At 41.6% G+C, this 213,007-nt stretch overlaps 18 protein-coding genes across 31 annotated transcripts; 8 read left to right on the top strand and 10 right to left on the bottom strand.

The window, feature by feature from the left end:
- Nucleotides 1-13,359: 13,359 nt before the first annotated feature.
- Nucleotides 13,360-17,319, bottom strand: LOC122998877 (kazal-type serine protease inhibitor domain-containing protein 1-like). The gene is made up of 4 exons (XM_044375928.1): nucleotides 15,382-17,319; nucleotides 15,081-15,241; nucleotides 14,277-14,424; nucleotides 13,360-14,146 (listed from the first exon to the last, which is right to left on the bottom strand). The coding sequence occupies exons 1-4, from the start codon at nucleotides 15,845-15,847 to the stop codon at nucleotides 14,034-14,036; spliced, it is 888 nt and encodes a 295-aa protein (XP_044231863.1). The 5' UTR covers nucleotides 15,848-17,319; the 3' UTR covers nucleotides 13,360-14,033.
- A 1,414-nt stretch (nucleotides 17,320-18,733) lies between these two features.
- Nucleotides 18,734-23,775, top strand: gale (UDP-galactose-4-epimerase). Of its 4 annotated transcripts, none has more exons than XM_044375927.1 (11): nucleotides 18,734-18,904; nucleotides 20,180-20,309; nucleotides 20,478-20,593; nucleotides 21,354-21,467; nucleotides 21,747-21,923; nucleotides 22,009-22,122; nucleotides 22,237-22,303; nucleotides 22,474-22,559; nucleotides 22,690-22,767; nucleotides 22,971-23,085; nucleotides 23,239-23,775. In XM_044375927.1, the coding sequence occupies exons 2-11, from the start codon at nucleotides 20,189-20,191 to the stop codon at nucleotides 23,301-23,303; spliced, it is 1,053 nt and encodes a 350-aa protein (XP_044231862.1). In that variant the 5' UTR covers nucleotides 18,734-18,904; nucleotides 20,180-20,188; the 3' UTR covers nucleotides 23,304-23,775. The 4 variants fall into 4 exon arrangements, with proteins under 4 accessions (XP_044231862.1, XP_044231861.1, XP_044231859.1 ...); XM_044375926.1 differs by lacking the exon at nucleotides 18,734-18,904 and adding an exon at nucleotides 19,532-19,599 and having other exon boundaries at nucleotides 20,484-20,593; XM_044375924.1 differs by lacking the exon at nucleotides 18,734-18,904 and adding an exon at nucleotides 19,533-19,599 and having other exon boundaries at nucleotides 20,481-20,593.
- Nucleotides 23,776-24,452: 677 nt separating this feature from the next.
- On the top strand, nucleotides 24,453-28,501 carry zbtb8a (zinc finger and BTB domain containing 8A). Of its 2 annotated transcripts, none has more exons than XM_044375163.1 (4): nucleotides 24,453-24,954; nucleotides 26,211-27,088; nucleotides 27,254-27,423; nucleotides 27,633-28,501. In XM_044375163.1, the coding sequence occupies exons 1-4, from the start codon at nucleotides 24,890-24,892 to the stop codon at nucleotides 27,948-27,950; spliced, it is 1,431 nt and encodes a 476-aa protein (XP_044231098.1). In that variant the 5' UTR covers nucleotides 24,453-24,889; the 3' UTR covers nucleotides 27,951-28,501. The 2 variants fall into 2 exon arrangements, with proteins under 2 accessions (XP_044231098.1, XP_044231099.1); XM_044375164.1 differs by having other exon boundaries at nucleotides 24,454-24,954; nucleotides 26,214-27,088.
- Nucleotides 28,502-29,547: 1,046 nt separating this feature from the next.
- On the top strand, nucleotides 29,548-32,479 carry hmgcl (3-hydroxy-3-methylglutaryl-CoA lyase). The gene is made up of 9 exons (XM_044375974.1): nucleotides 29,548-29,680; nucleotides 29,917-30,000; nucleotides 30,243-30,350; nucleotides 30,466-30,561; nucleotides 30,684-30,832; nucleotides 30,937-31,000; nucleotides 31,120-31,308; nucleotides 31,419-31,544; nucleotides 31,742-32,479. Exons 1-9 carry the CDS (start codon nucleotides 29,594-29,596, stop codon nucleotides 31,841-31,843), a joined length of 1,005 nt encoding a protein of 334 aa, XP_044231909.1. The 5' UTR covers nucleotides 29,548-29,593; the 3' UTR covers nucleotides 31,844-32,479.
- A 539-nt stretch (nucleotides 32,480-33,018) lies between these two features.
- On the bottom strand, nucleotides 33,019-36,220 carry gjb3 (gap junction protein beta 3). Its single transcript, XM_044374200.1, has 2 exons — nucleotides 35,786-36,220; nucleotides 33,019-35,077 (listed from the first exon to the last, which is right to left on the bottom strand). Exon 2 carries the CDS (start codon nucleotides 35,005-35,007, stop codon nucleotides 34,150-34,152), a length of 858 nt encoding a protein of 285 aa, XP_044230135.1. The 5' UTR covers nucleotides 35,008-35,077; nucleotides 35,786-36,220; the 3' UTR covers nucleotides 33,019-34,149.
- Nucleotides 36,221-38,281: 2,061 nt separating this feature from the next.
- On the bottom strand, nucleotides 38,282-41,417 carry LOC122997884 (gap junction beta-4 protein-like). 3 transcript variants are annotated; one of them, XM_044374202.1, is made up of 2 exons: nucleotides 41,270-41,417; nucleotides 38,282-40,779 (listed from the first exon to the last, which is right to left on the bottom strand). In XM_044374202.1, the coding sequence occupies exon 2, from the start codon at nucleotides 40,742-40,744 to the stop codon at nucleotides 39,959-39,961; it is 786 nt and encodes a 261-aa protein (XP_044230137.1). In that variant the 5' UTR covers nucleotides 40,745-40,779; nucleotides 41,270-41,417; the 3' UTR covers nucleotides 38,282-39,958. The 3 variants fall into 3 exon arrangements, with proteins under 3 accessions (XP_044230137.1, XP_044230136.1, XP_044230139.1); XM_044374201.1 differs by having other exon boundaries at nucleotides 38,282-40,845; nucleotides 41,270-41,416; XM_044374204.1 differs by having other exon boundaries at nucleotides 38,282-40,776; nucleotides 41,270-41,416.
- A 368-nt stretch (nucleotides 41,418-41,785) lies between these two features.
- On the bottom strand, nucleotides 41,786-46,333 carry ppie (peptidylprolyl isomerase E (cyclophilin E)). Its single transcript, XM_044374199.1, has 10 exons — nucleotides 46,229-46,333; nucleotides 44,539-44,637; nucleotides 44,400-44,443; nucleotides 43,808-43,834; nucleotides 43,589-43,670; nucleotides 43,397-43,500; nucleotides 43,165-43,288; nucleotides 42,808-42,993; nucleotides 42,553-42,695; nucleotides 41,786-42,014 (listed from the first exon to the last, which is right to left on the bottom strand). Exons 1-10 carry the CDS (start codon nucleotides 46,257-46,259, stop codon nucleotides 41,946-41,948), a joined length of 909 nt encoding a protein of 302 aa, XP_044230134.1. The 5' UTR covers nucleotides 46,260-46,333; the 3' UTR covers nucleotides 41,786-41,945.
- A 977-nt stretch (nucleotides 46,334-47,310) lies between these two features.
- Nucleotides 47,311-56,442, bottom strand: pabpc4 (poly(A) binding protein, cytoplasmic 4 (inducible form)). Its single transcript, XM_044374198.1, has 15 exons — nucleotides 55,858-56,442; nucleotides 53,065-53,258; nucleotides 52,083-52,198; nucleotides 50,953-51,092; nucleotides 50,764-50,858; nucleotides 50,536-50,673; nucleotides 50,331-50,426; nucleotides 49,941-50,210; nucleotides 48,991-49,081; nucleotides 48,747-48,842; nucleotides 48,453-48,583; nucleotides 48,260-48,350; nucleotides 48,032-48,162; nucleotides 47,814-47,938; nucleotides 47,311-47,710 (listed from the first exon to the last, which is right to left on the bottom strand). Exons 1-14 carry the CDS (start codon nucleotides 56,048-56,050, stop codon nucleotides 47,837-47,839), a joined length of 1,884 nt encoding a protein of 627 aa, XP_044230133.1. The 5' UTR covers nucleotides 56,051-56,442; the 3' UTR covers nucleotides 47,311-47,710; nucleotides 47,814-47,836.
- A 656-nt stretch (nucleotides 56,443-57,098) lies between these two features.
- Nucleotides 57,099-59,776, bottom strand: zpcx (zona pellucida protein C). Its single transcript, XM_044376077.1, has 9 exons — nucleotides 59,302-59,776; nucleotides 59,119-59,231; nucleotides 58,972-59,045; nucleotides 58,715-58,886; nucleotides 58,534-58,639; nucleotides 58,371-58,456; nucleotides 58,196-58,281; nucleotides 57,248-58,088; nucleotides 57,099-57,165 (listed from the first exon to the last, which is right to left on the bottom strand). Exons 1-9 carry the CDS (start codon nucleotides 59,716-59,718, stop codon nucleotides 57,144-57,146), a joined length of 1,917 nt encoding a protein of 638 aa, XP_044232012.1. The 5' UTR covers nucleotides 59,719-59,776; the 3' UTR covers nucleotides 57,099-57,143.
- An 837-nt stretch (nucleotides 59,777-60,613) lies between these two features.
- On the top strand, nucleotides 60,614-65,952 carry tmem54a (transmembrane protein 54a). The gene is made up of 6 exons (XM_044375539.1): nucleotides 60,614-60,826; nucleotides 61,996-62,192; nucleotides 62,436-62,495; nucleotides 62,849-63,043; nucleotides 63,147-63,284; nucleotides 64,656-65,952. Exons 1-6 carry the CDS (start codon nucleotides 60,814-60,816, stop codon nucleotides 64,794-64,796), a joined length of 744 nt encoding a protein of 247 aa, XP_044231474.1. The 5' UTR covers nucleotides 60,614-60,813; the 3' UTR covers nucleotides 64,797-65,952.
- Nucleotides 65,184-71,126, bottom strand: LOC122998605 (histone deacetylase 1). Of its 2 annotated transcripts, XM_044375540.1 has the most exons (14): nucleotides 70,983-71,126; nucleotides 70,143-70,255; nucleotides 69,914-70,031; nucleotides 69,735-69,809; nucleotides 69,460-69,598; nucleotides 69,086-69,227; nucleotides 68,915-69,007; nucleotides 68,714-68,822; nucleotides 68,475-68,615; nucleotides 67,019-67,127; nucleotides 66,703-66,833; nucleotides 66,376-66,546; nucleotides 66,140-66,188; nucleotides 65,184-66,049 (listed from the first exon to the last, which is right to left on the bottom strand). In XM_044375540.1, exons 1-14 carry the CDS (start codon nucleotides 71,032-71,034, stop codon nucleotides 66,022-66,024), a joined length of 1,470 nt encoding a protein of 489 aa, XP_044231475.1. In that variant the 5' UTR covers nucleotides 71,035-71,126; the 3' UTR covers nucleotides 65,184-66,021. The 2 variants fall into 2 exon arrangements, with proteins under 2 accessions (XP_044231475.1, XP_044231476.1); XM_044375541.1 differs by lacking the exon at nucleotides 65,184-66,049 and having other exon boundaries at nucleotides 66,136-66,191.
- Nucleotides 71,127-72,384: 1,258 nt separating this feature from the next.
- On the bottom strand, nucleotides 72,385-86,055 carry lck (LCK proto-oncogene, Src family tyrosine kinase). The gene is made up of 13 exons (XM_044375778.1): nucleotides 85,870-86,055; nucleotides 83,963-84,075; nucleotides 83,243-83,303; nucleotides 82,076-82,166; nucleotides 80,838-80,936; nucleotides 80,594-80,697; nucleotides 79,490-79,639; nucleotides 79,232-79,384; nucleotides 77,870-78,049; nucleotides 75,564-75,640; nucleotides 73,620-73,773; nucleotides 73,193-73,324; nucleotides 72,385-73,083 (listed from the first exon to the last, which is right to left on the bottom strand). The coding sequence occupies exons 2-13, from the start codon at nucleotides 84,068-84,070 to the stop codon at nucleotides 72,887-72,889; spliced, it is 1,506 nt and encodes a 501-aa protein (XP_044231713.1). The 5' UTR covers nucleotides 84,071-84,075; nucleotides 85,870-86,055; the 3' UTR covers nucleotides 72,385-72,886.
- A 2,290-nt stretch (nucleotides 86,056-88,345) lies between these two features.
- On the bottom strand, nucleotides 88,346-90,612 carry fam167b (family with sequence similarity 167 member B). The gene is made up of 2 exons (XM_044376020.1): nucleotides 90,224-90,612; nucleotides 88,346-89,755 (listed from the first exon to the last, which is right to left on the bottom strand). The coding sequence occupies exons 1-2, from the start codon at nucleotides 90,521-90,523 to the stop codon at nucleotides 89,492-89,494; spliced, it is 564 nt and encodes a 187-aa protein (XP_044231955.1). The 5' UTR covers nucleotides 90,524-90,612; the 3' UTR covers nucleotides 88,346-89,491.
- Nucleotides 90,613-92,287: 1,675 nt separating this feature from the next.
- zgc:154055 (uncharacterized protein LOC556036 homolog) lies at nucleotides 92,288-98,344 on the top strand. 2 transcript variants are annotated; one of them, XM_044375109.1, is made up of 11 exons: nucleotides 92,288-92,879; nucleotides 93,228-93,284; nucleotides 93,756-93,864; nucleotides 94,012-94,137; nucleotides 95,066-95,239; nucleotides 95,327-95,544; nucleotides 95,711-95,872; nucleotides 96,271-96,412; nucleotides 97,486-97,706; nucleotides 97,793-97,944; nucleotides 98,050-98,344. In XM_044375109.1, the coding sequence occupies exons 1-11, from the start codon at nucleotides 92,695-92,697 to the stop codon at nucleotides 98,148-98,150; spliced, it is 1,647 nt and encodes a 548-aa protein (XP_044231044.1). In that variant the 5' UTR covers nucleotides 92,288-92,694; the 3' UTR covers nucleotides 98,151-98,344. The 2 variants fall into 2 exon arrangements, with proteins under 2 accessions (XP_044231044.1, XP_044231045.1); XM_044375110.1 differs by lacking the exon at nucleotides 93,228-93,284 and having other exon boundaries at nucleotides 92,293-92,879.
- A 99-nt stretch (nucleotides 98,345-98,443) lies between these two features.
- On the top strand, nucleotides 98,444-104,247 carry tdh2 (L-threonine dehydrogenase 2). Of its 2 annotated transcripts, none has more exons than XM_044375112.1 (8): nucleotides 98,444-99,682; nucleotides 101,361-101,403; nucleotides 101,490-101,560; nucleotides 101,661-101,810; nucleotides 101,899-102,071; nucleotides 102,190-102,280; nucleotides 102,381-102,650; nucleotides 103,281-104,247. In XM_044375112.1, the coding sequence occupies exons 1-8, from the start codon at nucleotides 99,484-99,486 to the stop codon at nucleotides 103,421-103,423; spliced, it is 1,140 nt and encodes a 379-aa protein (XP_044231047.1). In that variant the 5' UTR covers nucleotides 98,444-99,483; the 3' UTR covers nucleotides 103,424-104,247. The 2 variants fall into 2 exon arrangements, with proteins under 2 accessions (XP_044231047.1, XP_044231046.1); XM_044375111.1 differs by having other exon boundaries at nucleotides 103,278-104,247.
- Nucleotides 104,248-105,554: 1,307 nt separating this feature from the next.
- Nucleotides 105,555-115,931, top strand: srrm1 (serine/arginine repetitive matrix 1). Of its 3 annotated transcripts, XM_044375106.1 has the most exons (17): nucleotides 105,555-105,661; nucleotides 106,439-106,528; nucleotides 106,780-106,902; nucleotides 109,256-109,426; nucleotides 109,697-109,797; nucleotides 109,904-110,128; nucleotides 110,433-110,618; nucleotides 110,749-110,868; nucleotides 111,101-111,309; nucleotides 111,639-111,719; nucleotides 112,619-112,705; nucleotides 112,914-113,049; nucleotides 113,175-113,264; nucleotides 113,348-113,827; nucleotides 113,939-114,125; nucleotides 114,744-114,917; nucleotides 115,076-115,931. In XM_044375106.1, exons 1-17 carry the CDS (start codon nucleotides 105,641-105,643, stop codon nucleotides 115,184-115,186), a joined length of 2,592 nt encoding a protein of 863 aa, XP_044231041.1. In that variant the 5' UTR covers nucleotides 105,555-105,640; the 3' UTR covers nucleotides 115,187-115,931. The 3 variants fall into 3 exon arrangements, with proteins under 3 accessions (XP_044231041.1, XP_044231042.1, XP_044231043.1); XM_044375107.1 differs by lacking the exon at nucleotides 112,619-112,705; XM_044375108.1 differs by lacking the exons at nucleotides 105,555-105,661; nucleotides 106,439-106,528; nucleotides 106,780-106,902 and adding an exon at nucleotides 107,152-107,269 and having other exon boundaries at nucleotides 108,594-109,426.
- Nucleotides 115,932-116,777: 846 nt separating this feature from the next.
- clic4 (chloride intracellular channel 4) lies at nucleotides 116,778-136,595 on the top strand. The gene is made up of 6 exons (XM_044375113.1): nucleotides 116,778-117,180; nucleotides 129,398-129,507; nucleotides 131,592-131,717; nucleotides 132,399-132,505; nucleotides 133,610-133,791; nucleotides 134,896-136,595. Exons 1-6 carry the CDS (start codon nucleotides 117,112-117,114, stop codon nucleotides 135,058-135,060), a joined length of 759 nt encoding a protein of 252 aa, XP_044231048.1. The 5' UTR covers nucleotides 116,778-117,111; the 3' UTR covers nucleotides 135,061-136,595.
- A 16,962-nt stretch (nucleotides 136,596-153,557) lies between these two features.
- runx3 (RUNX family transcription factor 3) lies at nucleotides 153,558-193,321 on the bottom strand. Of its 3 annotated transcripts, XM_044375419.1 has the most exons (7): nucleotides 193,062-193,312; nucleotides 183,877-184,118; nucleotides 182,968-183,124; nucleotides 181,341-181,445; nucleotides 168,016-168,162; nucleotides 161,858-161,935; nucleotides 153,558-156,833 (listed from the first exon to the last, which is right to left on the bottom strand). In XM_044375419.1, the coding sequence occupies exons 1-7, from the start codon at nucleotides 193,099-193,101 to the stop codon at nucleotides 156,352-156,354; spliced, it is 1,251 nt and encodes a 416-aa protein (XP_044231354.1). In that variant the 5' UTR covers nucleotides 193,102-193,312; the 3' UTR covers nucleotides 153,558-156,351. The 3 variants fall into 3 exon arrangements, with proteins under 3 accessions (XP_044231354.1, XP_044231355.1, XP_044231356.1); XM_044375420.1 differs by lacking the exon at nucleotides 161,858-161,935 and having other exon boundaries at nucleotides 193,062-193,321; XM_044375421.1 differs by lacking the exon at nucleotides 168,016-168,162 and having other exon boundaries at nucleotides 193,062-193,319.
- Between the last annotated feature and the right edge of the window lie 19,686 nt (nucleotides 193,322-213,007).

The raw sequence follows: 213,007 nt of genomic DNA, 5'->3' as shown, positions 1-213,007 counted from the left end.
GTTCTGCTGAAAATACCCTTCAAGATTTAAGTTTGCATTGTCTTGGATCAAATAGTTATACAAGTAAAGATGTTGCATGATTCGTTATATCTTAATAATTTCTTAAAACTTCTAATTCTGCAGCCTCCTGTCTGTCTACAATCAACAACTGAGACAACTTTTTTCCCCCCTCCCCGACAAATACTGTGGCCTATTTTCTTTACAGGCTCCCCTATGGTTTCTATGCTCACATATTGTATATTTGTCCGCTTTTTTTTCGTTATAATGGCTAAATGTAGGCTGCAGTGCGCCACTTGGCAGAGAGTGCATTCTTTTTCCTTTCAGTCGGGAGACCAGGGAGGAATTAATCTCCATCGTCGTACATTGTTCCCCTCATTTGCATAAAGCTGCAGTATGACCAAGTCAAATAATTACACAATCGGAGCTGAGCCGCAGGCCTGCGCCTTCTTTTCAATGGGCCTCTCTGTCCCGGTGCGTTCTCACCTGCCTCAAAGCACACCGTTATTTTGCTTATAGGGTTAAGTTACAGAAGTGCAAAAAAGCTTTTAAAAAAAAGAAAGAAAGAAAGTTTTAGCTTGTTGAAAAGATTGAGGATGACGTTTTAACACAGTGACTAAGTTTGAACATTTCTTTTTGAAACTATAGGCCTGTTCATCGAAAATCTATTTTTTTCTGTAGGCTAAGGTTTCACAGTGTGTGCATTGCTTTTTTTGAGCTTGTTTTCTTTCCCTGTGCTTCACTGACTCACCTACAAGTCATTTAGATTTTGATTGTCAGATATAAATGTTCTCCTCAAACCTCGTGTTGGCCTCCTCTGCTCTGTTACTTGTTGTTCTTTCAGTCTGCACATCTATTAGTCGTGGTTTGTTTGGGACTACAAGCTTTGATGGCATTTTAACGAGTTCCTCTTTCCCCCGCGATCATTTCTGTGGGGCGCGTGGGCCAGCGGTGCTGGCCTTGGCTCCACGGACGCATGCGCGTGTTTGCTCAGTGGCGCGTGCTGCCCTGCGCGGACGGGAAGCATAGGCGCCTAATTAGCATACAGCTGCAGCTGCTTTAATGCAGGCTCAGATACATCCTCCTAATGCTATAGGATTTAAAATGTTGCTTTCATTTTCTTCTCGCTTGCAGGCTGTTGTCAGTGTAGTTGTTGAGATTGAGGATAAAAGTTGAAAATATTAAGGTAAATCATGGTTTAAAATGCTTGTAGGCCTATGTGATTTAAAACCACGTGTCTAAACATTAAGGCTTCATTTATCAAACTTTATCCAAATTTTAAAATTAGGCTTAAGCTGCATTAGGCCTGCTAGTTCATGGCTGAACTGTGTAACCAGAAGTTTGAGGTAAAGACTAATCCGTTTCTGAGCTTCTAGACTCAGAGGCCAGTTCTTACTTCATTGCACCACCTACAGGATGAAGCCTTAATTGAGGACACAGGATGAAAGTTTACCTCCAGTAACCAAAGCATTACACTCAAATCTGACCACACTGTTTCTGTCAAACATTAACCAAGGCTACCAAGGCAGCTGTGGGGCAGTTTGGTTATTTCACAATGATTTGATTACCCTTATTCTCACCATAGATGTACAGAAACCTCCTGTACTTCTCATGAATGATTGGCTCCATGTGTTTTGCCAAGCCAAGCCAATTTGAAGCTGCAGTGGGACATGACTGCAATTGGTGCTCACTACATGGCCACCTTCAATGCATTGTCAATCAATTATTGTAATGGATTAGCTGAGGTCCTATTCTTGCTGGTTGTAATCTGATAGAGGGCTCTTTCAGCACCATGGAGAGAGCCAGCGAGGGACCCAGATTTAATCAGGCTGGCTGTGGACACAGCACAGCCTCGGCTTCAGCCTTTGTCCCCGAACCGAGAGCAGGCAGGCACCGACAAGAGAACAATGACAGAACAAAAGTGCCAAAGTTTAATGAAGTGATTGGCTTTTAAATTGTTCAAAACAGATTTAAACCATTTATACTGAGAGAAAACAGCTTTAAGCTATTACATTATGTCTCAGTTCTCCTGTTTTCTCCTCTATCCCATTTTATTCTATTCTGTTCATTTGTGTCGTAGCAATTTTGTTTATTATCTACCTGTTTATTAGCATGTATACTCTAATCTTTTAAATGATAGTAATACTTCTAAATTAGACTGCATATGCTGGTCATGGAATTATAAGCTTTTCCCCAGTGTACTATAATATATTTGTTGTCTCTAATAGAACAACATCCTAATGCTCTTTCAGGACAAGGATTGTCCCCAATGAAGGAATTAGGCCCTGGAAAAAATTACAAGATCACCACAGATCATCTATGTCCCTTTTACTAAATTTTCCTCAGTGATCATTTCCAAAGAAAAGACAAGTTTGTGGAACTTGAATCGACACCAGAGAGTCAGGGTATTTTCTGCTATAAACAGAGAGAAAAAAAGTCAGTTTGTGCAGCATTTCAGCAGAGTGTCTGCCACCTGTTGAGTCTTTAAAAAAGTATTTTTTGTCTGAATTTTAAACTAAAAGAATGAATGTAGCTTTTTATAAGAATTTCTGCAGATTACAGATCACAGAAGTATCCACTCATACTTGTCCAAACCAGTTGATATCTGTGTCTTTCTGATGCTGAATGTGAATCAACTCACACTGAATGAAATCTTAGATGCAAGCTAACCACTTGGTCTACTGTTGTTTGCGGCAAGATCCCGGTGACAATTTTACCAAAGTCAACTGTGGGCCACCATTTAGATCACACATCTATATTACCGATGACTGGTTTCTTACATAAGCCCTTTTAAACCATCTGGATGCAATCTCAGGGATGTCAACATGTCTCTGTGAAAAAGCAGTCAGCCTGCACCTGTAAAGAGCAACAACAGTAAAAGGCGGCGAGGTTTGTAGCTAGCTTCTGGAAAAGAATCAGACTGTAGCACCCAGAAGATCAATGGGGAAATTGCCTGTTTGGCCATGAGAGCAACACCGAGGTCACTGTCTAGACTTTAAAGTGTACTTTAGAAGGATACCCATGAGACCAGGTTACTGTGAAAAGCCCTGTAAAGTGGTATAGCTCCGAGCTTAAGACTAATGGACCTCAGTGTTGACTGGGAATGTCCCTGATGTCATCTGTACTTTTGACAATGATGCTGATGACTTTATGTGGATGAGGACAGATGTTTCTGGTCTTTTATGTCATTTCTGTAAATGCACTGTGAAGCCGGCTATTGAAATGATTATTTTGCTGTATATACTATATACTGCGTTGGATGTTTAGAGCGAGATTGTGATCATATCCACAGCAGAATAAGCAAGAGACAATTGCAATTGGTTGCTAATGATTTCAGGGAAAATCTTAGATTTTATTGGTTCTCAATATCTCTTCTGTGTGCACAGACATATGAACAAAGGCTTCAAAGGGACAACACATGAGGAAGGCATTTAAATGCCAGATTTTCTTTTCTTGTAGAGAGCCTCTTATTAAAAAGAGGTCTTCCTGCATATCAGGCGTATCAGTTGCTGGAGTCCCAGGGGCATGTTTAGCTCTAATTTACTCATCAAAAACATCAGAGTGTCTCTCAATAATCTCCGCAGTCCATTGGTTGTTTGGGGTGGAGTCCCCTGTCAGAAAGCATGCCCTGGAATGTTAAACACTAATTCACCTCTGAGCTGTGGAGGTGGATAAAGTGATTGTTCTATCTGGGAGCTGATTAAAACAGCTCTGGCCTGTTTCTCCCCTCTGCGTTCACCTCTGACGTCCATCACATTCATTTCTGTATTCATGAGCAGATGAGAAAGCGCAGGCAGAGCGGCTGCCGTATTACAGATAATAAGGCCAGCGGGCACCACATTCGCTGCCACAGGTTTCCCCCTGCCCCGGCTCATTCAATTACTTCACAAGAGTTCTCTGAGGCACAGCTGCACTATGGGGGTGAAGACCAGTAAATTGAGGTACATTCATGTGGACACGCACACACGCACACACACACACACACACACACCTCACAGATACAAAGAAGTGGAGGAGGCACACACACTGTATCAAGAGAAGCCAGCATATAAAGGATCTTACCGACAGGCATTTGGTCCCAGTAGTCAATACATTTCTCACACAAGTAGACAACAAAAAAAGGTCCATCTTCTGTTGCTCACTGGCTCCCTGAAGATTGTAATGATATTGATAATGACTTCATGTAAGAAAAATGAAATCAGGGCCATTGCTCATAGACTCCATATATGAGGTCACCATTATCTTGATGAAAGTTTGGACAGCAGCTGTATCATCTAGGAGCATGAAAGATGGACTGTGGCAGACCTAATGGGCCTTATCCTTTATCTATTGACACACGGAGCTACACAGTGGTCATCTCTCTCATATAGCTTTAAACTATAAGTCAGCTTATCTCACTTATTCAGCTAAAGATACATTAGACCAATGTGAAAATATCTGCTAAACACATAACATGGTAGTCCTGTTTCCTGATTAGTATCTACAATGTTACATTTTGAAATAACAGCTTTAAATGTGTTGGTCCAGCGAGTGTTGTCTCTGTGGAGAGGTCTGGTTGCTGTCCATGGTGCTGAACTTCTGCCCTTGAGTTTACAGAGCATGCAGCTGCCTCTTTAGTGCCTTTAAAACGCACAGGGAAAGTGGTAAATAAGAGCTGGCGCCATTTCTGTGGCTTAGCGCCCATAGTGATGAGAGCCAGCCAACTGAGCATTCAGTTTATCTGTCACTGCTACTCTCAGATGTGATGCTAAAGTTTGTTTTTATAACATGATATTGATTTTTCTTTTTTTTTTTTTTTTACAGCATTAGTAATGCTTATGCTTTTTATTTTAACATTTTTTAACATTCATGTCAACATAATTGTCAGAGTTGTCTTGTAACTGACATGTTTAATGCTATTTCTTTGCATATTTCAATAATTTTTGTTTCTGCTTTTGTTGTGGCTGTTGTCCACAGAGTCTAAGAAATGTATGTAGCATTGGAAAAAAAATCTGGGGCTCAAGTATGTAAGTACATCCTTAACATTATATACATTAAGCAAAGTCCCTTTTCTTGACCTTTGATTTTGGAATGCCACATTTTCCAAACAAAGAATTCCCAGAATTGGCCCACTCTTCATTAGATGGCATAATTTGCATTCCCTTATAATTGTGCTGCTTCCTTGATTATTAAATGATCACCCTAATTAGGGAGCATAATAGGGTTAATCAGACTCTGCTCATCACACTTATTATTATTCCTTCAAAAATGAAGGAAAAAGATACAGTACTTGATTAATTATATCAGCCTCTTCATCAGCTGGGCTACCATTCCCCCCTCTGAAATTAATATCACGTTGTAAATGGAAGGAAGGAGCTGGCCGGACACAGACAGATGAAAGATTTCACTCAAATTAATTAAGCACTAATTATGCGGCGGGAGTTGGGAGCAGTTTGCATAATGAGCTCTATCAAAAGAGATCAGTCATGGAGAGGGGCTGTAGACTTTCTATACAGCCTTCAGATGATACACAGACACTACTGCACTGCATGAAGAGGGCTAGCAGAGAAGTGGGAAGAGGGTTAAAGCACTTTCAGGCTTGAGTCATGAGATTGAGGAGTGTTTTGTTTGGTTTCTCAACATGCTAGGAACCGGAAGCTTCCTCACTTGGCATGTTTTGTGCCACGAATGTGGATTATTCCATTCTCACTTTAAGATATTACATCTGTCCTGGGGCTGTGTGTATGTGTGTGTTTTCTTTCAGCTTAAGTATCAGATAATGAATTCCCTACTCCAGCAAGAGGCAATAAGAACAGAATGTACCTTTAAATTCGAGCTAATCACAAACAACCTGCATCCACACTCCAGGGAGCTTTAAAGACCCTAATCACCTCCCACTCCAATTCTTGTGGTGTTCAGTTATTGTTGATCAGGGACTATACTGTGGCTATCTATTTAGACAATGGGAAAAGGGATTAAACAGACAGAAACTCTCTATGTCTTAATCGCCTGTTTAATCACAACCACTGTGTAGTGTATGGAGTTGAGTTACTTGAACTGATTTGTGCCTTAGCAGCGGCAATCATGCATAGGCTAATCAGGGTGCACAGCCCGGCACTGCCCTTCAAGGTCTCCGAGTGGAATTACAAAGACTATGATTAGTTAATCAAATGAAGAACCCAATGTCCTTTCTTTATTTGTGTATACACCTTATCTAAATGGAAATTGTATAGCTGAGGCACTTCCAGAAGGACACATCTACATGTGAATGATCCTCCTTGAGCCCTTGGCAGAATTACAGAATAAGATCTTTCACTCCCAGTCATCATGTTATGGCATTGTGGAGACTTTTACATGTCTGAATGATAATTGTTTTCAGTGTTCATGTGAATGATGCAATCACTCAGTCTGTTGTGAAGTAAATCAGGAAGCACTAGACAGCAACTCTTCAAATACACATGATGATGTGAGGCAGAATGTCAAGATTGTGTTATTTTGAGAGTAGAGAAAAAAAAAGACAAAGCACATAAATAAATAAAATAAACAGTGTAGACGGCCAGTAGTCTAAATGGCACAGATAGTTCTCCTGTTACTCACTGTTAAAAAAAAGTGGTTCTATATTGATATATTTTGGTACATTGCACCCCTAAACGGTTTATTATACCATCTTAAATCTTTTATTTTGCTGCTAGGTGACCCACTTTACATTTATTTAAATTAATGTTACAGTAGGCTCTCCAGTCAACTAACTGCTTATTCTTGACTGACATTTAACTGAAATCTGATGTGCCGTGGCTCTCTTTTCCACTTCACTGGCAAGTCAAAGAACCCCATATATAACAGGGATTCTTTCCGTACAAATCTAATTTTGAACCTTTTTGTGGCAAAAAGTTCTTTAATTCCATATTACCCGGGGGTTCCTTAATAGGCCTTTTTTATGGGAGAGTTTTTGATTAGTAGCAGATAACAACACATTGATATGTCTCATATCACCAATGTTGCCTCCTGAGAATATATTTTCCACATCACTCAAAAATGAATTACATTTAGATACATTCAGATTTTATTATAAAGTCATTTTTTTTAGCATCAAAGCAAACCTTTCTTTACCACACGTCCTTCTGTCATACATGCTGTTTGACATTGTGACGGTTGTTCCTAAAGAGAAAAGAATTTCCCTCCATTGCTTTGTGATAACTTCCTTCCAGGGGCAGCAGACTTGACCTGCTCACTCCTCCTAGAACCACCTCTATTATTTGTCAGTGACAGCAGCCCTTCGAAAGGCGGGGGCCTCCCCTGAAAGATACAGGGTCGTGGACATCCCAATCCATCTCTGTCTGCCAAGCGATTGATTGTGATTTAGTGAGCGAGGCAGGAGATGGTGGGGTTCCATTCTGATGAGCAATAGGTGGGAACCCTTTGACTCCCAGCACATGGCAAGCAGAGGCAGGGCTATGATGAGGGGTCAGAGGCAGCTGGTGGGGGTAACTGGGGTGGATCTGGGAGGTGGATGGAGGCAGTGGGGGGGTTGCGTGGATCACAAGATAGAAGGTGTCAGAGATCCAAGACAAAGCCCCCCAACCAACCGCCTGAGTCTATCACTTAGCCCATCCATCACCCGTCCAGCTTTGTGGTTAGCATAACAGTCGCTAGCTAATTGTTGTTCATCATCAGGGGGATAATGGAGATGACAGTGAATACAGAGTAGCTGCAACGCCATACTATAAGCACTAAAAGACCACATATAAGGGGGCTTTATGCCAGCTGGGTATAATAAGTGTGTATTTCCCTTTCTGGACCCCTGACTTAAATATGAATGATGTTAGCATCTCAAATGAAGCCTCATATTAAAGGTTAACCTCTACCTCAGTGGTTCCTACCTTCATCAACACCACTGAAACTGAATATTACTTAACTATTAATACTGTAAATATGGTTTTTCGGTTAATAATGGATGTTACTATATTTATTTCAAACAATATAACATTGTTACCTGGTTTGGTTAAGTTTGTATTCTACGTGTGTGCAGTGACAGATGCTGGATGTTTCAACCATTTATCCATAACTTTAAAGGACCACGAAAGGCCTTCTCTAGAGCCAGTGTTTGGTTTGTCTTTTCTAGGCTATTGTAGAAACATGGAGGTGCAACATGGCAGCCTACGTGGAAGAGGACCCTCTCCCTATGTAGATATAAAGGGCTCATTCTAAGGTAATGAAAACACAGCGATTCTTATTTTCAGGTGATCATACACTAATGAAAACATACCTATGAATATTATATTCCATTTCTGCCAAATCCGTTCCGCTAGATGCCATTAAATTCTACACACTGCATCTTTAAGCTAACTGTTCCAACTGTTTATCCATCACTATGTTTTTTTCTTTTTACCATTTATCAGTTACTTTAATAATACTTTAATCTTTCTCTTTTAATCTTTCTCCATTTCTCTTAGCTATCTACTTTAATCATCTCTCCATACTTTTAAGTTAAGGATGAATGGTTGGAAGTTTAACTTCTCTGCTGGCTAGTTTTCATGCACTCTTAATATGTTTTTTTAATCAAATTGTAATTTTTCTATTTTATCAGATTAGTTGAGCTACTTCACAATCTTTCCACACACCCCTGACAACAGTGCAGAAGTATCCCATGGGTAAGTACCCCTGGTTGGGAATCACTGCTTGAGGAGATACAAGCAAGGTGATGCTTGTTTGAACTTCAGTTAATGGTTACACATGAGTGTATGATGGAGCTGGATGGATTCCTTGAAATAATCAGCTTCCTCAGTATTTAATTCTGAATGAAGCTACCATGAATCTAATGGGATTTTCCCCAATACTTCACTCTAAAAAACTCAGAGGGGATATCTGCCCTGACGAGAAGAATCAAATCTTGTCTGGTGTGAAGATGATATGCTTGATATCCTGTCAGCTGCTCTAATTTCCCAGTTCTCTTCTAAATAACTTAAGACAATCCCAGAAAAATATGCATAATACAAAATATCTGATGGCATATCAGAGGGAAATGGCTTATATTTGGTAAATAGAATCATCTTTAAATCTCAATAGTCAGGAACAGAGCTCAGAGAGAGTTATTTCTTCCCATTCTTGAGTGAGCTTTGTCTCCCAGTTCAGGTCTGGTGTTAGATACAAGCTGTCCTTGAAAGGATGTTAAACCCGGCCTCAGCCTCGCTTCACTGGGCTGTCTGGCAGCTTAACTCCATATTCAACCTGAGAGGCCTCATTAGGACCAAAACTTGAAATCAAAAGCCAGACTTTAGGGAGAATTGTTTGTGGAAATATGATTCTTTTATACTGCATATTTTATCATCTGTTTATTTCATATATCCAAAATATTTTAAAATAATGCATCTGTTGCCTCAAACAAGTTACCAAACAGTTATTCAACTACATGCAACCTAAATATTGTGAGGGTAGCAGTGTGAACAAAGGCCAGTGCATTGTCAATCACTGGAAGTTGTGTCAGCCAGGTGAATGTGTAGCCAGTAACCTGATCTGCTGTTGACAGAACAGGGACAGGTGCTCCAGCCAAACTAATCCATACACGCATGCTAGACACAGGTCATCCATTAAGGTAGATTGATTCAAAGCTTTAAAAGACTACTCTTCGGCAATCCCAGGCCCGGCCTTACCTTTGCTGTTGCCATGATACCAAATTGCAGTGATTCAAGATGGCCTGCATTGGAAAGGGAAAGGAATGTTCAGTGTTTGTCCAGCTAATGCTGGAAACATTTTGTCACACAGGGGATGAGAGGACATTTCGGGAAATGAGCTCTAAAATATATCTGGGCGGTTTGTCATCTGAAGTATTAGATACACAAAAAGATATTTCAGCTTTATTTAACTGAAGTTTCTTACTGCAAGGAAATGATTGAGTTTATAGGAGAGAGGGAGGCTAGATAGCAGTGAATATGGAGTGGATGTGGGGGGTGCTTATTGTCATAGCTTGCATGACCATCTTAGAAACTAGCCTCAAGTAAAAAAAACAAAACAAAACATATAAACCAGTGTTCACTTTGATTCAGTGTTATTATCAAACCCACTCCCATATGGTCCCAAATGCCAAATAAAGGTTTTACAGGCAGAGGCCAGACATCTGCTGCCTTCTGATTGGTTGACAAGCCAGCAGTAGTCTCACCTGTTATCCACAGCCCAGTGCATGGTAAACACCCTCAGTCAGACCTGCGGGGAGAAGGAACCCATCTGGTCAGCAGCATTAACAACCAGCTCTTTAACAATGGCTTCCAGGAAAAGGAGAAGGGCACAACAGGCCATATCAGCCAATAAAAACAGGCTATGCATGACATTTAGCGCCTGATGCAGGGCTTAGCAGTATACAGGTTACCTACTGTCCTCACCAGCCAATAAAACAAAAGGCAATCTCACAGAGCCTGGGGGATGCTGTGTGTAAAACTGCCTGTTTCATTTGTTGATCTCATAATTTCTGTGTAAATATGCAGACGGAGCGTAAATGTAAAAAGCAAGAAGGGAATCATTGTCATGGTGCTTTCACATAAACATCAAGCAAATAGGCAATACCTTTAGTTATTGAAACACTACTATTCTCCTTTTTTCACAGCCGTCCCGGTGCAAAGGTGTCAAAGACTGCTCTTTTTAAATGAAGAATGACTTGTTTTTTGGAGTGATATTCAAAGAGAAACATAAAACAGATGAGAGGACAGAGAAACATTAGAGGATCCAGCTGTCAAAGTAACAGCAGAGCAACTGAAGACCGGTGAAGTGGTTATCTGACTAAACAGTGCCATCTTGTGTTTAATTGTTCAGCTCAGAAAACCTGGAAAGTGCAAATGACTGATGAAAAAGCAAAAATAATTGTACTTGTACTAAAATTTCAACTTTGTATCCTTGTCCTTTGACTGCAGATTATGAACTGTTTTCTACATATTTTGCACTCTCTAGTTTGGAACACTGTTTGGTCCTCTAAAGCAGCTTCCTATGAAACAGTACTGCAGAAGAGTGCACATTAGCAACCCTCACCTACAAAATGCACTCTAACAGGTTAGGAAACAGGGGTAACTCTGCCTTATTGGATATTTGATGGGCTCTATTTTTACAACTGCCTCCACCTAGCATGCAAAGGATGGAGACAAAGTCTCTAAATGAGATCTAGAGAGTACAAAGAGGGATGTGAAGACAGAAAGCTTCGGGGTGGAGTTTGAACAGCAAGCAATGGGCTCTCTACAGCTGCTGGCACTAATGAGGATAATTACCCCAGTAATAACATTAGCCTATCTGAGGGAATGGAGGGGAAGGACAAGTGGTTGTGTTTGTGTGTGTGTGTGTGTGTATAAGTGCGTGTGTGTGTTTGGGTGGGTATGCATGTGTGTGTACATGTGTGTGGCTGCTGTATGTGCGTGTGCGTGTGTATGGCCGTGCACTTGCCTTCCCTTGTATCTCACTCGGAGTCTCTCCCTCATTCCCTGAATCTCAATATCTCTTTGTTAGCCCACAATAATTGTATTTGGGCCTCATATCCGCCATATCAGATTCGAGTTTGTACAAGGTAATTAGCAGAGGAAGGGAAGCCTCCACACCAGGAGGACAAATGCCCCCATGACATCATTCTGGCTCCACTCAGGAGGGAAGGCTTTTTTTCTTCTCCCTCTCTCTCTTTCCTCCTCTTCATCTTTCTTGTCATCCAGCTGTCAAAAAAAAAAAGCAGTGAATAGGGGCAAAAATGTAGTGGCGAGCAAAAGTTGATGACATTGAAAAGGAGGAGGGTTGGGATTAAGAAGATAAAGAAATGAAGAGAGGAAAGGAGAGATAAAGGGGTGGAAAGTGATTTGAGATGAGATGGAGGGGCTGTGTTTTCGCCGCAGGCCTGTAATCTCCAATCAGCTTTGACTAACAGACAGCGGGGGAAAGTTCCTCAGCGTTAATGCAGCCTGCCATTCAGAAGGAGCCGGTGTATCCAGCTGGGAGTCGGGGGGATGAGGGGAGGATTAACTAGCACTCAGGTGGAGAGAGATGAAGAGAATCAGACGGGGACCCTGCGGATGGTCACACCCTCACTCGCTCCATCCATCACTTTTTTTTTTTTTTTTTCCTGAGTGAATGATTGTAGGGCCTGCTGTATGTTTTCTAGGCTGGGTGGAGTGGTGAATGCAGGAGGAAGTGGAAAAAGCCTTATTTCAGGGGTGATTTGTATCTATGTTTCTGATTGTAAATTGTACCATTTATGTTTGATGTAATTGACCTAAATGCTTTGAGTCAACAGTTTTTTTTCCTCTTTCTGAGGCTTTATGAGTTGGGATATTACGTCCACTTGTGTTGAAATCTGAAACAACATCCACATTTTTCCTGCACTCTGTGACAGCTTTGAGAGGGCAGAGGAATAAAAAAAATGTTAAAAGATCAAGTTAATTATTATATATTTTTTAATTTGCATTTTAAGAAATTACATAACATAATAATACTGGAGTTACAGAGCATAAGAAGAAAAAACATAAAGGAAAGAAAGAAAAGAAAAAAATAGTAAATAAAATATCTGATTACATAAATATCAGTTCATAGGATATAAACTGATAAAGTTAAGTCAGAGAATATCATTATACCAATATAGGAACAACGACAGGGCACCATACACACACACACACACACACACACACGTACTTATATACAGGTGGGTGTGTGTGTACACATGCATACAGATACATTCTTATGTATACACATGTACAGAGAGAAAGATATCAATGCAGTTAATATCATATTATTATGTCTTAGTTATCACATCTAACAGGAGGATCATTAGAAATACTGTGTCTTGTATACTCACCCATTCTCCCCATCTTTCTACAAAGATATGAACTTGATTTCTAATTCTCATGGTTATTTTTTTCCATTCCATATATTTCATTAACAAGATCCTTCCATTCGGAGTTAATTAAGTTATCATCTTTTCCTTGTAATTTACTTCATTATTGCTACCCTAATTAATAGAAACAAGTCAGAATCTTTCTTCTTGATATCTTCTGGTATTTTCCCCAGTAGTAGGACTAGTGGGTTTTTATTTAGAGAAATACCAAAAATATTTGACCGTCCTCTAGTAGAATTTTCCCAGAAGCCACTTATAGCTTCACATGTCCAAAATATATGACTGTGGTTCACTATCTGTATTTTCTTTATACTTACTTTGACTTTGGCATGTCTTATTTATAATCTTCCATGTATATTATTTCCAATAGTTTGAGTGAGTGGTTTCATGTATGTTTTTGCACATTTGTTCCCAATCAGCTGGGGATATATTGCATAAGAGTTCATTTCCCCATTCATTTTTCACATTGGCATTAATTTGTTTATATCTTGATGGTGAGCTTGTATTATTTTAACCATCCTAGTTAAAAAAAATTGTTTCAAACCCACAGTCATACATTTTAAGCATACATTTTATCAGTGGATTAATATCTTGAATTGATCTCCTTTTTTTAAAACATCAAAAAGTTAACTTGTCACTTGGAAGAATCTAAATAAATGAGAACTGGGTAGACCATATTGTGATGATAGCTGTTCTTTATCCCCAAACATAAACCTTTGAAGGCTCACATTCTGAGAGTCTGATCTGCTTTGTCAGGAGGGAAGTCTGGATCACTTCCCATTTCTTTAAAAAAACAAAAAAAAAACTTCCCTCCAAAACCTAAGTGTAGCGGCTACCCATCTATTGTCTAGATTTTTAGATTTTTAGATTTGGAGAAAGGCAGAACAGTTAGTGGTATATCTCCACAATTCAATCCATCTCTCTCCATCTTGTATGTGGGCCTAGTTAATTATTATCATACAATAAAAAAGGAAAAAAAAAGCTCTACACAGCAATTAACAATACTGCTTTATTATATTGCCATGAAACAGTAAGAAGGTCAGTGTAAGCAGACGTGATGTTTAATTAGCTATTTATCTTACAGTTGAGGGGGAGCTGTGACTGACAAACAAATTAAAAAAAACTAAATATTAGCAGATCCATTCATGTTAGTTCAAAGATAGTATTTTTTCCTTGTTGTCCAGTCTAAAATTACTTATAATTACTAAATTAATGCCAGGTAATCTCCAGACGCCAGCTGTCCATCACCACTGCCTTCCTCCAAATGATCAAAGCGCTCCTTTTCCTCCTCCACATGGCCTTTCATCACCTCCACCACTAGAGAGCGGATGAGAAAATGTTTGAGTAAGAATATACAGCAGCTTTATAAAATAATGAGTTTGCCATTCAATTAAGCTGCTGTAACTGAAAAAAAAAAATGTCTACAGTACAAAGCTGAGACACTCACCCTTTCTCAACACGGTGAGCTGTGCTGATGCAGATGTTTCTCCCAAGGCATTGTGGGAGACGCACGAGTAAACCCCTGCATCAGAGACATGGAGACCCTGTATCTGGAGCCAGGTAGAGACAGTGTAGCGCTGGGGACCACCTCGAGCCTGAAAAAAGATCAGATGAAATGATTATGTGATTATGTAAATCTACTGAAATGAGGGGTTAAAATAAAACAAGTGTATGAATCTTTCCCTGTGAATTATGGTAAAAGTGTTCATGTTGCTGTGTGCTTAAAAAAGCTAAAGGGTACTAAAAAGTAGAAGCACATTAAATATTAATTCCTGCTTTTGTTGGCTAATTTTGCTTATGAGCTGTAATTATTTCTTGGCAAAACACACTCACTTCCTGCTTGTCTTGTCATCACTTTAAGATTGCCAGGAATTAGCAGAGATTCCAGGAAGTCACTGCTTCCAGTCAGGAAATAGTCCAGCACATAACCCCCATAAAACCACAACAAGATGTGTTTTTTTTTTACACAACTAAATGAAGGGGATACAACGCCTTAAATAGGCAGCTTTAGTAGTGCTGGTAGGAGGATTTTGTTACTTGTAGACAGAACCAGACTAGCTCTTTCCCCCTGCTTCAAGCCTTTATGCTAAGCTAAGCTAAATGGGCTGTTCACAGCACCCACTTCATATTTAACATACAGACATGAGAGCAGTATTAATCTTCCCATCTAACTTTCAGCAATATTTCCCAAAATCTCAAAGTATTCCTTTAATGAAACTTTCAGTGATAATAACTGAAGGTCTTATCAAACCTGGACAGATACGTGAGGATCGTCCCCTGGCAGATAATTGTCACTTCCTTTCTTTTTCCAGTTCAGGTTCGGAAGAGGGTACGCTGAGACCTCGCAGGTAAACACAATGTCGACCCCTGTGTATTTGGACAGGTCTTTGGGGCCTCTGAGGATGCGGGGAACTGCAACAGAGGAATGGAGCACCTATGGTTAAATACTGGAACCTGTACAACTGTTCTCCTCCAACACAACTACGCACATGCTTTGCAATCTATTAGCTTTCCTGGACTGGTAAGATTTGTTAGTAAAAGAGTGCAGTAACCAGAGAAGCAGGGTCCTCTCCTGGTGAACTTCAGGGTAGTGTTGCTGCGACTGGCGGCCTCTCTAAGCTGGCACACATTCGGATAGGTCCACCCATCTGAGCCACACACCGAGCCCTGATCCTGGCACACACATGTAGGTTCTGGCTGAGCCCTGCGTCCCCTCTTTGGTATTTTTCTTTGGCAGACCAGGCCGTCCCCACAGCGGCCATAAAACTTCTGAGCGCCATCCGGATCACACTGCTGCCCCTCCACGTTTGCACACTGTTCACAGCACCCACAGTTGTCCTGCACCCAGCCTGCAGGGCATTTGTCAGGCACTCGGGGACAAAGGTTCTGATCACACTCCCTGCAACCCTCACCTTCCTCCCACAACCGCAGCCACCCACGGTGCTGAGGTGGAAGCCCAAGGGAAGTGTGCACCCATACACTCATGCATATGCAGACACACAAGCAAAGCCGAGCCATGCCGCTGACCTGTTTCAATACACACACAGTCAGAAACAAATGTCCTCCTGCAGTAACAGCTTAAGGGTGGGGTACACAGTAGAGCCAAAATCAGACTTTTAAATGGTCACAATCTGAACCAAATTCATGGGAGAAATGGCAGTCCTGGTATTCTGTTGTTCCCCCACAAACAAACAGTCACATGTTGTTCCTCCTCTGAGTTTTAAATGCTTCCTTCTGTCTCTTCTCGTCGGTCCTCTTCTGAATGCTTGGATTGGTATTTGTTATTATTACCATGTACCCCTGCTGAATTATTTTGCCATGTTGTTTTCCCCCCTTGAGATTTCTTCATCAGCTCCAAGACCTTTCGAACAAAGAGACAGCATTTGCAGTAAATGAAGCGGGCAAACTTCATCTCTTCTGTATCTGAGTCGTCTCATCTTTCTTTCCTCACAATTCTGCTGCCTTTCTTCATGTGCCAGTGTCTCTGGGCAGGGGAGGACTGGCAAATGGGCTTCAGAAATGGCACAGGATATGAAAGAATCCTGCTCAATCTGCACTTCATACAAATATAACGGAAAACAGCACCTGACTATATCAGCATAATTGTCTTGATATATATTTGACATGTATTATCAAGCATACAAGAATCTGTAGTTAAGAGGATGTACAAATATTAACTTTAAATGAAATACAACCGTCTTTCAGATGCTCTCTAGTGGAGTAGTGTGAAATTCCTGGGTTTGGAAACATTTTCTGATGATTTCATAAAATCTATGTGGGCGTGAGTACTGTACAAATGGAAAATAGCCGGCAGATTGTGGAAAAGGAAGCAATTGTTTTACAATGAACAGGTATGAGATGAATTGCTTCTTAGAAATAAGAATTTAACAAAATCAAGATTGTGTGTCTCTGACCTGTGAGTGTTTGTAGTGTGTATGTGTGTGTGTGTGTGTGTGTGTGTTTGTTCCATTGCGTGGCATTACCTCACCTATATTTGCACAGTGTTGCAATACTTGTACAGTCAGTCATTAACTGACAACACCATTTACCATTAAGCTAATAGAAAGTTCCCATATAGATTTAGATTATCCTTTCTAGATATTATTCAAATGGAATGGTCCATACATGGGGCTAGTCAGGAAAATATTGGTATTATTGTTATTATTTATTTTGTTTTCATTTCATTTTCATATTACAAGTCGTATCTGTCTTTGTTTTTTAGATAATTTTTAACATGATATATATGTGTGTGTGTGTGTGTGTGTGTTTGTGTATGCGTGTGCATCCAAGAGGTGCTGCATGGTCTATGTGATGAATTATTTGGAGATCTTGTGGGTATATAGGGAGGCTTTCATCAGTTTGGTTGTTATGAAATCAATAACAAAAAAATCAATCGCAAATAAAATCACACTTCTGATCCAACTATGCCTTAAAGGGTAGGTTCACAATTTTTTAAGTCTGTCTTAAAATAATAGTCAGGTGCCCATATGAACAGGTTTTGCATATATATTATATTAATTCCTCTTGCTCAGACAGACCATTAGAAGATTCCTTCATAATGTGCTTTCAGTTTAAGTGATGGGGAACAAAATCCACAATCCTCATTTTGTGCAAATATATATACGTTTATCGGAGGCCTACATGAGAATTCAACCATGTGAGGTAGTCAGATCAAGTGGATATCCTCCAAAGATACAGTCTTTTTAGTGCAGGATTCACTCTCTGTGTTTCCTCAGACAGTGTTTCCTTGTTAAGTTGGAGTGGAGAAATAATAACAAAAAGATGGAACATTTGCACTAAAAAGGCTAAAAAATTTGAAGACATCCAAATGTTTGATTAATTTGGAGAGCTGAAGCTTTCTGTAAGCTTCAGATAAAGTTTTCAATACATTTTTTAAACAGAAGGAGGATTGTAGATTTTGTCCCCCATCACTTACATTGATAAAGCACATTAGGAAGAGATTTTTCAGTCAGTATGAACAGGAGGAATGATTACAGCAAGCTCAGCTTGTTTCAGTGTTCATATGGGTACCTGACTATTACTTTAAGACAGACTTGAAAAATTATTTAGCCTATCTTTTAATATTATTTCTACTTTTATTTACTGTGTGGAAACTATCTGAATGAACATACTGTATTTATGTCATGTAAGATATAATATGTAAGAGAGTTAGTGCCGGTGGTGTAATTGTAATTTGATTGATTTTTTTTAAATTATTTGAATTAAGGTATACTGTGTCTGTAGTTAGTCTAACTAGGCTGCACTACTGTTGCATAAAGCTTCACTGTCTCTAAATGCCCTGGGTGTCTTTTTTAAGTAACGTGGCACTTTCCCTCCGCCAGCCGGTATGTTTCAGGTTGTACACCGAGCTGGATGCTCAGCACAATCATCTCTCTGTGTGAAAGCTCACAGGCGTGGCTTTATTAAAGCGTCGTGTGACGTCACGGCATGCGAGGCGCCCTGTATGCTGCATAAAACATAAACTCTGGCATTGTAAAATGCAATATGCAATCTTTTATTGTTTGTTTTTGTCTTCTTTTTTGCTTTGTATTGTCTGTGTAACTGCTTGTACCTCTGTATAGGAATATGTGTACAATAAAGAAAGTGAGAAGAAGGGGAAAAAAACGCCAGGGATTTTAGAGGACCGTGAAGCTCGCAATAACAGTTAGTGTGTTTCCGGTTTACAATTCAATATAAAATGTCTAGTAAATTGTATGAAGATAAACACGAGAGTATCGGCTGCACTCGTCCTGTTTAAATCTGTTACAGTAGCCACGGAAAAGGTGACATTTCAAGCTAAAGTGAATTTATGTCAAATGAGGCGAATTTAGGCATGTTCCCTCTTTTATTGTGAAAGGACACGTACCTATAACGTACGTGTGACATTAACTTGACTGTTCCACGTCTTACAGGAAGTAAAGAAATATCCAAAGGAGAGAGGGGATACTTCACTAAATGAACTGACAGATAAACCCTCATTCTCTCTCTCCACACACACTTTCACTGCATTTCCTGACCTCGTTTACTTAAAGAGTCCGCCGGGAACGACAATTTACACTCGTACCAGGAACTTCAGTAAGTATTTCAATTAATATCCTCAGTCTTACAGTGCGACGTGGTCTCATTTTTGACAGTTTGTCCAAGAAGTTGTTGGCTGCCTTTGCTCATCAAGCTTTAGTCATTTAATCTAAAGTGGAACTGACAAAAATTAAGTGGGTACATTCTGACAATGATATCAAATAAACTATCAACTGTGATTTTGGATTGGCTGTAGTTAAACACAGCATATTTATTCATCAGTTGTTGTTTTTTTTATCATAGTATTGTGTCAAAAGCCCAAACACATAATAAAATAGTGAAATGTAATTTACACAGCGGCCTGAATGACGTGAGGGTGTGTACGATATATCAAACTGTTCCTATGCAGCATTCCTTCACTGTGTTCATGACGATAGTTGTGATCATAATTAAACCACAACCCTCTTATTACATGATGAACAAGTTCTACCACAGTCAGAGTCTGTAAAGACAAAAAGAAAGACATCTGTGCTCTCTCAAAAGATTAGAATAGAACAACAACAAAACTAGTAGTTACTGACGTGTTATCTTGCAGGCACTATAATTGTTTTATGTTGGCTGCTGACGTGGGACAAAAAGGGTGGGTCACATATCTGTCACACGGGCCTGAAACACCTTTCAGGTGTGCTCAAAGGGGGCTCAGACAAAAGGACATCCTGCTTTTCCAGAGCAGGTCTAGAGTGCAGTCTGAGGTAATTCTGAAAAAAAAAGTCAAGAAACACAGTTTGCCAACTGGGATAGAATGACCCCAAGAGGATTTTGAATGGAGGCTTGATTGTACTGTATGTACATGTGAATTGCCTCTGATGAGAACAAACTCATAGGCATCACACACAAGGCCGCCAAAATTATTGGCCTCCCCACCCCCAACCTCTCAGACCTCAACAGCAAGGCTATTACACACAGAGCACGCACCATAGCACATGACCTCCTCTACCCATTCTTCACACTGCTTTTATCTGGTCACAGATACAGATCCCTGCACGTTTTGTCCCCACTGTCATAGCATCACTAAACAAAATACTCCGGTAACTGGCATGTGTATATGTGCTGTGTGTATAAATGTGGAAGTTTCCTGTATGGATGTCTGTCATGTAGATATGTTGTGAATATATAGTGTATTTATATATCTATGGATTTATGTGAGGCTCTGTACAGACTGTGGCAACAAAATTCCTTGAATTATCTATCTATCTATCTATCTATCTATCTATCTATCTATCTATCTATCTATCTATCTATCTATCTATCTATCTATGTTGTATTTGACAGGTCCAGAGAATGGCAGAGAAGGTGCTGGTCACAGGTGGAGGAGGCTACATTGGGAGTCACTGTGTGGTGGAGCTGATTGAAGCTGGCTACCAGCCAGTTGTAGTAGATGACTTCAGCAATGCTGTACGAGGTAAACTCCCTTACTGCAACCACAGGCTGCTGAATAACTATGTCATCATAAAAGAGTGTGTTTGTTTAGTAAAGTAATATCTGGTAACTCTCTGTGTGTGTGTGTGTGTGTGTGTGTGTGTGTGTGTGTGTGTGTGTGTGTGTATCCTACATCCTGTTGTGGATGGAGGAGAAGGGGATGTGCCAGAGAGCATCCGTAGGATAGAGAAGCTTCTGGACACCAGCATTGAGTTTCAGGAGCTAGACCTTCTGGACCGACCAGGCTTGGAAAAACTTTTCAAAAAGGTTAGAGAGTTATTCCAGTTGACTCTAATTACTCCATAACATGTAAAAAGAAAATATAGATTCAGTTAAAGGACCAGTGTGTAAGATTTAGTGGCATCTAGTGGTGAGGTTGCAGATTGCAGCCGACTGAATACCCCCCCCACTCCCTTTCCAAGCATGTAGGAGAACCTACAGTGGCGGCGAAACTTGCGAAAAACGCAAAAGGCTCTCTCTAGAGCCAGTGTTTGGTTTGTCCCTTCTGGGCTACTGTCGAAACATGGCGATGCAACATGGCGGGCTCCGTGCAAAAGGACCCCCTTCCAATGTAGATATAAAGGGCTCATAATGAGTCTTATTTTCAGGTGATTATACACTAATGAAAACATACTTATGATTATTATAATCCATTTTTGCCAATAACCCCCTAAATCTTACACACTGGTCCTTTAAACCCCAATTAGGTGTAGCATTGAAGTAATTACCAGGATTTTATTTTTTATGAAATCTTGAATAATTCAACATCGGGTGGCATTTTTTCCTTGTAACCTGGCTATGACTTTTTCTTTAGCTATTGAAACAATCACCATCTCCTATATACACAGGTCATTTTTGGGACCATAACATAAGTCCATTCTTAGTTCACATAGACTTTTTGCCATTTATAATATGTATAGTGTGGCACAATTACATCAAAGTTGTACGTGAGTTATAGTTATGTCCTACATTACTCATGCCCATCATCACATATCTATTCAGCATCAATGTCATGTGTGTATCACAGCATTCTTTCAGTGCCGTGATGCACTTTGCTGGACTGAAGGCTGTTGGGGAGTCAGTGGAGCAGCCGTTACGTTACTACCGGGTCAACCTCACTGCCTCCATGAACCTGCTTGAGGTCAGTTTCAACTTGCATCTTGCTTATTCTGATCATTATTTGCACTAATCTGCATCTTTGTTTGCTGAGTGCATGCCAGTTTGTGCTCATTTGATATTAAGTTGTCAAATCGTGACACTACAGCCTTTATAACATTTTATGTGTGGAACTCACCATGTCCGCCAACCTTCGCATTTATGCTTAAACCTAAGGTGTGTGCGTGTATGCTTTAGACTGCTATCTCGCCGGCCGCTGACTGTACGTGTGTGCCGTGTTTGTGTGCATCTGCATGTGTCTCAGGTGATGCAGGCTCACAGGGTGCACAATCTGGTCTTCAGCAGCTCAGCCACGGTGTATGGAGACCCTCAACATCTACCCATCGACGAGCAGCACCCTGTGGGTGGCTGCACCAACCCCTATGGCAAGACCAAGTACTTTATCGAGGAGATGATCAAGGACCACTGTAAAGCAGAGAAGGTACTGATCATTAGGTAAAAAGGCATTCACACAAACATACACGTACAGTATATGAGGTGTATAATTGTTGGCTGTGTGTAAGCAGGACTGGAATTCAGTGCTGCTGCGTTATTTCAACCCAATCGGAGCTCATGCCTCTGGCCTCATAGGAGAGGACCCTCAGGGTATCCCCAACAACCTGCTGCCATATATTGCCCAGGTAGATGAACTCTCTGCCAAATACACGCTACATCAGAGGGATTTGGGGATTGCATATTTGTCTTTTCATTGGTTACTGTGGATGATTGCTTCATTTGTCTCCCTTATACTGTAGGTTGCCATTGGGAGAAGAAAGTGCCTCAATGTATTTGGGAATGACTATGACACACTGGATGGGACAGGTAATGAAGAAGACCTTTAAGCTGTAGTGCACAACATCTGTTCACACATCAGATTTGATTGTGGTTTGAAATATTTTATCGGCAGAATGGCTCTGAATAAAAGGTAAACTGTCAAAAGGATTTTTTTTTATGAATGTTGAATCATGTTCAATCACTCTCTACCTTGCTAGGTGTGAGAGATTACATCCACGTTGTAGATCTGGCAAAGGGACACATAGCAGCTCTGAAGAAGCTGAAGGACAACTGTGGCTGCAAGGTATTATAAAAATAATACTATAAAGATGCTTTAATCCATTTTCCTTACTCAGCATGCACATGTGAACATACTTGAGGTATTTTTTTGGTGTCTGGTTGACATGTGTGCATTGTTGTGTTTGTTGCTTCAGGTTTACAACTTAGGAACAGGAAGAGGCTACTCTGTGCTCCAGATGGTAAAAGCCATGGAGAAGGCATCAGGGAGAGAGGTGAGTGACAGAAGAGCTCTCTTCTCTCTAAAGTAAATTGTTTACAGAGTCGGTGCTTGTATTGTATTGTGAGAGTAACTGAAGTGACTTGGAGCAGTAACCACACTGTGAGTTTAAGGCTGAGCCCGGCTAAAATTGACGATGATCTACTGTGGTGCCCACTTATGTTGATTTAACTTTGGCTTAATGTGGCCTCTCTCCAGATCTCGTACAAGATAGCCCCTCGTAGGGGAGGAGATATTGCATCCTGCTACGCTGACCCTCGCCTGGCTGAGACAGAGCTGAGCTGGAAGGCTGAATTTGACCTGGAAAGAATGTGTAAGGACAGCCACACTGCACCATCTAACATCCGGCTTCATTTGATCTCCCTCCAAAAAAAGATACATGTATCTGCATGTAGTTTTTTTTGTAAAATATTCCCCCATAAAGTCCTTTTTTTGTTTTTGTTTTTTTGTACCTATTTCCATATAGGTGAGGATCTGTGGCGCTGGCAGTCGATGAACCCCACTGGATTTTCCAACGGCCCAGCTTCCTGATGCCTCTCCAGCCTGCTGTTGTTGTTGAATCCTCTTCTTAATCACCGGGCCAAAGCAAACCATCTGCTTCCTAATTTTTGCATATCATATAAACACATGACGAGACCTCAAGAGGAGCTGAATGCTTTATTCTTTTTTGCCATGTTTAATTTTCTGTTTGTTCTGTTTTAATTGTTATCTTGTTTTCAAATTTCTGCTTGTTAGATGAAATATGTAAAAATGTCTTATCTCTGTCTCTCTGTCTGTTTTTTTGTTTTGTTTTTTTTTCAAATTTGACAGTTGATATTTTCTCTATTAATATATTGATCTGTGAGCCATACCAATGAATGAATAAATTAATTTTCTAACTGAAGAAATCGAAGCTTACACTTGCAGTTGTGAAATTTGGCTGTATCAAATAATTGTGAAATGACTTGATTACACACAAAAATGCTGGGTTGAATTTTTAACCCAAACATAAGATTGCTTGAGTTTGGCCAATTGTAAAGGCTCATTTATGACAGGTCGCTGGACACTTTTGATGAGTGTCGCTTGACGTTTTAAATGTATGCTTCCACGAAAGGTTTCAGTCTAATTAAACAAGGACGCTACAAGTTATCTAAAGTTAAAGACCAAAATATCAATAAGGAAGTGAAAACTGCAATGGTGTCCATGGCAACGATGGTAACAATACCCAATCACAATGCGCAACAAAATAAGACAGCGTCCGCGACATAAGAAAATTCTCGAGATGCGCGGCATGAAAGGAAAGTGTGGAGACACTTTTTTGTAGATAATACGTCATTTCTGTCGAGGAACACTTATCAAAAGTGTTTCAAGATTATATATATATATATATGAAGTCATGATGACACTTATGTAATGTAGGCTACCTGTTCTTCACGCGCTTCCCGCTCAGAGCTCCCTCTTGCGACCAACAGCAACTGAACTGCATGCTCAAATATGTAGGCCTGGGTATTTTAACTGTTTTCTTTTCATATTTGCAACAGATATTGCAGGGGTTAACATAAGTGACATTATCAATACGTCAAATCGATCTTGAAACTGATTTATTTGGACAAAACTGTAGTTTACTGTCATTTTTTACCCTAGCTTAAATGCTGAAAAAATATTACCTAACTGCATATTTTTTCACATAAGTTAATTTTGCTGAGTTATAATGAAATAGTAGAATTAAAGTTGTTTTTTTTTAACAAGGTAGGTGCTTAAATTTGCCATGTTCAGTTGAAAATATATAAATATATCAATAGGTGCTTAGTACAGATAGCTGCCTGTCTTATAAGGTCAGTAGGAGGTTTTGAGGATCACAGAGAGGCTGTAAGTCCCTGCAGCATTATTGTATGAATATTACTCAAATGATCAGACTGGGCCATTCGGCATTCAGTATCAATATTCTGTTCTTACAGGACATTTACACGGGGCACTGGGGCTTTAAATGGCTCCTTGAACCCTCGGGCACCCAGTTAATAAACACCCACGTCAGCACAGTGCTCCAGTCGCTCTAACCGGGTTTCGGTCTTTAGGGCTGAGCAGGAAGTGCCTGAGTGTGGACCCTGGACGAGAAAAAAAAGCAAAATAAATTAAAAATGGATATGGTGTCGGACTTGGGGGCGAATAGACTCTACCGGGCGCCGGGTGAATCAAGCCACCAGTGAGTATCGATGGATTTTGTTCGGGGTATCACGGCGTGGGGCGTAAGCGGGTCCTGCCGACACCTCACGCCTGGGAAAGAGTCGCTGGGTTTGGGCAGCAGGCAAATCCTCCCCGCTGCTCGCTGCGCTCCGGACCTCCGGCGAGAAGTGGGGGTGGTCTTGAAGGATGAAAACGGGCGTGTTAGCGCGTCTTATCCTCAGGCTGATGTACTGTGTGAATATATTTATTTATCAGCACGCAGCATGCTCTCTTGCTGGAGGTTTGTGTCTATTTTTCTATTGTGTGCTGGCTGGAGCCTGAAGTGGGCGTCGCTCCAGGACAGACTGGGCTGCTCTGGTGCGCCGCTGCCCGCTTTTCTCTCGCAGGACTGCAGCACTCTCATGTCGTTTTGTAGGTCGACTGATGTCTGATTTAACGGGGAATAGCTCGGGTAAGATATTAGACTTGGTTTCGTGTGACATGAGGGACACTGTAGTGTGTTGCGGGCGGGCGTTGCACCGTGGGTTATCGGGCGCTGCGGAGTCCTGTCAGCCAGCATAATTAAAAATGAATGCGTGTAATGTAGAGTCTACATGAGGATGGGAAAATAGGTTACCATAAAAAAAGAACAACTACTATGTAGGTTGCGGCAGATTTTGTTCTCTCTTTCAATCGCATGTCCGGCTACTGTGTTTCATTTTCTCTCCCCATCAGTCTGATGTGTTTGTAACGTCAGAGATTTCATGCGCGCTTTTGCCTCCCTCAGGGATGATTACAGGGTTTTGTCACCCGATGCTCTCTGACTGGAGTCGGGTGTAGCCCATTAGAAGAAGATTTTTGATTGAAGGCTCGTCCAGCCAATGACAGTGCAGAATGAAGTCATGTGGGCGGGCCGTCTGCGGAGCTGGAGCTGGTCCAGTGCAGAGACAAAGACAGGAGATAATTGACAGCTGGGGTTTCATTACTGTGTTTTAAGTTAATATTTCGGCCTGCAGCTTAACATTTTCCAAGGTAAGCAGACTGTCACAAGGTCTCGTGTATCACACTCCATGAGCCCATGGTTCCTTCCCTAATATGCAGACTGCAAATTATACATTATACATGCATATGGGCTCATAGAGACTTTTTGCTTGTTAATTCAGGATCACAAAAACAAAAGTGTAATGAGTAATGAGTGTCCATATGGTCTGCAAGGCCTCTATGATTTGTTTTTTTTCTGGCAGAACAAGTCTATGCCGCATACACAGCCAGTGAGTGCTGTCATGTTGTCTCCAGCAGGCAGCCTCAGAGGTGGTTCAACACCGCTGACATCACAGTGGCTCACCAAAGCAACCTGCTGAAGCAGCTCAACCAGCAACGCCGCCAAGAGCTTTTCTGTGACTGCAGTGTGCTGGTGGAGGGCCAGCTCTTCAGGGCCCACCGCAACGTCTTGTTCGCCAGCAGCGGCTACTTCCGCATGCTGCTGTCCCAGGGGCCCGACGGGCTGTCCGACTCTGTCAACGCCACCTTTGATGTCTTCAGCCCTGAGACCTTCACCGTCATCCTGGATTTCATCTACTCCGGCCAGCTGGACCTCTCCAGTCACAATGTGATTGAAGTGATGTCTGCAGCCAGTTACTTGCAGATGAACAATGTCATCAACTACTGCAAGAACTTCATCAAATCCTCTTTGGACATCAGCGTGAAAGATGAAGACAGCGACCGCTGCCTCAGTTTGTCTGAGACCTGTAGCTTTACCAGTGGGGCCGGAGAAGAGACCTCAGAGCAGCAGCAGCAAGGCCCCTCCTCTGTCAGCCCACCGCCCGCGCTTTGGACCCGTGACAACTCCAGATCTCAGTCCAGCTTCTTGGGGAAGGACCTGGACCAGGACATTTCAGGCTCAGACTTGAAGACTAACCCAATCAGCCCTGCTAATGAGCTCAATACAGAGTCAGAGGACCTGCAGGACCCTCAGGACCCCCTGTATACTTTGCCTGGATCAGAGCGTCGGCGAGGTAAAGGTGCGTCTAAGAGGAGAACGCCCAACAGCACTCGCTCCAACCAGCATGAAGACTTGGACATCCAGGAGGCGAGGACACAAAAGGCTGAGAAGGCAGAGGAGCTGTATGCCACTCTACCTCCTATTGTAGGTGTTATTGGACACTTTAATAAAGGTGAGTTAGGCAGTATGAGAGAAAATGGAGAATCAATAGTCCTTTTACCTTCTAGAGAAATGAGAAAGGGAATAACATACTTCATCTAAGGCAGAGAGACATGTACCAGTACTGTAGAAATCATGAAAAGCCACAGCACTGATCTGTTCCTCTTTCTCTTTGCAGACTCCAACCCCATTATGCGTTTCAAATGTCCCTTCTGTACACACACGGTGAAGAGGAAGGCTGACCTGAAGCGTCACTTGCGCTGTCACACTGGGGAGAGGCCGTACCCCTGTCAGGCCTGCAATAAACGCTTTACTCGCCTGGAGCACCTTCGCAGCCACTTCGAGACGGTAAGTACAGTTACAACTGGGAGGTGATATTTAAACTGATACCAAATTGGTACCAGGCTCTACTGAAGGGTCAAACAACAAAGAATTCATTACTCTCTTATATGTATCGGTGTTGACAATCTGTACATCAGTTAATATAACACAAATTTCTGAACATATTCATTTTTAATACATTTCTGTCTGTTCTAATACTTCTTGTCCCTCCACAGATCCATCAAGCCAGGAAGCTGGTGTGCAGGAAGTGTAAGTGTCAGGTGACGGAGGAGACAGGGCATGTGGTGTGTGAGGGCACACGACGCTACCGCATGTGTACCGCGTGCATCCAGGAAGTGGGTTGCGACAATATCCCCATGGACAGTCTAGAGGGGACCAATGAGGAGCCGGCCCTGTTACTGGGTGTGGATGGGGAGGAGGAGGAGGACACCAAGAGGACCTGGATGGTAACCGATGACGACGACCTGGCAGAAGACTCGGGGGCCGACCTCATCATCCAACAAGTGGACGACAGTGATGAGGAGCTGCAGTGAAACGGGGCCAAAGTGTGTGTATGCAGAGGCATGCACGAATATTGACTGTGTGCGAGTGTGTTAAAGCCATGCAAGAGAATTTATGCATAAAATATGTGATCCACTAATGTAAATACACACATTTATGATATATTAGTTATCCTATTAGTTTAATGGTTAATCATTAATTTCAAAGAGATTGTTGACCTTTGTGATAAAACTGATTGCTTTTTGTTAAGCTTTATAAAGATATGCAGTATCCAAAGCATGCATATTCAGTGTTTCCTTTGCTTCAATTATAGTTATATGATGATATATGTTTTCATATGCATGGAAAAACACCTTCACTTCTTTTTGGGACTCTGCTTTGATAAAAGTTGGCACTTGAGCAAAACAAAATGACAAGGATATCATGAAAGTCAAGAGCAGAGTTGTTTTTTTTTCAATGTCTCACTGTTGCAGTGCTCTTTAAGATTATGTTTGATTACAATATGCACTATGAAGTAAAGCCAATTATAATTTATTTCTTTTTTTACTTTTTGACACATTAAAGATATTTTTCTATATTTCTATGTCTGGGCCTTTCATCCTGAATGTCTTTCAGAAAACTAAACTAAAAACCTTGGAGATTCTGTAGGTCCGATCTCAGACCTACATACATTTGCAATAAAAGAAATGTTATGGTCTTTTTTTAGGGTCATTCAAGATATAGTGTGACATTTTTAACAGATAGCTTTAAATTGTGTTCATAATGTTGAAAATTTGACCAAACTGTTGCAGCAAAATTACAAGTGAATCAGGTTCATTCTGACTCAAAATTACTTTGAGTCAGGTTTGTTCAGGTTCGTTTAGGTTCGTTCATACAAAAACTGACAAGGCATGAAACCAAAACATTTTGGAGTTTACATTTTACACAGGATTAAAGACCCCGAAAATCTTTTTTCTCAAGCAACTTGTCACTGAGTGATGGGGTTTTACATGAGCACATTTCTTCCCATCAATGTTACAACAGTTTTATTATTTTTAAATGAGATATTTCTGTCTGTGCTCCTCTCACTGATTTGAAGTGGGTGGGCCTCAACTGGAAACAGTTGATGTGTTTCTACTGTATGCATCAGAATTTCGCAATATTTCAATCAAGATCTAATAACAGTAGGCTTTTTTACAGAAAATCTTTCGACATGTCACAATAGGAAGAGCACAGGAAAGAAAGCAATAAAGAAAATTAATGCCTGAATTCCAAATTTAGCTGCTGTGAAAAAGGCCTGTTGTGGGTTTTTTGCTTATGTTGCCAGGCCACTGTAGAATCTGATTAAACAACTAAATATTTTAATTATGTGTGTTTTTGAGGGTTAAACTCCTAAATAATGAGAATGTTGTTCCTGAACTTTAATTTTAATATTTCTTTAGTCTGAATATTTGATATTATAGCTGAAGAAACCAGGTTTCAGGCGCTTTGAATGTATTTCTCGAGCCTTAATGGGTATTGTAACTTACATGATAATTAACAAGTTTCCAATTAATAGACTTTATCAATTAACTGACTCGTACAGTGTTTTCCTCCAATCACCGACCGGTAGATGGCGCCCACGTGGTGCTTTCATCAGCTGAGGGGCCTCCGAGACTAGATGAAGAAGTGACGTCAGACCGAAGGCTGGACTATAATGGCGACCGTCATGAGATTTGTGAACAGAAGCACTTTAAACTTAGCTATGGGTCAACAGCACCTGGCGTTTCACTCCGCAGCAAAGGTGAAAGCAGTGAGGTTTTGTTGTGCTTTTTATTCCCCTGCAGTTTGAACTGTGTATGTTTATACTGCTGGCTGGACAGCCGACTGTTAGCGTCCTTTACGTTCAACCTACATAATGTTTGTTAACTAGCTGTTACTGTACTATCTTTACTTCTCAAGCTTAACATGTTAGTTATTTCTAATTTAACGGCTACTTTTACAACCGTGTAAATTGTGTTTGTGACTTGTTTTGTATAGGCTGGCCTAAGAGCAGGTCAAGCACTTCCTGAAAAGGTGAAAATAGTGGAGGTGGGACCAAGAGATGGTCTTCAGAATGAGAAGGTAATGTTATGTAACAACATTTAGTTAATTTAATTACACAGCAGCTAACACAGGCTGTATATGTCTCTGTCTATTGTTAACTCTGTTTATAAGAGACTGTTTTTACCCATCACTGCTCAGCATTAGTAAACTTTTTAAAGCAGGTGCATAGCTCATGTGTTGTGTCATCAGGGGAAACAATATGAGTGTCAAATGCTTTTCAAGTTTTCCTTATCTTCTCGTTTTGCTGCTTCCACTCTCAGACTATCGTGCCAACAGAGACGAAAATCCATTTGATTGACATGCTGTCAGACTCAGGGCTGAAAGCCATTGAGGCCACCAGCTTTGTATCACCAAAATGGGTTCCACAGGTGACTTTGTTTTCCCAGAGCTCCTATATGCAAATTGCTGATACACCCCACTAGGGCAGTGCAGAAACTCTCCAGCACTAATGGGTTTCTGTTGTTTGTTTTTTATGAATTGCAGATGGCAGACCAGTTGGAAGTGATGAAGGGGATTCGTAGGAAACCTGGAGTGTCTTACCCAGTCCTCACCCCCAACCTCAAGGGCTTCCAGGCTGCTGTGAGTGTCAAGCATCAACATAGACATACTGTACATCCAGTTTCTCATAATGCAGGTGCTGTGTCTAAATATTTCACAAATGTTTAACAAAAATGTTTTTTTCTTGCTCTTTCTTACTACAGTTGAAGGCAGGAGCTTCAGAGGTGGCCATATTTGGCGCCGCATCCGAGCTCTTCAGTAAGAAGAACATAAACTGCTCAGTGGATGAGAGTTTACAGCGCTTTGACGAGGTTATGAAGGCAGCTAAAGAGGCTGGTGTGCCAGTTAGAGGGTAGGATTATTGGCTTGCCCATAAATTTGAACATACTTTTAAATCATCAGAAGTACAGTGATTGATCCTTGCACGAGTCTCATCTATTTTTATTGTCCCTGCAGTTACGTGTCATGTGTTCTTGGATGCCCTTATGAAGGGGAAGTGGCACCTGAAAAAGTTGCACATGTGAGATCTTACTACATTTACATAACCTAAACTCTCAGAAATCTATTTCTCATGCCTTAACAAAAATACAAATAACATTTTAATGACCAGCTCTAACTCTCTATGTTTCCATCTTGCAGGTAGCTAAGCGTTTGTACTCCATGGGCTGCTATGAGATTTCCCTAGGTGACACCATCGGAGTGGGCAATCCAGGTAGCATGAGTGAAATGCTGCAGGCAGTGAGCAGAGAGGTGCCAGTCAGTGCCCTGGCAGTGCACTGCCACGATACCTACGGCCAGGCCCTCGCTAACATCCTGGTAGCCTTGCAGGTCAGACTTGGCTCTGGTTGTTTTACTCCCACCTGAAAATGTGTGATAGAATTTGCATGTAGCTGATCTATTATCAATGCAGTGTTGACTTCATTTTCTTTGTTTGGCAGATGGGTATCAGTGTGGTAGACTCATCAATAGCTGGACTGGGAGGCTGTCCCTACGCCCAGGGTGCCTCTGGGAATGTCGCTACTGAAGATGTAGTCTATATGCTTCATGGACTTGGGATTCAAACAGTAAGGAGCTGCACTCTATTTATGTTCCTTTATAGTGCAGAGTACACATGCTACTCTTGTTTTTACTTTCTTTTTGATAATCAGGAACCAAACTGATGCCCTGCATATTTAGTTTTGAGTTGTAATTTTGCCTTTGTGCACAATGTGAAATTGTTGAGTTTGACATGACTCACTTTAACCTTCTGTCTTCATCTCAGGGAGTTGACCTCTCCAAGCTGATGGATGCTGGAGCTTTCATCTGTCGGACCATCAACAGGAAAACAAACTCCAAAGTCGCACAGGCTACCTGCAAACTGTAGGCAGAAGCCAAAGCACGGGCTCTTTCCCTCACTGTATATCTCTTCAACCACATAAACCTTCCTCTTACCTAATTTTTGGTTTGCTTGTATGAAAATATTACTTCAATTAATTGGGAGATCCTGACGCTTCCCTCTGTTAAAAACAGAATATTTGATTGCACATTTACTGTATGATAGCACAGCTGCAACAGTGCCTTATGTAAAATCAGTCTAGTCATACCAATCCGTTCTGTCAAAAGTCATGCCTTCACCTAATTTTTTTTTTCTTTTGTACTGTGTGCTTACATTTCTTTCTGGGCAGTGGGTAAATCAAAGAGAAGCAAATAATAAGTCTACCAGTAAAAATGTCCTAGGGATGGATAAACTCACTTTTGATGTCAGCAAAGACAGAAGTGCTGTTTTGATTTTGATCACTGTCTTGAAATTATCTGTGGAAACCATCAGAACTTATGAACTTGGGCATTGTGCTGACTTGTGAAAGAAATTATGAATGTGACTTTATTTTTTTTATTTTTCATAAGAATTTCTAGTTTTAGTATGTTTTTAAGTATTTATTTTCAAATGTCTTCATATTCAAAATGTACATATCAAGCTAGATTGTGATTTTAGAAAATAAACACTATTTCATCAATGAAATGTTTCAGTGTTGTGATGTCAGCATCTGTTGTGTAATTTATTTGAAGCCTCCATTGACCATATTAGGTGCTTAAAGTGAGGGTTAATATTTTACAGTCTCTGTAGTGATTTTGCAGTTTGTTGTGGAGGAAATGATTCAGAATAAACAAAAACTTTTCTTTTGCCGCACCTTGTAAAAACCTGACTGACAAGTCAGACAGGCAGACTGAGATTCTTCTCAGCCTCCGCAACACTTTGACACACACGTACATGCATAGTGCACCACAGAAATAGCATGTCATGATGATTCAAAGGTAAAGCAAATGCTAATTGTCATGAAAGTCTGATGAAGGTTAGAGCAGGAAATGGAAAATGGAAACTTCATTTCCTCAAATAGTAAGAATGGTCACACATTATTGTGGGAATAAATATGTTGTGGTTCAGATAGTATCTTCAATTTTTAAAAGCTAGCAGTTGTCCCAAATGTACTGTTATTCAAATGTAGACCATATTTCAGAAATACACTTCACATAAGGTATCAATAAGTAGCCCAGAAACATACATTCAATAAATTTAATATATATAAAAATGACATTATAAACAAGAAGTGCAGTAAACACATCTAATTTTTCCACAGTAGACAATTAGTGACTCACAAAAATGTGTAATTGTTCCTTGAGCCATCTGTGTGTCTGATCTTCCTCCCACTTCCTCTGCCATTGCTTGTTTGCTCCAGTTCTATCAACAGGATTCAACAGCAGCATTCCTTTCGCCTTATTCAAATCAACAGTGGTCTTGGATGAGGTGACGTTGTGTACGAACACGTCAAAACACAGGCTGTCTGTGTACAATGAATGGCTGTGCAGCATAAAACCTAAGACCAGGCGTTCACTTGCCAAGGCTTTAAATAAAGAAATATATCAATGATATATGCATTTATGGTAAATCTTCTCCCTCTGTAGTAAATCTTATCTGAGAAAATAAATGCAGTTAAAATATCATTTTAGGCCAGTTTGCATGCCTTCAAGTATTAAACAGCCATAATAACTGTGACTTTTGGAGTGTCCACACTCTAATGCAGAATCATTTACCATTCTTCTGTGACTCGGGCCCTGCTTAAAGGGGCCATCAGGACATCAAATTGTGAAGACAAAGTCATGATTTGAGTTTAAATGAATCAAAAAGAGATAACCGAAATGTTCATCTTACACTTAGTGACAATGTGGTGCTCTGACACATCACTGTAGACACTGGCAGGGAGGGTGAATACCTCTTCCAGGTGTGTCTTGCCTCCGTGAGTGTTTGATTTCCTTCCCCTCCCTGTGTCAAAACCCCAGTCACAAGAAAGACAGAGAAACCTTACTGGAATGTTCTAATATGAGCGAAGTGGTGTAGCTGAAAAGGTACAATGACCTTTATTGTTATCAAATAAGGAACCACACGTATGATCAACAAATCAATTTAGCTCTAGCTGACTTGTAAATATTGTGGATGTTGACGTGGAAACCATAGTTCCGGCATTCATTGTGGGGGCCCACAGGATGAAATACTGAATGACTCATCTTCTCTGACACATACTGTAGTTTGGCTCACAGTTCTGAGTCCTTCTGTTTTCTGAGGTCTGCTATTGAGTTCCAGCCCAAGCACTGCTGATCTTTTGATCTTCAGCCTGATTTCTGCTTTAGTTTTGATCAGCAAGAAAGATCAGGAGCAGAGGCTCGTATCTTCTTCTCAAGTTTGAGAGCAGATACTCTGTGAGAAGACTTGTTTGCGGTCTTGAAGGATGGAGGTTTATCCTTCAGGTCCAACCTCGTCGTAGGCATGTTACAGTTATGGAACATGTCGTCAATGTAGTCGTCATGATGCACAGCCATGTTGCGATTTCGCCTCTTAAACTTGTTTATGATTCGTACAATTCGCTTGGAGATGAGATAAATGATCTCGCAGATGTTGAGGACGATGCAGAGTGCCGAGGCACCGACCATGAAGTAGGTGAAGACCTTCTTCTCGGTGGGGTGGCCAATGTAGCAGTCCACCGTGTTGGGGCAAGGTGACACGTCACACTTGACCAGTCTTGGCAGGTAAAAGCTGTCGTACACGTGGTGGAGAATGTAAAGGAAGGCAACCTCGATGCCCGTCTTTACAAAGAGGCTGATCAGGTAGGTCCACCACAAGCCACCGTGTTTCTTGCCCGTGTTATTATACAGCTTGGCATTGTCACCATGCTTGGCCCTGTACTTGCGCTCACGGTCATCACGGTAGGCCACGTGCATGACCACCATGAAGGACGGGCAGGTGATGAAGATCAGCTGCAGAGCCCACAGGCGGATGTGGGAGATGGGGAAGAAGTGGTCGTAGCATACGTTGGCGCAGCCCGGCTGCTTGGTGTTGCAATCAAAGTCCTTTTGCTCGTCGCCCCACACTCGCTCAGCTGCCACCACATACACCATCACCCTAAACACAAACACCACTGAGAGCCATATACGCCCAAACGCCGTGGAGTACTTGTTCACCCCACTGAGGAGCGCTTGGAAGGTCTTCCAATCCATGTCCTTGGCTGGCAGTCAAATATCCCCTCTCTGGAATTCTTCTCTTGCTGGTTGTAGCTTTTCCTGAAACCTGGACAGGGCAGAATGAAGAATGGATGTTTTCATTATCTGCTGAATACTCTGCTCTTACTCCGTGAGTTGGTGCTGTCCAACGTACTCCAGGTGGCTTTCATAATAACTAACCTTTCAGTCAAACGTTTTAAAACCACTAAATTATCTCACGGAGCTCCTTTCATGTAAGAACATTACCCACAGGTCTCATTTATCAACCCTAACAGAGAAGCTAACAACAAGCACTAACACTAACAAAGTCATGAGTAGGCCTGCAGCCAAACTCTTCATAAAGAAAACAAGTTGGACCAACGTTATTAACACACCCAGAATGTACATACAGTATATTAAACTTCAGAACTATAATACAAATATTTATTTTAAAACAAAGTAAATACTATTAGTCTTAGCCTGTTTGTTCTCATAAAAAGCAGACATCACTCACTTGAATCTGTCTCAAACAAAAAGCCAGCCCGTGCGTAATGGGCTGGCTTTTTGTTTTTATTATTTGGACATATTTTCTTGGCTTGTTAGTCTCTCTACCGACATGTGCCATTTCTACTAATACTAGTGATAAATAATCGTTTCAAAGACTGCTGCGTAAAAGCCAATGAATCAACAAATCAACAAGAAGCGATAATTTCCAATTGCCCCGAAACGGGAACTTAAAAAACGGACTCATCTCAGACACATCATCAAAAGCTCATTATGGTGAATTTCCGCTTACCAGAAGACGTTTTAGTCCATTTTAAGTTAAAAGATGTATTTCCGATGGGTTTTTTGATGCTTTTAACGTCGTTTTAGTCCTTTAACGCACAGATTTGGTCACTCTCGACAGGTAGAGGAGCGCAGTGTTGAGAAATGCGCCTGTGGGTGTGGTTAAAGAAGTACAACTGGAGCTGCCCCCAGATGTTCCACTCTTTTTTTCTTCCTTTCTCGCCCCCTCTCTCTCTCTCTCTCCCAGTCACCGGCCGCTGCTAGGTGGCAAACCAAATACTTTTACACAACAGATATTTATTCACAGAGACTCTTTACGCAGAATGGTTCATTGGAGAATAATGTGGAGAAAGGCCTAGACATGGACAATCTGTTTTGGAACCAGATATTTAATCACAGCCATGAGGACTAGAGACCACGCCTGATTCGGATGTGTGGTTACCAACCTGGGGACCATGGGGGGTCCTTGTGAGGGGCTGAGTTAGTGTGAATGAGAGAATTCAAAGGGGTGAATGTTCAGCATGTCCCCACAAGACACAAGTTACAGTATATCTGACAGCAAAAATCTTCTCCGATAGGGTTAAATGGGGCAAAACCTCTTCAACGGGGTGTTTGTTGAAGAGAACATAAACCTATCACCCCGACATTTAAAACGTTTAGTGACAATAGGTTTAGGCTCATTGTTTCTTTTTTCTCAATGTTTCCAAGAGCAGGACCCGTCTTGCCCTAACTTGTCTTTCAGTGCTTCAGTATACTATGAGGCAGACACACCCTGAGGTGAATGCATTTTTTGTTGTTGTTGTTGTAAATTTCCTCAGCCTCTTTTTGTCGTATGACGAATGCTTGACAACATGTTTTTGGAGGAAAGGTCTGATGTGGTTCTGTGATTAGAAAAAAGGTGAGGAAGCTGGTGGAGAAGAGGTGGGGAGATCAATTCAAATGAGAGAATTCATCCATTACTAAACTTCTCAACAGGTCACCAGACAAATATTTTGCTTCCCTGTTGATGTATAGCCTTCACTATGATTCTTTTATTTTATTTCATGTAACAAAAAAGAAAAGAAAGTGTTCAAGCAGGTATATTGTATTTCTTTCATCCTTTTCAGATCCAAGCTCTTCTCAGATAACACTCCTCTCAATAGCTAGTAAGCTTGTCCTCATTGTCATGAGCTGTGACTTTTGTCTCCATTACGTCATCCGCCAACTTCTACAACCAGGCGTATTTTTATTTTTATATTTGAAGATAAGGTTTCCCAATCACTGTGTTGCATTCTTCAGGGAAAACATCACTGCTAACAATCATTAGCAGTGATTGCAGACAAATTTATGTCCCCAAATGCTGAGAGGAATATCAAATATCAGCTTGTTTAAAATGCCTTAGTGGTGCCAGGGCTTGCTGGCTCTTGCCGGCCGGTGTCTGCATTCAGATCTTTTGAAACATATGTTTACATATTATGAAAAGATAAAGGATTAGTTCTTGTCTCAAGTCAAGTACAGTCAAGTTTATTTGTGTAACTTAGAATCACATACAATGCCTCACAACTTTAACCAAGCCCATCATTTCTAAGAGGATAAAGTGCTCTCCCAAAAAGCATTTCCACAAACATCATAATTTATACCTGTAATTTACAGGAATGTGATGTAAGAACTGTTGGGATGCCATAAGCACTGATTGAAAAGTTGGGTAGCCCAAGCTAAACTGCAATTTTGTTGAATTGGTGCAAACATCAGAGATGCGGACAGTAATTCAGAAGCCTGGAACCAGGCTGAAACTTGGGTACTTTTATATGTTTTGTCACATTTTGATTGCCCACAAATAATTCAAAAAACAAGCCTTTTACATCTTTGAATAACTTTAAGAGGATTTTCTTAACACATTATTCACACATTTCCATCTGTGTACAAATAATAAAAATCTTTCATGCTAAAACAGGCTGAATTTGTCTAACACCAAGAGTGAAAAGTAACACTGCAGAAGGATTATTGTGCCTCTGCCTTCACTAAATGAAACACTTCACTTCGAAGTCTTGCAGCTACGAGCTAAAACTCTCAGAATATTGTTATAAGTCTGGACTACAGTTGTGCTTTTCAGGAAAGTCTATGACCTAAAGTCCAGGCACATCAACACATTTAGAGCTCCTTAGTATACAAGAATTGTGTGCGATAGGGGGAAGGGAGGGCTGGAAAAAAGTTCCTTCTTGGCTCCAGATGAACTGGTCGAAGCAGTCTGCCGAGACACACCTGGAGGAATGCACCTCATGACTCAACCTCTGCCAGCAGCAAGTCTCAACAAGACGAGATGATACAATAGGATAAATGCATCACTTTTCATATTGGTGCCATGAAAGGAAGGAAGGAAACGTACCAGGGCAGAGAAAACGAGGGGAAAAAAAGCACCAAAGGAGAAACAGAACTGGACAAACTGAAGTTTAAAAATAACAAACGTAACAAACGGTCACTTTCCCCGAATGACACACACACACACAAAAAAAACATATTTTTCCACTTACTCATTTAGATATTTTGGCTTTTATCTGTTGAGGATCCAGATGTATCAACAATACAATTCAATTGAGGTAAAATATTACATTTGACTGACACAACAGCAATTTGTTTTTCATGAAAACAGTGCCTTAGCTACGTTGATAAACCACAGACCTTACTGTTAATAGTTTGTAGCGGAACAAATGTCTCTTGAAATAGATGTTAATGGTTCCAATAAAAACAAACATAAAAAAATTAACAGACATGTCTGTAGTTATCCCGTCATTGTTTGTGGAAAGACACTTGACTGTTTGAATTTTTTAAAAGTCATTATTTGAACTATTGCTTTGAGCAGCCCAGACGTCATGTATTCACCTCTGTGGTATTGAGACGGTAGCAGACATTTCAGAGGCAGCTAAAATTTTTAAATATCTTCATGGCTCAATACAATAGGGAAGTGAGAAAATATGTATTTTTTGGGAACCAGCTTCTTTTAACTCTCACTATGTCTGCCTTATCGCACGTTGCAGTGTAAACACTGGAATCATTCAGTCAGAGGCTGTATTGACTGACAAATTCCTGCACTGGGTGGGCTCACACGTCAGCGCAGATGAATCAAACTGAGGAGTGGGAGACTCCTCCTCTGCCCCTTTCTAAGTACCAATCAGCCTAAACAATGAGGGCGTTGCTCCTAGCAACAGAGAAATCCAACGACTATTGGGCGAGTGAGCGCTCCGAGAAACACATGGAGAAAAAAATGGAAAAAGGAAGTCTGTAGTCTTTGTTAAAACACTTAACAGCAGAATTAACAAATACTTTTTCCATTGTTCCTCAGGACAGACTCTCTTAAATACTGTTATTATATTTACAGTACCTGCTCAAGATACACTACTGTGTATTGACCACTCTAAATAGTCTTCCCAGGACTTATTCTACAAAACTCAAAACATGAAAATGATTATATTTAATGGAAAATAATATTACCAACTATGCAGCCAAACTGCGCCTCAGTGCTATGAAATATACACATCCTGATATATTAACAACAGTGTTTAAAAAAACTTTATTGCTCTTTCCTGTCTGAGCAATTTAAACGTGAGAACAAGTAGGGACAGTTAACATGCACAATTTATCTTTCAAGCTTGTTGATAAATTACATGGAGTATTCACAGAGAAATACAATAAAAGCAGTCACGAGTGCACATATGAACATCTGAGTGAAGGGAAAAGACAGTACAGTTTGAATGAAAGCACTCTGGGGTTGGGCACTGAGCAGAGGGAAAATCTTACACAGAAAACCACATGTGTTTGTAAAACCGTACTCTCCAAACCATGGGCTGACTCATGCATTTGATCTCAAGGCTAAATCTGAGGCTGCATCGCCCAAACATGGGTTTTTTTCTTTGCAAAAGCTTTAGAGCTTCATCTGTAAATACTCTGAACCCAAACCGACAACTAGCAATACATTCCAGATCGATGTAAATAGCATGGTGAGCTTAATGTTTGTTCAGCGGTCCTCTTGTCATTCAGAATTTCAAATTCTGGACAGTGGACACAGTAAACTAACTCCATTGTAGTTCAGTTTCTGAGCAGACACATGTCTGCTGGCACGTCTTTGAAGAAAGTACCTGTGAAGTGAGGAGAGGCAGCTTTCCTTTCCAAAGTCTTTGTTTCTCAATAAGTCTACATTCTCAGCATCTCAAGATATGGCGACACTGTATGAAGGTGCAGGTGTTTCCGGGGTGCTTTTCAGCTTTAGATTGTTTGATTCCATCAAGGAGCTTCCACTGGACAATGTGTTGGTCATAACGTGGTGAGAGCGATGGACCGTGGTGAAACACTCCCGGCAGCGTTTGCCAATCAGGTAGAGGATTTCAAAAATGGAGAGGAGGATGCAGGCCAGGCTGGTGACCACCATGAAGATGGTGAAGATTCTTTTCTCAGTGGGCCGAGCGATGAAGCAGTCCACCTTGTTGGGACAGGGCTTCTGCTCACACTTGATGAGTGAGGGGAAGTCGTAGCCCTCGTAGATGTGGTAGAGGAGGTAGACGAAAGTGGCGTCCACAGCTATTTTGAAGAACAGAGTGAGGACGTAGGTCCACCACAGACCTCCACGCTTCTTGCCAGTGTTCTGGTAAAGACGGTGGCAGTTCTCACCATACTTGAGCCGGTGTTTCCGCTCCCGGTCCTCCCTGTAGGCCACGTGCATCACCACCAGGAGTGAGGGGCAAGTGACGAAGATGAGCTGCAGGGCCCACAGCCGGACGTGGGAGACGGGGAAGAAGTGGTCGTAGCAGACATTGTGGCACCCAGGCTGAGCTGTGTTGCATTTAAAGTCCTTCTGTTCATCACCCCATACCTTCTCTGCTGCCACCACAAACACCATCACCCTGAAGAGGAAAACGATTGAGAGCCACACTCGGCCGAAGGCTGTGGAGTACTTGTTCACCCCACTGAGGAGGCCCTGGAGGAATGCCCAGTTCATGACGAGGTTTGTTCACAGTCTGTGTTCTCTTCCTGCTGAGGGAAGACAGACGAGACTTTTTCAGCTGAAATGGCACAGACAAACCTCAGGTACTGACGAGCCTAAAATAAAAAGAAAACAGTTACATCACAGATAGCCTATAAACACAGGCAAAAACAACAGAACAACAAAGGGGGAAACGGATCTATGAAAGTCGTGTGTTACATCTCTTTAAAGAAAAACATAAACGGAGTAAGTGTCAAATTACCACCAAATTGCCTCCAAATTTCCATTAAACATGACAGTTTTTGCTCATGTATACGGGTCTTTTTTTTCTGAATTGTCGCTTTACTAAAGTAAAGGAAGGCAGCTTTGACTCAGATCAGCCATTCACTTCCCAACGCCTCCCGTAAACACTTTCAAGTTTTTACATTCCGTGCGCAATTGCGCGTATCCAAGTCTTTAAAACTTACTACATGAGGTAAACACGAACACGATCGCGTCACTATAAGCTTCAGAACTTTACATATGAAATTTAGTACTCACAGTTTAAACGCTGTTGTTGCGGTTCAGTGTCGGGGCAGAGGAGCAGACTTTGGATGAAGCTCACCGAGGAGATCTCAGTAGATTTCTCAACAGGACGGGAGTGGAGTGGGAGGAGTCGGTTGCCTTCATATGTCTTCACATCACTAAACCTGCTCAGGTGCGGCATCTACACCCCCACAAAATACTTGTTTGACCAATTAGGTGAAGAGAACGTTTTATTTACATTTTTTCAACTTTGTAGAAATTAAGTAAAATGAGGTCAAACAGGCTTAAATTAATGTTCACCATTTACAGGAAACCCATTAAATCTACATATTTTAGCAATATAACCTACAGTGAGGCAGTTTAACACTACCTCTGGTTTTTTTGTCCATACTACCTCACACAGACATCGTGAAATTAACTTTCCAAAAGTAAGAATATGTTTTATAAATATGTATTTACTATGCAACTACAAAGGGGAAGGCAACCATCTGCACATCAATGTGACATTTAAATTATACAAAGTAACAGGCATCAAGCTTCAGACTCTTTATTAAAAAAGGTGTTTATTGAAATATTTACATGGCAGAAGATTTGACTTCAAGGTGAAAAAGACCATGAACACACTCATGCTCTCAGACATACACTGCCTCCATACACACATACAAAAAAACGGCGCATTTATTTATTTTGTTTATACATATTCTCCACAGTCTGAGATGATGACTTTCTGCTTCGGCTTGCCGTCTTTTGTTCCCTGAGCCTGTAGAAAGAAAACAGTGGAAAAAAAAAATCTGTGTAAAAGTGACCAGAGTGATGCACCATCAACCTTTCTGTGTGGTTAGAATAAATAACATTTCCACTATATGTATAATCTAGATTACTTTTCTGAAAGTATTGTTTGAAATAACAATTAAAATTACACTTATTTGATCATATTTTTTTGCAACTTACGGTAAAACAAAATTAGTACTTTAAATATGTTCATTTAGTCTCTAAATATTAATAATAGAATTAACTTCCCATCAGTAAACAAACAGATTCTTCTACTAATTTTTCACCAATTCACATGTAACAGATAAAGTGAAAAGCAAAAAGCAATGTATATATAATTCAGAATTGATTGGGAATTATTTAAAAATGTTAATGAGAGCATTTTTTGGCTGTGAGTGATGTTAAGGCATAACTGACCTAATTATGAGTGAATTCATTTGTTGTGAAAGTGAAGCCTGTGATTATCATATATATCATATTTTTTAAAACATGAGTTTTCTGGCTCAGTAGGCCCATCTATCCCTTACCTCCATTGCACGAAGCACATCCATCCCCTCCACCAGCTCTCCAAACACCACATGTTTGCCATCCAACCAGTCCGTTTTGTCAGTGGTGAGGAAGAACTGAGAGCCATTAGTATTTGGCCCAGAGTTGGCCATGGAGAGCTGCCCTGTGTAAACGAGAGGCATAGTTTGGCCAGTTACAAACAGGATCCGCTAGTAAACACAAATCACGAAGCTTACAGTGCCTTTTAACAAACAGATCTTTAGAGTGCTCTTCACCTGGAGCGGTGTGTTTCAGGACAAAGTTTTCGTCGTCGAACTTCCGACCGTAGATGGACTTGCCGCCGGTGCCGTTGTGGTTGGTGAAGTCACCTCCTTGGCACATAAACTGAGGAATGATGCGGTGAAAGCTGCTGCCTTTGTAGCCGAAGCCCTTTTCATGTGTGCACAAACAACGGAAGTTCTCTATGCAAAATGTAAGAAGACGTGCCAGTGTCACTGTTTGCCAACTTTGATTTTCATTTTTACAGGAGAATGCTTTAAGTAGACACTTGTGGTTATTTATAAACAAACTTAGTAATGTGCACCGACAGTACATATTTTAGACAAAGATGTGATGGTGAACATTATACAGACCTGCTGTCATGGGAACGATGTCAGCCCGGAGGAGGAAGCGTAGTCTCCCTGCTGGCTTGTTGCCGATCTTGATATCCATGTAGACCTGGGGATTAACTCTCCCCTTTTTAGCCGGGGGTTCAGCCTGCAAAAACAAATCATACTCAAGTCACTTATTATAACACAGTTAAGAGTCAGATTTCATATCTGAGATCAGACATGCCATCACACACTAGAAGGAATGCCATCTCACTTCTTGTGCAGCGGTGTTGGGCGTTTCTCCTGCTGCCGTTTCCTCCTCACCCTCTTCTGTGGTCTTCCCTGAGAACTTCTTCAGCCAGTCATCATCCGACCACACTGAGGGAAAGAGAAAGCTAAAATCAGAACCCAGGGTTTAAATCACAGTCCAGGCAAAGCCATCAATTAACATGCTCTCATCAATCACCTGGTCGAGAAGAACCTTCTTTGATTCTCATGGGCTTGGCGATGTTTACCCGGATAGTCCGTCCAAAAAGCTCAGACTCATTCTGGTAAACAAACAGAGCAATAACAAACATCAACACGGAAACAAGAAGCTAAATTCTTGGATCTTCTAAGTAAACTCGCCGCAATTAGGTCTTAGAGACTTTACTGACAAGCTTGTGCAACAATGTGATCCACTTACCATGTTATCAATGGCTGCTGCAGCATCCTGCAGATGAAGATAAAGGGCATAGAGAAAGTAGATTATGCACACAAATATTTATCATGACAGGCTATATACCATAATTAAATATGTTAACATTAACTTTGTTAATCAGTTTCATCGTTGCATGTCACAAAATGCAGTTAAACTCATACAGGGCTGTAACTAAGGATCATTTTCATTATCGATTAATCTGCTAAATTATTTTCTCAATTGAAAAATGGCCATTAGAACTTCTTAGAGCCCAAAGTGACGTCTTTAAATGTCTCCTTTCATCCAATCAACAGTCCGAAACAGAGATATTCAGTTAACCATCATATATGACACATTTGAAAGTTTCAAATCGTAATAATAATTACGATAATTTTCTATTGATCAACTAATCAGTTAAACTGATTATCTGTCAGTTAATCGACTAACTGTTGCAGTTCTAAACTCATAGCTCAGCTAAGATGCATTCACCCTTCAACAATGCAACGACAGATGTCTAAAATGAACTGATTATGAGTCTAAATATGATCTCATTCATGTTAAAGGCATCATAAAATAAAAAATGCTGTTGCAGACATACCTCTACCAGCTCAAACTCAATGAACGCAAATCCTCTGTGCTTTTCTGAAAATTGAACACAAGACACAATGATACAGCTTCATCTTTATCTTACCCACAGTGTTTCATGTTACACAGAAACACAAAACTCCTGCCTTTACCTGTTTCATAGTCTAACGGTATCTGGATGTCTGTGATGTCTCCAAACGGGATAAAAGCTGCGTGTAACACCTTCTCGTCCACCTCCTCTGCCAGACCACCTGACAAGAAAGACATAGTGCTGAGAATAAGCTGATGAACACTAAAAAACTAACCCGACAATCAACAATATTTGTCTGATTCAGAGCTATGAAGCAGGTGTTGTCGTGTTGCGTTCAAGAATCATGAAGCCCCAGATTCCTTTAAGTCCCCCTCCACTCAAAATCAGGTGAAGTCAGCTCAGTTTTATTTATATAGCGCAAAATCACAACAGAAGTTGCCCACCTAGAGCCCAGAACAACAATAATGACAGCTTCTGTTTATTCAATTGGATGTTTGTGCTTAATTGTGCAGAATGATATACAGACAGGTGACAAATTAAAGGAAAAACTGGTACAGGTCTGAATGCTTGACCCCTACAGTGAGGGGATCCTGTGGCTCTGTTATGCATTTTGCTGGTATGGTTTGGGTCCACTTGTCCCCTTAGAGGGAAGGGTTACTGCAAATGAATACAAAGTTGTTGTGATCACCTTTATCCTATGAAACATTTCTATCCTGATGGGAGTGGTCTCTTCCAGGATGACAATGCCCCCATTCATAGGGCACGAGGGGTCACTGAATGGTTTGATGAGTATGAAAATGATGTGAATCATATGCTATGACCTTCACAGTCACCAGATCTCAACGCAACTGAACACCTACAGGAGATTTTGGACCGGCGTGTTAGGCAGCGCTCTCCACTACCATCATCAAAACACCAAATGAGGAAATATATTTTGCAAGAACGGTGTTCATCCCTCTAGTGCAGTTCAGAGATGTGCAGAATCAATGCCAAGGCGCACTGAAGCTGTTTTGGCAGCACGTGGTGGCCCAACACCTTACTGAGACACTTTATGTTGGTTTTTCTTTTAACTTGTCACCCTTCTGTGTGTGCAAACTTTGACATTAGAAGGCTGTTTGCACGTTAATCTGCTGAAAGTGGAAAGTTACTCTGTGCTCACTGAAAATCACATTTATGGAGTGAGCCTATGAGCATGATTGATGACATCACAAATAGTTTGGAAGCTGATCCTGGTCCAATATTCAATTTACACAAGTGTGATGTGGAAACTTGAAGCCTCCAGTGCACAAACACTGAGAATGGACTTTACACTGAAGAAGGAGACATCTTGTGTCCAACTTCTGAAATGATTCATAGATTCTGGATTTTTTAATGAGAGAGAATGAGGAGATGTCACTTAAAGGATTTTAATGTCGTAATTATATTTTTTTGTGAAAAAACCACACCAGACACATTATTGTTCCACGCTGAGTATTTTTATATGACTTAATACATGTCTGGAAGGAATCTTTAACTTCTCCAGCTGACGGTATTAAAGTTATTTGTTGTTTTGTTTAATTTCCAAACAGTTAATTACACAACCTGACGCAATGCGACGTACACATGACGTTCTTTAAAATCACTTAAGTATAGAATAGTTTCTCTGTTATTTTTTGAGCCGGTCTCTGTATCTCATGTGTTTTTTTTCGTGTTATGAACACTTCACACATGTTTAGTTGTGTCTAAGTTCCTTCTTTATAAACTCATGTTGCAAACGCGTTAGCTAGATATGCTGAAACAATAGACATTTGTAACAATTACTATTAACTTACCGACATACAGCACTCGTTTACTGGCAGCCATGTTGGAAGTAACCCTTCAACTTTGACCGCAGCAGCTCGTCGTTGGCGGAAACTAAAGCCCGCCTCTCTGCTTTACTCCTCTGCAGCGCCCCCTGTCGGACTAATCCTGCAGCAGCCACCATCACTCACATTTCAACATTTAAAGTTCATTTTCAGTCAATCTGAACTCTTAATTAAACTCTTAATAAATCATCTTAATTAACAGTGCTGCTCTTTTATCTTTATGTCTTTTTATCTGACCTTTAACTCAATGTGGCACAGATGCTTTTCAGGAATTTGCTTTAATTCTGGGAAAGTTCTTCATACCTGCACATGCTTCCAGCAGGTTCTGTGTTTTCTTGCTCCACTGATTTGCAACTTTCTCTATACACAAGCTCTTAAACTGCATTATTTTTTTCCTTTCACTGACCATGTATCCTGTCTGGTTGTCATTTCCCATGTTGGCTAATGCAGCACAACTTAAGAATGACAGTTTGAGCATAAATTTAACGTGTATAATTTTATTTTTATTGCAACATGACATTATGTGTATTTACACAATTTGTATGCAATGTATTGTGTATCACTGATGATTTTAGAGCTTAATATCAAAACATGCAGAAGTCACAGATCTCATTGTTCTGTAGCTGTGACCCTCTGTTGTAATTTCAAGGCAATAAAGTCACGTGACTATGTTTCTATGCCATTGCTGAGCGACATTTATCTCTAATTTACAATTTGATAGAAGAAAAATCTGTCCTGACTTTTTTGTCTTTAGTGCATCATACATGTCAACAATCATCTGGCCAAAGAGGGAATAAATGATATGAATTTAGCCCCAAGGCACATCTGATCTTCATCATTATATTGCTTGTGCTTCCCCTGTAGCACCCCGACTCTTCCCCTGAACCTGCTTTGGCCTTGTCTACCAAACTGAGTTATGCTTTTTGCTTTTTGCTACTGCATTTGAAAATGTCTGTGCACACCACTGACTGTTTATTAGATACACAAATACACACTTGGATCAGAAGAAAATAGGCAACATGTAAACCATCAAAATAACACAAGAGCGGTAACCTTGATAAATCATCCCTTTATTGAGAATACCATACACCCATGATAACACGATGGGATGGAAGAGTCCATCATTTCAAACCAAACATAAAACTTTCAAGCAAAGAAAAAGAACAAGGCTCATTTTCCTTTTAGAAAACAGATTTCTCTCCTTCGCCACAAAGTGAAGGGCCTTAATTCAAGACTCATTAGCATTATTGCTTTTGGTATGCAGTTTAAAAGTATTACAGAACTAGAAAATTATGAACTGTAATATTTTTCAAAATATTCAAGTATATTTTAAAATTACATTTTCCTTTTTTTTTCATGGTTTTTATTTTTGCATAATTGTTCAGAGGACTCAGTTGTCTGGAGTCAGCGTAGTGTGTCTCTCTTCATCTCTGCTCATTTATCTGTGCCCTGAAACAACACAATTACTTTTCATTAGTGCCAAAACCTATTTGTATGATGTATGAACCAATAAATCCAGGTCAATAACTTGACTGATGATGTATTATCATACCAATCTAATACAGCACACAGTCTTCAGGAAGTGGCAGCAGCAGCAGTAGTAGCCATGCCGCCCACTTTCTGGGTGGCGTCTTTCTTTGCCTGGTGGGCCTGTAGCACTGCGACGGCTTCTTCCACCTAAACAATGATACAATGATGCAGTGTAACCTATGGATAACAGACACGTCTTTACGGTGTGACAATATGGCAACGATGGAGGAAGTGAAGTACCTTTGAGCGCAGAGATTCATGAGACTCCAGCATATGCAGCAATTCAGAGTTGTCAATCTCCAGAAGCATGCCGGTGATCTTTCCTGCCAGGTTGGCATGCATGCCCTGAATCAGTGGAAACAGACGTTCCCCTGTTTGGAAATAAAACAATGAAGTGAAGGAGAATAAATCAAACAAATAAAACCTGAAAAGCATTACAGTCCATTCATTCAGATATGGGATTCTTACCTAGCATCTGCTTCTGCTCCTGAGGTGGTGCAGCAGCCAGCATGGAGGCTGTGAGAGGCTCCTGGCCCTGAACGTGCACAGCTGGCTGAGCCTGGAAGGTACAAATTAAAGACGTAGTAAGGAAGATTATTTACAGGTTGGAGGCTAGATATGACAGCAAAACAAGACATTGTAATTGGTCTTTTGGTCGTACCTGCTGTAAGGCAATAGGTTGCACCACCTGGGGGTTGGGGTTACGCACACCGGTGGCATATTTGTAAGGAGGCATGGCGCGAGGGCCAGGGACTCCCATTGAGGGACGAGGACCCATGGTCTGGCCAGTAGCTAGCAGACAGGAGGAAGAAAGGAATCAAATTTACACAGTGTCTTGCCAAACACATTTGAACACTCAGCTATGAAAACATATCTCTAAATGTAATGACACAAAAATGCAGAAGTCAAAGTCAATGAGTTGGTCATTTTGGTCAGTTGTTATATGTGAACACACCTCTTGGTCCCTGTGCACTGCCACTAGGAGTCATGTGTCTCAGGCTGGCACGTGGGCCTGGCTGACGCAGCGAGCTGGGTATCCCTTGGAAACCACCTGGGAGTGACAGACGCAATGAGAAAAACAATGAGATAGGTACAAAACACAACATGTGGTCCATCACAGTATATTTATAACGTTAAGTAATTATAGATGCACTATATATGCAAGATAGATGCACTGTCCTTTGGTGCCATGTGCTCACCTTGACCTCTACCACCTTGTTGCTGCCACCGGGGGTTGGGTCGCATTTGGGCCAGCTGATTTGGTGCATAGTATGTAGTCCTATTCTGGGCCTGGTCGACACAAGAAAGTGAAACGTATAATTTTATGGCATTAAAATCATACTCTACTGAAACCACTAAACTGATTACCCTTAAAAAAAAAAAAAAGCAATAATCTGTGGCACTTTTACTGAATTAAATAAAATGGAAATGTACGTGACTGAAAGGCAGTGTAAAAATGTCACTTAGAGGGAAGAAGTTTCAAAATCATTATAGCTTTCTTGGCATTCTTAATTTAAATATAAAATTATTCTATCTTAATATAAATCTTAACGTTATTTTAAATCTGCGTTAACAGATTTTTGGCCACTTGGGGGCAGCAGAAACAAGCTGTAAACACAACACTTATTTTCAGCATTTGAGTTGATATGGCAAACCTGTTAGCAAACTGTTGCTTATATATGCATCCAGCAGACACCAAGCAACATTAACATTTATTTGGAGTCGTGTTTGTGTCCACCTGGTGAGTGTATGTCCAATATTCACTCTCCTTTTAGCTTTTTTTCTGGTCTATGATAACTCTTGTAGGAAATATGTCTAGTTGCTGGCTAGTCGGTAACTTTGTCAGTCTGGGCAGGTAGTGTACAGTGTTTTGTTTTTTTTTTCTTTTTGCTGAAAACAATTGCCTGTTGTGTCTGGAAACAACACCGATGAGCGTGAACCAAAAAAAGTTGTGGGCCTGAAAACGAAAACAATGAGCTGAAAGATGCTGACGAACCATAAACCTGATGGGAACTGCAGAATCTGATAATCGTGTGTGGGTACATTTCTATACACATTACACATAGTCATGTGATCAAATTTTAATCTAAAAATATTGAATCATTGCTACTTTAACATGCACTATCAACTCAGACTCTGATTCTCGCACCTGTGGCACAGCTGGCATGAAGTAGCCACTGGTGGGCTGGAACTGATTAATGATGGCGTTAGCCGGCATGGCCCTCATGCCAGCAATACGCTGCATGTACTGATTGGTAAGGTGGGCTTTGCGCTCCTCTTTGCGCTGGGCAAGAGCCACGTAGAGGGGTTTGGAGCCAACGATACGTCCGTTCATCTCAGTCACAGCCTTGGTGGCCTCCTCTGGGGAAGAAAAGCACACGAATCCAAAGCCTTTGGAGCGACCCTCCTCCAGCATCACCTAAAATATAGACAGTTCGTGTCTGCTTAACTTCAAACATACAACGTTGCTGCTATATTTAGAATGCAATGACTTTTATCAAGTGATAATACATTGTACCATCAGTCTGATCTCTCTCACCTTGGCACTTGTAATGGAACCGAATGGAGAGAACTCCTTACGCAGTTTTTCATCGTCTATGGTGTCATCAAGGTTCTTAATGTAAAGATTAACACCCTGAAATCAAAGACAAACAGTCATGATATATCTAGCAGCTTATTTGTCATACTGTAACTGAATCATATGATAAGATTGAATATGAATTACAGACTTAGTTTCTACAGACCTGATAACGACTGATCCTTTCCTGTTTCAGCAGCTCAAATTTCCTCTTCAGCTCTGCCTGTCGCTCCATTTTTTTCTGAGCTCGGCCTACAAACACAGTCTTGCCGTTGAGTTCGGTGCCGTTCATGTCCTCTACAGCCTACAGATTAAGTCATAAAAACCATTATTATCAGAGGGAATTTCTGAATGATAAAGACACACCTGACACATTTCTATGAGGCCAAAGTACCTTGTTAGCATCCTCGTGTTTCTCATAACTAACGAATCCGAAGCCTCTGGATTTGCCAGCGGGGTCTGTCATCACCTTCACGCTGAGTGTTTTGCCTGCAGAGGTTAAAGGTCAGCCATATGCAAAATATACAGCAGAACTAGACTACATTAGGGATTAGAGCAATAAACATTTATCTAGTCAGCTTACCATATTTGTCAAAAAGTTCCTTCAGCCGGTCATCATCCATATCGTCCCCAAAGTTCTTGATGTAGACATTGGTAAACTCCTTGGCTTTGGCACCAAGTTCAGCCTCCCGTTCCTTGCGAGATTTGAAACGACCCACAAACCTGAAGATGGAGGAAGAGCAACGATACACACTCTTGTAAAACAGTTCTGACTGAGTTGGGAAAACAAACCAGGATCCATCTCTTTTGACTTCCTTTTTCCAAACTGAAGTTCCGCAATGAAAGAGGAAGACCTGAGCAGGTTAAGTACATTCTTTTACAAAAACAGGGACAACATTCACAACACAAAGTCACAGCTACGTTTCATCATGTGAATCATCATTCCTGGGTAAACAATGAAAAACCATTCAACTGCTGTTAATATCACCAGAGGCAGGCAGATACGCTGGCATGCTTGACAACACAGTGACAACCATCATAATTCTTGGTCCAAAACTTGATGAGGAGGTGGATGGAGAGGGATGGAGGAACAGAGTCTCACAGTAAAAAGGAAAGCTGAGGAGGACCAAATGATCTTATATACCTTGCTATGACGACCTCTCTCCTTCTGCCATCCAGTATTGCATTCCTGCATTCGATCCATCACTAAAACACACAAGCGTGGTCATACACACACACACACAAACACTCTAAGACGAGTGACCAGCGAGTGGATAAATGAGGCAACAGAAAATGCGTCTGGTAGGAAAGATAAGAGTAAGTAAAAGTTTAGTAGTTTATCATCTTTCAGTTTAGAGGTTATCTTCATACTGGCAATAGTGAGAGATGAGCTTATTAGTCATATTATTCACACACAAACTCAACAACTGAAAAAAGACACAAAACGTCAGTTCACTCATCACAAGTGTAGAACAGAAAAGTTACAAATTGGACACAAAATTGATCGCAGTTTAATACACATAAGCTATTACCATGATCAAAATAAGTTCAATAAGTACTGTTCTGTTTACATCTGGATTTTTAAAGTCATGATAACTTTCAAAAACTATCAGTCATTGTAAAGTTCAAGCTAAATTCTTCTAAAGTCTTTCAAAAACACAAACAACAATGAACACCCCTTTGTCCCCAGCACCTAGATGATAGGACACTCACACCTTGCGGTCATTCAGAAGCATGCCGTTCATCTTCTCAATGGCACGGTCAGCAGCGTCCTGGGTCTCAAAGTGGACAAATGCATAGCCCTTGGAGCCATTTTCATCACACACCACCTGGAGCAGAGGAAGACATATGTGTAAATATGCATACCTAAAGGCATCATGCTCGGCTTTAGATTAAGGTTCCTTAGCTTTAAAGCCATAGTTTGACATTTTGGCAAAAACGATTCTGTGCTTTCTTGAACTGCTAAATATGAAACTATAGCCAGTAACCTGTTAGCTTAGCTTAGCTTAGCATAAAGACTGGAAAACAGGGAAACAGCTAGCCTGGCTCTGTCCAAAGGAGACGTACCCTATTAGCACCTCTAAAGTTACACTACTTCACTACATATCACATTATACTGTATCTCAAAATCTCAAGTGTGAAAGCAACATTTTGTGGTTTAACTGGGGTTTATGTGCTGGACTATTTCTTGGTGACTTTAAAAACTTTAATAAGTGAGCTTAAGAGGTTCTGGCAGGTGTATTTTGTTCTCTCCAGACAGAGCCTGGTTAGCTGTTTTCCCGCCTCCTGCTGGCCAAAGCTTCATACTTGAGTGGTACTGATCTTCTCATTTTTCTCTTGGCAAGAAAGTAGATAAACACAATTTCCAAAATTGTCAAACTTAAGCAGATGTTCTGAGGATAAATTCCTTCTTCTTTTGACAGCATGTGCATCTGCAACTCCCACAATATATAGCCTACCAAGTTACATTTGGAAAAGCAAGATACAATATGGCTATTTTCTTAGTTGGAACTAGGAGAAGAGATAGTGTATGAGTTATGTGAGAAAGTACACAAGAATATTTAAAAAATCATCTGACTAAAATGTGATTCATGTGAAATTTCCAAGCAGTTTTACTAACAGTGGAAATATATATATGGTTAATAAGCGCAACAGTACAGTTGTCTCTTAGTCACTTCATTTATGACAACTCTACCTTGCAGGAGAGGATGTTGCCAAAGGCAGAGAAGGTGTCGTACAAGGCTTTGTTGTCTATGGACTTGTCGAGGTTCTTGATGAACACGTTGCCCACTCCAGACTTCCTGAGGGAAGGATCTCTTTGGGACCACATGATTCTGATTGGCTTCCCTTTCACCACGTCAAAGTTCATGGTGTCCAGGGCTCTCTCAGCTGGTGGGGGAGGAGGGGCAGAAAGGTGGAGGGAAAGGTCACGGCTGGTTGTTTACATGGAACCATAAGCTTGAAAACATTTCAGTCCCTAAATGTATGCAACATATCATGCTTCAGTATGTCATGAATCACACGTGCTGTACTGTAGCACTCTCACACCAGATTTCTGTTCTGCCAGTACCATGGTGCTTTTGTTATAACCACAAACACAGCAGTCCACTGAAATAACACAAGGTTACAGTGGAGTGTATCAAAACATTTTGTCCTCCTGTGCGGTGTGTGCCACCATGAAGAATCCCTGCTGCCAGGCCATTACCAAGGCACGTGTAACATGGGTAAGACATTGCAGCAGACCATGTGGCTGATGAGCTTTCTATGAGCAGCTGGGACAAGTGTGGGGGGCAGCTGCATTGGGCAAGCAGGGAACACATGGCCCTCTTCTCTGACACACCACATGCTACTGGGCCATGTCCCACCGAGGCCTGCTGCAGTAGCAGTGCAGTAGGCCCTATGTTAACAGAAAAGGGCTGAAACTGTGGTGTTAAGATTAAAACTTCATTTTTTCATGCGCTCAAATCATTCGGTGGTCTTTCAGCTCAGTTTACGGTTGGATTTACACTATCTTTCTGTTGCTTTAACTCTTACATAGGATAGGCTCTTATGTGGGCACACATGCCAAACATCCTTTTGTTCAGTCACTCCACATTAACACACACACACACACAGGCCAGGCTGTCCAGCTAAAAGTGTCTGGTAAACAAAACAGAGCTGCCTTGCGTCTGCTGGCATCAGCAGTTTGGCTTGCAATTGTACTTCACAACCCGTGTGCTCAGAGAAGGTATGATCACTGTCAAACATGTGGACTTCCAGAGGGTTCACAGAGGGACTCTTGGCTATAAAAAGGCTAAATTATTGTTGTAATACATGGCATTTATTCACATAGTAACTGGTGTGATTTAGAGTGGTACATGCTTCTGTGATACAGTCAGCGTAATAAAATGTAAACAACAATGGATTTGAACTTTATCATAATACTCGTCTCTCCTGTTAACCATTTCTAATACAAAGTTATTACGGAGCAGGCAAATTTTGGGCTGCTCAGAAAGATGTTCTATATTTAGAGAGGGGTCCTGGGAGGTATGTGCTGGCATGGTGTGTGTGTAGAGCATTCTCTACCATTGATGGGGAAGAGACACATTCAACAAGAATGCTCAGATGAGCAACACCAGCTCTCGTGAGTGTTTACACATACAGCTGTGACACGCAGAAATCCAACGGACTTTGCAGTCAACCTCGACTACAGCTTTGCTTTCCATGAAATCCTCTTGCCCTTTCATGTCGCAGATCTTCAGGTATATATTGCAAAAAGCTATATCAGTTATATTTTGTCAAACTATTGCCCCACAGGCACGTGCCCGGACTCCATTTAAATACCCAATAACAGCTGCCATCCCCCCCGCATCTACACCTCCAACAACAAATGGTGTCTTCTCACTTGTGGCTCCTCTTACGTTTACTCAAGCGAACGATACCAAATTACTGGAAGTGAGCCAGTTGTACCCTATCATTACTCCAGCTTTTGGTAACCGACTCAGGCACAGATACATTGTGACAGGTGTTTAAGGTTGATACAGGAGGCGAAAAAGTCCACACAATGTAAACAACCACAACACCTGCTACTATTGCTCAATGCTTCCATACCATTGACTGTGAATGGAAAAGCGTTAACCAAATACACTTAAAAACACTTCTGATACATTTATCATATATTTAAATAGGCCTAGATAAGCACATTTAGGCATCCTAACAGATTAACAATAACCTTAAAAAACCTTTAAAAAATAATCTTCTCATGATAGTACAGTTATATAATTCAACTAATTTCCAATCCCTTCAGAAATAAAGCTGGGATTAAATCCAAATAGAAACCAGATCAAGTCCTTGATATTACACCAGACAATATACACATGGCTGGCACATCAAGCGGGCAGTGTAGGGGTTATTGTTCAGCTGTGCTTGTCCCTTTTCTTGCTTTCAGTAAAAATACAGCAGCAGAGGGCAATGGGAATTAATTTCACTCAGTGGCCCTTTAAATAGGAGCAGAAATGGGTCATTTTGGGTTGAACAGAAAAGACTTTGCAAAAACACTTTATATTCCTAAATATAATGTTGTAATTAATAAGCATAAAATCAACTGATTAATTTTCAGTTAACTGTTAAACATAAGTCAACTGTGCATGTAGTGAGAGCTTTAACTATAGTAGTCAAATATATTACCAGGAGTATAAAAAACTGGGACATGCTTATGTGGGTCAAATGACTGTTCAAACTAGTGTGAAGAACTGCCATGACTGTCCTATTTGAGTGCAAAAACATTTCATTAAACAAATTCCGGTGTCAGCACCGGCAGTGTTTCTGAATCTGCATTTCATTATGTAGGCAGGAATCACCCAATAGGCAGTTTTAGGGTTGACATTGAAAGCATGTATGACAATGTCAATATCTGAAGGATGCACGGTCTCTAAAAGCCGCATGCACCGACGTCTGCAAATATCGTGCTCAAACTGCATAATGTGTCTTCAGATGTGTCGTTTCTTACCATCAGCAGGCTGTGAGAAGTTGACATAAGCGTATCCCAGGGATCGCCGGGTGATCATGTCTCGGCATACCCGAATGGAGAGCACCGGTCCGGCTGGGCTGAATTTCTCATACAGCATAGCCTCCGTGATATCGGGGTGCAGGTCGCCGACGTAGAGAGAAGCCATCGGATAACTCCCAGTCGCTGTGTTCATAACTCGGACTTCACAAAAGAAAATAAAGCAGAGCTTCCCTCAAAAAAGCCAGAAAATAATGCCGATATTCCGGGTCCGAGCTGCGCGTCAATTCTCAGCTACAGACAGATGATAGTTTTCCAGCTTAGACCTGAAAATTGACGATATATAATCGATGTCTTCTGAAGTATTTCTTCCTTTGAAGCCCCAGGGCCTCCTGTTTCTGTTATTTTTTTAAATTACGATTTTGCTTTTTTTTTTTAATCGTTTGTATTTCTTTAAGTATAAGGTACTTGTTTTTATTTTGATTTTATGAATTTTTAGATTTTTTTATGTATTTTTATTAGAGTTTTTCAAGAACAGTGAGTTAGACACTCACGGTCGTTTTGTGGCCGGGAAAGAGACTGCGTGAGGAAAGCATGGGCACTTTATAGAGAGTGCGGTGCGGAGGAAATAGTGGCCAGGGTCAAACTTAGGATAGAAAAAAACCACACAGCGAGTGTGCGGTGTAAAAGGGAGAGCGCACACACTGCTGTCCCAACTACAGAGCCCAGCTCCCCACAGCGACATCTGGGTGGGAATAGGCTAGAATAGGTTTACCATAAAGCCATAACGGTGACAGCCTTATTGTGTTGTTATTGGGGAGGATTTTTTTAAATACATAAATGTAGATACTTTAAGACTGAATCCAGTTTGAACCATTAGGATAATAAGATACAACTCTTTAGTCACTGAAACTTGTGAAAGACAAGAAAGGTCTTAAATATATCCAGTAATGAAAACAACTTAAGTTAATGAGATATCCCCATTTTTGTTATTTATGCATTTTTATTACTTTGTCATTTTTGTATTTGGTTTTGCTCAGCCTGAGGCAGAAAGGTTTTTTGATGTGGACAGCCTCTCATTTGGAATTAAAATAAGATAAAAACCAAGGATACTTTTGCAGAAAAGTAATGAATTGAATGAGCTGGTATATTTGTTGGTTGAAGTGAAAACCTGCTCTGCTTATCAATTTACTGTAGAAAACCAAAAACTACTGTATATTAAAATAAAGAAGCAAACAACTGGATTATTGCTCAATAGGTTTATTCAATTTGTTACCATGATGTTGCAATTACTCTGCTTTGTCCAGCCTCCTGGGAAGGAGATAAATAAGTTAGTAATAGTTCACATGCATGGAACATACAAAAGAACCGAATCAAAGTAAAGATTAGGTACCTCAACAAATCCAGGAAAGTTGAAAGCAGTCCCCTCTGTCTGGGCTCCTGTTTCCTCTTAATTCCATCTACCCCGAATCTTCTGATTGCACCTTTTCCCTCATGTTGCTTCACCGCTTCTTCCTCATAACTCAGTGTCTGTGTTCCATCTGTGCTCTTTGAAAACTGGAGTTTGGAGCGGATTATTGGCTGGGCATCATTTGTTTTGTCTTGGTGCATTATAGCTGCATCCGTCCACCTTTGGGCTGGCTCGTCTCTCATTTGGTTAAAATCATTCTGGTTTAGGTCATTTATATTCATCTCAGCTGGCGGGGCTTCAGAAGGAATAACCCATCCATCAACCAGCGTCATAAGATTCAGATCCCATACAGGAATTTCATTTCCTTGTTTAGTTGGGCTTTCTCTGATCTTCTTTGTGGGTGTATTCAAAACAGACTCCTGATCTGTGGTTGAAGGCTGCAGCTCAGGAAGGTCATTTGATATCATGTTGCTTGGTTGCAACTGAGCTGTAGAGTTGTCTACCACTTGAGAGCCAATATCGTCACTGTGTTCGATATCCTGCACCTGTCCAGGTAGCCAGACGGTCAGCCTGGCAACAGGGTCCTGACTCACAACCACTACACCCTGTGGGGGAGAGGACCACTGTGATTCAGAGAACTTGCTTCTTGAGACAGAAGTACCAGAAACAAATGTGTCCTCAGGCACCGCGGCATCAGACTGCATGGTGTCCGTAACAGGGATGTTGGATGTTTCTTCTGGTTCAGAGACTGAAGGTGCAGGTCTAATCTCATCTTCTTTGTCCACAATGATTAAGGGCCCAGTGCTGATGATAGCCTTGGCATCTGAAAGGACATGTTTGGTAGTTAGTCACTGTTGGAGACCAGAAAAGTCCATGTTGTTGCACCTTTTGGCAACCAAAAAAAAAAAAAACAAAAAAAAAAAAACAGACCATCTGGAAGGTGCTTGACAGACAGGCCTTTACACTTTGAGCTACAGCAGCTGCACACCTCTATATTTCCACTTAGCTCCTCCCATCTGAAAGAGAAAAATCTTATTAAAAAAAAAAAAAAAAAAAAAAAAAGGAGGTTACATAAGACAGTTTTATGTGTGGGCTGTACAAATACCTTGACTGGATCATGTTGTAGTTGCAGGATTTGGAGCCAGGGGTGACCCCCTGGCCTGAGATGAGCACACTACAGTGGATGTACATCTTCAGGAGAAGCAAGAGTTCACAAGGTCATACAGCTGAACAGCAGAGACACAGTGAAACCACTTTATAAAACTCACCTCAGAAATCAGATACGAAGTGTTCAGAGCAACATTAACCATATCTGCTCTGTTGGAAGCCACAAACTGTATAACAGCATGAGGAGAACCCAAGGGAGCTGTGCACCTGGCAGATAACAGTATCACAGGTGAATATAAACAAACATTGCAGTGGAGATGAATTTTTTTCCTGACTGCTTACCCTTTATTCAGTATGACTGCATGCCTAGGTCTAGTCTGAGGCTCTGGAGATGCAGAGACGAAGCAGGACTGGATGAAAAGCTGCTGATCAGCTCTGGTTTCAGCAGAAACCTGGAGATTCACAACCTGGCCTCTTTTATAGATATTGGACTCTGCTGTGCTGGTCCATGATGCTGCAGGGAAAGAAAAAAGTAAAGATATATTTTGTGTCCACAAATATACAATTGAGTCCAATTGCATGTTTAATGTTGTACTCACGATTCATGGCCTTTATGTTAAAACTCCTGCCCTTGTCAGGAAGTGTAGCTGAGACAAAGAAGTTTGGATTTGACCTGAAAAGACATTAAACTTTAGCACCTTTATTTATGAACACTTACAGATGTTTTGCTAACTCAATAGATGCACCTCTTTGTCATGCAGGAGACGTCCACTGTAAGAGGAGATGGCCACCAGGTAGAGGGAGGATTTTGGAGATTTAAGTGGAGAAAGTTGGAGAATATCTCCAATCCGTTCTGCATCTGTGAGACAAGATGGTTTTAGAAAATTCTGTAGACATAAGATAACTACACAATCATTTGGTCAGCTCACCGAATGAGTAGTTCCACATTGATCAAAGTTGTAAGTGAAGACAAATTGGTTTGGTAGCTCTCCGTTGCTATAGCAGCCGTCACCCAACTGTATCTCCTCTCCGTTCAGTGTGACATCGTTCAATCTCTTATCAACCAGCAATGTTAGCTGAGATTCATCACAAGAAACCTGTACTCTGGGAACCTTCATGACTGGAGGTAATTCAGAAAGGATGTGAAAGTCAGGGGTCCGGGATCGCCAGGAGCTGAAGATGGTGTCAAATGGAGGGAAATCAAAATTTCTTTCAAATGGAAAGCGCATGATATTTTCAAAAAATCCTGGAAAAGCTTGTGAAAATGCAGCATCCTGTTGTATTACTGAATGAACAGGAATGAAATTTCCAACAAAAATGCACAGAAATATCTCTGCAGTCCCCATTGCAAACCTCAAAGTGGGCCAACCACTCTGATTACTCTCCCTGCCAGAGTGTGTCGTTGATAAGGTGCAGTGGCAGGAGGCACAGGTGTTGGCAATCAAGCTAACGAGGCTGATAAGCACTTATGCTGCGTTCAAGATGGGATTCTGAGCACTTTCACTCTTTAACACCAGTGCAGCCAGTGATTCTTTTGATTTTATGTTTTACTGTGAGGCACGGGGCAGGTGGCAGTTATAATAAAATATTACTATTGTTCATTTTATTTCTGACTGCAAAAAATTCAGATAATTAGGATTTTTGTTAAATCCAAATTCAGAAACAAAAATCTTCCCCATCTTCAATAATAATATAATACATCAAAGCCATGGATAATGACAAATCTGAATTTTATAATATTCCTGTACTGTTCCTAATACATTGTGACTGTGATATTTTATGGTTTCATGCTGGTATAATCTTTAAAGATAAAATTGTGTACATGATGACTTCCTTTTTTAAAACAATTGTATTCATGTGGGAATTAAGTCACACGTTTACACATTACAGGTCATATTTTCTTCTACTTTTAAAATATTTTCCCCCTAAAAAAACAAAAAAAGAGAAAGCATAAATAAATATGTAAACCTGAAAAATAAGATGTAATGGAAACAAGAGTTTAAGAAAAGAAAGAGAAAAACAACTACCATCATCTCAGTCATTATCTTAACATTACATTATACTGAGCATAATGTGGGCCGGCTATCAGTAAAGATGTGTGTCAGCATTTGTATACCAGCCTCTAGCCAAGTAGGCCAGAGTGATCATATCACATAAATGAATTTAAAAAAAACTCAACAGGAAAATTGCTTGCAATCAAGCAGCAAAACTGGTTTATACACATGGGAAACTAAAGATCCATATGATGTGACTCTTTACCTGGTGAATACTATGATGCGTAGTGGGGCGGAGCGTCCGCACAGGTAGGCGGTTGTAGAGCCAGGTGAGCGGCGGTAGAGGAAGACAAGAACCCGACAAAAGCAGAGTGTCAAAAAAACTGTCAGAAATGACATTAACGCAACTTTTACACTAATATGGTATAAGAGGACGAAAAATCCACCATGGGACATTCAGGTAAGTTCACTTTTACACGTGTTTGACCAAACTGACAGAGTATGTGGGCATGTTGCGTGCTGAAGTTTTTAGGCGTGGTCTGCGCGGTTGTAAACGGAACTCAGAGGGATAGAGTCGTTACAGTTTTTGATGTTTAACGGAGCTCATAACGTACTTAATGTCGTGTTCACCTGTCTGTTTTGTCTAAAGACGACTTATCAGACATTAGTAAGCATGAGAGAGGTGTGAATTAATAAATACATATACTACAGTGAAACCTGTGATATGATAATGTTTAACTATCAGAAAACATCAACAACAAAGGATTATATAATATATATCAAGTCTAATAAGGTGTCTATGCATTCATTTTCATGTTATATGAGGTCATAGTGGTTTTTGTTGGGGTTTACAGTGACTATGTGTGACAACCTGAATGGCAGCAAACATTAGACTAACAATATTGTGACCAAAAACACTGAGTCACTCCACCAGCAGTGGGAATGCATGAGACAGACTAGTAGCAGGTAACTATGTCTACTTGACCCCTCAGGCCACATCAATGTGGTGGTGAATGTTTGAACACCCCACCCAAACCTTTGTCCTGTGTGGTTCAGGAGGGGGCTTATATGGCCCTCTATGGGTGGGTGCCTCTCACCTTTCCTCAGAGGAAAGAAAACAAAAAACAAAAAATCCACCAGAAACTCTAAATCTTTGCATATAGCGGCACCATTTTGCAACGCTCTGTTGTCAGTTGAATAAAGATGTTCAGACTGCGGGGGTCCGGGATAATTCTGGTAACTGCTTTATTCTCAAGAGCTGTCATGGTGTGCAAACCGCTGGCCTGCTTTCTTTTTGCAGCGCTGAAACCACAACACTGCAAAGAAGTCTGCAAGGCACTCAGACAAGCTCTCAGATGCAGTTAGCTGTATATTTCACATCGCTTTTAATAAAAGTATGTGTGTATCGTCATTTAATGGTGTATATCATGTTGATTCCCGTCAACATGTACTAATGCTTACACAACTGGTATTTACCTATAGTCTAATCCCATAAGTCACAGGCTTCAGTCTGACAGTATGTGCTATTATACAGCAAACACAATGTCACAATTAGTTGTTTATTTTTTGGATTTTGGTCACAGCACCCAAAGCTGAGAGGTCAAGAGAACATGTTTCTGCTTTCTATAGGAATATGCTGCTCCAGCCTCAAAGACAACAAAGCCCTGATGAAGATCGGCCTGGGGCTGGTGCTGGTGGGCCATGTCAACTTTCTTCTCGGAGCACTGGTGCATGGTGCCGTGCTCAGACACATCAACGTGCACACGACGGCTCGCATCATGGTGTACGCAATCTCTAATGTCCTTGCCATTGTGGCAGGCTTGGTGGTAAGTGGCACACGATGATGCACTCCTACACACATGATGGGGCTGTGAACAGTATTTTTTTTTTATAGTGGGACCAAACTGGAGAAGTATGAACTAGTTTTCTTCTTCTCTGTGGTTCCTGCATGTCTGATCACTATGTAGTGTATACTTGTAAAACTGTGTTAATTTGAGTAGCAATATTCCATCATCTGTGATGAAAGTGATGTGTGTGTTTTTACTGAACGTGTGTCTTGTGCTCCTCAGGGAATTATTGGTGGAATAATGGCCATTGTCCTGTCCAAAAACAAGAAAAGCAGGATCCTGGTAAAAAGTGTTCCCCTCTATTCAGCACTCACATATGTCATTTGCTGGCTCCTGTTAGAACTTGCCCTTTGCTTTTGAGTGAGTGAGTGTGTTGTTGTGTGTGTGTGTGTGTGTGTGTGGTTTGTGGAGATATGAAAGATAACTGTTTAAACAGATGAAAAACATACGTAAATGCAAATGTAGAATTAAAGAATAGATTTAAATAGGACGTCCTTCCTCACAAAATTGACTCACCTGTGATTTCTGCTCCACTTAACATAAACACATGATCTGTTATGAGGAAAATGTCTGTCACTCACTAGCTTAAAGTCTTTATCTTTAACAGCTATCACACTGTCATGTTGTCCTTGCAGAAGTGGGTCCTGTTGGTCATCAGCTTCCTGGCAGGTCTCTTGGCAGTTGCCACCACCTTGGGCTTGTCCGTTTCCATGGTGACGGCCATTGTGCATAAAGGATGGAGCCTGCTAACACACTGCAAGTTTTCCGATGCTGATGTCGGTTCTTCCAGGATCACATACGAATGCCCCTTTGACCCCACCCGAATCTATGTAAGTTCAGTGTAAATATTTGTCTTGTAGCAGTTTTCACACCGCAAAAAAGAAGAGTTTAGTGATTAATTATGTGCCGGCATCTTTTTGTTTTGTCAACCAGGGGACCACAATCATTCTGTGGGTTCCGCTCATCTTCATGTCTGTGGTGGAAATGGTGTTTTCCTTCCGCTGCTTTGCTGCCTGTACCTCGTTCCTCTACCTCTGCCCGTGCAGGAAGAGGCCGATCCGGGCAAAGAGGGTAAGCTGCTCACTGGCTTTACTAATAGAGAGGCCTGCATTATTTGTCACTGGCAGTGTGTGTGAGAGTGTGAATTGCTATGTTTTGTCACCTTATTGTGTCACGTATAGAGTGAGAACAAAGTTAGTTAATCATTTCAGTCGGTTGCTTTTTTTTTTAAATATGAAAAATGTTTTTTGCATAAATGTAAATGGGGCAGTGATCGTTTTCCAAAGCAGATAAATGAAGTTGAAACTATGAGTTCCTAAAATCTTCTAAAACAAGAAGAACATTTGAACTAAACTGAAAAAATCACATAGCAAGGGACAAATACTATATTGTAACCTGGATTCACTGAAGGAGAAAGTATGATTTTACAAGAGAAATCAGCACTTTCCTGCCTGACTGTGACATTGTTACTCAGAATGACATCCTGTTTGAGGTTAAAACTATATGTCTTTAAAAAACTACCAAATTATTCAACTAGTATAGTTGTATAAGTTATAGTTGAGTTTGTTTACTGCGTCATACCAATTATCTTTCCAGTACAAGATTTAGTAGTAACATTGCAGCCATAAAATAACAGATCAAACTAAAGTTTTAACAGTAAACTGACCTGACTTCATAATATCCACAAATAGCACTGTGACATTTAATTTAATACATCCAATGGAAGCCAGCGGTCTAGACCTGCTGACAAAAGCAAAGTTGAACAGGGCAGTGTGGTAACCGTGTCCCTCATCTCATGCTTTCACAATACATGAGAACACAGTTTAGTCTTGAGAGTGAAATAAAAACAAACAGAAATAGCACACATTGTAAACAGTGACTCAGTAGAGCATTTATCAACCCCTCGTCTTCAAAACTGCACGTCAGATTTCAAATATTTTCATGTATTAATTGTTATGTATTACCAGGCAGCTTTATGGTCAAATACTTTAACTTCCAACATGTTAAGATTACATGTTTTATTCTATATGAAATTGTATGATGAGTCTTTGATACAAAAAGTCAGTCTAGGATTTAGAAGTTGTTTACATTTCTTCTCTTGCTCATTGGCCAGACAAGTTGAGATATCTAAGGCTTAAGTCTTAAGTTATACACAATACTACTGTATTTATGAATAAACAGCTGTCTGGTGGCTAATTTTATAGAAATGTTAAGTTTTATTGGATATTTTTTGCTACTTTTGTAGTTTTTCATTGAGATTTCAGGTGTGAACTGTTATCTGGGACTTAACTTATTGAATATCTTGTTACCTTCCTAATAATGACATGTATTCATACTGAAGACAGAATACATATACTCAGCTAATTAGAGCACTCATGTAATGCATGTGTCATCCTGAGTTAGCTTTTCTTTACTCAAACTACATTTCATGTAATGTTTCAGGTGCGTATCCAGAGAGCTGTTGAAATCCAAAGATCACCTCCACCACAAAACCCAGAGACTGATGTTGAAGCCGAGGCTGTAGAGCAGGATGAACTGCTGGACTGCGACACTGCAGCGGAGGGGCAGAGTGAATGGCTCTGAAGCAACTAAACCTAATGAGATAGGTTGCAAACCGCCGGGCTCGAGCAGAAAACGCAGCGTCATCTGTGAAGCTGTTGCACTGAGTATGTCTGTTACACTGTGAATGTCTAATGAAGACATTTGTGGGACTCTAGCCAGCAACAGCATTTTATTTCCCCTAATATCAAAAGGATTGTTATTTTCCTGATTAAAATACTGCTATTTGTTTGACTTGAAATGATCACATTTTGTGTAGATATTGTCTTAACAATGCAAAGAGCTTTTACATGTATCCTGACTACAAAAATATACTTTTTTTTCCATTTTAGTTGTCAATCATTTATTCAGACATCACCCTTTATAATAATTTTACTTAGAAAAACTCAAACTTTACAGAACAAAGCTACATAATATTTTATGGTTTTTATTGGTGTTGAAAGCGTCAACACTTTTCCTCATGTTTGCAAAATACAAATATATACAACAAATTAAATCTGACGTTCGCCTTGCCTTCAGTTTTGAACATTCAAGTCCAAATTTCAGAGGAATCTAAACCTGACATCTGTCACCACTTGACAGGACTCAATGTTTTCAATATTGTGAGGCAGAAGTTGCAGAAATTTGATGTCAATAAAATACACATACTAAATCATAACCTAAAATATAAGACTGTAATTTACTCACACTGTGCCATGTAAGAAGTATTCAGGTGTATACAACCCTCTTAACCATTCTTGGTGACTTTAGCAGGCAAGACCAGTGACACAAATGTATTACAGAAAAGGATCTATTATACAAACATGCTTTGACTACATATTCAAAAAGGCACAGGACAAAAGTGGGGCTGAAAGACGTAAAACGGAGTAGCCAAAATATCTATGATTTAAATAAATTAAATCCATCAGATATATAAAAACATACAAGTACTAAGCCATTTTTACAGAGTTGTGTCATAGCATAAAAAGGTTCAGGACAAATATGAGAAAGAATACAAAAACAATACTCAAAAAACACTCAATTTGACTTCAGTCCATAAACAGTAATATTGTAAAGGTGTCCTAGAAAAAACATGGTTAGATCCCCATCCCATTCTGAAAGGTAAGGATCCCTCATTACAAATGTATAGTCCGTTCCACAGCAGCAGCCTGGAAAGACGATTCATCCAAAAAAACAAAAACAAAAAAAAAAAACCTGCTTTAAGATCTGTTCTTTTCAGTTGCATTGGCGTCAAGGGGCACTGAGGACCTCAAGGTGTCTTGGACTCCTCTTTTGGCCTAAAAGGACCCAGAGAAAGGAGATGATTAACACTCAATTAGCCACTTCCTGGATAACATCATCAATAAGTGTGTGCAGCGTTTTCTCACTTTGATGTGTCCATTTTCTCCTCTTCCGGCACCTTTTCTTCTTCTTTTACTTCTATTAAAGAAAAAACAAATAAATAACAATTGTAATAACACAGAACTGACTTAAAGGAAGAATGAGCTTTGAATGTTGTCATTCTGCCTTTAAAATAAATGTTAATTCATAAAAATTACAAATAAAATTTACAAAATGATGTGTAGGGTGAGATGAGAATGGAGAAAAAAAAATGAATAGATACCTTTCTTTTCCTCCTCACCTTTCTTCTCCTTTTCTTCTCCCTCTTTCTCTCCTTCAGTCTTGGCTCGCTTGGCTTTCTTGAAGCTGGCTGCGTTTCTGCGGCCTCCTTCGCCTTCATCCTCTGAGTCAGAGAACTCCTCCTCACACGCTATCCTCTTGTCGTGAGCACGGACTTAACATTTACAGAGGAGAGGGTCAAATGAAAAAACAAGATACACTACTGTGTTAGGGTTAACTCCAAGATGACACAGACTTGAGTGTGAGTCTGGAAGAAAAGTGTGAATATAAACTTTTCTGTAATTGTGGAGATTATGACTAAGGTTCTTACTGGAGATGCGTTTGTTGGGGTCGTCCTCCTCCTCGTCTCCACTGTCCTCCTGTATGGCATCCTCTGGGATGGCCTGCATCTGCACTCCTGGGGCATGTGGCAGCATACGCAAATTCTCAAACAGACGTTGCCTGGGGGACAGAAAAACGGTTAATCATACAGTGAAAGCTGCTGTAACTGCTGACAATACCCAAACTACTTAATCACAACTGTTGAATGTGCATTATGGAATATTATGTTTCATACATTATTAATGTTTTAATGACTAATGAAAAATAGCAAGAGGTTCATTTGAATGGCGGTTTCGTGGACTTACTTGATCTTCTCCAGGTAGTCGTTGGTGTTCTGGTTGGTCATGTTGGACGGGCTGATGTGCAGCTTGAAGTCTGGTCCAAAGTACTCAAAGTAGTCGTTGTATGGGAGCTCTGGAGAGGAGTGAACATGAATCAATATACATTTCTATCAATAGTTAATGAATATAGAATAATTTTATTGTTTGTATGGGACTGCTAAAAAGTTTTTAGTCTGTTTTTACCTGCAGAGAAACTAAAATCTAATTGCAGATAACAGATTCAAAGTGTTGCCTAATACAAGATGACTTGAGGAGAGATTAAGTTTTCTAAAAAGCCTGCTATTACTATTTTGCAAATCCTCATATTTTAAAAAAGGTATAATGTGTAAGATTTGGCCAGAATTTTAGTATAAAATATTTCACAATCAACTAAAATTATCAACAGAGTGTGAAGAAGTAACAGTTTTGACATTATGTCAATTACCCACATGTATTGTGTTGCAGATATCTACTGAAGTTAGCATGCTAACCACCTAGCTCTGGCCCATACTGTCTCGTAATACCACTTTGTACCTCAGAGGTGATAGTGAGTTACTGTAGTATCCAGTCTGCCCTCAGTCATGAGAGGAAGAAGGCGTAGCCCACCGGCAGTAATGGCGGAGCCAGGCTGAACGCTTTTGAAATTTTCGCTGTAGAACTGTTAATGTCATTTTATTAAGTTTAAATATTTTTTCAGACGAGAACTTAACCATGCAGACTAACAAAATATGGTCAGTTTATCCAAATAACGCCTATTTGGAAAGTTGCACCAATGTTGCCAAAGCAGTTGCTCAGCTGTCCATGTCAGCTGATCCAATGAACTGCACTGGGTTGCAACAGCTATGTGAACGCGGGCCATCTGGCATCATAACTAGATCGATATTGAAATTTATCAATAAATTAGATCTCTACTGGATTACTGTGTTGTAAAATGGCTGCAATTAATGCAAAAATGATGCTGTGTGGCAGAAAAACTGCTGTTTTTCCATTAATGAGTTCTGTGACATTTTGATTGACACATACCGTCAGGGCATGTGTGTGATTATTTAATTGTTACTTAGAGTCATGTTGTAACTTATCTCAATGGTACAACCAGTTTCTGATCTGCGCTGCTCTTTTGTAATTTACCACTGGCTCTTATGTCTCTGAAACATTTTGATATCTTGACAACGACATAGCACACATTCACTGTAAACAGTAAGCTTTAAGCTACTGATGCGTTTGAGGCGGAAGGTGATATGCTGCCCCCTATTTGTCTGGATCAGGTGGCCAATTCTTACACACTGAACCTTCAACAAACTGTACCTACCAAATATTTAAGTTGCTAAATGTATTGAATTGTTTTGTTTTATACTACTACAATACTGAGAAGTTCTTGATTACCACCAGAGAAGAATCTGATTTTAGTTATATTCAGTGCAACATGTGCATAAAGACTAACCGTTGGGGATGGAGGTATCAAGAGCTACAGCAGTCTCGTAGGTCCAGCAGCGCGCCACATTGCGGATGGTGTAGCCTCCTCCACCCAGCATTAGTAGCGGCAGGTTGAAGCTTTTCATGTACTCCACACACTTGGCATGGCCTGAATGTACAGCACGGGAAAAATTATGTTTAGCGAAAAGCCTTACAGTCTTCTTTGCTTGCAGCATCATGAGGAGAGAAATGTTTAATTTCGTTTACCTTTAATGGTGAGATTAAAACAGCCAAGTCTGTCTCCTGACAGGGAATCAGCTCCACACTGCAGAACCACTGCGCTGGGCTGGTACATCTCCATCACCTTGGCCATGATCTACACAAACAACAACATCCGCTCTTCAGAATGTGCCTGTACGTCAAAGGAGATCTCAACTACAAAAACATAACGAGTCTATATTTACTCACAGGCTTGAATATGGCTTCATATGACTCATCGTCAATCCCATCCCTCAGTGGGTAATTCACAGCGTAGTATTTACCCTTCCCAGCACCAATATCCTGCGGAGAACAAGACGGAGGTGTCAGTTCACTATATTACCACTATGACAATGTGTGTTATATTTGTCACAACCTTACCCTCAGGTCACCAGTGCCAGGGAAGTACTCTCCATACTTGTGGAAGGAAACTGTCATGACACGGTCAGTGGTGTAGAAGGCCTCCTCTACACCGTCTCCATGATGGATGTCGATATCAATGTACAGAACTCTCTGGTGGTATCTGGAGAGAGGGAATATAGCATTTAAGTCCTGCTACTTTTGTGGTCATTTGAAATATTCCAAAACTATGTATTTACAATATATCTTGAAAACTCCTGCTTGGGAAAACAACTGGACCCTGAAACCAACATAAATTTCCAAAAAAAAAGACATTTGATCAACCACCTAGAGTACCATCCACTCATTCAAAACAAATGTGTACCTGAGCTTCTGTATAGGACTTTCATACTCACTTCAGTAACTCCAGAATAGCCAATACGATGTCATTGACATAGCAAAATCCAGAGGCCTCAGACTTCTTGGCGTGATGCAGGCCTCCAGCCCAGTTAATAGCTATGTCTGTCTGCTGTTTGTTCAACTTCACAGCACCAGCTGGAGCACAGAGGCAGAGAGGCAAGAATTAACGGCCTGCTTAATGCCGAACTTAACAGATTACTGGGGCAATGACGGCATGATTATTGTCCGACACAGCATGCCTGTCTAAGCAGTATTTAAAAAGACAACTTACCAACGGAGCCCCCTCCTGAGAGCTGGCAGAACTCGAATAAACCATCAAACACTGGACAATCTTCCCCCACATTAACTACAAAGAAGTGGAAGAGAATTAACCACCATTACTATTGATGTCGTTCTACCTTACACAATCAGTTTCATTACACAAAAATAATACTCTCTGACCACACTTACATCTCTGCATCTGTTTGCTGTACTCTGACATGTTGTCTGGCCGGATGGAACGCAGGAACTTAATGTAATCATCACTGTGATACTTGGTCATCTCCTCTCCGCTGGCTTTGTGTGGACGCTGAAACGGCGAGGAAAAATTAGTTCCTGAGACACACACACACACACACAGCAAAAGCTATTGAAGTCTAGTGTTTTGACTATGCAGCACTGTTAATGTAACTGAACATACATATATCTCCATCTTTCTGTAGAGGCCATAGTTGAGCAACAGGTTGTGTGTCATGCGGATCCGGTGGGGCTTCATGGGATGGCCTTGACCATAGTAATAATTTCCAACATCACCTAGAATGAAAGCAAAATAAAAATAAAAAACATGTTTACATGCAAAAACTGAACAAATACAAACATAAAAAGGCACTTTTACACATTGTGTCTGTGCAGAAGAGATGCATGCATTGAGAAGTCAAGTCCAGGAATTCAACAATATCATGCATGTTCAGTTATGATCCTGCAGCCAGACCTCCCTCTTTCTCTCTCACAGCCAACATGTTTAGCATTAAATCGCCTCCATTAAACTATATTAACTACTCATCTTCGGTTACAAGGTGGCACTTTGCTAGAAGCAACTTTTAATGTCGATCAAATAATCACTACACGCTTCACTCTGATATTTTAACGGCAGCAAGATAAGCCGTTTTAATATTAGCTTCGTGTTAATTGAGGTGACAATGTAGTAGCTACTCATATCCCCATTGTTAGCTCGCACGCTCGGGACGTTAACCGATTTAACTTAAGTGCTAACATCTGCTGAATAAACGCCTGCAATACGGTTTTAAAAGCGGCCAGCGTATTTAGGGAAATTATGAAAATACTATTAGGGTATAATAACCCTGTGTGTACTCAGACTGAGATGATGAGAGCCGTCTGCGACTCAAGCTAGCTAACGTTAGCTAACGTGCCAGGTTAGCGAAGAGGTGAAATAAACGGCAGCCTTTGTTGGCTCAAAAGTGGCGGATTTCATCGATATGTGCGACCGCTCCGCAAAAGTACAGGCATATTAAGTACTCACCATCATAGTAGTAGCAAACTTTTTTCTTTGTTCCTTGAGAAGTAAGCGCCATTTTAGTCCTTCTTGGCTGCCTTTCACCGCACACCACAAGAGACAACAGCGACAAGAGGCGGATAGTTTGTCTCACGTCCGATCGATTCAATGTAGTTTTAGCGGGTGTCAGCAGGGGGCGACAGTGTTACAGTCTGTCCCATAAACTGTAAAGATCTTTATATGGGCTACAGACTACGTATATAAAGATCTTTGTATACAGTTTATCTACGGTATGTACATAAAAATGTTTAAATACATAGACTGTATATAAAGATCTTAATATACAGTCTATGCATATCAAGATCTTTATATAAAGTCTATGGTCTGCCCCCCGTGTAGTGCTGTTTTACCAACAAACTGTCGTAATAATCAAAAGGTTATATTCACTACGTATACTGACAATTATAATACCTCATAGGATTTTTAGAAATGTACAGACATCTTAAAGAATTTTATTGGAACCAATAGAGGAGTAGGACTGAGAAAATCCTAAAAGAACCCAAACTTTTTCCTATTGAATTCCAACAGGATTTTTAGAAATGTATGGTAATCCTAAAGGATTATATTGGAAAAGATTAAAGTCCTGTAGGACTTTTTGACTAGAGTATTTATACCAATTTCTTACTTAACCCTCAAACAGGCAACGTGCACCAGAAGATACACATTTTTTAACATCCTACTGGGGGCATATTTGAAAGTTTTCACCCAATCAAGTTATCATTTATCAAAAGTTTTATCTGGTATTGGTATCTAGGTCACATGACCTGGTTCAGGTTATCTGTCATTTTTTAGTCAGCCTGATCAGAAATGTTCATAGCCGCCAGTGGTGCAGGACATGCTTACAAGGTGGTAAGTAATTGTTATATTAATCAATAAAACAACAAGATAAATTCATAACACTAACTATGACTAATGTCTTAATATGCTGATGAAGAAAAAATGTCTAAAGATGTTCATGGTGTTATTCAGCAACTTTTGAAATGTATGTATACCACGAGATATGTTGCCAGATTAGTGTCAGCCAAACATTGACCAAAAAATTGTTCAATGTGTAGTATTCAAAATTTAGTTTCAAACCGGAAGACATGTTAATTTCACTGCAAAAACAGATATTATCATGCAGAGGTATGTACATGATGACAGTATACCAATTTTATTTTACACACACATATATATACATATATATGTACGTGTGTGTGTGTATGTATAGATACACACACACACACACACACACACACACACACACACACACACATATATATATATATATATATATATATATATATATATATATATATATATATTTAGCGCTTTTATCCAATTCTCATCACCCATTCACAGACACACTCACACACCATTTATTTTATGTGGGTGTGGGTTTGCCTGAATTTATTGTAAGAACAATACAAAATACATATAAAGCATTTTACTATAAGGAAACAATTTGAAAACATTTATTAAATTGCAGAGATAAAATACAGTTGAAGCATTCAGAATGTATATACATCTTAATAATGAGCACCAGGAGAGCAGCTGGTTACTTATCTAAATCAGACAGTCCCCAGTTTACAGTTCTCAAAGCAGCACGGTGATCACTCTCCTCGCTGCCGTTGGCTCAGCAGTAGCTGATACTGATACAGCTGTTACTGTGCCATCTTTTTGAGGTTCATAGTTCCACATGTGGTTTTATCATATCTAAGTGGCTGCTTTAGAATAAGATTGATGCAGAAGCAAAATACTCTCAGTTTCTACCCTCTCGATATAAAGGCATGTACTCTTCAATGAACAAAATGAAATCCAGCATCCACCTTCACAGGTTGTACCTTTAGTTTGAATATATGTACTGTAAATGTCTTTGTGCCCCATCAGGGCTACTCCTGGTACTGCCTCTCTGTGGCAGTGAAGAAATCCTCCAGGACGCTCCTCAGGTATTCGAAGGTGGGCCTGTTCTCTGGGTTTTCATTCCAGCAGAGATTCATAACGTCATAAAGCCCCTCAGGACAGTTTTCTGGCTTTGGCATTCTGTAGAACCGCTCCAGGTTCTGGATTACCTCTGGGTTGGACATACCTTAACAAAAGAGAAGGCATTGGATGTGATGTTTTCTGCAAATATAAACCATGCTACACTTGTGATGTGGTGACATTATGAAATGATTTTGTGATGGGCTGGTAATTACCAGGGTAAGGTATGCGTCCATATGTGACTATTTCTGTCAGGAGGATCCCAAATGACCACACATCAGACTTTATGGAAAAGGTGCCATAGTTAATAGCCTCTGGGGCGGTCCACTTGATGGGGAACTTTGCACCTATGGAGAATGGAGGAAAATTTGTTTCTCAAAAAAGGCATGAATACTCGATGGAGCTACTGCACAGAAATGTTTGAGCATACTACATTCAAATATAGGAACATGACTATTTTATCACACCTCCACTTTGTGTGATTCCATTTAAAATCTTTCAGTGCAAATGCACTCAAACAAAAAACACATAATAAAACAAATATATTCTATAAGACATTATTTTCCCTGATAAAAAAGGTTCTAGAGACCTTAAAAGAATGAAAAAAGTGATTGATCTTAATTTTCTGCAAGGTTTTGTTACCTTCTCTGGCTGTATATTCGTTGTCCTCAATGAGTCTGGCGAGTCCAAAGTCAGCAATCTTACAGATGAGTTCATGAGACACCAGAATATTGGCAGCTCTCAGGTCCCGATGAATGTAATTTTTCTCCTCAATGAAAGCCATGCCGTCTGCCACCTGCAGGGGACAGCACATCACCAGAGAGTATGTGTGTGTGTTTTCAAGCATGAGATGTACCCGTGCGAAGATCCTGTGTATTTTTCAGTATTGTGTAATGTTTGTGTGTGTTGGACAGATGAATAGAAATATTCTCCCAGACCAGGGAGTTTACCACTTCCCCAGGTCAGTTCCTTATACCCTTTACCTCTGTTCTCCACCCATGTACTCCACCCAGGTACACAGCTGTGTATGCTGAGCACCAGCTCTACTTCCTGATACTAAAAGCTGCGGTCCTGCCTTGGCCTTGCCACAGACTGACAGAGTGTTCCAGTGACCACATTTCTCATTAAATCAAATACTGACTGAGTAATTTACACATGGGAATACCTCAGAAGGAAACCGAAACTACACCTAATGCACGAACACATTGGCGTGAGAAAATGCTGGTAATTTTCAGAGAATTCACCACCACAGATTGTAAGTATTTCCGTTGTGCTGGGTCAGGGGTGCATCTTTCAGACTTCTTTCAGAATCTGCCACATAGGTGACATTGGCCCTGGAAGTCTTGTCAGAAACCTGACATGTACGCATGTCTGTGTATTCATACACTTCAACCGCTGTTATGTGATCCCATTTAGGAAGCTGAAGGCCTCTTTTCTGTTATTTACACTCATCTGACTGCCATATGAATCACTCTCATACTTAAGAACATAATTTAGCATTCAGTATATTAGATATCAACTTTGCTTTCCTGTAGTTAACATTAATTTCAGTGAAATCTCAAGTTCATCTGATTACCTACATGTACAAACACTACAAGTTTAAGGCATAAGGATGTAGACAGAGCGTCCGATACAGTGGCAGGAGCAAGGTCATTAATCACTTGATTTTTATGGTCCATCATATGATGGTTAGAGTTACTTGCTCAGAGCTTTTACCACAAATGCTGTCAGTGCATGAAGACGGGCTTGAAAGCATCTTTCTGTAAAATATGTTCACCGCAAAGCTCCGTACAAACTCAGCCTCTCTACGCCAAGCTCTAAAGCGTCGGAGAATTTGCCTACCCTGAACGAAGACTCTTGTTTTCTTGTTAGACTTCAAAACATCGAGCCTGTCTTCCTGTGGTTGTGTTTTCCATTCCCACACCCACAATACATGTAAGTCAAAATTCTTTGACTAAGATGTAACATTTCAACATTTCAAGAATCATATATGGGATAATTACATTTACAGTTTTTCTCGCATCCATGTTCAATTTTATGTTCAGTTTCACTTTATGTTTGAGTTTATGTTTCAGTTAAAACATTCACAACATAATTAACTTTAATAATGATTTAACAGCAAACAGCGGACATCACTTTTGCAGGGGAGTATTTACGGTATCTTGACGAGAGACAGCATGACAAATTCAGAGAAACTAAGCGGAAAATCTGCATCATACATTTAGTTTCAGGTTCTGTCTTTAAGTTCTGACAGTTTGGCTGAGTTGGTAACTTTGTGAAAAGATACAAAATGTGGTGTGGTGAAAAAACAATTGTGACGCATACACCCCTTTCGGTGGTGTTTGGTAGTTCTATTTGTGTCTAGACCGACATTCACCATAATACACACACAAACAAACACCCAGATCTGTTTTTATTACAAGATTAGTGTTGAGCATAAGCCTCACTGCAACGGTGGCCTGTTTCCTGTCTATGAGGATCATGCTGAGAAAATAGGAAGTGAAAGAATAAATGAAAAAGGAATCTGATAAAAGGAGCTCAGAGATAAGAGCACAAATACAATAGGGGTAATCAGAGATGTCTTACCTGAGACGCCATGTCTATCAGAGTGTTCATGGGCAAACTGCTCCCTTCCGTTGTTTTTAGGTAATCCACCAAGCTACCTGTGAACATCACATCCAAGTTAGATCTTTACAAAAATGTGTCTGTTAACTTGTTTTACAGGTCATGTCAGTCTAAAAAGGTGCATCCTATTTCTGTACATAAAAAACTAGGTAAACCATAGTTACCATCACCACCACAAACAGAATATTACAGATACATTTACTATTTTATTGTATTGTATCTAACAGAAGATTAAGCAACTATGAAAGATGAAATTAAATAGAAAACTACAGTTAAATCATTCTTTGTTCAGAAGACTAATGACATTGTCCTTGGTCAAAAACACCATCATTCCCTATAGGCATAAATAGACAGAGTTGGACCAGAATAGCAGCAGAAATCAGGGAACATAACACTGTGAGGAAGCACACAGAGCATCAGTCAAGTTGATGCATAGTTTCTGACAACAGGCTGCAGTTCCTGAGACTTTGTGGAGTTTGATTAAGACAGAACAATACCCTTGCACGTCAGCCAACCAAGTCAAACCAAAGGAAATACTTTTAAGAGGAATGACTGTGCCAGGAAAGAGGAGACATTTGCTGCTCTCTGTTTAAGTCCGGAAGACTGCTTTTGAAGTCTGAGAGCAAAAATGAGGGCTCTTTGTCAAGGTTACAAAGGGAAGCTATGATAATACGCCTGTTATTTTCCATCTTTGTTGTCTCTGATAATAAAAGAATAAAAAAAGGGACAAATTGAAAAGACGGGAACTCCGAGCCATCCTTTTTCTTGACAACAGAGGCAGCAATTGTTTCCTGTCCACACGTGGATCTCTGACAAAGAGACACCCTCATGTAGAGCCACTGCTGGTGGTTTACAGGCCACTCATAGAAGACTATACAAAGGCACTCCATTCAATTCAGCTGCAAGACTGCTGTTGTGTTTGTGACAACGTCTCTCTATGCATTTTGTTGTTGTTCCTCCTTGTGAAAAAAAATCACAAAGACTTTCGGAGGTTAAAGTGAAACGGATACGGGATCGCTTTCATATAGCATTTGGGCGTAATAAACCTTTACTTGGCACAGAGCTTGTGATATAGAAAGTTGTTTGCAGCTGTTACCATGACGCCATTTCATATTTGCAGTAATTTCACATTGTCTTTGTTATATAAGGAGGGAGGGGAAAAAGAGGAACATCCAGTGGCAAGATGCTGAACAAACTGCCATTGTCACCACAATGTTTATTTACTGCCACAACTGTGCAGTGTGCCAATATCTGAGCACATGTGTCTTGTGCATGTGCCTCTAAGTGTGTTTGTGTGTGTGTGTGTGGATGCATGTGCGTATGCAGACTCTGGAAAGGAGCCAGGAATGATCAGGGGTCTAAGTGAACAATAACCTGGTGAATCACCTTCTCCTACTTTAACACCCTGTCGTCTCGGACTGGCCCAGAGAAACTTCCCTTTGGTGAGTAAACACCAGAGACATGTCTGGAAGGGCCAGGAAAGCAACTGAAAGTTCATGTTTGCTTTGAAACATTTTACAGCAGAGCCACGAATACAGGAGGGTCATGAGGAGAAGCTGAAAATAGCCTATCAGAGGCCGGGCCACTTCACCAGAGCAGCATGCTTTGAGAGGCAAAGCTCATGACTTACAGCTGCATGTGTTTTTACCATTACAGATGATGAATATTCTGTATAGTTACAGTAAATTGCATCTTATCAAACACCAAACACAAATAAATAGGTAGGCGATGTGGGATTTGATCAAAAGGTCTTCTGCGAATTCAACAGAGTCACCGGAGTGGAGCATATGAAAACACTGTGACTCATGAATAGGGTGAAACACATGGTGCAGCCCAATCTTTTGTTCAAGCATGTGCTCTGGCACCCACAGTCCGATAACAGGTCAACATGTTTGATCCTGAACGTCTATGACTCCACACTGAATGTTTCTTTGTGTTTGCTCCAGGCACAGAGCTTACTCTGACAACACCGTCTTTGGTGTTTAGGGTAACGGTGCAGGAGATTAAGGAAGTGATCGTTTCAGACAGGCTTAGACATATTTCAGGTGACTAAACTGAAATGAAAGGAGCTGCTGTGATTACAGAGGGATTTCATTTGAATTTATCTTCAAACGAGCGCTCACTATATGGAAATACCCCTGGACTAGGTCTTCCTTTCCTTTTGATGCTTTCAGCGATAATTCCCGCTTCATGGTTACTCACATCGTAACATTGTTACGAACTTATTAGGTAAAAGGCCACAGGCTGTGACACATGTTTCTACCTACCATTTTCCATGTACTCTGTGACAATATAGATCGGCTCCTGGGTAACCACAGCGAAGAGGCGTACGAGGCGAGGATGCTGTAAGTTCTTCATCATGTTGGCCTCTGCCAGGAAAGCTTCCACCGACATTGTGCCCATCTTCAGATTCTTTATTGCCACCTTCCTGTCATTATTGTAGACACCTGAAAATAGATATTTAAACATTATTTTGTCACTCATAATAGTTTAGCACTCTTGAATGAATGCATAGTTTACTTATATCTCATAAGGACCATAAAGCAGTGAGTTGTGATCAATATGTGCTAAAGTAACAACAGTTACACATTACACACACGCAAACAGGATCTCATACCAGCTCTGGTACACTAACACTCATGTCGGTATATCTTGTAAACCAAACCCACAACCAACCGGTTTTATCATCTGCCATGTAATGCGCTGAGCACCTCACATCATGCATGAAGCGTAGCACTGCTGAGAACCAATTATATTTGCTATTCAAAGCATTCCTCCACCTCTTTTATCTCCAAAGGAAATCTTCTGCATTGCTGCAAAGGATGATTACTACATATTTTCTATTAACTAACATGAGTAAACATTTCATAGTCAATGACACTCCCATGTATGTGAAAGGGACAATGTTTGGATGAGGTTAGATAAACAAACACGGTGCTCAGACTATATGCAAGGAGCTACTGTAAATAGAAAGTGGCTATGTGAAATGAGGACAAGTTCCATGGTTGGCAGTGTTTAGCTCTTATACGGTGGTTTGTTTGGGATGTTGAATTGTGCTGGCAAATGAGGATGGAAAATAGAGGGGAAAAATACCCCTCCAATTGAATAATAAGGGGGTTGTGGCCCAGATTATTTCAACTGATACCCTTTTGAGCAAAACATTTGGGCTTTTTGTTAAACTCAACAGTCACAACTGACATTCATGCAAGTATTGTTAAGATACAAATCATCCAATCCATAAGTTCACTGGAAAGGTAGATTTATATTTGAGTGATGTTGCGTAACAGGGTTAATAACTCACATTATTTTACAATCAACCCGCTCAAACAAGCCTACAATTAAGACTGTATTTTGGAAATGCTTCAGCATACACTGCAGAAAAACCCTGGCTCAAGTCCCACAGAGTCAAACCCAAAACCAGATTGAGCAACTGGCTGTTGTACATGTGTTATATCAATCTAACTACTCTGCATAATAACTCCTATGTAAAAAACGGAAACACAATCAGCTCATTAAAAAATCAATACTAAGCATGCATGCACATAGTTTTTTTTTATATATACATACATATACTTAAAATCATGACTGACACTCCCTCTCTCACACTCTTCATCTTCTCTGTCACTCACCCATCCAGACTTCTCCAAACTGTCCTGCTCCAAGCTTGCGCTCCAGCTTCAGGGACTCTCGGGGAATCTCCCACTCATCCTGCCACCAGGGTTTCTGTGGTGCCCTCGACTGACATGGCTTCACTAGCTTTGTGCACAAACCATCTGCCTCACCTGGAAGACAGAAAGAGAAGAGGTTAAAAGTGTCTTCAGATGGAGACTCCTCAGTAATCATCGGTGAACTTCTGGATTAATCCCTTAAAATGAGGCTGTACGCACGTGAGTGATGCTGGACAAGCTCCTTCAGTGAGTTAAAGGATATCTTGGCTGTGATGTAGAAACCACCATTGTCCAAGTTGCGGATCCTGTAGTGCTTGACTCCTTCACCTGTATTGTGATCCAGTTCCCTGATGGATAAGGAGAATGACCCTGGAACAAAGAGGAAACAACAAATTAAATATCTGCAAAACACAAATCTAATCATTTGCAATTTTTCATCAAAGCAATTATCAGCAGCAATTTATCATCATTAAATTAACATTACAATCAGTTTTATCTGTCAGTCTACATAAAGTAAAGTGCAACAACAGCATCAGATTTTGGTCCACTGGTTTGGAACAAAGAAGAAGAGGAGTTGTGAGATGTATTTTAATTTTGATGGACTTACAATGACAACGCTACCAAAGTCTCATGTTTAGCAAGTATAGCCTTATGTTTACCATGGTCGCCATCTTAGTTGAGTGTGTTAGCCACATTTGCTAACTAGCACTAAACACCAAGTACAGCTGACATTAGAAATGTCATTAGTTCTGCAGATATTTGATCATATATAACATTGGACAAAGTAAAGTTTTGACCTTATTGTGGCTTTTTGAGACAATTCACTCAAACCCACAAATGTCAAGCTCATGATGACACTAGAGGAAAAGTCAGGCTGGACTGCCTGACCATCAGGACAACTTTACGATCCCTAGAGCCACATTGCTAGTGTGGATAAAAACATTGATTTATAGCACATATCTAGTGGGATTATCATAAATCAAACAGATGAACAGCTCTGGGAAACAAGGAGGCGGTTTGTGGGAAATGTGTCTTATTTTAGAAACACTACCAGTAATAAGACAGCAGAGCAATATTGAGGTTACCAGTAATTTGGAGCATGATCCCACTTGTTATCTGGTAATTACACCCATGTATTATGATTATATCAATGATAAAAAAAATGCTGCATGTTGCCTTTCAGTAAATGTACCATAGTGAAAGGTCATATTCCAACAAGTCACATGATCAGATATACTGAGAAAGCACCTTGAGATATAGGAACTTTGATTCTGTTTACACATGATAAGTCAAAATGCTATGATGACAAGAAGATCAGCTCACCTGGGGTTGTCTCACTCTCTCGAATCAGGAAGGAGCCCTGCGTATTCCCAGGAGCGAGGAGGAGCCTCATGGCATCATTTCTAGAAATGTTCTTAAAAAACCACCTGCAGCACAAACACAAAATATGCTTCACATTCTGAGCTAACCACTTCCCTTCCTGCAGGGACAAGGCATGAAATATATGAGATGGTGTTGAGGTTGAGTAACATGGCGTTGAGAGTTTTATATTTCCTGTATGACGTACGGTTCGGTCTCCACTGTGTTCATTGCAACAAAGTTGTATGGGATGTAGCCCCTCTGGCCTGTGATGAGAGACTCTGCCAAATACCACTCCGGATCATCTCTGGCAGTAAAAAAAGAGACAATTATAACCATGAGTGAGTGTACGTGTCTGTGATGTATCATAGCAGTCTAGGCCTTTTCTGGGATGAATGTGAAAACAGTTCCGAAAGCAGTTTCAATTAACCCCCGCAGGCAAGTGGTTCTTTGCAAATGTAAAAGATAATTATATGAAATGAACCACATCACACTTTGGAGGAGGGGAAGTGTTTTGTTTCACATGTCAGCCATTTATTTAGAAGAACCTACAGAAAACAGAGACGTGTTCACTACTGACTTTTTAATCTTCGTCACATTGTATAAAGCTTCATCAACCTTTGAAGTTTATCAGAGGCATAGTTCTCCTAAAAATCATAGTAACATCATCTATTCACATGAGGGCCATAGCCAGCATTTTAGAAAAACATGAGTCCAACCAACAGAACCACACCCACCTGAGAATGTTTTTTCTGGCCAACAACCAAATTCAGTGAAATTTTGTGAATATTTTGAAACTACAATCATATTTTCTGTAAATTCAGTCTCCCTGGATTACATCATGGTGCCAAGTATGTAATTATGTTGGAGAATATTAAACTCCTATCACTCTTGTAATATGTCACAACAGTCACATTTAATCATAAAAATATTGGAATCCACCTTAGAAAACACAACATGTGTGATATGTGTGTTATTGTAGAATTTAAACTCCTTCATACCATTGTAAACACCTTCAAATTTTCAGAAATATTTTAGACGATATGACCTTGGTGTCAAAGGTAGCTACAGTCCTGATGATGGTCATAACTCTAAAATAGAATACCCATTATATTTTTCCCAGTAGCTCATTATCCAAGTATCTTGTAGCTATATAGGTTTCCTCTTTCTAACCCGCAATGTTGCTTTTTTGTAATTTTCGACCTTATTCAATTGTCAAAAGTAGAGTGAGACAGGAAACATGGGGAGAGAGCGAAGGAGACTGACAAGAAGCGAAAAGCCCCCAGTCGGAAACGAACCGGGGACGATGTGAATACACTTGTGTGTCTGAGACCACTAAGCTTAAGACACCACCCAGATCTGAAAGATATTCAATTTATTTTCTGAGCCTAAATATGATCATAATTCTTTTTACCAAGGGATACTCTATGTACATCAGCAGCTTACTTGTTGATGATCTTGAGTGTTTCTCCCTTCTCAAAGCCCAGGTCACCATCATGGTTGGGTTCATAGCTGTATATGGCCACCACAAGGTTGTCTGCAAGAGGAATATTGTGTGTTTTAGTTAGTTGAAAAAAACTGCGTACACTCTTACTTACAACAGGGCTCATTTTTCGTGCTGGGTGACGAACGGTTGCCGCAATTATGAATAGAGAAGGGTGGGCATCCTTTCCAGTGCTTTGTGAAATTTTGTGAATTGCACAGAATCTTAACCCAATTAAAAATTATTCTTTTGCATAGCGATCAGAAATTTGCAATTTACTTCATGAAAGAGTTATCTTTACGTGAAAAAAAGGCTTTTTGACAGATTTTTTGAGTGCCTTGAATTTTTTTGTTTTTTTGTTTTCCAGACAAAGACGATAAGTGACCCAGAGGCAACACATGCCTCTAATAAATTTTGTAACGAGTCAGAAGTGTAATTGAATCCATAAATAAATGATACAACAACCTACATTTCACACCTTTCTCATTATCATGTAGGCAACAAAGGAAATGGAAAATGTTACTAGGAAATTTAAGGAGGAAAGTGGAAAATGCTGAATGTGCATGATATGAAAAAAAATAGATTAGAATGATTTACTGTTTGCTAGATAACAAACATGAAAATGTAAAATAAACTTTTGGAACTTAAAAAAATGTTTGATACATTTTAATAATTGTATGTACTCTATTATTTCCTCGTGTTTTCAATTACACTTTCACTCTCTGCCTGAAACTCGTAAATTTAATACACTTAATATTACTTAATTGAGATAATACTGTCATTCACTCTCTCATAATGGAGTTTTATTACTGCTACCGCTGTCTACTCTGTATATACAACATAAATATAACATATATATTCCATGTCTTTCCATGCTGGAAGAAGGATCCCTCCTTTGTTGCTCATCCTGAGGTTTTACTCTTTTTTCCATTGAAGGATTTTGTTGCAGAGGTTCCCTTATCTAAATCGAGGGTGCTGTCTGAGGCAAATATGTGATTTGGACCTTAGACTATATAATTAAAAACTGACTTAATTTGGCTTCAACTCATCATATTACATATTAGTGACACACACACATTTGTACATACTTAAACACACACAAACAATAAAAATATGCTGTTTCTCGTTACCTGGTAATGGAGATGTAGGTGGTGAATGCTGTGATGGGTATGGAATTAGCTGATCTGTGTACTGGTGAGAGAAAAACAAGACTTGTATTTTAGGTGCAGCTTTCCGAAGAACAATAGAAGATTTATGCACTATCACATTTCACATTCACAATAAAAGCTATTTATATTTCTGGTTAATTACGCAAGTCTTATTGGTGTAACGTTGGCAGTTTTGGTTTTGTGCTCCCAGACAAAATGTCTCGATGTATTGTAACACACACAGGTGGCTTTCTCCTCTAATTCTAATCTAATGGGACATCTAAGTCAAAGAGAGGAAACAAGCAACATTGATAGAATAATTATGCTCCCATTTCATTATACACACAAACGACAACTTCCCTCGCAGTTATAAACTTTTCTGTACCCCATGTGCAGTGGTGGATGGTACCATAATTTTTTAAAAAAAGGATAACATCATAGAAAAAGGTTACATAATTAACACAACAGAAAAATGAATCGTGGGAGTTCACGTCGTGTTCACACCTTTTGACTATGTTCTTCAAGTGGTCATCCACAGCCAACCACATAAACAACCAAGGGCCATTCCTGTCAAGCTCATACACGCTCATTTATACACTGAAATGCATGAAGTAATTGACACATGCACCAGTGGGTATACGTGGAGAACACAAACACGTGCTTACCCATGCAATATGCACAAACATGAACAAAGACACTCACTGGATTGCATGACTCTGGAGGTATTGGACAGTTGCAGTGTTCACAGATTTCATCCAAGTTCTCGATCCAGTCGTCTTCTGAATAGTCTGAACTGCAATTACATCCCATCTTTTCTGCAATTTAAAGATTCAGGTTATTATCATCAACATAATCAAAATACCCAAACAATGATTTATCGTTATTTAATGGCAAAAAGTCTCTCGTGACGGTATTTTCCGTCCGATAAAGTGTTTCTGACCCTGATGAAGACGAGTTGATACATGTTGTTTTGCTTGATCACCTATGCTTGAAGAATGAATTCATAAGATTATTTCACCTGAAGACAGAGTGCCATAGTTTTTTTCCATGGTTGTCTGCACTACTTAAGACAAATATCAAGCAAGACTTTGTTTTTTGTATTTTACCCTGCCTCACTAAAAAGCACCTGGCATATGAACCATCAGACCCATGCAGCGCTTAGTCCTTCTATTATATACTAAAGTATTTTATTCATTAAAGACATCCATCAGTGTAATCAATTTCAGATCTCCAGGCACTAACAGAAGACACAAAATGTTTCCGGAGTTTTCCGAAAACTGCCTTAATCAGTTGTGACTGAGGGCCTCGCCACAAAATGGAGGCTCAGTGATGAATCAGACTCGAAACTAAGATCCTAAGACATGTAAAATCTTTCATTTTAGACAATCCTCTGACACCACATGAACAGTCAAAGAAAATCACAAAAAATCACTGAGAACTATGACAAACTGAAGTGCTGCTACTACTTTCAGGGCTGCAAATCACAGGCCTTTAAATGCTCTAATTCAAGCCTAATCAGTAGGTTCTACAAAAATGTACAAATACTAATCTTGTATAATACAGCGTCTGCACATGCTCTGCATTGTGTTTTACACTGGGGCACTGTACAAACTGGATTTCTCAAGCTCAGTTGGCTCCCATTGGACCAGTCACGGAACAGGGTCAGTGGGCTAATCGCAGCAGCCGTCTGTCCCAAAAGGCTCAAAGCCGTGAGAAAGATCTGGAAAGGTCTGACCCGGCAATAACAACCCACCACTGTACTGAGACCCCAAGGAACGAATCACAGGAGTTTTTTTTTTTTTTTTTTTTTTTTTTAATAAGCCCTCCTATGCTTACTGGCCAGCACTCAGGGAGTCATACAAACAAAGTCAGCATTTTCCATTGAGGGGCTACCCTCTTCTTTTTATGATCTGCAGCTGAAGGCCTTTCAAAACAAATTCTGTTATTGTTTGCAAAGTATTATGGGTATATGGACAGTAAGTGTGGTCTGTGTTACTGACCAAAAGGACATTTGGATTAATTCACTGGCATTGTCAGTAAAGAAAGTGGACTGATAGAATATATCTTTCCAAAACTGAGAACACCATAAAGAAAGAAACAAAAACTCAGTGTAGAAAAAACAAACCTTAATATGTAAAAATTCAATGACTTCCACGTTCAAATTTGTATTTGTACTTCACATCTAGTTGCCATTACCTACTTTATCTCTTAAATTGTGACTAGTGTATGTCACAAGTATCACTTTACAATACTCTGTAATGCTGATTTTTATCAGCAGTGACTATGAGACAGCCACTATGTGTGTTGAATGTTATTATATACCAATGGAAAATGAAGAATGTGTTTAAGCTCAGTTACCATTACTTCTGGGTGTGGTTATTGTTCTCTAAAACTCAACTTTCTAAATACAATACAGTTTATAAAAAAGTTAAACATCAAACTATCTACCATAGTAATCAACCTGCCTGATTTATGTAGAATATTTGCTCTAATACATATATTAATGACAGGGAAATGATACATTTTGTTCAACTCTTCCTTGGTTACAATCATGTCTTTCTCTACATTCGATAGACCTTTGTAATACTGATCACAAGTTTGATACTCACCTCTTGAAATATGAAATCTCTTCAAGCCTCCAATAATATCAGATTACAGGTGCCGCCATGGAGATCTTGTTCATTAAATAGATATATTTTTAAAAAAGCAGATATTTAGCAATAAGTGAGATATTCACCGCTGGAGCTTGAGTGTGAAGATGTCATCATCCGCCTCGCGTATTATAACTAACTCACAGCTAGGAGTGCTGATGTGTTTCTATACATACACACACACACACACACACACACACACTCTTTGGAGGTGAGCGAACTAGAGAGTTTCCTGTCGTTGAAAGGTTGAGGGTTGCTCTGCAGGCTTCTAACAGGTGCTCACCATGCAGCTGTGTGTGACAATGAGGGAAGGAGGGGGGGGCGTTAGGCTCCATGGTAAAGGGGTCAGGACAGCACCCTTCCCAAACTGGGTGCCAAGACGTGAATTTTCCAATACAGTTAAGAAAGGGGGCTTCAGTATGCTACAAGACAGTGGTGAGGTTATGTATACTTTTTCTTTTTTTTCACTTTTTTGCATAACATCTGTGACCTTTAAGTTGAGGAACACCATCAGTGTGTGGTTGAGGTGGTGGTCAAGGGTCATTCAAAAGAACTTACCCTGCAAGATAGAATATTTGATTAGACAGGGGATTTCAAATAGCGTCAAATTAGTCTTATCTGCCTCACAAGAGACCATTTTGGGACCATTTAAGGATAGTTGTGCATCATATGTAGTGGTTTCAGGCCCCAGATTTCAACAAGACTACGAGGCTATTTTTGTCAATCATACATGTGGTTTGTGTTTATTTTTGGTCTGTTTGTGGCCAGCAAACCAAAAATAACTTAAAATATATTGAGTTGACCTTAGTTTTCACATATTGACAACATTGGTGACTAATTTCTCACTTACACAAGGCTAAACATATATAAAGGTCAATCAGTGAATGACCCTCTTATTTTAACCAGAGGTTTTTGTTTAGTGGTCATATTTAGCCCCCTGAGAGCAAACATGAACTACCAAGTCTTTCAGATTCCCGACACACTATAAGTGTGAGCTGTCGCGCTCTCTGCCTTTAAGACAACTCTGCTGTGGACCACATCTCTTGTCTTGTGGTGAACGGCTGCTGCTACAGAGCATGCACCGGCAGGAAGTCAGTCCAAACATTACAGGAAGTGCACAGAAATATGTGCTCAGAAGACTGCCACAGCTTAGATTAAGTCTCACTTGCTGTGAAACCACCTGAGTTCACTCTTTTTCCGTTTCACTGAGACAGTGTAACCTAGAGGGTGGATGAAGTAGTTTCACTTTTTTGACATTTCGTTAAGAGCTGGTCTGATCTCACTACAACCAGAAAATGACGGGATGAACGTTCATGGTATTTTATCAGTTTCTAGAGGCAGAATCTAATCAGACAACTTCCTCATATATGTGACAAAGACATACGACGCTTCAATTACTTAAAAGAATGTTGCCATCTTTGGAGATCAGCTATTGGCATGGCCTTATGAGGCTTTAAGGGTATTCCTATTCTCCCTTCGACCACAGCTGTCACTACTTCCAAATGTGGTTGGAAATCACTTTCTGTTACGCAATCAAATGGAGATACTATCAATGTGCAGAATATGCAGAATGTTTTCCGACCCTCCTACCTCCCGCTCCGCCATGCAGGTGCTGCCTGCTTTTATGTGAGCGAGTAAGGCTTTTGTTTGCTGCTAATGCTTACTCATGTACATTTTAACACAGTCTTTCATTTAATAAATTGCAACATCTTTTAACAAATTCCTGTCATGCATCTTTAGAGGAGTACAGTTTAAAAATAAACTGATAGACTGAACTAATATCAGCTTCTGCTCATGTAATGGCAGCGTGTTATGATACTGGGAAAAGGTCAAGGGAAACTATCTGCAGGGCAGAGCTGAGTGGCACGAGAAACATAAGTCTGCAGCTCTTTATTGTAAAAGCATTCAATGACGAATAAGGCCTCGAGGTGCAATACTTCGGCCTCTGTGTATTTTACATATGATATTCATTTCCACTGTTGAAGTCTAACGTCACACATGAGGTCACCCGTGTCCCGGAGTATGCCACATTATCATCATTTCAGCAGTCCTGGTTGTGCTCTCATTTCACACAGTGACCGCACTCTGCTGAGGCATATTTGGTTTCTTGTTGGACTAGTTGTGTCCAACAATGTCTGTGGTTCTGCTCATCCCTCTAGGGCCCCATTCATATGTTTGCATATTACACCAGGTCATGCATGTCTCGTGGAAGGAAAGAAGAGACTATTGTGCCTTTTGACTATTGTCACTTTTGGAGTGACTTTAAGACCGAGGATGGAGCATGTGGTGACGTTTACCCTGAATAAGATTGATAGTGGATTGTGCTTAGACAGATGCACAGAACTAACCCAAATAACCTTTTCCAATCATGTAATGATCAATATCTTACACTTCTGTGTATATTCATGCTAATAAAATGTGCAACTGACATGGATATGGCAACGTCTGTTTAATATTCAGTTGTTTGTGCAATGACAAGTTACATCTCATGGCGTTTTGCTTGTATACCTTTTTACAGTTTTGTTAAGAAGATATATTCATATTACAGTAGCATGATTTAAAAATCTGCATAGAATGATAAAAATGTGTTTTTTTACATTTAACACAACCAAAGTAAAATATAACTCAACAAAAAACTTACAAGCTGATAATATTCAGCTACGTAATAAACAATTTAATTCGCCCTGAATCGCCTACTGAGCAACAGAATACACTTGGTCACTTTCCAGCCATATATAGCTTAGAGTCGGTGCTCAGCAGGATCTGGACACTGTAATGGAAAACAAAATGCATTAAGAACAGCCCCCTGGGTTGTGTCACTGCAGCGGTGAGGCCATAGAGATATTTTTGGTTTGTGAAGAAGAAGTGTGAAAATGCTGGAGTGTGACTTCCCGCTTCCTGCGAGGATGCTGTTTGAGGTGGTGGCTTCTACCTACATAATATGTCACTTTATCAAAGGGCGTGCTTGATTTAAAATTTTGCTGAACTTTTCTTTTCGACTGGATCAGACGCACTGCCTTCACACATTTTCATTTCAGTCAACTGCAGAAAACTTTTTTTACCTGTAAAGTAATGTGACTCCTGACATTTTATGTCTTGAAGTGAGCATTTTCTTATTTCTATAACAATCTTTGAGCAAGTATTTACTACTCTCCCCCTAACTGTTTTGCACTTCTTTGGCAAAATGAACCAAAATGAACTAAAAATGAAAGTATAAGATCCTGAACATAACGCCCACTTCATATCTACCTTTACATTTCAGTCTAGCTCTAATTCTTCATCTATGTACTCTGATTCACCCTGCACCATGCAAAGAACACACATTGTTAGAGCAGCTTAGGCTCCATGCAGCAGAAAGGTGCGTCAGTGTTTTTGGGTGTGTGCCCATACAGGTCTGTGCACGGAGGCTTCCTCATGCCTGTCAAGCCGTGTTGCACGCCATGGGAATCATTTTCATTTCCACCCATGGAACCAGTAGCTGGCCAGCCAGTCTGTCAACAAAACACCTCCTCATTTGCCTACACAGACAGAGAAGAGGCCATGGGAACATCCTCAGTAACAAAGAATCAGGTTTGATGTTTTAACACAGTGAGAAACGTCTGGAGTTGATGTTCATCTTGGTGAGGCCCAGGTGTTTCAGCGGGGTGGACAGGGCGAAGGCGGCCTTCATGGGGATGTCACACAGAAGGTCCGACTCCTCGCCACATTCCTCCAGCTCGTACGTTGCATCATCGAGCATCGCCTTATGGCGGTCGCACACCTGCTCCACTTTCAGCCGGTGGATCTCCACACGCAGACGGATCAGCTGACGGGCTAGGCGGTTGTCCTGAACCTGCATCTCCCTCTGGAGAGAAGATGAACAAGAGAGAGATAATGAGCATCCGTGAGATACCAGAAAATATGTGAAAGTCGGAAATGTTGATTCAGGCACTGTCAGTGTGTCTTATCATAGTTTTTAATCTTTCTTATCGGCAGGTGTAGACAGATTACTGGTATGTGGATTATACGGGTGCAGGACTGTGAGAAAACAGACATATTGTTTAGTTTGTGAGGTCATGCTATCCTTTGAATTAAATCAGGCATTCATGCAGAGCAGATCACTGACACCTGAAAGAGCTGACTTTGGTGAAGTAGGAAGATGGAAATTACACATATGGGGATTTTTTTTTTTTTTTTTTTTTTTTTTTTTTTTTGATTCTCAACTGAATAAAGTTTTAACAGCTAATTAAAAATAAAAGGTATGAACTTTATTTGCACCGTCTTGGATCAAATACATCTTTGGGTTAAAATAAAGTGCTCTGCAGTTACTCACCAGCTCTTTTCTCAGAAACTCCAAAGCATCATCAATGGTGTCAAAACCACAGATGTTTCGCACCACTAGCTCAGAATTCTCATTTCTCAAAACTGCAGGCATGGAGACGTCTTGTCCTCCTGATCCCGGACTGTCAGCTGGATATCTGTCCTGCCACGGTCCACTCTGCAACCGCTCCTGCCACTCCAGATAGGATGGTCTGCGTGTCTCTAACTTCAGCTTTTCTGTCAGTGCTTTCACGCTGTCCAGATCCTCCGTGTCTCCCTCAGAGGACTCATCTCCAAACTCTTTAAAATCCATCGTCGCAGCAATGAAAGCAGACTCTGGTAAATGACGTTAAGATCACTTTCTGGACTGGAAGCTGGCGACTGGAACGCAACAGGTCCTCACCTCCTTTATAGAGAGCTGAGAATCAGTGACCGCCCATACCGCAGAGGACAGGGAGGCTGGGTAAATCACAGGACTTTTTTTTTTTTTTTTTTTTTTTTTTTATGAAAGGAAAACAGATTTCCTTCAAGACATTGGAGCAATGTTGAGGTGATGCTTTGTCCCGTATTGACTGAAAATACATGAATGAAGTCATAACTTTGCATTCACAATGCTAAGCAAATAAGATTATCTTGGAGTTTTGGAGTTAAGTGTTGTTGTTTTAACTTTATCTATTACTTTTTATCACAGAAGCGATGGAAAATAACTAAGTACAATAACACTATATTTCTACTCCACCACACATATGTTTATAGCTACTGTTACTAGTTATTTTGTTGATTTAGACTCTACATGTATTACAGATGATAAATACACATATAAACATAAAATATGAGGCATTATATTAAACTACCCAACAGTATAAAAAGTCATTTAAATGAGCTTCACCAGCATTAAAATGCACTCTAATGCATCAGTAGTAATAATGCAGTATTACGTGTAATAGTAATAATAATAGTAATAGTAATAGTAATACTTTGAAAAGTCGAACTTTTGCTCATGATAACAGTTATTTTCATTATTGATTAATCTGCAGGATATTTTCTCGATTAATCGATTGATTGTGTTGTTCGAAAATAGCGAAAAATGTTCACTATAATGTCACAGAGTTAAAGATGTCGTCTTCATGTAACTTACTTTGTCCGACAAAAGCCACAAACCCAGAAATAATCGATTTACTATCCTGTATGACAAAGAAAAGCATTAAATCATCACATCAGAGAAGCTGAGACCTGAATATGTTTGGCACTTTTGCTTGAAAAATCACTAAAAATTAAAGTTGGCAGCGTTTACATTTACTTAATTGTTGAATGTTTATATAAAAGCTTATATAGAGAGAGCAATGAAGTGTTTTCATATTGTAGTTTTGGTATTTTTACTTAGCCTAAGTACACAATCTGAATACTTCTTCCACCACTGATTAAAGCCAATAAACAGCTGTAGGTTATCAGTCAGTATGGCTGTGATTTAGACCAGTGGTTCTCAATCTGGGCGTCGGGACCCCCACAAGGGGTCGCGAGTTTAAGCAAAGCAGTTGGGAGGTGATTGGACAGGATAGGATACAGATTAATAAACAAAAATATTTTGGACACACAAAATTGTGTTTTTTTTCTTCTAAATTTTGCTTTATTTCTTGTAGATTACAGTGTTTTATCTCCTCAAGCCAATTATTGAAATAAAACAAAATAAATCCTCTTTCTAGTGCTGCAAGGTTAGTCGGTTAATCGATTAGTCAATGGACAGAAGATTAATCAGCAATTATTTTGATACTTGAACACTCATTTTAGTCATTTTTTAAGCAAAAATGAAAAAATAAACTTCTCAAATGTGATGATTTATTGCTTTTCTTTGTCGAACATGATGATAAACTGAATATCTTTGGGTTTTGGACTATTAGTCTGACAAAACTAGGCCTGTAACTGTAACCTTGGACTGTGGGGGACTTCAACAGTGATTTTTAACTGTTTTCTGGCATTTGGTAGACAATGCAACATGTGACAAGGGGTCCCAAGTAGACTTTGCTTTATTTGAAGGAGTTGCAGGCCAAAAAGGTCTGTATCCACTGACTTAGACCACTTTCCTACGTTTGATCATGCTGCCACCTAGCGGCCATTGCGTATACAGCATCGCTGCTGCCTGTTGCAACCCCCACAGTGTGCAAAACTTTCACCAGCAATGTGTGACACATCTCAGTGTTGCTGTGCCTCAGGAAACGTGCACTTCCGTCTTCTGTCGCCTCTTGCAAGACATTTTCATTCTCAGACCTCTGCTGTGTGAAGAAAGATGTAGCTACATTAGTGCCTGGCTATGAAGCCACATCTATTTATAGACTCCTTATCGTCAAACAAGCAAGAGCGCAACTGCAGTTCTGCCCAACCAGTAGCAGTGTTTTCAGATGAGGGAGCTTTGCTTTCATTTTCTAATAAGAGAGGCGAGGAACTGATTTGAAGTTGAGGGCCGTGACACTTTTTGACGAGGAACTGATGGAGTTTTCTGAGCACATTAAGACCGCCAATGTGGAGGATGTTGTGCTCCGGCAGCCACTTCACCCACCGGGCAGAGGCACCCTGTGCATCACCGGCCACCACCTGCTCTTCTCGGACAGGGAGGAGGGCAGCTCTCGGCAGGTTTTACTGCTCCTCAGGAACATCGATGCCATTGAGAAAAGGTGAGGGGAAAAAACAATATATATTATCAGGTAGTTTAGCTGAACATTACATCATACAATAAAAATATTCAAAAATAGTCTCACTTCATTTGTTTTCAGTTGTTTCCAGATGTTGCCTTCACATCCTCCATCATTATCTTTCCAATAAACATCATTTAACTGCTTTAAAAGACTATTACAGCATGAGTGACTTATGGATCTTTTTAGCATTGCTTTATTTTATTTGGTTATGGTCAAACAAATAATCACACTAATCAACAATATACTAATCAACACCAAACCACCAGTGAATGCTCCAATGTATAATTAATGTCTAATTACATTATTCCTCAAATCTTTTTTAATCAGTGTGGAAAACCTTTTGGGCTACTCCGGCCTCTTCTCTAATGCAGGCCGCAGTGAAAGGTTGGACATCATTTGTGTTGCAGTGTGTCTGCTGTGCTGCTTTTGTTGCCCGCAGCACTGAGAAGAAGGAAATTTGCTAACAAAATGACCAACTCTCTTTCTCATCGCCCTCCACACGCTGTGTTGTGTGTCGCTTGCTACTAATAGCTTGTCGGTTTCCTCTGTGAAAGCTTACTAAATATGTTTTTGCTCAGTAACAGAAATTAAATGTGGCTCGCCCATTTGTCATCAAGAGAAAACCCCCCTCCCACCCACCCACACACACACACACACACACACACACACACACACACACACACACACACACACCCCAGCTGACCGGGTTCGCCTTCTGTTATCTGCCTCAAGTCAAGCTTTCTGCATTGCTAGAGTCAAAACATGAAGTGGACACAGGGGTATTGTTTCCATTGTTTTGCAGGATTCATAGTTGTGTGTGTGTGTGTGTGTGGGTGTTGTTGTGTGTGTTTGTAGGATATCTGGATCCTCAGGGACGATTACCATCAAGTGTAAAGACCTACGTGTGCTCCAGCTTGACATCCCAGGCATGGAGCAGTGTCTCAACATTGCACGCTCTATTGAGGTACAATAATTAATGGTGTCTAGTGGGGATAAAGTAATCAGTGTTTATTTCTATGTCTGTTTTTCTCGATATTTCCTCCTTGTCCTCATCGCAGCTGATGACATTGTTTTGAAGTCTCACAACAATCTTCTTTTTCATTTTCTCTAGACCCTGTCCTGTCTGGACTGTGTGTCGGAGATGTACCCTTTCTTTTACAGACCTCCTGATCTCAATCTCCAGGACCAGTGGGGTCTCTCATCCCCTGAAAAGCACTACACTCAAATGAAGGAGCTCGTAAGCACCACAATAAACTCTCTGTAGAGACTTGCTTGTTGCTGCACATGAATGTACTCCCAAATGCATAGAAACACACATAAGGTTGCCAGTGAGACACACGGTCTCACTGGCAACCTTTTCCAACAATGATCCAAGAACCACATGACAGGAAAATGCCAGGGAAACTCAACATAAGGGTCAAGATTCAGGATATCCTTTGTAGCTAAGGGCACAGCTCTGTCACCACTGTTAGGTTACACTTGTTTTCCTTTACTTCAGAATGTGCTGGACACAGCTTGAATTTGTGCTTAATCTACAGACGCCCTCCTTTGGGAACAGTGTGTTGCTATGGTGAGGGGTGGACCCTGAAGGCGGCATTGTTGCATGTGTTTTACTGGCACGATACGCCAGGATATCTGTAGTTTTCATCAGGCCGGGCCTGGTGACTATCGTTCATCTAGAAGAATCTGGTTGGAGCTTGCATGTTTATCCACATTTGCCCTGCTGAAACTGACTCTTTCTCTCTTTAAGCTATAACATATGATTGGGTTTGCAGTTTGTCAATTTAACAGATAGAAACATTACAGAATAGCATCCCAGGCTGTAGTTTGGTCATTATGGGTAAATATTAAATTTTGGTACCATCTCTTCTACCTCTACATGACACAATTAAAAGTGAAGCACAAACTGCTGTCTTGGTTTAAAGTGTGAACAAGTCAGCAGTTAGCAAGTGCTGTGTACAGAGGAAGGTGTATTGACCGGTGTTAGGACTGTTTCCTGTGACTTTAGTGTCCTTTGACATCAAGCGAGTATAAACCAGATGGGGCGTGTGCACTTTACTGACAGGAGGTTGCATCATTTATGTGTACTGAAGGTCAAATTTTCATCCATTAGTTGTTTGTCGCCGTGACAAGCTTTCATCGCCTTCTCTCTCCTGGGTTTGCAGCACAATAGGTGGAGACTGAGCACTGTGAACAGAGACTACACAGTGTGTCCCTCCTACCCTCCAGCTGTCATTGTTCCCATGGATGTAGACGATGACGCGCTGAAGAAGGTGGCCAAATTCAGACAGGGAGGACGCTTCCCTGTCCTCTGCTACTACCACAGGAAGAATGGCATGGTGAGCTGTTTGTCTCTGCGCTGATGTACTGAGCACGGTTAAAAGTGGCCTACGATTCCCACTGCTAATTAAACCTACACTTTCCAGGTAATCGTGCGCAGCAGTCAGCCACTGACGGGAGCCAATAGGAAGCGCTGCAGGGAAGATGAGCACTTCTTCCAGGCTGTGATTGACGGCTCAGACAAAGGTTACATTATTGACACACGCTCCAGTCAGCAGGCGCAACAGGCCCGGATGACAGGTGGAGGCTTTGAATCCAAATCGTGCTACAACCGCTGGAAGAGACTGCACAGACAGATGGAAAGGTGTGTGTGTATGTGTGTGAATGCCACAATGAAAAGCTAAAGTGAATAAATGCTTTTGTCCACAATTTCACTGACACTGATCTTTCCCATTGAAGCTAATTCACTTTCTTACGTGTGATTTCTGCATGTGCACATGTGTATAAGAGGTTTAAATGTATTTGTGCAGGGGTAAAGCACTCCAGGAGAGTCTAATTAAGCTGGTGGAGGCCTGTGGCGACGAGTCCCACAATATGGACCGTTGGCTCAGTAAGCTTGAAAATTCTAAGTGGCTGTCTCACGTCCAGACTGCTCTGTCAACAGCTGGCCTGCTGGCAGAGTGTGTGGAGAGGTAGGAACTACAACTATCCGTGGTGAGATTACAGTGTGCCTGCACTTATCTCGTGCTTGTATAACTATGCAAGTCAATAATTCAGTGAAGAATTTTTTTCACTTTGAATACATGGGAGGATAGCAAAAATACTAAAATGTAAATAAAATGGTAATAATATGTTCTTAATTTAATCAAAAGGGCAAAAACATATTGAAAATATGATGTTAAAAGACAGTAAAATACCAGACATAGGCTGAACATGCATAGACAGCATAAGAAACTTACAACACTAAAACATTTAAATTTGTCAGCAGCACTAATTGAAAGGTTTCTGTAGTTGTTTTGCCAAGAAATAAAATGCATATCTTTTACATATAGATGAACAAGACTGAAGCATCTGTATTGTTTTTGTCCAGGGATGGTCATTCAGTCCTGGTGCATGGCTCTGAAGGGATAGACTCCACTTTGCTCATCAGCACTCTGGCACAGCTCATCATGGACCCAAGCTGCCGCACACTGGAGGGCTTCCTGGCTCTGCTGGAGAGGGAGTGGATACAGGTGAGTGCATATTTACTCTCTGCCATTTTATCTTAAGTATGCGAATTGTGAAATTGTGTGGAATTTATGCATGATAAGGTGCCTTTCGAAAATGTCAACTATGGTGCGATGTTTGAATTTTGCAAATGCAAAACTTACTGTTCTGTGAGCCTACATCTGTCAGTGATCCATAATGGCAATGACTGATAAGTGTCTTGATTCTCGCTTTACTGCTCACATACAGTAAACTAATGAGTTTCTGTGAATGAAGGAGTGATTTTGGACACAGCCTATGTATGTAAAAAGACTGGGATGGTGCTAAAGTGTCTCATTTATTGGAATACATTTTAGACATACAGTACTGCAGACCATAGAAAAAAAAAATTACACAGCTTACAAATTGGAGAGTTTCTGAGTCTCAAATCATCTTGGGGATACAAAAAAAATATTATATCAAATAAAGCTCAGTGATTATTTTAATGCTTTCAGAAAAGTAAAAAAAAATTTCAGACGGGGGAAGCATTCTAAACTTAAAGACCACTTTATCAGTCTTAAATAAAGCAGTTGCACCCAAAGTGAGGACATATTGCGTTATTATAACATTTAACATTTGACATTATAGCTGCAGAATTTTTTTTAAGCACTCTCTCACATGTAGTATGACCAAATCTATTGCTTAAAGAATATTGCTCAATAGTCCACCCCTAACAGGAAGTGTCTTGCGAGAAGTTCATATTCAGTCAGCTGCATGAGGTGATCATAGATTCAACAAGATATGCTTCTCTTAACCTGGTGACCGTGGTGCGGTCGCCCAAAAACATACAGAGAGTAGTTAGTCTTTTTCAGCAACTCTACATTCGATTAAGTATTTTTCAGAATTTGAGAGGAATGAAATTACAACTGCAAGTCAAAAATCGGGACTCATTTTCACAGACCCATAAGCAGTCCTAGTTGCTTTAAATAGGTTTCTAATCTGATAAATCATCCTTCTAATCCAAATGTGGGCAGGTTATGCAGAACTTAATTCACAAGCACTTTGTTTTGACAGTCATAAAATGAATAAGCAGCAAAATTAAGTGTCTTTTTCTCTACAGGCAGGACACCCATTCCAGCAGCGATGTGCCCACTCAGCCTACTCCCACGCTCGTCTCCAGCAGGAGTCCCCAGTCTTCCTGCTGCTGCTGGACTGTGTGTGGCAGCTGTGGCGCCAGTTCCCCCTAGCACTGGGCTTCTCTGAGGCTCTGCTCCTTAGGCTGGCGACTGAAGCCTACGCCTCTGACTACGGAACCTTCCTCTGTAACAACGATCAGGAGAGGTCAGTCATCCCTCAGAGTGTGAATAGACATACGTGGTGTTAGTTACCTCACACCTCACTCTTCCATCTTTGTCCTTCCCTCTCAGGTGTGCTCTAGGGGTGAGGGAGAAGACTCACTGTTTGTTCCAGGCTCTGCTGAGGCCCAGGGACAGAGAGCACTACTCCAACCCCTTGTATGAACCCACTGAGCTGGCCATCTGGCCTTCAGTCCACCCTCAGTCCCTGCAGCTGTGGAAAGGTGAGCTTTGGTTGATGTATGCATTCAAACTTGATTTTATGCTTTTAGACCTGTTGGTGACTTGGTAAGTGTTGGTGCTGTCTCAAGCTCATGTCTTTCCCTCAGGCTTTTTTCTGAGGTGGACCCAACAGGCTCGCCACCTAGAAGAAGCCCAGGAAGAAATAAGGAACATGGTCATTGAGTGGGGGAAGCTGGCTCTGAGCTGATGATCTTTCAGTGTACAGACCAGTGCAGTGGAGATGATGATAATGAACATTTGAGGGAAATGAACATAAATAGGAATGTTACCAATGTGCAATGTCTTTCAACTGTTGAATTGTTCCTCATATCTTTTAACGGTGTTTTAAAGTACAGTAATTTTCATGCTTTCATAAAAATTGTGTTGGAAAAAAAAACAGAATTATTGGTGTGATTTAAAGTGTAGTAAAAATTGTGGGAAATATGCTTGTTATCACCCAGAGGTTGTGAGGCAACCAGCGGAGACTTTGGGAAGTTTCTGCTACCAGCCAAGAAATAGTCCATTTGTAAAACCACAAATTATTGACCATATTTACACTTATGTTTTTGCTTAGATTAAACAAAAAATATATAACATTAAATTAATGAGCTATAGAGGTGCTTGTAGGCACATCTTGTTACCTTCAGACAGAGCCATGCTAACTGTTTTCCTCTGTCTTTATGCTAAGCTAAGCTAACCAGCTACTGGCTCCAGCTTCATATAGAATGGTCAGATATGAGACTGATATTGATCTTTTCGTCTAACTCTCGGAAAATGTAGAACTGTTCCTTTACAGCTGTTTAGCCCTCTTTTACTTCATATTTTTTAGTGCTTTAAAAACTGCCCGCAGAGTGTTTTATTTTCTCTAATTATTGCCTTTGTTTCGCATAATTTCAAAAGGTTAATTATTTTCCCACACAAATCAACTCGCATATATTATCAAATGAAGAAGACTGTATAAGTGACACACCTCCCAGTCCTGTTAAGCTCAGCTAAACACTCTTCACAATACAAATCCCCGTGCACAGCAAGTCAGCATGTTTGCACACGCGGAGCTTTGCAAGCTGGAGACTGTAGTCCTGTTCAGTCAAGAGCCACAAGCCCTGGTGATTATACGATGTGGACAAGAACCACATAGCCCAGCATGACTTTCTATACCTGCTTATTTAACCAGTGGTTACTGGATGGACAGAAACGGTGACCAGACGGATGGTAATCTTTTAATTCTAACACTCAAATGCCTCGAACAACTCGTTTTATATGCTGTTATTTCATGATTCAATTTTGAGGAATAGTTTTGGATTTACCAAGTTGCGCTTGCTGGATAAAGAATCATCTGTCCGGGGGTTTCTGATTTTGTCAGCACACAGGTAATATATCTTTTTCCATATTCTATTTGAGTTCAGTCTGTGTAGACTTTGTGTCTGTGATTTAATTTTAAAACAACTTGTATATTCCCCAGTGATGAAGTTCTGTCTCACCAGTATGGTTTGGTCAGCTAGTTAAGTTTACTTTAACTTTTCTAAGGACTGCTACTGGACATGCAATCTGGTGTGCGAGTCTTTGTGCCCACCGCGACTGTGCTGGGCCTGTTTTGCCGAGGTTGTCTCAGCAAGGCGCAGACGCAGAGTTTGCCTGGTCGCACCTTCAGCTGTTTGCCCAGACAGATGAGCAGGTGGAACAGCCGGGAGACCTGCAACCCACCGCCTCCTCAGGAAAACCCCCGTATCCTCATCACAGGTGACACAGCTTCCCTTCTGTCATTAGCATATAGCTGCTTCTACCTGACATACTGTATATTTATTCAGGGAAAGGTGGACTGTTCCACACCTACCCAAACACTGAACCTGTGAAGCTGCTATTGTTTTCTACCGTTTTCACTGTGCAGCCCCTGTTTTATACTGTTAGCCACAGAGCAGTTACAATAGGGGTTGAATGCCTGGCTCAAGGGCAACCTTTAAACAGAGAGTTACTCAAATCACCTCCGAGTAGATAAAATGAGAGGGAGGAATATCCGAAGGAATGTTTCATATCATTATGGCATCAGTGCCATGAGTGGACTACTACAGACGCATGTGCTGTTGCCTTTCTTCTTTTCGAGTTGTTTTCACTGTGCGCTAGCATCAGGATGCCATTTTCACTCATCACAATAGGGTGTGTGTAGACAGTGCTGGTGACACAAAAAAGCCAATGAGTGACTGTGGGGGGAATAATAGCCTGCTATCACTTTTTGTCACAGGATAAAGCTTTGGAACAAACAAAAAGCTTTTTTTCCCAGCTGAAGCATGGTGCACCAAAAACATTGATTTCATTTTCATACCAAACTCCAAACATTTTTTTGTTTCCTCTGGAAATATAGACAGGTGACAAATTAAAGGAAAAACCAACCTAAAGTGTCTTAGTAAGGTGTTGGGCCACCATGTGCTGCCAGAACAGCTTCAATGCGCCTTGGCATTGCTTCTACACATCTCTGGAACTCTACTGGAGGGATGGACACCATTCTTCCAAAAGTATTCCCCCATTTGGTGTTTTGATGATGGTGCCCTATGGATAGGGGCATTGTCATCCTGGAAGAGACCGGTCCCATCAGGATAGAAATGTTTCATCACAGGATAAAGGTGATCACTCAGAACAACTTTGTATTGATTTGCAGTGACCCTTCCCTTTAAGGGGACAAGTGGACGCAAACCATGCCAGCAAAATGCCCCCCACAGCATAACAGAGCCACCGGATCCCCTCGCTGTAGGGGTCAAGCATTCAGACCTCTTGGTGTATGCCACACATGCATTCGCCCACTTATATGTATTGTAATATGGTGAATGATGACTCATCTGACCATGTCATTTTTTCCACATATCTGTAGACCAGTGCCTATGGTTTTTGCACCACTGAACTCTCAAATGTCCATTCATCTTTGTAATGAGGGGTTTATGCACTGCAACCCTACTATAATATCCTTCTCTATGTAATTGGCGACGGACTCTTCTTGCTGACAGTCTGATCACATCTTGCATTGACATTCTCAGTCACAAGAGTTCTACTGTTTTTCCTTACATATTGCACTAATGCATGAGCATCATGGTCATTAAATGTGCACTATTGCCCACAATTTCCGACTGTATTTACTGATGTCTTTCTCATAGATCTAAATTCAGATGTCTCTTTAGTCTTATTGAAACACTGGCCAGTTGAGCAGTCTTTGTGACTTAAGCTCCTGCCATCCGTGCCCCAACAATGAACCCTCTTTCAAAGTCACTCAGATGTTTTCCTCTCACCATCTGGATACAAAATCAGAATCAGGCATTGCACCTGTGTGGAAACATCTGCATTAATTATGTTTCTCCACTCATTTACTCAGGTTTTTCCTTTAATTTGTCATCTGCCTGTATATAATATGAAACTTTGTCTCTGTACGCAGGTGGTCTTGGGCAGTTGGGTGTGGGGCTTGCACAGATGATGAGGTGAGATATTTAGATTTTCCTTAGACATTAGAGTTTGTTAAAGTTGTTTAAAATATTAATGTCATGATGCCTTTATTAATGTCTAGGAAACAGTATGGAACAGAGAATGTAATCCTGTCAGACATTAAGAAGCCTTCACCTCATGTTTTCAGAAGTGGTATGCAAAATTATTAAATTCTTCTCCAATTTACACTTAACAGAATGTATAACATTTCCCTGCCGTTTAAATCATATCATTGGTCTCCCCACCTCCCTAGGTCCATTTGTATATGCTGATGTGTTGGACTACAAACACCTCAGAGAACTGATTGTAAATAATCGTGTCACTTGGCTGGTCCACTACAGTGCTCTGCTTAGTGCTGTTGGCGAGGCAAATGTTGCTTTGGCACGCAAAATCAACATCACAGGTCTGCTTGAACATACACATTGTTACATGTGCCACCTTTTTATGGATCGTTATGTTCAACCTCTTCTGATTTTCTGCTGTCCATCTAGGCCTTCATAATGTGCTGGACTTGGCCCTGGAGAACTGCCTGCGGCTTTTTGTCCCGAGCACCATTGGAGCATTTGGTCCTTCCTCTCCTCGTGACCCAGCACCTGACCTCTGTGTCCAGAGACCTCGAACTATCTACGGGGTGTCCAAAGTTCACGGAGAACTAATGGGGGAGGTGGGTCCATCTTAAAGCATTCTTCAAATATCCAAACATACAGACGGACCTAGTAGTCCTATACATCTATTTGTGAAATTTAGTAGCATATCAATCTTCTGTCTTTCTTTTTCTTTAGTATCTCCATCATAAATATGGCCTGGACTTCCGCTGCCTACGTTATCCAGGTGTGATATCGGTCAACACACCTCCAGGGGGAGGAACAACAGGTATTACTTCACCTCATGTTTGAGTATGTTGTATATATTATATACAATATAACCATGGTGGATTTCATGGACTAAGCCCTCCGGACCTTTGTTTTCACAGACTATGCAGTTCAAATCTTCCATGATGCTCTCAGCACAGGACACCATGAGTGCTACCTGCGTCCTGACACCCGTCTTCCCATGATGCATATCTCGGACTGCCACCGTGCCACAGTAGAATTCATGCAGGCTCCAGAGTGCCAGCTGTCCTTGCGCACCTACAACATCGCAGCCATGAGCTTCACTCCAGAAGAGGTGGCCCAAGAAATCCGCAATCACCTTCCTCACCTCAAAGTCACCTACAATCCCGACTCTGTCCGCCAGACCATTGGTACGACTTAACGCAGAGGATTCATATGCTATCCAGGATCAGATGTTTACATCTGGTTTCCTGTCAATCACATACATGTGATACAACAGATACCTCTCTATACTGTATTTATATTCTCTTAGCTAAAAAGTCTAACTGATAGGATGATTGGATGTGCTATATTTAGTAGTCAAATCTGTGAAATGGCTTCATCCTCAAATGCATGTCATCCCACCAATACAGTTGCAGACTTTTGGCTGCCTTTGTTAGGATACATAACATCAAAGCAAATGACATGACAAAAATCCAACTATATTTTAAAAATACACTGATTAGCCTAATGAATCATAGGTCCAATTTTGATTAAATTGGACTTTGGGAAGCATTTTGGCACTGTGTTCTAGCACTGAAAAATTACACTGGCTTGTTGGGGACTTAAATTGCAACGATGCTTGTCCAGTTATGTCATAATAGATGAAATGTTTACCTGAAATCAGGTTTAATGTTGTAGGTGTCATGCTGTTTTCTTGGATGAAAGCAACAATGAGTTTTTACTTTTGGCTTCACCTCCTGATTTTGAAATCATTTGTTGGATTGATATTGCTGAACTTTTACAACAAGGTCCATAATGCTCTTGTCACTTCGCAGCAGACAGCTGGCCAGTGAGGTTTGATGACTCCAATGCCAGGCGAGATTGGGGCTGGGCACCAGCCTACGGGCTTGAGGAGTTGGTGTCAGACATGTTGCGCTCCATTCGAGACAAGAGGACCAGCGAAGGCTTGCCAGTCAGCTAGCAAAACCTGCTCCACAAAGACTGACTAAATGCCCTATCCCTAACTTTTTACTTCCTTTCATTTCGCTCTCACAAGCTGTCAACCAGTATCCTGTGTTCCACTGGAGCATTAGAGCAATGAGCCAGGGACTGTTTGTAAGGTATGAATTCTCAGTCAGAACCTCTCAATATACACTGGAGAGAGTCATACATGTGCACAAAAACACATTTCAGTCTTTTTCAGGGAATCATATACTGTTAAACATTCTTTTCATTTTGTTGTTTTAATTGTTATCATGGTATAAACATCACTTTAATGAGTATGTAGCCTCAGATGGAACTGCAAATGACTTATTTCTTAAGCTTTCCAAATGTCATGTTAATTACATCCATGTACACAACAGTCTGCTACAATGTTTATCACACTATGGACCAGTTGCACATTAGAGTAGCAAACCTGTTGTACACTATGACTCCAGAATCATCTGGAATGGCTGGCCTAGATTTTTCTGGACTGTAATGACTCATCGTGTATTCTGACTGTTATATTAGGCAGTCTTTTATAAGATAGTCTATAAAATGAAAATCACATACTGTATCCAATTCTGTTACCCTAAATTGCTGTATAAAAGTCCACTACCCTTGTTTAGATCTAATCTAATCTAAATCTGTGGCATCTAACAAGAAGCCTTTTTTTCTTTTTTGCCAGCAGTGTGATTTTGGTAATGAATGAGTACCAATAACAAATAATGCCTTGTTTACTGTAAATTACTTTGAAAAACAATGTATAAAAAATGCAGTGTACTTTGAATCAGACCTTGAATAATAAAAAAAGTTATATACCCAGTAGTAGTAATTATTGTATGTTGCTGAACTCCATGTATTCTACATGTAGAACAATTTTTGATACCTTAGTAGACCACAATGATGTTTAGGATGATGCTGATAACAATAATGTTGATTATGGTGGAAAGAGGTATACTTCTGAGGCACTTGCACTTGGGTATCTCCATTTTATGTTATTTTTTGGATTGTCCGTCTGTCCATTCCATTCTCTCGTGGATGCGCTATCTCAGGAACACCTTTAAGGAATTTCTTCAAATTTGGCACAAATGTCCACTTGGACTCATGGATGAACTAAAGGTCAAAGATCAACGTCACTGTGACCTCATGTCTGTCCCATTCTCGTGAATGTGATATCTCAGGAACGCCTGGAGGTAATTTCATTACATTTGGCACAAACGTCCACTTGGACTCAAGGATGAACTTGTTAGAATTTGAGGGTCAAAGATCAAGGTCACTGTGACCTCACAAAACACGTTTTTTGGCCATAATTCAAGAATTCAATCACCAATTATGTCTAATAGGATTAAATGATGAAGTGATGACATTTTTTATCCAAAAGGTCAAAGGTCAACTTCACTGTGATATGATAATGTTCTGCAAAAACATTCAACCATTATTCAACGCCATAATTCAGAGACAACTGTGACCATATTTCGCATTTGGTCAGATTCTGAATTTGTGACACTAATCTTGGATGCCCACCTTGAAACTATGGTGGTTTTATTAAATTCTTTCAAAGTCTTCACTACAAATATATGAGTCTGGACAGATATGGGATGTAAACTGCAACTTGACTGGTTGGCGGAGGCATACAGCCGCAAGGTGGTATTTCTAGTGTTATGTTATGTTATGTTATACTTCAACTCCACTATATTTTTGAGGGAAATATTGTACTTTCTACTCTACTACACTTTTCAGATAGCTATGGTTACAGGTTACTTTGCAAATTCTGATTTTTTACAAACGAAGTGTATTATCAACAAATGAAATATGATGTATTGTTATAGAATTAACTACCCATTAAAAATATTGAATGGTAAAATAAGCTCCAAATCGACCAGCTACAACGTTAAAATGCTGCATAAATGCATCAATAATTAAGAGGTTAATATAAGATATAGTGTATAATAACATTGAGACAGGTGGCAATATGCAAATAACCTACATTTCGAAGATGTTATTTAGGTTATATACTTTTGCTCAAGTAAAATATTTGAATGTAAACTCACACTTGTGTGTATTTACATTAAGTGGGTCAGGATTCATTCCTCCCCGGATGTAATAACTGTGTCTTCCCGTAGAGGCGCTCTCCTCACGCGGCTTGCCTCTCTGAATTTCCCCGGAGCCACACGTCTTTCTCAACGGCGCCTGCTAACATTTACTCTCCTCGATAATGGACGCGGGCTTCTTCCGCGTAAGATATTTAAACTTCTTTTTTAGACTCTTTATTTTCGTGTGCTGCTAAGCGTACCGGTATATATTGGTGTGTGTCTTGTTTAGCGCATTAATATGGCATGTGTCTTTGGGTGGAGGGCCATCCACTTAGAAACGATATGGTTAGGGCCCCGACTATCAACTGATATTAGGCAATCTTGAATCTTGCTACGCGCGTTGTCCCAACTAGGTTTTGCCCCAGAGTTTACGCCTCTTATCAAAACATGAAGCATTTTACTTTAAAGCTTTGTGTAATGTCGTTTTACTTTGTCTTTTCACGCAAATGTGCAGACAGACACACTTACGGGAAATAGACGGGCCAACCCTAGCTAACGTTAGCTGGCCATTGCTAATTTGTTAGCCTTGGCTAAAGATGGCGCCCGGGCGGTACATCGTTTCTGAGCTAGTCACGACCACTAATACGCTAATGTTGGCTAATATAAGTAGACCAAACGATGTGTTGTATATTGTGGTCAGGGGAACTAGCGTTACCCGGTATTTAAGCATTAACGTTATTTTTAATGTAACGTTAAATTACATGTTAGAGGAAGTACGTTATCGTAATGTTTGCTATCTGAACCCTGTGTTTTGGTTTCGGTGTCATGGTACTATGCAGAAAAGTTACGCAGGCCAATAATGGGAAAGTTTATGTGCAACTTAAACAGTCTTTCAACCATATTTTGCTGTGCGTGTCAGATATGATTGTCAACCTACACCGAACAAACATTTTAACAAGCGATTGTTGTTTTTTCTTCAGGGTACAAGTGCGGAGCAAGACAACCGGTTCAGCAACAAGCACAAGAAACTGCTGAAGCAGCTGAAGTTTGCAGAATGTCTGGACAAGAAGGTATAAAATCATTCTTTTTTAACAAGATTTATTTGCCACTGTGTTAGTTTTCATTTCTATTCCAAATAAACTGTTGCCTTTGAAAGGTTAATGGCTAGTTAGATGTGTGAAGAATGTAGAGATTTAATTCCGATAGCATGAAACTGTGAAACGCACACACAGCCCCCTGTTGAAACTATAGCTTTAGGGCATTGTAGTCCATTTATCGTCACTACTAAGTGGGTGCTGTTGGTTGTTCATTTGACCCTTAGGTGGATATGACCAAAGTGAACCTGGAAGTCATCAAACCTTGGATTACCCAGCGAGTGACAGAGATTCTGGGATTCGAGGATGACGTCGTCATAGAGTTCATATTTAACCAGCTTGAGGAAAAGGTAATGTCTTTAATTGTGTTTATTTTGTTGTTTTTTTTTACAAAACGTTCATAAATTTGAGGGCATTGCTTAGTCAGTAAGAAGGGATATAATCAAATAATGCTCATCCTAGTCAAAATGAATGGGTAAAGTAGCAATTGGTGTAAAACTGATTTATAATGACATAACCATGTTTTGCTGTTATGTGACAAAGTGCCTTTATTCAGCAGTCTTCTAATGATGATGTGATTTATGATTTAAAAGGCCTGAACCAATATGGATGTTATACCTTGCATCAGAAGTATAGCACCAACACCTAATTAGCTCTCTCCTGAGCCCAAAGTCACTGAGCCCAACTCTCCCTTCATGATGCAGTGTGTGGTTTGAGGTGAGTTATATGCAGGGATCACCAATATCATGTCAGTGAAAGACACACCTGAACAATGCCATAATCATATTCTTCGTAGATATTTGAAGTGCTGCCCAGATCCCTTTAAATGCAACTGGAGTTATAGGCTCAAAACAGGAAAGTTTTAACAATTTGCCGTAGCCAATTGTTAGGGTAATGGATTTCCATCCTTACATTTTTAAAGAGTAACTTTAAGAGTAATTTAACACCTAGCTGGAAAACATTGTTTAACTGACCACCTCCTGATTGAAAGTTTTAAGTCTTTCCCACCTCTATTGGGTGTGGTCACTTGTGTCTTCTGTTGCACTTGTATCCACACGTAACAGTGATGTGAGGGTATTATGAACAGAGTGTACTGTATTTCTACATGGTTATAGCAAGTTAAGAACTTTAACCACTGGAGGTCAGTAAAAACAAGATTTTTCTGCTTGTATCAACGTATATTTTTTTTTTACAAGTCTATTAAATCTCTGTCTGCACCTAGCATCTAGCTGCATGTGGTCAGAGGTGCAACAGTCTTGAGATTCTCAACCGACAAACAGTGAATTTCAGCTTGGTATTACGTTGCTCTTCAAAAACTAGAGTTTCATTGGATGTCTGTAGTTGTCAAGTTTGTTTTTTTTACATTAGCAATAGCCCTCTTACCAGTAGAGCTTTAATGCTATAATGTACAAACTTATTTCATTTTTGAATACTACATTATGCATGTTCTTCATCCCATAGCTCATAGGCCACTTTATTTAAGTGAAAAAGTAAAGGAGTCTCTATCCAAGGGTTTCCCTTTTGTCATACTGTGTGCCCCTCTGATTCATCAAACCACTTGGGATGTCTGGGTAATGGGTAATTTCCATTGCACAGGCTAACCTTTGGAAATAGGAAAATGTAAATGAGGTAAAAACCCCAAATCATATACTCATAATATTCTTTAAAAGACTATTACTAGGAACATATCCCATAGCATATTACTTTTTTTTTAGAATATATATAGTCTTAGAATGTATAGGAATAGTAATCGCTAATGACTTTGATTTCCCTAAGATGCTGAAAACCAGATGTGTCTCTTTTTATATATATGACACCAGCCTTTGATCTTTTTAATTTAATTTTGTGCTTGCTATAGCATTTGAGGGGTGGGAAGGGCTGTTTCAGCTAAGTTTAAAGGATACTGTTGCATTATGGTAAGAAAGGGTCATTGAATTGAGATTACGGTATCTCAGAATAATTCTATAATCAGTTGTTGAATAAAACTCCTTTTCTGTGTAACTGTGTACTCATTATTGCTTGTTCGTCTCTTGCAATTTAGATAAATGATATAACATTAAGCTCAAGGTGGTTGAGTCTCAAGCAGTAGGGAGGCGGAAGCAAGCCAAGGGAGCTCCGTGCCCACTGATCCCACGGGACTCACTGAAGACACCGGAACTGTACTTGCAGTGTTGGGTTTTAATGCACTCTGTATTGTGGCTATTTGTTTAACTCCTGAAGTGTAGACTGTGGGGAGACTGGGAAACAAGGGGGTGGGTAGGGACACAAATGTATAGTGGGAATAGCACTGAGGAAATCAAATGATGAAAAAACATTTTTGTGTTTTGGGAGTCTTTATGATAGATTATTATCTGGGAAATAATAATAATTGGGAATAAAAGCAGTATTGCATGCAGTGTTCATATTGCTAGATATGTCTCCCCTCAACTAGCTTGCATTCTCAGTTTAATGAGTTTGTGAGTACAATTTAAATCAGTTTTATTTTGATTATGAGTCCAGTATTGGACCCAGAGTTGGTAAATATTTTAGTCAGTGTCTATTTGTTTTGAGTATGGTTAACTACATAGTCACAGGTATAGTTAAGTGAAGACTAGAAGGTAGGCAGTCCCATTTATGGGATCCTACCTCCCCCTGGTATTTTACCTTCCATTATTTCAATGGCCATATGGTCTTTTCTTTCCCCCCTTCGTGTGTGTGTTGCAGCACCCGGATAGCAAGATGATGCAGATCAACCTGACAGGCTTCCTGAATGGGAAGAACGCCCGGGAGTTCATGAAGGACCTGTGGCCCCTGCTGCTGAGTGCCCAGGAGAACATTGCTGGCATCCCGTCAGCTTTTCTGGAACAGAAGAAAGAGGAAATCAAACAGAGACAGGTGGGCTTTTCAATGAGCAAATAACTTTGTCAAAACATCTCTGTTGGCTGTGGGCTGTTATGGTTCTGTGGCTGCCGACTTTGTTTAAGAGGCTCTAGTGGGTGTATAATATGCTCTAAAATAATTACATAAGAGATAATAATTACAGAGACGATAACATTGAACCCAGTATGTGACACCTCAGATGACAGTATATGAACATTGCTGGATAGTAGATATCTTGTTGGTGATAATGATATGAAATTTTCTCCATTGTTCTGTTTTTGGCAGATTGAACAGGAGAAGCTAGCCTCTCTGAAGAAGGTGGATGAGGATAAGAAGGAAAAGGACAAGGACATCAGAGAAAGGGCTCAGTCAAAGAGCCCAAGGAGGTAAAAAAAAAAAAGTCTTTAGTCATAAGAGAGATCAGTGGTTGGAAGTTGGATTTGTGTATTTATCACAGACCTTGGAAACTTATTCTCTGTTCTTTCTTTCCAGGCGGAAGACAAGGTCACCATCACCGCGGCGAAGGTCACCAGTAAAGCGAGAAAGGAAACGAAGCCCCTCACGTTCCCCACGACGCAAAGCCAGTCCAGTTGGTGGCAGTTCACCCCCTCCACCTCTGATGCAGCTGCCCACAAAACCTTTGGAGCAGCTTGTGGAGCCAGATACATCAGGAAGAGCCATGCCGGAACCAGTCATCCAAGAAGCTTCTTCCACCTGGTTTGTTGAATACCTTCTTTGAAATTTTGTCTTGAATGCAAAGTTGGTGTAGTTCATTATTATTTTAGTTTTTGATACTTTGTGAAATTTGTATTTGAGTTAAACTTAATCCATATTCTTCATTCTTTATTTATGTCCTTTCACTTAAGGATTTAGTTTTAGTATACTAATGTTTAGTTTTACAGTATATTAATGTACATAACATACACTTAGTTTTTCCACACTTAAGTTTTGTTTTTAGGTTATTATAATAATAAAGTGACGGGGATCATTTAGGACTTAAACCTCTTTCTCTGGCCTGTAGTGACACCGTTGTAGAGGTGGTGAAAGCAGACTCTGTGACCGAAGTCAAAGAACCCTCCCCAGAGAAAACCCATAAGAAAGAGGAAAGGCCCAGGTCTCGGGAAAGAGAGAAGGACAGCAGGAGGGAAAGACCTCACCACCGCTCCCGTTCTCATTCCCGCTCTCGTAGACGACGCTCCCGTTCAAGGTAATTTCTGACATTCTTTGTATTAGTTTATTATGGTGTCCTCTGGACTTGTGTCAATATTATATTGTGTAAAATCAAGGACTTCACAGTTCTTAAACTTTCGTAACTCCCCCTCTCTACCCTATTTCAGGTCTTACTCCCCTCGCAGAAGGCAGAGTCCCAGGAGAAGAATGTCTCCTCGTCGAAGGAGCCCACCCAGACGAGGCCCCACGGGCTCCAGACACAGACATAGACGCTCCCCTGTCCGCAGGTCAGTGAGTTGCACAGGCTGTAAAAGAGAAACAGAAGTGTATGGGGTTATCTAGTGATTAAAGAAACTGTCCTTAAGTCTTAAAACCTCATTTCCTTTATGATCTCTCACTATTTTTATTGTTTCACAGTGTTATTGGCATAGGTTTCATAAATCCACCGTATCCTGGCATTGCCAAAGACATGGGACCTTTGTTTTCTTTTTCAAAGTCGTTACTGTTTGTGTCCTGCAGGAGGCGCTCTCGCTCAGCTTCATCCTCTGGCAGCAGCTCCTCAGGCTCTCGTTCACCTAAAAAAGCAATGAAAAGAATATCTAGCACACCACCCCGAAAACAAGTCCATCATCCTGACACCTCCATTAGTCCTGCTGGGAAAGACAGACGGTCACCGTCTCCACGGGCCAGAAGGGGCAGAGGCTCAGCATCACCACCCAGATCATCTGGTATGATCTTTCGAATTCTTAGTTTGTTTTCCTATAATTATAACCTTTTTTTTCTTGCACTGTCAACCACATGACATTTTTGGCTCCCTACCTCCCTCTGTGGTTAAGAAATTTGATTTCATTATAGAAAATCTCTTGATTCTTCAATTCTTTTTATTGGTGAGGTTACAGATGCAGTAGGCTCATGAGTAAGCCATACCTGTCTGTGCAATAATAACAACTAGGGGAACATAATCACTCCTTTGCATAGGACTTAACGGTTATCTCTTGAGTCATAATAAAGTAGTATGATAATTATAAGTATTTTAATATTGTGCCTTGTTCTTCAGGTCTAAAGCGTAAACAAGGCGGAAGGGGCGATTCTCCATCTGATAATGCCAAATCCAGACCTTCTGAAGGGTCCGAGTCAGGTAAGTGTCAGATTTTGTCTGCTTAAAGAACCATAATGGCCTTTCACCTCACAGCTCACAAAGAGAGGTCCACTCATACGGAGCTCTCAGCCACTTCTGCTTGTGGACATTTTTGTTTTGCTCACTATCAGCCAGTCTTCCATGATAGGAGAGCCAAACTCAAACCAACACAAAAAGGGCCCTAAATTAAAGGATTATATTACTAACTGAATCATCTTGCATTGACATACCACCATAGAGGTATAAAGAAATTTTAATAAAGTAATTGGATTCTAAAAAAGATTGGTGACACTTTGCACTAGTGTCATTTACACTTTGTGTTTAGCAGGAAAGGGCTTGATGCAGGTGCTCACCCGTTTTCCTTAAAGCAACTCCGTTGTGACAAAAATTACTAACTTGGTATGTATAAAATATCACATTAAGATCAGAACTTAAAACAATGTGCAAAATGTGAAATTCTTGATTGCTAGGGTAATGGCAAAAGCTTGGTCTGTCTGATCTGATCAAAAAAATGATAATGATGATGATCAGAAGACATTTCTGGGCTCTTCTGGGTTTGGTACTAGACTTTTTTGGCAGATATTTTGTTGAGAAGTGGAGCAAAGGGAAATGCAAAGTAAAGGGATGAGTACATCTTTGTCCCAAGAACCTCAATACAGTGGTCTCAGGTTAACTAATGGGACCACATGATTAACCACATTTTATAACAACACAAGGTACAGCAGTAGTATAAATAGATAATTTGTGCTATGCCATGTTTAAACCTAATAAAAAGGGAAAACCCACACCACAAAGATATAAATCTGTTTTCTGTATAATCTAACCTTTCCATGTAAATCTACAGTATGTCTCGCTGGTTTTGCTAACACTGATGGGACACTCAATGCTCTGCATTTCAGAGGAGGATAAAAATGAGAAAGGGGCAACAGCAGATTCGGTGCAACAGCGACGTCAGTATCGCAGACAGAATCGACAGTCGTCTTCAGGTTATAAGCGTTTTTATCCCCGTTCTTTCCTCTCCCATACCCAACCCCTCTCTCTAACCAAGTCTCTGTCCATGTCATCTTGCACTCATCGTCTCATGGACTTTTGAAGCTGTGCCCTAACCCCAACCTTGGTGTTTTTTTCCCTCAGTCCATACAGTGGAGGCTACAATAAAATGGTTGTTGATGTCCTCTGTCTCTTTGGTTTCAGATACAGGGTCTTCCTCTTCAGAAGACGAGGGGCCCAAGAGGCCAAAGGCCGGGCCAGGTGCCAGAAATGGTGATGTCAGGAGGAGACGTAGCCGTACACCTTCACCACGGAGGCGACACAGGGATGCCTCTCCAAGGTCAGACACTGAGAATATATTATCAGTCCAAACGATTTAACTGATGTTTACTAAAAATCAGTGTTGACTAGTTTTTGCTTTGTTTGTTTTCGATTTTTATTTTTTTCCTGTGTTTACTATTTCAGGAAAAGACGTTCTCCATCTCCTGGTGGACGTAGACGTCGCTCTCCTTCTCCCCCACGACGTCGCAGATCTCCCTCTCCTCCTAGACGCAGGTATAGGCATGTTCATTCCATCTCTAGAGCTATCATTTGAATGTTCAAGAGTTTTTCTACAAATTGTCTTTGCTGCTTCCCAGGTCTCCTTCCCCACCTCCCCGCCGGCGATCTCCATCCCTCAGACGTTATTCTCCCCCTATCCAGCGTCGCTACAGCCCCTCACCATTGCCTCCACAGAAGAGGAGGTTTTCTAGCTCTCCCTCAAAACGCTCTTCTCCAGGGGCAAAGCGACGCCCTTCCAGGTCCCCCAAGCGCAGAAGTTCTCCTGCTCAAAGGAGGCGCACACCTCCTTCCTCCACATCTCCACCCAGACACAGGCGAAGCCCCATGTTGCCTTCTGGGAGGCCAAGCAGGGATACACGATCTCCTGTTGCAGCATCCAGTCGCCTCTCCTCGTCCCCTGCAAACCGTGGTCGCACTGTTAGGGGTTCCACCAGTCCTCAGGGACGTTTTGAAACCTCCAGTACATCCCCATGTAGCCAGCGGAGACAGTCCCCCTCACACAGCGGTAAACCCATCCGTAGAGTTTCCCGCACTCCGGAGCCACGCAACAACCAGAGGTAAACAAGGCAGTGAGCATTCATCCCCTTGTTGTACACCAGAACCTGTTTTGTATATGTGTGACTGCCTTTCTGAATGTCCTCCTAACGTCACTTTTGCTCTCTCCACAGACCCTCTCCGAGCCCCCAGCTAATGAGGAGAGTGTCCTCCAGATCCAGATCTGTTTCTCCTCAACAAGCAGCTCAGAAACGTCCCGCCCCTGCATCTGCCTCCCCCTCACCGTCTCGCTCTGCCAGTGTGTCCCCGCCACCAGTCAAAAAGGCCAGCAGTGGCTCAGGCAGTCAGTCACCAAGCAAGGTTTGATATTTCAGCTTATTGATTATTATGGTGCTTAAAGATTGTCATTATATATTTTATAGTTTGTAACTCGAGTCTTCAACGTTATTATATATTTTTGAAAGTCTTTACATGTATGATTCCCACACACTTGGATTAAAAAATAAAAAATGTTGGAAATTATAAATTGCCTGGACATTTTTGAAAACCTGTTCTACAACCTGTCATATGCCCCCCAAATTTAAGTTTGTCCAATGTCCTAATTAGGTCCTTGTTGAGGGATGTGGTTGAGATGAAAGTCACAGAGCAAGTTACAACTGTCATAGCATGATCATCCTGTAACAAGTTGGGAATCCACAGTGTTGTGAACAACATTGTTCCATAACTTAAAACATTCTGACTTTGACCTTTTAATACTGAGAGGTCTTAAATGCATCCTGAACCACAAAAAGAAATGAAGGATAGTTGAGGATAAAAGTGCCCTGGAAACTGTTTTTTTTTTTTTTTAAAAAAAATGGGAACTCTGTTTTGGCATAAATCCCTCCTCAGCACAGTAATGCTTTGAACATCATTTCTGTAATCCTCTTTGTGTGGTTATTCACTTGTAATGACGTCCTCTTAAAATCTGTTTTATTGCAGAATTCAGACGTTGATGGCAGTGGAAAGAAAAAGAAAAAGAAGAAGGAGAAGAAACACAAGAAAGAGAAGAAACATAAGAAGCACAAGAAGCATAAGAAGGAGAAAAGTGGTGCTGCTGGGACTGGAGACGGACAAGAGAACCAGGGTGTGGATGAGGATGGAGAATCGAGAAAGGTTAAGTTGGTTTCTGTGATTTCTAGCAACATTCTGATTCAATAAATGTCAGGGGATGTAGGGCTTATGGAAGTAGGATGTTACTTAATTTACCCCAATGAGCAACAGTCTGCTTTTGCGTCCAAGTTGAGTGAAATGTCATGTTGCTTTTCTTTTAGGAATCAGACAGTGAAGTAGAGGACAGCTTGGACGACCTGGAGAAACACCTAAGAGAGAAGGCCCTGCGCTCCATGAGGAAGGCCCAGATGTCTCCATCACAAATGTCCTGAAAACAAGGGGAACCCTCTCTAAATTTTCCACTTACTCTTGATGTTTGTCATCAATCTGGTTCAGCTTTAGAATGTACAAATTGTTAATTCTTGAGTCTTTTGTTTTCTTTTTACAAGTTTGGTACATTCGGAACAGTGTGTTTCATTAAGAGCTTGATTTGTCAGTTAGTGTATTATCTAAACTGTAAAAAAAAAAAAAAGCTTGTGTTGTCCATAATTTTAAATTGTTTAGCAGGGAAAACGGTTTAATCTCGGAGGTTTGAGTTGGGCAAGTTTCAGATCTTTTCCACAGACTACAGTAGATTCCATTGAGAAATGATTGCATGTGCAGTGATCGTCCCTGATGTGCATGAACCACTGACCTTATGGAGTGTAGAGAAAAACCAACATACAGTAACACACTGTTACCATTGCCTTTTTTATTAGTGGAAACAGTGGCACAGCTGTGTGAACTGTCAAACAGGCTGTAACAGAATGTCTTGTCCCATATTGTAACTTAATAGAGGTGTTTGGCATTGTTTAACCTGCTGTTTTTTTTCTGACTTTGAAATAGTCTTGTTTGAAGACTAAAACAATCTGATGTGATACAGAATATGCTTTAATTTTTCCGACTGGATTGATATGCAATTTTTTGTTGACGCCCTTGCACCAAGCAAATCTCTGTGGGACTGCTTTATGATTTGTATTTAGTATCCCTGACTCCTGTCATATTGTCATCATTCAGAATTAAAACCGTTTTATAGGATCTATGTGCTTTCCTTCGTGTTGAAATGTAAAACTCAGTAAGATTTTGACATTTGTGTTTTGGTGGGGATTTGTCTAAGCTAATATAATGGAGGAGATGGAGAAAGGAAAAAATATTAAAAAGCAGTTAGTAGTTAGTGAGTTTGGATGCAGGCCACTATGCAGTAGGTCTAAATCTGGTGGAGCTGGGTGTATGTGCTACTTCATTAAAATAAGACCAAATCCTCTATATTTGACCTACAAAGTTAAAAGCTCTCATGACACAACAAGCTGCAGCATATTTAATCAGAAAAGTGTGTTCATTATAGCTAGATCAATAAACTACTCTTTCCTTTGCTGCCAGCATTATAACCCCAATTATCAAACCATGTGTTTCTGTATTTAATATCACTGAAAGTAATCCACTTCACACGACATATTCCTTATATGGGGTGGCGTTATTAAATGACAATTGGCATTATATAAATTCCATATATGGAAAACCAGGCAAAACACTAAGTTCTGTATTTATGTAAACAGGAATTGAACAATAGAAATACTCAAATGCTAATAAAACGAATATAAAATAGAGAACTGCGTAGACTAAAGTAAGTGATGGACAAAGAAATTACTGTAAATTTTGTTGGGTTTTTGTAACAAACACTAGCACCTTGTTAGGGAGTTTAAAATGGTTCATTACCTCAGGCTAAGCAGAGAAGGTGTAGCCCAGGCACGGAGCTTGAAAGCCGCAGTATTAAAGCCTCGTCCTCCTCCTCCTCCTCCTCCTCCTCCCAACAACAAGACTCCCCTCCTCAAACCCTCCCACATTTTTGTTTGCAGATGACATCACGGCTTCAAATATTCCCGTTGCTTCTTCCCTCCCGTCCTCCTCATCATCGCTACTCAACCAGCAGCAAAGAGCCTCGCAGTTCAACGATGTCTTTGTAGCTTTAGCTAGCTTGAAGTTAAATAGCACCGTTAAAAAACAACTGTATCTGGCGGACACCGCTGCCTCAAACAGACTTTTCTGCTTCCAGCACCGACCGGACTCTCCTTGGGGAGAAAAGGCGCCTAGTGGGGCTTCAGTGCGGGAAAAAGGTGGAGTGGTGGAGAAGAGGACTGAGCTAAGTCGGGCGTGGTAGCGAGAGAGAGAGAGAAAAAACTCATCTTTGTTAGAAAAACTTCAAAAAGTAGCATCCACAATGTCGCTGTCGGTACCGCAGAACGGAGTAAAGGCGGATAACGAGCCCGTTATCGAGCTGTTTGTGAAGGTAAGACCAGCCGCATGGAGCAAATTTTATCATTTTTAAACACACTAGACTAAACCTACTGTAATGAGACAATACTAAGGATGAATACTTAATTTCAACCTTGGAAGTTAAAGTAACGTTAACATTAATGTTCGCTATTTCCACAAAGGAGGCTTTGCAGAGCTAAGACCACTAAAGCTAGCAATAGTATTTCACTGTCGGGGTTTTCTATATGTGATACAGGCTAGAAGAACAATATTTCCTGACGCATTAAGTTTAATTTTTCCACTAGTTTTAGATCCATAACCCTGCAGTGTCACAGGCAGGGCGGGTGCAGTTTTCCTCCCATTATGGGGAAAGACTAGTCTGCCATGCTGAAAACTGGGCGCTCATTTGTTAACAAAAGCTCAGTGGTTGTGATCCATAACAGCCGATTCAACACTTTATATTTGCCTAACTTTATCGCTGTAATTGTATTTTTTATGCTTGTAAGTTAACTGATACACTATATAGAGACGCAGAGTGATGGAAATATGTTGGATGTGCTTAAATGCTGCTTAAATGCTGACTCAAACCAGTCATTTGACTGTGAGTTTGGGGTTTGGGTCATCTTGTCATCAAGTTTGGTGATGCTGTTGTGATAAACATTCTTTTTTTTTTCCATATTTACATTACTTTATAAGACAGGAGTATGAACGACAAATGTATGCTGCATGCATCTGTTTCTGGTGTTCTTGACAGTTGTTATTTAATGTCCGACAACTGTTAATCTTGCTTTCTGGACAGCACAGTTCACCACGTTTATATATGGTGATGCATTACAGAGCCTGATGGATGCTCTTTACATCCTTCTTTTAATATGATGCTATCTCCATATGTTATATTATCTCCACAACTTCCCCTAAAACTGTACTTGTGCATCCATTCAGCCGTGATGATGATGATGATGATGATGATGGTGGTGGTGGAGGAGGGTTGGGAATTGCTGTTTTCCTTTCTTCAGCCTGTTGCTCTCTAGGGCGGGAAAATGGGAGAGGAAAGAAAAAGGGGGGTAGTGGGGAGCGTGGGGCTGGGACACAAGGGACTGGGGCTGTGGGGAGGGGGTATATGGGGTCCTGAATTGAGAGAGAGTGGGATGTTTCTGACCAGAACAGCGAAAACTTCATAATGGTTGCGATGGTGAACACTTGCAGCACTGAAAAACATTTGTAAATGTTAAAAATGAGAGAACTTGCTGTGTTTATCCCTCAGATTGATTATTTAACTTCAATCAAATCATACATTTGTAACCTATAACACCTGCCCACTGCCACGGAGTGTGACATACTGTCACCAGGGGCTTGCAAATGACCTTTAAAGTCTGCTGTGCTTAAATTGCAAATTAGGGTGACCTCTTATGAGTTTTCCATATAAAACCTCTGTCCTACTTGTGTTGTTCCTGTTGACTCTTTAAAGAGAAACCTTTGTTGGGGATAAATATAGGGGCATTGATAGGCTGAGCAGGCGCCTCAGTAGAGGCCAGAACATTTCTCTTAACTACCTCTCACAGCCTACAGGAGAGGTTACATCATCCCCAGGCCTGGAAGGTTTACACATGTGGCCAACTCTTCCCTCTCAGCCCCTCCCTCCTTGGACTGTACAGCCCGTTGTGTGCAGGAGTTTCTTCCATTGTGTGTGTGTGAAATGGCCTTTCATCCCTATCGCCTTCACATGACTCTGCACCAGCGTCTGACATGTCCACATCTATTATTGATGCTGTTGTTCTCACTGTGCTGCATTAAACACAGTCATGGGAGACAATGGCAGGCGCACAGGTTGCCATAGGCGCACTGCTGCGAGCAGGGCCTCTGGGAACAGCTGATAACGAACTGTGTGTACCCTCAACACACACTCCGGTGTCACATCTGTTAGGGGACTGCCACATATCAAAGCTGACTAATTATATACGCAGAGAACATGAGTTTGTATTATGTCTGTATAACTTGAGAGGATGCAGCACTGTTTACACTGTTTACACTGTTTACACATTAAAAGTAGCTGACTATCTTACTTCTTAGAGAGAATTTTGATGACCCTGCAAAGTTGAAGTCCACCTGCAGTGTTTATAGCAACAGTTGTTTCATTGCTATGGAAACACTTCGTGCTCATCTTTGAGGGTGTGGAGATGTTATTGTCTGTGTTAATTGCGCTGAGTTGCAAATGACATAATGACTATGTAAGAGGTAGGATCGACCCTTGATCTCATTAGATATCATTTTGCACACACTAGTAGTCTGTGCTGGCACAGTGAAGAGGGTGATGTACCAGCATCTGTCCCTATCTGTCTGACTTGACACTTCCACACATTATAAGACATTTATGTTATAACTGGGCGATGTGTACAGTATGTGTGTACAGTAAAGTATGAAAAAGTGAAGATCCATATAAATATGAAGAATTATTGTTATGAAATCTTTCCCCTCCTCAACCAAGGAGCATCCGTCCCTTTTTCTGTTAATTAGAGCACTACTTGATTGAATCAGGCTGAGTGACTCTCACTAAAAGCTGTTCTGAAGCTACTAAGCTTGTGTTACTTCTCCAGGACGGTGAAGTACATTCACTTTAGTTAAAGTGCATCATTTCCTCATTAAATCGTTACAGCGGAGGTTATGTTTCCAGTCATTTTTTTTCACAGCTTTAATTCAGGCGTGCCTAGACAGTAATCCTCCACCAGCATATGACCTGACCGTATGAAAGTGTACAGAATATAGATGAGTCAAGAGAAACAGCCAGGCTTTATCTCTGTTTGTGTGTGTGTGTGTGTGTGCGTCTCTTAGCTGCCAATGTGCCAAGGTCACACTAATGCTCGCAAAGCCTTCTCTTGCTGTCTCCATACTCTTGCCAGCAATGACAGCAGAGCCAGAAAACATCTTGGGAGAAGTGCTTTTATGTCTGGGTGGCATAAGGCCCGTCTGTGTTTGTGTGTATTCCCTTCAGGACAGTCTCATGGGAACCGTGGCGATGGAAGCGCTGCAAGAGAAGTCCCAACAAAGCAGTACTTCTGTTAGGGATGATTGGGATGAACAATGTCGGTCCAAGTCTGCAGGAGGAATTAATGCCCACTCACATTTGTCATTTTCTTTCCCCTGGACATGAGAAAAATGTGCTGTGGAACATGTGTCACACCCTAAACCCTAGACTTGATGACGCTGTTGTTTTACGTTTATTCAAGAGGCCTTGAGAAAAGCTGCTCATCTTATATTGTGCTATCAACATGTGACAACCAGACTTAAGCCTTGTGATGTACTGTTTTATGGAAACACAATGACCTTTTTAAGTAGTTATTGTGCTCCAGTCAATGCAGTTGCATGAAACTACATGTCAGGGTCAAGTGTGACTTACATAGTTTCACTAGCAACCAAACATGAAACCTGCCTAACATGAAGAAAAAAAAACTTCTTATTGTTTGCATGTTGCTTTTCATATTAAAATTTCTCTTCCCCTTGGGTGGTATTCTAGGCAATTGAGTGCTGCTTTTTTATTTTATTTTATTTTTTTATAGGAAAATCAATGGAGCAGTTTATTTTTCCCAAGCACTGTAGCAATGCTGCAGTCAGCATCATGAGCTGGGGGACAAAGATTAATGGCTTGTTACTGTTATAGAGTGCTGTGCGCTGTTGTTTCTGCGCTACGATTTTGCTTTTGCAGCACCTGGCCTGTCACTGATTCTTCAGTGTAGCTGTCTGGTTGACTGACTCTCTGGACACTGGCCTAATCGACCTGGCAGTGTGTTATTACACCAATTCAGATGTCCATTTCAAGTTCTTTGTCAGTAGCATATAGACTGAATCTTTGCAATCCTGATCGTTCCTGATTAAATATGCCCTAAGATATCATGTTGTGCTAATATATCCAGAGGAAAAGCTTAGTTCTGTCTATTAGGAGGAAGAGATAACCCCATTTGTGTTTGCTAACCAGGAAGCCAATGGCTAATGAGGCATTCCTCCTGTAAGGAGACAGGAAGTGAGACCAGCCTACAACAACATAGATCTGAGACTTTGAACATTTAATCCCAATGCAGAGAAGTGCCACTTTATATATTGGTGTGTTTTTACCAGTTAACTAATATGGCTATACAGGTTGCAGCAAATATCAGTATACAGAGGAAAAATGACTGTACCTTTACCTTCACCTTCACTGTCAGAGGTGTGTGTATGACCCCTTAAAATGAGAAGAATCTGCCTTCCTCGCTGCACATGTAACTCAATCAGTCTCAACATGATCCAGTCAGCTTGTGTTTCACGTGCTGTCTTCATAGCAGAGCCTTCTGAAGTGTATGTAACCCAAAGTGTAGTACCTGAACATGGAGGATAAGATGACAGGAGTTCCTTGACTCTTCATCTCATCATCTCATCATCTCATCATCGTTCAACCTCAAGTCTCCCATATACCATTTCTAGGCAGAAGAAAGCAAATAGAGCACTCCCCCTACTTAATGTTAACGTCCCAACCACGGCTAAACAGTGAGGGCTATGACAATGGTTGATTTGAATCTCGAGTGTTGATTTCAATCAATAATTTACCTCCATCATGTACTGTATTGATATTGTGAACATTTTTGACTACAGCAGAAATTTCCAGGAAAATATTTGAATACTAGTTAGATGTGTCACATTATTACATGTAATAATATGATCCATAAATACAGTTTACACCCATGCAAACTCGAAGGCCTGTGCGTGAGCTGTTCCTCACGTGTTTTGCATGTTTGATTTTTTTTTTTTTTTCTTTTTTCTCCTCCATGATGTGAAAAGCAAGGCAGTATGTCCCAGACTGGTACCAACAGGCCACTCAATTGCAGGTCAGAGAGACGCTGTGTCTGCTCGGAATTACTGATGAGGCCAGTGTTTGTGTGACCGTGGTGCAGGCTTTTGCTGCCATGCGTATCTGGCATGTGTAGTAACAGCATGCTGGCATTGTGTTGGTGCCAAAGGGTGGTTTGCGGCCGTCTAGATTAGGGTTGGGTGGGTTTCCGGTTTTGCCGGTCCGGTCCGGTGTATGAGCTTAAAGGGTTTGATTTTATTTGAACCGGCATTTTATGAGACTTTCTAGCGAATTTAAAAAGTAGCCTACATCAGCAACGTGTGCCGACGGCCCTGAATGCAACTTGTATTGCATTAGTAATCGGACCAACTGATCACGGAGCTGGATAGACAGCAAGGCAGTCTCAGAGAAAATATGTCTACCCTGATTAAGACGTCAATCCAGCCTGTTCAATCTTCTGTAGACTCGTTTTGCAAACAAATAAATGCTTTCCAGAGCGGCCTCAACCATACAGAAGCACTGGCTGGTGAAAGTTTTGAAAGACTCACCGCAGCTGAAAGCCACCATAAAATCACTGCAGATGCAGAATAATTCACTCCTGGGCCGCCTTGATAACCTGGAGAATAGGTCCTGTAGGGCCAACCGTCAAATTGTAGACGTACCTGAAGGCAGCAAAAATGACCGGAACCCAAGAGAGCACACTGCATACTCTATGTCAGACTTTTTAAAACCAAAAAACTTCCAAACAGCAGACACAGCTCCTCTCTCTCTCAAGTTCTTCTGGTGCATCTCTGGTCTCTCTTTCTTCATCTTCCATCTATCTTTTCTTTTCCTGCATGTACTGTAGCAACAGAGCCTCTCCCTGCTGTTTACATACTGTTATGCTACCTGGCTAGCTAGCGAGCTGTACCCAGCATGCCATTAGGCAGTGTAATTTTGTAAATGAACAATTATTAGTGTTACAAATCGATTATGTGCCACAAATTGTCGTGTGCCATGGTGTTTTGCCCTGTTAAAGAGAGTTAGTCGTGGGTTATTAATTGTTGTGTTATGAAGTTAAAATTGTTAGTAAGATGGGTACTCAGTTTAATAATCGCTCCGTAGTGCACTGTGCGGCTCTCATTATGTTACACTCAGGAGCGGCTGAGTCATGTGCGACAGCTAATGGTAAAATTCGGTTATACCAGTTCAAATTGATTGCGACCAACAGTGTGAAGTTGATTTTTGAAGAAGTTTTAGATGTTTTTCGGTGGCAGGGTTTCCATGTCATTTCCCAGGCAAATGTTGATTAAAAACAGGGAAGTTCAGGTTTTGTGTGGGCGGGTGTGTAAGTGTGAATACATGAGTCTGCCCTAGTCATCAGTCTGGGGTCTATGACTGTGTAAGTAGGTGGAGTGTCGGAGCTGGTATTGACTTCAGTGTGCAGCTCGTTGTTTGTGTTGGCCAACAGTCAGAGTGAAGATGATCGTTGGTTCATGCTGATCTCCCACATGGCTGTCTGTTTGTTTTTCCGTCATTTCAGAGCTGTATTACTCATCACCAAACGCTCTTCTTGTGCCTCTTAAAACCCGGACTGGCTGTCTTATCTCTTCTACACTTGGGCTGAATACAGCGGTTGTAACATTATTGACTTAGCTTACATCATTGCTATAGCATGGTTATGCAGGAACCCTCTTTTTGACTCCGGTCTCCCAACTTTCCACTGAAACTGACGGTTCTCATGTGCAGTGCTCGTGTGCTCCAGCACAGTAGGCCTGTGTCTGACTGGAAGTCTTGAGGTTTCCACTGAGTGATGTCAGCCTGAGTCAGAGCCACACCAAGGATGTGATGGCATTTCCATGCTCCAGCAGTATCTGACTCCTGTGTACATCTCTCTGAATGTGGTCAGATTTAGGGACCCAGCTGTCAGTACACACCCAGCTCATACCGAGTCATTCAGACATGGGGCTGCTTATCGAGACTAAATCCTTTTTTGGTATAGACAGAAATGTGCCCATAGCACGGATTACGGAAAAAGTACCAAAGGCTGGAATCATATTTCGTTCTTTATTTATGTAATAATTTCACCAATATTAGATTGTAGTTTAGTTAGAGGAAGTTCTTGCACTGCTGCTTGTATTTAGACAATTGTAGAAGTTTGGCTTCTTTTGGTAAAGAAAGGAGTAGAGGTGCAGTGAATTAGTCAATTAATCAGTTGATCAAAAATAAATAAATTGGCAACTATTTTGATAATGGATTGATTGTTTCATTTTTCAAGTAAAAAATGCCCAAAATTTGTTGGTTCCAGTTTCTCAAATGTGAGGATTTGCTGCTTTTCTCTGTTTTATATTATTGTATATTGAATGTATTTGGATTTTAGGTTGGACAAAACAAGATAATTGAAGAAATTACCATGAACTTCGACAAACTGGGATGGCTATTTTTTCACTACTTTCTAACATTTCATAAACTAAATGATTAATAGGGTAAATAATCGGCAGATGAATGGATAATGAAAATATTATTTGTTCAAGCCCTAGCTCAAACTAAGGTATTGAAATAGACATGGCTTGGGCAACGTTCCCAACACTGAAGTATCAAATTGTGTTGAAAAATTTCCAGCCCTACTCAAACAACTCATCTTAAGCCAGGTCGCTATTAACTGAAGCAACTGCTGGAAAATATATCAGAAGTTTGAATCCAAAAATATTGTTACTGACTTTCAAAAACTGTTCCTAGCTTTTCAGGTGGACTGTAGCTGACCCTGAGTGACCTCTCTTAGGAGTAGAACATATGACATAAGAGTTTATGGGTCATAAACATAACTCATTATTCCACTCAACCTGGTTCAGTTCAGCTAAGACAACATAAGCTGACTAACCCTGCCTGCAACATCCAGCTTCGGGTCCAAGTGCTACAGTCCTGTCACAGTCCTAACCTCAGCCCAACCCGCATACTTGTCCAGCAAACAGGGAGAGGCGTTGCCATGACGTTACCATGGCTGCCCACTCTCAAACGGACATTCCTGCTGTGTGTCAGAGCAGCAGGAGGAGGAGGAGGAACGCTGCGGAGCTTGTTACATCGTCAGTTCCTTATTCGGTCAAAGAGTGGCTTGAACTTGCTGAGCAGCCCACCCAATTTTAGAATATGAAGTGTGTTGGGGAGGGGAAGGCACGGGCCGCCATGTTACTAAAATTAGGCTGTGAGCAGAGACTGAGGGCCGTGCCCAGCTTGAACAGGATCCATTGTCTCTGACTGCTGGCTGATGTAACTGATGTCTCATCACCAGTCTGGAAAAAAAAACAAAAAAAAAGTCTGCTTCTGATGATGATGATGATGATGACGATAAGAAACATAACCGCTTTAGATTAGTAGAAATGTCTGAGAAAGTGGAGTAAAAGAGGGAGAGGTTGAGTTGAGCAGCTCTTGCGTTTTATGTGCCTGCTCGTAAAACGTTATAGGACTGGACTTGTGAAGAGGATCCAGTTTTGTACCTGTATTAGTGCACACAACATCTAGTGGGCACATGACATCATCCTCATTAGAGCTGAGATGTGTGAGGTTAGTCAGAGGTACTTTAATAAAGTCAAAGAGGAAGTGATATAAGGTATGACCTCACTGTGTTTCAGAAAAGACTGTTTCAAAGACATGACTGCTCACCCCCCCCACCCACCCCACCTCCACCACATACCCCCAGCTGACTGAGGTCTCATTGTACTGCTGCAGGGCCGTGATGTCCTGGACAACAACTCCTCCTAGATAACATCCAGCGTCTGCATGACTCACACTCTCCACCGGGCAGCTGTGTGTGTTTGGTATTAAATAAACAAGCATCTGTTGACTCTCCAGTCCATCCTCAAGAGACTGTCAGTGGTAGTCAGCTGTCGAGTGGCCCAGACGTTATTATCGCAACTCCACATCAGGGGGAATTCTCTGTAGAAGACGGTGTACGCAACCGTCTGCAAGATGTGACTCATGTTCTTTGACACAGGAGGCAAAATAGAAAGCTACACACTGGGCACTGTTAAGTGTTATATTTGGAAATGAATGGCTGGTTTACTCCTCGGAAAATGTGCATCTTTCTCAACCGATGTGCCCTTGCCTTATAAGGGCTTGTTCCGAAAAATAATTTATCGCCTCGCTTCGGTGTTTTATTGGGGTGTTTTTTTTTTTTTTTTTTCCCCCTCGCTAACTGGTGACGTGCTTAAAACTCAACAAACAAGAAGCGCTTTGTGTTGTTGCTGTATAGAAGCTTCTCCAGAAGCCCTTTTCTGAATGTCAAACTATGATACTTGCACTCTGGAAAGCATTAGCTGGGTGGAGGAGAACAATGTTTGGAGCGGTTTCCTAAACTCTTTCAACTTTTGTTTTAGGCCACAGGCTTCAAACAAAAGATTTTAATTTTAGATTATAAGTTTCACGGCTTCACAGAGATCATTCTTTAAGCTAATTAATGATTCAGGTACTACTTTTAAATGTTATTCAGCACAAATATTACTGAATATCACTCTGACTTGAGTCCACATAGTCACATGTAGAGCAGCCCTTCCCTCTCAGCGCAGCAGTTAATGTGTCACAGGCAACGGAAATGCAGCTCCACCAGCATCATCACTTAAATTAAACAAAGCGCCCTCTTCGGTGGGAGTAACAGGACATTTCTGGAATAGTTCCCCCCCCCCCCCCCGACTTCACAAAGAGGCCCAGGATAAGGGGAGAGGGATGGAGGGGGAGGGGGAGGAGGAGGAGGAAGAAACGAGCAGTGTGCCAAACAGAGCGACGCAGCCTCTAAGGCTTGCTATCTTTTTTTTTTTCTTCCTCCCACTTAAAGCATCTATTACCGCTTGTTCTCCCTCACGTCGGTTAGCACTACCCATGATCCCCGATTTCCTCCCTATTTCCTGTAATATCTCTCTGTCTGCATCAGATCCCTGCTCTCAGTGTCTTTGGCAGAGAGCTGCAGTCTGCTGTGCTGCAGACTCCAGAGGGTAGGCGCCCTGCCACGACTCCGAGAGCAGGCCGAGAGAGAAAGAAGAAGTGTGAAATGTCTTTTTCAGCTGCTGTGGCCTTCTTTTTGGCCACTCGAGGCTCAGTTCTTAGATGAACTCAGCTTAAAAGCAGCTCACTGTGTTGAAATACAGTAAGCTTCCTTTGATTTACAAATCACATTGCGTCATGCGGTTTGCTTTTTTTTTTTTTTTTTTTTTTTTTTTTAAAAGAGAGAGCTCACTTGAGACGGTTTACCTGTGAATTGGTAATCCCCTCCACACCGTGTGCTCCGCTTTCCATGTCATATGTGTCTGGCCATCACCATGGGAACAGTTGCTGCGCTGCATTGCTACCCTTGATCCAGAACTGAATGGTTCTCTGTAGGTGTAGCGCTGTGGGGGAAAATGGAGTAATCATCCCATTGATGTGTTTCTGATCCCTTAAGGATCAGCTAATGCTAGTCCAGTGATGGCTGTGAACCGTGATACCCCCAAGACTTCACGCCCAAAGCTTTGTTTTGGAATCGAATCATGTAAGATGGAAAGAGGACTTTCATTTGCTGAACAAAGGCAGTGATCTAATCCAAGCTTTTCAGATATTGAATTCAGAGAGGGGAGGGGGGGGGCGTTGGGAGGACAGCCGTTGTACAATGGAAGCCAGCAGGCAGATCAAACAGAGCCATCCCACTGGGCGTCACACAGAGGACAACAGCAGCCAGCCTGTCCGCACCGGCAAGGAGCTGCCGGACAGACTCAACACTCCCAAACAAAGTCCTCTATTGAGGACGTTTCACAACCTGCGTCTCTGATACCGAAATATCTCTCTGCAGCAGTTGTCGAGTCAAAACTGATTTTAATCTTATTTTTTTATTCAACGTTGCATCTCCGGTCTTTGCACATCTGTCGGCAACTTAGCACTCAGCGTGAGAAAACACGGTTGATTTGTGATGTCCTTTGCATCACCTGTACAGACACGCCTTACATATCAACCTCTGCAGTTGCCAAAAAGAGCGACAAAAGGTTGGACCGATGCAGAGGCGAGAGCTGCAGCGAACGAGGGGGGAACGAGGAGCGACTGACTGACATAAGAGACGATATTCAGCCGTCTCACAGAGGCCCGGCTACAATAATGCGCTGAATGAAGAGGTGCATTCCAGAGCGCAGATACTTGAATGACCTCCATGCTTGTCCTTGTGAATAGATGAATACGATGCATTCTTTTTTTTTTCTTTTTTTTTTTCCTTTGGCCCGCCTTGCTTGGAGAATGGCATACCTCAACAAGCATTTTATCCAGTTTCTCAAACTTCAAGTGTGTGATTTAAGGTTGTGACAGTGACGCTGGTTCAAGTGTTTAAGACGAAGAAGTAAAACCGAGATGACATTTGGGCAAAGCACTATGAATAAAAAGAAAAGGAGTTAATGAGAACAATTTGAGTTTCACAGTGATGTCTCTCAGTTTCGGTTTAATTGAAACTGAGTAGGTTGTCTTGCAGGGGACACAACTGTGCGCCAGTCAGCACGGCAGATTTCATTAAGATAGTGCGCAGAGCTCAGTTAATCAAATGAAATGCTTCTACTGCCCTCTGATTAAGAATCCAAACCATATTTGTCCTCTGCTACACCCTCGTCACTCCCTACATGGCTGCAAGTCGAGCAAAACGAGGGATGATTTAGAGGTTTGGAAAGAGGAGAGAGCGCATGGACAAAGAGATGGATGGTTGTTAGGAAGGCAGGAGATATCTCTGACGGTTTGCGGCACCCTCCCGTAGCCGAGTCTGTTCGAGAGACAGAAATCACTGCCATTGTGGGGGTGATAGGGGTGTATTGTCAAAAAAAAAACATGTTTTGCTTTCTCAAACCAGTCTCGTCTTCGGTCCGAACAATGAGCGTTCGTCATTAATCTGGAGGACATGCGCCATTTCCCAATTGATCTCATTCCTACCATCACTGCTCAGTCTTGTGATTGTGCAGTCTACCAAAAGAGGAAACAAGAGGCCGGCTCGTTTTAATCACTTCAGAAGTTTCCTCTTACCCTTAAACAGTAGTCCTGCAGATTAATGGAGAGGAAGTGTGCCGAAGCATTTAAGACGAGAGGGTCGGCCCTCTACTCTTTCCCTCCTCCTCGAAGCCTTTCGAAGGCAGCCTGTAATGTGTATGAAAGAGTCATTGTCTGAAACGGGCCCTCTCTGGGTGAGTGCAGTAAAATGCCCCGGGCCATAAAGGTTGTGCAACAGAGATGTGATCTCTATCAAGATTATCGGGACTTTTTTTTCCGTCCCCGTCCCCCCTAAATTAAGAGCCATCAGTGGAAGAAATCTGATTCTTGCAATAATTAAATCTGTGAAACGTTCCCCTCCTTAGCTTAACGTCTCCATGAGGTAGGAAGCTGATTTTTTGTAGAGTCCGTTTTTAGGAATAAGAACATTGCTGATACCCTTTTCTAACTGGCTGTGTGTGTTTGTCTATTTAAGGCGGGAAGCGATGGAGAGAGCATCGGGAACTGCCCCTTCTCCCAGAGGCTGTTCATGATCCTTTGGCTCAAAGGAGTCGTCTTCAACGTCACCACAGTGGATCTCAAGAGGTGAGTCCCGCTCCCCCCCTTCCCCCCCGATTCACTATCTCTTCCCTCTTCTTACGTATCATCTTCCTCTGCTGCGTGTTTTTATCAGCGGTTACTCCATAATTAAAAAACAAAATTTACCTAACTTTCTTCCTCCTTTGATAGCCTCCTACTGTTTTTCTGGGCGTTTCCTCAAAGGCCTTTAGCGGCTCTGTAACGCTTTGATTCCGCCCCACCTCTAACACGCTCGCTGCTTCCCCGACTGCTTATTTGGTTTTCCCATGACCCTTTCCCAGGCTGGAGAAAATCAGAGAAAAATAAACATACAGACTCTGGAGAGTCTATTTAGGGTTCTTCACTCTGCACACTTCCTGCTTAGATTTTTGGTGGGCAACATGTTATTTTTCACCACTGGGGTCAGAAAACGATGATCCTCTGCAATTTCAACTACAATTTTTTTTTTTTCCTCTCAGCTGCAAGAGAACGCATGTGGATTCCAGCACCAGAAGCTCTTTACTAAACCCACTATGTTGCTTGCTTTATGATTCATCTAAATGCTCCCTAAATGTTTTTCCACTTTGTGAAGCCAGAAGAGGCAAGTGCCAGATTATTTTCAGCCATGGTCAGATGAACGACTGGTTTCTATGGTCGTTCTTCATCATGTGTGTTTTGACTCAAGAGATTCAGAGATTCCTGACGTTTTTTTCCAAATCGCGGTTCATCCATGTGGCAGCTGGTTCGTCTCCTCCTCTGGGACGTGGAGACCTCTGCTCACTGACAAAACACAACAGAGATGTACTTGCTGAATGTTTTGCTTCTTTTTTTTATATACAGCCAAAAGGAGGAAAGCAGTGACTAGTTATTTGGTTTTCATGCATGCCTGCACATTCAAGATGAGTGCATGGGTTCGGGCGTATTTGCATATATTTCCCTGGCATACACTGGCAGAGGGAGTGTAACATAAAACAGAATGTCATGATATCCTGTAAAAGGCAATGGAGGATATCCGTCTACTTAGCAGTGTCTGTTTACCCCTCACTCCTCTAACAAGCCTTTGTTCAGCTGGAGTGACTACTTAGACTTCTATTTTTTTTATTTCTTTCTAGAAGGACAACTGATTCAGGCTTCAGTTTTTCCATGCTGTATCAACGCCTGTAATCTTGAGTCAACAGAAAACGACCATGTGTTGCAGAAGAAGGCGGGTGTTTGCCATATTTATGGCTCTTTTATTGTAGTATATAAATGGAAGAACAGTGGGAGGGACTGACTGTCACATGTCAATGTTTTATCTTCCCTGAGTTTACGTCTTTTCTTGGGTCAAGGCTGTATTTGTGTCGCCTGTAAATCCCAAGGCAGTTTTTTTTTTTTTACCTACTCCTCAGTGATATCATTGGGTGAGGGTGCCACTTCCCCTTTGCATGCCAGAGAGTTGAAGTCATTTCCCGTTTATTATTTTGTGCCCTTAGATGGCTTGTCCCAAAACTCAGCCACCCTTGTGTGCACATCGTCACAATAAAAACCTAGTGGCTAGTTTTAGTTATAGATCAAAGAGGATTCAGGCAATCTGCTGGATCACAACAAGCTATTATTCAACAGTTGTTGAGAAACGGCTGTGTGATATTGTTTCATACTAAAGGGATTTAAGCGTCTGGGTTCTGTGGATTTCACAAGTGTTCGTACTAATTATTCAACACATGCTCATTTTTGTTTATGTGTGTCAGTGTCATCTGCCGCCCAGAGACATCTGGTACAACATGTGCTGGTTTGAAGGCTGACAGAGAGAGACAGAGAGAGAGAGACACAAACACACTCATGGAGATGGTCTAGTTGTTACAGAAGGAGGAGCGCTGGAAGGCTCTAGAAAAAGTGTTTTTAAAGTGCAGCAGGCTATCACGGAACCACAGCACTTGAACTTATTTGAACTATACAAAGTGACTCATTTTATTCATGAAATGTAATTTTCACTGCCAAACAACTGGATCGTGTTAGCTCGGCAACCATGCATTGTTTAAAAAAAAAAAAAAAAAAAAAAAAGTTTTAATTGTTTGCTGATTTGGCTCTGCTTGCATTGGCTCGCTAAAATCACCCCACTCTGTTTCATGCAGGAAGCCTGCAGATCTTCAGAACCTGGCCCCGGGCACGCACCCGCCCTTCATCACCTTCAACGGCGAGGTCAAAACTGATGTCAACAAGATCGAGGAGTTCCTTGAGGATGTCCTCTGCCCACCCAAGTGAGTGCTTTCTCATCTCTGTGGTAGCAGCTAACTCTGCTGTCATGAGCAGACTGTGTTGGCTTTTTATCACACTGTTAGCATGTAATGACAGGTAGAAGTATCAGCTGTATTTAAATGCAGATAAAAGTTTTACTGAGTTAAAGATAAGGGTGATATTCTGGTGATGTTCTATATATAACAGACCAAAACCAACAGTGTGTTAGGCCAACACTTAATAGTTCCCCGGCTTCAAAGTCCATTCCTTTTTACTGAATACATAAGTCTTTAAAAATGTGGCACGATTACAATACCTGTTAAAAGTTTGGACACACTTTCTCATTCAGGGGAATATGAAGGTGTGTCCAAACCTTTGACTGGAACTTTATGTACTTTCATTGTTAAAAAGATAAATAGTTAACCTAAAACATCTTAGCACTGTAGTTTTTAACTAACTTTACTCAAACAAGATTAAATGTTGCACTTTTTTTGGACTATTTTCAGATTGGTGGATTAATAAACATTTGGTGTTCTAGTGAATATTTACAGCAGCACTACAATGTGAGATTGACTAAAGACAGGATCGATTAATTGCTGATTTTGGTCTTATATGAGTAGCAGGAAAAACCGAATATCCTTAAAGCATACTTCATACATACTGTACTTATGTGTGTTTTTTCTTGCATGTGTGTGTGTATGTAGGTTCATCAAGCTTGGTGCAAGACACCCTGAGTCCAACACAGCCGGTATGGACATCTTTGCCAAGTTTTCAGCCTATATCAAGAACTCAAAACCAGATGCAAATGAAGGTAAGATACACATACTGTCTGTGACACACACACACACACACACACACACACACACACACACAGGTTATGAGCAGAGATCCAGAGACCTTCCAATTGTGCAGGGTGAATTCTCTGGTTGCTAGGCGACACTGGTAGCCCTGCCCCGATTGGTGGATTATGGCCTGAGTCAGAAACACAGAGCTTTTGTTCTGCTGCCTCCTCCTGTCCTCATGCTCCCCGTCTCACCTGGTGCAGCGCTGTGGAAAACCACAGAGCAGCTGTCCTGAAAATGAACTAGCACTCACAATCTCATCCTTCCTGTTCTTGATTCATGCACCTCAGACACTGTAAGAAAAAGACCCTATCACAAACATAACATGAGATTATTGGAATAATATGAAAAAAAAAAATGCAATCTATTGTCTTTAGAGATTCTGTTGCATCCTTGGTGAGACAATTTTTGGAAGGATGTTTATGATACTTACAAAATACCAAGATTTTCTGTCATGTTTTAGTTGGATGTTCTCCACCCTGGGAAAATATTGAACCATGGAGAGCTGGATCTGAAATCCAAGGCTGTGTAAACACAGTTTGAGGCTGAATCTCATGGCTCAATGATAAGTGTTCTCTAAAGTAGTCTAGTGTACTGTTGAACTACCGAGTGGTGCACGCAGCTACATTCATATCATATTTTCTAACAATAGAATATTGTTTATGAATAACCTATAGATGGATGAATGGATATAGGCTGAGGAGAAAATAGAACACCTACGCAATCCATTGAAATGAGGGGGTGGATATTATGTGCATCTTACAATACAATATGAGCTTCCTAAAGATGGTATTTGTTCCTGGGCTGTTGTATTAAATTGCTATTGTAGTAGACGGTGTTAGTGTTCCTTTATGTATAATTTCCATGTGCAGAAGGGCTCGTCTCTTGATGAAATACTGCCCTCATGTGGTGGTTGAACATATGACTGAGACAGCTGTGGCAGAGAAACCTTCCGAATTTAACACTGTAAAAAAAAAAAAGTAGATTATTTGCTCTTATTTACTGAATACATAAAGAATTAAATTTTAAAGTTTTGAATGTTTTAACAACATCCCTTGTTCGTCTGTGTGCAGCTCTGGAGCGCGGGCTGCTGAAGACACTGCAGAAGTTGGATGAGTATCTTAGCTCACCACTGCCCGACGAGATCGACCACAACAGCATCGAGGACATCAAGGTTTCCACCCGCAAGTTCTTGGATGGAGAGGAAATGACTCTGGCCGACTGCAACCTGCTGCCCAAGCTGCACATAGTCAAGGTGAGCATGGAGTAAAATCAATAACAATGTTGAACCAGTTTGACAGTATATTTAGGAACCTAAAGGGGTATGTGTAGTATTTTAAAGATTACGGTTTAACATGCTTGCCCTAAGATTAATGCCCAATTTTTTTTATTATTGGTTTTATATTACCATTCCAGTGATATAGTGTGTGATTCTGTTAATAATGTAATCTCTAAAATAAAGCATAAGCCACATTTTCTGACTAATACTGTTGGGCTGCCATTAACAGTTATTTCCATTATCAATTAATCTGCCATCCATTTATCTTTAGGTCCATATAATGTGCAATATACATCACAATTACCCAGAGCTACAGTTATTGTCTTGAAATATCATGAAATATGATGATCTAAAACTCAAAGAGACTCAGTTTACAATGATAGAAAATAAAGAAAAGCAGCAAGTCTTCACTTCTTAGAAGTTGAAGTGAATTTGTGGCATTTGTTTCCTTATAAATAATTAACTTTAATAATTAATCGACTGTCAAAATTGTTCAAAATTCATTTTATGTCAATGGACTAATCAAGCTATTTCAGCCGTACCACTAAACACCCCTTTGTGGTGTAAATCAACCAGCAGCTTTCATACTGAGTATAGTTTGTTGGCTCATGATTAAAAAATATCATGAAGAGGCTGATAGAAGTTGTCTTTTTTGTTTATCGTCTTAAATCTTAAAATAAGTGGTTGAAATGTCTCATATACAGTAGCAGCTTTTGGCTGTTACAGTTATTCGGATTGTTAAGCTTATTTCTGTTGTAATGAAATCAAGAAATTAACCCTTTAACAGCTTTATAATTAGTTTAACTGAAGCCTTTAAGTGATTAATTATTCACTCTATTGAAGTAATTATTCTATTATTAGTTAAGGCTCTTTAATGTCTTAAGAAGTGTAATTGAATGAGAAACAGTTTTGATTGGATTAGAGAAATCCTGAGCTAATGCAAAGATTTTACAAATTGCACTACAGTGTTTCACAAAGATTTAATACATTTAATAATCTTCTTTACTGGTGAGGTCATAATAGATTTCATAGCTCAGTTGGCGAGGCTCATAGCTTATGATTTATTATGATTTCATTCAGGTGGTGGCCAAGAAGTACCGAGGCTTTGACATCCCCAAAGAGATGACGGCCATCTGGAAGTACCTGAACAACGCCTACACACGCGAAGAGTTCACCAACACCTGCCCCAGTGACAAAGAGATCGAGATCGCCTACGCAGACGTAGCCAAGAGGCTGGTCAAATAAGCCTCTTCTGTCCTGACCCCCCTCCCCCTTCTATCCCTCACCCCGTACCCCACCCACCCACACACACACACACATCCCTACACCTCCTCTCCCCAGCACCAGGACTGAAGTGCTCATTCACGAGAAAGAAAAACTCTGGACATCTTTTCCTTCTCTCCTCATCTAGAGCGAACCCCCCCCCCCCCCCCCCCCCCCCCTCCCCCCTCGCCAGCGCATGAATCCTCCTTGATCATTGTTTTTTTTTTCTTTTTCTCCGATTACATGAAGATCTCTATTAGTTGATTCAGCAAAAGTCACTATTGTTCCATCTTTCAACATTAATTGCTTTTGTTTTTCATTTGCCGACGAATGTTGTGAGGCGGTTTGAGATGCGGAGGCGAGGGAGAAGCAGTCAGACATGCGTATCAGTGCTTATCAGTGTCGGGAGCCCACTCCCTGATAAGTGACCTTTTTTAAGCTGACCTTCTCTGTGTATGCAGGGGAAAAGGTTGCAAGCTGTTGTTAATTTCCTGTTGTCTGTTTAATATTGAAATTGCTCTTCTTTCTAGGATTGCTATAAAAATGAACACTGAGAAGCAGTTTTTTTTTTTTCTGTCTTTTTGGCTTATTAAGAGGTGTTATAAACAGTGTTGAAGCTTCAGTGCTTCTTGCTCAAGTATTAGACAGGTGTAAGTAGAAGCTGAAGCTAACCCAAACCTGAGTGGTTGACATATCAAGCGAGAGATGCTTTATTTTTAACGTCGAGCTGTTAAAATAAGTCAGCGTAATTGTAACTGCAGGTAAAGCTACCTGGTGTCCATGCTCTGATTTCTTTACTGCCTCAAACGGGCAAAAACTCTTGTAGCTCAGCTCAGTAGAATTGTAGGAAACGACCTGTACCGGCTGCAGAAGTATCAACTCAGGAACAATATAACCTGAGGTCTAAAGAAATATTCATCCACATGTAGCTTGCAGACCTGTTCAAGGATGTATAGACTGTCAAGACTGGCCTTTTATCAATCACCACATTGCCATAGAAAATTTCCAAATAAAAGAGAAGCACAGAGAAGCGAGCTGACTCCTCTTGTAAAGCATGAAGGAAGTCCGTTCTTGCCTCGTGCTGACAGTAGCAGTAGTTTCGATTACACATCGCGGACCAAAAAAAGGGCACATTATTCTGATCTCACTGTGGATAGGATGACTCCGACTGTGTAAACTAGTGAAGTGCATAAAAAAAAAGAAACCTCACACTCTCTCTTTGTCCATAGCATACAGATGGGAGGACTGTAATGTGCGGTCAGGCACCAGGAAGAAAGATGACACTAAAGATATTTATGACAAAACAAATCGAGGAGAGTAGCAATGTAATAAATACCTGGTCAAATTCCACCCTGTCTTCAGTATGTGTATTGATCTCTAAGGTAGTGAATGTATGTTACGATACAGTAGCTCCAAAAGTGCTTTAGTGCGGACGAAGCAAAACCTGTTTTGTTTTCTCCCGTTTTGCCATGTATTTGCGGACGTTTTGTTATGAGACGAATTTGATAAAAAACACACAAAAAAAAAGGAATTGTACATATTTGTTTTGATTGCTCAGAATTCATTGTGTAAATTTTATACATCTCGCCAGAGTTTTGAGGAAAACGGGCTGTTCCTTGCCTGCTTGGATTTTAATTTTAGATGAACCATCTCCTCTTTGCCTTACCTTGTTTTCTCTCTGCGGATGTTTTGCAGGAAGATTTTTTTTTTTTTTTTCAAAGATCATTTCATTACAACATGAGTGCGATGTTGTACAAAGAAAATATCCGAGCTATGTCATGGCTTTTTTTTTTTTTTTTTAACAATATTGACTGAATTGAAATAAACTTCTTATTGGCACTTGTGTTCTTGTTTAAACCTGCAGTGTTATTACATATCTGTCAGATTTACTGTATATGGGATTGCATTTGATTTACTGCTCCGATTTGATTTTGTTGTTAGTTTACCGTTTAGCCTTAGTATCCCGTACCCGTGTGAGCAAGTCACCCTTTGAAATGACAAAAGATCAGTTACAGACCTACAATCCGGGAAGTATAACGACCACAGGCATCATCTCTGAGTTTCAGTGGACATTGGCATTCATTATTGCATTAACAGAGTAGCTTATTGTTAAAAGGCTGGATAACATGTTGGTCCTCTTTGCAGTTGACCTTCAAGGTTCATTCTTGACTGTGGAAACAGCAGTTTCCACAAAAAGAAAATCCCAACACAAGGTCAAAGTTACTTGTTTCCAAAGCTTTCAATCGCATCTCTGTGACAACTGAGCAACTCTATCCACTGAGGAAGTCTACCAGATGTGGTTGAGAGCTTGGGAAACAACAAGTTGGAGGTTGGACAAATTGGACCGTGTGATGAGAATTCCTCTGCAGTTAGTTATAAGCCTCTCAACCTTGGATTGACCAGCTATCTTTTCTACGCAGGCTATGATAATTTGAGCTTTTCTTGCATTCAAGCAACATTTCAAATACTTAAAGATCCCCTCCAGACATGTTTTAAGAAATACAAAACATACATACTGATATGGTTTTCCCACAAAAAAATGCAATTAACTTCTTAAAGTCCTTAATGTCATCTACTTCTCCTTCATTAAAAATATGGAATCTGTGAATATATCATATGTTATATGAGTATTGTTCCTTAGTTAAACTGCTGGATGGAAACATCTCATGTAAATTGCACACTGCACCAGGATTGACTTCCAAACTTCATGCTTGTATGTTCACATCTTAATCTCAGATTTAAAGTGAGGCCAGAGAAACTTTCCCCCTTCAGCAGATGAATGTGAAAAACAGCCTTCTAGTGTCAAACTGCACATACATCATACTGCACAGTGAGGCTCAAACATCCAACTGAAGTAATAAGAAGAAAAACATTTATTGTGTGGGGGGATTCAGATATATTTCAAGACATCTAAAAATACTAATAATTCCTATCTGATATGTTTTCCACAAAAAAAAAAAGTTCAGTTACCTTCCAGCTTCACTGGAAAGTCCATTCTAAGTATATGTGTTCAAGTTTCCACATCACACTTGTATATGTTGCATAATGGACCATGATTGGCTTCCTAGCTAGTTGTGATGTCACAAAAGCATGACCACATATGAAAGTTGCCTTAATCATAATCAATCATTATAATGTCTTTTTTGTTTTCAAAAACAAAGCTGTGTTGCTTATGAGGGGAAAAAATCCATATTTGGGACATCTGCGCCTGCAGTGTTAACACAGCCTAATGATACCACCCAGGGGCCCGGGGAATTTGAGGGGCTTTCATGAGCCAAATGACAAACAGTCACATTTCCCTCTCAGTTAAGTTAATGGATGTAGGGAATGTTTTGGTCACAGGTTCTAGACTCACCATAAGCAGCTTTCTATTCTCGGTACTATATCAAAAACATCTCATATTGGGTTTCTTGTTTCACACTTATTGTTGAAGGTCACTGACAAACAAACACAGAAAAAGGTTTGGGAACCCCTGGGCCAAAGCATGTTTGTTTACAGCTCCTGCTCCACGAGGAATGTCTCATGTGGGTGTTCACCCACTGTGGTCTCCACCTCCCCCTGAAGTCACCCTCTCACAGCCAGTTTGATGATGTTTTTCAGGCAATTCCCTACTGTTCAGAGGCACAAACAAGTCTATTCTGCGGGGCTGTTTGCAGCCAAAGTTTCGCAAGAGAAGGGGGGAAAAAAAAAAGAAAAGGTGTGGGGGCGTACAGCTTTTGGATGCACTCCAGATCATTAAAGTGTCGTGTTTCAGCCCCAGACATTCTCCTTTCCTTCGCTGGAGCACACTGAGACACGGTCTCCACTTGTAATTCACAGGGAGGAAATCCACCCAGACACAAACAGACAGACAGACGTATGTGTGAGCGTGAGCGTGAGGTAAGAGAAGACACAACAAGGCTGGCTATCATTCAGACCACACACTCATTACAAGCAGGGTGAGTGTATTAGTGTAATTGGGTAATGAAGGTGAGGCCAGGAGGGGCTGAGTGTTGTTTCTCAAACATGTTGACTGTGTGTGTGGTGTGTGTGTGTGTGTGTTTGTACAGAGCAGGGCTATATTACACACCATGAGAGGGAGCCAACATGTCAGAGAAGCTATGAACACAGAGGTTGCAGCCACAGTTATTTCCCTGATCTTCGTTTGTCAGGATGAAGGTACAAGGGTGCTATTTCTTCAACCTTGATATATATTATGCCTTCACTGTAACAGTTAAATCAATGATTTTTATATTTTTTCACTCTCCATCTATGCTTCCATGTGAATGATCACTTCCAATAGCACAGCCTGGAGCCTTTTTCTGTTTGGCACTGACTCTTTCCCTGCAGTGCCAGTTCAGTTTGCAGGTTTTACACAACACCCATTTATACAGCTGACTAAATATTTACACTGGTAAAGTAGCTCGCTCAAGGGTACACAGTGATATCCCAGCTGGGTTTTGGACCTACAATGCGTGAAAAACCTTCTTTGCATATGGACTCTGTGCACCTGATATCTGATGAGGCTATAGGTTCCCCTCTATCTGATTTACTCTGTGACTGACAGCACACAGACCTGTATGTAGAGGATATGTGGCAACAAGGGTATCAGGATTCTCCATCTGAGTAAAAAATATATGTTGTGAAACCTCTTTTTCATTTTGAACTTGTTTATTATATTCCAGTCACATACATAGTCTAGACTCTATCATGACATATTTAAATGAAAGGGAAGGATATATACCAGTTTTCAAAGTTCACTGTGGCCACACCGTATTCTCAAGAAGGTGTGCAAAATGATAATGATGATTTTACATGATAAATATTTTCATTTTCAAGCAACAACGTTCTTGAACGCTACAAGAATCAGCCTAAGGCAGCGGTTCCCAACCTTTTTGGCCTGTGACACCTTATAATAGAGCAGTGTCTACTTGTGAGCTATTGTAACCATACGGATTATGACCAGGTCAAATAGATTGATTTTTCCTCCTGTTTTATTAGAGACCTCAAGAGGTAAATGTATCCAGTAATTCACAAGAAAAAAATAAAATAAAGAAAAACAAAGATACGAGGAAGATTTGAATTTTCTAACCTGTTAATCATCTTGTGACCCCTTGTGGGGTCCAGATCCTCAGGTTAGGAACCACAAACCTATATGGGACACAGGTGTGGGACAAGACATGTTGATTACTATGCTGATAATTATGTGGTCATGAAGGTATGAAGGTCCTATTTTTAACACCGAGGCAATTACATAAAAAATTAGGAAACATATATTTGAGGTAAAGTCATCAGCCAAGCCTGTGCTTTAAGGCACACATTGAAGCAAAATAGCTGTCTAAACTTGTGTGACTTGTAAGTGCACTAATAACGTTAATTACGACTATATTCCACTCAGGTGTGCCAGTGTCAGTTCTGGTATTGTACATACTGTCTCACTGGCCGGACATACTGGCACACATACATGGAACAGAGGCGTAATTAATGTTATTAGTTCCACCTGTGTTTTCCCTGCTTTGGTAAGTCATAATGTCCAGTGAGAACTCTCTATAAATATGATATGACACCATTATAACTGAATACATGAGTACTTACCATAGATATTGAATAGCTGATATTCAAAATTAGTGGTTATGTTTACAACCAACTATGAGCCAATCAGAGATCAGCCGCAGAAGTGAAAACACTGCAGCTGCCAGCCTGGCACACACAGACCACACGGCGTGTTGTTGTTGTTGTTGGATAGCAGTGAAGTTTCAGGCATTCCTGTCAGACTACAGTACTTCCACAGCCCCCATACTGCTTCTCATGCCCTTTATCTTCACCTTACATCTTCAGCAATGTTGGCCTTTATTCAGAAATTATGCTGGCACCACCGTCCATCAAAAAAAAAATTGCCGTCTGTGACTGGTTAGCAAGAGCGCCGAGGATATGTTGATCCTCCAAAAAAGGTGTGTTTTTCTTGCCAAACTCCTTAAAGTCGTACAAGCTGTCATTGACCCATCATCTTGTATGTCTTTTTTGGCTGCAACAGAAGGTTTTTGTCTGCTAGGAATATAGTTACTCATAAATAGGCCTATAGAGTCTGATAGCTGCACATAACACATCAGTATGGCAGTGATGCAGAGTGGCACACTGGAGGACAGACTGAAACTTGAGAATATTTGTTAAAAGAATTTCTTCGTAATGACCATTAAACAATAGAGACCGGAGCTGAAGTATCAAAATTTAACAGAATTTGTTTTCTAGTTTATTTTCTAGTCAAAAAGGCTCATCGAGGAACGCCTTCAATGAGTTTTTATATAGTATGGGTGGGCGTTTCAGTTCTTCTTCCAATCTGTCAAGTACAGACTTCATCAATAACGTCATGACCATTTTCAGTTCTCCTGTTGAGGAGCCAACCTGCAAAACTGACCCAGAGATGACATGTCTCACCCTCTCTCCAAAGAATTTTATTTTCTACATCTTCCTCTTTACAAATATAGTGCTGAACTTCCTTTAACCTTAGCTGATGAGCCTGCTGATGTTGCAGAGTTGCAGTACAAACAATTCATCACGATCCATGTAAAATAGTAACACACATACACAGTATAATCATAATTTTTATAACAATATTCTTATAGACAACATTTGGTGTGTTTAAATGGGTTTAGATATTCATCTGGTGTCAAGGTTAGAATAAATCGTTCACATGTTATGAGAGGTGTATTTTATAGGTTCAGTGTACCCAAAATCAAACAAACCAACAAACAAAACAATGTCTTTTCCTCATCTGTTTCTGAGGTTTTTGCTACTTGACAACATAATGGAGGTGACTTAATTTTTGCTGAAAAATTACATCTAAAAACTTCAACAGCAAATGTACATTTCCAGAGCTGGCGCCCCTGGTTCTGGTTCTTCTGGATAATCTACAGAACTGTGAACAGCAGTTCAGATCCAGTAAGTTAAAGCCACACCGAAAGTTCTCCATGGCAAGTAAAAATCCTGCATTTCAAATGTTCAAGCACAATAGCAAAATGTACTTATATCATTCAAAGTACTGATAATGCAGAAAATGGCCCCTGTGAGTGTCATACTATTATATATTATATTATTGAATTATTGTTGCTGATGCATTAATGGGTAAGTAGCATTTTAATGTTGTAGTTGGTGGAAGAAAACCTAATTGAACTATTTTACATACTATTGTCTAGTTTAATGAATAAGAATCCATTAAGTTTAATAAATTCATCATATATTCTAAGTGTAAAATCTTAATCCGTAATGTAACTGTGGCTGTCAAATAAATGCAGTAGAGTAAAAAGTAAATATTTGCATGTGATATGTAGTGGAGTAGAAGTACAGAACGTGTATAGTTTTTGTTTTCATAGCAATTATTTATTTGATAGAAAATATTTCCAGCAACACCACAATCAAAATTCCATCCAACTGCATTGTTGGTATGGAGGGAGGAATATCTGATGCTGATATCTCAAAACCTGGGCAAATAAAACGTAACTTATCTGTGTGTCTACATACCACTAGAGATAAGAAAATATGTTTTTTTGTAATTTGGGTGAACCAACTTTTGAAATGAACCACAAACTTGCCCTATTATTTCACTCTGTAGAGGATGTCTTCCATTGAGTGCACACTGCCTCTGTGACAAACACTATCACTCATTATTTGAGCGCTGTAAGGGTCTATGGGAGTTCATACTGGAGTTCACTGTGGCATCATCCACCCCATCAACTCCCACACCACCGACTAACAGCCCAGCTTATCTGCTCCACTCCAGTGCCTGCAGTCAACCAGTCAGGGTGGGTTTTGTGTGCTCACATTGTTTATTTTAGCCCTCATTAAAATGCGGTGGGGTGGCTTTCTCTCTCCGGGGCTCGGTGGCTACTGTGGTGGAGAGATAGGGGACTGTGGTGGACCCCTTTGGGCAGCCCACAAAAGCTGCCTCACCCCCTTTTCCCTGCTTGCCACTCACCCCATGTGGGTCCTGCAGTCACACCCTGTGGCAGAGCTGCGGTTTACTGCGGCTGTTGGCTGGTAAAGAGGCAGAGTGAGGGTTCAAGGATCCAAATTCAAGTCGGAGAAGTGCCATTCACTGTAATTACCACTAGAGGGTACTCAGCCACAGTAAGCTGAAAGAGAGGGAGAGGGAAGGGAACGCTCGTAGCTGGCAGACCTCTCTCCCGGGGGTTTTGTTCTTATCTCCTTTACATGGTCAGCACTTTTTCACAGGAAGCATGAGAGAGGTGTGTGTGTGTGTGTTTTTTTGTGTGGACAGTATAAAGGCAAGTGGTTCTAAAGATAAAAAGGCTACTATGAGTCTGTGTCAGCTGTGTACTTGAAAGACACCTCGTGACGTCAGGTATTTCATGCCTCCAGGGGCCTTTGTCCAGGTTGTTTTGTCTCTCTATAAGACTACAATAGTGGCCTGTTTTATTTTGTCTGTGACGGAAAAAAACTATTAGACATGAAAGACTTTGCTCTGTCAGCAGCCACACCTCCACCTCAGCTCTACTGAGAGGAACATTTACCTTGCAGTTTATGTTACGTTAATGTCTGCTGGGTGTGCTGATAATCCCAGGTGTATGTGTGTGTGTGTGTGTGTGCGTTAGAGACAGTGTGTGTGTACGGCTTTGTGCTAAATTGAATTAGCAGGTTCCCTTTTAGAGCCGTGTAGCACATCTAGGGGGAGAGGAGGTCTTTTGAAGTTTTGGTTCTGCCATCCGTCTCCAGCTCACTGGCTTTCTTTTCATGCCAGCCGCTGCAGAGAGCAGTCCTGTAAAAGAGAAACGCCCCAGCTGGCTCCTCCCTGCCATGTCTCCATGGTAAAATGACAACAGACTACACTCACATGCCCCTACTGACAGTAAACCTTGTCTCTGTTTTGATTCTGTTGATACTGGCATTTTGGCTTAGGTGCACTTAAATATAGGTTCACAATTTTTCAAGTCTGTCTTAAAACAATAGTGAGGTGCCCATGTGAAGAATAAAAGAGGTTTTGCTCGCTCTAATCATTCCTTCTGTTCATACTGGCCATTAAAATACCCCTTTCAAATGAACTTTCAATGTAAGTGATGGACAGTCCTCATTTTGTTGAAAAATATACTTAGAAGTTGATCTAAAGCTAATATGGCGCTTAAGCATTCCATGTTAGTTAAATAAAGTGGATATCTTTCAAAATTATTTTCTTTTTAGAATAAAATTCCCTCTTTTTGTTCACCCAGACAGTGTTTCCCTGTTGAGCTGCAGTGGAAGTATAATAACAAAGTGTGGTAACAACATTTATTTGACTAATTTGGATGGCTGACGCTTCATATTAGCTTCAGATAAACTTTTAAATATTTTTTTTGCAGAGAAGGAAGACTGTGGATTTTGTCCCCCATCACATACATTGAAAATACATTATGAAGGGATCTCTTAATAGTCAGCATGAACGTGAGGAATAATTACAGCAAGAAAAACCTGTTTCAATGTTCACATGGGTGCATGAATATTGATTTAAGCCAAACATGAAAAACTGTGAACCTATCCTTTAAAACACACTCATCATTGACATTGGAGTACAGTAGAAAAAGTGTTTAAGCCTACAGCAATGAGCATTTAACTTCTAGTCGGCGTTAATAGATGTATCTGATCTCTGCCCAAGCTGCAGGTGCTGGCCCTCCATCCCTGCTTTCACTCTAAACTAAACCAAAGCGGCTCCTTTACTCGCCAGCAGCCAGAGAGGATGCTATGACATTCAGCTTTAACACTGGAGGAGGAAAGGAGGAGGAGGAGAAGGAGGAGGAGGAGGAGGGGAGATGTATTGATCGCCCTTAGCTGCTCCTTCATAGCCTGTGTGCATGGTTTGTGTTAGCTAAGCCCTCTAGCCTAATGGCTTTTAGCCCTCCATTAGGTCGTTGCAGGCAGCGTGGTTTAAGTAAGTAACAAAAGGCTCTGTCAGAATGCTTTAAGCATTAATAAGACAGTCAGTGTTACTCCTCCAGCCTGTCAGCTCATCAGGAACACACAAGTTGAGATGACAAAGCCAAGAGGCTGGTTTACTGTCGTCATCTTGAGCATTTCTTTGGCGGGATTAGCTTTTAGACTTTGGGGAATTTGTTAGATTGAGCAGTGAAAGCTGTGGCTCACTCACCCCGTAAACTTGCAAATGTCCCCGGACTGGTGTGTAGTGAGCGTTTCACACACAAAAACATATGAAGAAGTGCCAGGGGCTCTGAACATTTGTACAGTTCACTTAACGAGGAGAGAACCATGGCTCGATACTGGGAAAGGGGCTCAGGAGGAGTGGGGTGAGAAGTGCATTGTTTGGTGTTATTTGGCAACAGAACCGCAGGCCTCAACCGGCATGAAAGTCAGTTTGTGGGAGTTTTTCTTCTTTTTTTTTTTTTTTTGCTGTTGAGCTGCTTTCTGGTTCTGCTTCTAAAGCCATCTTGTTTTTATAAAAGTTGTCCCTCTCTTTTGCAGAGAAAGGCGCTGTGGCCTACACTGTTTCAGATCACTGTAATTATTGGGTAGGTCTGTCTTTCATGGTGCACACACTGGCATTCTGATATGTAGAAAGGCTCCATGTGAATGAGTGGACACATGTGCACAAATACATGCACATATTTTATACATGAGCCAAATCACACTGTGGGTATGACTGACCCATTTTGCTGAACAACCTCCTCTGCTTTCTGTATATTGTGTCGTGTGTTCCCCCCCCTCGCTCTGTCTGTCTTTAATGCCACTGTGTCCCTGCAATCCCTCAGAGTCCTGGGCTTTAATGCATCGGTTACCATATTTTTCCACCGAGATGACTGTCGCTTGCCGGGAAAGCTGCACATCGTGTGTACGTGCGTGCGTGCATTTGTGCCATTTTTGGAAGACTCCCTGTGTTCTCTCTGCACCAGCGCTCGGGCTACGGAAGCCTCCTGGGTCCATTTCTTCTGCGGCTAGACCACATACCCCAGAATCCTGCTTTGGTTGGAAACATGTCTGTTTTTTTTCCAGCCATCGTAAAGAAGACAAACTCCTTGACTGTCTGCGTTGGCCCTGGACTCACCATAACAGGTCCTCTCTGGGTTGCCGCTGGTTACAGTAAAAATCAACACCTCCTCTACCCCAGACTGAGACTTTTCAACGTGCAGATCCAGTTTCTCCCACGCACACTTGGCCTGTTCAGTGATCAGGAGGTGTGTATGTATAGTGCTAAACTCTCCATTGCCTTTGGAGGCCTCTAATCACGGCCTCTGAGGGCAGAGAGTTTGAGAAACCTACAGATTTCCAGCTAACAGTAGCTTGTACAAAAGCTTGGTTGACAAAACGCACATTTCATTCTGCAGTAATAGAATGAACATCATTATGTTTTGATAAGCTTCCTCACATCAACTCCTTTCATCTACGTTCTCTTCTTATCCTGGTGCATCAGTTGGCAGTGATTTTCCAGGTTCTTGCTTCACCATCAGTGCCACCTGAAGCATATCCTAGAGGTGCTCCATGACAAGGACAGATGTAAGCTGGCCTCTTATTGGTCGGCTGTTCTCTGGTCTGCCAGCCAAGCAGGAAACAATAGAAGGCCAGAACATTGAGCTGGCTGCAGATCAGTAGGGGCCTGCTTGGCCTCTCCCAGACGCTACGTCTTATTTCCTTTTTGATTACTCATGCCTGCCTGATGAGCGGCACACTCACACTCCTCTTTGTCTAACTGCCCGTGAGAGAAATCACAAAGAAAAGACTTTTTGTAGGAGGCTGGTTTTGATTTGGAGGCTGGAATGCCTTTGTGATAATGTCGCAAGATTTTGTTGGCAGGGGTATGATAGATGTGTGTGAGACAAAAAGGAGAAACGTTGAGAGGAGAGTTATGATGCGTGTATGTTCATGATTCAGGTATCAGAAACTAGATTTCTGAGTATTGTGCAGTTGAGTGTGTTGCTGTGTTTGCTGTGCTGATTGATGTGAGTTTCCACTGATGGGCTTCCAGGATCTGCCCGAAAACAGCCTTTAAATGGGGGAATAGTAGTGCTGGCACTGAAGTCCAAACTGTATTGCCACCCAAGCGTGCGGATCGCCTGCTGTGGGCTGGGTCCCATTCGCCTGGCCCTCGCTAGCTCCCACCACTGCTCATTACCCCCCTTACCACCAGGCCGGAGGTAGGAAATCAAACCAATTACGGTTGTATTTAAAGAAAATTGGAGCAGGGCCGGAAAAGTGGGGGCATTTCCAAAAACCACAAAAAGAAAACTGCAGGGCTGCCACTCTTTGGCAAAATACAGAGTGACTGTGGAGCAGAGTGGAACGGCACTTCCCTGAAAAAAACAAGTATAAATCTATTGTTTGACACTGTATTGTAAAAGCAATACATATCTTCTTTATCTATATAACACACTTAGATCAACTCATCTACCATCCCAACTAAAACTCTTCCAAAAACTCTATTAATTCCTTTCAGTGTCTTCAATAATCTGTCTCTATGTCCGTCTCAGTGAGTGAGATTGATGGGTTTTGCTCCCAGGTGGACCTGCGTGATGGATGGTTTTTAAGGACTGACTGTGTTTATGTTCAGGTCTGCTGTGCCCTGCTGTGAGTGGCCTGCCAGAAGGCCGCACCTCATAATGTGGCTGAATCCGCCAAGACGTCCCCGAGCCCAAATCCTCCTTGGCTCGCTCTGCTGCTGTAGCCCCTGCTGAGGTACAGTATAGGGCCTCTCTCAAAGCACAAACACCTGTAGGCTTCAAACTGTGGGGTATGCATGTGCACAATCCTTTGGCCAGAGTGTGTCACAGTCTGACGCCATCTTTACAGCCAAAAAAGCTCGTCTAGGATCAGTAGTGTAATTTCCATCCCCTGATCTGATATGTTCTGTCTGTTTTACCTCTCTCTCCCTCTCTGCGTCTCTCTGATCCACCTCCTCACTGTCATTTCTCAGGAAAACCCCCTCATTACCAGGCCCTGAATGTAAATGCTTCATTTTCCATCCCCCCACAAGCCCTCTTTGTTCCACGGCCCATTTGGCTGTTATGTCTCAGCACTTAAAAGCAATTATTCCTAAATATGAATGCTCCCCAACAGACGTCTCCAGACACTTTTTCTTCCTTCATCATCCTGTATGCCTCATGGGCAAAAACAAAAGGAGCAGAAATCAAGGTGTCTAGTGTCTGCAGGCCAATATACATACGACGTTTTGTTCAATGCATGTGTGTACAGTCACTCACACACACATGCAGACTCATGCCCAATAATATGCCTTTGTCTGTGCAGGTGCATGCACAAAAAACACACACACACAAACTGTTTACTTCACACGCACACACCATAAAGAGTGTAAGATGATCTCCCATTAAGGATGAAAACAAACCAGTGAGTGGGAGGTGTCCCTCGAGGAAGTCCATAGTCGCTATAGTGGAACCATGGGAACTGGTTAGGAGAGGCCTGCGGGGCAGCCATGGCCAGACATGGGGGTGTATAACACTGCCACACACACACACTGCAGACTGGAGACAGAAACACCAAAGCGATGGCTTTTAGTCACCTCACCTGTCTAACAGCAACAATACCCGACACTTTATTTGGTGTCTTCAGTAGCTTGATTTATTCAAGCCTGGCTTTGATTGTCTTGATGACAATGTTTTACGATCAAAGTGCCACAACAGCAGCAACAATAAAACTGGCTGTAACAGAGAGAATGATGATACGAGAAATTTGACGACAGACACATTTCTGTGAAGCTCTTGTGTTTAGTGACACATGAAGGATGAGGGAAAATCTGTTTTTGATGTCGTCACTTTATTTGGTTTATGGGTTAGAGGAGGCTGTAGGTCTGTGGTGTTTCAGTGGTTTTCACTGATTTCTTTTCAACCCTCACTGGTGAAAGGATTTTAATCATCTAGTTTGGTGGTCAGTCCCAGACAGAGGAAAGAGTTTTCAGAGACAAAGAAAGAAGCAACAAACAATTGAAGGCATAAATGTATCTGACTCTGCGGCTTCCCAACTAGATAGTGGGAACCAGAAGGAAGGGACGACGCAGGCTTTTTAATGACCATTCATGTTCCCACGTGATCCAAAACAGACTTGAGCAATCATCCTGCTCACTGCTTGCGTGCATGGATGAAAAAAGTAAGAGAGATAGAAAGATAGAGATTGTGTATGTGAACTGCCAATTTAGAGTGTTCCCCTGCTCAAGCAGGAAGTGAACAGAGACCTGGTCCACAGGGATCCCTGTTTCCCCTTCTCGCCTTTTCCCTCACCCCCCCACCCCCACCACCCACTCAGGACCCCACCGTGACGAGGGAGGCTCCCTAAAAGAGCCTGGCAGAGAGCTGCAGTGTGTGGTGTTTAGTGCTCTGTGTGTGCATGTGTGCGTGTGTCTTAATTTCCTGTTTTATAGGGGAAGCAGTGTTCACATGTACAGATCGTAATTCTGATTCTCTCTGTGAGAAAAAAAGGACAGAAAAAAAGATTGTGTCAATTCTCATGAATCAGTATGGGAAACAACTAGCATTGTTTCTGGGAAGCTGCCCTACTCTCTTAGTAAAAACATATTTTGGTTCACTGGTAAAGTGCAAATGCAATGTCTAAATCCAACTCTGAAAAGCATGTCATTTTATTATTCCAGTCAACAAAAAAACCCTAAAACACTACAAGCTATTATCCTCTCATATCAAATGTTCTACTCTTTTCTCCCTAACTAACTAATTCAATTAAAGCCAGACTGGTTAGACACAGACAGCTGTGGTCATTATGCAATGAGAAGAATCTAAATCCAAGCCATTAGGACATCTAAATGAAAGCTAGCTGCTGTGGTCTTAGCCAGTTCACCCCCTAACCATGGTCTGAGCCACAGGTCCACCATGCGGTGGTCTGTTGGGTTTCTATAAAGGCCTTCTTCTGTTTTTTGACTCATGTCGTGACAAGAGTGAGGAAGGAAGTTAAGATAATTGTTTCTAGAATTGCCTTCTTCTTTATCGGCGCTATCAAGACACCTCTTTGTGCAAGCCTTACCTAGAAAATAGAGTGTGTAAGATTATTTGAATTGCTGCAACAACAAAAAAAAAACCTTCTACAGCAGTTACAGTGAAGTGAAAATCTTATTTACATTAAGTTCGCTAATGATGGGTTCAAATGTACAAATGGTGGGAACTGCTCTTGAACAAATTATTATTATTATTGTTATTAATTATACAATATGTGAAACTATATTAAAAATAAGTGTAAAAGCCTCACATTTATATCAGATATATTAACTTTTTTTGAGGAAAGCAAAAATCTGATTATAAAACCAAAATTTAGGGCTGCAACTGATGATTATTTTCATTATCAGTTAATCTGCCGATTATATTTCTGATTATTTGACCAATCAATCTGACTATAACACGTCAGGAAATAGTGAAAAATGTGCGTCACAATTTCCTAAAACACAAAGTAAAGTCTTAAAATTGCTTGTTTTGTCTGACCAACAGTCAAAAACCCAAAGATATTCAGTTAAATGTCACATAAAACAAAGAAAAGCATCAAATCCTCACAACTGAGAGGTTGGAACCATAGGATCTTATCTTGAAAAAATGATCTAGACAATTAACTAATTATTGTATTGCCATTCGATTTATCAATTAACCAACACATTTCAGCTCTTTTAATAATAGTATTTTAAGATGGGTGTATCTTGTAGTGATGCTGAGAATATAAACTGAAATGGAGCTTAAAGTTGACCTTTACAGATCATCTGACGTCTGATCTTTTAGGGGTCACGCATCACGTCCGTGACCTTAAATCTATGGTGGCAGCTCTATAGATTGACCTGATAGTGAGACTGTTTCTGTAAATGCCTCTTGTAAGTTTTTAGTGATCCTCTGGGTCTGAATCCAGGCCCCATGGAGAGGAGCGCTCCATTGTGGGAACTTGGAGCTGCTCAGAGCGGTCTCTGTAGACCCTACATGGATGAGAAACTACCTTCACTGGGATCCCTCTGAACTGGGAGAACCCTTTTTTCTCTCTCTTTCCTTATCTCTCCTTCCATATCCCTCTCCCTGTCGTCGAGGCAGCGCTAGTCGTCAGTGTGAGAACGGTTGCATCACAGCTCTCGCGGTTTCTTAGCCCCTGGCCCCTGTGTTTCTCGGTCAATCTGTGGGAACCCTGATTTTGGACGGCAGCCTCTGTTCCCACCACCAGTCTGGTTAGAAAATAGACTTCTGGTCATGTACCAGGCACCCAAACCAAGACCGGTCCTAGCCCGCTCCTTCTCACGGGTTAGGGAGGAGGAGAGGTCAGTGGCTGCAGAAGAGGCCTTAATGGGTTTCGTATGCAGGTACCGCAGAAGCGACACGGGATATTGTGTTCATGAGAAATGAGAGGGCTTTAATGATTCTGTGCTCTTTCCAAAACAGTCCCTCTCCCTTCTTTCTCTCTCTCTCTCTCTCTCTCTCTTTCTGTTTTTCCTTCTGTCTCCTGCATTTCTCTCTGCGTCTGCTTACCAGTTTGCATTTATAAATAGCGCTTTAATCTTTCTCAAAAACTGCTGTGATTAATTGAAGATAAAGTTACATGAGGGTGCAGAGGAAGGAGATTTTCTTACAGGAAAAATCAAAAGTTATTGTGCTTCTCATCACAACAAATGATTGATTTGACAAAGTATTTTCTCCTCAGTGATTCTCATTGTTTTAGTTTTTCTTTCCTGTGACGATCATGCCTCCAGTTCTCTTTCTATTTCATCCACTTAAAAAGCAATCGCCTTATAAACCAATTCATCATGCCTTTGACTACAATTACATCCAGACAAAGCAGCCTCATCCAGGCAAACGTTTCCACTCTTCCTGGAGAGTTACAATTTTCGGAAGAACAGCATAGCGGGAACAGAGAGGAGAGATGAAAAAAGCAGTTCGGCTCATGTACGTCCATGACAAAGACAGAGCCAGATGAGAGCTCCTCTGCTCCCCACATGTGGACGAGAGAGTCGGGTCTCACAGAGTGTGCGAAGACAGCTGGAAAATTCCCCTGAGCCCAGTCTAATTGAAAGCTTATCATCTTCTCTTTGTGCTTCCTGAGCGGCGGGGGATCGCTGAGGAGCGACGCAGAGAGCAACTCTGTGATGAGACCTGGAGGAAATAGTTGGGAATGTTTAAGACGGCGCAGAACTGTCATACACTCACACTGTGAAGTGGAGCTCAGACTGTCTGGGTGGAGGGTAGTGTGAGATCTGTCAGCAGGGGATTGCGTGTGTGTCTGTGTCTGTGTGTGTGTGTGTGTGAGAGAGAGAGTTTCTTGTGCGTGTGTGGGGATGCTTTGAGTGTGCAGAGTTAATTGAATACAGTGTGTATCAAGGCTGCGTGTGTGCATCCTGAGGCTTTGTTGTTCTGCCAACACTGCCCCCATAGAAGGCCTGACACAGACACACACACACAGCAGAAGCCATACAGAAGGAAAAGAAAGCATGAGAATTGAATGAGAAGAAAGGATAAAAGAGGCGAGGAAAGAGACAGGAGAGTATAAACAGGGAAAATAAAAGAAGAAGAAGAAAACAAAGCAGTTTAGAAGTGAAAGCCCTTTCATAGTACATCAACAGGTGGCATTAGTTTAAGAGCGAGGAATTGTGGGTATTGTATTTCAGGTTAACCACATGAGACATCTGAAATCAGACCACCCGACAAGGTAGCATCTCAAGTGTTTAATCTTGTGGCTCCGATTCAAATGGGCCAAACAGATGCCATCAGCGCTGCATAAATTAACAACCACATAGCTGGTAAAAAAGTCGGCCGACATTCCAAACTTCTCCCGTATTGTTTTTAACAAGTGACAACTTGCCGACGTGCGCTAACATGGAGGCTGCCAGGGCGGTGTTGGATTCCTGAGCTGCGCTTTATTTACGCTCTGGGTACCACTGTGTTGACAGCTGAGGCATTTTCAAACCCCTGAGAAGTGCGGGTAATTGCCAACGAGAGTCTCACTAATGGGAGGATAATTATTTAAGGGGGTTATTGGGAACGAACTACCAATGAACTGCCAGGGTTATGAAATGGAGGTGGTGGCATGACTGGTATTTACTGCATGAGGATAAAGAGGTTAGAAGAACAGAATTTGTTGGATCAGAATGTACTGGCATGAAATTGGGTCCCATGAACCTTTTATGGTGTTTTTTTTCCTCACTGCTCATTTATCAGCTGATGTGATGGGGTCTGGGTTCCTGGAGGTGTATATATACTCTGTGCCTCCATGTTCAACATTTTCCCGCTCTACACCTCCCTCTGTTAAACTATAAAAGACCTCACAATCCAGACTTTTGAGCTTTGAGCTCCAAAATCAGAGAACTATTACAGTGCTCTGTAAAGTTTTGTAGGAAAGCGAATAATGTTGAAGAATGTGGCTATAAATACTGATCCCAAATCTAATGTGGGTGTGATTTTTCTCAGAAGGGCAGGTAAAGAAAAATGATGTTGTCATCACTCTCTCTCTCTTGGATTTCCTTTAAGTAAAATGAATTTGAAAAATAAGATGATTTATGAAATAAACAGCAGTTGTGAAGCAAAAAGTGAAACACATGTTTTTTAATTAAAATGATTAAAAACTACATTATCCGCAAACTTTACAAGCACTCAGTATGGAAGCATTAACGATAATATTACATACAGAGATGAGATCTTTAAATTAACATATCAGTTTCAGATGTACATGCTTTGAGCATAAAGAGAAATGAAGAGAGCAAGATGAATTAACATTTTGTTATATGAAAAGGAAAAGGGGATTCTTTTAAAAAGAAAAGTATCATTGTGCTCTTTACTCCGACAAACAATAAAATACAAATCAAATTACGTACATTTTTGGCTTCCTAGTTTTGCATTAAGATTGATATTAGAGATCAGTCAAGACATCATATGTTTACAGCACATATTTCCCATCATTAACATTCTAACAGTATTACAGGCAGTTGTGAAGATCTTTGGTTTTTGTGAAGGAACCACATATGTATATGTAAAAATGTGATTTCTCTAGCTGCATGATTTTTGCCCATAATAAAGTAAGGTCTTCAACCGTATGAAGGCTCCAGAGGAGAGAGCATGGAACAAGCCTTTCCTCTAAAAATCGAAGGGAGACAGGAATGAGACATTGTTACTCATTATTAAAAAAGAGGAATAAGGCAGAGGTTGTGTATGTGACATCTATAAAACACCTTGCATAACTTATTTTTGTACCTGAGCTGCAAATGCTAGCTGTTTTTTTTTTTTTTGTTTGTTTTTTTTTGGATCACTATTCACTTTTAAATGAAATCTCACTTGTGTAGCAACTAAAACAGCCATCTTTCAGAGTCATGAATGCTAATCATCTTCCTTGTTGTGGAAGACTTTCCTGGTAGATATTAGACACCTGACACATGCCGTAAATGCCTTAGTGTGGCTCATACCAACATGCTGATCAGTAACTCAGACCAGAAAAGACAGAATCAGGGACCATAAAGGCTTCAAAGCACTTACTGATTAAACAGAACAAAGGGACCTGTGCACAACAAGGGAAGGTTTTTTTTTTTTTTTTTTGGTTTCTTTTGCGTAATTGCCCTTGGTGTTGGTAAGAAGATACCACTCTGACCCCACCTCCTCCTTCTATCCCTTCATCCTCACTCTCTTCCTCCTCCAGGGATAGAGGGATGTGTAAATGTAGGGCAAAGGCCCTCGGGATGGGGGGAATGTGCACACACACCTGTGGTGCAGGAATGTGTGTGTGTGTCTAATCATGATATTATTAATTACAAGATGAATCATTTTTGTTTGTGTGTGTGTGTGTGTGTGTGTGACTTTTTAAGGACAAGGACACTTGATGTGTGCTCAGCAAATACATGTGCAGGAATATGTAATATTTAGGTCTACAGACTTTCAGATATTTGTAAATACATAACTGAAAAGGAGAAATGAAAGTTCAAACATAGTGCAAAAATTAAGCGAATGGCTTATTTAACGCAGGAAGGCAATTTGGAAATTGTTTAAAAGGTTGCGGCTCTAGATACACCATCTCACTAACAGAATCTGTTGGGCGTGGTTCATAAGTAATAAAAGTTTTTAGTGCATCAAAGCTACATTGGAAGACAAAATAATTACATTAAAGGTTTTGTTTTTTTATAATTTAGTAGCAATATATTACACAAATTCCAAATTTATACTTAACGACAAAACATGGTATATATACTGTATATATATAAAAAAGGAAAGGAAGAGAGAAATGCTTATGGATTTTTGGGTATATGTGTACATTTCCTCAAAATTTGGCTCAAATAAATATCAAAAGTAAACCATGTCATCCAGTTTAAAAATACCAGAGTAGGACATTTGTTTTCAGAAAAGGGCTTGAATAAGAAATTTAAGGAAAAAAGGAGTAGACACAACAGGATCTGAATATTCCTGGAGAAAAAGAAACTATTGAACACCCCTCTGCTTTAGTCTTTAGTACATTCTTCAAAATATCAGCCATTGTCCTGTTGAAAGTTGATACACCGATGACACAGCAGAGGAGATAAAATGCTTTTCGCTCAAAGATGCAGCAATTGTGTTAAAAACATCCACCGCATACTGTAGCACCAAGGGCTAACATGTCCATTCGGATAATAAATTAGGCAATAAGGTACTGCATATGTACTGTGAGCACATGAAACAGCCCTGGATGCAAATGAGGATGTTTTCACAACTGACACAATGTTTTTGCAATAATTAAAACTTAAAAGAAAATTAAAGCTTAAAAAGACCGATTGCTACAGCAGTGCAGCCAAGCCTTGGAAGGATGTCCGAGTCACTCGCGGAGCAAACATTCAGTCTGGCTGCTCTTCTCCGCCTACCAAGTGAGTGGGATCAGTCTGAAGAGTCTGTTTGTCGAATGTCTTCTGTGGTTTGTCAGTTCATCAGCTGCACTGATTGATCTTTTGTTCTTTTGTCATTGACGAGTACCTGTTTACACCACACAAATGATCCTGAAACATTACTATGGCTTCTCTGGTTTTTGCCCTCGCTTCTATTTACAGTTTCAGCTCAACATCATCTCATCAACTTATATGGCTTTTATAGGCTAGTTGTTTAAGAGTACATGTCTTAGCACAGTGCAGGAGTTCACTCAAAATGTACAAAATACATGGAAGTCTTCAGAGAGTTGGTAAAACGCTGAAAGTCTTTTAAGCGAGTGCTGGGGAAATAAAAGACAAACATGCAGCATTTCTCTTTTTTTTGTTTGTTTTTTTCCTTTTGTTTCAGTGTTCAGCTTTTTTGTTCATCATCCTCTTCACTCCCTCCCCCCCGCCCCCGCCCCCTCACTTCTCTCGCACCCTCTGATTGTCTAGCTGTCTGTCAGTCAGTAAGGCCTCCAGACGGACTCATCCAAACGGCCCGAGGCACTCATGGCCGTGGGGGAGTTGCTGTGGCTGCCGTCAGCCTCCACGCCCTCGCTCTGGGTGTTCAGGCCCGGGTTCATCAGGCTGTTGGTCCCTCCGGTGCCCGCGGCCCCCGAGCAGGACAGCAGGCGGGTGGGGGAGCGCTCGCCCCCAGTGTTCCCCGGTGCCACCATGGAGAACTGGTAGGATCCAGAGCCTGTGCCGTAATACAGGTAGGAGTTGGACTGGAAGTTCTGGGTCTGGTTGTTTGAGTAGGGTGGCGGCAGGTAGGTGTGGTATCTAGAAGAGGCTGACATGCTGAGGCCGCTGATGCCAGTGCTGGAAGTGTTGGCGGAGTAAGGGAAGGCCCCGGGGTAGTGCATGCGGGGGTCCGAGAAGCGAGGGTCAGTCAGCGGCGACAGAGACGGGAAGGTGGTCCTCTGTTGGAAGAGATCTGTAGTCCCTGTCGGCAGAAAGACACAAACAAAAGATTGGCAAGAGTCAACAAACATTCATCCATGAATGAAAACTGCTGTTGTGATTATGAAACAAGGGGCTCAGGGAATTCTCATTTGTTATTATTTTAAAAAACAACCCACATCTCCAGAGCAGCAAACCTTCCCAAACCCCCAATTCTGAGCTCAGATTTCTCGCGATATGCCTGTCCATGGAAATGTTTGCTCAAAAGTAATGAACTGAGACATTTTTTTGCTTAATAACAGTCATCAAGCACTGACAGCACATCATCCCACAGCCCCATGCACAAGACTGAAGTTATGAAAAGGCCCCCTCGCCACGGCCCTCCTACCACTCCTTCAAAAGGAGAGCAACATACAGTATTCTATCTTTCTCGGAGCTATGAAAAGAGGCATTGTCAGTTCTGAGGGGTGCTTTGTATAAGCACTGACGGCTTGTTGCGCTGTTGTGCAACTCATCATAAATCATACTTCAGTGACAGAGTCAGACGGTCACAATCAGAGACAGACAGAGAAGGAAAATGAAAGGAAAAAGGGAAGGAAGGGAAGGAAAATGTGTTTTTGTGTGAATATCCTCTAACCTAATGTGTATCACAGTCCAGGTCCTGTCAGGGGTCAACTGCTAAGTGTAATCTCACAGGTAACAGAGCACAGTGAAGCCAGCTGTTAAGACTTCAATTTCACTGAACACTTTCTAATTTATTCAGCTGACAAAAGGGAAATAGAAATATTGCTGGAGGGTTTGACTTGGCAGTTTGCTTCTTTGAGATTTGGGACCGCTACTGTCACCAACATAGTGCCTTAAGTAAAACACCATATTGCCCCTCTCACTTAACTGAGGAGTATTATTGGCTGATCTTACATCCTGAGCTTCGGTTATGAACCCGTTCACAGTCCTGCAGTCGTGTAGGACTACTGAATGCTGCCTGCTGCCACCTGCTGTAGTATTTGAACCCTGGTAGAGGGACTATTTTGTTTTGTCTATACATTTTTGCTATATTATATATATATATATTTATATAGTATCTTAAGTTAGAAGTCACCACATCATTTTTTAGGTGACCTCCGCCTAGAAAACCACTGTTGTAGTCAGCTCTGCTTTGGCTTTCTCAGTTTGTTATTTTTATGTATGTGGGTGAAAAGCAACCAACGCTGCATTATAGTGCTCATTTAGAAGTGTGAAAAATTAAGCCTTGCTTGACAAGTTAAGCATGTCTAGTCTTTGTGCTACATGACACTGAGATATTTTGGAAGAAGGCATGGTGGCCAAGGTACTCAGGAACTGTAAATGCCATTAACCTAGTTGTACAGCACAATGACGAGGGTGAGTTCCTCATACCTGATGTCAACATATGCTACGTTCACACCTGCTACTTGTAAAGACACACACACACACACATATACACACAAACACTCAAACACCTCAGTCCATGGTTATTTGTTTGTCCGCATGTGGCGTTCATGGGTCCAATGTGCCCACATGACTGCAAGTGTAAAATGTGGATTTGGATGGCAGAGAAAAGAGAGCTTGTATTTGTGAAATAGCAAGCGCTTGCACGCCACAGCCCTGAGGGGGGAGAATGCCAAACTTGCGTGCCACAGTCTTGTTGAAATGTCTTTTCCCTATGTCTGGAGAACTGGGTCCATTTTCAGCTACAAAAAAATCTGTTCCTTTGCAATTTCCATGGCCCCTGCTATACTCTTTTTTTTTTTTTTTTTTTCAACAACACATTTCTGCAGTTGAATTTCCTCTTCTTTTTGGGATGAGGGAGTTTGGTGGTGGTGGGGGGGCTGTTTCTTTTTCCAGAGTCTACCAGGCACCGGAGTCGGGCTCCATATCTGATTTCACGCGAGGAAAATCCAAGCCTTCAGCTGCTGTTGATTCGGGTGAAGTGGAGTCGGCCCACTAATTCCTACCGGACTCCCAAAAAGCCTGTGCTCTCTCTCTCTCTCTCTCTCTCTCTCTCTCTCTCTTTCTCTCTATGTCCCTTCATCTCTCTCTGTCTGTGCTAAATTTAGGCTTCAGGGTGAAGCTGGGGAGGGGATCTGTGGTGTGGGGACATGATGGCTCTGGCTGCTGCGGCCCAACCCGCACATGATCTCCATTTAATTGGAGTTGGTGGAAACGTGTTGGCTAAACTGTGGTGGGGATCGACTCCTGTGTTCTGTCAGGGGAAACTGGACTGGACACTTATCACAACACCTTAATGGGCTTGTGCAGTATCAACCTCTTGGCTGTGATCCAGGAGGAGCCTGCTACCACCTTAAACTCTCTGCAGTACAGTAGCTCCCTCTGGAGGAGAGGGCTAAATAAACTCTTTTGTAATTGAGAAGCAAAGTTTTGCAGTCTGCTTTTTCTCCCACTTAACCATATTGCATACCTTACTGCATCCCCACCCTCCCCCACCCAGTATAAGTACAGGCTTCGCTGTTGTGGCTGTGGTAACAGTGGTGTATCTTTGGCAGAGAGGGTCTTCCTAACTGAGACTAGTAGTAGCTGCCTGTAACCTCTGCGGCCCAAAACCACACATGATCTCCATTAGGCTCATCTGAAACGTGTTGACTAAATTGCAGGGACAGGAGAGGGGATGGACCCCAGAGGGCTAGCTGGCACAGTCTGCCGTCTGTGATGTTCCCAGTCTATGAAGCGAGTAGCTGGGAATCAGGGGTTTTATAGAGAACATAGTGTTCCAGCTCTCTTTTTCCTCCTCTTGCTCTGAAGCATAGCGCCATGCACTTATTTAATTCTGCAACACCAAGGGTGGAGTCCTCCTCCTCCTTTTTGCTTAACTCAAGAAGTCCACTAGTCCACAGTCAAGCGTGTAACCCAGATATGACAGGAGGTTTGCCTCATTTGGTTATGGGCGAAACTGATTTTGGTTGTCAACATAAGGGCAAGTTTGAGGCGGTGATGTCTGTGTGTCTAATTGCGCGCAGGTTATGTGTGTGTGTGTGTGTGTGTATGCGTGTGTCCGCATGTGGTGGCTGGCGATGGGGAGATGCAAATCCAGGCGCTCACCTGTGAAATGTTTACTCAGGCTTGATGCAAACTGTGACGGCCAGCGCCCAGGGAATGGTGTCTCAGGCAAATAAGTGGAGGGATGGAAAGGGGAGCGAGAAAACCACAGGTTCATCCAGCTACATGTAAAGACACACTGTGCTGTACAGTGAGATGGTTTTCGAACTTTTTTCCTCATATCTCCCCTAAAGAGACACTGCTGCACTTTATTATAGATTTTATCAATACAGGATTTAACTCCCGTCAGAGGTAATGAGGTTCTCTTTGATTTACTGACTGGTTTCAGTTGTGGTGAATGCCATAAGGATGAGCCGTCACTGTTGATAACAGGGCGATGATGACAAGGCAACATAATGCCAGGGCAGAGCTGCTGTTGCGCAGGCCAAAGAATAGGAGACACAAATGAACACAAATGATCTCCAGGTGTTTATTTAAGCACTAAGGCTTCGGGACCAGAGCATCATGTCGAATGCAAATGATATCACCTCTGTACTGTGGCAACATGGTCAACAGCCCCGAAGCCTCAACCACATTAAGCACTTTATCATGTGAGCGCAAAGGATTTTGCATGTTCCCAACTTATGATATGCAATACAAGCAAAGCAAAATGAAGTTTGTGATTACAAGAAAACCTGAGATTTTCCTAATGCATCAACAAACAAGGTGACGTGATTAATATGTTTGTTTGTTGAGTAAATCCTTTTCTGTGAAAGGTTGTTGCTTGGAAGCTGTAGTCCAGTAATGTGATGCTGACCTGAGGCCTGCAAAGTGTTACTGTAACAATTAAGTTATGTGACTATAAGTAGCAGCATGATGCATCTCGCTTTCTTCCATCTCTGTCATATTTTCTGTACTGTTGACTGGAATCTCAAATGTAGACTTTGAGGTCTTTAAAAATTGTTTTTGTAACCATCACAGTCAATCATATTTTACAAACCACTATTGATGTCTTGCTCCGCAGTCAATCTCTAGCTAGAAAAGGCTTTGCACAGTCAGTAACATACTGTTTGTAAATATGTAATTCCATTCCAATTCATATTTCTGTTTTTCCGCCTCAGGCATTGAATCATATCTGATTAATTGTAGAAAAAAAAGCAAGATCTGTGAGCCAAATCTAAAAGTCATTTCATTCTTTCTTCTGTGTGTGTGTGTGTGCGTATGTCTGAATGTGTGTCCTCATCACTGTGTGAGTGGATGACTCAGCATGTCTGGTGTGGTGTGGTGGTTTCTGTGTAGGGGACGGGTAGGAGACTGAGGGGGCTGTTAGACAGCAGCAAAGATCCATATTGCCAAGAAACAAATGAAAGAAAGAAGGAGTGGGAGGAAAAGAAGAAGAAGAGGGCAGGCAGGGTGGTGGCGTCCTAGGAATGTTCTGGGATGTAGTAGAGCCCTACGGGCAAAACGAAACAGACTCCAAAATTGTCACAACGAATGGCACGCCCTGTTTTATGCCCGCCTTTCCAGCTTCTCCACTTCAGTATTGTTTGTTTCAATTTGAAAGGCTGTCACACTGACTATTAATCAAAATAAATTAATTTGGAAATCCTTTGTTTACTCAGAGATGTTCTTTAAGAAGTCCAGTTTGAAAGGTGTGAACTGTCTTTGGCCGTCCAAAGTGCCGCAATTATCTCCTGTGTATTTTTCAAGCGTGTTTGCTGACACCTAGTAATTAAGGCCATTTCTTGCTACTGACCTCACCTCACATGCTGTTTGTTGATTGGACCTCGCGTTATGATTAAGACAACCAACAAACACAACAATTATCTCATCAACATACGCACATCCATGCACATACACACTTTCTTAAAAGTCACAAAAAATTTGGGGTCAACTTAGGAAAGTCTTGCTTGTGTTTATATCCTGCTGTGACGAGCTATTTGTATGAGGAAAAGTAAAACAGATGCTTAAAGGATTGACCAAAAGCAGGGTTACACAGAGCTCTGTGGCATAGTGAAACAATTAGAAGTAGTAGAGGGCATGGCAGTGTCTTACCTGGCCATGGTCTTAGGTCTTCCTCCACCTTGCATGTCTTCAAAGCGGGGGTTTCCATTTGCTCCTGCCACAGGGCTGCTGTAACACACAATATGAGCAATAGGTGAGCACTAGGATCTGCTTATTAGAGATACGTCAGTGGAGGAACTTTGTTCGTGCAGGAATGTAAAATCTCAATATTTTGTGGTGTGCAGAGAAACTCGTGGGTTGTATATGTGCACAGGGTGAGGAAGTCACTGCCTGTGCCATAGAAATCTAAAGCATGATCCAAAAAAACCCTTCATGACAGACTTGTCAAAACTGTCTTGACATCTGGCGGTTTGGAGATGTGTCTTCCTGTCACAGGTTGGCCTCTGCTGACTGAGCAGTGAAGACTGGGAAGAGGAGGGGTGGTTTTCTCACCACGGTGAGACCAGGCTTGGAAAAACATGCTTGATGGGTGCATGGGAGATATTTTTGGGTCTTTCAGGCGAGACATTGGAGGGGCAGACCTGTGAAGAGACCTGTGAAGCGCAGGACACTCGGTAGCCTGTCCAGCCAAGCTGTCAGTAGGCGAAGGAGGGTCGAGGACCTACTGGCCCAACGCGTGGGACCCTGCTTCACACTCAACGGACACACCGCAGGAGGGCTGAAACAAACAGGGGCTGTTTGCTCTAGGTCTGAGACGGTGCAGTTGTTACAAGACAACTTGCACGGAGCACTGTGGACATGGGCGGTCAAAGCACTTGAGTTGGACAGATGTCTAGTGTACATGCCTCTTAACAATTCTGAAACTTAAAATATTTTCACCACACAGACAGAAACCTGCACTTTATCTAACCTTTTTTTTTTTCTCCTGGTGCTCTAATTTTAACGACAGCACCAGTCAACCATGTGGTATCACTATAACTCTGCCCTCCGCTGTTGAGATACTGCGATATAGTAAACTCCTAACCTCCTGTAGTGGCAATTAGGATGGAGAAGGATGCCAGAAGCAGAGAGGGGGGCTGACGCTGGGCTGTTCACCTATAGCCGCACTGGGCTCAGCATGTGTAAGATCTGTGCTTCCCCTGGAGCTCCTCCACTTCCTTTGCAAAGGCCCAAATCAGCACTCAGTCACTGAGAGGTCCTGCACTATGCCTCACAATGGCAAATTCTTACACATAAATGGCCTTATTCAGAAAGGCTTGCAAGCAGCTGGTGCGATTCGCTCAAGAAAATAAACATTTCCTTCAAATATTTTGATTGGCCGGCAGACAACGTCAATACCAGAGGCACAGATTACCCCTGTTAATAAGAGGACCAACCCCTGGGCGGAGCTGCGGAGTGGGGAAGGCAGAGGCTGAAATGGGAAGAAGCAGCGACTGCGTCACTAATAAGTAGCTTTGGGGTGGTGCCAGTGAAGTTTTGGGGAGGACACAAATAAACACATGCGCTGCTTTTGAAGTGCATGTGTAGATGAAAGGGGTGGCTGAGAAGATGTTTGAGCCAAAATGGCGTCCATCCTCGTGACTCCGGATCCAGCAACGCCTCTGAGACATGTAATGCGCCTGCCGTAATGAAGCGTGTCATTGAGACACAGTGAATGCCGGTCCTTGTGCTGGCTTCCTGTTTCGCTTAGGCCTTAGGCGTCGCAACGGGGAGAGAATGTGAGAGAGCAAGCAAGAGAGAAAGAAAGACGCCAGCGAGGGAAGGAGAGAGAAAGAGAGCGTGTTAGAGAGGGGAGGAACACGGCCTTGGCTCAGCTATGTGGGACATTTGATATGTCTTTTGAGCCCTCACTTATAACGTGAGCAAAAACAAACACATGGGCTGAAAAATCCTATGTTCTCTCTGAGAGCTCGTTGCCCCCCCCCCCCCCCCCCCCCCCCCCTCACCCTTCCCCTCTCCCCAGACTCAATAGAGACTGTTCATGGCACACATGTAGTTTCTGTAATTGCTGAAATGTAAAACTCAGCCTGACTCTGATGTGAAATTATAACTTACACAAACAGTTGAGTCTGGTAAAAAACAACTCGCTCTCACTTCTCTTTTTCTTTCTTCTTTTTTTTTTTTAACCAAGGAGGCGGCTTCAAAAGATTCCTTTTTTTTTTTGAAGAACAGAAACATTTTCAGTTTGAATTATTCATCTCAGGGTCACAAAAAGAGAGTAACCACAAGTGAAGCTTTCAGGCACCATAACAAATAAACTCTGTGGCGGCCATTGACATATTATGTAAATAGTGGAGTGCAGAAGTAAAACAGAGTGTCTAAAGGACTGGTCCAGATTCCTGCTAGTTCTGGTTGTATTGGCCTCAGAGGGCCAGCTTCCTGCTTGGGTTTGGCAGAAATCAGCATGAAACCCAACTAGTGTGACGGCTATACTCTAAAGTCCACACCGTGGCTACCTGACGGTGCTAATTTCCTGTCTCGCTCTTGCTTCTAATTGGCTGATCATGTCATTCTGGATGTGTGAATTAGTGTGAGCCTCTCAGCCACGGCAGTAGCAGAGTGCCGCCTCGAACCTGGGGGGCCGGCCAGCTTGTTTATGTGGAGTAAACAGTGTGGTCACTGTGGACGAGGCAGGAGGGGCTCAGCTACATTGGGCTGGTCCTTCATCAAACAGGACTTTCTCAAGTAAAGTCCAGTCCAGAGGCCACAGCCTGAACATACTGAACTGAAGAAGGCCAAAGCACAGCTGCACCAGATGTGTGCCAGTTGTGCAGGAGGAAGCCAGCGGTACCAACATTTGTGGAAGTGACACTAATAGAGAGGTTTGCTCCCTTTTGAAATTGAATTCGGAAGATTAATGTTGAGTGCATTTAAAAAATGACGTATGTAATATATCATTCTGCAAGATCCTACTGACGTTTTTAATAACATCACCACATGGGTCACTCATTCAGACAGACAGGCGCACACTCACACTCACAAAGACACACATAGACACGCACACACACATACACACACTTTTGGGCCCTCATCAAAGCACTGAGCACTTGACTTGATGGCGGAACGTTATGCTAGTATCTGATATTCATCTTCAGAGTGGAACACACAGGTGTTGGAACAAATAACATGTTAAATGATACCACCTCAAAAGTGCCAGGACTTTCTTTTTGGGTGATTAAATTGCTGCTGTATTTCTTTTTTTCCCCCTCCTCTCTCACTGTTAAAACACATTTAAGTTAAAAGAGCCGCTTTCGTCTCGGCTGCCTGTTAGAGGCTGTGCCAGGGGCTTGTTGAGTTTTGTCTGCATTTAAAATGGAACAAGGTAAAACTGGAATCTGTTTTCCACTTTGCACTTTGAGGAAAATCTAATTTTCTATCAGCTGTTTGCTTTTTCTTAAGGCTGGCGAGAACTGCGTATATATTAGAAAATGCAATGTCACAGTTAGATGTTAAATGATGAACTACATTCTGTATCAGAGAGAGGAAGAAAAAAAATGCCACACACAGACACATATAGTATACACATGTACCACACTTGAGGTTTTGAAAACCAGAATAACAATTTAGTACTTGATTGTCTGAGTGTCATATTTGCTTGACTGCACTAGTCGAACCACGCATTATCAACCACACACACACACACACACACACACACACACACACACACACATACACATTCCCTCCGCCCTTGCTGAGAATCATTCTACATGTCTAGCAGGCTTACCTGTGGCCACAGAAGAACAAAAACAAGCAGCGTATACAGCGTCTGCCAGCGTGCAGGAATCCTGTCACTGCATGCACTGTAATGAGCTCTTAATTACCCTGTCTGTCTGGGGCACTAGCGGAGAACTTGCAACACTAGCACAGAACTGTGTATGTGTGTATGTGTGTGTGTGCGTGTGTGTGTTTTGTATTTTCAGTGAGCCTATGGTGCAATCGTCTATGTGTGCGTCTGTCTGATTTAAGAATCCTGTGTAGTGTTGAGGAGATGTCTGGAGACGTGTCCTGTTGACAACAAAACTGAGACGGTATTTCATGCCTCAAACAACAAAATGAAGCAAGGGGGCTTTAGGAGGAGATGACACTGTATTTTCTTATTTAGTCGCCTTCAAGGGAAAATGTAAGGTTCCATCCTGGGATAATGGAAAACATCTTTTGTAACAGCGAGACGGGAATCCATTTAATTATAACGTGGTGATGGGCGATCTATCACCCAGCGATTCTCAAACAAACAGGCCCCGGGATTAAAAGTATCTGCAAAATACAACAGTGTCTGGCAGGGCTGCCAAAAGCAGAGACGTGTGTGCTGTTTATATGTAAACACCTCTCTGTTTCTTTGAATGGGATTTATTACAACAAGCCTATTTTGAGTTTGAGCTGCGCTTGTAAGGCTGCAGCGTTGTAGTCTGTTGCCTGATTCCTACACATACAGGAGCGCTCTGTGTGATCCGTGCCGCGACATACATCTCCAGTCTGACTCTCAGACACTCCAAAAGATAGACGAGGAGGTGGGAGGGGAGAAGGGCCCTCTGCTCTGTTATTTAATTATTTTACCACTGTTGCCCTGCGGTATGCCGTCATGATGGTAATACCACAGATTAAGGTGTGTGGTTTTTTACAGCCCTTCCCCTTCTCCGTCTCACTCGCAGACAATCCACATACACGGCCTCCAGTCACCGGCAGCTGTAACATGAAGCTTGAGCCCTTTTACTGTCTCTGACAGTTCCAACTGATGTTAATGTGTTGTTTCTGCTCACAGTGTGTGTACTGTACATGTGTGTGTTGCAACATCGCAGCCCTTTGAAGCCTGATAAGTCTATGACGCTCTAATTCCTATCCTAATCCTGTGCGAGGCAGACAAGAGCAGAGCAAAGAGCTGCTCCTCATCTGCTGTCTGGACCAAGTCTGTACACCTCTCCCTGCCCGACCGGAGCACTCCCCCTCCACCACCACCCCCACCCCATATTTAAGTCAGCCCTCAGAAACTTAAAGCTCCCTGTATAAGCTTAGCTGCAGGGGGCTTTTTATTGGCAGTCACCCTACAGAGCTCACGCCAAATGCTAAACCATCAGAAAATTATCATCACAGTGACTGTATTGTGTTGAAGCTCCACTCTGTTTATTTTCAGCGTAACCAGTCATTGGTGTTTCTAAAAGGGCTGACATGTTTTCTGCTCAGTACAGACTGTGCAAGGGAACAAAATCAATATCAACAGTAAGTAAGGACATGGGGGAGCAGGGTAAAAGACCCTGTGTTCTCCACAGTCAGCTGTTAGATAGGTGACTCAGCACTGGCTAAGCTAAGCGCAAGGCCAAACAGTGGTGTATGGCTGCGATACACACTGATAGAGTTCCACCCACACACGGCCCAGCGCTCCCAAACAAGCCCTCCTGTACACAGCAACATGCTGATACAAAGGTAATGAGATTCATTAGCTGGCATGAGAACTAGAGAGTGGGCGGGAGAAGAGAGCATACTATGTGTGTGTGTGTGTGTGTGTTTAGTCTGCATTCTTCCAGACATGTCATCCTGTTAAAGAGGTTCTGACAAATGACGGAGAATGAACACTCATCTTCAACTCCAACTCGAACCATCACCCACGCAGCTACTCACAGCACACACACACACACAAACACACGTAAGCTTGAAACAACCCCCTCCCCTCCATCACACCACCTCAGTCTGAGCTCTCAGCCCCCCTCAACCCCCACATTCGACCAGTCTGAGAGTGACGTGATTGCCAAGGTAGCGGGCGGCTGTTACATTCCTGAGGCTGTAGTGTGCGGTGTGCGGAGGCCAGCGTCAGCACCCAGGCCAAGCTCGGTTGGCAGCATCCGCCGTGCCACCTGGCCACAGACTCAACCCAGCACGCTGTGGGGCCCGGACCCACCGACACAGGGCATCCGGGGACAGAGCTGACATGAGCTTCCCCTCGGACAGCCAACACATATAAGAGCTCCCAGATTAGTGGAACAGAACTCAAAAGCCCCTCATGGAGGAAACGTACATGAAGGGCACTTGGCTTAGTTTAACGTTGGGTGAACAGTATGTACTGTGTTGATGTGTAACAGATTTGTATTACAGATTACTTACCCTCCGGCCAAATAAAGCAAAATATGTTTGTCTTGTTCGAGGAGTTATTTACTTCTAAGTAATGGCGGTTAATGTGAGCGGATATTAGCTTTACAGTGTTGTGGTGATTATGGGGATGTTGGTGGGTTGTGGTTGTATGTATCAGTTGTCCTCACCTTGTGTGGTGCTGAGGTGGGTTTGGTGGATGGGGCGGGGATTATTGTTCACTGGGCCTATCCGCATAGTCCGCTGGTAGCGCTCGATCTCTGACAGCCTGTCCGAGAACTGCATCTTCTGAGGGTCTTCTATCTTCACTCTGTGCCCTGAAACAACCATATAAAGAGGACGGGTCAGAGAAGAACGAAGGACTGCCAATTTACCACCTACACAACAAGGAAAATGGCACCAAACGGCACTTTATATTTCCAGAGTTGTACCAAAATAGCAAAAACAATAACACAAGTCCTTTTGGAAAACCTTTCCTTCTCTTCTCCCCAGTTTCTTAATGGAGCCGGGCAGTTTGACATGTCCTGGCAAAACAACATTTCTTTGCCTGTCTGAAGTGTAATTAATGCAAAATCAACTTGGGCTGTGAAGGCTGTCAATATCCTCCATTGTAATTCACACAGGAGGAAGTTATATAAGGGGGGGAGAGATACACTGTCACCGTGTTTTTAGCTTGCTTCCAAAACAAAAATATTATTAGAATGTTAGCAGACCTTGAAATACATTGGCTAGACACTAAGTGTTACCCAAACTGCACCTGCTGCCGCGTCATCCGCAGATAACGATAGCATAAGTGGTAGAAAATAATTACTTGAGGAATGCTGTTTTCCCAAAAGTGTAAGGAATAATGAAGAATGAATTGCAACATCAGGCATTTTCATGAATTGCTTAAGTTAAGTGATTTAAATCTTGCAGTCTTGCTTAAGAAAAACAAGATATAGTGAGATCTGCTCCCAATAACCACCCCTCACACACACACACACATACACACACACACACACACACACACACACACACACACACACACACACATTCAGGTCTGACTGACACAGCACTTAGTCAGAAGGAAACACCCAGACAAAAGCTACCAGACCATATAGTCATCAGTCTTAAACATAAACGGAGAGAAAGAGAAAGACAGAGAGAGAGCTTTTGTGTGTGTGTGAGTGTGTGTGAACGCAGGAGGTGAGAATTAGCTCTGAGTAAGTGATGCATATCTCCTGCACCTCTTTTATCCGGACCCGGAAAACTAACCAACACACTTAGTGCTCCTTATCACATCAGATGGTAAGGAAAACAAAAAAAAACAACCACCTCTGATTATTCCTTTTATGTAGACACTCACATGTACGCTTACATGTACAAATACAATGTCCACACACACACACACACACACACACGTATATGTGCACATGCTCTACATGTGAACACTCCTTCAATGTCAGACATGAGTCCGGATGAGGGTTCTTCCTCTAATGGGAGGAAGAGATTTTAATGTAACTATCAATGCACCAAAACTGTGTGTGAACCAGCATGTATACATTCTGTGGTTTTCTCCCTGGCATCTCTACAGAGTAGCCTAATGTGAAGTAATGGCTGGATTTGAATATTTTATCACTATATAAAGAGGGCAAGGCAGACGGACCAATATGGATTTTGCCCGTCCTTTCTCTCCACTGACCCATGGGCAATATATCTTCCCTCAGAGGCTGACCCATGGGTAAAGTTTCCTCTCGTTTACCGCTCTGTCCATTTGTTTGTACCCACCGCCTCCCCTCCATCCTGTCTTTACGAACTATATAGAAATATCTAGCTTCGACGCCCCCCAACCCACATGTGAGCAGACACAGGCGCTCGTGTACAGACACAATGTCTGATCGCGGGCAGGCAGTGAAATCATCAAAGTCAAGTGATGTAAGTCCAAATCCCTGCTGTCTAGATTCAAACTGCAGCACAAAACGCTTCAGAACTTTTTTTTTTCGAATCCACCCACTGATCAACAGTTACGTTGCACTTTACGTGTGTGAGCGTGTGTGAGAAAGAGAACGACTCAGTTATGACTAATCTGTCTGAGCAGAGACAGCAGTTCTGTTGCTGCTCTCCAGCTGTTTGTTTTCCCAAAGAAAAAGACAGTGTGTGTGTGATTCCACCCATCGGCCCACCAGTTTGCTCCGTGCCGTTACTCAGGAACATATCCTGGGCGTACGCACGCTCTGTAATATCTTTTTTATTCATGCTCACATACGGCCAGTCTGCCTTCTCTTTAAACAGTGATGGAAGGAATGAAGGCCAGAATTCTCACTCACTCTCTCTCTCTCTCTCTCTCACACACACACACACACACAGCGCCAGGTCCAGGCTCCATCACCCACATAGACACTGTGGCTACTGTCTGTTCCAGAGCAGGGGCGGCCAGGGGAAGCGGCCCTCCAAATATAGCCCCTATATGTGTCCTTGTGTAGTTATTAAGAGATTTACACCACCTCAAACGGCTGAGGTCAGGGAAATGATACATCCCACCGCTCACTGGTTGGAAAAAAAACACAGACAGGCAGGAAAAAAAATGATAATTGGTCAGTTTTTCTGCGGCCAATGGTGGTCTAAGATGAATTGGCTGGCTCTTTAGGGATGAAAGTGATCATTCAGCTGCCCACAAACACATACACACACACACACACACACACACACACACACTTGAGCCTAGCTGTGGATCCTGTGGCCCCGTTCCAGCTGGCAGGGACACACTGCATTTGGCGACACACTGTACGGAGCTTCCAGTAGGGGGTTTAGTGGGCTGTGAGAGGTTGATTTTTGGGGAGCAGATCGAGGCTTCATTAGAATGAGGCCTGGAGCTCATTAACCCAAGGCACACAGTTGCTGTTAACACCACTAATCAACTGAGAGGCGGCTTTAAACTTTCTTTCTCTCTTTCTGCGCTGTTTTTCTCTCATTTGTTGAAACACTTTTTTTTCCCAATTCACTGCCTTTCTTTCTTGAATACTTTTAAATTAAGCCAATGTGTGTGGAAACACACTCACACACTACCTTCCCCTCATCTTTTTAAGACAGTTTGATTTGATTTGTAGCTGTAGCAACTAAAGGAAAGCACTTTTGGCTTTTGTGGCTGCTACTACTGCTAGGGATTGTGATGAGACTTGTAGTTTTTTGTTCTGTATGTGCAGCACATGTTAGATTAATTAAGAGGTTTGATATTCTGATTGACATAGGATGTGAACACTGCCGTGGAGATAGAAATGGAGGGAAACAATTTACTGAATGGCTTCATTCAACAGCAGAAGAATAGTTTTTATATCTGTCTAAATCATTACAGTCTCTGAAATGTAGCACCAGCGAAACTCCACCTGTATCTTCCAGTTAAACCTCGTGTTAATACGCTGTCTTTGGCCGGTTGACCCTGGCTGTAGCCGCAGTGTGTCTAGTCCGACCGCCAAACATTTGACTTCTACTTCTGCAGGGCCGAGGGCCAGAGGGGTGCCGGCTCTACACACCGGCACCATTTCAGAGGGGTTTCTGTGGTCGGATGAATATTTAATGTGTCAGGGTGCACTTAGGAGAGAATGCCCTTTTTTTCTCGTTATGATATCATAACCACAAGATAGAGCTGGGAGATGGGGGCCGATGCACACATGAGGCCTAAACAGCAGCGCTCAATACACACCCGGAGCCAAAATGGATGCTAAAGGTTGTAGATTTACTAGCCTCCTCTCAGAGTAGCGGTCACATCATCTGAAAGCATTATGGAAGTCTATGAAGAACAAATAAAATGCTTGATATAAAATGTCTGGTATTAACGATGTACTGAAAGGCTACGGCTGTGTTTTGAAGAAAATGGGTGTGCCGTTCTCAGCCTTGCTTTGTTTTGTGTGTGCATGTGCGTGTGTATGCGTGTCTTTTTATTTCCTGATAGTGTTTTATCTTCTCTGCAGAAAAGCTTGAGATGTAACATGCTGCTTTGCTCTTTTTTTGCCCTTCTGCTTTGAAGCGCATGGAAATGGGTTGAAGTGGAAGTGATGCAAAAAGTGTGAAGTTGTTTTTCATGAGATTGCACTCGATGCTTTGAGACCAGACCTCGAGTTGAGGAGTTTGCTCGACTGAGTCTTGCCCAGCCTTCCCTCCACAAAGCCCGTATCAGCTCAACACAGAGACAGTGTTTGCTCAGTAAGGTGACAGCCAGGCCTTAAACACTGACGGCCACAGCTGAACGATCACCCAATACGACCTGTTTCCTGCCCTCATCCCCCACTTTTTCCTCTACTTATACTCTCTTTCTCCCTTTCTCTGTCTGTTTGTCTCTGTCTCCATTGAAAGAAAGAACATATGTTCCCGTCCGAAGGGAGACACATTAAACACAAGCTCTTTTTAGTAAAGGGCTGGGCGCTTTTTCAGGGGCAAACTGAAACTCTATCTGGACGGCAAAGGGCAATACGTGCTTTGGCCCTGACCCAAGTCTGCACTGAATATATTTGAAGTGTAAATATTTGTATTCGTCGTATAAATGGACTTGATAGGCCCCTGATAACAGACTAGAATTGATTTGGAGTGCGTGTATCACGCTTAACAGTGAAAACTATGTCTGGACTGTAAAGTCTACGGTAAGTATGGTATAGGATTACACACAAAAAAATGTCTGCATGCATTTCTGATTCTAATTCGAAGGCTACAAAATGGCAGCTTAGTGTGATGTTTTTCTGCTCAAGTAGTATATTTGTATGAGCTCATGTTGAGTCAAATCAATATTACCACAACTTAAAATGCATCTAGCTTTCCTTTGAGGTCAGGGAAGCCCATGCAGTATGCATTCATGTATCGAAAGTCAAGTGTTGAGGAGATGTGAACCGAGTGCAGGATCCTTATCTAGCTTTTGAAACCGCACAGCGCGATGCGGGGTGACAGTTGAACATATGTTGCAGCGAGGCCTACTTGCCTGCAAAGCAAACTTCCGTTTGGCTTCAACAGACACTGGGAACGTTTCAACATCTGTTGAGCAAAGTCTTGTACACCTGTCTTCCTCTTCCTCCTCTCTAGCGGACCTGAACCCCCGACTTGCTTGTTCCCACCCTGCTTCTTTCCGACTCCCTTTCTCGTACTTCCCTTTTCGTTCTATTACTGGTGGCATCACACAGCTCAAAAAGCATCAGTGTGTTTGCCACTGTGTTTCCCAAGGCCACGAATCACACATTTGGGTATTTACAGTGGGGCGAATCAAAGTTCTTGTTTTGAGGCTGACCCTGAAGGATGTGGCTTTTACCCTTGGCTGGTGATTGTGGCTGTCTCGTCTGCGCCTAAATGAGTCGATGCTAGCCACACACAGACATTACACTACTTTGCACTCATTTACATAACAGTCTCATAACACTTTCAGTATGAAGTTCTATTACTATGGCACAATGCATTGAATTACACAGACTATTTCTTTCTTGGAACATAAACTAAGTGTAAGATAAAGTCTTTGTCATAAACATGTCAAGCACTGACAGTGGTGAGAGGTTTTTTTTTTGTGGAAACATGTCCATTTAAGCTTTTGGAAGGAGGTCAGTAAAAGTTTTGGCATGCTTTTATCTATAGTTCACCCTCTCTGGCCACAGCTGGGGGATCGTCTGGTCCCTCAGGCAGATGCATCAGTCTCTCTGGGGACATCAGCAGTGTGAAAATCCCCCTCGCAGGCCTGAAAATAAGCTGCTCACAGCGGAAGTTGCTACATGAGACTGTTTGAGCAAAGAGCACAGCCTTCCTTTTCTGATAAGGGGATAAAGCTCTTTGTGTGTGTGTGTGTGTGTGTGTGTGTGTGTGTGTGTGTGTGTTTGTGTGTATGTGTGTGTGTATGTGTGTGTGTGGAACAGAAGCAGTGCCACACAAGGACAGCCCTACAGTGAGGCAGGTTGAGGCAGGCAAGGAGAGTGAAGGGGTGCCAAAATAAGGCCCAGTGCACCCGGATTCCCTAACAATACAATAAGGCCCGTAGCACATTTGAGAGCAATCATCCCTCTTTTGTCCCGCTATTCTATAGTGTGTGTGTGTTACTGTCTTCTAGTTGAGAGTTGAGGCGTGTTGGGGGCGATATGAGAGGGGATGTTTTTCAGGCTTTTTTGGCTGCTTGCCTGCAGACATCATATATTTCCCAGTACTGCTGCTGCTGCTACTTTAGCCTTGTTGAGCACAGAAGGCCTATTTGGCTCCGGTGACAGATCATATTAAAGCAATAAGCTGCTTTGAGTATGTTATTTTAGTTCTAATGGTGAATGGGGTTGCTCTGTGTGTGTGTGTGTGGGTGTGTGTGTGTGCATGTTTGCGTATACGTGGTAGTCAGGTTGTTCTAAGCAGCGAGGTGTTGGGGGAAAGGTGGGGGCCTCACAAGGCTGTGAGAAAGGAAAGCAAGCTGCCGCTGTCACATACATCAATGCAACGCCAGCAGATGTGTCAAACGGCTTCGCGTTCACACCTCAGTGCATACTAGCTCACACACAATAATCTGCATTTGCCCCCAAACACATACAGTTCCACAGAATGACAATTTATATTCCAGGTGGGTCAAACAAAAAGTGTGAAATGTGAAATGTGTGATTTTTCCACTGTGTAGGCATGCACGTATTTCACTTTCAATACTTTCTCTAAGGTTATCATAATGTCCGTGGACTGCTGCGGTAGTGATGAGGCTAAAAAGATTGACCTTTCTTCTTCTGTGATGTTTCCAGCCCGTTTTGAAGACTAGAGCCAAGGCTTCCCTCTGTGTTTACCCAGAGGATTACAACCTTCTCTGCTGCTGGAAGCAAAAGAAAGATCTTGCTACACCTATTATTTTCTTGCTGTTCCTAACCATTAAGGCCTGAAGAAATAAATATCCAAACCGCAGGGTGGTGGTACACAGCGTCTTTTCCAGTAACCAGCAGGTGCCTTCTTCCCACAAACCGCCCCACTCCACCCCCGTCCCCGATGCCCCAACACAGAAAACGGTTTATTGTCATAATGCAGCGGGGGAGAAAATATCCCTCCACTCATGGGCCATTTATTTTTCTAAATGCAGATCGGAACTTTTATTGAATTACGGCTGAAAGGTCGTAATGGCTCCCTCCTGTATGGGTCAGAGTAAATAAGGAAGAGTGAGCACACACAGAGTGGGCATTTTACTTCCCTTCATAGGTAGGTAAACAGGAAAGACGCTTGGCTGATGAGTTTAGAGGGGAGTGGGTAGCGAGTAGGTGGAGAGACAGAGAGGGGGAGAGAGCTGACATTGGCCGAGTTTTTCAGCGATTCTCAGAAAATGTCTTTTCGCTGCCTCACTTGCATCATCAGAGTGAATTTAAAGTACTGTCTGGGATTGTCTGTGAATAATTTGGTAATTCCTACTGCGTCTGGGTGTTCTATCTGGCGTCAGCAAATATAGGGTGGAAATTTTAGTCTGAGTGGAAAAAGAAAGGGCATTTCACCCCGAGGCTATTGTGTGTCTCGACAGTCATCAACTGGCCTGAGGAGTAGACATCGCGCCGTTTCAAAATGTTAAACAATGTTCTTCTTTTTTCCTGTTTTTAGCAGAGACTTGTGCATTGACGCTGCAGCAGCATGCCGAAGAGAAAATAGAGGCAGCGAGGAGAGAAAAGAAGAAAAGTGCCAGCAATAGACTAATGGGTATATTTTCTTTGTTTATATCTCTGCTTAGTTGAGGTATTTAGACTAATTAGCTCTGCTTTCACAGGAAAGCCTAAGCACAAAAGCCCAAGTAGGATTACCAACAGCTGTGCGTGTATGTGTGTGCGTCTGTATGTGTGTATTAGCCCTCAAAGGGAGTTAGCCTCAAAGCTTCTAGATGTGGTTAAGGTGGCAACAGTGGTCAAAAAGCTTCCATCTCAGTCCTTTATTTACCCTCCCACAACAAAATTTGATTATATTAAAGATGCTTTCATGTCTGTCCTATTACGCTTTATTGACTCTGTAAGCAACAGTCCCACAGTCATTCATATCGAACATAAAAATGTCCTAAAAGGTCATTAACAACGGAGTGTGCAGAGACAACCTAAGGACAATTTTCTCATCCGCCACCCATCACAAGCCTCAGACCTCAGAATGTGTTGATTGTTTTGTCCTAGAACACAAGTTCCTCTCTGAAATCAGTCCAGACCTATTCAACATACACTGCTGCATTCCAGCGGATTTATCAGTTGGCCAATATTTGCTCTACTTCTAATCACTGAGGCCAAGTATGACGCGTCTGGAGTGACCCCAGGGAAGGAGAACGCCACAGTCGCTGGCCTCCAGTCACGGCAGACGCCACAGTGTCATTTCTTTGACGACATAAAATCTTCCCTTTATCTGTTCCCATCTGTCTGTGAGTGGTATTAAGGCAGACTATGCTCTATAAAATCATAAATTAGGTGGTCATGAGCTTGATTGTACACTATTTGTGTGTGTGTGTGTGTGTGTGTGTGTGTGTGTGTGCATAGACCACTATGTGTCCAGGTTATACATCTGGGTGTCATGATAAGCCATTAACAGTCAGGAAAGCACCCAGCGTCAGACATGCCACTGTTTTTCTCCTCCCCTGGCACTGATACACCTGTAGGCCTTTCTTTCAAAGACAGCCATCTCCATTTTCAAACATCAAAGTTGCCTTTGAGAGAGCAATTCGCACTGAGGGTGAGCCTTTCATGTGATTTGTGGGGCATGGGCGTGGCCCGCAGGGGCCGACTTAAAGAGATGGACGCACCTGGCAGGTGCGTGAGCTGAGCACCTGCACACGCAAATGCATACGCAGCAACACACATGCATGCTATCCTTTTGTTTACTCTAAAGAGAGACTGCAATATCACAGGAAAAATAACACAGCAAATGTCATTGTTTGTCTATTTGCATACTTTGTACAGTCTGTGTGCCAAATGCAAATAGAATCAACCCGCCAACTCCAACATGCACCCCCGACTCCCCCCCCACGCCCGCCATTCTCCTCCTGTAGCTGTGTGAACACACCCAGCCGAATAAATAGAGGCAACAAAACACGACAGCACTTGTGTGATTTCGGTGGATGTGCGGGCCTGTGGGTGGGAAAGTGTGTGTGTGTGACATGCTCTACCACAATGTATGCCGGTGTAACATATACACTGTACAATTAGGTTAGCTTTTAGGGTGTATTCATGTATCATTTTCTTGTGTCATCAGACAAATTACCACGTTGACCTCGCTGAGGTATCGAACAACTAGCTCCCACATCCTCAACATTCAATAAACTCTCTCCTACTTCTAGCTTTCTTCTAACACCACAGACATGTGAGTGGGAGCAGAAAGGGTCTGAAAGGTTTCGATGTTGATGAAAAAAATTATAATAAATAAATGAAATACTAAACACCTACCAGCGCCCTTTGCTGAGTGGGCTGGACTGTTTGCCTTCATTTGAATTAGAGTGAGAAATGTGGATAGTCAAAAGGTTGCACTCTCATTGGCCAATCAGAAAATTGTTCATTGTAATTCAAGTATCACACATTTTGAATTGACCTTTGAGTGTTGATTTTCACACTTAGGCAAACGGCTTCTGTTCTGAGAGAGTCACAATAGTGACCTTTTCTTCTACTTTTTTTTTTCTTGCTTCACTTTCAAAATCAATCATGCATACATTTTATTTAAACATATTTCATTTTTTCCCCTCCACATCTTCAGATCTTTTCTGCAAAAGCGTTGCTTTTGAAGCGTGCAGAAAGTTTTTTTTTTTTTTTACTCATTGACAAACTTAACTTTCTATGAAATGTTTTTTTTTTATATGTTTAAATACTCAGGCTCAAAAAAAAAAAGTGACATACACCCCACCCCTTTCCTTGTGCAAATTATTTATGAACATTATTTCACAAGCTCAAAATATTTCTGACCCTTTTTTGATCTCTGTAACCCAGCCTGTCCTGTGGTGAGTTCATCATTTCTTCCTTTCTTAAATAGGCAGCGGCTGATGTCATATATAAGTGAGGGAGTGAGAGGGACACCAAATATATAGTTGTGGATTAATTGGTGTGAATAACCCTGCAGGGTTGTGGTAGGAAGGTGTCCGATAGCAGCAACAAACAGGGAGGGTCTCGACACTTAAGTCATCTGCTTTCATATTTATTTATTCATTTTGCGTTTCTCCCTTTTCGTAGCTCAGCGTGTCCTTTCTTGTTGTCGGAAGCCGCATATTGTTAAAACCGCTTCTCACACAGAAGTGGAGCGGGAGCTTCTGCTTGCAACAGTTGTGCTTCCAGTTTGGCCTCAGCAGAAGTGTGATAATATAGTATGACAGATAGTTGGGGGAGTGGGGGGTGGAGTGGGGTATGATGACGAATGCCGGATGTGTGATGAGGAAATCAGCAGCAAGGGAGACAAAAATACTTAGCTGAACATTTAGCCTACTTTCTGTTCATGATCAGAATAGTGCCTGTGTGTGTGTTTATATCCATTTACATGTGTGTGTGTGTGAGGCGGAGGATGGAGCATGTGAGAATATGTATTCATTTGTGCCCATCTGCGTGTATAGGCCTACTTTGTTACATTGCCGCAGGCGAGTCGCCGCTCGCTGGAGTCCTGTCCGTCAGGTTCTCCTGACTGGATCAGTAAACATTAATGAAACCACCACCACCACCACCACCTCCTCCTCCTCCTCCTCCTCCTCCTCCTCCTCCCCCCCCCCACATCGGTGCCAGCTCCTGCCGCGGCTCGGCAGGCAGCCATGCAAATGCAGCCCCTACACAAACAGCCTGTAAAGCTCAGTGCAGGCTGGCCCAGCAGCCTGCCAGCCTGCGGACAGGTGAACACGGCGCGGCCAAGTTAGGCTTCAGGCTGTCTGCACTCTATGAATGATAAAAAAAAAAGTGAGGTATACAGATGATGAAAAATTAAAAAACAAACGGGATGAAAGCAGCGTTGGAATAGCTATATAACTATCCCTGAGGATGAGAGTTATAATGAAAAAATGCTGTTAGTTTTATGTGTTGGCAAAAGTGCCTCTCTGCTTTGGCTCGAAACGTTGTACAGCCGATATAATGTGGTGCCTTGTGGTTAGAGAAGAATCTAATTATTTTTATGGTCCTAATAATGTCTGAATGGTAGTGTGTGTTCCTGTGCTTTGACTGCACAGGGACATGACTGATATTATAGGCTACTCTTAGAATGTGCTTCTTTATGAGAGCTCCTTTATCTCATCTTGCGAGCGATTTTCTATTTTTGAAGCCACGAGTCCTTCAAAAGAATGAAGTGGACTGAAAACTCATCTCAGTCTCAGATCTGACAGCTCATTCAGACCAATATAATCAACAATATAAATATGCTGTGCGTTCAAAAAATGCTTTTTCTATTAACTGCGATCAGCTGTTTGAATTTCCTGTGTGGTGCCGGGTCTGTTTTCACTGCGGAGTAACTGGATGTATTATTCATATTTCAGATAAGCTTTGCCATTGAAACATTTGCACAAATCTAACAATCTCTGGTTCCAGGGGGTTAAGCTGAGTGAGGTACATATTGAAATAATATTCAGATGCATTTTTTTTTTTTTAAATCAGCTATTGCAGAAGTTTATTTTCTGTCTTTCCATGAATTCCCTCTCAGCACCGTGTAACAGAGTTTAATGGAGCCCTAAATTCCTCCTGCCCTATATTAAACAGTGTCACCTTATAGCACCCAGCGCCAGTGTAAAAGTAGCACGGCCACTCTGACGCCTCAGCTGGAGCCGTAACTTGTTGACAGACAGACAGGAGACGTCCTTAATGCACACAGTTATTTCAAGCGGAGACGATCGCAGATGCAGATGAGAACGCACTCATGCACAGACGCACACGTTCAACTTTTTCATTTCTTTCTCCTGCAAACCAAAGACTATAAAATTGAAACCATCCACACACACATACATACAGTGTTTATTATTATCTAGTCCCTCCCTCCGTTGCAGTCACTGTTCTCTTTTATGCCTCTGTAAATAGCGTCCAGCCTGGCAGGAGGGGTGAGGTCCCCTCTCTATGTGCCCCTCGGCTTCTTCTCTGCCAGGCATACCCCCCCCCCTCCTCCTCCTCCCTACCACCACCACCACCCCCATGTGGCACTTGCTACCTTTCTCTCTTTTGCCTGAGCTAAATCCACCCTGTCCCAAATATCCCCCTGCACAGATATGAGCACAAGCCTCAGCCATCCACTCGATGGGACACCTCTAAAACTCTGCGCACTAGAACCATTAAAAGCTGGACCTCTCCATAGGAATCATCATGAAATCTTATACCTTCTCGTCTATCCCACCTTGGGCTCAACAAAAAAAATTCATGCATGCATTCAGAAAAAGCTCCAGCCATCAGCCCCTGACTCATCTGAGTAACACTACCCTCTCACACCAGCAGTATTAAACCACATGTAGCTGCGGCTGACCGGTGGCGCTAACAGCTTTAGCACGCCGGGCCTCCCTGCCAGGGCTAACAGTGGCCCGGAGTCTGCCCCGTGTTAAATCAACGAGCCACTTATGTGGTCGGGTCAGATACGACCCCTCTGACCAGCACTGGGGAAGGTAGGGGTGAGGGGTGGGTGAGGAGGAAGGGAGGGGGGAGGGGTTGGGGGGGATCCACTGAGCTGAGCCACCTGCGGCTTGGAGACTCACTTAGCTCCTCTTAGCGGTCTTGGGTTATGCCTTAATATGCTTTACAGTTTCCTCTGACTGGGCCTGTCCATGTGGCCCTGCTGCACACACACGCACACACATATCAGATCATGGTCACTTTCGGGGACATTGCATAGACTTACATTAATTTCCTGGAGACTTACCCTAACCCTAACCAATAACCACTACTACTTGCCTAACCCTAACCTCAACCACTGACCCAAAAATCAGCTTTTCTCTAACTGGGGACGTGGCTTTTGCCCCCAAATTGACAAGTTGTCCCCAATTAAATGATCCTACGTTGAAATGTGTCCCCAAAAGTAGCTTATGAAAGACCACACACACATATAAACCAGATCAAGAATACTTGTGACGATAATATACTGCCCTACTTTTATTCTAGAGGCCTATCACAACCACTACAAGAATAACTAGTTTTAATTCTGATCTTAACCCTTAAACAGATTCAGTGGAAACCGGATTGTTTTTGATGGTGTGAACAGATTTTTACCCCCCTCCCCCCCCCCCCTCCCCCCCTGAATGTGACGACTTTCTAACTGACACACACACACACACACACACACACACACACACACACACACACACACACACACACACACATTCACACATGCTCACAGTGTTAGATTTTCATATATTATCTGCATATGACTCACGCAGACCTTTCAGCTTGTAGAGTCACTGACACCCCCCACTTTCAGAACCAGGAATAGCTGCTTCAACTGGGTGGCTCTGCAGCCCTCACATCACACCACAATGCATTTCAGAAACAACAATAGTAGTGTTTGTGTGATGTGTGTGTGTGTGTGTGTTTGTGTGTTTGTGTGTTTGTGTGTGTGTGTGTGTGTGTGTGTGTGTGTGTGTACTCACTGCGTGGTTCCCGGGGCCCATCTACAGTGACTTTGATGGCGCGGTGGTAGGTGGCCACTTGTGGCGGTCCGGTGAACACAGTGATGGTCAGAGTGAAGCTCTTTCCTGCACACAGCATCATGTCCGTGAGTTTTATGAGATTTATAACATGTTTGATTTCACCTTCATAAACTGCCTTTTCTTATTTATTTATGAAACTTTGTTTTCTTTTCTTTGTAACAATACCTCACTTGTTCAACTTCAAATCATCACCGGCTTTTGTCCCGCTGAAGCCTTTGAATTAAAAAAAAAAAAAAAAAAGAAGCCACGGACCACCTCTTTTGATGCGTCTGACTGTGGATATGATTTAGATTATTGAGAGAATGTGTTCCAGATTGTCCGAAAAGGCTTACAGCGATAGTTTATTGTTCAACAAGACAGGATCTTGCTCCCATCTGCATCAAAGTCCGTGCAGCGGGAAGAAAGCTGCATCATGCAGCGGGTCCGGTGCTTGTCTCCAGCTATGAGAAAGGCATCTCTTGTTAAAAAGAGACTGCGTGGGAGGAAAGTAAAAAGAAGAATCCTCGGGTGGGATAATTGACTACAGAAATTAACGGCATAGGCTCCTTTTTAATTCGGAGACAAGACCTATTTTCTATTTTTTAACTCACAATTATCTTCACAATAAAAAAGGCCACAAAAGGCCAGAAAGGGCTCTGAAGGGAATAAGAAAAATGCTTCTTTTAGTAGAAGAATTTTGGGAGCAAGCACTTTTGAAATATTCTCAGTCTGGGACATTTCAGCCTGAAAATGTAGAGCTTTTGATTTTCTCAATATAGCAAAACATATATTGCAGCAGGCCCGTGAGAACAGGCCCGTTGGTATGTGTTTTTATACAACAATTAAACACAACGCCCATGATAAATACAGCGTATTACTCTATAAGCTTTATGGATCCTAAATGGTGGCGGGGATTGTTTGACAAATTGCCCCGGGACATGAATTGAGAGGTGGTTTTTTTCATCCATCCCGCAGACTTACACCACGTGGATAATTATCTGTATTCCCTGGATTAAGAAAATTACAGCCACATCGCAACTGTGCACCGTGACGCAGGCCAGATGTTTCAGATGACACCCATGAACGTCAGTTGGCACAGTGAGGGCACTCGCCGTACCCATACCTAAATGATTCCACATTTGGTCTTCTTGCGGTTTTTATCTTTGGAATAACAGAAATGAGGCCCAAATTTACAGAAATTTATTTAAAAAGCCATATTTTCAGAAACATACTGCATCGCTGTTACCTATTTGAGTCTCTGTGCAACGTGTTTGGTGACCTAGACGCAAAATAATTTATCACATTCACTAAAAAATAATAATGTGCTGTCAGTTCTCTGTCACCTAGACGTAGAAATATGATCCACTATAATTATTATAAGCGTATATGTGTCTGCAAATGGCATAACAGCCAGAATCTTTGCCATCCTATGTGTGTGTGTGTGTGTGTGTGTGTGTGTGTGTGTGTGTGTGTGTGTGTGTGTGTGTGTGTGTGTGTGTGTGTGTGTGTGTGTGTGTGTTTGTTTGCAGGTCGATGTATGTGTGCGTATGTGTGAGAGAAGGAGAGAAAAAAAAGAGACTGAGCTCACCTCGTCCGCTCCTGCCTACGAAGCGCAGGTCGTTGAAACGGGCCACCTGGTTCTTCATCACGGCGGAAGCGTTCCTCAACTCGGCCGAATAGTTCTCGTCGTTGCCGGCCATCACGGTGACCAGAGTCCCGTCGGGGACGTCACCGAGAGCCACCACCTGCATGAGCACGGAGAAAGCAGGCGGTCACTCTGGGTCACCAAACCAAATGCACACACTGCGCGCGTAAAACAGCATCCGGCTCCCATAATACTAAGCACGAATATCTTTTCAATTTGACCACAATGTAAACAACAAACTATTGCATAAATTGGTCGAAGGGGGGCGGGGAAGTGGGGGGGATGGCTAAAGCCTCCAGCGTACCCTTTTAACATTTAAATTAAAATTATGTAAATTTTATGTCACATACATTTTATTATCTTGTCCTTGTCCTGTTATTTATTTCCCTTGTGTTCTCATCTGATCTCGTCCAAACACATGATTATGACATTACACATAATATTGACATAAGCCACAGATATAAAGCACCTCAGTCTTATATTACATGGCCTAATACAAAAATAATTAGATAAAAATGTGTTCAGATCTGTTGTAATTTCAGACTTCTTGTCTGCAATAATTTTTGTCCTGATTTCGGATGTTATTATTCTGGATGGCGCATTTTACAGCCAATAAATACTAAACTTGTCTGAACATTTTAATAATGTATAATCAACAAACTGCAACATGCAAAAACACAGCGTCTAGAGCCCAGTCTGATATATGAATAAATGAAACTAAATAACTTATTTTTTTCCTTTTTTTTAAATCCACAAAGCATTTCTCATACATAAACTACAGTCAGAAAGCCAGAGGGTGCGTACTTTAAAATAAAAATATTATAAAGGATAATTAGAAGCCATGTGTCTTGCCTTGAAAGCCACGGGGAGCGTCTTGTTGCACCTCCAGTGAGACGGGAGGACTGAGCAGAGGAAGTTGGGACTGTCGGTCCGCACCAGCTCGCCGGCGTGGTCCGCCAGGACGTCCACCACGTTCCTGGTGTCCGGTCTTGACCTGAGGGGCCCCGGGGTGGCCATGGCCCCGTTGCCGTCTCCAATCTTACTGCAGGGGAAGGACGTGGAGGGCGGCGTGAACCGTCTGGTGGTGGGCGGCTCTACGGGAATATGCATCACAACAGCTTGGGTCAGTGCCACCTGACTGGGTTGTATCACACGTGCAGGACTCTTTGGGGGGAAAAACAGTTTGTTTTCCTCCAGACGCTGATGGTCTCAGGAGTCCACTGTGAGCGCAAAGGATGGAGGCGAGAGCGCACTAAGTCTGAGTGAAAAGAGAGCCTCGCTACCTTAACCGAAACAATAAGCTGATGACTGTGTGCTAGATCATCTGCACAGGATGTGTCAGCCCGACGAACATCAGGGTTGCTCTGTTTATTAAAACCGCACAAACAAAAGCTCTCCAAAGTCTCTTACAGTTCTGTACTTGTCTTAGATCGGCGCTCTTATCTAACGCACATTGATGGACAATTTCAGCCGCGTGTAAACAATATATCAACACCACACAAACTGCTGGAACTCTCACTTCTAAAATCTAAAATGAATCCCCTAAATAATTCAGTCCCGATCAGAGACAGTCTCTTGGCAATGATCAGGTAATCCAGCCGTGGTGTAAAAAGTAAGACAATCCAGCTGACTGGCGCTCTCGGCTAAACTTTTTAGAAAGTGATCTCGACTAAACTGCCAGACTTTGCCAGACGCGTCTTCAGATCTCACCAGCCTCCTCTGAAAACGCCGAGAAACTCTCTCTCAAACCCGAATATCTACAGTCAAACTGAAGTCGCAGAAGTTCATCAGTGTCCTTTTCCTGCGTAAAAGTTCTTCCAACTTTATCCTCGTTGGATCTCCTCCTCAAAAAAAAAAAAAACAACAACAACAACAACCCAGCGTTATTCTGGCGATTACAGGAACTGTCCCGTCACTCCAGATGGATTTCCTTTAACGTTATCCTTTAGCGCAGGGTTACAGGGCGCAAGAAGGAGCCGTGAGGCTGAACGGAGTGCAGAGTGCCGAGATATTATTTTACCCGAGTCATTTTAGTGTTTAGTAGTTGGGAGTGTGGAGATGACTTCCACCAATGAATCTGCTGGGTTGGGCTTTCATCAGACCAATCACGCTCTCTGGTTCGCTTTTTTTTTCACCAGTTTACTGCTGTCACACACGAGCTGAATTATTGATACATATCTCACAGCTTTTCTTTCTGCTTTTATACAACACATATATATATATATTAACAGGGAGAAATAGAAACTTTATGAATTATGAGGATTTTTTTGTTTTATAGAGAGGCATATTTAGTCTTGAACTGCATAAAGAATTATTTGAACACAATTTGATTTGAAATTATAATCATTGGGCACCGTGAAATGAAACAACAGTGTAAGTTATTAAATGTGATGGACTTTGACATGTAAAAAAAAAAAAAAAAAAAAAAAAAATCAGGTTTAATGCCAAACAAGCTCTGTGTTGAATCTGAATTAGGAGTCTGACAGGGGAACATAATAAACAGCTAATATAGAAGCAGAATTATCTGCACATGTGTCCTCGTCACAATCACAGCACCTGCTCTGACCTATTTTTATGTGAGCTGTTTATAATTGATCTAGAGAAGGATTTAGACTGCAGAGACCTGTGCTGTTATTGTCATTTACTGCTTTTGAAGAGCTGTTGCATCTGGCGGCTTCATACCTTCACAGCAGGTAAATAACATTTTTTTCATAAAGAGAAATTATGGGTTTAAGACAGATCCGTATCACTTTAATTGACCAAGATAAATTAATAAGAAAATTAAAGCAAACAGGCAAATGCGTTTTTTTTTTCCACATCAAAGGACATAACAGAGCAATAAGTGTGTGCCAGAGGCTGAATTCATTAGGAACCTGATCAAATGACGGCACACCCTGCGCGCCATCGACCATGCTGCTTTCTGACACTAGTTGGCGCATTTGCCTTTTCAATCGCTGTCAGCTCAGACAGTCTGAGGCAGACATTTCACATCTGCTGCAGAGAAAAGGAAACTTTTATCTGTGCTGTAAGATAGACGGAAATCTGAATTAATTTCGACTTTATCCAAAGCAGCAAAACGAATCCTGTTCTTGAGATATTTTCATCACTGTAAGAAGTTCCGATATCAGTTTTTTTTACTTTTTTTTTCTTTTTGCTTCAATCCGAATAAGCTTAATTATTTTTGAAGAAATGAAATAATTATGAATGCGTTGACGATTATTCGTTTAATAAGCGCACACTGAAGCCATGTGATGGATTAGAGTTTACATTTCCATCGCTGATGCAGCATTTAGGGAATTCAGTGGCTCCTTGCATTGTGTGGCTTTTACTGTAGATGCATATGTCATTTATCTAGAAGTAAACGCCGATTAAAATAATATATATGATTTTACTTTTGTAGGGTCTGTTGAGCACCGACAGAGTTTAAAATTATGACAGTTTACACGATTTTTAAAAGATTTTGCGACTTAACTGCTGCAGAAATTAATTAAGAAATCTCTCCCAGCTTTGATATAAAAAAATCAACATTACACAAAAAACATGATGAAAATAATAACCGACTCAAATTCAAACAAATAAAAATAGTCAAAACAGGAAATTAAAAACTAAAAAGAAACACTGAATCGTCCATCTGGATTTTCGTTGAAGCGCATTTAAAATCAATTCAATCAATCGATAACACGTTTTGTTTTTCGTGCGCGTGCGCGTCTGCGTCGGGTTTTAAGTTGTTTTCTTGCACGAGAATAAATTAAGTGCAGGTAATTGGCGCGAGGAGTCATCGGATTGGCTTCAGATTTTCCTTTAATTTTCCTCCCCATCACAGTGGTCGAAGTCAGAGCCACAGACCGAGAGAGAAGCAGAGCAAAGATCTCAGAAAAAAAAAAAAAAAAAAAAATGTGAACTGAAATTTCTAATTATGGAATAACGTTTGAACATCAGAGCTTTAGTTCATAGCAGTTTGTGTGGGATCACACCTGGCCACAAACCTCATGCTATCAGTGGTGATATCTCAATGCAGCATGCTCTAACACCTCTGTAGGAAAAGCAGAAACAAAAATCTACCTTTTATATATATATATATATATATATATATATATATATATATAAACCACTTATGAAAAATGTGAGAAAGTGTTTAAGAGTTTATCCAATTACTTAATTAAACATTTAATAAACATCTCCCATCTCTCTCTCTTCTCATTTCTAAATCTTTTTTTCTTTCTTATTTTTTTTTTTTGAGCGCCTCTATGGGACTTTTGAGGTCACAGGAATATCAGCCTACAAACTCATTTAACACTCTGACACTCCCTGCTTGTTATCTAGGACAGTGTTTCTTGCTGCGGGGTCTGGTGAATCTAGGGGGTTACCAACAAAATAAAAATAACTCACTATTTAGATTAATTACACCAATCACAGAGTAATAAAATCATGATAATAAAGCCATAATCGTTATCACCATCTCCTGAATTCAGTAGACATGTATACAGTTGAATAACATCAATAGAAATGTTACTTTATGAGATCCCTGAGGAGAGCCAACGTGGCCTACGGTGTGTCGATTCTAGTGTTTTTGACCAAAAGGGGAAGCCCAAATCACTGAAGCTCATCCAACAATTGCACTAAAACCACTCTACACAACAGCAACGGCAGCAGCAGCAGCAGCAGCATCCCTCACAATCTCAACAGCAAAAACAAAATCACCTCTGATCAGCTCATCTATCGTGCGGCCTCTATTTCGAATAAAGCTCGAATGGGACAATGACAATGCTGTTGATATTTTAGTCATCCTCCTGCCCTGGTTCATTATTAATATGTGACCACACGCCCCAGCTATACCCTGCTCAGCTGTAATGTGCGCTCTGGGCGCCTGTCACATTTAGACCTCTGCATTTCAACATGCAGTTTCTACAGTTTCAGCCGCACAGGCATTTAGGACAGAGCCCGTCGTGCCCCTGAACGATTTTTAATGATCCGGGTGGGTTGAGCCTGAAATCAAGACAGAACTCCTGGAGGACACGTGAAACCCCAGACCCACCTCAAATAGGCCTCAGCATATACAATTTGTACCACTGAAGGATAAAAAAGAAAATGGATCCTTCAGATATAAATCAAGAAATCACATCATTGTTTACCGACGGTTACTCTGTGAAAACTTGTGACTGAGAGGTTGCCTTCTTCAACGTAGCCCGGCCCTGAAATCTGAATGTACGCTCATAACAAAAAAGGGCTCCCTGCGGTACCAGAAAGTGGTTTGTTGGCTATAAAGACCCCATGAAATCTTTCTGCAGTACCAAACCGGTCTAAACGGGACCTTTATGACACTTTAAAGAAACGTACAAAATTAAGTTTAACTAATAAGATTACTTGGAGTCTGTACAAAGAAACTCTCGAGATTCCTCCTCCTCCTCCTGTGTGTGTTTAAAACCAGTGGAAACCCCACTTACTTTAGGTTACATGTGTAATGAGTCAGATTGTAAAGGCTAATATGAGTATGATCCCCATTAGCAAAGAAACCCATGGAAGCCTTTGGGGTCTGTAAACTTATACCTGACTCTAAATGCCACCCACACTGCTTTCAGTGCCACTTAAAAGTCACTTTGAAGATGGGGACAGTCTCATATACGTGGAGATCCCTTTAAAGTTTTTCATTTTTTTTATTCTGAATATGATCCATTAGCCTGTGTAAACTCCTGGGCTATTTTCAGACTTGCACACATAAGCCTTTGGATGGGTAGCTATTCATTTGGAAAGGGGGCTATGGGGGCAATTAGAAATAGTTTGAGGTTCGGTGATGACATAAGACAAAGATTTCTATCTTTAGAGAAGCTGTGGCGGTCACACATTTCTGTACATTCACAAATTACAGGGCAAGCTTTGGCCCTCAACCCACCGAATGCATTCCTTCCGAAAAGTGTCTGCTCGAATTTCAGCCGGGGGTTTCTGCTCAGTGGAAATATGAGTGTTCTGAATGGACGACTTCTATGAAATGGAGTTTTATTCCTCTCGGATTAAATTAGCTCCACTTTGGGGCTCGGGGTATTTTTTTGTATGAATGATGAATTCTGCGGTGGCTGTGGAACGCCAGGCTTGTTTACCCTTCCCTCCTTTTTTTCTGAAATGTAGCTCGCTATGAAATGGACTTTTTCTGCTTGATATGACAAGAGTGTCTGTGATTAGACTCACAAGCATGATGTAAGTCACCAAAGCCATTTGTGCCAGTCCCCTCAAAGCCAAATCATATTCTAGCGTCGGAGTGTTTATATACACAAGTATATGGGGAAACTTTTAAACAACAGTGAGTGGGTACAGACTGTTTGGGTTTTGGGCTCTTGCTGCTCTGATGGCTGATTCTTTCTCAAATTTTGATTACATAATGTGTCAGCACATCACAATTGGTGGTCACTTTTGTCCATTTTGATGTTCAGACAGGAAAATATGAAACACATTGAACAATTTTGATCATATAAATTTGTATGTTATTTTTACTCCACCAAGGCTGTCTGTGTTAGTTTTAATGATCACTGGTATGCATATGTATACTCAAACTTTGTTTTAGGTCATAATGACCTCAAGAAACTTTATTTCTATTTTAATTTCTTTCGTTTCTTCTGTCGTTCGCTCCTTGTAGCACTTTATATATCCAGTAACTCATGAGTGTAGAGTGTCAGGTCCCAATTCCAGATCCTTGAAGGCGTTCAGAGTATATATTACACGAAAAATGATGAAGAGGATGGTGACATTTCCAAACCCAGCAGCTAATTACTATGCAAGAGTGATGAGTTGAGATGCGGCAAGTCACCAGAGGAGACAATGAGCACATTCATCTCATGCATCTTTAATACTCTGCTTACATTTTATAAAAGGTGCAGAGTGGAGCCAAGGGCTTATTAAAGCCCTCGGAATCAATTGAGCTGTATAATGGCTGTTGGGGGACGACTCCAACTCTGTTTTTATTTCTGTCTGCTGAATGTAAATGGACTTCTTAAAGACTACATTCATTTTCAAACGTGTCTGTCTATCTGTCACTTCATTTCATATCGAATGCATTACAGGATAAGTTTGGTAGTGGTGCCACATTGATGTTTCCCAATCCTCCAGAGCAGTGGCGGCAAGTAACTAAATACATTTACTTGAATATATCCATTTGCTGCTACTTTTTTACTCCACTATATTAGTTTGACAGCTGTTGTTACTTTTCAGGTTAATATTTCACATTTGAAAAAACATGTCATAAACTTATAAATACAATGCATTATGAAACCTTTTTGGCTTGTGTCTGTCAGTTCACATGTCAGTGAGTTGTTAGCAATAGAAACAAAGAAAGATTTCCCCTCTAAACCTCTCAGATGGCTTGTTTATGAATAGCTGTATGAGTCCCAAAAAGGTAAAAATATCCAATATTTAGAAGAAAAAAGGAGTTTTTTCTACTTTCCTAACTTTTTAATCATCTCACGACCCTTCAGATTTATCTTGTGGTCCTTTGGAGGGGCCAACCCACAGGTTGGAAACCACCGGACTAAACTAACACTATAAGAAATAGTTAAAACTAGCTCCACATTGACCTGATACAACAATAAAATGCCATATACACATTGATGCATCAGTATTAACAGTCTAATAATGTCATATATATAACAACATAAGAGTTACAGGGACTTTTTGCTGCTTTTGTTTTTGTTACTTCTGCTGAATGTACTTTTACTTGTATTGAAGTATTTCCACATATTGGTACATATGTAAAGGATCTGAGTACCTCTTCCATCACTGCTCTAGAGGGGGCTGCTGCAGATCAGATTTGGTGAGTGTGCATACATGATTGCAAGATCAAACACACCTCTAGTTCTTAAACCCTCAAATCAGGACGCACTCTTTTTCTGTTGACAATAACAACCATGAAAGGCACAGTGAGACAATCCGATGGCCTCACTGTGATCGGCGTTCGGGGGTTGAACGTGGTCGGGCCCCCTCCCTGCCCTTTCAGTGGCAGTTCAATGGTGCACACCACACCCGAGGCAGGCAAGGGAGGGGAGGGTGGGAGGGGGACTAGCTGTAAACCCCGGTGTCATGGTCGCTCCGCCCTCACATCATCCGTCGGGTACACTCACCCAACGATGACAGTCAGCAGTCTGTGATGTGGTTCCCAGGCCTGTTTATTCTTTGGAAACCCACTAAAAGTAGCATTGGATGGTAAGCTCACCAAAAGGCCCCAGTGCTATTATAGGAGCACTTTGGGTTGAGTTTTGATCTGGTGAGTTTGTAAATAGGGCCCTGCCTTGCTGCGGGGCACCACTTTTGGGTTATATTGTTTAGTGTGACCTGAAGGAAGCTTTTTGATATTGAGGGTGATTTGTAACCTGGAACAAAATGTAAAGTCCAAACTTGATATAACTTGTGGCGTTGGAGTTGTATACTCAATGCGGAGATCAGTGTATGTTTTTCATAATGTTGATGATGATGGACAAAGGCCTACGAAATATACCCGGCTCTGCTTTTCCTCATTTCACTGAAGGACAGATTGTATTTTTTTCCAGGGTCCTTATTTACCCCAGAAAGTCAGTATAACTTTTAAATCTAAATGAGTCCCATAAATACGTCAACTCCCCTATTTTTTTCAGTTGTGGTTTTTAGTGTGAGCTATAATCATTTCTCATCTTTCTTTGTCTCTGTGTCTGTCTGTCTATTTGTGTGTAACGACACACACACACACACACACACACACACACAGACACACACACACACACACACAGACACACACACACAAATGCACAGTGTTTCTCCTTTTCTGGCGAGAGCTTCTGATGCAAGGACGGCAATCTGTAATCTGTAGTAATTGCATGTTGCAGAAAAACATTTTTCCGCTGTGGTAATCGCTGCAATATGTGCAGTTGCGTTGCCAAAGTGACAGCACCCCCACCCCCTACAGACACACACACACACACACACACACACACACACATACATACACTCAAGCACACACACACACACACACAGTATCCTGACTCACTCTGACTTTGCCAAATGTGTCCAGTGAAAAATTTGGATCCTTCTCCTCAGGATGGCTGAGGGACACAGACAGTAAGAGAGACAAGCAACTGTTGCATTGTGACAAACTGGCGATTGGAAAGCATTACACACACACACACACACACACGCACACACATATACACACACACACACATACACACACACCTGTGGCTCTGTCATGCTGCATTCACCTTCTGCAAAAGATTTACAGTTCCTGCCAGTGACAGTTTAACTGCCATGCAGCCCAAGTGCCAGAGCCCTGCCAGAGCCCAGCTGCCACACACAGATCAGGAGACCAATCTTTCAGTGGAGCCACATCAATTCACTCTCCCTTCTCTTTTTTAACAGCTACAGTATCAAACAGTGCAAACAGGTGATAAAATTACTGTGAGCATGTCTAATACTAATGCACTAATATTTCTTATGAAGACATCTTGTAGAATTGAGTCATTTGTCAGAGTTCCTCCTGATTAGTGGAAGTTGAAGCCACATTAAATGTAGGGAGTGTAGTAACGGTCTGTGGCTGAACCATTGATGCATATTTATCAAACCATCGTCTACCATTTCACCACTTTGACACCAGCATCTATTCTACTCTGTTGGACTGCGGCGCAGGTTTATGAGGTCATCACCACTGTGAGACTGAGGGCAAACTACGGTGTGTGTTGCAGAAGACAGCACATTTGACTTACTCATCTCACTCAGCAAATAATCTCTCTCTCTCTCTCTCTCACTCTCTCTCTCTCTCTCTCTCTGTCTCTCTCTCTCTCTCTCTCTCTCTCTCTCTGACATTGCAGCTCAACAGCCCCGCACATTTATGATATCATTACCCACTGCGTCATCACCCCTTTGCCTAACAGAGCCCCAAAATATGTCAGCCCAGTTTGGCTTTGTTACGTTGCTCTCGTCAACGTGTAACCACACACACCTAGTATAAGGACAAGTAATGCTCAGAGACATTTATAGATACACAGCACAGACACCAAGATTGCAACCAGACTGTGTGTGCAAACCTTTTCCTCTCTGGGCTGCTACTCTGACTGCTGAAGCCATCCAACCTCCCAGCAGTTGAACTTCCCTGTGTCTCTAATGGAGTCTCTCTGTCAGATCAAACAGCTCCCACTGACGAGGAGAGGAGACAGATCGCAGCGCTGGAAGCCGTTCAGTCTGACAGCCCGAACACGTTTGACTGGCAACGCAGCCTGTGTCTACTCTTCCATCGCTAGAGATCCCACACAAATATAGTAGCGCCACCAGAGAGGGGAAGAGGGGGTGAAGAGCGGGGAGGGGGTAAGGGAGCCCGAGCCTGTCGGCTCAGAAAATAAGTTGTGAGGCGTCCCTCTCACACAAAGGCAAAGCCCCATAGCTCAGTCTTTTCTCAAAATGAAATCGCATGTGAGCCGAATATTAGGAAGTGCGCATGGCTTCCAGCAACCACCAAGCCATTATAGCAGAGCCTGTAAACCACATTTTCACCAGCAGACAATGCCCCTTTGTGCTTGTTGTGTGGCTGTCCCCTCTCACTGGAACCCGAAGAGAAGCCCTGCACATTTAAAAAAAAAAAAAAAAAACTGTTGAGATTAGAGTGAAGATGTGAGAAAAAGTGACGAAGAGCAAGATCCAGAGGCATGAATGAAGAGGAGTGTCAGTTTTAGATCTCTGGTTAATTAGTGGCAGTCATGTCAGGAGGGGCAAGCAGGACAGTCTGCCCTCATTTAGCCCCATGGTGAGGGGGACCTTTGATGTGGTTGCACATGGAATGCTGTTGTTCATTCCTCCCTGCAACAAAAGCCACGTTTTTATTTTTTGAGACTAGGTCGCTGTTTCTTCGAACTGTGAAGGAACACGGTGAGGTATGTAATGTATGAAATGAATGGTATGAATGTTAACCAGCAAAACACAAGACAGAGAGCTGAGAATCTGCCATCCAGGCACTGGGCCAAATGTATTGTTCCTAGCTGCATTGTGTATTGGTATTCAAATGGTTTTGAGATGGAGACAAACCTTCTTATTAATCTCTGCTGTCTGTAAATGTGTGACACCATTGTGCACACGCATTAAAGCATTATATAAACACACACAAATGCACAGCATGTACGCATTTCCAACTTTTCAACTACTGTCATCATTGTTTGTCCCTTCAACTCCTTTTCATCGCTGTTAAGGGACCCTTTCAACAGGGGTCATTTCAGGTTCTGTCACACTCATTTAAGTGCAAATGGACTTCAAAGAGGACCCAAAATACTGAATTTGCATTTATTTCCCTTTTCAGAGGGGTTCAGCCTCCCAAGCACCATCTGACTCACCGCAGAATCCAACCAGATTCGAGCAGGAACCTGGTTTCCTGACAAGTGTCCGTGCCACTTTCCTCTGCAGACGTGAGACAACTCTTGGAAAGTACTCGGCTGGGCCTCGGGGGTTTTTCATCATAAAGAAACAAGGGTGTGGCGATTCTCAGCCTGCAAGCCAGGGAGCTCAGGAGAGCACTCAAACACATAATACTGTCATCCCCCATAAATCCAATATCTAGCACAGTAGGTGATTATTGTCAATCATTCCAATTGATATCAAATTAAATCAGCGGAAAATGAATCACCTCCACATGTCATGAGCCTTTCTGCAGCAAGTGCATAGTCACTGCATTGCATGCAACTGTGTTTCTGTCATGTTTGTGGGCTTGATTCCCAGTTCTAGATTAAGCAAACCTAATTGGAGGCTAAAGCTTATTTTCAATGGAGTCTCTCTATTCAAATCTTTGCAAGAGTCAAGGACTTGGTTTAATTGGAGTCCGGGAAACCACCCGTGTGTCCGAAGTGACTGAATGTTTCCTCTCATCATCTCCATCACTAATCAGTAGTGGCGCTGCCTATGTACAGTTAGCACCCTGGCCACGTGGAGCTTGCATAGTAAGGCAGGACTTTCCTCTCTTTGACTCAGAGCCTGAGGCGTCCATCGAGGCTTTGCTGTAACTGCACACTAATCCCCTGATTGCTGTGTTTAGGCCCGGCACGTCGCTGCTCCACGTCAAGGCGGCCACGGCTAACGACGAGCTAATGACACAACGATGACAAGGAGCGTTTGTAAACCCAATCAGCAGCTTGGAGTCTGGCTGCCTGGTGATTAGGTTAATCAAACTATATACTGACTGAATGACTGGCTCGCTGTCTGCCTCTTATGTCATCACGCTGATTAAAGGGGAAAAGTTGTGTTCAAGTCCGTCAGGCCCTCTAACACAAACGTCTCTCTGCCAGGTTGGCAGTGTTAGCGCAGCTAGCCGTCATGCAAGTGTGGTTCCAAAAGTTGGGGGAATGGGACCTGAGGGGACTCCTCATTAAAGTGAGAAATTAAACTGAGGTTTCACTGGTTTTAACATGACAGAATGTGTGAGGATGCTGTTAGGATTATGTTGTTATGTTATCTAACGGCAAAAATTGAGCTCCTTACTTCAATTTTTTATCAAATGGTGGAGTCGTGGTTTAATATCGCTTTCTTGGTCAGACTTAGATTTTGTGGACAGTAAATTCAACAAGGTGGTATCTCACAGGAAAGGCTCATTGGTTAGAGTCCTGTAAGTAACCACAGGACAGAGTAGTCGGTTAAATATTTTTTTAAGCGCAAGACACAAATTGGCAGTTTATAAAATCAAGAAAGCAGTCACTGATATTTTTCAGTTAAGTCCTCTGCTGTTTAGTCACCATGTGGGTAATTCTGCTGGACTAAGGCATCGGGAGACCATATGTTAGTCCTGACCAGCTATTACGGTGAGGTCAGACAGCATTTAGGAGGGGGAAAGCGTCACGGTCATCATGTTGACATGCACTGCTCCTCTCTGACTCAGCACAGGGGAAAAAACATCAGGCGATTACTTTTCTGTGTGTGTGTGTGCACATGTATACACGTCAGTTGCAGTTTCAGTGTATATACCATGAAGGCCCTAATGTGTTTGTGCATGTGACGGCCGCGTCTGGGACCGTGAGAAGAGTTTATGCAGCAGACGGAGTGACCTTACAGCAGACAGACTATGGAGAAGAGATGGAGGGGCCACTTCTGCTGCGCAGCTGACGGGGAATCCCTGGCATGGTGTTTCCTACTGAGCCAATACAGAAGTGAGCAGCTGTAGAGAAAGTACAAACTTGCTAGAGTTTACTTCAGGGCAAAACCTGTTGCAACACAGGGGATGATAGATCATTTTGTCAATTCTGCAGGTTTTTTATGATGTGCAAAGGTAGAAAAAAAAGCAAATGTAGGAATAAGATATGCAAATATGGGACAACAGGAGGAATTAGATGATTCATTTCCGCAGTAATAGTTCAATTTTGGGAAATATGCGTAATTGGGACAAAAACAGAAGTGTAAAAACAACATTTTGTGATTTCTACACTTCAGTCTAAACAAATGAGATATAACATGTTGATAAGTGAGCTTTAATGGCGCTGGTAGGTGGATTTGTTACTTTTGGACAAGGCTTGCTGTCTTTATGCTAAGTTAAGCTAACGGTCTCCTTGCTGTAGCTTCGTATCTAACTGACACATAAGAGAGTGGTATCAAACTTCTCATCTAACTCTCAGCAAGAAAACCAACATTTCTCAAAATGTTGAACTACTCCTTCAATCATCTTTTAGTCACGACATAAAAGATAACGCTAAACGCTCAGATTTGCATCCTCCCTTTGCAGCACTGAGGAGGAAAGTACAATTAGGTGGCCCATTACTGATGCAGTTAGTAGTGCTGTCAGTTATTTATACCCCCTGATGAATAGGCCAAGAGAAAACTAAAATCCCATTTTTTTAAGTGCTGTCTCTACAAAATCAATTCCCTGTGGTTAAAGTTATGCTTGAGAGGAGGGGAGAAGCAACCCAAAAACATGTTTTATTGCAGCAACGACAATTAACTGTATGTAAACAAGTTGAAAAAAGAAATCTGGGAAAATAGAGGAAAATAGAGAATCAGAAAACATTTCACAGCCTGCAGCCTCTCACATCCTATCATTATCTGCATTTTTCCTCCACCGTAATTAAGTTTTTTCTTTATTGCTTATGGGAAGAGGGATAGGCTATAAGGATGTTTTGAGCATGATTAAAGTTGCTCATAATGAAGTGAAGATTCAGTCTGGAGGAAGGATTTTTGTCTGTGAAAAGCATTCCTTTTAATCCTTTGATGGTGACAGAGTGAGTTCCTCTGGGCCTTAGATCTTCACTAAACTTTCACACGTGATAAAATAAAAACCCTGCGTTCCTCCTGTCTTCCATCTAAAAAAAAAAAAAATAAAAAAAAAGAAAGGAGAAAAGTTGCTGTCCGCTGATATGTTTCTGAACATGTGGGATCTCCATAAGTTTGAGTCATTTTATGTGCTGCCGACCAGACCCATGCCTGCCCATTAAAGTAATTTGTGGGTTCCAATGTAACTGTAATGTTAAAAACAAAAGTGCACTGCAATCGACGTTGTGCTTAGTCACGGGCAGTTTTTGCTTTTCCTCTTACTGTAGCAGAAAGGATGTTGTTGACAACATCTGTACAGGGAGGGGTCTAAACAATGAGTCTTCTTCATCTGAGTCAAACTCAGGTCACAGCTCCCTAATTGCAGCTGCAGTCACTAAAAACAAACTGAACGTATTATGAAACTAATGTTTTATTCCGGGTTTTAGTTTAAATTGTTTATCCTATTTCCAGCTTTGCCGAAAATTTGAAAGCAAATTCCATATACCAGTGTAATTGCTGCATAAATTTAGGTTAATAATACATAAATTAGCTTACAATAATACTTGTGTTTTTTTCTGCAACCCCAGCCTCACCATATAATAAGCTGTGGGGCAGGCCTGTGGTTTAGGGCGTAGGTTTAGAACAAAATTAAGAAACAGAAAATTGCGAGAAAGACTTTTCCTTAATTTGGTTGTCCACCATGCAAGAGGAATGAGATCATGAAGAGTCCAATAACAGTGATGTGGATTTAATCATTTTCAAGGGTTTATATGAAATATTATCAGCTCATAAGTGAAGCAAATTAACCGTAAAGAAATGACTCAGACAGAGAAGAGCCTCATCCGGTATGGGCATTACTTTTTAGAAATCAAGCTAAAGAATTTTATATTCTGATCATTTCCACCTCGTTATCCAATTATACAAGTATTTTTTGAAGTCTGCACATTTTCCTGCCTGTAGTTTGTTCCTGAAGGTCCCAGTTAAAGAAACTGGTCTAGACATAATAAATTCCTCTAACATCACTTGCATTATATCTGGACGTTTGTGTCCCTCACACCAATTATTTTTAACCACCGCTCTCTAATTATCATGTAAGACTATAGTACATATTCACTGCCTTTCCTGTTTCATGTGAGGATGACCTCAGTGAATGTGTTCTGCATACATCCACTGAGTTCAGCGCTCTCGCAGCTGCCACGCACAATTAGATCACAGAGTTTAAGATGCAGAATAACTCTGAGTGAACTTCAGGGGGGCTGAGACGCCGAGCCGACTGTTCTTCCTGCCTGCTTGGCTGAACACCAGCTTTAGATCACATTTGCTGCGTTAGAATTACAGAAATATACAGCATTATGTCCAGGTCTCCCCCTCCAGGAGTGTTTGTTGATAGAAGTTGTTCAACCTTTCAAAGCACTTTTTTTTTCCCTCCCCCCCGAGTCAGAGAAAGCTTTACAGCATAAATCTATATTATCAGATTGGCTGTAAAGAATCTGGCCCCTGTGGTTGCTTGCCGACCACCAGAAAATTGTATTTACTACTACACTTAGCACGACTTTAACCTTGACCAACGCAACACTAAGCATGGTGGTTAGAGCCAAAAGTGTACAAGGGCGGAGGCAGGTTTGGGATTAGTCGACCACATAATCAGCACGCCCCTCTGCATACTCTACCTGGAAGCCATCTTACTGGCAACCCCTGAAAGTGTTCCCCATAAAGCCGCGTTGACAGACGGTGAAAACGGCGAGACGGACCAAAAAGTAAATAAGTACCTCCAAAACGTTTACAGCCCTAATCAAGTCCAGAGCGTTTCTTCTATCCAATATGCCTTCAGAGTTTTATAAATAGATATTATACTCGGCTAAATTGGAGACAGGATTTCGCTGCTCTGTGGCTGTCATGCGTTTTCTATTATTTGCTTTCACTTTAGAATATTGAAACTCTTAATATCTGGTTACAGATTTCAGCTCGCTCAGCCAGTCCTCGTGTTTTGGCGTCACTCGGGGGGCCTCACACTCAGCAGGATTTTGAATAGGTTCCAATCAAGCATGTTAATTTAAGAGAAGAGAAAAAAAAAATCTTCCCCATATGACTGTGTTATTAATAAATTCACAAGAGGCTAGCCATATGCTCTGTCAAATTTATTGCCTTTTTCTTTTTGGAGCTACTGTATAGTGCTTTTTTATTTGTCAGTGGTTGTGAGCTTTGAAATTCATCTTGAGCTTTATTCGCTGTTAATGATTCATTTTAACTCTGCATGCATTTAAAGCGTCTTTTTCTCGCACTGTGCATGTGTCTCTCAGGCTTTTCCTTCCCCAAAAAAACGTGTTGAACAAACCAGACCACCTCCCAGAATCCTCCAAAATAACCTTGCTACAACTGTGGTGAGGCATGGCACGTTTCTCACACACAAGCCCTCACTTCCATTCATGCAGCGCAATAAGCCAAACATATAAAACCATTCCCACCCTAATAAACCAGGGCCTTTTTCTTTGCCACAAAGGGAGCTGGCTCCCAAGAGCGTAACACTCTAAAACGGACCCCTGTATAAAACAGCCTGCAGGGAACACAGCCGCCCTTCCAAGTGGAGGGAAATGCGGTGACAGAAACCGAGCCAAGGATATGACCCACCACAACCGGCCCAATCACAGCTGCTATAAACCAGGTACCCCACCTGATGCAAACACTGCCAATATGTCAGGATCAGAAAACTCAGTAAAGTTTATACAATTCTGCTTCACAGGGGGAAAGTCCGGTGCTTTTTTTGGAGGCCAGTGCTTTTAAAAAAAAAAAAAAGTGTAAAAGTCGTGTCTCAGAAATGTTGCTTTCTTATTAAATAGTGGTGCTGCTGTGTGGGGGTTAGCAGGTGTAGCCTCATTGTGGTTATTATCAGTGAACAGCAGCAGCACTGTGAGTCTGCATCAGATTAACGCCTCGTTGACACAAAACTCTCCATCTCTCTTTCTCTTTCTGTCTCTCACAACATACTAACGGTCAGACTATTAACTTTGCCTTGTGTTCTATACAGAGTTAGGCGCCTTGAGAAAGACAGATGGTCTGTCTGCTCTTAGTGACTCGGTGTGCATGTGTCATATGTTTTATGTGTGTGTGTGTGTGTGTGTCTCCCTGAGCTTTAGCGGAGGACTGAGGTTTCTGAGGTGAGGCGTCCTCTCGCTTCTCACGCGAAGTGCATCTGATGTTGCACATCACATGCTTAAATGTGTTCTCTGTCTGCTCTGTGAGATAGGCTGACATGTGTAAGAGTTACCAATATAACACCTACAGACTCAGAGTGTTTGTTCAGTGCTGCTGATATATATTTGTGATAGTGTCAGTGTGTTATTTTCTTATCACAAATTAAATGTCAACTTGGCATGACTGAAAAAAGATCAAAATGACTTTGTTTTTATCAAGAATTTTAGTTTTTATTTGAATGACTCTTTTAATATTTTTTTTTTTGTGCCATCTCTTAAATAAATGAAATGTTGCTTACAGCTGTATTTCCTGACTTCTGAAGAGATGAATACATTATTTCCATGAGCTTCATGTCGCACAGTATTAAAGTCAGAGCTCGGTAAGCCAGACATTTAACAGTCTTCTTGATTTTCTGTAACCATTCCTCTTAATTTCAGTTTGATTTGAGTCTAAAAAAAGAGAACTTTTGCCAAATTGCTTTGCCTGTGTAATGCAAGTTGTTAAACTAACCACTGGGGTATTTTGCTTACATGAGGTAGTCCCGATTTGAAATGCTTTCAGATTGAACTGGAGGATTTAATGACTCTTGGCCTTTGTTCTCTCGCAGTTCGGTTTCAGTCTCCTGACAGAATGAATTGTAAAAGGATATTGCATATTCACTAATGATTTCCAATGGTGATTACAGCTTTAAATGCTTGTCTCTTTTCTCCCCCCCCCCTCTTCACCCTACTGTCTCGCATCCCGTCTCTGTGCTCTGGTGGGGCTGAAAATCAAAATCAGGCACCCAAAAAGCGCATTCTGTTAGAAGTTTAAACAGCTCAAAAGCCTGATGGACGGCATCCATGAAACCTGAAGTCAGTGACACACTGATCTGTAAACAGTGAGGAGATAAAGGGATGCAGATCCAGCGGTTATAGAGAAGAAAGGGTGAAAAGGCCTGAGACTTGTCAGGAGGAAACTATAAATGCCTGGGTGTCTGTAGAAGCTGTGAGAACACTGGAACATCATCCGCTATCACTGCGGTTCCACCAAGGATATCAGAGGATTGTTCTCATGTGAGCCACAGATGTACTATATACTCTGTGTGTGTGTGTGTGTGTGTGTGTGTGTTTGACTGACTGTCTGTGTCTGACTGTGTGTGAGTGTGTGAGGCTCCAGAGATTTTAAGATATACTCTGCAAACAATTAGGAGCTGGTAGTGTTTCTCCTGTGGCTGTCTCTAATTAACACTGCAACGAGGCCTTAATTGGGAAGGAAATTTTGTTTTTTTCTGCTGCCATTCGGTGGCTGTCTCAGTGGTTGTGTGAGGAACAGCAGGAATAACTGTCCACCATCAGACTAACAACTTGTTTGTCAGGACTGACTACTTAATGTTTTAGTGTTTTCAAGGGGATTATCGTCACTTACAGGAAAAAATGCAACAAAAGTGCAAATCAAAATCAGGTGAAACTCAGTGTTTCTAATCTTCCACTTTGTGCACACTGAAGAGGTTCACTATTTGCAAGTAAAAGCTGTCTGATTGGAATTGCAATAGGCAACAAATGGCTTCTTCATTAAGGCAGTGTTCAGCATCGCCAAGTATAGTGCACTCACCTCACCACACAGACCAAAAGAACCTCCTGGAAGTAAAGCAGAGTGCGAGAGCTTAATATGTTTGTTTTTTTTTTTCTCTTTGCTCTTTAATTGTATTGCCGTATTCCAGTAAAGGGCCCAGTCACATGGAGCCTCTGAGCTCGTATTCTCACAGAGAGCACCGAGTTTCACTTGATAATGAATGTCTGTGGTGAGAATCCCATTATGGCACTACTCCATCAAGCCAACAGAAAACACAGGAGCGGAGAGGCAAAGGCCTTTAAGGGCCATATCAGTCAACTAGATGAGGGCTACCGTGCAAATCAGATCCTCCTTTGTAAACCTCCCTCAGCAAACATCTGAGTGAGTGTGGACAGATAGACAAATGCATTCACACTATAGGAAACGGCCAGCTCTTACATTTGAATGTCTTAATGTGTTTTTTGTCAAAGGAAACGGACGTATAGTTGCCAAACTGACAAAAAGCTGCACATTCAAAACAATTGGACAGAAGGTGGGATGATAGTGGGAGGAGGTGGGAAGAGGTGGGGATGGGGGGGGGGGGGGAGTGGAGTGGAGTGGAGAGGGAGGGGAGGATCTGCACTTACCTCTGAGTAGACTGCTGCTGTAGTTGGAGAAGGAGTCAAAGATGCTGTTGGATGCCATGACAGGGAAGCCAGAGAGGTGTGAAACCCTCGCTGCAGTTGATCTCCACCGACCTTGGAGAGGGAAGGCAGGATTGAAACACAGAATGAAAGAGCACCAGAAAGAGAAAGGGGAAGAGAGAGAGAGAGAGAGAAGGAGAAAGGAGAGCACGAAAGGACAAAACTCCTGGAGCTCAGAGCCCGTTTGCAACCAAGAATCTAGGGTTTGCGACTACCGCAGGAATCCCAAGCCACAAGCCTGCAGAGAAAGAGCAGCAGCATGTGTTAGTAGCAGCACCAGGGGAGATTTGAGAGAGAAGTGGGGAGGAAAGAAAAGAAGAAACAGAAAGAGAGAGAGAGAGAAGGCAGTTGAGAGAGAAGCAGAGGGCAGCTTAAAGAGGCAACAGCAGCATTTGTGTCTCCAGGTGTTGAGGTGGACTCACCAGGGCTGGAGATGAGAGGGGGCCCACCAAACAGAGCCCGGGCGTTGGAAGCGGGCCGGCGAGGAGGGTTAGATTTGTGGTCCTCTGTCACGCAGTGGGCTGAGGGTCTGAGGTTAGCCAGCTAGCCTGATAGCGTGGTCTGTCTGTCTCTTTCTCTCACACGATGGTGGTGGCCTGACTGGAGCGTCAGTGCTAGTAAAAAGCTAAAAGCCACAGTGTATCTGCATCCTCCTCGCCATCCTCCACACAGACGCACACTCCCCTCCGTGAGTGGTGGAGCCCACATCACATGTCACGTGAGGTCACCGGGCCTCTCCCTCCCTCCCTTCCTCTCCTATCGTCTTTGCTTTTTCTCTGGTTTTTCTGCTTCAGTTTTTACTTTCCATGCTTCTCCTCCTCTGACTCGCCGTCTTCCCTCTCACTTTTCATTGGTCATCCAAGTTTTGGAAACGTTCTATTTTCTTTTGAGTTCAAACCAGGCAGCGGCCTACGCCACAGTGGCTCAGTGAAGTTTGCACAGAGCACTCAAACCGCTGCAGAAGAAGTGGAGAGAGGCATTAAAATGTGTTGAAGCAAACACAAACACAAGAGAGAGAGAAAGACCCGTGCGCATGAGATGAAGAGTAAGAGAAAATGAGAGATAGCTGCGGCTTTTGCCACTGCTGGGAGGCAGGAAGAGAGTAGAAAGTGTTGTGTCTCTAACTGCTTAACAACAGTGAGCGAGTTGTTCTTTACTGTGTATGTATGTCCTGTGCTAGTTTTATGTTTGTCTGACTCACAGCACATCTGTGTTTGTAAGAACCGGTGGTTTTGGGCCTGCAAAACCTCCACCCTCACTTACCACTTGATAGTATCATAATCTTAGTCTCATTAGAAGCAGCAGTTCCAGTTGCTCCACTCTGACTGGTTCGTCTCCTCTCTTCTCCTGTTTCATCTTTCTTTTACTTTTGCCATCTTCTATCCCTCACTCACAGCTTTTTTTTCCGTCTCTCTCTCTCAGTCTCTTTTATATTTGCTTTTATAACACCTACACATAAGCAAACCCCCAATAACACTTATTTTAGTTCACATTCAGCCGGCATTTTGCTTGAGAACATTCTGTTTAAACTGTATCTTTCTAATTTTTACCTGAGCTTCTCTTAGCAGTATGAAAAAAAAACAAAAAATATTTGTGGGCTTTCTTTCCCACTCTGAAAGTGCAAAGCGATTTAACCTGTTTGTGGTTTTCACACTTTTTCATTTTCTGAGTTGAATTATAGAACGGAAAAGTTGTCACTGATGTGGCTACTTGTACTACATGTACAGTATCAGCCTGAGTTGTGATTTAAGACCAATGTTGTGCTTTATTTGTCTTTATTTTGTGTAATTTAGCTAAAAGTTTGACAGTTGTGAGAAAAACAGGAAATGATTCATATCCCTTCAGATTCAAATAGAAATTAAGTGACGAGAGTCAAAAGTGTGAGAAAAGTCTCTGTGAGAAAGACCGACTGCTCGCTGAGGTGCTGTTAACCTGCCGATCCTACAGTGTGTATGTGTGTGTGTTTCAGCCTGTTTGTGTGTGTGTAAGTGCACAAATCACTGGCATTTGCAAAGCTGTGGTATCCACACTTCCTCTCTCCTTTCTCCTGTCTCTCAGTGACACACTGACCATGTCTGGCCACGGGACAACAGACCCAAACCACCGTCTGGTCACTCATGTGACCCAGTTGCTTTCCCTAGAAACCTGTGTGTGTGTGTGTGTGTGTGTGTGTGTGTTTCTGTTTCACACTGCTTTGTATATGTATGTTAGCCCACGTTGTCCTCCGCTAATTGCTGGACAAAACTGCAGCATGGATCACAGCATGTGTTTGTATGTGTATATACAGTACCATGTTCTGAGTGTGTGTGTGTGTGTGTGTGTGTGTGTGCTAGAGAGAGTGCTTGCCGCTCTTCCTGGTAGCCCGCACTGCCCTGTAAATGAGCAGTTGCCGTTGAGTTAGGCGGCAGCGCGGGCTAAATGACACGGCGCGTCGGCAAGTGTGGCCGAATGCTGAGGCCACAGCCGTGGCCCCAGGGCTTTTATCAGTCCGTCCACGCGGCCACTACAGGCCTCTGACTTAACCTCACACACAGCGAGGCTTCCTCTTCTAACACCTCTGCTGCCTCCCGACATGGCCTCGGCCCTGGCCTGCCAGCCCAGGGACAGATTACAGCTCTGTCTCTCTCTGCTGAACAAGAGGTACTGCTGTCACACAGGCCCACATGGAAACACTGCTCTGTGCAAGGCCACAGACACGATGACTAAATCTTTGTGCTGATTTATACTTCATTCAGCTTCTTTAGCTAAAGTCCTGAGGAAAGAAATAGGAAGCTGTAAACATTTGCAACTTTGTTTTTTTTGTTCTCAACTAGCCGGATCCAGTCTCTTTTCCCTGGTATAGTTGGTCTGGAGTATTTGGAGTGGAGGGTCTCTGCAGGGTTTAGACCTGGTGCTTGTTTAGAAAGGGGGATGTTCACGAGTGCAGTCACTGCTTTTACAGTTCAGAGGCTTGTGGTTGTTTCAGTTTATAATCATTTAACGTGCATGTATTTGTGCAAGTGATTATTCGAGACATGTTGCTGGTAATAATTCATGTTGTTTTGTTTTTCAGATTTCATTTAAGTGAGAAATATATTTCTCTGCTTGTTGTCTTCACAAGAAGAGGCTGTTTCAGATTATTGTCAATTTCCTTATTTTTGTCCACTTGTGGAGAGAAAAACGTTGCATCTGGATTTTCAATGAGGAATAGAGAAAAGCAAAACAAATATAGGAACATCCCACAGCATTGTGCAAGAACGGGAATTGGCTCCATTGTAGTGTAGTCCAAACTTGACATTTGAAGAAAGCGCTGGAGTCAAGGCCTTTTCCTCTGTCCTCAGTCCGCTCTGTGTTTTTCTTCTTTGTCTAGGTAAACATCTGCTTCATGTTTTGAAATGTATCTCATGGCTTTGCACTGCCCATGACCGTAAGGGGAAAATAGTCTGAAGATCATTGTGGCCGTCTTTCACTCAATTCTTTTTTTCCCCTGCCCAGGCCTTGTTTATCAAGCCCCTGTATTTAAGCTTAATATAACTCCTGTTTTGCTGAGAAAACTGTGGTGGTTTAATCACTGTCAGTGGTCCTACGCCTCTCGGGTGTGGCTCGCGAGGCAAAAAGGACCCAGTGCGGTCGTGCGTCCAGCTGCAAAGGGGCTTATTTTGTGGTCTAAAAATTGCAGGCTTCCCCATATGTTCCCCATAAACGTGGAATGCAGCGTGGGACTTGAGGAGGCTTTTATAATGAAGTGGCCGTCATTGCATCAAACACCATGGTCCTTCCTGCCTCTAGGATAGGCCATGGGAGCCCGTTTTTGGGCTGCATGCACAGGTCCAATGTCCTAACTGCTCACTCACACCTCATACTGGCCATTTTCTTCAAATTATATTGCACAGGCTCATTTCTGTTCACTTTCACTACAGCATACTCATAATCTATTCTTATAACTTGCACAGGTTATAAAATAAACAAGAACAAGAATAAAAAGACTGAAAAAGAGTCTCAATTGAGTGTACTTGAAACTTTTATCTGTAACTCATATTGACACGAGACACTTTTAGCAGATTTTTTTTTCTGGAAATCTTAAATTAATTCTCAGTATTTCTAGAAGAATTGGCCCCACCAAAAAGGAAGTTGGCAAAAGTGTAAGTGTAAGAAACAAAAATATAAAACATAAAAATTCCCTGACTGGTCACATTTGAAATAAACCTGTGTGAAAACACAGCAGCAGAAAAACAGTAGACACAGTTAATTCTGTCAAAATGTGAGTTTTTAGAAAGTTGCAGCTGCATGAGAAATTAGTTCACTGTTACCAACTCAGCATTAATTTGTGTTTGTGTGTCCGTACACATGTGTGTGTCTATGTTGTTGTTGTCATTGTAAGCGAGGCACTCCCAGATGCAGTGGTTTTAGCGTGCAGTATCACGGTTGGAAGTGATCACCGGGCCCATTATTTATTTATTGGCTCCAGCAGACATGGAGACTGTGGTAACCACACAGAGAGGAGGGGGGGGCCGCGGTGTCGCCACACACTGCGCAGGCCGTATCCCAGAGTTTCTGAGGAGCGCTACATGTATACAGTAACTTGTGGCAGGACAAAAACAACAGAAAGCCTGTGACGGGCCGTCACAGATATAGCTGTATTCCTTCACTGCAACTGGCACCTCTGGCACCTGCCGCAACTCTTTCAGACAAATTTACCATGTTTACAGGTAGTAAGCCTCCATCCTACCCGCTTCACCCAAGCTCTTCCTGTTATTCAGAAACTGTGCCAACGCAAAGACTGAGCATCCAGCTTCCTTTACAGCAGGTCGATTCAAAACCCTCAGAACCACTGGCAATGAGCTGTTTAGGCTAATTTGACAATTTATGGCTGTCACATAGTTTTGCTCATGAAATAAAAAATAAATGCATTTCATTTCATCAATCACGTCACATCAATCTTCAGTTATACAGATTTAAATATTCAAATTAAGATATTCAAAGAGGAACAAATGAAGTAAAGTTTGAAGTCGTAATCTGCTTTTTTGAAAACAATCTAAAGATTGAAGATGTTTCTCTATTCTATACTATGAACATTTCTATATTAAGGAGCATTAGAATAGCTATACATGAGAATGACGTATGAGAAGTATGTCCGCTAAAAGAGAAGAAGCTTTGTGGACCTGCATTTGTCATGTGACACTGAATGTAAAAACATACGTGCTGGTTCAACTGTGAAAAAAAAAGTGATGTGTTGTGTGGCTGTGTTAGTTGAGCTATAGATATATCTATAGATATAGTCATGAAATAAAAGTCAATAAAAAACTGTCTCAAGAAGGAAGTCCGGTTACTTTTTCAGACATAATTTACTCATAACATAAACCAGAACCTTGAAATTCATAATTCTGTTCAGCCAGTTATCACTGATTGTGTCAGCTAAGAAGTTCTTCTATTTATTGCAAGCGAACCTAATAGATAACATAATGTTTATTTATATAGAAATGTTGGCAATTACTGCTTTAAACATAAGGAAAGCAACTTATAGAGCACAGTAGTTTATTTACTTACTTTTGAGTTAGTTACAAATCACAAATTTGTGTCTGAATTTACAACTATATTTCCAAAATTTTGTGTCAAAGTGACGCTTGGATCTTGAAGCAGTTTCACTAATTCAGGATTTCCACTGTTTTCTTTATCTAGCTTCAGTATTGCTGGTAAGATCTAATATTTGACTTGTTTACTGCTAAATGTGTGTCACATTCAAGTTTCTATTCCTTTGAACATCAGATCAGGAAGATGTACCGTCTAGTACCGTCTAGTTTTATCATGTTTTGGTTCACAATGCTTATCGCATTGTGTCTGTGTGTTTTGTGAACCACTTGTCTTTACCAGAGTGGTAAATTTACACTCGGCTTTGAGGTACACAGAGGCACCACATCACGGCAACGGAGCAGCTGGAGGGTGAAGTGCTGCAGCCTCACATAAAAGCACCCGTAAACCCGAGACCTCAGTTACCCCAAATGCCCCAACGCTCAACATACACACAGCTCACCCCCAGCCAGACCAGAATAGAGCAGACCATGGTCTTGCCACAAACCCAACTGATCCCATTGACCTCACTGCAGCATCGGGATCTGAGCTCCCACAGGTGGAATGTTGAAGTCTTTTTTCTTTTTCTTTTCAATATTTGATAGCTGCCGCCACTACCACTGAAATGTAGCTCACATGGAAATGCATATTTTCTGTGCATCTCAAGTTTCGCTTTGCAGAGTTGCAGTTAGTATGTCAGACTGTTGCTCTCACCATGTTTTATTACCTGTGCGTGTCTGCGTGCGTGTGCTTGTGTATTTGAGTCTACGTGTGTGCGTCTACGTATTTCCTGTGGTTCAGACATGGGTTTCGGATGTGACAGACAAGCTTGCAAGCATGCTAGAGTGTGTGGGGCAGGATGTTCCTCTACAGCAGATGCACAGTGGTTAACTTTGACACTGTGTGCGTGTGAGCATGTGTCCCTGCGTCGCTGCGTGAAACAGTCACTTCAGTACTACAGTTTGTTAAAGAACAGTTCAAAGGAAACATGACCTGTGGGAGAATGTATTGGCTGGTCTGCACATCGGAAAGATTCACATTGAAATTCAACTCAATCAAAATAATTCTGTAGCAATTTAAGATTTAAAGGCAGTGCTAGTATTCAGATTATTGACTTACGTAAAAATATCAATACCACAATGTAAAAATACTGATTAAAAATTACTGATGCATTTAAGCTGCATTTTAATGTTGTATTTGGTCAATATGATTGTTGTCAAAATTTGAACTATTTACATATTGTTAATAAGGCAATTTAATTAATAATAATGTACTGGATTCTATAAGCTGGTCATATATTATCAATATATGTAAAATATTACTTTGTAAAGCCTCTGTTGCTCTCAAATAAATGTGGAGAAAAAGTACAATAATTCCCTCTGAAATGTAGTTATAGAAATACTCAAGCAGAGTACAGTAGCTAGGACTGTACTCACTTACTTGTTACAAAAACATTTCGGGATCGTTAAGAGGCGGTACCTAACGTGTGTAACGAGTGCTTGTTCAGTTTCATTGACTAAAAGTAACAACTTGAACGAGTGAGAGAAAACATTTGCAGCATGATAACACATGACTGAGTGAGTGTGTTTTTTGAGAGACTACCAACAGCTGGTTTAACCAAATTAGTAGTGCGGTTTATTATTTGCACACATCTGAAACTAAAAACATCCTCATCTCTAATATTTAAATGATTCATTTTTTTCCACGCATTCTTAATGCCAATGTAAGAATGCTGTTGATACCTATTAAAAGTGGTTTGTTCAAGGTCATATTGCAAATGCAACCACTGTGAAACTCAAAACTATATGTGATCTTGTTCTCTATATTAAAGTAACTAAAACATGTCATTACTGGTATGTTTAAAGCTGCTGCCATCTAATCTGACTACTTATGAACTCTGAGTGCCACTGAGAAATCACCTCACCTTCAAACTTTAGCAGCATTGTGTGAAGTAAATAACTGATTCATTTATATATAAATAAAAACGCCATGTTTATTTTCTTGCCTCTAGAATCTCTAAGTTCTCTAGAATTTTGTGACTCAGTGTAATGGGCAGCATCGAAACCGTACTCCTCACGCATCACTCTGCCACTGATTTCTGTGTGTGTGTCTCTCCCTCTGTGTGTGTGTGTGTGTGTATGTGTAGCAGTGACCTGCTTTCATATGGCAGCCCACACATTTCAGTACCTCGGTGGGTTTTACTGACCTAGAACAAGGGGAGGGGGCCCAGGAAACCCACGGCTGTGTTTGAGTGTGAGTGTGCGCGCTTGCGTCTGTGTGTGTCCGTGTAACTGTAAATGTAGGCATATGTGCGTAAGCCTTTTATAGTCTTCTGAAAGCCAGTAACATGATAGCACACACCATTTTTCTCCAAAATGTCGTTCTCACTTTCTCTTTCACCCCTCCCTCACGCTGCCTCTCTTTCATTTGTCTCTCTCTTTGACAAATAGGAGTGATGTCCATTAGGATGCTTTATGAGGTGATGGTGACACAGGGCACTCTTGACGGCCCCTAACACTGTCTCAACTCCCCAAACACACACTCCAAAGTCTCCCCGTCTCGCTCTGCCTCCCCGTTCATCCTCTGTGCTCTTTAATATCGGAGCTCATTGCTCTTTGTCATCCATTGCAATGCATGCATGCCTGTGCTGCCTTTGAGTGTGTGCGTGCGTGTGTGTGTGTGTGTAGCTGAATCCTTCAGCTTTGGCAGGCCCTCCTCACAAGTTGAGAACCAGGCAAGGCATGCCCTACACATGTCTGATCTATGATCCAGGGCTGGCTTTTATTCTGACGGAGACATACAGTGTTTCCTTTGTGGGAGGGGAGTGTGTGTATGTGTGTGGGTGTATAGTGGGGGGGCAACGCTGCTCCTAATGAAGGCCACTCAGGGCGGCCTCTCCCCCGGCCTCTAATGCATCCCAGGCCCCCTGGACTGGCTGGCAGGCTGGATGACTGGTGGGGCTCGAGGGTGCACAACAGCAGAGTAGGTGTACTGCGTAAACCTCTCCCCTGGTCTAAAGACCTATATGCTACATAGTGCCTGTAGTGTCAAAGAGCACCTTGAGACCACCTCTAATGAATCTCCTGCTCAGACTGATGTTTGATATGGAATAGGCTCCTCGGGCATTCGCAAAGAGTGTTATTCACAGGAGGAAATGCACTTTTCTACTTACTACTAAATTTCTCTAAATTTGAAATTGTTCGCACACAGAAGAAAATTGTTATTTATAAAATGCGTATAAGCTTTCCTTGTGTACACCATACATTCTTAACCTAACATTATATGAAGAAACGCTCCTTTAAAGTCCAGATTAAATGAAAAGTGCCCTCTTAACCCTTTTAGATCACATCAGTCATATCGTGCACCTATTTAACAATATATGCTAAAAAATACAAAAAATCAATTTCTTTGTATTCTTATATCTGAATTCAATCATTTTTCCTTCCTGTAAAACAAAATGTGTGCTCATGTAGGCTTGAACCAACCAATTCAACTAATAATATCACGACATCCACCCATCAATCAGTCTTCAGTTTTTAGCTGCACAGAGCTAAGATTCGTTATGACGCCCACTTTTCTACGTTCAAATCAAATTCCTCCCAATGTTCTGTCCCACTTGTCTATCCTGTCCCTTGAAAAAACATCATGATACAGAAGTTAAATATTCTCAAAATGCTGTTTCATCTGGATTTTAAAGTTATTACAAGGAACTTTCATTTTGTGTTGATTTTAAAAGCCCCTATGGAAAAACATGGTAGTGTTTTCCCAGAATGAGGACTACATTTCCCATGAGCACCACTGCCTCATGACTTAAAGATCTTGGCTAGCGTTGCATTCGTTTTGGAAGAGAGTGAAAGAAAAATGCTACTTATTTTTAATATAAGTAAAAATTTTTCTTTTTTAAACACAGCTGTTTTAGGATGAATAGTGATGAGGTAATGTATCTGTGGCTATGTAAGATTAATAATTGTAATATGACGATGGTAAAGCAAAGTCAACTTTGTTTTAGTACCCTTCATACACCTAGGTTACATATAATTCACCACCAGATCTGACAATGCAGCACCTTCCTGCAGGGCTTTGCAGAGGTGTTGCCGTGTTGATTTGTGCTTTAGAACATAACCATGTGAAACACAGTTTTATTAATGTTTTAATTCTCTGATTTACTGCTTTGTTCTTGCTACCGCCGCTCGCTCACATCATTCACTCTCAAGCTCGCTTGACCACAACTCTCTCTCTTTCTTTCTCTCGAACGTGCGGTCAGCTTGCACACTCTCTCTATCTCTTTTTCGCTCATCTTTTCTAAAATGAGTCAGGAAGCCGACAACAAGTCTAAATTTACTTTTAACATGATCAAACCACGGGAAATGTTCTCCCCTCGTCCTAGCAACGTCTTTATACTCTCTCATGCTACAATGCAGCGTGTAAGGTAAACATAGGTGCTTCCAGTGGCGTATTCCGGACAATTTCACTGGGGTGGCCATGATAGGACACAGAGCTAGTGTGGGGTGGCCATGGCATAGTGAACCTTAATGAAAGGCAGGTGATCAAGATGTGTAAATACAGATGTTCAGTGCATCACATTGCTTCAACGTAGGCACACATAAATCGTAATTGAATTCCAAAACACGTTAGCATCCATTGTAAGAGTGTGTGCTTGCATCAGCTCTACTATCTCTGCTAACTTTAGTTTACAGCCCTGCTTTAAACTTCTCAATGGACTTCCCTTACTTTAAACATCCTGTACACAATGTTACAAACATATACATGTGTAACCAGCACCT

Source organism: Thunnus albacares, chromosome 15 (assembly GCF_914725855.1).
Source record: "Thunnus albacares chromosome 15, fThuAlb1.1, whole genome shotgun sequence".
Taxonomy (NCBI): domain Eukaryota; kingdom Metazoa; phylum Chordata; class Actinopteri; order Scombriformes; family Scombridae; genus Thunnus; species Thunnus albacares.
Note: the sequence above shows the minus strand (reverse complement) of the source record. Positions and strands in the feature narration are given on the sequence as shown.

Excerpts from the sequence above, each read along its gene's own strand:
- gale (XM_044375927.1), top strand. The coding sequence starts at position 20,189 with ATGGCAGAGAAGGTGCTGGTCACAGGTGGAGGAGGCTACATTGGGAGT. Across the intron at positions 22,123-22,236 it reads TGCTGCCATATATTGCCCAG|GTTGCCATTGGGAGAAGAAA; the intron begins GTAGATGAACTC and ends CTTATACTGTAG. Across the intron at positions 23,086-23,238 it reads ATTTGACCTGGAAAGAATGT|GTGAGGATCTGTGGCGCTGG; the intron begins GTAAGGACAGCC and ends ATTTCCATATAG.
- srrm1 (XM_044375106.1), top strand. The coding sequence starts at position 105,641 with ATGGACGCGGGCTTCTTCCGC. Across the intron at positions 106,903-109,255 it reads TTAACCAGCTTGAGGAAAAG|CACCCGGATAGCAAGATGAT; the intron begins GTAATGTCTTTA and ends TGTGTGTTGCAG. Across the intron at positions 110,619-110,748 it reads AGACGACGCTCCCGTTCAAG|GTCTTACTCCCCTCGCAGAA; the intron begins GTAATTTCTGAC and ends ACCCTATTTCAG.
- LOC122998877 (XM_044375928.1), bottom strand. The coding sequence starts at position 15,847 with ATGGCTCGGCTTTGCTTGTGTGTCTGCATATGCATGAGTGTATGGGTG. Across the intron at positions 14,425-15,080 it reads ATCCTCACGTATCTGTCCAG|GCTCGAGGTGGTCCCCAGCG; the intron begins GTTTGATAAGAC and ends ATCTTTTTTCAG. Across the intron at positions 14,147-14,276 it reads GCTCACCGTGTTGAGAAAGG|TGGTGGAGGTGATGAAAGGC; the intron begins GTGAGTGTCTCA and ends TCCGCTCTCTAG.
- ppie (XM_044374199.1), bottom strand. The coding sequence starts at position 46,259 with ATGGCTGCCAGTAAACGAGTGCTGTATGTCG. Across the intron at positions 44,638-46,228 it reads TAAACGAGTGCTGTATGTCG|GTGGTCTGGCAGAGGAGGTG; the intron begins GTAAGTTAATAG and ends CTTTCTTGTCAG. Across the intron at positions 44,444-44,538 it reads ACCGTTAGACTATGAAACAG|AAAAGCACAGAGGATTTGCG; the intron begins GTAAAGGCAGGA and ends TTCAATTTTCAG.
- tdh2 (XM_044375111.1), top strand. The coding sequence starts at position 99,484 with ATGCAATCTGGTGTGCGAGTCTTTGTGCCCACCGCGACTGTGCTGGGC. Across the intron at positions 101,404-101,489 it reads GGGCTTGCACAGATGATGAG|GAAACAGTATGGAACAGAGA; the intron begins GTGAGATATTTA and ends ATTAATGTCTAG. Across the intron at positions 101,561-101,660 it reads ACCTCATGTTTTCAGAAGTG|GTCCATTTGTATATGCTGAT; the intron begins GTATGCAAAATT and ends CCACCTCCCTAG.
- LOC122997884 (XM_044374202.1), bottom strand. The coding sequence starts at position 40,744 with ATGAACTGGGCATTCCTCCAGGGCCTCCTCAGTGGGGTGAACAAGTAC.
- tmem54a (XM_044375539.1), top strand. Across the intron at positions 62,496-62,848 it reads ACAAGAAAAGCAGGATCCTG|AAGTGGGTCCTGTTGGTCAT; the intron begins GTAAAAAGTGTT and ends TTGTCCTTGCAG. Across the intron at positions 63,044-63,146 it reads TTGACCCCACCCGAATCTAT|GGGACCACAATCATTCTGTG; the intron begins GTAAGTTCAGTG and ends TTTGTCAACCAG.
- lck (XM_044375778.1), bottom strand. The coding sequence starts at position 84,070 with ATGGGATGTAATTGCAGTTCAGACTATTCAGAAGACGACTGGATCGAG. Across the intron at positions 79,385-79,489 it reads GCTTGTCCAGCATCACTCAC|GTGAGGCAGATGGTTTGTGC; the intron begins GTGCGTACAGCC and ends TCTGTCTTCCAG. Across the intron at positions 73,084-73,192 it reads TGGACGCATACCTTACCCTG|GTATGTCCAACCCAGAGGTA; the intron begins GTAATTACCAGC and ends TCTTTTGTTAAG.
- pabpc4 (XM_044374198.1), bottom strand. The coding sequence starts at position 56,050 with ATGAACACAGCGACTGGGAGTTATCCGATGGCTTCTCTCTACGTCGGC. Across the intron at positions 50,427-50,535 it reads AAAGGATCAGTCGTTATCAG|GGTGTTAATCTTTACATTAA; the intron begins GTCTGTAGAAAC and ends CTTTGATTTCAG. Across the intron at positions 48,584-48,746 it reads CAGTGCACAGGGACCAAGAG|CTACTGGCCAGACCATGGGT; the intron begins GTGTGTTCACAT and ends CCTGTCTGCTAG.
- LOC122998605 (XM_044375540.1), bottom strand. The coding sequence starts at position 71,034 with ATGGCGCTTACTTCTCAAGGAACAAAGAAAAAAGTTTGCTACTACTAT. Across the intron at positions 70,256-70,982 it reads AGTTTGCTACTACTATGATG|GTGATGTTGGAAATTATTAC; the intron begins GTGAGTACTTAA and ends CTTTCATTCTAG. Across the intron at positions 69,008-69,085 it reads CTGGCACTGGTGACCTGAGG|GATATTGGTGCTGGGAAGGG; the intron begins GTAAGGTTGTGA and ends TGTTCTCCGCAG.
- gjb3 (XM_044374200.1), bottom strand. The coding sequence starts at position 35,007 with ATGGATTGGAAGACCTTCCAAGCGCTCCTCAGTGGGGTGAACAAGTAC.
- zgc:154055 (XM_044375109.1), top strand. The coding sequence starts at position 92,695 with ATGGAGTTTTCTGAGCACATTAAGACCGCCAATGTGGAGGATGTTGTG. Across the intron at positions 95,240-95,326 it reads ACCACAGGAAGAATGGCATG|GTAATCGTGCGCAGCAGTCA; the intron begins GTGAGCTGTTTG and ends TACACTTTCCAG. Across the intron at positions 96,413-97,485 it reads TGGAGAGGGAGTGGATACAG|GCAGGACACCCATTCCAGCA; the intron begins GTGAGTGCATAT and ends TTTTCTCTACAG.
- zbtb8a (XM_044375163.1), top strand. The coding sequence starts at position 24,890 with ATGGATATGGTGTCGGACTTGGGGGCGAATAGACTCTACCGGGCGCCG. Across the intron at positions 24,955-26,210 it reads CCGGGTGAATCAAGCCACCA|CAGGCAGCCTCAGAGGTGGT; the intron begins GTGAGTATCGAT and ends TGTTGTCTCCAG. Across the intron at positions 27,424-27,632 it reads TTCGCAGCCACTTCGAGACG|ATCCATCAAGCCAGGAAGCT; the intron begins GTAAGTACAGTT and ends GTCCCTCCACAG.
- zpcx (XM_044376077.1), bottom strand. The coding sequence starts at position 59,718 with ATGGGGACTGCAGAGATATTTCTGTGCATTTTTGTTGGAAATTTCATT. Across the intron at positions 58,282-58,370 it reads TACAACATGATCCAGTCAAG|ATGGGAGGAGCTAAGTGGAA; the intron begins GTATTTGTACAG and ends TTTCTCTTTCAG. Across the intron at positions 57,166-57,247 it reads ACTTTCCTGGATTTGTTGAG|GAGGCTGGACAAAGCAGAGT; the intron begins GTACCTAATCTT and ends TCTCCTTCCCAG.
- clic4 (XM_044375113.1), top strand. The coding sequence starts at position 117,112 with ATGTCGCTGTCGGTACCGCAGAACGGAGTAAAGGCGGATAACGAGCCC. Across the intron at positions 117,181-129,397 it reads TTATCGAGCTGTTTGTGAAG|GCGGGAAGCGATGGAGAGAG; the intron begins GTAAGACCAGCC and ends TGTCTATTTAAG. Across the intron at positions 132,506-133,609 it reads AAAACCAGATGCAAATGAAG|CTCTGGAGCGCGGGCTGCTG; the intron begins GTAAGATACACA and ends GTCTGTGTGCAG.
- fam167b (XM_044376020.1), bottom strand. The coding sequence starts at position 90,523 with ATGGATTTTAAAGAGTTTGGAGATGAGTCCTCTGAGGGAGACACGGAG. Across the intron at positions 89,756-90,223 it reads AGTTTCTGAGAAAAGAGCTG|AGGGAGATGCAGGTTCAGGA; the intron begins GTGAGTAACTGC and ends TCTTCTCTCCAG.
- hmgcl (XM_044375974.1), top strand. The coding sequence starts at position 29,594 with ATGGCGACCGTCATGAGATTTGTGAACAGAAGCACTTTAAACTTAGCT. Across the intron at positions 30,562-30,683 it reads TCAAGGGCTTCCAGGCTGCT|TTGAAGGCAGGAGCTTCAGA; the intron begins GTGAGTGTCAAG and ends TTCTTACTACAG. Across the intron at positions 30,833-30,936 it reads GCTGGTGTGCCAGTTAGAGG|TTACGTGTCATGTGTTCTTG; the intron begins GTAGGATTATTG and ends TTGTCCCTGCAG.
- runx3 (XM_044375419.1), bottom strand. The coding sequence starts at position 193,101 with ATGGCTTCAGCAGTCAGAGTAGCAGCCCAGAGAGGAAAAG. Across the intron at positions 161,936-168,015 it reads CCACCTCAGCACCACACAAG|CAGCCCTGTGGCAGGAGCAA; the intron begins GTGAGGACAACT and ends TGTGTGTTACAG. Across the intron at positions 156,834-161,857 it reads AGACCTAAGACCATGGCCAG|GGACTACAGATCTCTTCCAA; the intron begins GTAAGACACTGC and ends TTCTGCCGACAG.